This window comes from Lynx rufus, unplaced genomic scaffold, assembly GCF_022079265.1.
Source record: "Lynx rufus isolate CCGP_SWC_20201006 ecotype Redwood Valley unplaced genomic scaffold, mLynRuf1.p SCAF_2, whole genome shotgun sequence".
NCBI lineage: Eukaryota > Metazoa > Chordata > Mammalia > Carnivora > Felidae > Lynx > Lynx rufus.
The window spans coordinates 29,445,499-29,733,856 of NW_025814834.1; the positions used below are offsets into that span (position 1 = coordinate 29,445,499).

At 39.8% G+C, this 288,358-nt stretch overlaps 1 protein-coding gene and 1 non-coding gene across 2 annotated transcripts; one reads left to right on the plus strand and one right to left on the minus strand.

Annotated features, from left to right (window-relative positions):
- Positions 1-17,207: 17,207 nt before the first annotated feature.
- On the minus strand, positions 17,208-188,670 carry ADAM23 (ADAM metallopeptidase domain 23). Its single transcript, XM_047085609.1, has 26 exons — positions 188,457-188,670; positions 187,075-187,292; positions 138,773-138,849; positions 95,970-96,033; positions 86,239-86,321; positions 84,982-85,045; positions 80,025-80,097; positions 76,432-76,508; positions 74,432-74,497; positions 67,502-67,573; positions 65,231-65,394; positions 64,031-64,115; positions 62,947-63,037; positions 60,359-60,407; positions 58,046-58,145; positions 53,972-54,043; positions 53,155-53,244; positions 51,842-51,922; positions 46,285-46,335; positions 45,518-45,581; positions 43,633-43,738; positions 40,827-40,946; positions 39,409-39,577; positions 37,002-37,113; positions 24,335-24,425; positions 17,208-17,256 (listed from the first exon to the last, which is right to left on the minus strand). The coding sequence occupies exons 1-26, from the start codon at positions 188,668-188,670 to the stop codon at positions 17,208-17,210; spliced, it is 2,502 nt and encodes an 833-aa protein (XP_046941565.1).
- Positions 188,671-202,576: 13,906 nt separating this feature from the next.
- Positions 202,577-202,649, plus strand: TRNAE-CUC (transfer RNA glutamic acid (anticodon CUC)). The gene has a single exon. It is a non-coding gene; the product is annotated as a tRNA-Glu (tRNA).
- The last annotated feature ends 85,709 nt before the right edge of the window (positions 202,650-288,358 follow it).

Sequence of the window (288,358 nt, forward strand, 5' to 3'; positions counted from 1 at the left end):
TCTAGTAGGTTGCAAAGCCAAAAGGTATCCTTATGGCTTTGTCAACAGTTGAGTTTATCTCTTACAAGAATCCCAGTCATTCAAAAATGACCGTTGTAAGTCCTGTCCTTTTGGGCTACTCATTTCCAAAGGAGACTACACCACCAGTGATTTGTTTTCAATTTGGTTTGTATACCAAAGCAACTATGACAAAGGTCTGAAGTTTTAGCAAGTTTCTTTCCCTAAGGCTTTAATTATGATAGAGTAGCAGAAAAAGAACCAACATAAAACCTCTATCTCACCATGTGTGGGAGGAGTAGAGGGGTTCACAGTCAAAAAGTCAGAGGTCCAGTGACAATCATGGATTTTGGTCCAGAAGAAAACATCTGCGAAAGAACAATAAGGACACAGACCTATATGTCGAAGGCAGAAAAACATCTCACAGTATGAGCAGGGCTCCTGGGATGAGGAACTTTTCCTTGACCCATGTGCCTCTAAGGGAGTTAGCTTTTCTCTGCCCCAGATTTTGTTCATACTTTGTTCTGCCACAATTTTGTTCGTACTTTCATTATGCACTTACTGTATTCTAATTGATATACATGCTTATCTGTCTCTCTTCACCTTCCTACTCCCACCCAAACCATTCCTTCAGAATGGGGATCATGTCTGACTACTCTCTCAGCTTTAAAGCCCAATCAGTGTGGATTGAATTTATTTATGAGAATAGTCTCATTTTGAACCTGAGACTGGGGTAGTGAGTGTCATTTAACAACTCTGCATTGGTCATATTTCTTTCTTATGACTGGACAAAGAAATTAAAATGTCAGTCAGCCAATTTAGTTTTTCTTTTTAATTTTTTTGCATTTATTTATTTTTGAGAGACAGAGAGACAGAGCATAAGTGGGGGAGGGGCACAGAGAGAAGGAGACACAGAGTCGGAAGCAGGCTCCAGGCTCTGAGCTGTCGGCACAGAGCCCAACGCGGGGCTCGAACCCACAAACCGTGAGATCATGACCTGAGCCGAAGCCGGACACTTAACCGACTGAGCCACCAGGCGCCCCCAGTTTTTATTCTTTATCCAGTGCCCAAACTTTTTATCATACTTTTGCTGGATGGAGATATTACTTTGATTTAATTATAAATACATCCTCTGAAATGCAATTTTTTTTATTGAAAGACTATAATCTAAAAGTAGATGCTAAGTATGAAAGTATCAAATCATTTTCCTTGAGAAAAGACATCTCCCATTCAATGACAAGAGTTTAACTTTCAGTCACTGGAAAATGCGAAACATGCTAAATCTAGTTTGAGATCATTTTGGTGACATGTTGTATTAGCTAGAAACACAGTAAGCTACAATAACAAAAAACCTGATTACGGTAGCTTAAATAAAAAGGGATTTCTTTTTCTTACCTAAGAAGAGGTCTGGAGAAGTGTGGGTGCTAATATTACTTCAGTGACCAAAAATATCAGGCCCTACATTTCTGATTCCCTTATCCTTGCCTTGGACCCTGAGGTTAGCTGTCACAGCTCCAGACGTCACATCTACATTCAAGGCAGGAAATACGTAGAAGGATTGTTCCGGCCCAGCTACCTCTGTTACTTTTTAATCAAGAAAATGAAAACATTCCTAAAACCATGGACTTAGCATTAAATTCATAGGCTACACCTAGGCCACATGGTCATTTATAGATGCAGGTAAGTCTGGGGAAAAAAAGCTCCAGTGGAAGGGGGTAAAGTACTTTGTGCAGGGAGTTGGGAATGGCTTTGGGAGAAGCAAACAGCAAAGTCAGCCCCACAAGGCAATGTGAACTGATGGAAAATGAGGCAACTTTAACCCTAAATTGGGATAACTCTTTTGCTGCTTATCTTTTCTTTTCCTAGGTCTTAACTTCTTTATCTTAAAACTGGAAGTTTCACTATTATTCACTAATAATATTCACTTCTCTTTGAGAAATAGAAGATGCTAGTAAAAATACAATGATGGCTGCATAAGCTACTTGGGGATACAACTGAAAGCTCCTTGTTTCTAGGACTTTGAGCAAGGCATTTCAGCTCTCCTATGCATCAATGTTCGCTGCAAATGATATGGGTCCAATTATATAATTCCAAAAGTCTTTTCTGCTTTCTCAATTTGTTATCTATGATTTATGGGAATAATCCATTGATGAAATAAATGTCTAGAAACGTTGGATTTAGAAAATCATTGAAATTAAGAATTAGAGCTGGTATAATCATTATAGAGAGGAGTTAAACATTGCTATACCCTGTGAGTAAGTATACACTTCTCAGTGTAAACACCAGAGTAATGCTTGCATTTGTACATCGATAAATATGCACAAGAATGTTCGCAGAGATACCATTCATACAGCAAGAAACCAGAAATGACACAAAATCCCAAAAAGTGGGGAATAAATAAATACATTGTAGTATAGTCACACAACAGACTATTTCACAGTAGTTAAAACGAAAGAAGTACAGCTAGTTGGAACACCGTGGATGGCTTTAAAAATATATTGAAAAGGAAAACATAACTCCCAAAAGATTATATACAAATGCAGATACCCTTTTCATAAAGTGAAGACAACTAAAACCAAGCAACACATTTATTAGGAATATTTAAAAGAATATAACTGTGTGTTTCAAATGGCAATAAAATTATTATAGGAATCAAGGTAGTAACTACATTAGGAGGGAAGAGTTCGTTGGACAAGACAGTTTCACACAGAGTTTCACAGCAATGTTAGTTACTGTGAATGTTCTGACCATCACAGTGAATAGTAGATTCATTCTTTATATATATTATAGACTTTAAAAATTTTTTTTTCAACGTTTATTTATTTTTGGGACAGAGAGAGACAGAGCATGAACGGGGGAGGGGCAGAGAGAGAGGGAGACACAGAATCGGAAACAGGCTCCAGGCTCTGAGCCATCAGCCCAGAGCCTGACGCGGGGCTCGAACTCACGGACCGCGAGATCGTGACCTGGCTGAAGTCGGACGTTTAACCGACTGCGCCACCCAGGCGCCCCATATATATTATAGACTTTTAAATAAATAAGTAGGCAAGTAAATAAATACCTGCATACAAAAGTTCAATGGATTAATGAAAGAGTATATCAAGGACGAAGAATCATGACTAATCCCATTCTGTTTATTTATATTTCAAGCAAAAAAAATTTTTTTTAAGTCCATATCACCTATGGAAGGTCTTTAAGAAAACGACCTTATTGAGCTAATGTTCTTCTTTCCTCAGATAAAACAAATGATGCAAAACTTCATTCACCAAAAAAAGAATTTCTTGGCTATTTAGGATGTCTTCTATTAGAGCACCTAGTCATTTAACTAGTGCTAATAAAACAAGGAGGGAAACTGGAAATATATAACACCCTGTCCTGAACTCCAGTCCCTCTTGGGATAACCACACTCTATTCCCTTTGACTGATGGGGACTGATGAGTCCCCATCCCTGTGCTCCTTCTCTGGGGTAAGGTCAGGACAATAAAATGTGAGGGTCCATCCACAGCATCTTCCTGAGAAGAAAGGAGATTGTTGAGATGACTGGATATTTACTATTTGAAAGCATGTCCTCTACTAAGTGCAAATGAGAGACCATCAAGATATGTTTTAAACCACTCATAAATCCAGAACCTAGTGGGGAACATAGTAGATGAAGACAGGCAAAGAATAAGGTATTGAAATATACTGATGCATATGCCCAAACCAAAGCAATTCATTTGTTCAATATTACACACACGCGCGTGCACACACACACACACACACACACACACATAATGCCACTTGCTGTTATGGGCATGGGGTACATATATCAATAAACAAGGTAAGCAAAATCCTTGCTTTTATGGAACTTACATTCTACTAGAGAAGACCAAAAATATTTAAGTAAACAAATATATAATCCAGATCATTTAAGAGCAAGAGTGAAATATAGGGAATAAAATCATGTATTACAATAGAGATTGAGAAGAAAAACATGGCTTTATTGCACAAGTGACTTCAGTCCTCTAACTTTTTTAGGCCTTCAATCCATGGAAGCTTTGAGATTGCATTAGTACTCATTAGAACATAATCAGCCCCTTATGCTTATAAATTTGACTTGTATCAACCAAATTCAAGTGTCATTAGGCATACACATGCGAAACTACTGAAACCTACCAAGATATGTGGAAAGCATATGCATCTTCACCAGTCAACCACTCTGCAATCAGGCTTCTTTTTAACCCTTCCCCAACCTCTTCCTTGAAAACCTTCCAAATAATAGGAGATCCACCCCTTCCCTAATGGCCAGCAGGTCCTGAAGAAGAGTAAATTTCTTTTAGCAGGCTCCATGCTTCTGACATATCTGAGGGTTATATTCTAAGGGAATTTAATTATACCTAATTTACATAGGCACAGATATGGAAAAGCAGGTTATATATTCAAATATATATGTATATATAGATGTTTGTATGTATGTATGTATATGTACCTCCATCCCATCTTGGGATCCCATATTCAGATGAAGTTTCATACCTAACTAACATCTTGGGACACCCATTCATAGTTGACTTTGAACTAATGACCATGCAGAAAACTTCTAGACTCTAACAAAGATGTGACATCAGCCAAGGCATCGATTACGTCTTAGTGAGAAGTTTATCACTTCCTGTGTATACATTTGTGATTGTTTTCAACTTGTAAACCTGATCCAGAGTTGCTATCAGAAAATTGACCACTTCTGTACTCAAACATGACATCTACCTTGGACGTCCAACATAACTTGCCATCCCCAGCAGAAAACATTGACTTTGGAACAAATTTCTTGAGCTTTCAGTTCAACACCACTGGCTTACTAGGTAACAGGAGCAAGAGAATTTTCGAGGAAATCTATGATATGACTATATGACCATTGCATTAATCCATTTCAAGACCAGAAAGATGTCAGGCAATGACCCACATAACAGAAGCACGTGTATTATTTTAACATTTCATCAAATGCCTGGCCATTTTGGCAACACTGGTGAGCTGCTGCTTGTAAAGACTATTGAACCTCTTGTTTATCTGCCTTGGTTGTAAATGTTTAAGCCATATAAAAAACAGTAAAATTAAGGAGAAAATCAAAACAAACAAAGTTAAAGCCATGCTCGTATGCTAATAGACTCATGACCTGTCTGACCATTTTTGAGAAAAGTCATATTCACAAACATGACCCACCTCATTTCTAAATCACTATAGTTCAACCACACTCTGTCCAGAACCATGATCCCACATTTATCCCTTTTTCTAAAATGGTTCCCAGAACAAGCATTAGCCCCATGATACATCCTATAGAACAGACTCTCTCATACTGAATAGGGAATTGAAGGCATTCTTAGGCTCTCGTAAAATCTAGACGGGGAGAAGAGTATTACGAAGGGCTGGGATTATTCGGTTAGGGGTGCTTCCAGGTTTTAAATCTTTTGTGGTGGGGAAAAAATTCTCTTATTTCAAAAGCAAGATGTCAACATTATTTTTAGCTGTCAATCACATTTTATGCAAGGAACTCAGTTTTAGATATCGATCACTTTTTGTACAAGGAATTCAAAATTCATCTTTCTCTTTCACTATAATAAAAGTAAATATACACAAAGTGTTCCAACCAAACTAATTCCAGAGCTATTTAACTAACCTTCAAAATAAGGTTTTGCCAAACAAAGAGATGATCCATGTTATAGCCAAACAAAGGGAAAGTCAGACAAACAAAGAGATGATCTATGTTATAAAATATTTGTAATAGTCCACTAATATAAGTGATATGTGAAATGTGGATATATGAATTGTTTGCCTTTCCGGGTAACTCACTGGAAATGGTACAAACTTTGATAGTCAAAGGACTTCTTCCAGGGACATTCATCTGTAATTCATTCATCTCTAAAAAGCAAAAGGCTTTTTATTTTATATGGACAACTACCTACTCGGTATATATATCCTGAGAACAAAGCCAAAATGGACTGAATTGACTACATTTTCCTCCTTTCATCTGAGCGTTTGGTCTCATATAAATATTTGAGTACAAGGTCTTCTCAGAGTTTTTTTTTTTAACTTTAATAAAGAAGAATTTATTTCTTCATTTCTAACCATAGCTAATGAAATGCGGCTCTGGGCAATACATCACCAGGAAGGAAGAGGTTATACAACTTTCTGAGAATTCACTGAACTACAGAGTCATTTTGATTACCTATAACCATGACTTTCTACTTGGATTGGCTTCTTTTATTTCCTTTGTTCAACTCACATTTCTCGAAATGCCCAACAAAATGTCTTCAGCACCTCCCCACTTCTTTGTGTAGTATTGAGAATGTAATTTTGAGACTGAAGAACAATTGACGGCTTAATTGTGTTCCACCTTATGCCATGCATCTGCGTTTACATCATTGTGGCCCAGGGGCAGTATTTTTCTGTGGAGAGCCACCGTGGTGTTGATAAGAAACAACCACTCTGCTGATAAATCAATATCTGGCTTCTAATAAGTATGGGAGTGTCATTCTCATCTCTCGTTCCTGGAATGCCAAATGCTCATAATTTCAGCTTTGGACTAAAGAAAGTGTAATTATGGTTACAGTAATGGAAGCAAAAGGATCTTTTTTAATCCATTCTCTTGCTATATGGAGATCCTGTCAAAAGTTTTTTCAAGGTTGGATATCCCAGTTTTCCTCAAAAAAATTAAATATATCCTAGTGAAGCTCCCAAGACTTGGGGGAGTTGAATACTCCCTTAATGGAAAGTCATTATTGATTTCAAGTTGGTTGGAATCATGGCTACCGCAGGAAGATTGGATTCACCCTTTCTTGCTACATTCTGTCCTTGGAACCAACGGAATTCAGTTCCACTGCCGGTAGTATCTTTTAGCACATAGCGCTGATCTCATGGAAGTCATCATCTTCCTCTGCTCCATTTATTCCATATTTTCGCCCAATCTCATCAGTTCTCTGTCTCCCTCACTCTCTTCCTTTCCCTTTCTGTAATATGTCTTCAAGAATTTGCCTCTAGTTTTATGGCTCAAATTATTACATCTATAGATGGTACTCGAGTTAAATATTTCCATCCTGACCCCTCCAAGATATTCTATATCTTCATTTCACTAACCTGCTGGACAACTTCACCTGATTTTCATCAAGCCCCTCGATGCCAACAGATCCAAAATGGAATACATCTTTGCCCCCTAATTCAGGATCTCCTCCAGGCTGCCCCCTTCATCCCAACTACCTGGCCTTCATCTTTTACCCTTCCCTCTCTCTTCCTTCCCACAACCAGCTGCCAGCTTCTGTTGATCCTACCTGTGTGATCTGCCTCTTTCACTCTTTTTTTTTTTTTTTTTGCCTTTCCAGAGCCCGATGTCAATTCCTCATTACCTGGATCTGCGGTATGGGACTGGCATCCTAACCTGTCTGGATGGCACCTCCCAGCTCTCTGACCCACAATCCATCTTATATACTACTGCCAGACCGCTTCCCTTACCCTGATGGTCATAAACCTGCTTCCAACTGCTAGAGAATTAAGTCCACACACGACAGTTCAGAATCTACAACTTTATCCAGGGCTACAGGTCAATCCTCACTTCCTTCCTTTCTTCCTTATACTCTACGCTCTGATAAAACCCATAGCTGCTTGGCGACTGTCCCAGATGGGATTCCCTGGGAAGCAGACTCTGGGGCAGAGTAGGGACAAGCTGTCCACCAGGGAGGGAAGGGAATAGGACTGGGCAGAGGGAGATGAACTTCCTCGCGGGCCCCAAAGAGGAGGAGCTCTTGGAGCTGGCCTGGCCCTGAGAGTTGTCCTGAATCAAGGTGGAGCCTTGATAACCCCACATTGGGGCCTTGATAACCCCACATTGATCCACCACTGGATGTGGGCCGCTTCAACAAGGGCAGTTTTCTTCAGTAGAGGCAAACCTCAAAAGGATGCACAGCTGATGCCCACCTTCTGGCACTACTCTCAGCAGATAGAGGAATAAATCCTTTATGCTCCCTTTATTCCTCACGTGGATCTCCTTCCTTCACTTCTGTAGCATTTTCCTCTTCTGATCCTCCATAGTTTAGCTGCATTTCCTTTACCTAGTGTGACACTTTCATCGTAAATGGTCATTCTTCCCCTATTTCTCAGCTCCTTTATTAAACCATAATATCCTACAGGGAAACATCTGGGCATCATATTTCCTGACCCACCGTAACTAGCCAAAGTGCCTTTATTAGAATATTTTCATATTACTCATTGACTCAATGAAGTTCTTCTACATACAGGATGGCACATAGCATTTCTGTAACCTTTCAGTCATCAGTTTTATAATGGAAAACTGCTTCACTCATCAGAGGTAACAGAAAAATCCTATCTCTTCTCTCACGTAACGTCCTGAAGATACTTCGCGCTGGTTTACGTATTCCCTCCCTCTTAGGTGAAATGCCATAAGACTGATTTTCAGGCTTTTCCTTCAGTCCTACTAGCCTTCTCTCTCTCTCTCTCTAGTTGTACAAAAGGTTAACATTTACATTTAGAAATGGAAGATTCTACCATACAGATTCTCTGAACTTGGACACTCCCTGTCTCCCAGCGATGGCAGCGAGTAGTGGTTCCAACAGTACTCCTTGTTGAACCAGCCCCCAAGGGTAGGCAGCAAGTGATTCTCTCCAAGGATCTACCACTAACATCCACCTTCTCATTTTCCTGTGTTATATGTGATATATTCCATGTTCTCCTGGGTTCCGAAAAAGACCCAGAATTCGATTGCCCGTGTCCTGAGTCTGCCTTGTCACTTATAGAACCCTCTTCGACATTGAGGTTTTTTGTGTTTTTTTTTTTTAACTGTAAAATGGGGATAAAGAGGGACAATAAAGCAATGTGGTTAGACCATGGACTCTGGAGCTTATAATACCTGTGGTTTCATTCCAGTTCCACCACTACCTGGAGCCGCCATCTTTGTGCATCCCCAGAAAGCAGTGGAAGGACCACGAAAGACTTCATGGAGAAGGCAACATTTGAAGTGACACTTGGGGAGGCACTGAAATTTGACCGGGGCTGTAAGAGAAGCCTTCCCAGCAGAAGAAACAGGCTGAGCTAAGGCCAAGAGATTAGAAAGTACTTCCTTGCCCTAATGATCTGATAGTCTCATGGTTTTTCGGAGCCAGTAGAACACAGAACATAGTACACAGGACACACACGTCTGAGCACACACACGTACACGAGAGGGGGACTGAAACACATCCTCAGAGAGACCCACTTGCTGCCTACTTTTGTGGGCTGCTTCCGTAGTGGTGAGAGAAAACAAATGAAAGATTCAAGAAAGTAACAAAATAGTGATGGGAGGGGGGTTACATCTTGCTGACTAGATTACAGTTGTTTTGATTTTCTTTGAATTTTGTTTGTTTTCCAATTTTTCTGCAATAGACATGTAGCTTTTCGTAATTAATCAGAAGCAACTCAAGTTGTTCCTTCCTGCTGAATGTTTCAGCATCTCTTTGCTCAAAAATCTTTTCCCTATTTCCCTGGATCCAGAAAATTACACAGGACCTCTGGATTAGCTGATTCACGCCTACATCCAATTGATTTTGAGAGTCAAAGACAGAAAGAAAGGCTGTCTTAAGAATCCAGTCAAGTACTTAAGCTTGCCAGGTCACAGGCACTCATAATCAACCCCAGACCCTCTCTAACAGGTGGCAGACATGGCTTAGGATCCAGGAGTCACTAAGCGCCTTATTGAGCATTGAGACAAGGTCTCATTGAGCACCGAGGAATGAGCCCTGAGAAAAAGCCCATTTGAAAATGCAGGATTGGTTCATTGCTTACAAATGAACACATCTGAATAAGCTTGGCACACAAACCACCACCAAAAGGATGTACCTTCGGGCGGCCTGCTTTCAATGGCTGTGCCGCCATCCACACAAAACAACGGTAAGTCAGCATTGTAAGTGGGAACTCATGTGAACACCTGCATGACCCTTCAGTCGGAAACCTACAACCCTGCCTGGGAGCAAGGCCATGTCTGTGTACTCACTGGGGCTGTCCGAAGATTTCAGGGGGCCATGTGCGAAAATGTCTCACTGATGTACGTTGAAGTTACATACTAGGGGCCAACAGGCTCAATCCTACACAAAGACAGGTTCTGGCTACATCACCTTGACCCACACAGTGCTTTTAAAATATGAATTGGCTGCACCATTTAAAAAATAGAAACAAGCCTGGATTTCTGGCTCCTGTGAAAAAAATAAACGGAAGGGTCAAGGAAAGAATCAATTTTCCATGTGGTGACGATTGACTGGAGCTGAGTAAAGACAGGGTAAGTGCTCTCTAGCCCAGCTCAGTTTCCCCAGCCCTCTGGTCTCCTATACTGCACTGTTCTGCTCATTGTGATAATTTGCCACCCTTGCTTGGTAGCCATTTCACCTACATAGGAAAAGCTACTGCCTAGAGTCCATTCGCCATCTCTGTGGGAGTTACAATCACCCCATAATGCTATGTCTGTTGCTGCAGACCAGAGGCATCTCTGATGTCATTTACAATCCAAGTTACCTTTTTTGTGTCTTCACCACGAGACCTGTGCCTGAAGAAGCAAGGAGCTCTCCTGCAAGCTCATTTACCCCCTGAAGACTGGAAGCTATTTAAAGCTCCAAAGAGAGCTGAAGAACGCTTGATATACTCCTGATCATTCAGGACAAAGATTTTTGTTTCATTTTGTTTTATTTTGCTTTGCTTTGTTTTGCCTTGTTTTTGTAGGACCAATAGATTTACTCAGCTAATTTGGCTTTCAATGATCATCACAGTCGGATAAATGTTCTCATAAGGGCAGACTCTGTGGGGTCACAAGTGCAGTCTTTGCAGCCACACCAAGGCAAGTGTGTGCGGACGCAATCAGCTGGCAGAGGAGCATCGGCAGATCCCAGCAGGACAACTATTTTCAGGTAATGAGGGATCATGGCATTTGCTTTCTCTCCAGAAGTCACGTACGTGGCCAAGAACTTGTTTCAGTCAAGGAGCCAGACCTGCTGACAGGTTTCAGAAAAGCTCAAGGAATGGTGACCTTCTCCCCAAGGCATAACAGAGAGATAAACACCAACGTTAGTGGACTGGGAGTGCAATTGCACTTGGAAAATAATTCTGACCCTTCATTAATTGAAGGACTTCCTAATGATGCTTTAAAAGCATTTGTGGTTTTTATTCACCCCCTCACTCCTGACTGAAATTAGTCAGGGATCTTTATGTGAAGAAAATATAGAAAGTCGACAACAATATATCGTCGACGTTAGTAACTGATGGCCCCAATTAAGACTGAGCCATGATGAGCACATCAGTGGGAAAATAGTTTAAAACTACAAGGTTCTGGGGCGCCTGGGTGGCTCAGTTGGTTGAGCATTTGACTTTGGCTCAGGTCATGATCTCACGGTTCGTGAGTTCGAGCTCCATATCAGGCTCACTTCTGTCAGCGTGGAGCCCACTTTGGATCCTCTCTCCCTCTCTTCTCTGCCCCTACCTCGCTCATGCTTTCTCTCTCAAAAATGAGTAAAACATTTTTTTAAAAATACAAGGTTCTGATGGAGAATCTTATAACAATCATCTTGCTGTAAGCCAAAAGAATTCAGATATCTGAAAGCTAGACTCAACATAACAGGTTGTTCTTCTTCAAGATATTGATGAGTGAACTTGCATCAAACCAAATGAGCCCTGGTTAACATAACGATAAGTGATCATGGTACTAGGTCCAATGACACAGCTTTTTTTTCTCAAATGCCACCTCCTCTGTTAAGCCATTTTTGATCTCAAGGGCAGAGATAGAGTCTCTCTCCTCTCTTCTGAAGTGCCTAAGTAACTTATGTCTGCTAGGGCACTTATCACCTTGTTTTTACATGTGGCATCTGAGAGTGAGAGCTCATCACTGTGACCTTGAGACCTGGCACAATACTGTAGGATCTTTACAGATCAAGTGTTTGTGAAAGGTAGGAAGAAAAGAAAGAAGGAGGGAGGGAGGGGAGAAGACTGGAAGGAAATACAGACGCTTAGCGTTTCTTTAACCAAAGGTCTGAGCAGCTCTTCCTCTTGGTCTCGGCACGTCGCTTCCCATATCTTGAGTGTGTTTCCCACTTAATTAGACTAGTGATCTCTCGTCATCCCTCAAGACAGTTCAAAACTCACTTCTTTCGGGAAGCCTTCCTGCATCCCTCTCCCGCCTGCCCCTCATCAGTTCTCCCTTCTCCCGTTCCTGAGTTTGTCACATTTATCATGTCTCTCTCTGCTGAACTGTGAGCAAGCTTAGACCAAGAATTTCCTTTTGTTCCTTCAATTTCTACAAGGAGTTCTGGGCCTAGAGGCTTAGTAAATACTTGTTGAATGAATGAATGAATGAATGAATGAATAGAAGGCCCTAACTCTTGCACATTAACCTAAAAGGTGCCCACTTTAAATTTCAAAAGCTATTTAAGAATTCCATTGTGAGCATATGGATTATCTACTTAATTATTCACATCAAAATTTTAACTCTAGGGCTGCTGTTCTGCGTCTAGGGAGTTTCTGGTTTCAGGCCACCTTTCTTAGTCAGTTACCAAGGGAGCATGGGGTAGAACTCATTTCAATGTCAACTTCAAAAACAGAATGACTAAAAGGAAAACGTATAAAAAAAATCAGATAATTCTTTTAAGTTTATTTACTTATTTAGAGAGAGAGAGAGAGAGAGAGAAACATGATCAGGGGAAGGGCAGAGAGAGAGACTCCCAAGCAGGCTCCACACTGTCAGTGCAGAGCCCGATGTGGGGCTCAAAATCACGAACTGTGAGATCATGACCTGAGCCAAGATCAAGTGTCAGACACTTAACCAACTGAGCCACGCTGGTGCCCCTATTCATGTTATTTTAAAGGGCTCCTATTTTATTACATAAAATGACATAGAAAGCAACGAATTATGGTGAATGGATATAAAATTTCCATGAGATTATTTAGCTTAGGTAGAAGAGGCTCTTTGAAGGGGATCCTAAGTAAGATGGCTGTGAGGATAAGCCAATTATAGCTAGAAAAATAAACCAGGTTGAGGTTATGCAAGGGAGGCAGAAGTTTAAGTCATATTATTAAGCTTGAATTTTATCTGATAGGAGATGAAGAGACCATACAAACTTTCATCAGAGGAACGATGTGTTCAGATCAGCTTCTTTCCATGTCAAGGTGACAGATGTAAGTAACATACCTGTGGCTGCTGAGGCCAACCCAAGGGATGGCAGTGAGGCTGGATGGAGGAGATACACTGAAAGATATTTATAAAGAAGGAATTGGTCATCAATTCCATGTGACGTGTGAGGAAATACTTTCTTTGAATGTTTTTTATAAAACGATTTATATAATCAAATACTTCTATTTTCTTTATAGCTTGACTGTAAATTTGGGATCATGCCAAAAGTATTACTAGCCATCTCCTTTTAGACTCAGAAGAGAGACACTAAAGAAAACTAAATGATAATGTAATCCTAAGGTGGGTTTTTTTTTTTTTTGCCCCTGATTTGTAAGAGGCAGAGCATTTCCAATAAAACCAATGAAACTGAATTCTAATTAGGGATGTATTAATCATTAATCAGAGATTTTATTTTGTTCCATTGACTGCTTAAATTTTCAGTGAGCCTTTGACTGAGAAACCCGTGCTAAAACTCTTGATATCAGGCACACGGCCATTTAATCAACAATACAAGATAACACAAAAGGGTTTAAGAAAAATAATGACAGTATAAAGCTACAACATTCTATGTTAACAAAAATTTTAATACACACTTATCTAAAAGATGCATACAGTGACTACTGAATCTCCATTCATAGGCAGCCAACAAGATTATGAATGAATTTATTAACTTCCAACAAAACTTCAGGTTGTACACTTAAAAAATTACAAACCATTTAAAAATGAAAATTAACAACGGAAGCAACAATGACTCTAAAATCTGATGGGATGACTTTAAAGAAAGGTTCAAGTATTGTTTGTAAAGTTCTTCAGACACTATAGTCTTTGAAAAGTTTGTGCATTTCCCATCTTTGCATAGTGAAAACAAAAACGGAAACAAAAAAACACGCATACCACTTGGTAAAACTCCACAGCTCCACGTGATTCGTGTTTCATAACATGCACCTATGGGTACTGCTCATTTATCTAATAGGAGTAGCACTAATTCAGTGGGCTCATGCAGTATCCCAGTGAGCAATGAAGTTAGCGCACACCTCCTCATCCAGGTGTCGTTGATTAATGCAGCAAAGAATAGCAGGTGGAATGGGAACTTGCCATCACTTAACACTAACTCTTGTTGGGTAACATTACGACGGTGATAACGCTTGTGCTTTGAGCTCAAATTAACAAGAAAGGACTATTCTCACCACAAAAAAAAAAAAAAATCAGCAAACGAATGGCATGTGCAAGAGAAAAGACAACAAAGAGTCTGAAACGACATAACCGAATGCCACCAAAAACGATTATCATCCATTGTTTACGATTGGGATGGTTGCATTCTCTTTCATATTCATACACACATGGCTTAAAGCTTGTGTATTTTACATATACACACAGATAATTTAACATTGGAACATAGGTTTGGTTACCTATGAAACTGCCAGTGTGACAAAAAGTTACACTGACATTTGCCATTATGTACATAATATTTGGGGACCACTGTGGTCTGATTTAAAACATAACATCGCACACTTACAATGTTGTTTGTGAAATGCTCAAAAGTTAATAGTAGAGATTCAACCTGTTTTGTAACCACCATGGTTTTGTTTCCGTTAAGTCACCATGGCGCCTCTGGAAGAGCAGTGAAATGTGCATGGTGTGCTTGGTAGCAGCTTGGAATCCACTAGTGGGTGGGATCCAGCGACAGACAGACAGAAACAATGCAGCGACAGGAAGAGATGCCAAGTAATCTGAGTTTCCTCTGGGCTGAAAGAGCCATCGCCACTAGGTGGAGGGATACAGCCTGTGTCTTACGAAGCCGAGATAAGGCTGATAAATCTTGTAGATAGCCCTGTTATTACAATATAAACAGATAGCTAGTTCTAGAGAAAGACCGCAGGCCCGGGTAGCACCTAGTACTCAGAAAGCAGTAACAGGATTAAGATGTTAGGCTGTGATCTACTGTAGCATACAGAAATTAAGGTTTCTGCTCTATGATTGTGAGACTTCCACAATTAAATGTATCTGGAAAAAAAAAAAAACAAAAAACCACTGTTTCAAGCAGTAGATTTTTAGGACAAGAGTCCTAAAGCCTCTCCAAAGTCAAAGCAAAAGTTGTGAGACTGGTGTCATGAATCTTGCTGAAAAGGGACTTAAAGCTAAATCTAGCAACTCACTGGGTTGTCATGAAGCAAACAGTACAACTGCGTGTCCTGTTCCTGAAAAGGGGACGTTAGGGAAGAGCGGGCTCTTTGGGGGCCGTCAGGAAAGCTCGTCTCTAGATGGATGCTGACTGAAGGAATCACGTACAAGTTTTTATATTCAAAACAAAGTCAGGACCAAATTTCTTTATTGATGTATATACTTAACACTTGAACGGAAGCTGTCTCGATCATAAATGGAAGAAGAAGTCAGTGCAAATGAAGGAAACTCGAAGGGACTTGGGAACCCAGATTACATCCGCACATCTGCCTGGAGGCAAAAGAACACCATGAGCTTGTGAATAGTAGAATCCCATCATAATCCAGAACATTCCACAGACCAGGAACACACCATGGGCCCAACAAGATTTGCTGAAAACACAACACACAGACTTAAAGCCTATGATAGCAGTGCTCCCAAGAAGGTAATTGCTGCTTCTGTGTCCGTTCCCAGTTTCACAGTGGGGTTCTACCATATATATTTCGAAGCAGGAAAATGAAGCATGAATGAGATACTGACAGTAATAGATACGAATAAAATGGAAAGCTTAATTTTTCCCCCAAGTTTTTAACGCTTAAAAATTGTTATTTAATTTAAGGCTTTAAGTTTATCCTTCTTTCACATTAAAGACAGGGAAAGAAAATTGTCAAAACAAAAAACAAAAACCACGAGCTTGGCACTTCTGTGATTAATTTGAGAGGGCGTCTACTTTCTTACATTATGTACATACGTTTATAACGACATCAAAAAGTTTTAGACTTGTCAGTACATATATTTGCATTTACATAATTTGTGTATTTTTAATAAGGGTTATTTAGTTGTTTGTGTCCCCCCACCCTTTTGCTTATGTTTAATTTCAAGCATTTCATTTCACTCAAAGCATTTCATTTGTAAATTGTACCTGTCTTGTGCCCAAACTCCCTTCGTCTGTGGCTATGTCTGTCTTTGTTAAACAAGCCCCCAAATCACTGAACAACGTGTTGGTCTTGTGACGAGAGAAGAGAGAGAGAAAACAGAGAAAAGAACCCAAAAGATGGGGAGCAAACAATAAACTCAAATCTACAGAGAACCTTTATGAGAAAAATATTTCAGTACAGACAAGTGAAAATGATGTGTCAAAATCTCTTATTTCCATATTTACACTTATAAAAGGACTATACAGTAGCATCATTGTTCAAGTCCCAGCTCCCATTGGCAAAGGATGCTCGGTCCAGGAGAACAGACAACGGGGAAGTAAATCAACAAGAGCAGGGGTCCGGAGTCCTTCGCGGCCTGGTCTAGGCTAGGGATGGAGGGCCAGGCAGCCTCCACGTGTTTGCCTTTCATCTTCACCTTAGGAATTCAGTTGCAGGTTTGGCTGTGGGTTGGCTTGCTAGCTGCTTGTTGTATATATGCCATGCAGATTTGACCCTTTCGGAAATGAGATCTTTATGCCACCGGAGTGTGTCATCGGTAGGAAAGGGAAAAAAAATCATGCCAACTCATTTAGAAGATATTAAGTGCCGGCAGGCTGAGGAAAGAAAAAATCATTTGCTATTTCTTTAACGGTTCTTTTATTGCACTTCATTTTTTTGTTATTGTTCCTTCTTCCTTTAGTTAGAAAAAAAAAAGATTCTGTGAAATAGTTCTTTTTTATAACATTGTCTTTTATCCCCTTTTATTGACCGGCGGTGAGAGGGGTTCTTTGAAATTATTTCCCAAAAGGACAGTTTCTTTTTACCCCCGTCCCTGTCCCCCAGCTTCGGTTCTGTGGTCATTACCACCCAGCGTTCTTGTTTACAGACTTAACAGTTCCGGAAAGGGTGCTGTGAGTTTGTCACGCCCAGAACCCAACAGTGCGAGGCACCGCTCACCCGGTGCTGCAGAGTCAGATGGGGCCTTGCTGAGTGGGATCGAACCTCCTCTTCTTGACATTTCTTCCAGAGACGCAGGCGGAGAGAGAAAAATCCACAATATTAATCAGATCGTGGCGAGAGGAGGGTGATGATAATGACAACCACGCTAGTTCCAGAGCAAAGTAATCAACTCACACGGAGGCAGATTTCCCAGAATAACTTGAAACACAGAACAGCTCACACTTTCGAATGTCTTTACATCTCCACTAGAGTATATCCATTTGTAAAGACCAAAAGCGGCTTCGAGTTGTTCATTTTAAATCACTGGAAGCCTCCGCAGCCCAATTTGTCTCTTATTTCAGAAGTAAACGATCTGACTAATTTTAACTAGATGAACATTACAGAAAGGGCTCTTCCTACATTGTAGGGAGCTCTTAGGGAACTACGCACAACTCCGAAGGGCTTCGAGCTGCTTCCTTCCAGGACTTGAGAGTTCTGTGTCAGCGAATCGGCCTTTGCCAAGACGGCAAGGAGCCTTGTTCTATCTTGCTGCCTTGGGTGTGTGAGCTCTTACCCCACCATGGAACAAGCATTTTTCATATTTACAGAGTTGAAAACCAGAGTGCACAGTAAGACGGCACACTCAAAGGAGAATGGACACGGGCTTGGGTTAGTTAAGCGAATGTAGCAGTTAAGCTCGGTGGAAATAAGCAAGTTAAAATGCCTTGCTCTCAGTGTCCAGTCTCCTAAAAAGTGGTTCCTGTTGTTTAAAAAGAGAAGAGAAAAGAACCAGCAAGACACTACAAGGCAACAACAAAAGTTGGTTGCAACCTCCCCATGGTCTGGCTTCATGTGGGGCATCAAGCAAGGGGGCTCATGCATTTAGTGTGCGCGCTGGGCAGGTGCAATGCTGTTGCCACCGCGGCGTCATGCAAAACTGGAGAGCGAGGGGTCCCCGAGCCCCCTCTCGCCCCTGCCCACTCGGGGCCGGTTGAACACCCTTCCAGCCCTCCGTGCCGAAAAATGACAGTGTGTTCCTCCTCCCCCGCACGTCATTCAAAATTAAAACAATACCAAAGCTCAAAATATGTATAAAGGCATCCTGCAAAGTGCTCATTTCTCCCAGATGGCCACTTTGACGCTTCTCTTTTGAAATAGCAAAAATAAAAAAATCTTGAAAGAAAACCTCCCTTTTCTTTTAAAAGTTTTCATTAAAATGTCTTCATTAATGGCCTAAGCCTGTGGTTTGTTGGCCTAGCAGGTAATCCATTGCTGCAAACTCTATTTGCAACAGTGCTACTTCCTTTCTTCCCTATTCCCCACCACCTCCAAGAACCTTCTCTTGTGTCAGTTTTTTCTAAAGCAGCCATTGCTGCCGCTTTGAGACCAAAAGGGACGTCCCCCTTAATGCATCTGGCACTGAGCTCGTTCGCTTCAGAGCACAGGATCTGTGCCTACTACCCACACACTCACAGCCCTTAAAGGTAGATGTGTCAAGATCAACTCTACCCATGAGTCAGGTGGGGAAAAACAAAGATTGCTTGACCTTGTCAAATGACCCTGAAGGACCAGGGGTTCCGGCCAATTTAGCTCTGTATTGCTGGAATTGAAAAGAAACGTGAAACTAACATCCCCTCAATTAAAACGAATGTAGAGGAAAGATCAAGGGAGCTAGTGCTGCGCATGCAAATGACTACATTGCTCACATCTAAATTCCCTTATTCAAATTCCGGGAATGGCAGATAAGTAGCCATGTCCAAGGTCTTAAATGCAATCCAGTTCGTTTTTAAGTGGAGATACGAAATTCCATTTCAGCCTGGCATACCGTCAACCCCCAGTGCCCAAAAGATCGTGCTCCTTTGAAGTCAGCGTTTGAAACGTAGATTATATCGTTTTAAAGAAAATATATTCTACAGGATGAATGGTTTCCCAGGTCAGACCAAGAAGCCAAATCATCCTGTAGAACCATTATTTCTATGGGAAAATGGACTCTGAATACCAACAGGGCACTATATCTCCTCCACAGATCCCCCAGCAGGAGGAAGGCAGGGCCCCGTGATGACGGCAGAGAGGGACCCTCCTGTGGCAGGCTGACCGTGAGGGCTCCTCATGTATAAATTGCAAAACTACCATGGTGAGTCGTGAAAACTCACCGTGTATTGAGAACTGCCTGTCCTGAATTTTCTATTATGAAAAAAGTCTTTTTGCTCATTTGTAATATGAGAGCACAACTATCATGGGTGGATGTTTGCTGTCTTCCTTCCACAGCTGTTTCATCTGAATTCCTTCTGCTCACTAGGACTGGAAAAGCAACGAATGTTCTCATCATAACCCGTACGGTATTTCTGGATCGTTATAAAATGTGAGCATAATCCATAAACCTTGCACCGACCCAGCTTTCACCAATCTTTCCGACATGTGAAAAGCCTACACTTTTGTCTACAATATACATTATACACATATATATTTATACAAAATTAGAACAGTGCTCTTCAGGTAACAATACCCTGAAGGTTTGTGAAGGCTTTAGTTCTTTCAGGACTATATATTTACCCACTGCTATCGCCTTCTTCTCTTTCCACAATGGGTCATCGGTCCACTCACCGAGAACCCTCCCCTCAACCCCTCCTAGGCCACCTTTGACTGAGCTCACTTCCCCAGGGGGCTGAGGCAGGAAGCTGACCTGGTTCTTCCAGGCCAGCCTGCTAGGTCTCAATGAGAAAGTGCCTAACCCAAGAGTTGCAGGAATTAAGGGAATTAGGCTCCTTATTCCCTACTGGGATATGGTAGTGGAATTCAGAGAAGCCGCAGTCTCGTTATCCTCATGGAAAGACTAGCTAAAATTGATTCCATTTCCTAATTCTATAAAAATCAAAATAAAAAGGCATTTACCCTTTTGAGAAACTATAATTGGCAACATTAAATTCCTTTCAAATTTCATCCAACTTGACATTCAAACAATTCAACTGTCCTCGTGATAAACCCAGATGTGATCCTTTACATGTCAGTTACATGATTACCTTCCTTTAACCTTTTCTTTAGTATGCCCTACGAAACGGAACACAGGCCAAGCAGAAGTGCTTAAAATCAGCCCACATCAGGCTCAGTAAGAACTTGTAACCCAAGTAACTATTCATAGAGAGGAAATCACAATTGATTGTTATGCAGACTTATTAAAGTAACACTTTTAAGGTCGAGAGCAGCTCTGCCAGGCCAGTATGACCACTACTGCCACTGAATCGTACCGAGGGAGCAAGCAGTGGGGTGGTGGGGCATGGTAACCGGGCTCTACAGTCTGAGGCATGGCAAGATGGTTGCAAGAGCTCAGGACTAATCCTCAAATCAAATCCTCAAATCATGTCACTGTTACCTTCAAGTTGTTTTCCTACTATCACCTAGAATTTCTCTTCCTGATCACCATCGCCTAAAGTGTTCACATACTTCATACACAAGGTAAACGACTATATTGCTCACATCTAAATTTCTGTATTCGAATTTAGGGGATGTCAAATAAAAAGCCACGTCCAGGGTGGTAAGAGCAATTCTGGTCATTTTTAAATGGAAACAGGAAATCCTCTTTTCATAGATTTGTTATCTTTCCTAAGATTTAGAGAAGAGGGTACTAAAATGATTCTTCATCTACTTGATTTTTCTAATGTCAAGTAAAAGCAACAGCCCTAATAATCTAATCCAGCAGCATTACTATTCAAAACTGAACAGCGGCTGTGAGTTTTCATTAGTCAACCAGGACCAAGGTTGGCAGTACTCTGCGGCACAGTCCATAGCTTTATTCTGCATGTGTAGGTGATGGAGAAGAAAAGGAACATGGGGGTGGGAGGGATGTAAATAAATGCAGATATGGGGGTAAAGTGGGACAAACTGGTGTGCCAAAAACCTATCCTCATCTTTCACAGGATTTCTTACAGACAATTTCTAACACCCCATAGACTGGGAATCCATAAACTAAGTCACCCTTAGTATCCTCATACTTCTGGAGTATGCAGATTAACTGAAGTTGCTAAGGTATACCTACCACAATACCCCATATATCAGAATACGTTAAATAAAATAACCTACCAGATAAGGCATTTTTTGTTCTTCTCAGGAGTTCTACAGCTTTGCTTATGGAAGTCTTGTTTGCATTAAGCAAAGCTTGCAGACTCTTATTATTCTGCTAAAAAGACGTCATCTAAGCTTATATTATTTTTTATCACAATTATCTTAACAAAATTTCATTATCACGTATTCACACAAAGGTGCACACATTCACACATGCATGCACACTCACATATACTCATGCTTTTTACCACCTATTTCAGAGGAAATATGGTTTAGGACAAAAGCTATAAAGAAGGGCAGAGAATGTCAGGGATCAGAGCAGAGCTATTTTCTCATTTGTATTTGAACAGGTCATGTGCGGTATGACACTTCTTCCACACTGAAATTACTCACAGTGTTATGCCTCAAGAAATGTGACTTTGGGAAAAAGCAACACTTCCCCTGAGCCATTACCATGTTTTCCTTTAATCTAAAAGTTCATGTAGCCTCAAATTCTCAGGCTACTTTGCTACTTGCTTTGCTTTTCTCTTCTAGTAAAATGCAATTCCGGAAGGATTTCCAATAAAAGTATTCAGAGCAATCTCCTTTACAAACTATTTTCAACGTCTGATTCTAAATGACCCTCTTTTGTATTTACATTGAACTCAACAAGAAGCTCAAATAACTCGGTTCATTTAGCAAATAACTTCTAGACTAATAATCTCCAAAACTGCCCAAGTGGTGGGAAAACCTAAACTGTATCATTTGGCACCCAAAGCTTTCTCTTGCAAAGTAGAAGTAGTTCTTTAATGTTTAATATAAACCACATGGCTGCTTTTAAAATCTAAAGCAAATTCAGATCCTCATATAGTGGCCAACAATCATCATGAAGAACAGTGGTGTCTCCAGGTTTAAACTACTACCATTCAAGAATTCTTCTGTCTTCAGTTTTTCCTGTGTTTTAGGGCATAAAGATACTTCATATGATTGTGTGTGTGCCTTCCTACAATGCTTTCCTTTAAAGTAATTCTTGGGCTCAAAGGGCACGGTAAGGGGCGCTGGCTTAGCGCATCAGTGCGCATGTCTGCACAGCGGTCCCCTCTCGGCCCTTGGGAGAGGCTGTTTCTCACCTCACTAAGTGTCCCTCTCCCCTTCCTCTTCTCTGTTCCTCCGATGAGTAGACATCTCTCTCAGATATAAGTCATCTGTACAGGGCCTAATCCACTTATATACACAGTGATAAAGGCTTTTCCATTTTTCCCCAAAGAAACATGCAATTCAAGCTGTGCGCTAGGCCAGGCCACTGTTTTGAGGTCCTGCTACAGAATAGTGCTCTTGTCTCCAAAGGCTGAGATAGTAAATTTGGCATTGCATGTGGCTGGACGTCAGAGATGCACAGGACTATTTTCCAGTCCTTTGAAACCAAGGCTTCCTGATGCCAAAAGGCAGAAGCTTGGGCACGAGCCAAATTTATTTTTCTTAAAGCATATTTATGAAAAATTTCAAGGAAGTATTTTAAAATAATAACAGATCATGGGACTACTATCATGTACAATGACTTTTTTTACAGTAATATGGCACGAAGAAAAATTGTTGCTTGAATTAGGCCGGCCTAAACAAAACAAAACAAACATATATATATAATATATATAACATATATATATATATATGAAACATATATATAACATATATATATTATATATATATGTTTCAGGAGAGTGCCATATATTAGGGACCATGAGTGACTCATTATCTGGGCAATGTCTTGTTAATACCATGATGAGAAATTCAAATGTGAGTTGTCCATTTTGTGTGTGTTTTTGAAAACACGATGATGCCAAAACTACTATTGCATCAAACAAGTTCAAGTTTACAAATATCTCTGTAGAAACGAAGTACCATTTGATAACAACTTTCCAAGTTCAAGCTACTCAAAAACTTGTAGGCCTACTCATTAAATCTAATATGATAACAAAATTATCAGAAAATGTTGAATTTATTTAGATCATCATGTAGTTTGTTTTTCTTCCATAATCAGTTTCTAATAACATTTTACCTGGTTTCAATATTTTGAATTCAGGATTCAAAATATTAAATAGAATCAAGTTCATAATTAATGCAATTATTCAGAGAAGTCAAGTAAAAAGCTTCCTCTATTGAGTAACCAGATGGAGGCAAAGTGGGTTTTGAATTTAGGTAATGGTCTTATTTCCCACTTAAATTTGTTTCTGTAGATCTGGTTGGGACTTAATTTATCAGAGGGAATATTTGGCATAGGAAGTCTTATCTACAAAACATACTAATCAAGCCACCACAGCCCGAAGAAAAGATATACAAAGCAATTATCCAATGAACCTGAACTATGGAAACATCAAAACTTGATAAACTAGGTTTACAAATTTTGGTCATAATGAAGGTTTATTTGTGAATATCTGCCATGTCTATTTAAACAAACGTAGTTCAGTGATCAATGCACAATCCAATGACTAAATGACTAAAAGTCACTATGGAAACAGGCCAGTTAATTAGAAAATATTTAAGTATCACAGAGCCACAGATTTCAAATTCCAATGTGAAACCAATGCAGATGGTTAGGGAATTAATAATTTTTTTTAATCTGATTTTTATAAAATCACAAAGCTTTTCAAATCACAAAGCTACACATAATGTGTTACGTGTGAAAAATACTGAACAAAGAGTTACTTAGGTTGTGAAAAATTCAAAACGTCAATGGAATATAAATGAGTTTTAAACACACAAAGGATTTATATCCCCTTATTTCCAACTGCAAAGTGTCCTGATTATCGTGTATAAAAAACGTTATCTCAGAATGCTTGCTCCTAAAAGCTGGAACGGCTTCTACTGAAGAACCTCTACTTTGTTCTCCTTAAACTTGTGCATGTGAATTCCTTCTACATTTCAAGTTTTCCCACTAGCCTGAAGATGACGTTTGAGGTTTCCACGTTTCTTCTTTTCTAGCCCATTTCTGAATAAAAATATTCATTTTTAACAGTTTACTGCTAAAACTTGAAATCTTGTAGCAGGAACTCAAAACCTGGTTATGTAAGCAGAAAAGAGAAATGCCAGAGCCACCGAGGAGAAGACATGCGGCGTTGCTTACTTAAATCCCCATCCTGTGCCCCCAAGGACAATAGCTGCTACCAGGATGGCACCAGCGATGGAGCCTATTATGAGATTGGTGGCACTAGGACCTGTGACAAAGGATCATGGGAAGAAAGTCATATGAGCCATCTACCGTCGTCACCACAAGGGAAAGGCAGTTACGCGGTTTTTCGGAAGTAAATACCCTGCATAAAAAATTGCTAAATGCTTAAATCGCCTTGATTGACTTAGTGTAATCGCACTTCTGATGTGAGGGAGAGCTACTGCTTGGACGCAAATGCCTCTGAATCTAAAGCTTCTGCACCGCTGACAGTTAAGTTCAGTTCCATTCACCTTCCACAGAATTTGAAGCAAATGTGTCCCAACTGCCAGCGTCACCAGTCTTTCTTCTCCTCCTCTTTCCCAGTATCATGAATCAAGCAAGCAAAAGAGCACATAAAGAACATGGATGCATTAGAATTAGCTCAATCTTACTGGCAAATCACGGCAGGAAAAGAAGGGAAAATATTCTAATAAAGTGCTCTTTCAAGCAGCACCCAAAGTTGTCGGAATGCTACGGTTTGTTTTTTTAGCCCCCACTTGGAAACAATTAACATTTCGAAGTCAGAAGGAGGTGAGGCCTGGGTGACTTAGTTGGCCAAGTGTCTGACTTCTGCTCAGGTCCTGACCTCGCGGTTCACTACGTCGCCGTTCCTGAGTTCGAGCCCCATGTGGGGCTCTGTGCTGACAGCTCCGAGCCTGGAGCCTGCTTCAGATTCTGTCTCCCTCCCTCTCTGCCCCTCCCCCAAAGTCTCTGACTTTGTCTCTCTCTCAAAAATAAATAAACATTAAAAAAAAAAGTCAGAAGGAGGTTACTAATAAATCTGACTTGAAAGCCTTGTGCTCAGAGAGGCATTTCTTCACTGTAAGGATCCATACAGTGTTTAAACAACAACTTGCGGTTCCAAAGGCAAGATAGGGAGGAAGCGTAAAATTCATCCGGGTAATTCTGTAGAAATGGAAAAAAGATTCTGCCGGCTCAACTGAGACTATCTTTCAAGTTCCCATTTGAAATTCGAGGCCTGGAGATAGAGTTTAAAAAGGGAGTAGAAAGGACAGCAAGAAAGAAAATACAAAGTGGGGTTTCCATCGAGTAAGAAAGACTTAACGCATATGACAGCACATCCTTTCCACTCACAGGGGAAAATGCCTTAGCTCACGATTCTTAAATGTAAGCAACGTTAACTAGCACAGGAATTATTCTGCACCTCACATCCTTCCGGATGCTAACAGGTAGAGTGCCCCCAACAATAAAATACTTCCGATCGTAACTGAATATCCCGTTTCAGAAGTCATAAGGCCAATTTTGCTATTTCCCCTGAAATCCTTCACTTTGTGTATATGTTCATTTCTGCGTAAAAAAAAATTCTCTTTTCTGCTCACATCAGTGCCCTCAACTGTGCACACAAACGGATGCCACTTTTAGCAGCACTAAAATCGTGTGTGTTGTATGTTTTTACTCAGAGACCACTCAGGGTTGGTGAGGGTGAGTGGAAAGGTGGGAGACAGCTGCAGCGGGGGTCTCGGGGATGCGGTCTCTTCAGGCGCATGGGCTCGTGACTCATTCTCAGGACTAACCACAGAGGTTCTACAGAACCAAATCTCAGTGGCCTTCAGAAATGCACAAGTAAGAATAAAGAGTAATATGACAGCAATCAAAGCAGGTTAGTTACTCTACACTGAGCACTTACTCTGTACCAGGTGAGGGTCTAACCATGTGACAAAACATCTCACTGGATCCTCACAAAAACCATACGGGGTAAGAATTATGACTATCCCTGTTTATTAGATGAAGAAACAGTGGCTTCTAGAATGTAGTGACAGAGGCAAGATTTGAACACAGATGTGTCTGACTCGAAAGCTTATGCTATAAATCAAGGGTCAGCAAACTATATAACCCACTGGCCAAATCTGGCTCCACTTACTGGTTTGCAAAGAAATTTTGTTGGAATACAGCCACGCTAATTCATTTTCATGTGGTTTACAGTTTCTTTCGTGCTAAGACAGCAGAGTCACAAGGCTGTGACAAACATCCTGTGGCCTGCAAAGTCAAAACTATTTGCCTTCTGGCCCTTTACAGAAAGTTTGCTAACCCCTGCTCTAATGAAACAGTCCACTTATATGTATTTCCTCCCCACATTTTAACAAGGAAACATATTTTGAAATAAACATTTAGAAAATATTTATATTTCCATGTACCTTAGGCTTTAGACATGATTTGTACTTTACTAGCTCAGAAGACAGGTTGGGATTAGAATCAATAGATAATTCATGACAAATGAGTCCCGATTTACAATTATAAACTAAGGTGTAGAAATAACCCCCTGCCCCCTGCTCCCAAAAACCCAAACAAACAAAAAACTTCCAAACCTTCTATTCACGGAATCCTTAGTGACTAAATGAACATTACACTATTAGCTAAGCCAGGAGGTGTTAAAACAATGTATACTGTACTATCATGGATTTTTTTTTAAAAACTGTATGATTTAGCAATTATGACAAAATTTAGAATTTGGAGGAAAACAATCAGTAAACTAATAAACAAAAAATAGTGCATAAGCCAAGAATGATAAATAACAAATCTATTTTTAGAAAAAATAATACACTTATACAGACTTACCTGTCACAACCAGAAATAGCCACAAACCAACAAGACTGGAAGGGATGATGAAAACAGACACTGGTCACAAGGACTATACTTTACAACAAATGCCTTGGGGGTTGCCTAGCTCTAAGACTCAAAGGGAAAGTTATTAAAATTCATCCCTTAGTTGGTACTTTGCAGCACATCACAATTATGGTCAATAAATAATCGAAAACCACACTTGGGATGATTTTTTCAAAAACTACCTTTCTTCAAGGAGGAATTTCACATAAATGTATGTATAGAATTTCCCCTGGAAAGGGATGTTACTTCTACAGGTAATCCAGTCAGCAGATCTAAGGTGAAATTTTACAAGGCAAAGTTTTTGTTTTCTCTAAATGTTACCTCTGCTCTAAAACTTTATATTCTAATAGGTAAAGAGAAACAAAATATCTTTTCCAGTCTTTCTAGCTGCTCTGGGTTAACTAGTTCACAGTCTGTGCCCATGGGAGGTGAGTTGGCAGGTGTAAATCTAGTCAAAGTCCTTCAAACCAGGGGAGAGAAGGTTCGGGTAATCTTCCACACAGAGTGGGAACTACAGGCCTGCTTTCCTTGTACTATTTCGGTGTCTGGGTCTCCCAATACTGGTATGGAAGGGCATCTGTGGGCCACAATCACTGGGACTAAGGAGGAACGCATGTTACACGATCAACGTGCCCATGGTTTGGACAGGTTGAGTAGAGGCTATCTGGTGGTTCCTTAAGATACCAGTAATTCATCCGGGGCCACTGTGAAGTGTCACCCATCCCCGTGAACACAAAGACAGCATGGGAAAGGGTATTTCTGTCATTTGTAAATGTTCTTCCTGTAATTAGAGAGAGGGGGGAATCACGAAAACCTTTTAGTCTACAGATCAGCAACTTCATGAAAATAATATCCCATGGAGAACTGACAGCTATTCTGAGGCTTGGATCAAGTACACAGCAACCTTAAAAGAGGTACCAGAAGACCTGTATTTCTGTGAAAGATCAACACGGGCCAGGGACACACAATTTATTTGTGCACTGGCTATTTTTAAGACAAAGCCACCAGATAATCTGCAACTACTCCCCTTAAGGTTTTGCCGGCTTGGATAAATATCTTTTTCTTCTTCACACTCTTTGGTCCCACGCAGTTATGGAAGCATCTAATTTGAATTATCAATCTATTTTATATTTTAAAAATGAAGGCAATATACTAAGTATCTTCTTTAAAAAGTTAAGCCAAAGCTTCCCATATCACTTTAAATACATGGAGGGAATATGAGTGACTATCACTCAAATTATCTTCAAAAGAAGCTACAACTATTAATAATTCCCAGCTGTAAACGTGGATTTATTCGGTGAAGATTGCATTCATTTCAAGAATACTAATAAAACACTCACATAAAAGCATTTTTTGTCTATAAAAAATAATGACAATAAAAGGTCTGTATCTTAAAATTACTTTTATAAATAGAAGAACAATGGAAGCTTTTGGACCATCGTCTCAATTGTGAAGACATCATAAGCACCCCAATATTATTTTATGCCCCACATTGTTCCAGACAGGAGAAGGTTCTTCACTGCACAAGGAAACCACACGACACAGACACATCCAAATAACACCACAAGGTGCACTTGCAAGGGGAACACGTCAACGAGACAACACGCGGTGGGGATTAGGTACCAGCAGTCAGTTCACACACCGGGAACCAAACAGAAACACTCCGAGACTCACAAAGATGCTTACTCTATTCCCCACCCTGTGCCTCCAAAAATCACCCCCAGGGCCAGAATGGTGCCTGCCACAGCACCTATTAGCCTGCTTGTGGTCATGTGCACTGTGTGGAGGGAAAACGGAGATGGTTTTAACAAAGGAAACGAATCACACACTGATTGCGCTAACACACAACATAATCTATTCAGGAAATTCTTTGAAAGTCAGTTAAATACTGACATCTCTGCTTTAAAATTTAAAATGAAGGTCTACATACACATTGAAAACACTGGAGAATAATGTTGAGGCTAATTTAACTTCAAACTCTACAAACCCTACTTAAAAAATCCTCTCTTATAAATACTGTTAAACATATAAATAATCTAATTTGAGTTACAGTTCCTACAAGGAATGAGTTGGAATGAAAATGTCATTTAAACAGCATAACAGCAAGTCTGGATTTTAATTCCAAAGTAACAGACCGTTAGCATACTTCACAAACTTCTCAAACCGTAAAATACACCTAAGAAGCTGCATCTTTTCAAACTTTAGAACTTACGTTCAATTTTATGAAAATCCTACAAATTTAAAAGACTATCTTTAAAATTAAGTACATTTTCAACCTGGAAAAGTGTATTGCACATAACTCTGCAATGTTCGGGTTTCTGGCACAGTCTTTGGGTGTTTAGTTGTTGTTGTTGTTGTTGTTGTTTACAGTTCGCAGGGCATAAACTATGCACTCAGAGAAAGTCAGGGTCGCTGGGAAGCACTGATTGCTTCAGATCACCCAATGGTAGATTACTGACTGGAGACACTCCACCCCTGCACATCACCACTTCCGTGCTGAGCTCTGAGCTTTCAGATGTTGCAAAAAGGGTCTGCACTGCCCAGAGGTGCCCAGGCTGCTCTCCACACAGGCAAGAAGTTTAGTGCTGGGGCAGGAAGGCAGATTATTTAAGATTGACTGTGTCTGTGTGTGTGCGCGCGTGCAAGCGTGTGGACATATACACACTTTATCTCCTATCTTCATGCGATCAAAAGCGCTGGCTTCAAATCACTTTACTAATGAAAACAGAGATTAACTTTGACAGGGCTGCATGGCACAGATTGTGTGCTACGAGACGGTGAAGGAAAACAAAGAGCCATGATTTGAACTCACAGTTTTTTAAGGCTTAGTATTGTGTTCATTGACCTTTTGGGTCCAACTACTCTCCCAAAGAAGAGAGAGAACCTTGATCGCCAACACTGGTGAGTAGGGGTACATCCACTTAATCGCAGGGCAAACAATAAGAGTGAGAGATTCTAGTTTTTATCCTTAGCTAGGCACGACCTGAGTTGTTAATAAAAAGCAAAACAAAAAACAAAAAACAAAAATGGAAACACAACAGAAAACAGAAAGTCTACTGAGGGCATTGAGGGGAATGGAAAAAAGACCAACATACAAGGTGGTGGTGATGTTTTCCAGATATGACAGTACATTAGAATTCAAAATAACCAAACCATATCTCAGATTTCTAAACTGTGGAGGCAAATACTGGAATGAAAGGTACTATAAATATAAATACTCATTTTTTAAGATCTTAGAAAATAATTGCCTTCAGAATACTAAATTAACAAGGACATATTATATTACAATTTGGGTTTTTTTTGGGGGGGGTTTGGGTTTGTTTTTTTTTTTTGCTTAAGATTTAGGCATTGGCCCTCAGAGCCAAAATACCTGAAACTCCTATTAACTCTTCAATGTTTATATAAGCTACATATGCTAAATTGTAGGAAACACATACACACACACACCTGTAAAATGTGATAGTAAATGAATGTGTGTTAATTTTTAAAAATTGTAACTGCATGAATGATGAATAACAATTTAAAAAGGCCTTTTTATTTGCTACAGATATAATTCCTCTCTGTAGCATAAAGAGAATTAGGCAATCCATCATGTGGGTGTTAGAAACCAACCAGAGGAACAAAGCATCCCTACAGACACTTCAAATATGCATTCCAGAGAAACAGATACAGTCTATAATCTCTGCTGAGCAAGAATAATTATCTCCCAATTCTTAACTGATAACCACTGCTAGCACCAAAACAAGACAAAATAAGTGGGGAAAAAAGCTTTTTCAAAAGTCTTCCCCCTCCTCCTTGTTTGCCTGCTACCTTTAATTCTGGTGTACTGCAAAGGTATGTAAAATACACTTGACTCTTTATCGCGATACTTAACAGGGTTATTTCTTCCAGCGCGCAGTGACTCAACCTGCTTTTAAATTGACATGAATGAATTGCTTGGCTCACAAGTGGGTAGATTTTTATAGGAGACAAATTTGAAAACAAGTTTCAGCTGCTCCCCAGAGCTACAAAGGATTTACCTTCTTATTGAAAAAAAAAACCTCCCTTGGACTTTTGGGGGTCTATGCTCTCCTTTTGACCTCTATACTAACTTATTTATGATGTAACTGTAATTGTTCATTCATTCACGCATTTATTTATTCATTCATTATCTACTAGATGTGTTTTTTGTCCCAGGAACTATGCTGGGTACATGATGATATACCTCACTTTCTTTGCATTACACCAAACCTGGAGATGAAACTTGTAAAGACTCATAACTAATAACGCAATCCCCCTATTAGGGATGCGACTTTGTTTCCTGATTCTTTAACGTACTTACCTTTGTATTATAACTTGTTTGTGGAAATTATTTTCTAGCAATATGTCCTCATTTTTGTTTTATTAAATTCTGATGTTTGTTGGTTTATTATTATCATTGTTTTTAGTGTTGCTTCCCTGCTACCTAGGCTCACATGTGCTAACAGGCAGAATTTTTGATAAGTATGTAATATTAAGATACAAACTGTAAATTTTCTCCTTTTCTTAAGACATTCTTACTTTATATGTAGAATTCTTCCACAGACAAGTCATGCTTCAGATAGCGTGAAATTGCGCTTTTGAAACTGAGTAGTTGGGGTTTTTTTCTTACTTTTAGAGAGTTTCTGAAACAAAAAGGTGCATTATTTCATCCATGTGATTCTAATGAGCAAAAGGCGCTATAATCCTGCATCCTGAATACTTCAAAGGCAGGAGGCATCAAAGCCATCATTTGTGCTCTATAAATCAAAGTTCTTTCTGCAGGAATTTATGATTTTGCTAACATTTAGGATTAGAAATAAATACTAAATATATTCTTTATATGTTAGAATACAATATTGGCATGACAAACATATATTTTCTAGCTCCGTATTTCATTGTCAGACACACAATCAGATCTCCTTACTCTTTCCCATGAAATTTTTAAAAAGTTAAGTTCATTTTCAGATACACTGGGACAAATGTCTAAAAAGATGAAAAACAAATTAACTTCATATAAGAATATTATTTCAGACACTGTCAATGGAAATATCATGGAGTTTTTCTGAACCCAAACAAAATAAACTCAGTTACTGAAAACTTTTAAAACCTGGTAAACCCTTCAAAGTTATTGATGAGGCCATTATTGATGAGAAAAATACATAGGTGATACATAATTCTGCAAGAGTGTAATCACATACTACCATAATACCTCATATCTACTCATCTGAACTACAAAATCAAAGATGTGTGCATTCACAAAGGAAGCAACAGATATACACAAAAGGTAAATGTAAACATTAATAATGCTCTTTAAGGTATTAAGACTTAGAAATTATTGCTTTCAAGATACGAAATGCTAATAATATAATACTCCCTTGAGAAGCAATGGATGAGCTAATATGCTTAATCATTACCTGCTTATTGCCTCACCCTTTCTACTTATTACTATGCTGTGAGAACCCGCAGAGTAACTTAATACTCAGCTTTCAGTGAGGCAGTCAGTGTGCAATAACAGAAAAAGTATTAGGCTCAAGACCAGGTGATCTATGTTTTACTCTTGGCTCTGTTACCCTTGGGAATTAAGTTAGACCCATTTGTAAAACAATGGGTCTGGACTGAATGGCCACTAAGGCCCTTCTGTCTCTGATGTGATGACTGTGGACATAATGAAAGGGTCTAACCAAAGCTTCTTAGCAGCGTCTCTGCCCTTCCTTATCGATGAAAATGTGGTATGTATCAGTTTCTTCTCTTTCCTCCTGTAATGCTACTGCAAACCATCCAGTGAGAAAAGTTCCATTGCGATGCATAATAAGCACCATGAAAAAATGCCCACAAATTGACAAAAATTATCAGTACTTCTACTGACTCTCCTATAGCCTGTGGGAGTTCCAGGCCTTTTAAAAGGTGCAAACTTATTCTACCCCATTAGGGTAAAGTAAAATAACTTCTTTCAGCGAATTCGGTGGACACATGTTGGGAGATGAGGGACCAGAAGAATCTTCATATGTAAAAATATGGGAAATAAATGACAGTGTAGAAAACATGAGTGAAGTATTATGCAATGGAAAATCTTTTTAAAAAAATCTTTGCTCACATGGTTTCTGCTTTGAAATGCTATTTCCTGTCTTTTAATAATTTTGGTTTGAGACATTGGAGCAAATAAACTGTGGGTCAACAAGTGCAGAGCCAACTTCAATGGCAATGTTTCTTTTTAGCTTTTTAATTAATTAATTAAATTTAATTTACATTCAAGTTACTTAGCATATAGTGCTATAATGATTTCAGGAGTAGATTCCAGTGATTCATCCCTTACGTATAACACCCAGTGCTCATCCTAACAAGTGTTCTCCCTAATGCACCTTCCCATTTAGCCCTTCCCCCCTCCCACAACCCCTCCGGCAACCCTGTTTGTTCTCTATATTTAAGAGTCTCTTATGTTTTGTCCCCCTCCTTGTTTTTATATTATTTTTGCTTCCCTTCCCTTATGTTCATCTCTTTTGTATCTTAAATTCCACATATGAATGAAGTCATATGATATTTGTCTTGCTCTGACTGGCTAATTTTGTTCAGCGTTAATACCCTCTAGTTCCATCCACGTAGTTGTAAATGGCAAGATTTCATTCTTTTTGATTGAATGGCAATATTTTTATGTGTGTGTGTGGGGGGGGGTTGCCCCTACCCAGATGGAGAGGTTGAGTTTTTATTCTTCCAGAAACTTTGTTAAAATAAGAGAAATACCCAAAACACATTGGCTCACTTCTGACACCCTCATCAGCTGAAACAAAGTCACAGAGTTCTCCTTTTTTTTTTTTTTTACTAATTATGTTTTGATTCAGAGGCCTGCAGTTGTATACAATTTATCTTTTATGCCCATGTTAATAATACAAGAGGCAATATTCTCAGCTTTGTTTTTGAATTTTTTCCTCCATAACAAGAAAACACACTAAAATTAAATAAAACTAAGTATGTTTTAATACCCTGTCACTGTGTCTATACAGAAAAGCCTCCATCCGTGGATATGACAGGTCAGATCACTTGGGTCTTGCCCGCTGTATATGGCAAGCAGCTGAGAAGCACCCAAACACTGTGATCCATAAGGCCAGTGCCAACCAAACTACTTCGATCATGAAAAAGAATATATGGCAATCAGTTACAGAAAAACCTTGGCACCTCACAAGCAACCTTGGCACCCACAGTCAAGAAAGTACAGATTGTTTCAGTGTCCTGAGTTCATGACCTGCTACTCTTCAACAACGCAATACAAATGGTTACTGGCAAACTGAAAATCAGCACTAGCATGCACCATTTTGTTTCCTTCACATGATCCCAAAGGGAAAGGATGTAATATTTATTGAGTGCCTACAATATGCCAAGGATGTGCTGCCTTTTAAATAGTAGATGGCCAATAAATATTTGCTATCTGGATACAATTGGAAGTACCTAGTTTCTCTCTTATCATTTTCTTTTAACCAGAATATCAAAAACAAAATCATAAAACCGATAACAAGGTGTTAAAATTGTGATTTTGTTTCTTTCTCATTTTACTAATGTATTAATGGATTGTTTATAGAGGCTGAAAAGATATTAATAACCATCATAGATAAAGCTATTATTTAGTCATGCTAAAACTGCTTGACTTTTCTAGAAATCTAATAATTTACAATAATAACTGCTCTTCATAGATAGTAATTAATGCCTTTTTTCTATTTAATAAAGATTACCAGAGTCACGAGGATTTTAGCAATTTTAGAACGAGGGGTGCCTTTACTTTCGTGACTCCATTGTCTTCACTAATAATGAAAAAAGAAAACATGCAACAGAAAAGAAATACACCAGAATGTGTATACTGATTACCTCTGAGTTGTGGCATTAAGGGTGATCTTTATTTTCTTTTTAATCTTTTCCTTATTTCCAAAATTCTCTACCATAAACAAGTATTACTTGAATGGTCATAAAAGTTATTTTTAAAAGATAATATAGAAGAGCACCATGGGGAAAAGGAAAACAAAACAGAAGGCGGCTGTGAATCTCCTCTTTTCCAGAATGCAGCTGTTTGCTTCACACCCTCCCAACTAAGCTTTCTAGGCATAGGTGGGTGAAGGAATGGGAAATAGAATCGGACAACTGCTAACCCTCTACCCCCACGTACTGAAAAAGGACAGAGGCTAAGCCAATTTAGCTCTGTTCATCTCTTCTTTATATATCACTTGAAGAAACAGCATCTAGATCTTTAAGAGAATCACAGACGTGCCATGGAGAGAAAATTTGGAAAGAATGAACGTCTGCTTCTCTTGTCAGAGTTTGAAATCTGCTCTAAATCTAACTTCTGAAGGTGGATCCAAGAATTTTTTGTTCCAGTTTTAAGACTAAATGTAAAAGTGGAACTGGTTCCTTTTTACAAATAGAAGTAGGAGAACAGAAATAGACTGTGAGGGTGTGACTATGGTTCTTCTTACAGAATTTCAATATCATAGGCATATTAAGTAAATGCATGGAGACTTTTTAACACACCCACTATTACTGAACATTACACATGCACCCAGATGAGCTAAATCTCTTCAGGAACTGAGGAGCATGGCGCTTCATATACTTTTCAAAGTCATATTTTCCCAATATTTTCCCGATGCTGAAGTTCAGAGAGTTTAAATGAGCTCCCATGCAAAACTAAGCAAATCAAAATGACACTATTTCTATAGGTACTTTTTCTACCTGCAGGAAAAAATCATGATAGTTATTTATAAAATATCATTAGTGGCACCATGAAAAAGAACGTGATGTACGATGTCACTGGGACACATCCTCTGCTCTAGAAACTCTGGTTTCTCAAGTACAATGCTATAGATGCTGTAATAAGCCTACTGCAATTGATGACTTATTTTAGATCTTTGAAATCATATGAGGGCTTGGGAATAATGAAATCATATGAGGGCTTGGGGAGGAATAATGAGAAAGTGATTATCAAGTTTATGATGATAAAGAGCATGTTATAACACAACGTAACAGAAAAGACTGGGCCTGAGATCGGGCACTTGGGTCTTGGTCCCAGCTCTGTCTCTGGCTACCTGGATAACTATAAAATGTCACCTGTCTTCAAGGCCTGGGTGTTCTCATCTGCAAGATGAGGGTGGTTCTAGATGGCCATTGAGACTCCTTCTAATTTTAAAATTCTAATTTCTCTCTTTCTGATAACTGACTAAAACAAAGTCCAGATCTTTCATATTCTCTTTGAAGAATTAAAGTTCGGTGAGGATTTGGGGGGAACCTGGGTGGCTCAGTTGGTTAAGTGTCTGACTTTTGATTTTGGCTCAGGTCATGATCTCACAGTTTGTGAGATCGAGCCCTGCATCAGGCTCTGTGCTGATAGCACAGAGCCTGCTTGGGATTCTCTCTCTCTTTCTTTCTCTCTCTCTCTCTGCCCCTGCCCAACTCACACATGCTCTTTCTCTCTCCCTCAAAATAAATACATAAACTTAAAAAATATATATAGTTCTGTAAAGATTTTCCACTTCTTCCCAATCAAAAATGTGTTTAAGCAGAGCATAGAAGACAGCAATTTCCCTCTGGAGGATTCTAATTCTGAGGAATGACTAGAGTCTCATGTTAGCCAAAAAGATTTTACCTATTAGAAAACTGGCAGAGTGGAGACAAACTGTATAATGATTAACATATGTGCTTATGGAAAAGGAAGGAGGTTTATAGGAAAGAAAGGAAACTGCAAGGAAGGAAATTGGTATATTTACTTCTTTCTAATCTCAGTTCTAAACTAGGGGAAATTCAAACGCTTCACTACGTCACTCTAGAATCCTTAATGCTTCAGTAACATGAGTTATATGTTTGAATGGCAAAAGAGATACTCTGGAGTGTCTCCTTTCAAGTCGTTTCACTTGTTATATTGGCACCACCGGAAGAGTGCCAACAAATTCAGCATGTAATGAATTGAAACTGAAATCGCACAAACCCTTGGGTCCTTCATCCTTGGGGGGGTGAAGGTTCCTAACTGGATCCCGGATACTGCAGTCTGTCCCTGCCCAGGTGAAATCGCAGATGCAGGTGGCTTCATTACTACACACCTGTGAGGAACAAAAAACAGAAATGGGACATTTTCATGGTGCTTTCTTAAACATCTTTTTTTAATGTTTATTTATTTCTGAGAGGGAGAGACAGACCGTGAGCAGAGGAGGGGCAGAGAGAGAGGGAGACACAGAATCGGAAGTGGGCTCCAGGCTCTGAGCTGTCAGCCTAGAGCCCGACGCGGGGCTCGAACTCACGGACCGCGAGATCGTGACCTGAGCTGAAGTCGGACGCTTAACCGACTGAGCCACCCAAGTGCCCCTCATTCTGCTTTTTTGACTAATGGTGATGAATGTAAAAGAGACGTGGGGCAGGGCGGAAGCCTTTAAAAACCACTTTGAATTTTTTAAGTCTCCCATGGTTGAAAAGGGGAGACAACATATACATAAAATTGTTGAGTGGTGTTTTCTTGTTAATTATAGAGAAATACCCATTAAAAGAAGAAAAAAAAATGTTTTTTAAGATTTTACTTTTAAGTAATCTCTACACCCAACGTGGGGCTCAAACTCACAACCCTGAGATCAAGAGTCACATATTCTACCAATTGAACCAGCCAGGTGCCTCAAAATGGAAGAAAATTTTAAATTAAATGTTAATTGTTTATGCTGATATTATTTACACAAATGTCTGACAATGTCGTTTTTTCAGAAGTAGTTGTTTCTAGGAACATACTTCAGAAACATATGCTTAATTCAAGAAATTAACAGATACAGGGTTCCAGTGGAAGGGCCAGAGATTAAACACCAGATGAAATAAATCACCAATGAATTGTTTTACCTCACCATGTCCAAATGAGCACAACACCCACCTCCCCTGCCTGCCCTCGGTATCACCCTTCTCTCAGTCAGCCAGGCTGAAGACCCTCCTAGAATGATTGTTGTCTCCTTTTGCTTGTCCTGGGGACCAAGCAGCATGCTGGAATGGACTTGTAATTTAGATGAAATAAACAACCATGCAAACTAGAGATAGAGGTGTTTAAATTCTTATCTGCCTGTGAAATACATTCAGAGACAGATCATTAGAGATGATAAACTGAATATCAGCCTATTGGTATAAGAAACTTTTTAATCTGAAGTGTTATAATAGCATGATTGCGATTAACAAGGTTGAATTTGACCTTTTATTTAACAGGATGAAAAAGAGGAAAAGTACAGAATTAAGAAGGGCCTTTCTAGACATTAAGTTTTATGATGTTTTCAGAGAGGTAACTGAAATAACTGAAATGTCTGTCCAGTGCTTTTATTTTAACAGTGATTACTGAACATTCACTATGTGCTAGGTACCTATGCCGAGTGCTTTATGTATAGCATCTAATTTAATCCTCATACTACCCATCACCCTGGTGGCTAAGAGAAGGTAAGTGCCTTACCCAAAGTCACCAGGAGACCAAGGGGCACAGTCAGGACTCAAACCCATGGTTCTTTCTAGCCTCCAAAACCATGCTCTAAATCACTAAACTATACTGGTGAGCCTAGGATTCAACCAAACCCAAAACCCTGAATAGTCATTAGGCATTTCCTTCTAAGGCCTCTCTACCTTGTTGTATTCCACGTCCTCTGCTAGCTAGCTATATTTTGATTATTTTTGCCTTCCTTCCAGCATTTTCCTTTTATGTTATCACTCTCAATTTCCTCATGTCTATTTTTTTCCCATTTCTAAAGTCTGTATAAATTTTGAAACGTCTTGCTTTTACTAAGCTAATTTAAATAATTATTAAAATCTGTGTCGAGATATTAAGTCTCAGTTTGCCAGGCAGTGTCTGCCCACCTTCTTCACAGAATTACAAACACATACAGGTGTGAGTGGAGAAAGCATTTTCTCTTCAGCTGGCAATGGGCGGAGCAGAACTATACAATTTTAAACATGTGAATTATATCAGTGATTCAACATCTAGTCTATGTGATCTTGTACACACAGATACTCAGTACACATGCTGAGTAGCCGAGAGGGAATACTGAGAGGACTAAAGTTATCTTGAATGGCACAAAGTAGTTCACGTGGGGTCTACAGTTCTTTTAGGAACCCTACCAATTTCTTCCACCTCTTTAGCTGGCAAGGTATAGACAATGTGGGAAATACAAATAGCCAGTGATAAAAAAAACAACACAAATAAAACCATCTCGGTACCTATGGGTATTATCCTTAGCAGGTGAGGATAGCCTGGAAATTATCATAGTGCGTAGACACTGGCAGCAGACGCAAAAGGAGAACAGCTGAAATGCAAGTCTGACGACTGTGAACTTTGAGGATGCCAGAGGATAAAGGTTTGAACTGGAACACGGATGCCTACTTACCCCATGGCCTGAACAGACTTTACCCTTGGAATCAAGTGGGCAGCTACTCATATTTAGGGCCTGAATCAGTAGGCACTTCCGATCTAAACACATCATGGATGGACCACATGGCGTTCCATCTTCTACATAGCCCACATCTGTATCATCATCTAAAATCACATGAGCACCACTAAAAAGGAGAAAGATATTCATGCAACCATTAGCACCATAGTTAGAAACAGAAAGCCAGCATGAAAGAGGCTTGCTCTTCATGAAATTAAACAGGCTGTCAGTGGACATAGATGGCTCCTAGCATTTCTCCACCTCTCCCTGCCTTTCCCCCTTTCCCACCTCCCTTCAATAAAAGAACATGAGGACAGGAAATACATTTCATTGCCATTATTGCACTGCATGTCATTGGGGAAAAAATGTCATCGGCACAAAGTATATACTAAATCTTCACTTGCTGTCAAGACCAGCATGAAGACTAAGGGTGAGTTGCCTAAGAACAAAAGAAGCCAGCTTTTACATAATATACTAGTTTAGAATATATAATTTAATTAGGCTGTCGTATCTAAAGATGTGTGAAAACTTACACCTTCAAAGAATGTGCGTCTAAGTAATTAGATTACAAATTTATTCCAGGAAGGATCTTATTGTCTAGGACCTGGTTAGAATTGTTTTCAGAGCAGTTCAAAGGAAACAAAAACCGGCAATCATTCGAGCAAGAGAACAGTTTTCAATTTGCTCACCCAACCACTTTACTAAATCTTCTTCAAAAGTTGTTTTTTTTTTTTTGGATGTTTCCAAATCTTACATTCACTCACGGAAGATGAAGGTTAGCTACTCTAAGGACACTACGGATAAAAGTCTGCAGACACTAAAAGCGGTTCTGTAGGGGAATCCCAGACGTGTTTGGGGCCACAACAGTACCATGTGCACGTGATTTAAAAAATAAGCCTCATACTTCCTGTGCCCTGTACTCACAGATAATTGGATATCAAATGTATGCCTACAACTATAAATAACATCTTAATAAATATGCTCTATATGTTGAGTATTAAACCATCTTCTAAAGCAGAAATATGCTGCGTGAAGTATAAAGTCTATTTTTTATGATAAAAAATAAAACACACATAGTGTTCAAATACTGAGCTATTACAATGCTCAAAGCTTTAACCATAGGTCAAAATGGACACTGTAAGTCTACTCAACAGTTATAATTACAAAGAAGACCCTACTACTAATAAGTGGTCCCATTTTTGAGCAAATGTAATTTGCAAATCAATATACAACCTTGTTTTTTAACTCTAAACATGAAAGGTGATCATAAAATTAAAGTCAACAGTCCTCTTGTGAGAAACAGAAAAAATTCATTTGATTTTTCTGAATTTGTAATTCTCGTGATTCATTAGATTTTCAAACATTTAATATATTACCTGCAGTCAATCACTCGGCCTTGATGGTAGAAGGAAGTTGGGATGATCTCACCCTGAAGTTGACCAATGCGTGGAGCTCGAGTAAGATTGGTACAGAGTAAAAATCCACAGAACACATCACTGAGCATGTCAAATAAAAACAAAAACAGAACAGGATAGGATGAATCAAGCTCAAAATAATCAAAACTACTCAGTCCACATCTATTCAAAAATTGAAAATATTTTCTTTCCTTCTAAATAAAGACGTGTTCAAATACTGCTGGTTGGCTACGACCCACGCCTTCCTTGCTCACAGGAAGTTTTGTTTGGGTAGCGACATGCCCAACCTCAAGAGATGGATCATGACCGGTGTCTGAGCTAGTCTGGCACCCCCATCCCCTACGGCCACTTTCCCTCTGTCCTGCCCTAATAGGGCTAAAAGTGGCCCCTGGGTGTGGTGACTGGAGGAAGTTGCTGGGGAGAATGTTGCTTTCTGGATAAGAGGTCAGAGCCCAACAGGGAGAAGACCTTTTGTTCCTACTCTCACACTGCCTGTCTTTGAATGTGCAGCCTTTGTATCCAACCTTGCCATCGTGAGTTCACAAGCAGAAGGACAGACACTCCAACATGCTACGGGGTCAAAATCATCTGGGTCCTTAGAGACACTGTTAAATGACACACACACACCCCCCGCCCCCGCCCCTGCCCCCGCCCCCATGAGAGCAGCTACCTCCAGCTTATTTGTTAAGTAAACAATGAACTCTCCCCTAAAAAAGGGCGGGGAATTGAAATGACACATCAAAGGAAATCCATGTCCAATAAATGTACTACAAATGTACTACAAAAATGTACTAAATCCCATCTGCAATCAGGGAAATGCAAATTCAAACCAAAATAACATGGCAGTTTATGCCACCGGAAAGGATAAAAGTAAAACGTCTTTTAATACCAAGTGTTGGTCAGTATGTGATTCCACAAAAGTCTCATGTGCGTACTACTGACGGTTGGGTTTACTAGTACAGCCATTTTAGAAAGCTGTGACATCATCTGGGTGGCACTGAAAAGACACATACCCTCCAACCTAGCCATTTTTCTTTTGGGTATCGGCCTTAGAAAAACATGTACAAGTGTGCGCTAAGTTACACGTATAAGAATACCCACAGCAGTATGGTTCCTAACAGCCAAAACATGGAAACTACCTAAATTAACACAGAGCGGAGAAATACATCATGGGATGGGAATATGAATATGAATGAAAATAAAACAAATGAACAATACGTATGAACAACAACACACACCACGGAAGATGCTTAAAATGCTGACCTTAAGAGGCAAAATAGAAAATAATGCATGAAGTATGATTCCTTTTATACCAAAACCTTAGGCAAAATATATTGTTTAGGGATGAAAACTTAGGCAGCCAAACTGTAAAAGCCAAGAAAGTAATTGCCATAAAAGGATGGCAGTACCTGCAGGAGAGAGACAAGGGCACCTTGCAGGGAAGGATACGTTTTCTGCAAGGCTGCAAGTACTATTCCTTGATCCAGGTAGGAATGACATGGAGATTCATGTAATAATCATTTGGCAAACTAAATATTTGTGCGTTATTCACTTTTCTGCTTACATGCTATATATCCCGATTTTTAAACATTTCAGAAAACAGGCATTAATTTTCTTTACCCCCTTGGGGGTTGGATGTTCTATTACTAGATATTCAAAAGCTATCTTTTACAATGATCCAATCCAATGCCTCCCAAACTTTTTGAAGTGACACGGACACAGAGAAATGATAGGTTTGTCCAGGACATTAAGCTAATGAAATCCAGGTGTCCAACCACATACACTTTTACTACTTTAGGCCCCCCTCCCTCCTACTGTCTGTCACCTTCGAAAGAGAAGCAATATTTTGGAATGTCTGTGCCTCACCTGTGAGACATTAGTTGAGAAGTTACGTTCTATTATTTTGGTTTAATTTTAAAGAAATTTTGGTCAAAGATCTGTTGTCTCCTAAGGCCTCATCCACCATCAAAGACTACATGGAATAGCAAAGTTTCATAAAGTACAACAGAGAGATCATTAACTAGAAAAATAAAACTCCTTGCTTTGCTTCAGAACTGGGAGTATCCTTATGGATACGGAAGAATAATGAAGGAAATTTGGCCCATAACTTAATGGTCCCATAGATCATGTCACTGAGTTAACTTTAATAAACTATACGATCACAATTTTCACTTTCCGAAACTAATCCAGGGAAAACTATTACCAGTGTCCTCTAAACATATGTCATTTCCTGAGTAAAGATGCCTCCAATATGCACTAACTAGAGGCTTTTTAGAAGTGGGGGGGGGGAATCTGATATAGACGTTAGATGCTTAATTAAATCAAATGGTATTGCACTCATGGAATGATCCAAAATATGTACCACTTCACTTCGAGTTGTCCCCGAAATATAGACAATCCACATATTGTGCTTGTAGAACTTTGTGTATACTAGTACATTCATAGGCCATACCTTCCAGCAAAAGTAGCAAATTAAGACCCAATATTATGTCTTAACACTTGGCAAAGTGTCTTTTCAGACAAGCATCAGGTAAAAGACAACATGGGAGAAATGTTTTACAGAAATGTTGTGAGTCTGTGCCACGGCAACTGCTTAGTCCATAGCCATTTGCTTCTAGATAGACTAATGTGTTCTTAAAGTACATACTCTTAACATTTTCAATCGTTGCCTGTTTATTAAAAATCAGTAACACTTATTTTGTGCCCACGTCACATTTGAGCCAGGCCTTCCAAGTCACTCATTGTGCCCCTGAAGCTGACCACTCACTGTTTGCTGCACTGGATCCATCGGTCTCCATCCTTCCCACAGTTTCCCTTCTCTGTGCCTTCTGTGTTCAGCTTTTCGTAACAGAACTTGTCAGACCCTGAAGCCTCTTTTGGAGATGAGCAAGAGAAGAGAATTTGTGTTAGTCATCTTTGTTATTCACAACCAGCAGTGTGCAGGTAAATGCTTCACAACTGGTTGTCCACAAAAAGAAAAAAAAAAATCCTGACTCATAGCATTTGCCAATTTCCATGCCAATTTCCATGGTGTAAATACCACTGTGCAAATTTCCACGGTCTAATTAACACATGGCTAATTTTCAACCGTCAATGTGATGGCAACAGGCTTCTGAAATTCCTGAAAATTTAACACTTGGCTCTTGCAAGCTACTACAAGACAGTGCTAACACATCCCTGTTTTTAACTTGAAAAACAAACTGATTCCCAAATTCTTGTTTGGTGGGTTTCAGGGAGGGAGGTAGAAATGGCCATCAGCAGGCATTAGGGAAAGTGGCATACAGAAAACTAATAAAGAATCTTAGGCCTGGGGTGCCTGGGTGGCTCAGCTGGTTAAGCATCTGACTTTGGCTCAGGTCATGATCTCACGTGTTGTGGGTTTGAACCCTGCATTGGGCTCCGTGCTGACAGCTCAGAGCCTGGAGCCTGCTTCGGATCCTGTGTCTCCATTGCTCTCTGCCCCTCCCCCACTCAAACTATGTCTCTCTCTTTCTCAAAAATAAATAAACATTAAAAAAATTTTAAAAAAAAGAACCTTAGGTCTGTTTTATATTAATATTAAAATATATTATAAAGTCTTAGGCAGTTAAGATTTTGTATCGACACTTGGGTTTTGATGTATAAACCTTTTAAAAGACAAATATGCCTCTATCATCTTTCCTCTGTCAAAACTGAAGCACTGAAAGTAAACCTTTCAGTTAAATGATATTTGCCAAACACTGAAATCACTCCTGCAGGGGCTCTATTGTCCCTTCATGTGCTTTCTTTCCTTTGGGGGTGACCCAGCCTCCACCACAAGACAGACCCTTTTCTCTCTGTTGTGGTCTGGCCCCCAAAGGCTGAAGTTGAAGTTCGCTGGAAAGGCACTGTAAATGTCAGGAAGAGAAGGGGTGCATTAACACTTAGGGAATGTACTGAGAGTCACGACTATGTTCCCAATTTCTATGTGTCTGCCCCTCAGGAAGGACCTGCACTTCTTCCCTTCCAAGTGAGATAACAGAATTACAGAATTTTAAAAAGTCTGGTACTTTTCTGGGGTAAAAGAACAGAAGGCTAACTTGAGGGGTAAAAGTTAAACCCAAGGTACACAGTGAATCACGCAAGTGTCTCGACAATGAATGTGACCATCCCACCGAACCCAATCTTTGCAAGTGGATGTGACATCCCTTCTCTGACAGCCAGATCACTGAGTGACACGACTTGGTTCTGATAACAAGTCCTCAGCTTGAACAGTTGTTTTCTGTGGTTTTGTGATCACACTCACAGTCCTCTTTACTCTCATCCTTTCCTAGAGTATTTTTGAAAACGTCACTCCGGAAGCATCTAAGAGGCTCAGTTGGTTAAACGTCCTACTCTTTATTTTGGCTCAGGTCATAATCTCATGGTTTCTGAGATCAAGTCCTGCATCTAGCTCTGCAGGGATAGCATGGAATCTGCTTGGAATTGTCTCTCTATCTCTCTCTCTCTGTCCCTCATCTGCTCATGCTCTCTCTCTCTCAATAAATAAATAATCATTTAAAAATAAAATAAAATAAAACAAAACAAAACAAAAGAAAACACCAAGCTGTACATGTCTTTCAGCAAGACTGGCAGTGCAGGATAGTATGTAGAGAAACCTGTGTGCAGCCACCAAGCAGGAAAACATGACTTACTCGTCCCCCAGATGTGCTGACACTGGTTGTCTCGGGTCTTGCACTCCCCGTTGTAGCAGCGGCCCTGAGGATAGCGACACACATTAGCAGGCCCACACAGTCGGTTCCGTTTCCCCCAGACTTGTACTGCAAGATCTCCTTTTGTTGTTTTAGATAAGTTGATTTTTTTTTCACTCGATACCCCAATATTTTCAGTGAAAATAAAAATCACAAACATCTTAAGGGAAGTACAACAGACAGTTAAATTCTAAAACCCAGAACAGACCTCAGGGTACAGCTCTTGAAGTCAAAACTTAATCATCTACAATTTTACATTTTATGGAAAACAAAAGTTGGTACGCTTCTTGGGTGATTCCATAATGACCTTTAGCTTCTTTTGGGTGTGAATGTTACATTACAACATGGCTTTCAGGAAAGAAAAAAATCCTAATTATAACAGATTACAGCACATTGTAACAGTCAGACTTTCCCATAATAAGCTAGCATTATTGAAAGAGGGTCACAACTCAATAAATTAAATTCGTAATTCCTTAGTCGTTACATTTTTTCCCTTGCCCTCAATCAGACAATTTGTCACCAGGGTTAAATATAATACTATATTTAGTATTTGATATGCTATGAAGCAATGCTGAATTAGAAGACCATTGTAATAATTTATTGTTCTTTGAATTGCAATTTCCCTTCAAAGTTACATTTACCAAAAAGAAAAAAAGAACTCACAAACTAATCCTTTTAAAATTACATTTAAAGTTTATCGCCCAGCATACCTGATTCTGATTGCATGCATATCCGTCTTGCTTATGAAGATTTGGTGGGCACTGAAAAATATAATGTGTTTAGTTAATGTTCAACATAAATACCTTCAGATTCTGTGTACAATATACAAAAATGCAAAACAAAAACCAACCATGGTGAATATATAATCGGGAATGTTTAGAAAAACATGAGTAATCGTAAGTAGGTTATCCAAACTAATTCTTGGTAAAATTATTCTTGGTAATTATTCTCGGTAAAATTCTTCGTATTACTGGTAAAAATAACAATTAAATTAATCCAGGCAATGGGTATTTTATACCATTACATTCACTTGCCTACAGTTAAAAGTAGAAGGAATTGAAGCAGACAACCAAGGGAATGAATCACCTTGATATGTAGGAGTGGACACATTGGGGAACTAATTCACAAGACCTTTCTCAGCCCTGTGAAATGTCAGATCTGCATTCGACACCCCTGATGCTCACCCATAGGCCACATCACTGAGAAAGAAGAAATACTCTTTCAACTCAAAGTCAGTGTTGCATCCCCGAACATCTCCAACCTCTCAAACTACAGGCCTGTCACTAGAACAATCGTGGCGGGATGGTTCTTTCTTTCCCTGGGTCTATTTATCAAACCATTGTTTAAAAAGTACACTTCGGGGCGCCTGGGTGGCGCAGTCGGTTAAGCGTCCGACTTCAGCCAGGTCACGATCTCGCGGTCTGTGAGTTCGAGCCCCGCGTCAGGTTCTGGGCTGATGGCTCAGAGCCTGGAGCCTGTTTCTGATTCTGTGTCTCCTTCTCTCTCTGCCCCTCCCCCGTTCATGCTCTGTCTCTCTCTGTCCCAAAAATAAATAAACGTTGAAAAAAAAAAATTTTAAAAAGTACACTTCACTTTCCTAAAAAGTTACCCTGAATAATTTAAAAATTTTACTATCTATGCATTTTATTTGCCACATTTGAGAGACCTGAAGACAGTTCAAGCCAAAGGCTCTGGTACCGTGTTCGAAGCAAATGTGAAAAGAAAAAAAGCAATATGCATACAGGTAAAACAAGGGAATAAGAAACACAACAACAGGCACTGGGTCCTCCCCCAGTCTTCACCTTGTCAGTAAATGTCAGTTCCACTCTTCCAACGGGTCAGGCTCCAAACCTTGAAGTCGTCTTCTGTTTCTCTCTTTCTCTCACACCCTCCCTCCAGTCTGTCAACAAATCTCCCTACCTCTACCTTCAAACTATAATCACGATCTGACCACTTCTCTCCACCTCCACTGCTAACACTCGGCCCAATCTGCCATCATCCCTCACCTGAAGTGCGACACAGCCTCCGACTGGCTGCCCTGTTCCCACCCTACTCTGCCGTGACTGATGTGACTGCAAATCTGCCAGGCACGCATCCCCCCCATGGCCTCCGCCCTGCTCTTCCTTCACACTTCCCCCCAGACTTCTGCGTGGTTTGCTCTCAAAAACTATGACCCCTCCCATGTTGGCATTCTCCGCTCCCCATTTCCTGGTTTTTCCTTCTCCTTAGGATTTATCACCTTATGCTCATATATGTTACTTGTTTGTCTGTTGTCCCCCTCCCAGTGTGAGCTCCAGGCAGGCGGGGATTTTATGTTTGGTTCCCTGCTGCCTCCCAAGCACCTAGAACGAAGCCAGGCTCGATTATTATTGAGTAGGTGCTCAATTAGTATTGGCTAATGGAATAAATAAATGAATGACTTACGCAGATACAATTAAGTTACTCTGTTCTCCACATATCAAGCTGTTTATCAAGTTCAGTACAGAAAGGCAATAGAACCAATTTAGAATTTACAATTGCCAAGAAGCACTAGCTTACTGAGGAACACTGTTAGATAAAATGCTTTGGTTTTTCCCCTTTCTAAAGAAAAACTGGCTTTCATATAAGCTTTCATTCACCACAGCTTTATGATCAATCTGATGGTGACTATTCAAAGGACATAATTATCAGCACTAAAACCTAGCATACTGGGCCCGTGGCACAAAAACAGAGATCTGGCCACAAAAAGTGGCCTCTTTCATCCATCCAAATCCACTCAAAACACAATCATTATCTTATTAATCAACTAACATTAATTATTCACTTGCTCTGAGCCAAATACAATCACACTGAACAAAAATGCAAAAGAAACGTGGCTACTCAAATAGGTATACCAGGGTCTAAAATTACTTTATCACATTTGACTTTTGTGAGGTCGCAATTAAAAAGAAATGTGTAGAATTCTTACCAATTAAAAGAAAAAAAGCCCTTATTATAAACTGTCACAGCTACATACAAGATTTCTAGTCAATTTATTTTCAGTTTAGGCTAATAAAAGTGAGTTGCTTATTACTGAAATGTTTAACGTGGGAAATTACAGAATGTCTTACTTCTCTGGAGACACTTAAAACAAAAGAACCATTCATCTGTATACTTTGTTCTGCTGTGAGCAGAGCTCTGGATTCCATCTCTAAATGACATTCTAGCCCCCAGTTTCATGCTGTGCAGGAAGGTTCACACGAGGCAGGCTTCAGCAGTGCAATAGCATTTAAATGTGCTTATTTTAAATCGTGTTATGCCACCCATTTAGATGCCATGTTTCATAGTGCTAACAAGAAACATTTCCCACATCTTTCAAAAATACCTTTATTATATCATCCGGTATTGTTTGCCAAGGATTTCTCTCAGTTGCACAAGTATTGTTTATTCTGTGATAAACCGTGAATTTAAAAACCAGCCCAAACGGATAAGCAAATGCTAACATCAAAAGTAAGCAAAATTTGAGATACAAGACAAAGTCATGATGTTGCCAATGACATTGATTCTCCGAGATGCAGAGATGCTCAGAGATCCCATTTTCCTAATCATAATTAGTACCAATTAAATTCAAAGTTCACTCCCTGTTAGAAAGCAGAGTTCTGACGGATCTTAGCTTCCTCTATCCCAATTATCTATTTCAGGCACATTCTGGTCATATAAGGAAATGATTGCTAAAAGAACATGCTATTCCAATATGCCACTGAGATATTAATTGAATAGTATAGTATAATAGTATAATTTTCACCTTATATACATGAGGCAAAAAGAATATTTTAAAAATTTAGGCTACAGAATATTAAGTAGAACATAGAGCCCTCATTAAAAAAGCCTTACTTCCAGTAAATTCTATGGCAATTCAGGAATTAAAGCCTGAAATGAAAAAAGCTGTACTTTGAAAAGAGCTGAACACACAGAACCAAAACCATATATGATGGGTATAAAAATAGTAGTATTCTACAAAACTAAAAATACAACCCAGTGAAACAGTGTATCGGGATTGTCACCAAACATAAAACTTGGCACGAAACACAGAACCCACAGTTCTTACGCTCTTTCACTATATCATAGGAAAATTGCAAGGAAACCTATTTACATATCTAAAGAGAAGAAACAGAGAAGCACAAAGTCAATACAAAATAGCTTGAAGATATTTCACTGTATCACATCCTTAAAAGGGTCCCTCTGAATGGACTCTCAGATAATATACATTGAGAATCTTCAAAAAGGCTAGTTAAAAACCTTTGCCTCCTCCTCCTCTTTATCCCTCTCCCCCCCCACCAAGGGAACTCAGTGTAATTCTAGCTACTCTGTTCCAATACTTGCTTCCCTCCCCCCACTCCCCCACCTGCTCCAGGCAAGTAGACTGCCTGACTGATTGACAAAGCGAGGAAGAACTACCGGGCAGTTTGGCTCAGTTCTGCCTTCTTCTTTTGCCTCCTCACACAAAGTATACTCTCCCCACTGTTCCACTGAGACATACAAGGCAAGGACCCACCTTTGCAGGGAGAAGTCGCTCCAGACCCACCTCTGTCAACAACCTGTTGCTACAGCCTGAATATGGGATCTAGAAAGAGGCTCATTGAGCTCTCAATGCAATAGAAAAAAGGGTATTTTGACCTCCAACTGTACTCTACTTATTGGGAGCCTCTTGGAAACCACAGTACCTGGCAATAGATAACTCTACGCCTGGGCAATTTATCCTACGGAGCAAACCCTTAGGAACAAGAAACACTCTTAAAGATGCACAAAGATGTTCACCGTCATATTAATTATAATAATGAAAAACTGCCAACAGCCCAAATATCCACCACTGGATAACAAGTCACAAGTCAAATGATAAATCCACATGACAGACTCTCATGTAATGGTAAAAAGGACATTTATAAAAACTGTGTAATAGCACAGGAAAATGTTTTTGAAGTCATGTCAGAGCAAAGATAAATGTAGAATGAAACCCAAAATTCTTATTACTCCCTTACTGCCCTGATTGCTGACGTCCTCTCGATTTTTTCCCACTACTCTCCAGTAATCCCTGCCTTCATTCCATTTCTTGAGGAAGATAAGCTTCCTTACTCGCTGTTTTCTGACTAGATCCATCTTATTTGTGTTTCTACTTAAATGCCAACTCCTCCAGGAAGATGCACCTGACCACCCCACCTAACGCTACCCACCCCACATCTCATATCATCTTATTTTACACTGAGCACTTCCCACCATAGATGTTTCTGTTCACTTATCTCTCCACCCAGCAAAACGTAAGTCCCGTGAGGACAAGGACTTGTCTGTCTGGTTCCCTACCGCATCCCAACGTTTACAGAAGTGCTTGACATACACAGCAGGTGCTCGACAAATGTTCGTTGGAATGAAAAATAATGCCTTAAAGTAACATAATATAAACTTTTAAAACATAAAAATTGTATACAGAAGGAATGCTGGTAGGCAACGTCAATTATAATGGTATAATAATTTTTAACGTGAAGAAGTCCACACGAAAGCATATGGGCCATGGTGCCAGACAATGTAAGTGGGAGAGAGACAGAACTGAGAGAGGGGGACCCCTGCTTGTGATCCCCCTCCAATCAGAGCAGTGCTACTCGTTCTCTGCCTTCTACAGTGGGCATTCCACCCATTTTTTTCTTTTCTTTTTTTTTTAATTTTTTTTCAACGTTTATTTATTATTGAGAGACAGAGACAGAGCATGAGCATGGGAGGGGCAGAGAGAGGAGGAGACACAGAATCTGAAGCGGGCTCCAGGCTCTGAGCTGTCAGCACAGAGCCTGACGTGGGGCTCGAACTCACGGACCGCGAGATCATAACCTGAGCCGAAGTCGGACGCTTAACCGACTGAGCCACCCAGGCGCCCCCCAACCCATTTTTTTCTTACAAGAAAGGGCTTTGTGGTTTAAAGATGTCTGGAAACAGTACATTAATTCTTCATGAATGTGAACATACTATTTTAGATGTTGGGACAGAAAGAAAGATTAATTCATTGGATAGAAACCACATAAAGGGAACTAATCATGAAGGGGAAATTTGGAAGAAAAAAGAGATTTAGGCCCAAGAAACACAACATATGTTCCTAAAATCAAGGCATGGTGGAGATCTAGTCATTACTAGAAAACAAAGTAAAACAAAACAAAAAACAAAGAAACTAAATCATATTCACACACGTAGTCCAAACTGAAAGCTTTCCAATGTGTAAGATACCTGCAAGTAAAATGTATTGTTCAAAAACTCAGCTTGTCATACCTGGCCGGAGTCTCCAGTACAATATTCAGTAATATCACACCCATTCACAGCATCCCGACATTCATACCCTCGTGGCTGAAACTGCAAATAAAAATTCAGTATTAGGAGCTAGTGTTAAATTACTATTTCAAATAGTATTGTTTTATTCACCAACGATCATAACCATCACCAAACTCGTTTTATGAAATAGCAAGGCAGTTGCAGAATAGAGACAAGGTCCAGGTACCACTCTCTGTAGTAAATATGAATTATTAACCCAAGGCATTCAATTTTAGATTTCAAAACCCACAGTCTCAAGAGTATTACTTTTGGAAAACAAAGTGACGGCAATTATGTGAAGAAGATACAGTTGTGTGGTTGAGGACAAAAGAGCAAATCACTAAAATACAAACATTTAAGATCTCTGTGAATATTGATATCCACACTCAGTCTACACTGATTATACCTATGAGCTTGGATGTTAATCTTGCTGTAGCTAAATGTACACAATCAAATTTCAGTGAATTCCTATGAACTCCTTTCAGTGACACCAATCACATTGAGGGGGTGGGTAAAAGATGAAGGGAAGAGACCACCAATGTCAAGCAATTTGTAATCTGGTGGGGAACATAAGACAATCAAGCTAGAATGTCCTAAAATGCCATCATACATTGGTAGTGAATAAAATTATAAAATCATGTAACTTTATGGTTCTAAGTAATATTAGAGGTTTGGTAAATGAGAAAAAGGAATGTTTAAAAAGTGACTTTTCAAAAGCTCACTGGAGGTCCTAAGATGGAAGTTAACTGTGTCCACATACACATAAGCTGCATATATACACATATGAACATTCCTTATCTAGCTTTCTTGACTTTATAAGGGATTTCAAAAACCAAACATAAAAATGTAAGCACTAGGTTTTATGTTCATTGTCCAAAATAAATTAGGGTAAGTTTTAAAGAAAAAGGTTAAGTCCTATTATTATTATTATTATAGGAACTATTATTAAAAAGGCCACAGGAATTGTCCCTTTTCTATTCAACCATTTAATGTGGCTTTCATCCGCATTCAGGGCAACTCTCAATGTTTATTTGGAAGGAGTATATGTATATTTTCTTAAGGAGGTATTGAAGGGTAGGATAGTTGACAGTGAATCATAGTAAAGGTAGATGTTTTGACCCCCAGGTTTTAGGTAGATTTATTGACTGTACAAAACTGTGAGGCACATATCAATCAACAGATTTGTAGCAAGTTCTAAAAATAATGTATGTACACACTGAGATATTTAGCTAATATGTCCATGAAAAGGAAGACAAAATTGTCAGGTAACTCACAAGACATGAGGTATTGTTACAGCAGGGCCCGTCGCTGCAGTGAGCCCCATTGGAGAGAGAGCATTTCTTACAGCAAAATCCATAGCATTCCTAGAGGAAACACTACACGTGAGTAAGCGAGGAAGCTTACGGGCTGGTCATTCAACCCTGTCTCCACCTGTGTACTCCACGTGGGGAGACTTATACAACAGCAAGCAAATACTTTAGGAAGTAATCACTTTAAACAATGATAAGAGTCCTTCCTGCCTTATTTTTCATCAAAGGGTGATCTTCCGTGAAAAGGCTTGTCTACCAACAAGTAAGCTCATCTCTTAGCAGGCACCTCACCGTTGGTTAGCTCTAATACATTCTTAAGACTCTATCTAGTTATTTTTTTAAGATTTTTTTTTTAAGTAATCTCTACACCGAACATGGGGCTAACGTTCACTACCCTGAGATCAAGGGTCGCCTGCCCCACCGACTGAGGCAGCCAGGTGCCCCCAGACTCTATCTAGTTTTATAAAGACAAAAATAACACACACCATGCTTCATGATTTGGTAAAATTTGAGTGGGATGAATATGAGCTATGGATTTTTAAGAGGAAGGAGATTTGATTAGAAGAACCCATTTGGGTTTTTTTGTTTTGTTTTTCTTTTTGTTTTTGTTTTCAAACGGGGCCATAAGGACATGATTAATTCTAACCTGTCTGAGCTGGGATTAAGCATTAATAGATGAGAAAGACCACTGAGAAGGCCAGTATAGGCTTCTCACTAATGCTATTCTTGTTTGCTCTGGGTAAGAACTGTGCTGAAGACAGAAAAGATCTCTTATACCTACCACATGTAAACCACAGTCACATTCTTCTCCAGCCTCCACATATCCATTTCCACATTCTGTGGGCTCAAATAGCTGAAAGAGATTAGGAAGAGAAAGGAAACACGTTTTAATTTATCACAGAAAGTCAACACACCAATTGGGCCGTATAATCAGCTATCATGTGATATTCTTCTGTGATTTGTTGTGATGGCACCTATAAATGATGTCTGTGTGGGAAACACTGTTCACTTATTAACAACACTTCTAAAAAACATATTCCAAATGGAGTAATATTTCTTGGAGGATTCTCTGGAGATGGGCCCCAGAGATGATCTCTACCATGAGAATTACTTGTTAATGGAAATAAGCTGTCAAAAAGAATAGATCACTTATCATATTTGCTAATGGAGCTAAAATGCATTGCTAAGGCTCACAGATATCTAATTTCGTGACTTATCTCAAGTCGGCTGAGAAAACATAAAATTGTCAAAAAGATAAAAATGTTTCAGCCACAGCCAAATGTGATATACACAATCAAGGAAATTCAAATAAGCTTAGAAAAAGTGCTGCCCATAATTCTCATTGAAAAGAAATCTGTACTGTCCAAAGCATATTACATAAATGTGCAGACATATGCATGGCTCTATAGAAATTCCTCAATCATTTCTGGAGCTACGGAAGAGTCAAATTTCTAGAATGACTCACACTGCTAGTGCTATGAACTTGCTTGCCAGATAAACTGTATTGCAACCAATGATAGAGGCAGTTGATTATTTACAAGAAACATTTCTATTTTCCTTCAGCTGGGGCCAGATCTCCCTGGGCACGTCCATCACACTTGGATGGAGACTGGAACAGCACATCCCAATCCAAATGCTCAAAGCCATGAGCATGAGAGGGCAAAAGAGACTCCTTCGCCAGTAGCAGTACCCGCCCCCAAAGAAGGGCTGCCTTCCACTGAGTCCACCTGACAAAGACCCAATTCTCCTTCCACTTGCAGGAAGGGAAAACTCTTATCAGAAACAAGAAAGGTTTCCAGGGTACTTGGGTGGAGTCAGACTCCCCTATGGGAAAGTCCACTGAGTGAAATCAGGAGTCCTAATCTCCATGGGATTTTATCAGGAGGCAGGAGAAAATGGAAATGGAAAGCTCAGATTGGAACATGGCTAGCACTTTCTATCAGGCCCCGCATGGAATCAACTACTAGACTTCATTCTTGGACCCTGCTTCCATCCTGTGACAGGCCACTATCACAAACTGAGTGGAAAACATGGCCAGTGGGAAGAGTCCCATAGCACAGAAAACAGACACACAGATAATGCGAAAATAACATGGAAACCACGCATGCATACATGCACTCATTAAAAGCACTTAGAAAAAAAGAGTCAGTTCCTTCATACATACATATAAATAGTTCTACTGGAATCCATGGGGGCTTGAAAAAAAAATCCTTCTAGGGCACCTAAGTGCCCTAGAAAAACTGACTCAGAAAAAAAGAGTCAGTTCCTTCATGCATACATATAAACAGTTCTACTGGAATCCATGGGGGCTTAAAAAAAATCCTTCTAGGACACCTGAGTGGCTCAGTTGGTTAAGCATTTATTCTTGGCTTTGGCTCAGGTCATGATCTCACAGTTCATGAGATGGAGCCGCACACGTAGAGTTCCACGCTGATGGCACAGTGCCTGCTTGGCATTCTCTCATGAGTGCGCCCCCTCTCTCAAAATATAAATAAATAAGTAACTCATAAATAAATAAATGAATGAATAAATAAATAATTCCGCCATGTAGCTTAAAAAAATTAATCTGTATTTACTAATTTTTAATTTTTTTATGTTTACTTTTGAGAGATGAGAGAGAGACAGAGACAGAGCATGAGCAGGGGAGGGGCAGAGAGACAGGGAGACACAGAATCTGAAGCAGGCTCCAGGCTCTGAGCTGTCGGCACAGAGCCCGACGCAGGGTTCAAACTAATGAACCGTGAGATCACGACCTGAGCCAAAGTCAGATGCTCAACCGACTGAGCCACCCAGGTGCCCCTGTATTTACTAATTTTTAAAATTGAAGATGTATAGTTATTTTTATTTAGTTTCCAAGTTATTGGAATAATTTTCTTCCTACTCACAGGCAATTTCAGAAACCTAGTGGTGGATCCTTTAACACACTCTAGAAACTTTAGAACTCAGTGTTGTTCCCTCAAGCATGCTACTTATAATTAGCTGGCGAGACACAAGGCAGGTAAAATTAGTCACATACATTGCAATTCATAAAGCCAGCAGCTCACATTAATTCATTAATACTCATTTCCCCCATTTTAAACACTTTGAAATTTTCAGATTTCCTGTACTGAGATCAATGCCATGAAAGGCAGGCAGCCGAATTTCATGATGCAAGGTCACTTTAAAATTCCTGTTTCTTTTTTTGCAGCCTTACTGAGACTTCATATAGGTGTCAGACATCAAACTACTATCCTCTGACTACAGGAGTATCACTTACTTATGAGGATAGTAGTAAATTAGTCTGTCAGCTATCCACATGAGCCACTGATTTTTATTTTTTTAAGGCTAACATGATTTCACTGCTCTCTCAATTCATAGAGCATTAAATCTTTTTGTATAGCAAATGGGTTATATTTGGCTTATGAAGTAGTATTGTCAAAAGCAATATGAAATGTGCAATGTTAGAATTTCTATACCATCTGCGAATTAGCAGCAATCCTATCTCTTTGCTTGTTGAAAAATTCATTTCCAAAAATGCTACTATAGGTCCATAATCTCTTATCCAAAAGCTTTGTAGCCAGTGAGTTTGAAAGTCTGGCTTTGCTAGATTTTAGAAAAGTATGATGCAATTACCATGTTCTATACAAAAGCCCTGAGGGGCCTCATGCATACCCTAAAATCAAAAACATTTCTATTTCTGCAGTAAGACTTATGGATATTTACACTATGGGAGATAATAAAGGTTTTCAGTCCACGACAAGTTTTACTGCCTTGACACGTTCTATGAAAACTCATAAAAAACACTTCCAATTTTCTGAGCTTTTTGAATTAAGGAATTATGGATAAGGATTGTGACACTATGTATATGAATTTGATGAAGTGCCATTTGACAACATGGACCTTCCCACACAGAGGGACTACATAATAAATACTAAATACACATATGTATTTATGAGATCCATAAATACCTCGAGCCATTTTTTGGCTGGCTCATATTAGTAATGCTTCCTGTCTAGGAGAATAGACCACTCAAAAAAAAAAAAAAGCCCTAGAGAGAATGCCAAAGGAAAATAGAATTTTTGTCAGAGAAACCGGGTTAAAGCAATATATCTTTCTTTGTTGGTTTTTTTTTGTTTTTATTTTTTTAACGCTTATTTATTTTTGAGAGAGAGACAGAGAGTGAGCAGGGGAGGGGCAGAGAGAGAGGGAGCCACAGAATCCGAAGTAGGCTCCAGGCTCAGAGCTGTCAGCACAGAACCCGATGCGGGGCTCGAACCCACGAACCGTGACATCATGACGTGAGCCTCAATCGGACGCTTAACCGACTGAGCCAGTCAGGCATCCCTAAAGCAATATGTCTTAATCTAATCCACAATCTCTTAGCAGCAGGATGAAAAACCCTAATATGAAAATTTCGAAAATATTTTAATTGAAGGATGTTTGTTTGGAGGGGAGGGTGGGAGGGGTATAGCCAGCATTGAAAAATCAGAGATTCAGAGCAGGGAAACTATGGTTTTATCATTCATTTAAACAGGACTAGTTCTTCAAGATGATAATGGCTTCTATAAATATTAATCTGATTGACAGAAAGAAAACCTGTTTTCCAAGACAAGTATCTGATGTTTGGCAGTATTCCACTGTAAAAAGATAAGTCTTTCTGCATCTAGTTTTATTAAGCTACTCTTCAACATTTCACAAGCAGTAAAACGCAAGAATGGCTTTTAAGTCTTTTCCCACAAATAAGAGATTTGCGAGTAGATCTGAGGTATATATGATTTCAAAGGCTGTTGCTTTCCTAAGTGTTATGCACATTAAATGAACTTCTTAGAAGCAAAAACAAAATTGGACAAATGATTACACTTTCTGAGTTACTAACCTTTGTCGGCCTGTTGAAAAGACAGGCTCCTCCCCCTCTCTGTAAAAAGTCTCTATATTCCAAAATGCTGCACTTTGAGAACTTCCGGGAGTGGGACACCCTGAGAAAATAAAGAATCAATTATGTAAATAATTTACCAAAAGCAGTCATCAAAGAAGAAAATTAAAACCCTTGAACTAGAACAAAATGTTCACTCTGGATCTAGATGCTTCCACACAAATGTTGACAAGGCATTTATGTTCCAATTGCCAAATAAGTATGTGTGGTAGAGTTTACAAAAATAGAAATTCAAAGAAAACCACAGATTGGGAGGCAGGTTACAACCTCCTCAGCAGCCAAGCTCTTCTGTGCCTTGGCTTAGAAGAGGTTTAGAAAGCTCATCACAAAACTTCTCCACCTAGGCTGTATTTTTAAATGTGGTCGTTTTTATTTGCTCTATCTCAGTAAAGGCAAGCACTTTTTTGCCTCTGTCCCAAATAAAAGACACAAGGGAACCTGCCAGATTCTACCTTGGAGGAAGGAATTGTGACAGTTAATTTATTAAAGATTATATAATGCAGGCTTCAGGAACACAATTGAGGCAAACAAGGAAACCCTAAAGAGAAGTATTATACTATACACACACACACACACACACACACACACACACACACACACATGGATATCTGTATATATGTTTTTGGCACATAGGGTAAGCTCCTTCTGAATTAGAATTAGGTAATAAATAACTCCTTATGCTCAACTTCAAAAACTATTTGGTGATATTAATGACTCAGCAGGAATATAAGCCTGTGTGATGAAATTAATCAAATTACTCTCTCTAGGTCAGTGCATAGGGAAATATTATACATATGGTCATGGTTAAATGGAATCATACACGCTGATTCCTCGGGCATATTTGTCACAGTACTTGATTTGAGAGTGACAGGCCGCTTATTCCGAGATGTAATCCAATAGTTTTTTTGTAACCTGGTGCATGAGGGTAGTATATGGAAGTAGGAAAAACCTACCATTGTTGACAGGGGTCTCTTAAAGAGGCTTGGCATTTCCTCTAAAAGTCTGATAAGACTGCATTTTCAAATCAGGAAACAAATTGGCATACATACACATATTTAAATACACACACACACACACACACACACACACACAAAGTAGTTTTTTTATATTCTAAGGGTGGTCAGTCCAAAAATTCATTTAGAAATTGGGAGTTCAGAAGGCAGAAGGCAGCTCCCTTTAGAAGCAATATTATCAATAGTGTTACCTTCCTAGAGTAGTCCTTGAAAATGCTGTTTAACCCATAATGTTACTAAATTGTGGTGCAACAGTAAGGGGAGCATGAAGGCTAACGGTTTCACGTTTAAACTACATTTCTAGAAACCTATGTCCTAAAGCAGCAGGCGGAATGTTGATTCTCTCTGCAAACCCTCACACTCACACTCGTCTTTTCCCCATGAGCAGGACTCCCGGGGAAGAGTAAGGAAGGGACTCTGCATGAGTAGGTCAGGGCCTCTGGCCACTGGGGCTCCTCGGGATGGGGGTAGGACCAGAAATGGGTGATGTGTTGAGCAGATATCTGGCATGGGCAGAAGGAACAAGAGAGACAAAACGGGTGAGAAAACCTCTTCCAGCTAGAAGGGGTGGGCTCTAGCTTAGATGGCCATGGGCCAGTGGCTCCCGTGGGTGCAGGGGCTGGGGCAATGTTTCCAGGCTTTGGTTCACAGCTGCAACGCAGCAGTTCACAGCTGCAATGGCAACTAGAAAGGGGTGCTAGTTCCCAAAGTGTCCTCACAAGAAGAGATAGGTGAGAAAATGTTCAAATTTCTATCAATAGGAGATACCTAATTTAGACACAATAAAGCTACCTTAAGAACCAAAAAAGCTTTACTGATTATATAAGCAATATAGTGTAATTTTTACTATGGCAAACATGTCTATTGGAGAGTTCCATAAAATATAAATTGATAAATAAATTGATTTTCATTGACTGCTTCAGGCAGACAACCAGCTTTTATTCTAAGTGCACTAAAAAATTAATGCCTCTGCTAAACTTAGAAGCATTTAATAATGTGCTTCCTTTAAAGGTCAATAAAGAAATAGCAGTTATTACTATATTTTATTATCAACAAATTTAAGCAAAAAATTAAAATATAAGGCAAATTAATCCTTCCATTTTTAAAATATAAGATAATTAATTATTGAATTTATACTGAGTATTGAACCTAAGAGACCAGTACTTGGGAGACTGTGTATCTAATCATAAACAGCAATTTCAGTGAAAGGCATATTTCAAATGCATATATAATGAAATTTTACCCTGTTTCTTCCATGATGCAGCCACCCCAAGACTCTGTGCAGTCACATTCTAGTCCGATGAAATAATAAGCAAGAAAAAAAAAAGGGAGAAACAACAAAAGTCACATCTTTACTTTGCACTGCAGCTCTTGAGATAATTCTCATCACCAATTTCATGTCCTAAAGATACAGAACGTGAGGTCTCTCCAAACAAAACCTATTTCTTTTAAAACAATACTTCTTTATCCTTTCCAGAAGTATAGGTTGCTCCCTAAGACAACAGCTGCTAAGGAATAAAACTATGCCTTTCTTTGTGTTTGTAACTCAGAGAACTCAATGTTTAGGGAAAAGTAGCCTGGTCTGGAAATGAAAAGCCTGAGTTCTGGTCCAAACTCCACCTGATGAGGAAAACGGGGAATAACCTCTCTGCCTATCTCCCAGAGTGGATCGCGGGCTCATGCAAGATGAGCGCCTGTATGTGCTCTGTGAGCTGGAAGGCTCGCTTGCACAGATACAACGAGTCATCACTGAAGCTCCGCCAACAGAGAACACGGAGGTTCCAGGAGAGAATTCCATTTGCTTGAGTCAAGGTGAGGTTGGGCCGGAACTTGAAGAACACTATGCTAAAAGGTTTAGGAAAAGAGAGCATTCTAAAATAAAAGTGTAAATAGTCATTTAAATTAAACATTAGTCATAAACTCAACATGGATGTCAGACACTGCCATACTGATACAGTAATGGGCTGTTCTTTTATTTTTCCTATTCTTTTTTCTATCATAAACACAGATGTTTTTACAGAAAGACTCCAGATGGGATTTTTTCAAAAATCGAAGTTCAGAACTAATGAACTATCTACCTAAACAAATAATTCATAAAGGAATAAAACATGTTAGGAAGGAACTACTCCAGGCATCAGTAATGAACCCCTACTTCTCACCGCAGAGCCTCACCCAACTCTGTAACAGGTCTCTGCTGACCCCAGCGCTGGCCTCTTCACAGCCCCAGCCTTCTCAAACAAGGCCATATACCTGGCCCTACTCTTTCAGATTTTAAAGCCATCTATCCCGCTAATGGAACCCCAAATACCTCCTTTGATGTGTACTGTGTGTTTCCTTGGGAAAGCAAATACTCTGAGCAAGATATTAATAAATGAAAGTTTACGGATATTTGCGAAGTGCCACCAGACTTAATACACCCACAAAGTGATGACTTAATACGTCCAAAAAGGAAATTGAGAAGCCCGTGGATATGTATTTTGTTTCAAGTTCCCATAGCATGTGCATTAATGACAATTATTTGAGAGTCGTCAGAAAAGTATAAAATTGGGGCGCCTGGGTGGCTTAGTTGGTTAAGCATCTGACTTCAGCTCAGGTCATGATCTCACGGCCCATGGGTTGGAGCCCTGAATCGGGCTCTGTGCTGACAGCTCAGAGCCTGGACCCTGCTTCGGATTCTGTGTCTCCCTCTCTCTCTGCCCCTGCTTGTGCTCTAGCTCTCTCTCTCTCTCTCTCAGAAGTAAACAAACATTAAAAAATAATTTTTTTTTAAAGTATAAAATGTAGAATAATGTGAACGTAGATTGTTGTCCTTTTCTTCTTTGGGGAAGTGAGGTGGGCAAGGAGACCTTTACTTTAAGCGTCTGATAGTTTCACAGAGGGGAGCAGACTTCCACTTAAGAGAATAATTTGAGTGAATACCTCGGTCCTTTTATCCACAAGGTTGCATTATTATTTTTGTGAGCCTTAGGCACTTTGGCCTCGTGCCACCAAAGTGTATTAGAAATTGTATTTTGCTACTTTGTTGGTTTAAAGACTAATATAATCCAGGTTGGATTTCATTCTGATTTTTAAAGAAATTCAAATTTTTCATGGACTCCTAAAACCATTGTGGGCCTTGGATATTTGGCTATCAGAAGCTCAGTCCGGTCTTTCCATCTTCCTCTCTTCTGATTAGTGAGAAGAGTGACACCAGCCATCACTGGCTGCACTTTCCCACTGGATGGGATCTGGGGCCCTGTGTGGACTCCCTCCTGGCACTGCCTACCCACTAGAGTGTTAACATCTACCACCCATTCCCAGGCTTAAAGGGCCCTAGGGCAGAGCTGCCTGGAGGGGAGGCTTCTTCTTGAACTCTTCTGATGGGACCATGTGAGTGAGTTCAGTTGGAGGTAGGTAGGTGGGGAATTCTAATTAGAGTTGGCGCTGCTTTCTTATAGTAGATCTAAGCTATTCCTTGATCCAAATGTACTATTATTAACTCCCTGATGGAGTCTCACTGGCATCCAGTTTCTTTCTATACTCCGCTGCTTAGAACCCAGAGAGTGAGTACTCATCGACCTCACCCCCAACATTCTGCAGTGTGAGAAAGACCTGATCCCACTCTGAGAAAGTGAGTATGATTTTATGAATTTTAAAGGAGAGATATCTACAACCCAAACGGATTAAAAATTACCTTAAGTCACTCATTTGATCATCTTTTTTAAGAGGAAGGAAGTAGACTACAATTAAACTATAATGACTTAGGAATGAACAATATTTATTTATTGACCGGACATGCATTATATAGACAGAATGGCACATGAAAGTGAGTAAGAAGGTCAATGTACATACTTGGCTTTCTGCTAGAAGGTTCCCATTGGATTCCAAGGTTTTGAGCCAGGCTCTGCGATAATACTTGTGCCACTGCCATTGGAAGACCATACTGTTTTTCAGAGTTGAAAGTGTGTGGGAAACATTTGAGAGAGTGCACAAAGCTAGTTATTATTTCTTAATCATCACCACATATCATCTCAGTTCCCTAAGCAGAGCCTCACAGCATCGAAAGACGGCATACGTTCCTCAGCACCTCTTCCTTGCAACTGGGCCCAAGAAGCAGAACGCCTCTCTTCCTATGTGGCATCTCTCAGAACTTGATGCTCTCACATGGAAACATAAGATACAACTCGTAAAAGGCTGTGCCCCAATCCAACTCATTCCAAACCAAGAATAAATTCAACTTACTAGAAATATGTCGAGAGAGAGGCCTTGACAGAATGATGGCTCAGAGAGGCCTCAGAGAGGCCTCTACTGAATGATGGCTACTGGCTACAACTTGTTATAATATATCCTGGCATTTATCAGGGTTTAGCTATAGTTGGTTCAGCCTTTTTGAGTGCTGTCGCCAACTGTTGTAAGAATTTCCTTTATATAAATGAAGGTACCGGAATCCAAACAATGAGATGAAGGAAACATTTGTTTCAATGAATTCTATAGATAGACAGGTAGAAGGCATAAAAATGAAAATTTTACATAGGGAGAAACCAAAGATACTGATTAAATATAATCACACATTCTTTGATTTAAATGAATTAAAACCTAACATCCACAGGAGAGCATTATAGCTTAAAGTTATCAGGAAAGGAGTAATAAGTTTATAAAAACTTATCCATAGAGTTGAAAAAAATATCTGGATCAATCTTTGGCATGCGTTTGCCTGATAAATATGAAATACTATCATTATGAAATGAAGCAATACCTCTTTTTTAACACCAAAGACCACTTTGGGTTCTATTTACTAATATAAATCACTTATACCTTATTCCCGGTGTCACTGTCATTTTAAACAAGCCCAAGAGGGATGTAAACTAGGCCACAGGGAAGAAAGAGATCAGATGCAAAGATAAAGCTCTACTTTAAGAATATTGATCAAATTTACCTCATTCACGCCAACGCCCCTTGTGCGAGAACAGACACCTCCAAAGTAACTCAGACTGCTTCTCTTATAGTGGAATGTCACACGCCTACAGAAAAAGAAAGGACAATCAGGAAGCCAATGTGGTGGCCACCATACATGGGACCATCATGTCCCAAAACATGTCTACTCACTCTACACTGAATACCCCAAATTCAACTTCCCTCAGGAAATCAAAAACTACATTCTAAATACCTTTAGATTTATGTTATGTTAAGCAATCTCCGTAGAACAAACATTAACTGAGCACCTACGAAGCACTGGCTGATTATTATAAATTTATAAATTATTAGAAGTTGCTGGGGGCGCCTGGGTGGCTCAGTCGGTTGAGCCTCCGACTTCGGCTCAGGTCATGATCTCACGGTTCGTGAGTTCTGGCCCCACGTCGGGCTATGTGCTGACAGCTCAGAGCCTGGAGCCTGCTTCAGATTCTGTGTCTCCCTCTCTCTCTGACCCTCCCCCGTTCATGCTCAATCTGTCTCTGTCTCAAAAATAAACAAACATTAAAAAAATATATAAAAAAAAAGAAGTTGCTGATTATGGACTGAGAGAAACAAGTAAAGAGCTAAGGTGAGAGGCAAGGAAGGAGGAATTTGGTTGGTCTTAGAGGATGGTCTGAAAACAGCTTTGTAATGAATGAACAAGGAAACCACTTATTATATTAAAAGAAAGTATGGCAATCCTTTTCCTTAAGGATAAAATCTCAATTTTATTCAATGGTTCACCTCGAAAGACTATATTTCCTAGTCTCTCTTGCAGCTAGGTGTGGCTATGACAAAGGGCTAGCAAATGATTTACTGGTAAAAATTGATATGTGCAAGCTTTCAGGAAATCCACTTTAATGGAGCTAACTCAGCTGGAAGGAGTGCTCTCTTGCACTCTTCCCTCCCTGTACTCCTGGTGCCCGTAATAAAGGCTGGTGCACCAGCAGCCACCTTGAATCATGAGTTCACCTGCAAGATGTAAAGTGTGAAAGTAAGATCATGCTCTGAAGGTAAATCTTATGACCATGGAACCACCTTCCCAGCACCAGAAGGCTTACCTCCCTGCTACGTATAGAACCAGAGAAAGAAATCAATTCAGGATCCATACACTTATGTATAACTTAGATGGTCCAATAAAGGGATCAAGATAAATGCCAACCCGAAGACCACAGGTACATACGAGATAAGGTGCACAGCATCAGCATGCTGTTTAATGCGCTGCCGGTATTTGGAGAACTCATGGAGCATCTGCACAGGGTTGGTGGTGATCTCAATATGATCCTTCTCAGTCCAGGTCTCTACAGCCACCAGGACAACCCTGGTGTTAAGCTGCTCCTTGTAAATCTGAGGGTATACAACAGGACAGGTGCAGGAGGAAAACACTGGGTCAAACATGCACAATCAGTGATTCAGAGTCAGTGGAAGGACAGGAGGGGAGGTGAGAGGAGAACATGAGGTCACAATTAGCTCATCATAAAGAATCTTCTTTCCTTTCTCATTTCCAAGAGCAAAAATTAAAAAAAGAAATCACAATCACACAAGTCAGCCTCTCTCCTACTAGACTATTTCAATCCCAAATGAGCACATTTAGTGGCCAGGCATCTTAGTAGGGGATGGACAGTAGGGATGTCAAGATTCGAAAGTCTGGACGTAAATTCTAAACAGGGTGGAGTAAAATCACCCTTCCAAACCTCACAGGAGGTGACACGTAGGAGCCTGACATACTGGCTCCGGGTAAGCGCAGTGTGACCAGCGAGTCCTGCAGGATTGGAATAGTCTGGTAAATCCTTGGACAAGCACCAGCAACATGGCTGGCTTGCCCTTGGAGGCCTTGTGACATGACACCTAGAATAACAGCCAGCGGGAGTCGTGGATCTGGGCCACAACAGGGAAAAGCAGATGCGTATCACCCACCTCACCCTCGCCACGGGGTGGCATCATTCACAACATTTAAATTGTATCTTTCGGCTCTCTTTCTCCAGTTCTGGCCCAGTAGCTAAACAATTCACACAATTAAGCGACTTCAAAGACTGCTGTCACTTTGTCCTATTTTCAAGCTAATTAAGAAAATAATGGATGTCTTTGAACCCACCGAAGAAAGAAAATACCATCGTGCCTGACTCAACCTGAAGATAAAATGATTTTACGACAAGCAAGTTAGAGCTGGTCAGCTTATAGGAGAGCCCAAAACAAAAACTGCACTTTGCAAGATGTGATTCCATTCAATCATGGTAGAATGACCAACACAAAGATGCTACCAAGTCAACAACTTTGGCAGCGAAAAAGGTGTGCCCGATACTCTCTTTTCCATATTAACTTAGAGTTTTTGTCTGAGAAGGCGGCTGACAAGAGCTGAAATTACAGAAAATTAATAACCCACGTGTAAACTGGCTTTCAGAATTTCAGTCCTAACTCTGTATGACCCACTATGCTCATCCACCCGTATTATGCCTTTACCTAGCTGTCCCTGTAGGTGTCATATGTTATGAGTATTTACAACATTGAAGGTTCGGGGACTGTTTCAAAGGCAGAAAAGGAGGCAGTTCTTTGGAGAAAACAAGTATCATTTAGATAGTTGGCAACTCATAAAAAGTCTTCTTTTCCCAGGTAAGAGGGGACATATAATAAATATCAGATAAAAATATATTTAACTGAACAAAAGAGCACTTTACATTAGAACACAAGGCAGTATGCTATATTTAGCCTATGACTATGGCAAATAGAACTAGTTATTGGAACACAGCAAATAATATTCACATCTATGGAATTCTAGCTAAAGCAGGAACAAGGAAGAAAACCTTAACCATTATTCTCTGTAACTTACAAAATGAGAGGGAAAAAATATTGATATGAACGATTTTATAGAGTTAGAAGTCTTTGTAAGAAGATACAGATTTTACTGTTTCAAATTAGTTTCATTTGGGGACTGCACTTAACGCTGTCATCTAGAAATAAAATCTGAAGCATTCACTACTAAGAAAGTAAATGTTAGTTAAAAACAAAACAAAACAAAACAAAATAAAACTGTATTTCCTATATTCTCCAAACATACTCCACCTCAATCTACTAGCTCTCTTGCCATATATTTAAGACAATAAGCTCAACTGGTTATTATCATCAAAGTCTCATTTGTCAAGTGTAATTTATACTCTTTTGGTAGTTTATTTTCTCTTGTGTTTTTGTCCTTCATAGGCTTGGTGACAAACAGGTCTGGACATCACTTATAAGCAGCACTAATGCATCTCTGGGATACTGAGAATGACTCAGCAGCCCTCCTAGCTCTGAGGACACTACTCTTTTGAAGTTTCCACCCTATAACTTCTTAGCCAGATGAGCTTAAGGATGGCATTTTTACTTTTGCCCAAGAAAGAATTCAAATAACTAGTAAACAGGTAGAAATATAAACCATTCCATCTTGGAAAAATAGGTTCAAGAAAATCAGGATACTTACAGAATCCACAAGGTTGACCACAGACTTTGCAAAGTTATTGGTGTGTGCGTGAGAAGAGCGATACTTCTTATACTGGGGGGGGAAAGGATAAACCAGTCACTGCTAAATCATAATTTCATGATAAATTTCAAAATACAGTAAAAGCAGAAATCTCACAGCAATAGTACAAATGGGGATCAAAAATACACAGTTCAGCTTGTGCCATGTTGGATATGGTGGTGTTCTATTTTATTTCTCTGTTAAGCAGCAACACTCTATCTAATACACCTTACCAGTTCCAGGTAAGGAGAGCGCCTGTAGAAATCTGTGCAAACAGAAAACAAACTGAGGGTGGATGGGGGAGGGGTTGGGGTGGGTAGGAGGAGGGGAGAGGGAAAATGGATGATGGGCACCGAGGAGGGCACTTGTTGGGATGAGCACTGGGTGTTGTATGTAAGCCAATTTGACAGTAAATTATATTACAAATAGTAATAATAAAAAAATACTTTAATTAAAAAAAAAAAGAAGCCTGTGTGAGAAGCTTTACACCTGAGAAGTAAGTTGCTAATTCAGTCTTAATGTCTACAAATGCAACCTTTTTTTGTTTTCACTAAAAGCACCTTTACCAGTTTACAAAGAGCTTAGCCAAGAAATTTAGGCCCAATACAACACCCTTCTCACTTTAAACTCCAGACCATACACACACCAAGAAAATTTCCTCGGCAGCATTTTAGATACTGCCCATGATACGGAATGCATTCTTTCATACATTTCAATATATTCTTTCAGAAGAATGCCTCCTCCACAGGAAGCTTTCAAGAATGTTTATGGTTATTTATGATTATTTGAGAAAATAAACAAAAGTCAATTAACAATAATTCCACAACAACATCTGGAGGGCTACAGTTTTAGCAAATACTGCGCAGCAGGTCTTTGAGAGGGCATTGGAAAACTGACATCTACGCAGGGGGATCACGCCCTCTACCGAGGAGAAAGGAAAACAGACTCAAAACTACTGAATCAGATTTGCACCATAAATCTTAAAATCTGTCTTTAACCACAATTACTATAATAACATGTCTTTCACAACTATTAAAAATGTTTCTATGTTGGAAACCCATGATATTCCTTTTTTCTTCTCCTTTGCCCACTTTTCACACTATAAATTTGTCAGGCTCCCTTCATTTCATTCTCTCTACCCGTAGTACTATGTTTTTTTTTTAAACAAAGAATCTAGGTCTTCATGCTTAGATACCTGATATTTATTTTTTATCATATTTTATACGTGACAACCCATGAAAAATGTGCCATAAATTAGTACCGTCCTATTGGTTTGGTAGCATTCGTTAATTTATAACCATTTACATTTATAACACTTGCCATAGTGTGAATGTTTGTATTCCCCTGAATTCATATGTTGAAATCCTAACTCCCAAAATGATGGTCTGAGGAGGCGGGGCTTGGGGGAGATGCTTTGGTCATGAGGTGGAATCCTAATAAGTGGGAGTAGTGCCTCATAAAGGAAGCTCCAGAGAGTTCCCTTGCCCCTTCTATTAGAAGAAATGGGGACAGAGTAAGGTGCTGGCTATGAAGCGGGAAGCAGGCCCTCACCAGAACACAACCATGCTGGCACCACAGTCTTGGGCTCCTTGGCCCCTGGAACAGTGAGAAATTAATTTCTGTTATTCATAAGCCACCCAGGCTGTGGTATTTTGTTACGCCAACCTGAATGGACTTGGACTCAGAACAGACTCAGTACTGCTGCCACTGTGCATTCCAATCTGACCTGAACTATCTTTATGTGTTCTTTACTGGTAGTGAACATCAATCTGTGCATATAACTGGGCCATAAAACATCGTATTGATTGAAAAAATTTAAGGTACTTTAACAGGGTTTTCAAACCTAGCATAAAGAAGCTGCTGTAAATAGCTAAGGATTTTAAGTTGTCCAGCAAATTCTACAGACTAAAAAATGTCAAAGACATTTTTTAAGCTAAAAGCAAAAGTCTCAACACTAAGTCCCTTTGGGGTGATGAAAATGTTAAAAAGTCTCAATGTGAAGAAGCACACATCACAAAAAAGAAAGGAAAGATATTAGCTGACACCTATTCTAAGGCACCTATTACAATTCACTTTATTTTCTTCTGAACATTAATTTGTCCATTTTGTAGACTTCTTTTTATAATATAATTATCTGGAAAAATATGACATGCAAGTTAAAAAATTTAACAAAATGAGGTCTTTTTTGGAAGTCTATCAAAATGTGATGTTTTTCACTTATTTCATGTTTGTAATTTCCACGTCTCTATTTTCCTTTTTAGAAAGCCCACTCTGCCCACTGTGGGGTAAATGAATTAGAGAGGGTCCAGCATGCAAGGAGAGGGACCTGCCGGGAAACTACTGCAATGGTCCAGGTAAGAGGTAAGGAAGGCTGGGTATCTGGACAGAGAAGTAAGTGGACACACTCTGAAGGCAGGGGTCCCACGAGTTGCTGATGTATACGATGTGGGAGGTGAGGAAAGAAGAAAATAAAAGATGACTCCTACGTTTTGAACTTGGATAGCTGGGGGAATAGTGGTGCCATTTAAAATAATGAGAAAGACTAGGAGAAGAAAAGATTAGGACCAAGGAATCAAGAGTTGTGATTCAGAAATGTTGGAGATGAGCCTATTCAGTACGGAAGTAGGCATGCAAGTAGACAGTGGATACATAAGGATGGATCCAGGAGGCTGGAGGCATAAAGTAGAGAGGGTCAAGTTTAAAGTCATGATACTAGTTAAAGGTTGAGACTGGAAGTGGGCACTCTGGGGGAGTTCTAGAAAGAAAAGAAAGCCCAAAACCAAGTTAGGGGTATTCGCAAAATGCTAGAGGCCAGGTACACAAGACTAAGAAGAAATAACTAGGGAGGTGGGGGGGACTGTTGTGTCACAGAAGCTGAGAGATGAAGAAAATGTTTCAAATAGGAGAGCGTGCTGAGCCGCGTCCAAGGCTGCTGAGAGAGCACGAATGATGACAGCTAGCAGCACTCATTGGATTTGTTCACCTGAAGTGCCATTTACCCGAGCAGCTAGGATTTACCAGGACCAGTAAGTGTTTCTGCTACAACAAATATATGCGCCTCACAATTCTATGAGGTGGCGTTTATTAGCCCCATTTTAGAAATATGAGGTTCAGAGAGGACAAAGAACTTATCCCAGGTCACACAGATGGAATTCAATGCCTACTCTGGGTTCAGACAGGAGCTAAAACTTTTCCGTTAACAATTCTTATAAAATAGTTTATGTATATTCCCAATAAATCATGATTATTGATGAGAACTCATAATTGGTTAGGTGCCCATAAATACGGTGGTTTTTAAATAGGGTTTAAACTGAAGTTTAAATTGAAAAAAATGTCTGAGTTACAACACACCTGCACTCTTTGACTTATACATAAGGACATGGCAAAAATGTAAGCAAGACATTTCCTTGTGCACTTTAAAATATTTCAACCAACTGTCTATTAGAGTAAGGTTTTTCATATTTATATTTAGCCCAAGTGGCTCAAAGAAACGTTTGCAGACCCTTATCAAGGCTATAATTGGCTCACAAATTAGGTTCCACCAGACAGCTACTAAGATGCTTTCTACAAAATTGAGGGATTTTTCTTTTCTAATTGAAAGCCACTGAAAACATGATGCTTGTTCAAAGTAAGGTGTGTGCATTTTTTCAGGAAGCCAATATTAGGTTACTCTGAATTAAAGAGGTGAGCTTGAATGTGAATGTAGGCAAAATGTTTCTAGTCCCTGAATGAATGAGAACTAATTTTGCATACAAAGAAACTGTGCAATCTCCATTTATGATAAAACTTACTTTCACATTTTGTGATCACTGAAAATAATTTACATTTAAAGTGCCAAATTTACTTTCCTTCCTGAACAATTACAACATTTAAGAAATTTGCTTTTTGAAAAAATTAAAATTAAAGCTTGATTTTCAACCCAAGGATGACGGTTATCAAAACAACTGTGCTGCTTCATCTAGCACAGATTGTATGATGAGTAATTCCAGGGATGATCATTCTAAAACCCAAGAGCAAATATTCAGATATTAAAAAAATAGATGGTAATTATTCTACTTCAGTTTTACTTTCAAAACATGAATTTCAGTACTCTGATCCATGTTCTGAATTACTACTTCTTTGTGTCAATCAAATTCAACAACTACTTAAAAACTTTTTTTTTTCATTTCTTACTGTGCATTGCCTCCAAATTTATCACTGCAAATTACGGTTCTTTTCTTCTAGTTTCAAAGATAAATGAACATATCATGCCTAGTTCTCACTCAATTTTAATTATAATAAAATAATTACCAAGGTTTACCATTAACAAATTTGGTAGCGGAAACAAGTTAACTTTATCACAGAATATATGGTATAATGTGCAGAAAATCTCTATGAAAATGGTATTTTAATAGGAGGGTGCTACTGTATCACTCATAAGATAAAGACAAGATTATTCACATGCTTCCATTTAAAAGGATTAAAAAATAAATTCAAAGCATATAAATTTAAAATGTTTTTCTTTTTCTATTTATACAGTTACTGCTATCTACTCTTTGATTTATAGCTTTCTGTACCTTCCCAATAAAGTATGGTGGACCAGGAAATGTGGAATTACAAGTAATTGGTTGGAGAACTGTTCTATTAATTCCCAGCTATATGCGAATGTACTTTGTGAATTTAAAGGCATTGCATGTAGCTTAATTATTGCTTCCACTACTTTAAAAGTATTTATATAATGGGTATTAGAAAAAGCTTAAGTGTCTAAAGCCCTAATTTCACAACATACCACAGTGCTAAGGACTGAGAAGTAGCTAGATAAAAACTCATTGGGCCAATCAACAAAAATAGTTCAAATGAAAAATTATCTTGGGGTTTCAAGAAAATTAATGTCCTTCTGAAACTCCTTTTTTAGCGTTCATTAGCTAAAATTCATTTGGTTTTCCTTCCCACCAGAAAAGACCTCTCCTAAATTGTATGTAATTCTGATAAATTCTGCTGCTTCTAACATATAGCAAGCAATATATAAAAAAGCTACTGGTAAATAAAATAAATCTGCATATAAAATGAAGAGGTATTCCACTGAATAATATTTAACATAACTGAACTAGTACTTGGCAACTTAATGGAAAATGTCTGTTAAAGTAGAGATTCAAATAAAAGTTTAAAAATAAATTAAGTCACCACATTTTTAAATACACGGTTTCAAGGCCTTTTTTGAGTAGCCTCTACTAATTAGAATTTCATGTTGTCACTTTACCCTGTAGTCTGCTAATCTAATTTGGTCTCCTCAAAATAAAACAAGGACTTGGGGTGCCTAGGTGGCTCAGTCAGTTAAGCATCCGACTTCAGCTCAGGTCATGATCTCACAGTTCATGCGTTTGAGCCCCACATCAGGCTCTGTGCTGACAACAGAGCCTGGAGCCTGCTTAGGATTCTGTCTCCTCCCTCTATCTCTCTGTCCTTCCCCCACTAGTACCCTGTCTCTCTCTGTCTTTCAAAAATAAATAAATGTTAAAAAAACTTTTTTTAAAAAAAGGACTTAATGATATATGCGAGGCAATCTGAATTTTTGCTGCAATCCTTTACAGGTTTTTCACCCATACCTGACTTTCAGGTATTTCTTAAAGATTCTCATCTTTCCAGAATGTAACTGAGTTTTAATAAAAGCAAGTACTCTTTGTTTTAGTTTATATAATTTTTTAACTAAGTTATGTAATTACAACAAAAATTACGACTGGCCTACCCAGTCTGGGAAGTGTGGCCATGGGGTTCTGGAGCCCCCTCCCAACAGTTCACGAGAGCCAACTGGATGCAACTTTTTCCAGCTCCTCATTTAGTGACCTCACTTGGGTAGCTTGAAATCAGCTACGATGGGAGTATTTACAGCACCGATATCAGCAAACATTATAAATCAAGGTATTTTTTTTTTCCAGAGAGTTGGGTGTTAAACACTTATCAGCATACCCCAAGTGTTGGTTAGACTCTTTAGAAAGCTGTAGGCTTCAGCCAACCCATTTTATAAGGGACATGATTAAGCAAAATAAGGTTAAGAAAGTTTCTACTCTATTTTCAAGAAGGGCTAAAGGAGGCAATAATCATTTTTCATTTCTCTTAAGTGTTACTGAGGTGACACACTAACTTACATTTTACTTTGACATAAGTAACACAATATTATTCATCTTTCTAAAATTTAAAGAAGATAAATCATCAAAGATAGTCTCTTTGGATATGCCTTTATTATACATGTTTATCTCCTATAACTATTTTTGTCACAGGCCATAATAATTACTAAGAAAAAAATGTTAGCAGAACAAAGACACGTGATAAAATTAAAAACGTAGTGGCCAGGGGCGCCTGGGTGGCTCAGTCGGTTGGGCGACCGACTTCGGCTCAGGTCATAATCTCACAGTCCATGAGTTCCAGCCCCGCATCGGGCTCTGTGCTGACAGCTCAGAGCCTGGAGCCTGTTTCAGATTCTGTGTCTCCCTCTCTCTCTCACCCTCCCCCGTTCATGCTCTCTCTCTGTCTCAAAAATAAATAAATGTAAAAAAAAAAAATTAAAAAAACAAAAACAAAAAACAAAAAAAAAAACGTAGTGGCCAAATAGATGATGAAAAGTAGAGGATAAAAATTTTAAATGAAGATGTGTAAAAGACATCAAACAGATAGTTAAACTCATTAATTATAATCACTAAATAAAAGGAAAGTTTAGAGTTGTGAAAATTCTATAAAACCCACTGTTTCCAAACACCATGAAATAAATCAAGCCATTCAATAGTTCCAAAGAAATAAAACATCTAAATATATTGGCCTTAGTAAGTAACAAATAATTTTTAAATATAAAGTGAAATGTATTCTTTCTTAAGCAAGCTACCAGGTTTAAAACTCACTAATTCCTTATATTCTTACCGTTTTGTGATCATTAACAATCATAAGTTCCAAATATTTCATTTCTTCAAACACACCACGAGATGGCTGTGGAAAATAAATATATATGGTCAGAGTGGTCAGCTATATCTCTGATGCTAACTCTGAACTTGGAGATTGACTGAATTTCCAAAGAACCCCTTCCTGCTAACTTTATAAACACCCTGGAGGAAACTCGGTGAGGAGATCAAAGAAAGTGACTGTAAAGTGTGGGCAAACATTCAAGTATTCAGAGAAGAATTGTATTTAATTATCATTAAGATACTCATCAAAGAACAGCCCATGTTATTTTTATATGATTTTCATATGTAAAAATATTCTAGAGAAAAATGCACAGTATAATTCTGCTAAAATAAGTAATCTCAATTTTTTTGGCATTAAACTGTGACCAAAAAAAGATTCATATCTACTTCAAACTTCAAAGAAAATCTACTTAAAATTCATTTAATAAGAATAGCACAGCACACGTGGAACAGCTATCAATATAGTTAAGAGAAGGGCAGCCTGGCTGGCTCAGTCAGCTAAGCGTCTGACTCGGTTTAGGCTCAGGTCATGATCCATTGGTTTGTGGGTTCAGGCCCCGTGTCGGGCTCCGTGCTGATGGCGTGGGGCCTGCTTGGGATTCTCTCTCTCCCTTTTCCTCTGCCCCTCCCTCACTTGCATGTATGTGCTCTCTCAAAATAAGTAAATAAACAAAAAAAATTAAAATATATACATATAGTCAAAAGACGCATTAAGTCAATGGAGTGAAATTATAATAATAACGTATTACATTTTAACCACACAACTTCCTAAAGGAACAAACATTGACAATTATTATTTTCCAAGTTCTTCTAAATTTTGATTATTACTAGATAATTTTAAAAGCAAGTGCTAAGTATTTTAGCCATCATTTGGACTTTCTTTTTTCATAACTGGGAAATAAATAATGAGGACTCTTTTTTCTTTATGTACAAGGTCATTCATCAGTTTACATTTGATAAGGGTGGACTATCATGAAATATCAGTAGCCTATATAAAACTTATTATTACCAACCACATCTTCAAGAGTAAGGAAAACAACAAGAAAAAAGTCTCTAAGTAAAAAAACAAAAATTGTACCCACAATCACCATAATATGAAGAAAGGCTCATAAAAGAGAGGACGAGTTAACCTGTAACTAAGTTTCTGATGGCTGGTGGTCTAATTTTTTCACAAAAAAATACATTCAGCAAAACATTATCTAAAATGTGCAATTTTCAGTATAATTACTCATTAAGTTATCTCGTAAATTACCATGTAATCTATATGCTGTGGAATTAATTCTCGGTTACATAGCATTCACCATGTAATTACGAAACAGTCCCCATCATTACAGCTTTCTAATCTATTATGAAAAAGACTAGGAACATAATTTCAATGACAAAGCTCCTATACATTTATCAATACATGGGAGCTATATGATTGTTGTTGATTATAATTACATGATTCTTATTTAGTAACTGTCATGATACTAATGATCAAATAGATCCTTAGAAAAACACATCCAGCTTCAAATTTTGGTGTAGCAGAACTTTTAATTTGAAAGAAATACAAATAAGCATAATTAGCCAACATTTCAAAATCTAATGCTTCCCCTTACACTTTTTGTTTATCAAAATGTTTCAAATTTGTTATATAAGCCATATGAGAAAAAGTCTGCTGTACTTTTAATAGAAAAAAACACACTGTAATTTTTGTAAGAACATGCTTTGAAAAGGAAGCTAATACAATACACTCCATCAGTGTTCATAGGACACTGGAATCCGTTTATATCACTAATGGAAAAGGCTGATATGCCCATAAGACTCAAATCACAGGAGGAGTTTGGTTGGTTGTTTTTGTTTGTAAGAGGAAGTTGCCCAAATTTAAACTGCTTTAGATACACTGAGATACTATATGATTTTGGGCACACAATTTAACTGAGTGAAGCGGCCCTGACCGTGATTCAATGCCACACTCACATTCACTGCTCTCTTTCTTCTCCTTTTCAACCACTGCAATTCAGATAAAAAGGGCCACTGGTCACTGCTTTCCATACCTGTGTAAAAGAAAAAAGAATACCAAAATTTATACTTGACTACAGTTCAATGGGAGTATCTTTTTAAAATATTATGTAAAGCTACCAAAACTAAAGCAGGAAGAAATAAAAACTTTGAACACACCCACTACCAGCAATGAAATTGAATCAGAAATCAAAAAATTCCTCAAAAATAAAAGTCCAGGAGCAGGAGGCTTCACAGATAAATTCTACCATTTAAAGAAGAGTTAATACCTACTCTTCTTAAACTATTTCAAGAAATAGAAAAGGACGGTAAACTTCCAAATTCATTCTATGAGGCCAGTATCACCCTGATACCAAAACTAGATAAAGACACCGCAAAAAAAGAGAACTACAGGCCAATATCCCTGATGAACTGAAATATTAGCAGACTGAATCTGACAACAGATTTTAAAAAATCATACACCACATTCAAGTGAGATTTCTTTCTGGGATGCCAGTGCTGTTCAATATTCACAAAACAATCAACATGATACATTACATCAATAAGAGAAAGAGTAAAAACCATATGATCATTTCAACAGGTGCAGAAAAAGCATTTGACAAACTACAACATCTATTCATGATAAAAATCCTTTGCAAAGTAGGTCTAGAAGGAACATACCTCAACATAATAAAGGCCATAAATGAAAAACCCACAGCCAACATCATAATCAATGATGGAAAACAGAGCTTTTCCCCTAAGGTCAGGAACAAGACAAGGACCTCCACTTTCACCACTTTCATTTAACATAGTACTGGAAGTCCTAGCCACAGCAAGTAGACAACATAAAGAAATAAAAGGCATCCATATTGGTAAGGAAGTAGTAAAACTGTCACTATTTGCAGATGAAATGATACTATATACAGAAAACCCTAACAGCTCCACCAAAAACCTGATAAATGAATTCAGCAAAGTTGTAGGATATGCAATCCATGTACAGGAATCTGTTGCATTTCTACACACTAATAATGAAGTAGAAGAAAGTGAAATTAAGAAAACAATACTTTTTACAATTGCCTCAAAAACAATAAAACATCTAGGAATAAACTTAACCAAAGTGGTGAAAGACCTGTACTCTGAAAACTATAAAACACTGATGAAAGAAATTCAAGATGATGCAAAGACATTCCATGCTCATGGGTTGGAAGAACAAACATTGTTAAAATGTCTACACTACCCAAAGTAATCTACAGATTTAATGCAATTCCTATCAAAATACCAGAGGATTTTTCACAGCACTAGAAACAACCAATCTAAAATTTATATGGAATCACAAAAGACACCAAATAGCCAAAGCAATACTGAAAAACAAAACTCAAGGTACCACAATTCTAAACTTCAAGTTATATTACAAAGTGGTAGTAATTAAAACAGTATGGTACCGGCACAAAAACAGACACATAGATCAATGGAATAGAACCGAACACCCAGAAATAAACCCACAATTATATGGTAAATTGGTCTTCAACAAAGGAGGAATGAATATACAATGGAAAAAAGACAGTCTCTTCAACAATAGCTACATGTTGGAAGAATGAAATTGGACCATTTTCTTTTGCCACATAAAAAATAAATTCAAATGGATCAGAAACCTAAATGTGAAGCCTGAAACAATAAAAATCCTTGAAGAGAGCACAGACAGTAATGTCTCTGACATCAGCCATAGCAACATTTTACTAGCTATGTCTCCTGAGACATGGGAAACAAAAGCAAAAATAAACTATTGGGATTACATCAAAATTAAATGTTTCTGCACAGCAAAAGAAAAAATCAACAAAACTAAAAGGCAACTTACTGAATGGGAAAAGATATTTTCAAATAACATCCAATAAAGGGTCAGTATCCAAAATATATAAAGAACTGATACAACACCCAAAAAACAATAATCCAATTAAAAATGGGCAGAAGATATGAACAGACATTTCTCCAAAGAAGACATACAGATGGCCAACAGACACATGAAAATATGCTCAATATCACTCATCATCAGGGAAATACAAACCAAAACTACAATGAGATACCACCTTACACTTGTCAGAATGGCTAAAAATCAACAACACAAGAAACAAGTGTTGACGAGCATATGGAGAAAAAGGAACCCTCCTGCACTACTGGTGGGAATGCAAACTGGTGCAGTAATTGTGGAAAACAATATGAAGTTTCCTCAAAAAGTTAAAAACAGAACTACCCTACAATCCAGCAATAGCACTATGGATATTTATCCCAAAACTACAAAACCATTAATACAAAAGGATACATGCACTCCTATATTTACTGCGACATTATTTACAATAGCCAAACTATGAAAACTGCCCAAGTGTCCATCAATAGACGAATGGATGAAGAAGACGTGGTATATATATATATATATATATATATATATATATATATACACAATAGAATATTCCTCAGCCACAAAAAAAAAAGAATGAAATCTTGCCATTTGCAACAACATGGATGGAGCTAGAAAGTATAATGCTAAGCAAAATAAGTCAGTCAAAGACAATTACCATATGATTTCATGCATAAGTGGAATTTAATAAACAAATAAGCAAAGGAAAAAAAAGAGAGAAAGAGACAAACCAAGAAACTCTTAACTACAGAGAACAAACTGATGGTTACCAGAAGGGAGGTGGCTGGGGGGAAATGGGTGAAATAGGTTATGGAGATTAAACAGCACACTTATCATGATAAAAAAATAAAATAAAATAAAATAAAATAAAATAAAATAAAATAAAATAAAATAACTACGTGAAGGAACAGCAACATTGATAACACACATCATCTCAAAATCAAAATAAACTAAGGTGAAAAAAGTATGCCAATCATTAAACATTTCACATCCTCATGGTCACAAATCTAATTCCATTTATAATTCACAAATTAATTAATTTATAATGCAAATATCAATTTCTTCCAAACATCACCCAAAATGTAATGAGCTGTTCAAGACTCATTAGAATATGCATATTTGACCTACAACCACCTGACCCTCAATATCTGAAAATTTGGGAGAATTTCACTGTGCTTAATTCATTTTAGAATTAAAAATAATGTATGGCATAAGATTTTGCATAAACTATCAAAGACTTTTGGCATTAATATACAGAAATAATATCAAATACCCCAATAATCCAAAAGAAGCTTTTGTCAACATCAGCGTGCTTAAGATGCCTCAGGACCAGAGCATAAGAGAGAGATAATACAAATTGGCTAAACAGCAGTAAACTGCCAAGGAAATTTAAGGATGCACCTGATTGCAGATCACCATTAAATTTAGCCACACTCTCTGGTTCCTAACAGAGCTTTACTCCCAGGCTTCGTATTTCGGTATTTCCATCAGCAATGACTCTCCAAGCCTCAGTACACGCCAGCCACAGGCAATGCCACTGCCCACCCACATTGCTCGCCACTGACCAATTCCACCTCCCACTAAGCCTGCGTGTACTGAGCTCCACCAAGTCACGGCTCTTATTACACAATATAAAATGGCTATCTTAATTAGAACTTACTGAGATTCTTCATTTGCTTAGAATATTGTCCTGCCAAGGTTTTCTGGATTATATGTGGTCGACCTGTGCTTTTCTGAAACAAAAACAATGGCAGACAATTAAAAAGCAAGATGTGATCAAGCTTCTTTGGAACAGTGTTAGAACTTTCTACCATATCTTTCTGAAAATGGGAACATTTGTATGCTAATATTTTAGCTGTCAACAATGAAAAGTATGTCTTATTGAAACTTTAATTTTAAATAAAATAGAGCACCATCCAATTGCTCCAGTGTAGATAAAAGCATAGTTTTATTAGCTACTTTTCAACTTCAGCTTTCTTCAAAGCAATGAATAGGAAACTCACAAAAAAAGAAACACAAATGCTCAACGAACATATACATACATATATATATAATGATATATATAATGAATGCTTTAATACTCCTTCAAAATGCAAATTTAAAAAAAGACATACCAATTTTTGCCGTCAAGTTGGCAAAGGTTTTTAAATTATGATAACCATAGTTAATTATGGTGGCAAGTTAAAAAGCACTCTCATACTCTGCTGATAGGAGTAAATTGGGAGCACAGTTCAAAGAGAAATTTAGCAATGTCTATCAACGACCTTGAAAATATTCATATCCTTTGCCCTAGTAACTATGCTTTTAGAAGCATCTTATTTCCATTACTATTATTACTATTAGCTTCCATTACTGAGTGCCTGGTATGTGCCAGATACTGTTAGGGTACACAGTACCTGATTTAATCCTCACAAGAGATCTATATAACGCATATTTTACCTTTGTTTTACAAATAAAAATATTGCAGCCCAGAGAGATACATCATTCAGCTAAAATAATATTACAGAATAGTGATCCCATTTACTTTAAACATATATGAGAACATATCATTGAAAAACTGGAAGAATGTATACTGAAAGGTGAAGAGAAATTCTCTCTTGGGGATGGGATAATGGATAATTACCGTGTAGTTAAGTATTGGCTTCTCTTGCTTTCCAGATTTCCTACAATGTACTAGTTTTAATCAGGAAGTTATAAAAAGAGCGTTCTTAATAGATTACATAAAAGACTCACAATAATTAAGAGTTTTGCTACTCATTACTTGAGAGATAATATGAATTGTCATTAGAAATATCCCATCCATATTACTTGATTTATTGTAAAGCATACTAAAACCAATGATAATAAACTACACATCAAAAAATCTAAATTCCAGTTTGGTAAATTCTTAATTCTGGTAACAAGTGAAGTGATATCTAGAGCAATGAAACTCACAATTGGATGAGCAGCGCAATTTTAAAAACTGACTGATTTAAAAGTTTCAAGCACTGTTCTTTTCCCTCTCCCCATGTGAAGACGAGGGCAGATTGTTAATTGAACAGAAGGTAGGCAGTAAGGAGGAAGGCAAAAGAGAAAAGGCATTAAGCATGTAACAATCAGCCCCTGAAGAATATGATTATGGGTATAACAACATAAAACCAATACTTGAAATACTATGACAATAACAATTTGTTTATAAACCTTTTCAACAGTTTATTAAACATAGTCACGTACATTTATGAATTCATCAAACCTGAAAAATTGACCTATTAGGGATGCACAGAAAAATTATCTTATTTTATATTTTTAAAAACTCTGAGGCTTAGGGAGTTGTTATTTTGGGTTTTTTGTTTTGTTCTTTGGGGGTCTGTTTAGGGTAACAGGACCATTCATCAATGCAAGAAATCAAAGCCAATTTTTGGCTGACCGAGTCAAATAATCTTGCCATATACAAGTTATTTCCCTACCACTACAGTAGGGGAAAAACATTTACTTAGTCAAAATGTCTTTATCGGGGGGTGGGGGGGGTGGAGAGTATCTTTGTTATCCAGTAGTTTTTAAATTTACCAGTTGAAAAACGATAAGGTTTAAGAAAACAGGTTTAAACATTTAAAATTTAATGGCATTTCTGTCTCAAATGTGAAATTTACAAGGTATTTATATATACATCGCCACGACAAAGAAAATACGTGTTTGTTCAATTGTGATTATCAACAGTCTAAATGACCAGTATCTGTCTCAAAACTTATTTTATCTACATGTGAAATCTCTAAAGAGAAAAAAAAACTGTTTTCTCCTCCCCATCAAATGATTGCAATATTCTGACTCAATTACTCTCAGAATATTATCTTCCCATTAGCAGCTCTCTTCACTGCTATGACTCCCCTTATTGCCGCCTGTCAGCGTCTTCATCTCCTACCATTCTCCCCTTTGTCCACCCCTCTCCAACCAGCGGGGTTCCTCAAAGTTTCTACAACACGCTAGAAACAATCCTGCCTCGGGGCCTGGGCATTTGCTGTTCTCCTGGAATGTTCTTCCAGCTCCCTAATTTTTTGGAAGTCCTCCTTCAAAACTACCATCTCATTCCGCTCTTCTCTGGATGGTTAATATGAAGGTTTACTTCTACCTTCATATTTTGGCTTCATTTTTTTTTCTCCTTAGCACGTACCACTGTCCAACATACAATATGTAATTACTTACTCATCCTGTTTATCGCTGTCTGCCCCCTGTACCTCTATGAGCCTCAGGCTCTATGTCTGTCTTGTTCACCACTTTATCCCCAGCACCTAAAATAGTGCCCAGCCTGTAGTTGGCTTTCACTACAATACCTAACAAATATAGACCAAATTTCAGATCTATTTACATTCTATTAGTGAGCAACACTCTTAAGAGTATATGATTTCTTGTTTTCCTAATTTTATTAAGATAAAATTGACATATAATGTTGTATACGTTTAAGGTGTACAATGTAATGATCTGCTATATGTATATATTGCAAAATAATCTTCACAAAGAGTGTGGTTAACATCTGTCATGTCACAACTACAATTTTTTTCCTTGTAATGAGGACTTTTAATACCTAATGTCTTAGCAGCTTTCAAATATACAAATGTACTCTGGTCACCAAGTTGTACGTTATCTCTCAGAATTCATTTATCTTCTAACTGGAAGTTTGTACCTTTTGACCACTTCCACCTATTTCCCCCACTGGCTTCTGGTAACCACTAACCTGTTCTCTATTTCTGAGTTCAGTATTTTTAGATTCCATATATAAGCAAGATCTGTCTTTCTCTGTCTGACTTATTTCACTTAGCATAATGCCCTCATGGTTTCCTATCTAGGTTGCTGGCCTGTGCATAACTGTAGGCATCATTTTTTTTCCCTACCTCTAAAGAAAACTAAATACTATCTAATATAATCATAGTTCAACTACACATTTCCCCACTGAAGATTCTTAGGCTCATAAAAGTTAGGTATATGGGTATACAATTATCTAAAGAAGTGGTGGTAATAAAAGCTAGTTTAAAGGAAAAGAAGATGGTCACTACAAAACAAAATGTCCTCTCTGCTCTATAGACTGGAAAGAACTGCCTTCACTTCCAAAAGCCTAGATCTGTCACCTCTTATCATCCCTTACTGGTGTGTGACCTGTTTGATGAGAAAAACAACTTTTGTGTTTCTGAGCTGCTGCCTAAGCATTTTACAGCCTGATAACCCTGCTCACACCCAGAGTCTGGACATTTAGATAAGAACTTGAGTTCAGGATTCCCACTCTCAGTTCCTGCTTTGGTTTTCCCAGGGCACCTTTTAAAATAACCACTTGGATACAGGAGTGCTGATGCATAGGGGCACTTGTACCCCAATGCTTATAGCAGCACTCCCAACAATAGCCAAATGATGGAAAGAGCCTAAATGTCCATCAACTGATGAATGGATAAAGAAATTGTGGTTTATATACACAATGGAGTACTATGTGGCAATGAGAAAGAATGAAATCTGGCCTTTTGTAGCAACGTGGATGGAACTGGAGGGTGTGATGCTAAGTGAAATAAGCCATACAGAGAAAGACAGATACCATATGGTTTCACTCTTATGTGGATCCTGAGAAACTTAACAGAAACCCATGGGGGAGGGGAAGGGAAAAAAAAGAAAAAAAAAGAGGTTAGAGTGGGAGAGAGAGCCAAAGCATAAGAGACTCTTAAAAACTGAGAACAAACTGAGGGTTGATGGGGGGTGGGAGGGAGGGGAGGGTGGGTGATGGGTATTGAGGAGGGCACCTTTTGGGATGAGCACTGGGTGTTGTATGGAACCAATTTGACAATAAATTTCAAAAAAAATAAAAAATAAAAAAATAAAATAACCACTTGGAATTAATCCTGCTAAAAGTTAGGGACCTCTACTCCAACCACCTCGTAAGTAATAGGCGCTTGCTATCCTGCTCTCTATCCCTGGCCCACTCGTGGCCTGGGATGGAAGACTGCCCTGCCTCTGGCTTACTGCCCCACCACCCCAGATTCCAGGATCTGTATGTAATAAATCCCATGACTGTACTTCCCCTGTGTGAGTGTACTGGAACAGCATCGTCAATCCAAACAACCATGGATTTCACTTTCCTGAAGGGGGAGCTAATGCTAAGGGAGCCACCTGCTGAGCCTAAGAAGGTGGCTTGTGTTCCCCCTTTCAGCAGGTCATAATCTGCATATTCTAAATTCAACACACCAGCACCAGCTTCTCAAAAGACCTGGGATGTGCAATTTAAACTTCAAAACTCACAGTGTCATTCTACGTTTGAAAAAATGTGTTGCATATAAATGCACACTGACATCTGCTTAATATTCTTTATGGCTCAAAGGCAAAGATGATAAAAGAATAAAACACCATGGGGCGCCTGGGTGGCTCAGTCAGTTAAGTGTCCGACTTCGGCTCAGGTCAAGATCTCGCAGTCCGTGAGTTCGAGCCCCACGTCGGGCTCTGTGCTGACAGCTCAGAGCCTGGAGCCTGTTTCAGATTCCGTGTCTCCCTCTTTCTCTCTCCTCCCCCGCTCATGCTCTGTCTCTCTCTTCTCAAAAATAAATAAATGTTAAAAAAATTTAAAAAAAGAATAAAACACCATAAGGAAACTAAGGTCACAGACTTACTTCATCATGAATCAGCTCCAGGGGTTCTATCATATATACAAAGGTATTATCTTCAAACATACCACTACAAGACAAGAAACCACACAAGGAGAAAATTAACAAATATAGCAAACAGCAAGAAACAGCAAATGAGCTTCATACTGCATCTTTACAAATGAAGAGTATATCTGGACAAATGTCTTTATACTGCCCCAAATCTAATTCATGTATCTGTATGGAATCCCACTGTGGTCTCAGCACTATACTAGACAGCAGATAGGCTACAGGAAGTATTAAAGTGTATCCCACAAGCATACATATTATAAATGTTATAATTGATTTTTGAAACAAAATGGACAGATCAGATGATTAATCTGGAACAAGACTATTCATACAGTTCCAGTATGTCAAGTTATATAATTCCAGACAATGTACAACTAGTACAAATTTGTTACACAAATCCAACATCATCTATAAGAAAATAGGTAATTTGTGCATTAGAATAATCTAAAACCATCTGATCCTGGGGTGCCTGGGTGGCTAGATCAGTTGAGCCTCCAACTCTTGATTTCAGCTCAGGTCATGATCTCACAGTTCATGGGATCGGGCCCCGCGTGGGGCTCCGTGCTGACAGCGTGGAGCCTGCTTGGAAACCTCTCTCTCCCTCTCTCTTTGCCTCTCTCCCTCTCATTTTAACAAACTTTAAAAAAATAAAACCATCTGATTCTGAAGACGAAAACAGAAGTATACTTATGGCTGCAAATCATGAATTTCCATTAAGCAGTATGACTCTGTTGCATTTAATTTTGAGAGGTATAGCAAGATAAGATTTTCAAGATCCTTTTCCACCCCATGGCCACAACTAGATCCTTACATCAAGTGTTACTATTTGCATGCAAAAGGTGTTTAAAGAGGTTTTTCTAGAGACTGCCTTGAAGTCGATGTACGAACTTCTCTCTTTGGCCCCCCATCCTCACCTGACCAATACCACCTGACTGCTTGTCCTCTGTCACACACTTCTGGGAAACCTTCCTGGACCTTCCTGGTCACCCCGTAAGTCCCTGATGCTCCCCTTCACAGTTCCAATTACCAGAATGGCAATTAAATATTAATCTGTGTAATCACTTGTTTAATCTCTGAATCTCCTGCAAACTTTAAATGTTAACAGAACATGGGACCAGCCCAGAAGATTGCCTACAACAAACATCTGTGAAAGAAAAGATGGAAACGGTGAATGGATGAAAGCAAATTCACTCTCCCATTGAGAATCCCACATACTGAAGTCCGTTGCAGGTTGAGAGAGCTGCTCTGGAGTCCTTGACACCTCGGATGCTTCCGTGATAGTAACAGTGCTCCCCACCCTACAAAGCAGAAGGGTTAATTGATTAACAAAGCTTTCTTTGTCATCATTCACTCTTATAGAAGCTTCTGTGAACCAAAAGAATGGCAAAGATGGTCCTAGAAACTGCTCTTGGTTGATATGAAATCTGAAAAGGCACTAAGCAATTTTTCAGCTTTTCTATAATGATGTTGTGTTATTAAATTTAATGAAGGAGAAAAAAAACCATAACAGGAATAAAAAAACCAAAGCAACTGGTACAACTTATGCACTTTTTGTAAACATGTAAGGGAGTAGATACGTACCTGATGTTGTTATGGAATAAGGTCTTCTACCTACCTGAGGAGAGACCCCAAAGGTGTTGCTAATAATTGTGTTTGATGGAAAGCTACGTAAAACCTTATTATTTGCCTTCCTACCTTTTAAATTAGTTTAAAATTTTTTCGGAAGTATTATATGAACTTAACTTTCAAATTCAAGTAGTAACTACAAGGCCTATTTAAAAAAATAGAGCAGTTACTTTCTCCCTCTCTCCCCACCTCCATGGCAACCATCTTTAACTCTTTTATCGATTTCTCCTACTGTTTACCTATGTATTTCTCAATGGAATATTTATACTGCTACATCCTGGTTTATTTCACTTTAGAAATTATCTTCCTAATGTAGAATCTCGGAAACCTCTCTTGCTCCCAATACATGCCAATCCACATCACCAGTTTTTGGTTAAATTGGTATTTAGTGTTTTCATTATGACTCTGCAAATACTGTTCACAGCTGTGTCACTATGATTACATTTTCGTTCTTGCTCCACTTTTAATTTTTTGAGATGTTTTGATTCGTTTATTTGCTGGCTTATTTTCCCATGTATTGAGCACTTACATCTTTCTCATTGTCTGAAATATTATCTACAACTCCTCTCCTATGGTCAGACATATCGGGTAATTTATCACATGCATTTTACTCCTACAGACAGCCCTCTTGTCTCCCCTCAACCTCCAGCCAGGCCTGATGCAGAGCTACCAACCAGGAGTTCTGTGTAGGGTCATCCTGGGAAGTCTTCTGCCTCCCTTCTATATAGAATCCTAGACCCCATGTCTTCTCCATCCATGGTTTCACCTTCCCTTTTTTTGAAGGTACACATCTTCTGGTACTTTCTTGAAAAAGTGATCATGGAAGATAGATTTGGTGAGAACTTGCACATATAAAATTTTCTTTTTCTATCTTCACCCTAGATCAATCATTTGGATGGGTAGAGAATCCTAGATTGGAAATTACTTTCTCTTGGCATTTCAACAGCATTGTGCACAACTTCTAATGTTGCTGCTGAGAAATGGATGTTATTCTCATGTTAGATATTTTTTTATAAAATAGAACTTTCAAGAGAAATTGAGGGAATTGTACTTATCCCCATTTTTATGAAATCTCATGACATGCTTTGGAGCAGGTCTTTGCTTTTTCACTATGCTGAGCACTCTGTCAAACCTTTTAATCAAGAAAATGCAGAGGCGCCTGAGTGGGCTCAGTCAGTTAAGCATCTGACTCTTCGTTTCTGCTCAGGTAATGATCTCGAGCCCCATGTCAGGCTCTGTACTAGCAGTGGGAACCGTGGTTGGGGTATTCTCTCTCTCTCTCTCTCTCTCTCTCTCTCCACCCCCCCTCAAAATAAATAATGAACATTTAAAATTGTTTTAAAAAAGAAAATGCATGAACTTCAGTTCTAGGAAACCTTTATTATTTCTCTGATAATTCCCTCCTTTCCATTTTCCTCTATAAATGGAGCTCTTCTATTAGAGTAAAGAAGTGATGTCTACCTGGCTATATGGCTGTAAGTGCCCTCCACACACACTTTCAATCAACCCTTCTGTTTATGTGTCTTCAATTCCTGGCTCTTCAATTGGCTTGCTTCTTCTTGGTTTTCCCCTAATGGAAATTAGCAGAACAGACGAAGCGCAAACCCCACAGTTACCCCTCATCCACCTGCTTTCTATCTCCCAAAATTTTATGGATACTTCTTGTCTGCAGTATTTTCTTCTCCTGTCTTTGTCCTTGTGGGTTTATATCCTTTTTTATTCTTTAACTATTATTTGAGTAGGTTAATGGGATGGAATAGAGATAAATATAAGCATTGAATCCACTGTTTAACCAGAAGCTTCTTATTGGTTTTCTTAAATAGAATGTACTGGACACACTTTGACTTTTCTCGATGATTTACAGTTATTTTGATCACTGCTCATTATACTGTACTACCATAGTCTCAGAGGCTCGTCGGTGACTAAGGGTGTCTACCCATACATCAAATGACCACTCCCCAACCAACTCAGTTTCTTTCCTCCTCGAGACTGTAATACACATTTCCAATGCTGGTTGTCTAAATTTTGTATTACAACCTTGTTAATATCTTGTAAAAGGTTGCATTTGTATAGGGTTTGGTTCTCAAAAAACAACCTTTTATATAAATATTGACGTGTATGTAATATGACAAGTTTTATTTGCATAGTCAACACTGGGACTTATAAGGACAAATGGTATCACACATCTCAGCAATTTGGGAATCCGGGTCAATATTCTGCAATTAAATTCCAAAGTCTTCACATGATTCTAAAAACAACCACAGGGACCTGTAAATTCCATCAAACTGGTTATTTAGCACTTTGTATCACACCAAAAGGCTATCTTAAGTCAGGTGATTATTAGAAAAGCATAGCAAACCCTGTCATAGTTACCTGACCTTTCTAAGAAAAGCTATATTTCCCAGATTTTCCTAAAAATAATCTTTTTTCTCCCAGAAAATATTTCCAAGTCTTTTCTTAGACTTAAGCTTCATTCACATTGGAAACTGAAGGTTGATGCTCTCTCAGTACAAAGGTCATTGCTAGTTGTTTTAATTAAGATAGGATATTATCTGAAGGAATTGTTTTGGTTCTCCATGTATATGAAGGTGAATCACCATATTTTCTGAACCTTAAATAAGACTTGAGGTAACATGAAATCCCTGATGGTTGTTATCATTAGAAAGCTTGAACATCTAAATTCTATAGTTATATTAAGCACTGTGAGCAATTTGGCAGACTCTAAGTTAGTATTAGTATTTGGTAGTATTCGAGGACTTTCTGAGTTTCTTATTACTAAATTTATAAGTTTTTAAGAAGGCATTACCATACAAATACTATTTGGCAACTCTCCAGATATATGTAGCCTTTTATAAATACCAGTGCAAAGGAACCTATTGAAGTATTTCATATGCAGTAAATCCTAACCGGGAAGAGGCATTTCCTCTTTGGTAACAGGGATAATAGTGCAGAGAGGCCACTCCCAGAGGCTTTGTGAGCAGTGACATTGGATAGTCAGCTCTGGGGGTGCCTTCCACCCAAGGATCGAACCATCTTGAACACTCATTGTCTCACAGTAACTACTATCTCCATGTACAGATAGGGAGACAGAGACAAAGTGCTAAAAGACTGGTAAAGACAGCAAGAAACCAAACTGAATGCCACGTTTTCAGGCTCTCGAGTTAGTGTTTCTTTCCCCAGTTGGGAAGTACTCAGACAGTTCTATAGCACTGCCCAGCCACTTCCAGATCAGCACTTGTGAGCGCATCACAGATCTGTGACTAGGCCAACAGCAGGCAGGACAACCCAAATGGGCTCATTCAGCACATGACATAAGTCTATATGAGTCCCCACAGGCATCAGCATATTCGAATTCAAAACTGTCCGTCAGTTATTTAAATTCAACAAATACAGAGCATCTGATACATGGAAATTATTGGCCACTCGAAGGAATTTAAAAATCCTAGTACATATGCTCCCCAACCTACCACTGCCACACAGGTGAACACTCTGCAAGTCAGATAACACTTAAATAATAGCAACTTTGCTCCAGGAGGTTTCCAAGCTCAGAACCGCATTGGAAACCACCAGGCCATTCCTGCAAGTAATGGAACACTGAGTGTGTATCCTTTAAAACACTTCCTAATCAGAGGTGGCTTGGGATAACAGCTCTGTGAGTCCAATGCTAACAACATGTAGGGGGACACAAAGATTTGGTTCCCTGGTATTATCAATCAAATGACAGAAACAGTTTGATTCTACTCACTTTAAATACAACCTATTGGAAAATAGAACCTATTGTTTCAATTTGATTTATTCTAAAATTGCTCTACCTTTGTGTCTGTTTAACTAGCTCACCTGCACATCAGTAAAGGTCTGCCAACCGGTTATTATTATCTTCATTACTTAAAAAGCTCAAATAAACTTCTGCCCTTCCGGGTAAACATTTGAGAAAAAACTACACGGGTCTTAACTCACGAATGTGTATATTTTGATATTCCAGGTGCTGAATATAATAATGAAATATGACACTCTGTTCAAATGATTATTCTACATGCATATCTTTACATTCAAACTTATCAATCATCAGGGTCTATCAATCTATTTAACTCGTCAGATGGCTGATAGCAAAAGAAAAAAAGATATCTTTCCCTGGACACATATACCTGAATTTGAATACCGCAGCATAAGGAAACGAAAACATTTTTTCAGAAAATCAGGGAACTTGCGACCCCAATACCAATTTAGTTTACCTTCATTAAACTCAATAGGAGAAAAATATTCAAGTATTAAAACAGTTTAGCTGTACCAACGCTATGTAAATTTTTAACAGTTCATACAAAATTATCCTATTCAAACTTAAAATAGCTTTGTGAGGACCCACTGTTTTCTGCTCTCTTGAATTTTTTAAATTTCCCGGCCAGGAGCCATGCCCACAGAGGCTCATTTTCCCCCAATAGGAATCCCTGCCAAGAACGCTTCATGAAGAAGTGAGCTTGAACTGAGCCGTGGTGATGATTTGATTTTTAAAAAAGCACAAAAACTTCAAGGAGGGTGATGTGATTATAGTGATAAAGAAAAGAACAAAGAGGGATTTTTATCTGCGTGGTTCACTGATGTACATCCAGTACCTAGAACAGGGACTAGATCACAGTAAGCTAAATCGGTGTGTGTTTAATGAATACGGATGACCTATTTATGAGCCTGAATGACAAGACCAATCTTAAAGGAGCAAAGGATTCATGTTTGTTGAGAAGGTGGGTACGTAAGTCCCCATTCCCCACCCGAGGGGTTATGTTTTCTTTAAGATATAACTGACAAGCCAGAAAATTCACCCTTTTGAAGAGTATAATTCAGTGGCCTTTAGTACACTCACAGAGTTATGCTACCATCACCCCTAATTCCAGGATATTTTCAGCACCTCAAAAGGAAATCTCATACCCATTAGCGGTCACTTCCCATCCCTCCTTATCCCAGCCCTCGCAGCCATATCCTACCTTTGGTCTTCATGGATTTGCCTATTCTACACATTTTAAATAAATGGAATCATATAGCATATGGTCCTTCATGGCTGGCTTCTCTGACTTAGCATAATGTTTACAAGATTCATCCGTGCCGTACCTTGTATTCGTACTTCATCACTTGTGGCTGAATAGTATTCCCTTGTGTGGCTATATCACATCTTATTTATTCATCAGTTGATGGCCATTTGGGTTGTTTCCACTTTTTTGAATAATTACGAATAAGGCTGCTGTTAACATCCACATCCAAGTTTTTGCTTAACCCTATGTTTTCGGTTCACTTGGATATCTACTCGGGAGTTGAACAGCTGGGTCATAGGTAATTCTCTGCTTCACTTTTTGAGGAACTGTCAGGATGTTTTCCAAAGCAGCTCCAACATTGTACATTCCTACCAGAAGTAGATGAGGGTCCTAGCTCTTCATGTCCTCACCAACACTTAACTGTTGCCAGCACCTTGGTTACAGGTATCCTAGAGTGTGTGAAGCAGTACCCACACAAGTTTAAAAATCAAATGAGAGAGTGACCCAGGGCTGAAACAGGACTGAAACAGATCAAAGTGCCACCTTAATTTTTGATATACCAGAGGAGAGGATTAGCTGAGAATCCAGTAGGTCTGCTAATGCTTCACCCTTGAGGTGGCTACACTTACCAACCCAGGGGTAGACAACATGGAACAACAAACCCCCACCACCAACACACACACACACACACACACACACACACACACACACCCTGGGCTGCCACTGTGCAACTTAAGAGTGTGGAAAAGTACAGAAATTGTGCTCTTACTATAAGGAAATGGACACCATGAAAGACAGGAATAAGAACTACACAGACATACCCAACTCCTTCCCATCAGTTGAACTGCTCCTCCTTCTAGGGTGGGAGTGAGCAAGGGGACAGGAAGAAGCCAGAGTGAGTAAACAGAGCCAGGAAAGGGCCTTTTCCCCACCCAGTAATGATAAAGAGTAATAACATAGAGGGAAGCGGGGATAGGAGTCCAGCATCAATCTGTTGAGGCTCACATTGCTGGCCAGCTGATAGTTCTTTTCATCAGCAGAATTGAAACCAAAGTATTAGTAAGTGCTCAAAGTTATTGGTTCACGTAACAGGGACTTAATAGAAATACGTTAAAGTTGAAAAGTACTTTTACACTCTCATACTGATACCTAATTCTTTTACAAGAACTAAAATGGTAAAAATTAACTCGTTTCTAGTAGGTTCATCAACAAAGTTGATCAACAAATCAACGAAGTTATTTTGCCATATAGTGTGTGTAAAGCACCGTGTAGGAACTCTAACAAAAGCTCTTGCTCTGTGGAAGGCAGAACCAAAGTTCTTCCATATTCATACTGATGCCTGGCATCTATTCTATCCTGACTACTTAATTTGTTTACCTCTCCAGTTCCTATCTTTGCTTCACAAGGAAAGAAGTCCTTATACCCCACTTTTGTCCAATAAAAATAAAAGCCTAAGACATTGGTCTTTCTTAGCAAAAAGTGGGAACTAGGTAGAGGCTTGGTAGTGGTGAAGCAGGAACTAGACAAGCTTCTCCAAGGGGGGATTCATCATTCTATCTGAAACTAATTTCCAGAATATTTTAAATGTCCACATTTATATTGAAGGTCAAGGCCAAATAAGCTTTGTATTCTTTCCATTTCTTTCCAAGTAATTCTTTCCAATGTGTGTGTGTGTGTGTGTGTGTGTGTGTGTGTGTATACATATACTTTTGTCTAAATAGTTTGAAGCCTTTGGAAGAAAAGTTGCACACTGGGTTGAAACAGGTTTAATGAACCTAATCATCTTTACATGTTAATTTCCTTCACTGGTACTCTGTGAAACAAAGAAAACAAAGATTTTCTTAACATGTAAGGCAATGTGAAGTTTAAAAAGAAAGTTTTAAAAACCATGTGTAATTGTAGTGGGAGTGTGGTGGATCTAAATAAACTTTCAAAAAGAAAAACTATCAGTATGTACCAAAAGCCTTTAAAGAAAAGTACCAATTCTTTGACACAGAAAATCCCATTCTCAGAATTAATTCTTAAGCAATTATTAAAGACGTGCTCAACATGTATCAGGAGGGCCTTTCCTTATAATTATTTGTATAGTGAAAGTTTGGGAACAATCTAAATGTCTATTACTATGGGATTTCAAAATAAATTATGGCAAATTAATAGGAAAGAATATGACGTATTTTTAGAAATAAAAGTCTAGAGGATTATTTAATATGCTGAAATGTTTATAATGTTACTAGCTTTCTTAAAAATTCTGCTTCAAGGGGGCACCTGGGTGGCTCAGTTGGCTAAGCGTCGGACTTTAGTTCAGGTCATGATCTCACAGTTCGCAAGTTTGAGCCCTGCATTGGGCTCTGTGCTGACAGCTTAAAGCCTGGAGCCTGCAGATTCTGTGTGTGTGTGTGTGTGTGTGTGTGTGTGTGTGTGTGTGTGTGTCTGCCCTTTCCCTGTTTGTGCTCCCTCTCTCTCTCTCTCTCTCTCTTGCTCTCTCTCTCCCAAAAAGAAATAAAAACTTAAAAAATTTTTTTATTTAATTCTGCTTCAAGATAGTGCACCATGTCAACTCAGTTTCTGGGGTATATATGTAAATATAGACACATAAAAAACAGACTGTTATGCTTAATTCATTATATCGGGAGAAAATAAGTTTGGAAATGTGATCTGTTTGGAGAAAATGAGGCATAAATAAGAGAAAAGCAATGAAAACGAAAACAAACTGCAGTAAACACTTCCTTTGCCAGAGTTTAAATGCCCTTTCTTTTAAATTCTAGTTATAACTGATATGAGATTCGATGTGTCTTGTTGATGACAAGGCTTCCTTTTGGGACCTCTAATAACCTCTGGAGGCCAATTAGCTACTCCGATTCTAAAAAAAAAAACTGACTGAACTTGTTAGTGAGAAGTTTGACTCAGGTTACTGTGGCCTGGAAAGGTGGCTCCTTTGCTGAGTTCATAAAGTTCTCATGCAATCTTCTCTACTCCAGACTCATGATTCAGCATCTGCAGTGCTCGGGGCCCTGGCACAGCTGACGGAAGCTTCGGTTTGTACAAATGCCAGAAAGCACCGTTCCCGTGCTTGATTTAGCATTTCTGCTTGCTTTCCACAGCATTAACTTTTAGGGAGATTCAACAACCCCCAAGATGAAGCCTCAGGCAAGAACTGACAGAATAGTAAGAATAATAACTGAAGTCCTTAATCTGCGACATAAAATTCAGAGGTTTAAAACACACATCAAATTACAAATGTGCCCACTTAATCGCACAGTTGTAAATCTTGAGAAATTCCATAACCCCCTGGGCAGTGTTTACAATTAAGGTCACCCACAAATATTTGCTGAGAGGCTGTCACACTGGAAAAACCCAGTTCTTGCTGTACAACCCAGCAAGCCCACACATAAAAGGCCCACTTCTGCGCCAATACTCATTAGCAATATGGCGGGGGGGGGGGAAGGAATCCAGTGTTTCCCACTATATTTTCTTTCCCTATTTCCTCTCCTGTACCTGTGGTATCCACCCTGCAGACACTGCTTAGGCTCAGTGGCACTCCGTAGACTTCCTACAAATCAGAGTCTCTGAATGTAGCCATTCCAGGGATATTCATCCTGACTGGTGGAGATGACTGTCTTCCTTACATACAAATAACCTCATTTTAATCTAAACCTGCTTGCTCCTTATTGACATTCTGTTAAGAGAACGGTTAAACTCCAACTAAGGAAATCAAGTACCCAATTACCTTTGTATTACAATGCATGGGGGCCTTGAGTAGGTTGATTTGTCTTCTTTCGGCCTCAATTTCTTGCTTTGCACAACAGAAACAATAATATCCATCTCCCAAAACTGTTGTGAAGGTTAAGAGGGAGAGTGTTCCCTGAATCTCCCTTCCCCAACCTGACCTCTAACCTTCTTGGGCACCAAAGTCACTTGGACTGAAGAGCCATTCTAGTAGTCCATCCAGTCTTATGATTCAGATTCTGTGACCATGAGTTGGTTGTCTACTCCTTGAAGGTATTGATATGGAACTGTATAGCTCTCCATACCATCCACTGACAGAAGTTAACAGTATGTATAACCAAAACAATAATTATATCTTTATGGGCCTGAATCCACAGAATCTCCAATGTTATCTCAAACATTTGTAAGTCTTAACAAATTTATCCTAAACTTATTTGAAATTTAAAAATAGTACCCTTGTACAAGAGAACAGATAATTTTATTGAGATAGACATCAAAACGATGCAGTGTGCAATGAACAATCCTATGATTGAGTATATTTATGTTACAGGATTCCCATGTTATTAACCATACCTTAGAGTACTGTGGTTTCCCATTTTCATAGTGGATCTCCACATAATCAGAAGACAGCAAACCACTACAAAGGAAAGAAAATAGAGTGATTTCTGCATCTAAGACACTTGGAGGTTTAAAAATAATCAGCTCAATAGACGTCTGCAAGTAGCCTATAAACCACAAAGAGCTGCAGTCCACAATAAGAACAGGTTCTCATCAAAAGCCTCGATTGTTATCCAGGAACAAATCATTCCTCAATCTGTTTACAAAGACAAAATATAGATAACATAAGAATGAATTCTTTTTATTCACATGATGCATCATTTGACTGATAGGTTCATTGATATGGAACAAACAGAAAAAGCCAGTAACAGGAGGAGACAGACCCTATAAAAATCCCACAATTATGCTCTAAATAACTGGAATCTCAAAACATAATCACTGAGGAAAAGTATAGAGTAAAAATATTTTAGGCTTTTCAGGCCACATAGTCTCCGTCACAACTACTCAACTCCTCTGAGTTAGCACAAAACCAGACACAGGCAATGTAAACAAATGAGCATAGCTGTATTCCAACAAGACTCCATTTATGCACACTGAAATATGAATTTCACACAATTTTCATGTGTCATGAAATTGTTTCTTCTTTAACTTTTTTTAACCATTTAAAAATGCAAAAAAAAAAAAAACATTCTTAGCTTGAGGACTGTACAAAAACAGGTATGCTAGATGTGGCCTACGGGCCATAGTTTGCCAACCCCTAGAATAAAATGACAGTTAACAACATAGACTTTGAATCGGGCAAAGCAGGATTTAAAGCCTAGCTCGGCCCCATATTGGTGGTGTGACCACGGGCAAGTTACCCACCTCAGCCTTTCCATGAGTCAAATGGAGGCGACAGAGAGTACGAACCTCATGGGATGTTGGAGAGTTAATGAAAGCACATGCATGGCTTAGCCCAGAGCTCAGCACCAAGTACGTGCCCAGCGATGAGCTCTGAGGCCATCACTGCTTTTATTTCAATTCAGCTTCTTCAAACACATTTCTCCCTACACATGTGGGGAATGCAAAATACGAGCCTCGCAAAGAGCACGGCACCATTAGGGCATCCGGGTTCCTCTCTGGGCTCTGCGACTACAAATGCTGATGACAAATGATGACTCACATGTGCTGACCACTCACTATGTTCGGGCACTGCACAAGGGCTATAAAGAGTCCAATTCATTTCATCCGAATGGTAAGTGGAGGACAAAAGTAGGCTCTACCATGTATGAGCCAGATGTGTGCCCTAATTTGAGGCCTCCACTTGCTTTTCTGCAAAAGGATGGGCTGGAGTAGATGATTCCTCAGGTCCCTTCCTATGCTGACATTCTATTTTCTATGATTCTGCCTACGTGTAGGTTTTCTTGGTAGGAAGTCTTGACACTACCTCTTTAACAGAAGTATGGAAGAACTCAGTAGTTTTGCATCATTTTGAGAACTGTGCCTGATGCAGTTCTAACATGCCCCAGTGAGGAAGGCTGGAGGCAGCCTGGAGCCAGTCAACAGAGGGGGAGGCCCACATGCGCATCCAGGATAGTCCCCACGTAAGCCGAAGGCCAACCTTTACAACACAGAAATAAGGCAGATGCTGGTACGCTTTTCTACTGAAATTACTAATCAAATGTATATCTACTGATGTTTCTACATTTGAACTAAATTATGGGTACATCTACTCATTCCCTTTTAAAAATCTTGGGGCACCTGGGTGATTCAGTTGGTTGAGCATCTGACTTTGGCTCAGGTCACGATCTCACAGTTCGTGAGTTCAAGCCCCACGTCGGGCTCTCTGCTGTCAGTGCAGAGCTGTCTTTGGAGCCTCTGCCTCCCTCTCTCTCCCCCTCTCCCACTCGAGCTCATTCTCTCTCTCAAAAATAAACTTTTTTTTTATTAAATCTAAGTAGGAGTCAATGTAAGGACATCTTAACTCTATGTACTTAAAAATACCTGGCAGGGTGTAGAAACTTCTTTCATATCTAGTTAATTAAGTCAGCTACCGGCACTGTGAATATACATAAACAAGGCTATTGATGGTAACATTTCTCTGAGGAGGCAGAGGGGCTTCACTAACTACCCTCTAATTATCTCTCTCTATAGGTAATGCATTATTTTCAAGATTCTCAACCACACAATCACTGAAGCATGTCTAAGAGTTGAAAACAAAGTTATTTGCTTGTGATGACAAAGGTATGCTAACCATTGATTGCCAAATCTGATAAAGGTCACTTTTTTTTTTAATCCTTACTTTTGAAAGAGACAGAGAGACAAAGCATGAGCAGGGGAGGGGTAGAGAGAGAGGAAGACACAGAATCTGAAGCAGGTTCCAGGCTCTGAGCTGTCAGCACAGAGCCCGACATGGGGTTCGAACTCACGAACCATGAGATCATGACCTGAGCCGAAGTCGGTTGCTTAACCGACTTAGCCTCTCAGGTGCCCCTGATAAAGATCACTTTAATTATCCTATTTACCCCTTTTGAAGGGCTTTTCCCTCACTGTGGACATCTAACATCTCCTGCCTTTGAGAGTCTCAAAAAAGAAAAAAAGAGACTTCTAGAGGGGCCTGTGACAGACACTGAGCTGAGCGTAACACCATACGCTCCTGTCACCGCACCATTTTACTCTCCACCTCCTATAAAAAGCACCACCTTCCCATCTGCTCCATCCTTTCTTCCTGTCTGATCACGGCACTCTCCCTTAACACTGTTTCTGTCACTCAACGAGTCATCTCTAGCACGTGGCATAATCCCTAGCACATGGTAGGCCCTTAACCGACACCTGCTGAGTAATCAAACATCTGCCAACGTCTACTATGTGCCAGGCCCACACTACGGGCTGGGAGGCTGAGATGAAGAACGCAACTCTCTGAAATTGCCACTAAACAAAATCAGCACAAATGTATGAGATTAGTCGTCTCACCCTAAATATTATCTGTAATCTCCCTAAAAGTGAATTAACAACCAAATGTAATCTGATCATAAGCCTTTTTTAAAATTATTATTTTTTTTTTCAACGTGTATTTATTTTTGGGACAGAGAGAGACAGAGCATGAACGGGGGAGGGGCAGAGAGAGAGGGAGACACAGAATCGGAAACAGCCTCCAGGCTCTGAGCCATCAGCCCAGAGCCTGACACGGGGCTCGAACTCACGGACCGCGAGATCGTGACCTGGCTGAAGTCGGACGCTTAACCGACTGCGCCACCCAGGCACCCCTCAAAATTATTTTTAATGTTTATTTATTTATTTGAGAGAGAGAGAGACAGAGAGCACGAGCAAGCAGGGGAGGGGTAGAGAGAGAGGGAGACAGAATCCCAAGCAGGGTCCATGCTATCAGCACAGAGCCTGATGTGGGGCTCAAACCTACGAATCACAAGATCATGAGCTGAGCCGACACCAAGAGCCGGACGCTTAACCAAATGAGCCACCCAGACGTCCCTGATTGTAACAGTTTTAAAGTAATTTTGAAGTAAGATCTTTCAGCTGGACAAGTAACACTGGAAAGAAGAAATGAATAATTAAGCATGCAGCAGTGTGTCCCCAGCCCCACCCAGCAGAGAAAGAGCAGGTAATCTCAAGCTCTGGACGCCTAAGGATGAGTTGTCCTGCAGTCCCTGCTTGCAGATGCCCTTCAAGGCATTTCCCCCACCTCTGCTTCTCCTGGTTGCCCCAGTAGAATGTCCTGTGGAATCAGAATGTTCTCACCTGCCAATGCTAATCTACATGGCAATTGTGGTCCCAAGCATAAATGGTCATTTTGCTTTGTCAGTCAGCCAGTGGGGTGCTTAATTACTCGCAGAAACCGATAAAAGGGAGTTTTGGAACACCCTAAATTCTGAAATAAACATCCTTTTCTAATCATTTAAGTTACAGAAAAACTATATACGATGGCTACTACAATGCTTTTCATGACAGTTATCTGGTGAAAGACGGATGATCCTTGGAAGTAAAGGGATAAATGCAGGACGAAGTTCAAAGCAAGGTGGAAAAGAGCAGAACTGGAATACGGAAATTCTCTTTAACCCCCTCACTCTGCACCTTTGTGGTCAATCTGTATGACAGAGGTAGCAAAAACAACATGAACTCTAGAGACAGACAGAATGTGATTTTACTCAAATACGAAGGACAAGGGTGAGCACCTTGAAGATCCTGAACTCTAAGAGCAGGAGAATGGTAAGACTATTAAAACAGGGCACGCGAGCTAAGAATCAGACTAGTGAAGGGAGCTGTGGTAGAAATAATGCCATGTAGCCACCATATCCCATTTCATTTTCCCCTTCCTGGCACAGTAAGACTATATTTCAAAGTTTCTCCAGCAGTGAGGCTGAGGCCAAGAGACTGAATTATGGCTCATAAGAGAGAACAGGAAGTGAGGTCTACGCCTCTGGTGTGGCCATTACATTCCATGCAGGATTATCCAAAATCTCTCTTCCATGGCAGCTCTGGAAGCCACATGCCCCAGATGGCCTAGCTGTGAGATGGGTGCAGCCTAGGTTCCTACATCCTGACCTGGAGAAACGCTTCCTAGGAAAGCCACTCAACTTGTATTAGACCATAACGTGTGGGTAAGAGACAACATTTTACAGTGTTAAATCCCAGATTTCATCTTTATTACAGAAACATGGCCTCAACTATCCTAATTCCAAAATTTGTCACAAAGAAATATTTAGAAATTTAACGTGTAAAGAATTTCAGAATCATCAGCAAATCGACAAAGAAGGCTTCTGTAAGATCTAAGCATTGGAAATTCAAACCAAGAGAGAACTATGCCTTGGGGAGAGTCCTCAGGTTTGAGATTTACATGTCTAATGAAAGTAGGCACACGAATAATCAAGTGATCAAAACTCCCAAAGGTTTATATCTTCCAGTACAGGGAGGCTCATTATGGAGAAGCCAAGGATCCAGTAACTGGAAAAGTTAGCTACCAGGCATCCCTAGAGCCTAAAAATCTTACTAACCAAGACTGGTAGATAACTCCTAGGTTGTTTTTGGAAAATAACTTGAATCCCTTACTTTAAAGAAAGAATCCTATGCTTTCTTTTGGGTGACTCTGTCAGGAAAGGCTAAGTAGGCTAATCAAGCAAATTGCATTGTTCAGAGTGAGACAATGTAAAGGTCAGTGCCTTGGGCTATAAGGAAAAATGCCAGGAAAGACAAACACTGGACCACAAGGAAACCATCTGGTCAACATGAATAAGAATAATTTACTTCCTTATTAAAAAAAAAAAAAAGTCAAGCTATCAGTCTCTAGAAGCCCAGTTCTGAAGTCTACATTCACTGAAATTACTGTGTTGAGCCCTCAGAGTGTATACCTCTGATTAAAATATTGTGTGGGTTGCTAGGAGCAGAATACATTCTTCTGAAGGGACCTAGAGGCCAATAGGGCATTCCTTCACCATCAGAGCTAGGGAAAAGTCAGGAAGAAAAGAGCAAGCACCAAAGCTTAACAACTGGATGGTCATATAATTTATCATCCAAAACAGGCCATCTTGGAAGGTCAGGCTAGTCTAGGAAATGAAAAATACCTTAAAGCTGAGATGCTATTTAAGCAAGAAGTCTGTGAGTATGTCTCTTTCCCAGTTGCTTTTGACCTCTGTGACTATGTTTCATATGGCCACTGTTTGAGGACAACCTTGGGCAGTCCCCTTAGACTCTCTCTCTGAGTGTATAACATTAGGAGGTAGGTACTTGGAGAGGAGTCAGCAGTCCAAGATGCAGAAGCCAGAGAACTATGAATCCAGATTCACTGCAGTAGCAGACACGTCAGGCCTTGACTAGCCACGCTCCTTGTCACACGATGTCTTTGTTCTTAAGTGAACGGTAGCATAAATATTTTAATTTAGTTCTTAGTGGTGAAACTCATAAGTTACTTGCATAGGGATTCAAAGCTGGGACTGGAACAGAAGTCAACGTTTATGTGAGCAAAAGAATAAAAAATTAAATTGTGTCTAGGAAAAAAGACTGCCACTAATGTCCACTCTCATAATGTGGACATAATTCACTCGCCTGATGACCTTCTGTTTGACAGTGCTTAGCTTCTCAATACTGGAAGCCCTGATCATCTCAAATGGCCCTTGACAGAGTCACTGGCAAAGTCTCCTGCCACCCTCTCCACCAGGCCCCACATTCATTCATTCAATAACAAACGCTGGTCACTATGGAGATTCGCAACCTCATGGGGCTTCAAGCATATAACAGCAATGTACAATCAAGCACCATGCCTGTCCCCTGTTTACACTAGAAGCTTCTCTTTTTTCCTTTTATACACGTACATATTTTTAATTCGTCAAATAATTACTATTTGTATAGTAATTTGTACCTTGTATAAGGTACTATAACTTGTGATGAAGAGAGACATAGAATTTAACCTCAGTACATTCATACAGGCATAAGCCTATGACCTTAGAATTATCTTTCTGTCCTTCTATCACTTTCCTTTTTTGAAAATAATAGGCTTAAAAGTCAAATGATCTTTCAGTCACCACTTTTCTCAGGTTTTAGGAAAAAGTTACTCATCCCACCTACAATAATTTTTATACCAAAAGTGTTTCAGCTAGAAAATATATAATCCCTTGAGTGTAAACAATACAATAAGACTTTGAAGCTGTGCTGAAGGATTGTAGGCATGAAGAGGTTGGAATTTAAGAGTGTAGAAATGCTATGTTAAGTGGGGAAAAGTAATTACAGATTGAATAGAAGCTTTGTGTTAAGTCAAACAAAGACGGCCTGCCAGGCGAGGGCTGGGAATGTGGGCATATTTCATAGGAACAGAGCTGCAGGTGGAGAAAACTCAGCATAAGCAGGATGGAGGGAGTGTAAACCTCTTTGAGGGTCACAACAGGAATTTAATGAGTTATTAAGTAGCATGAGAGGTTGCAGCTGAAATTTCAATGTGGAGGCACTCTTGCAACTCATAGGTGATGGCCCCATGCACCATAATACAGATAAGAACACCCTAGTCTAATATAACAGGAGACACAAGCAGCGCTGCAAGTTAATAGATAGGGAAGTAGACAAAGGAGGAGCTAGGGGAAAAAGGAGGAAGGAACTCGAGGGGATGTGAAAGCTGGTGACCACCACCCAAGCTGGCTTGATCAGCCAAGGAGAGTAGCCAATTAAGAGTTCCCTTCTGAAAAGGTGGCATCAACAGACATCTTTAATTAAGTAAAAATGAAAGATGTTTAATTTTTCTTCCTCGGCTTTGAAGTCAGACCATATGAAGTGGCTAACATTCCTAGCTGTGGCTGCCAATACCTCTGCAAGTGCACACCAGTAATTCTGAGATTCCTCTGTAGCAGAACTCTGGGTATTCTCATCTATGTGATTTGACCCCCACATATCATGAAACAAAAAAGATTTTTAAACACAGGGAAAACTGAATCCAAATAAAAATGCCATACCTTTTGAACACAATTACACATAACTGAAATGCTTTGATGCACAAATTTAAAGCTAACAGTGAATATTGTCGTGTGTTGAATATTGCTAACGTGGGTGCTCTTCTGATATGCCCAACATTTCTTTTTACAACCATTAAATTTGGCACAACACACATCATAGAGAATGGATATCGACCTGTCACCCACCCCTTGACCTCCCATAACCTTGTCCAGGACAGACAGCTCTCCGCCAAGTCTAATTCTTGCCACGCCCTAAGACAAGAATTCCCTACTTCTATTTTTCATTTTATCAGGAAAACTGCACATTTGTGTACATAGTGTTCCATTCTTTCCAAGTATACATGAAATGGTAAAAAGAATAAAAAAAGAAACCAATGGAAAATCTATCAGAAATAGTAAGAGTTAAACAAGGTAGGTGCTTACAAGATAAATATGCAAAAATAAAGTACAGTTTTTATGTGCACCAGCAAAAACCACCTAGAAGTAGTCTAGGGAGAAAGTTTCTACCAACAATGACAAAAACAGAAACAAATCTCATAGATGTGTTATATATGTAGATACATAAACATAAATGTACACATGTATAGACGTACATATACCTTATAACTTTAATGTTAATTCTAAACAAAATTTGATAAGTTTTTATAACTTGACAAAATTATTCCCAAGTTCATCTCAAAACACAAATGTTTATGACCACCCAATCATTTTCCTTAAAAGCAGAGTTACAATAGGATATTACTATTATATTACGTACATTAATATTGTAATAAGCAACATACAGAGCACTTACCTGGTAAGACAGATGGCCCAAAGGGCGGGAAAGAAAGTTCAGAAAGAAATTCAAGTTCATACCAAAAACCTTATGTATTAAAATAATGGCATTTTAAATTGGTAAAAGAGAGAATAAAGAATAAATATATATGAGACAAGTGATTTAACACTTTGGGAAAAGTCAGATCCCTAATCATATCTTACACCAAACTAAAAATATATGCATTAAAGATATATATGTTTTAAAATAAAGCCATAAATTTGATATAAAAATACAGCTGAATGTTAGGAAGAGAGACCTTTTGAAGCATTATATTAAACACAGAATTATAAAGAACAATAGATATGACTACAAAAAACTTTTTAACTTACAGGAGTTAAAAAAAATCCATGAACAAAATTTCAAGGAAAACTAAGAAAAAACATTCCCAAAATACATGAAAAACAAAGGATTGCCATAATTAACACAAGAAGCCAAAATGAAAACCAATAAAAACAGAAAAACAATTCAATAGAAAATGGGCAAAGGATGTGGGCAGGAGATTCACAAAATAAAATGTGCAAAATGCAATTCACGAGAAAAAGAAAATGAGAAATACTAATGACCCTCAATTACACACAAATGCACAACTGCACTAGTAATAAAAGACCTGTAAATTAAAATAACCGTAAGAGACCAATTTTTCCCTTCGGTTTACAAAGTAGAAATGAATAGTAGCAGCCAGAGCTGGCAAGAGTGTAGAGGAGCCCTCCACGCATTACTGTTGGGAACCTGGATTAGTATGCCTTGCTGGGACAATTTGGCAACAGTTATCAAAGTCCAAAAAACATATTCTTTTAAATCCATAACTTTTTATAATCTCATAAGTGCTACTTATAAAGGTTTCCTGAGGAGGGGAGCCTGGGTGGCTCAGTCGGTTGGGCATCTGACTTCAGCTCAGGTCATGATCTCACAGTTCCTGGGTTCGAGCTGCGCGTCCAGCCAGCTCTGTGCTGACAGCTCGGAGCCTGGAGCCTGCTTTGGATTCTGTCTCCCTCTCTCTGTGCTTCCCCCGCTCATACTCTGTCTCTGTCTCTTTCTCTTTCTCAAAAGTAATAAAATAAACATTAAAAAAAATTTTAATATGAAATTTATTGTCAAGTTAGTTTCCATACAACACCCAGTGCTCATCCCAACAGGTGCCCTCCTCAACGCCCACCACCCACCCTCCCTTCCCTCCCACCCCCCATCAACCCTCAGTTTATTCTCAGTTTTTAAGAGTCTCTTATGGTTTGGCTCCCTCCCTCTCTAACTTTTTTTTTTTCCTTCCCCTCCCCCATGGTCTTCTGTCAAGTTTCTCAGGATCCACATAGGAGTGAAGACATATGGAATCTGTCCTTCTCTGTATGACTTATTTCACTTAGCATAACACTCTCCACTTCCACCCACGTTGCTACAAAAGGCCATATTTCATTCTTTCTCACTGCCACATAGTACTCCATTGTGTATATAAACCACAATTTCTTTATCCATTCATCAGTTGATGGACATTTAGGCTCTGTCCGCAATTTGGCTATTGTTGAGAGTGCTGCTATAAACATTGGGGTACAAATGCCCCTATGCATCAGTACTCCTGTATCCCTTGGGTCAATTCCTAGCAGTGCTATTGCTGGGTCATAGGGTAGATCTATTTTTAATTTTTCCAGGAACCTCCACACTGTTTTCCAGAGCGGCTGCACCAGTTTGCATTCCCACCAACAGTGCAAGAGGGTTCCCGTTTCTCCACATCCTCGCCAGCATCTATAGTCTCCTGATTTGTTCATTTTAGCCACTCTGACCCGCATGAGGTGGTATCTCAGTGTGGTTTTGATTTGTATTTTCTGGACACTGAATTTTGAATTTCATATTCTTTTCCTTTTTTTTAATTTTTTTTTAACATTTATTTGTTATTGAAAGAGAGAGACAGAACGTGAGCAGGGGAGGGGCAGAGAGAGAGGGAGACGCAGAATCCAAAGCAGGCTCCAGGCTCTGAGCTGTCAGCCCAGAGCCCAACACGGGGCTCAAACTCACAACCCGCGAGATCATGACCTGAGCCGAAGTCAGTCACCTAACCGACTGAGCCACTCAGGCGCCCCAATTTCATATTCTTTTCACATGTCATGAAATATTCTTCTTTAGATTTTTTCAACTATTTAAAAATGTAAAAACTCAGGAGCACCTGGGTGGCTCAGTCAGTTGAGCATCGCACTTTGGCTCAGGTCAAATTTTTTAAAGGTTTCCTGAAGAAATAACTGATAAGAGCAAACACACATACACATACACACACACAGACAAAAAAAAAAAAAAACACTAACACACATATGATGATTCTCTGATGATGCTGTACCTATGAGTCGGTTTACATGTGCTTTTACAGACAATTGGAAAGATGTTTACAACATTGTTCAGTGAAAAAAGCAAATGAAAGAATATTACATTTGGTAACTTTTTAAAAGTTATGTTTACATAAAGAAAAAAAATCTGCAACATATACACAGCCAAATGTAACAGTGAGCTATTGTTTTCTGTAGAACTTTGAATAGTTTTTATTTTCTTTTGCTTACCCGTTAATTCCTAAAGCTTTTACAATGAATATATTTCACCTTTTAAAATAAGAAACCACAATACAAGCTATATTTTTTAAAAGAAGAGAAACATGGGGCACCTGGTGGCTCAGTCAGTTAAGCATCCAACTTGGGTTCAGGTCATGATCTCATGGATCATGAGTTTGAGCCCTACATCGGGCTCTGTGCTGACAGCTCAGAGCCTGGAGCCTGCTTCGGATTCTATGTTTCCTTCTCTCTCTGCCCCTCCCCTGCTTGTGCTATCTCTGTCTCTCAAAAATAAATAGACATTTTTAAAAAATTAAAAGAAGAAAAACATAGCTCCTTTAGGAAGAAATTAATTAATGGCTAATTTTAGGCCCAGGAAAGGAAAAGAATCACAGACACAGGCAATGCGACCAACAGCCTGTTCTATCACTCAGAGGGCAGGGGCCATGTTGTCTGCCTCTGTCCCCCTCAACTCAATGTTCCTGACATTCCCTTAACACCTGGAGGTTGTCCATGCTACAGGGAGTGGGTGAGGACAGAAAGAGAAACCAACACAGTCCATTTCCTCGAGGTGTTTATAATCTCCTACCAAAATAAGACAAGGTCGCAGGTACCCCAGTATTAATAACAAAGCATCAAGCTGCCCTCAGAGAGGAAATGCATTTCAACTAAGATGATCGGGAACTTTTCTGTAAGAAAGAAAGGCCAGGGCAGGTTCGTGACAAAATACGCTCTGGGAAATATAGGCAGGAAAGAGCAGGTCAGATAGACAAAGGGACCAGGGTGTGCAGACAGGGAGGCATATTCAGGAAGCAGCTAAAAGCCCAGTTGGGCCAGGGCATCAGTCATAGTGGCAGTGATGTTAAAAAGACAGATTTGGGCTCAGGCAATACACCGGTTTAAGCAAGGAGCTGTAACCTGGAAAAAGAAAGGCACTTTAGCATCAGGAACTCGGAACTTGGACGACCACGCTCTGCTTTCTGTCAGACCTGAAAACGTGCAGTATGCTCTGTGTCCTCAGAAGCTGTAAAGACTTTCGGGCCTGAGAAGGGCTGAACACCGATAAGTTTCTTTTACTGGGTCAATTAGAGCCATCTGCAAAGTAATTAATGTTAGCAGCAGGAGAGAACAGCAAGAGACCGGCAGAAACACTAAGAAAAGGCCTTCCACATATGAAAACCTGTAGCTTTAACTTTCCTTCACTCATTCAATTAATGGCTCAAGACCCAGTGAGAAACAAAACAGAGAAGGGTCAAACAAAAGATCAACAAAGGCTATTTAATATTTACTTAAATGTTTCCATTTCTTTAAACATTTTTACCGTAAATTATAGATTTTTGTCCTCAAATCTACTATGCAAATGCTAGTGTGAACTCTGCAATTTTATGTTCTTTTTATTTATTTATTTTTATTGTTTTTATTTACTTTTGAGAGAGAGAAATACAGAGTGCAAGCAGGGGACTGGCAGAGAGAGAAGGAGACACGGAATCCCAAGCAAGCTCCAGGCTCTGAGCCGTCAGCACAGAGCGTGATGCAGGGCTTGAACTCCCGAACCGTGAGATTATGACCCGAGCCGAAGTTGGACGCTTAACCAACTGAGCCACCCAGGTGCCCCTATTCTTTTAATAGTTAAAGAAGAGTAAGATTTTTGTAGAATAGCCAGAAGGATCTTTTGTATGCTTTCCTCTTCTCTTCTTCCCCTATGTGGGAGAAGTCTAATCCTTTCTCTCACCGGTACTGCCCCAACCAGAGCCTGGAGAGCGTCTGCTGGCTAAACCGAGACCTAAGGCCCCAGACTGACAGACGACAAGGCTGCACAACCCAGTAAAGGAAATGGCATTCAAAATGGTCATCCCTGATTTCTCTGTCCTAAGCAGAAAACAGGATTCTATGAAATTATGGGATACTTCATACATACAACACAGGGATGTTTAGAAATGGCAACCACTGTCCTTTCTAAATATTATATATGTTTAAGAAACTATCACAATGTAGCAATGAGAAACATACTTCTGCAGGAATATCAAACCAATAGGCGAGATAGGAATACAAAATAGCGAAAAGAAGAGAAAGAGGGAAGAAGAGGAGAACTTTGAGGAGAACTTTTTAAGGGTTTCTTCAAGTACAAAATTACTATTATACAAAATAGCACCCATTTTTTAAATTACCACTTATAAAAATGACCTTCAAATTCATTCCACATTTCATGGCATCAAAAAATGATCCACTGGGCCTTTGATTACTAAAAAAAAAATCATGAGTTTCTGAAGCCCAGCTAATTTCTTTAGCCAGAGAATTTTTCATACTTCCAAATTATGTACTATTTCAACATAATTGCAAAATACAGACCTCTGAAAAGTACAGAATTTATCAGGAAAACTATTCGTGTTGTAGCTTCTTTGGAAAGGGATTGCTTTAAAATGGTGTGAACTTTCAGATTCAGTGTAGGTCATTACAGAGCTAACTTGGTCTTGTTTACTTTGCTTACCGTTGTATCCTCAGTTATGAAAGAATGCCTGAACTAAACGAGCACCCAGATGTATTTGTTGGTTGAATGAATTAATGTCAATTAAAGAAGGAATAGGTAAACAGAAATCAAGAGGTCCGGTTCCTGGCCTGGATATGACACTGATTGTCTCTGAGACCTTGGAGAAGTCCCTAATATTGTGCAACAATAATATTGAGGACCTATACTGTATAAGTTTTCTTACAAATAACAAGAACACTGGGTTATAGGATCTCTAAGGACACTTCGGTGGCTAAGTTGAGCATCCAACTCTTGATTTCGGCTCAGGTGGTAATCCCAGGGTTGTGGGATCAAGCCCTGTATCTGGCTCCGTGCTGAGTGTGGAGCCTGCTTGGGATTCTTTCTCTCTCTCTCTCAATCTCTCTCTCTCTCTCTCTCTCTCTCTCCCTCCCTCTGCCCCTCTCCCCTGCTTGCATATGCTCTCTAAATAAATAAATCAATAAATAAGTAATAAAATAGTGAATGACTACTATTATCTCCTACCCTAAAAATATACCTGTGCTAAGCTGGAAGTTAGGGGCTGGTAACGCACATAGCTTGTCTATTCAGTACACGCTTTGTGAAATAATCAACTGTCAATATACTGGAATGACTTCGGCCAACATTTTGGAGAATGGTGCTAAAAGAAAAGCTCCATCCATGTTCCATATGTACTGCAAAAAGCCACTTTATAGTTTTTTTCTTATTCTACATATTTCCATGTACCTCAACCAAAAAAGAACAAACACCTCCCTTTCCAAGATGTAAAGTGATAAACTCCCTCTACAGATTGAATTAATAATGAACGAAAAACTTATACATAAAAACTAATCTAAGAGCTAATATTTAAGAACTGCTGAAGCTATATCTATATTAATACTAACCTATTTAAGCAGTGTGTTAAAAAATCAGATAAGAATTATAAAACCATTACTTGATTGTAACTAAAAATATCTCAAAGACTTAAAGTCGTACTAACATGCGTTATCATAAAGATACTGAAGATCAAAGATAACAGGGAAAAATAAGTATTTATCCTGCTTGGGAGCTAATGATAAGCAAATCTGATGGCATTTCACGTCACTTTAAAAGACACATATAAAATCATGACTACAGGTGAATCCTTTAATCTATACCAGTCTAATTATACAGTCTGGACATTTTGCATAATGCTAAAACTGAATTTTTATCTTTTAAAAGTACTCAAATCATTAACTATTGGCACTTGATTCTCTAAATATATGTCTTAAGTCATTTAAAATAATTTGTAGGCAGACACATTCTTTCTATTTTAATGTATATAGTGTGCTGGTGCTAAAATCAAATCAGTGGTGGTAAAAAAAAAAAAAAAGCAGAACAACAGATATCTAAAACAGCAGAGTTTCAAGCCAATTTCTATAAATGGGCTTTTCCTCTAGCCAGAAAACTTTCATTAAATCCAATCTTAAAATTTTAAGTCCATGTAGACAATCTTACCCACATTCACAATTAAAGTGCCTCTCAATGTTTGGATCAAAAGCAAAACCTTCATAAGATTCTAGAAGCAGCCAAATCCCAGAGAGACTGACACAGAAAAAAGGAGAAACTATTCTATTTAGGTCCTTTCAGAGATGCTATTTTTAGTTTAATCTTAAAACCAGACATTTTTAGAACCCTGGTGAAAATTCTAACAATTAACTATGCGATCCATAGTGGTAAATTCACTAAGTATCAACAGTAAGTTCCAGAATCATGAGTTGGAGATGATAGTAAAAAGAAAGATCCTAAGTAAACTGATTCACATCCCAGTTTGGTAACTCACAATGAGAGTAGAAAATGGAGTGGACTATATTCCGAGAAATATCCAGAAGCTAGTAGTCTGGTAGAATCAAAACTCTGGGCCAAGAGAACATTCAGGAGTTGAAACACACAGAGTCTAGAGATCACCAGCATGTGAACACCAGATAGGCAAAGGAGACTCTCCAAACTACCACCCCATAGAAATGACAGGTACCATGTTGTATCCACAGTTCTTGTTATTGTCGCCTACACAGAGGAGGTATCCTAATAAAGTTCTGCTGCTAATGAGTCCACAAGCCAGGAAGCTCAAGAAACAAAAGACAAGATGGCACACCACACTCCAGTCTGAAGAATCCACAGGAACCTGAAGGTCCTACAACCAGAGCTCAGCCCCAAGTAAGGAAGGTGAGGCCTGAGATAACACATGGCAGCAAGAACACTGAGACTTGGGTTACTTTCTGTCTCTATCTTTAGGTAAGTATCCACAAAGTCAAAAACCAGTCCCAAGCAGTAAGTGCATGAAGAGTGGGAATGTATGGTGGAAAGAAGAAAGGATGAGAGCAGGTCTCTTACTATTTCAACCTCTGCCTGGAGCTTTATGAAAGGAGTGTCAGTGTGTGTGTGTGTGTGTGTGTGTGTGTGTGTGTGTGTGTTTGCATCTGTGTGTGTGTATGCACACATAATTTAATGGGCTATCTATAACAAACAAACTGTAAGACATGGAAATGGAGCTAATATGTATCCCCAAAGACCAGGAGTCAATGAGGTAAAAAGAAGTTGTATGCTCTCAAACTGGTAGACCAATACAGGAAATTTCTAACTGCTTCTTATAACATTTGACAAAGGTATGCTGGGTGTCAGTCCACTAAATATTTCATTGCACGTGTTTGACCTCTTCATTTTACTCTAATTCTAATTTCAGTAAGTCAGCATGAATTACTGGACCCTTCCAATATTAATAATCCTTCTTACAATCCCACACAACTTTTTTTATGGAATGCAAGAAATAAACAAGCATCCACATTTTCTTTATTTCTTTATTTTCTTCTGAAAGTTCTATTGTTATTACTTATTATTTACTATTTTGCTGGGTTTGGTTTGGGTTTTGGTTTTTCATAAAAAAAAAAAAAGCACAAAAACAAAAAACAAAAAACCACTCCCAAATCTCTTACACAAGCTTTAGGATGAGAGGTTGCCTGGGTGGAGGGTGGGGATGGAAGAAATGTGTCTGTGAAGAAGCACACAAGGGGCCCCTAAGACATTGGTAATGTCCTGTTTCTCAACCTGCATGGTGAGTATATATGGTTGTCCATTTAACTCTTCCTTAGACTGCAAAAATGTTTCTACTCTTTTACATACAATATTTCATAATTTTAATAAATTAGAGGAAAGTGATCCAAAATATCTACAAGTAATAAAAACAGAAGAGCCCAGTCCAATTCTGACATTAAAAATGTTGAGTATGAGACAAATCAAGCCAGAAATTGACCAAGGAAAAGGCATCTGGAATTAAAAAGCTATCACTACCAAGACCAGAGGGGAAAAGTGTCTAAAGAACATGTGGGAAGTGAAAAGCACAGAGAGAACAAAAGGCAACTTTCTCCTTCCCTAAAATAGCAGGCTTATTAGGCCATTTTTAGACTCCAGTGTTCATGTAGGAGTCCATTTCTATTAAAAGAGTAGAACTTAGAAAGGGAAAAGAAGTTCTTGGAGAATACCAAAGTACAGAAAAGAAAAGTTCCAGAAATACAACCAATGGTAATAGACCAGACAGGATTTGAACTATGACTTTATTACCAAAATATTTAACTCTTGGACTAGACAGCTAATGATGAAAGGCGTGAGACACACAAAATCTTCCTGTGCACTGATTTTCTGTGGAGCTACAGAAGGACAGTGAAGGATGTGCATGGGCGAGGTTAAGGGCAGACCCCACAGAGAGCTGCCATGGCTGATAACTGGTTTCAGAAGAACGTGGTAAGTGATACCATCCCATACCCTTCACTGGAATAATCTACAAATTTAAATTTGATTTTTAAAAAACAAATACTGGTTTTCAATCACCAAAACTACCAGGGCTGGACAAAAAAATCAGTCTTGGTTGGTTTGATAATTATCTTAAAACATATTTGTGAATTCATAATGCCAACAAATGTCTCCTCTTTCTCACTCCCACCTTCTCCTATTATTTAAGAGACTTATTTGCACACAGGAAGGTGGAATTCGTGAGTGATAACACCAGCAGTGGATCTGAGGAAAAGCAAGACCAGTGTTGCAACTATAGCAAGGTACACTCATACAGCACAAGTCACTTCCAGACCTTTTTTTGCTCAACAAGATAAAATCTTTTTCAGAGTTCCTATTTTTTCATCAAGGAAAATATATTACAGTGCTAGAATATTTAGCACATCCAATAATTCTGAAATAGGTTATTCTAGGGTGTTTTCACATGTATGCTCAGAGGGTCAGATCAGTATTATAAATGGCTCTATTTTTATGCACAATTTTAAAAATCCTCAGGCCATCTAATGGCACTTAGCCTTTTTGGATGACTAATAATATCTAAAACGAGAGGATAGTTTTGAGATGACTAATAATTTGAATACGCACACTAAAGTACAATCTAAAATCCGAAAGGATGAGTAAAGTAATAACATAATGAGGATTTTTCCTTTTTTCTGTGCCTTATGCCTGATCATCCTATAACTCTTAACTAAAAAACAATTTTTTTAGTTTGCTTTTAAAAGAATATTAAACAGCTTGTTTTAACAATGAAAGACAATTAGGGGCACCTGAGTGGCTCAATTGGTTAAGTGTCCAACTTCGACTCAGGTCACGATCTTGTGGTTCATGGGTTCAAGCCCCACATCTCAGACGTCTCAGAGCCTGGAGCTTGCTTCAGATTCTGTGTCTCCCTCTTTCTCTCTGCCCCTCCCCTGTCCATGGCCTGTCTCTGTCTCTCTCTCTCTTCTTCTCTCTCTCAAGAATAAACATTAAAATAACAATAAATAAAAATGAAAGGTAATTCTAATTTTTTTATCCCATAACCTCAGATAACAAGCACATGGATATCAGTTCTCTTTAGCTCTTTTATCTGGATTATATCACCCAATTTCACCACAGGTGTCACTGAAGCAATGATCTAAACAGCTCAAACCCCAGTCATCTTCAACTAGCACAGGACAACTCAGTGAAGGTCAACTCAGTGAAGGTTCCTAGTTAATAGATCCTCATTGTTACCAACTCATCCATTCTACAAATCCAAGGGTACTGCCACTATAACAATATCTAAGAGAAATGCGTAATGATCATACTTCCAAGAACTGAAAATGTTTTCTTCCCTCTCATTTTCTGTCTTAAGCCTATCATTGTTTTTCTTTCCCATATCCTATTCCTTACACAGATCATAAACTCCTCATAAATAACAAAAGAAGAATAAAAATTAGAGAAGCAAAAGAAGACTCCACGTTCCCTACAAAGAGAAATGGTCTTAATTTCAAGCTACTAAAAACTATAAAGCTAAATACTGAAAACTCTGAGCCAACGTGTATCCCCCCAGAATCTGAATGGGTCAAAGGACTTTTCAGAGGTGAAGGAAGGCAGAAGAGCAAACTTCTGTTTAGCACACAGAGCTCCCAGGAGCTCTGCAATGAGCTCCACTGACCCCCTCACACCCCCAGTCAGATGGCCTCTCCCAAGGAGAGGCATGGACTGTGAAGAGTGAACAGGAAACATACCCAAAGGAGCTGTGGGGCCCTGGCTCACCATCCCCCTCCTTGTTGCCACTCCCTCTTCTCCCATACAATGCTTCAGCAAACAGCTGATCCCAGCCATGGCGTCATCATAATCAAAAAGAAAAGAACAGGGGACTTGAGCATTGATATAAGGAAGAAAAGAAAAAAAAAGCCAGGGGAGATGAAGGATATACATCACAAGGAAACAGAGGAAATGCTCAGATAAATATTTCCCTCTGACCTCAAAGAAATTATAGACATGACCTCTTTTTTGAAAGGAGCTCAAAAGAACATCATAAAAGATTAGAATAAGATAAAAAGGAAGTTGGCAAAGCTCAGGAGGAAAAAAATGAAAAAAATAAATGTTATAAAGATGCAGATCAAGCTGAAAACAGAGAAAGAAAAAACATAGTCAGGAATCAATAATAAAATAATATAGAGATGAGGTATACAGAAGATCACATATACACATTGTTATTATTCCTGAAGAGAATAAAACACATGGAAGAGATAAAATAGACAAAAATAGAACATAAATTCCCTAAAATCAAAAAAAAGCTTTGAATATGCAGCTCAAACAAACAAACCATGTTCCTGGAAAAGCTTATAAAGCACCATTAATACTGGATAGTGTTATTAATCTTGGGGAAGCTACTGATATGGAAAAGTCATATAATCATGTTAAGCCAGAAGAAGCAATCTCTCTAAAGAGAGAAAACTAGGTTGCCTCTGACTCGTCCACAGCATTCTCAATGCCCAAAGACAGTGGGGCCATCCCCTTAAGTCCTGGGGGAAGTATGATTCAAAATTTTTATATCTAGTCAAGTTATTCTTCAAGTATAATGGCAATAAACAAACATGTTTACGTTCATGAACTACATGAACTATAACACCCAAAAATCTATCTTGAACAACAAACTTTTCAGTTAATTCCAGTCAAACAAAATACAAACAACTCAGGAAAAATAGTTCTAGAAGCCATGGTAAAAGGATTCAAGTTGGGCACTGAACCCCTTAAGTTATGGGAACTGTAATTATTGAACAAAATATAAATGTTATAAACCTGGACAATGTAAAAAGAATATTATAACTAACAGGTAAGAAGGAAAGTGGAAGAAGTATAAGTATGTAAATTTGTTCTTCATTCAAATATACAATCTAGCTGAAACACATCCTTTTCTTTAATGACTCCAAACAATGTTCGTTGTCTAGCAAGTAACATCTCATCATGAAGAAATATTCATCTGCCTTCATCAATTTCTTTAATTTCACTTCTTTTTCTTCTGTTAAATTTAATATTTATTAAATCCAAGTTTCTTAAATGTAGTCATTTGTTTAAAATATCATTATAGAATAATCTCTTTTTGGTTTTGTTGTCGTCGTTGTTTTTAAAGTTTATTTATTTTACAGACAGAGAGACAGAGAGAGAGTGCACACAAGAGCAGGGGAGGGGCAAAGAGAGAGGGAGAGAGAATCCCAAGTGGGCTCTATTGATAGCATAGCTTGATCTCACAAACCTCACAAACCGTGAGATCACAACTTGAGCCTAAATCAATAGACGCTTAACTGACTGAGCCACCCAGGCGCCCTGAATAATCTCTTTCTTGTAAACTCTCTACCAAACCTTCCATCTGTATGTATAGAAAGGTCTCTGAATTAAACTGACAAATATTAACAATGGCTACTTCTGAATGGTAATTTTTAACTTTTTCCTTTGTACTTTCAGGTACTGACTTTAAATTTTATAATAAGCAATATCATCTTTACAAAAAAACAATAAAATATTTTTCAGAAAACTGCTTTTGATTTAACAGCTACTCTTCTAGGCCTCAAAAGTATAGACTTCTGACAATTAAAAGGAAACTAACCATCCTCCATTAGCTGCTTTTTATATGACGGTTCAGTAACAATCGGTCTGTAACTTCCATATTGAAGATGGAGGAGTAACTTGGGATATCCATTACTTAGCCATGGCAAGCTGCCACTCTAATGAACTTCTGCTTTTGGATGGAAATCAATACAACTGAACTTTGCCAATGGTCTCAGAGAGGAAAGTTGAGAGAATGATCCATCGAACTATTAAGGGGTGCTTTGTTACAGTGTTTTGTTGGTGCTGACTTCTCAGAAATAAGAAAAGATCTTTACTACTCAAATACAAAAGGCCTGGTTCAGAACATGAGGCTTGCTAGGTGCTCAATGCATGCTCACATCTACTTGAATAAGTGATACCTGAAAAGCAGCAGGCTTTACTAAGCCCTTTACTTTTTTAAATACTATTGGAAAAGGAATTTAAAATGAAGTGGGCAATGAGAAAAAAAAAAAAAGAAGAAAGCTATCTTTTTATTTTTTCTTCCCCATTCCCTTTATACCCTTATCTCCATTGGAAAACAGACCTGGACGTGAAGAAGTCCCAGCAGGCTGCACAGTGATGACTGCCCTATAGATCTGTGCTCTATAATCACCATCTATTCCCAGCCTATAGATTTAAGGGCTTGAATAAAGTCTACCATGAAAAAAGAACACTCCTGCAAAGCTTATAGCCACCTACAAACTAAAAAGCATGTTTGCATTTTTCTATCGGTGAGACCAAACAGAAGCATAAAATTATGACTCGAAAATACGCAACAGTAGACATTTAGACAAAATCTCACTAAGAAAGTACATTTCAAATGAAGCCCCTGGTAAAACTCCATATAGTAAATCCTGTAGGGCAAGGATCTGACTGCAATTTGTCACCTAGAATGTCATGACTTTATCCACTGTCAGAACTTTAAATACACTTTCTTCTTGTTAAAAAAAAAAAAAAATAGCCCTGCATTTATTTCTAACTATGTCAATGTTGAAAAGCAAAAGTCCTTAAATAGATGTGAATCTTCTTTTATTGCAAGATAATGTACAATCCCACAATGTTTTTCAGATCTTCTGAACACTTTCTGACATTTTTAAAAATTATTTCGGGCATCTCACCCGCTTTCATTTACCTTTCTAGGTTTAGCCAATCATTAATTTAGGCAAACGGTTACTGCTCAGTGTGAAACTACAAGTATGGCTAACTGGAAAACAAGGTTTTTGTCATTCCACTTGGACAAAGCTGAGTCATAACTACACATCTGTTAAGAAATTAACTGTTTGGTCAGCAACAGAGAAATTAAAATTTTTCCCAACTGATTAGAAAGCACAGAAGGCCTTAGCCATCCAACAGCAAACATCCATAAAAATAAAAAGACTAAATCTGCAATACTAGAAGGTAAAATTCAAGTGAAAGTAGCCTGCTTCCCTGGACATGTAAACATGGGTTCCAGACTGTAACTGACAGAGTGAAGGCCAGAGAGTGGGGACATGGGAATATTGAGGAGCATGACAGCTTATATTGTGAGCAGGTGGAGGAGTCCTGGAGAAAGACTCCTACACTTAGGTTCTCCTCCACCCGGGAAAAACACCAACCACTTGCTGAACCTCGGGAACAGAGGCTTAAGACCACCACATTTTCTTTTTCAGTCGAAGTCACTGTTTGAGTCTCCACCCCATTCCCTCTTTACCCCCCACGCCCCCACCATCAGCCTGCCTTTTCCAGAGTCAGCACGTGGTAACTAATTCCTTCCCATAAGCGCTTTCCTCTGCAAAACTTGCTCAAATATGACGAAGGATAACGATGAACATAAAGATGGCCGTTTGTCTGTAGAGACTGCAGTGTTAAGAAATAATGTGTGGCTTATCTAGAGTCTTGATAAGGCATTCCAAGGGGTCTGGTGGCCTCTGAGCGGCATGTGTTAATGCGGGGGGAAAGAAATGATGCAGTCTTGTGAGAGAACTTTAAACTTTGAAGTCTATCCCTTCTTAATGTAATGGTCCACTGAATGTCAACACAGAACTGAACTGAGGCTAGACCTTCCTAGGAATCAATGTGAATCTGAGTTACCCCAGAGACACCAAACTTTCTCTCACGGAGAGGAAAAACTGGATGGAAACCTGGATTTCCTTACACCTAGATGGAGCTGCCTCTTCAGAGAAGCCATGCAGCTCTAGAGTTAATATGTTGATTAAATCCCAGGCTACCACTAACTAGACACGTGATCTCAACATGCAAGGTCTAATAATCTGTGCCTTGGTTTTATCATCTTGGTTCATCATCTCTTGGGTTGTTGTGAAGAGTAAATGAGTCCATTCACATAAGGTTTTCTGAAACGTGGCCCACACTAGAAGTTCTCAATATGTCCATTATTATTGTCATTTTGCTTGAACCCCAAGTTTTGCTAACCTTGTCTGTCTGAGTTAAAATTGTTATCCTTCTGCTGATAGTTTTGGAGGTGAAAACCAGATCTAAACCACTGTTATTAGAAGCCTTAGGTTCCAAATGTGTTCCCACCTGCAAACTTAATAGCTGGTAGGTTTGACAGCCCTTTTTGCTCTGCAAGCCTGTCTACCAGTTCAGGAGAGGAAACCTCATGGGAATCAAGTCCGGTATTTCATACCTCGAAATCTAGACTCTCAGTCCCAGAATCCTCATCCAGTTTCTGATACACTCACTCTTCCTTCTACTTAATCTTTACTATTTAAATAACTTAAAAGATTTATTACAGAGTATACAGTTTAACAATGCCAAGCACATAATCTATTGTTGCATACGTGAGAGCCCTCCAGGCAACACATTCCTTACTGGGAAAGGAAAATGTTCAGAGCTATGAGCTGAAAATCCTGGGTTCTAGGACTCCACACGTACCAGGGTCACCTTGGGCAAAAGAGACTATTACTAAATTTCAGGGTCTTCATCTGTAAATGGTAAAATTTGGTGCAAACTTTATGACTCCATAAATTACAGAGTACGTGCCAAGCTGATAGCTATGCTTCTAAAGATATTCTGTTATAAAGTAAAATAATACCCCTTATTCTCCAGACCTCAGATTGCTGATCCTCTTAGCCACCTGGAAATTAGCCAGCATCCAGGACACAAGGGAAAGGGCTCACTGAGTCTTTGAAATCATTATTTTAAAGGCAGAGCAACTCTTACGCTTGGCTAGAGACTTTATTCAAGGTTATTAACTCCTGATTTACCTAAAATGCTAATAATTTCTGTTATTCCTTATTCTAGCTATAACATATTAAAAACTAAAAGAGCTGGAATGACGCAGCAGGTTCAATAGGAGCCAAAATTACAGCCCACAGCACGAAAACAGCCGCAATGCCTATTACACTGCAGGTCAAGCAAGCAAACAGCAACCGGGCATATTAAAACAAAAAGTGAAATTACACCGAATACATAGTCTACCAAAGAAACAGAAAAATATCTAACCCACTTTGGAAGGATTCTTTCAAAAACAACTCATTTTTTTTTTTAAGTTTAGCATATCTTCAAACCCCGCTTAATGTGGAACACTCCATGCCTCAGCAACCTTGTATCTTCGATGTTTCATAATATCAGACCTTTAAAACTAGTCTTTTGTAGGTTTTAGGTGATGGGAAAAGATAGGTCAAAATTTACATAGTGTCGGGATCCACAATTGTGTAGGGAAGCCATGATCATTTTGAGTTGTTTTTAAATAGAACCTTACTACAGTTTTCAATTAAGTGCTTCCGTGAATAGAAAAACAGAAAACAAGAGACTGTTTAGAAATCCTTATACCAGCCAAGACCAGGATCGCTTTATGACAGAACACTGGCAAGAGATCGTGAAGAGTCAGGAGGTAGGAAGTGCACTTTGTGGAAGGAACCAAACACCTCGTAAGGGTCTGTTCTACATTCCAGTTTTTCCCACTCTGCACCTCGCCTAGTTCTCCCGTCAATCTCAGTTTTTGGCTTAATAAACTGAGGCTCAGAGTGGTGCCATTATTCCCCAAGTGGGAATCAGAATGCAAATCAAAACATTTAGCTGTAACCTAATGCACACTCTCCGCCACGCCACACTACTTACTCTCTCATCACCCAAATACTGACTGCACCTCTGCCTTGTGTCCAGCAACGTGCTAGGTGCTGATGAATCACGTATTCCTTTGTCCCTCTTAGTATTCTCACCTCTCACCCTACAAACTTTTCTTATTCCACAGTTACCAAGGGCTCTCTTGGCATACGGTATAATCCTTGGCTTTCAATAAATATGAATCCAATTCTTTAAAGTGAATATGCTTCTCCCTTGTAATCATGCAAACTTTACAAGTTCACACCACGACAACATCGGACAATACAGTGCACTAGAAGGGTAAAATTCCATTACCTCAGGCTCATGGTGGCCTCGCCAAATTAACGCAATCCCAAGAGAACCAATTTCTACTGAAGGAGATGATACTTCATCTTATAAGGTTTAATATTATATTTCTGAAATCACTAACCAATAAAAATAAGCAATAGCTTCCCAACATACAAAAAATAACTATGCCTAGAGGGAAAAAAAAAAATCACTCGGCCCAGCCTACAAATGAATGGGATTTAAACACTCTACTGAGCACCAAGAGTAGACTATCACAGACTTTCTGTAGGGCAATCCGGCTATACTACATTAAATTATGTATACACCAGCAGTCCTGCTCCTGGGTATATGCCCCTGAGAAATTCTTACACAGGCAATGCATCCACAGGTCCATTACCATATGGCTTACGGTTGTAGAGAGCCAAAGGGAAATCTAGATTTCGTGCCCTGGGGAAATGGAAGAGAATCAGACACTCTCCATGGATACTCTCCAACAGTTACATACAAGCATAGATTTTTTAAACATGATGTTGAGTAGAGATTTGTAGTATAACACTATTTATAAAATAAAATTAAATGCCCACAAAACTATAATATCTATGTTTATAAGAACACATACAAATAAAAGACCATGTAAAACATTTTAGGATGGGGTGGGGAGTATAAGAAGGGGCCTGGAGATAGACAAGATTGAAAACTTTCAACAATATTGGGCCATATCCAGGCCAACGATGTAATGTGCCATGAATGAGAAAGATGATTAGTGGTCTGAATGTTTGTGCACAGCAGCCCTTAGCACCTGAAGTTTATGTGCAAATCAAAATCATATCAGTCATAATCACCAAAACATGCTGTTTCTGAGCACTTGACTTCTTTTCTACTATTCTTCAAAGTCAATGGAAAATACGGATTTTTACCACTAGTATTTGATGTTCATAGTAAAGATTCAATAAACAGCACGTTATTGAAAAAAAACACATACATTCAAAAAATAGTTAATTCATAAACACAGAAGAAATGCTTTTGCTGGCTCACAGATAACACAGGAGAAAATAACTATTTATGAAACATTTTTATATAAATTCATCAGAAGGTGGCCTATTTTTGAGTGAAGACAATGGCCAAAAACTTAGCCAATTTAAAGTGTACACACTTGAACTCAAAGTGTCTGCTGTGTGCCTATATAAAGAATATTCTAGGGGCGCCTGGGTGGCTCAGTCGGTTAAGCGTCTGACTTCAGCTCAGGTCACGATCTCGCGGTCTGCAAGTTCGAGCCCCGCGTCAGGCTCTGGGCTGATGGCTCAGAGCCTGGAGCCTGCTTCTGATTCTGTGTCTCCCCCTCTCTCTGCCCCTCCCCCGTTCATGCTGTGTCTCTGTCTGTCTCAAAAATAAATAAATGTTAAAAAAAAATTTAAAAAAAAAGAATATTCTATCAGATTTGGGTGGTAGATGTGTTAAGAATAATAAACATAATAAATATATTTTATATTTTGGATAGTAACCCCTTCTAGGATATATTATATACAAATAAGTTCTCCCATTCAGTGGACTTTTTATTTTGTTGATGGTTTCCTTCACTGTGCAAAAGCTTTTTATTTTCATGTAGTCCCCAATAGTTTAATTTTGCCTTTGTTAAGAGTACACTTATCATGATGAGCACTGAGTAATGTATAGAATTGATGAATTACTATATTTAACACCTGAAACTAACATAATACCATATGTTAATTACACTGAAATTTAAAAATGTACATTTAAAAAATGACAATAAAAGAATACACAAAAGTATGGTATTTCATACCAATGGTAAAAGATGATTTTTCTATATACCACCATCACTCTCCAAAATAAGGCAAAGGAAGTCAGTGTGTTTTGATATTATTCTTCCCAATATGATCAAATAAGATGGAGATTAATTTGGACATCCAATTTGATTTCTGAAATAGCCTAACATTATCTCCAAAGAAAACACTAAAAACATTTTTAAATTACTACATTTTAATTTTACCCAGAATACTAAAATATATTATCATATTTCAATGCGATTTTAGGGGAAAAAAACGAAATTATACCTAATACATTGGGTTTTATATCTACTAATGGGTAGTTAGTTATTAAATGTTCTCTTAATAGACTGCATTACATTCAGTTCATCTGTAAAACACATAGAGGCAGAAAAATCTGGCAGTTCAACCTGAGATTGCTTTCACCTTGTAGAAAGTTCTTCCAGATTTGAAAATACCATTTTTTAGGCTGCAAAAGCCTCCTGCTGTTTAATAGTACTGAGCACTGGCAGGGAGAAACTATAAATAACTTCTTACATGCTTAAAAAATAATACTTCTCAAGTATTAGAAAAATTCTTTTTATAACTTTCCAATCTTTTCTTCTTGGAAGATGATCTGTATTCTTATTTCATATTCTAGGGGAACACCTACGAACATAATCTTAGCTATTTTGAAGGGACAAGAGCAATCTCACAAACCAATTTCTAGAAAACTGCTGATAATTGAATGAAGTAGACTAATATTCGGTCTTTATGATTGAGAGGCTTTTAAGTACAAAATCTGAAACTGGGAGGTAAAAAATTACAGAAAGATAGAAAAAAAGGGCTTCATAAGGCAGCCACAGACTAAGAATCAGCCACCTCAGGCCCGGAGGTGTTCTGGAACACACTAGACGACCACTCAGTAGGGTAAGAAGAGACGTGAATATCAGCTAGGGGGTTACACTGAATGAGTCTTAATGCATCTAAGCCTGCTCTATCATGATTCAAAGGGAATTCAAAAAGAAGCTGTAAGCTGTTCTTGGAAACAGGAACCAAATACACAAATATACCTGTAATCATTTTCATTCAGAAGTCACAAGTAGAGCCTTTGTAAATCCTTCCGATTTCAAAGTGGAGATTGAAAAGTAGCACACTTCAGCCAAGTCAACAGAGGCAGGAAGCCCACCCAACTCTACTTTAATACAAGAAACAAGACCTTTCAAAGGACATTATGTTATTTATTTTTTTGTTTCAAGTTTTTATTTAAATTGTAGTTGGTTAACATATAGTGTAATATCAGTTTCAGGAGTAGAATTTAGTGATTCATCACTTACATATAACACCCAGTGCTCATCACAACACGTATCCTCCTTAATACCCGCCACCCATCTAGCCCATCCCCCACCCACCTCCCTCCATCAACCCTCAGTTTGTTCTCTATAGTTAAGAGTCTGTTTTATGGTTTGCCTCTCTCTCTCTCCTTTTCCCCCTATGTCCATCAACTGATGAATAGATAAAGAAGTTGTGATTGGAATATTACTCAGCCTAAAAAAGAACGCAATCTTGCCATTTGCAACAACGTGAATAGGTACAGTGTGTATCATGCTAAGCGACATAAGTCAGTGAGAAGAAGACAAATACCGTATGATTTCACTCTTGCGTGGAATTTAAGAATCAAAAGGACATTTACATCTGAAGAAACTGAATTATATTTGAAGACCCTGAAGAACACCAGAATAGAAAATATTCTGTAATTCAATCCAACTCTCAAAACACAATTTGGACCATGCTTTCTTCAAATATTAAGAAAACATCCTTATTTAAAAAATAAATAAATAAAAGCATGAGGCTGCGACATTCAAAGTGAGACATTCAAACTGAGAAGTGGAAGATGACCGAGTCAATGGATGGAAACGCAAGGCTCCCCTCCCAGGTGGAGGTGGATGACAGCAGATTCAGCTCAAAGACACACACACTTATGTTCTTGGACTTCTCTCATGCCAAGGACAAAGCAAAGACAAGGCTGACCCTCTGGATCAGGAAGGAAAAGAGAAGGGCTTCAATGCTACTCTAGAAAAAGCATTGCTACAGTGCTGTTAGTTCAATTATACTGAGAAAAACATTTTGATTCCAGGGCCTGTATCATCCACCGCTGTGGCAGAGCTAAGTCTTCATAACATAAAAGGTCTTGTTTCCTTACGAAAGGCCAGTTTTCATGAATGTGCTACTATCGTCCATCATCATGTCTAATCACCCACATACCTGTGCTGAACACTTGCTAGGTAACACCTAAGGATTAGTGGGGTTTTGTACTTTGAGAGCCGTGTCATTTAATTATTACTTACCAGGAAGTGGACCTCAAAGACGAGCCAAAAAATACTGGTTCTCTTTTGGCTTTCTATACAGCTTTGCTCTAGGACAATGGGTACAACATTATGAGCTGCTCTGCACTGACATTAGTATCTCCCAGTCGATATAACCAGGTATTAAGGAAACCTTCCTCACTGGGACTTACAGGAAGAAAATAGAATTTCCTGCATAGAAAACACACACACAATTTTTTTTTAAAACAAGTTATGCAGTTTTTAATCATAAAGAGCACTTCCGAACAGCATATCTTGAGGAGAGCTATCAAGTCAGAACAAGGGAAATGCAGTATGGGCATTTTGGTGATGATGCCGAGTGCAGGAACGTTTGCCTCCCTTAATCCACAGACCTGAAAACCCTGCCTCAAACTGCTTTCATAAAAAAGAATATCTGATAATGTCGCGAAGTTGGTTCATTTTTTTTACAGTTCTCCAAGTCGAAAGGACACAAAGTTGGATGAAAAGACAGATATATTATTTACTTCTCAAAGCACTGCTGTCACTAAATGTTTACATTCAGTCATGAGCACATTAACGATCGCATAGGAACAGAGTTAACTAAACTTCCCAAAGAGAAAAGGGCACATATGTATTTTTAACCTCGGTAAAATATCAGTACTTCATTTTTACACCTCAGAAAACTACCGCTGGCTACAACGCTGTATCAGATACAGACACTAGCAAGGAAAAGATTCAAAATAACTACCCTGTATTAACAGCCCATCACTCATATGTATCCAGTGAAGAACATTCTCTATCAAAAACATTGACTCCCAGTAAGAATGAGTGCTCAAAAGAGTTCCTGCCCCACCCGCCCCCATCCAAAAGTATTATCTACTGATCCCTGAATTATTCCTTCCTCAAAATTCAGCTTAAGCACCTCTTCCTCTGTGCAGCTTTCCCTAATCTCACCTAAATGATGAGCTCCTTAAAGAAGCTGCATCTTATTCTGCTTTGTTTCCCCCTAAACTAGCGTCGTACAGAGAGACAGAGCGAGGACGGCCAAGCGCTAGAAGTCACATAAAGAAACCCTTTACCATCATCTGAATAGCTTTAAAGAGCAAAGCATCTCCTTAGGGTCAAGTACCAGGTCAGGCTGTGCTTAATGCATAAATACTAACAGTAATGAGGAAGAGGCTCAGGCACAATTAAGTCTCTAAGAAATTCTAGGGATTTATAAGAGACATAGTCTTGTCCTTATGCTGTGAAATGTTTCTTGTCACATAGTTTAGTCTGATTTATTGCATGTGTGAAGTCATTTGGGCAAAAAATAAAGGAAGAAGAAATGGCATGTGCACTCTACAATGTGTTAGAGATTTTCTGCCTCTTATTTGAAAAATATTCCTACAAGAAAGATAAATATAGTTTTCATTTTAAAATTATCTTAATTGAAATAAGGACTTGAAACTTTTTGCAGAAATGGTCTTATGGAAAAGCCTATATAGACTGGTTTGTTTTTACACATAACCAAATGATAAAGCACGTGTATATCATCATGGAAGATGAATTAGAACGGATTGTTTAAAGAGATCACTTTTATAAACAAATCATAATAAATTATAGGATTCTAATATTGGGGATTCTAATATTACAATTAATTTTAAAAGATTAGGGAAAACGACTGTAAATGATGATGCCAGTCTACGAATCATCAAAAACAATGGTTGTAGAAATAACACAATTCTTACTGGCGGCAGATGATAGCCAAGAATCTTAATGAGCCCTTTTATCTGATGTCAAGCGGTTACTTTATATAAATCTCTACAATAGTAAGAGAAAATTTTAATAGAATTATTGCTTAGCATTAGATTTATACAAGACAGAGTAGTATTGGAAGCAAAGCAAGACGTAAAAGACAAGTGATGCAAAATTTATTCATCCTCCGTTCATCTTTATAGAACTTTTCACACATAACTTCAGTGGGATTCCTTCATCACTGAAAAGTGTCTCAGCTCTCAAAGGCTGTGACAGTGGGCAATCCTGAGTTCTGATCCTGGCTCTGTCGCTTAGTGGCTGTGTGATTTTGTTAATTTCTCCAAGCCTGCCTTTTCTTTCACTCCATACTTCACCTCTCTTACTTACCTTCTTCAGGCTCTCACGCTCTAACCCTCAAACCTTTGTCTGGCCAACTCTGAAGTTTTACATCTGAGCTTAGACATTTAGTTCCCTATCTCCTCCCACCCCTCCTATGTGTGATAAAAGCATCCTTTATTTCTCCCACCATGGTACATCCCAGACTGTCATTTAAATGGCTGTAGATTTCTTTCTCCTCCACTGTTCCATTGGCTTCATGAGGGAAGGATTTCTCTCTGGTGGCTTTAACAGTGTCTGGCACTTAACAAGTACTAAATAAACACTTCTGAAATAAGAAGTGCTTGGAATGGTTCAGAAAAGGTTTCAATCCATGGAAATCTACTGATCAATCCACTGGGGCTGGAAAGAACTTCATGCACTTGGCTGACAGAGAGTGTCAAAACAAAATATCCATGTAAGTGTAACGTTTCTGATCATTCACAAAACCATAGTTGCAGACTTTAACCATTATGCTACCTAATGTCCTGCCAGTATCAGAGCCAAAGGGATAAATTCCTCTTTGACAGGAAAATGTTTATATCTCCAGACAGACAAACTTCTTTTATCAGATAATGGTAATTACATATGCCAGTATGTGGCTTTTCTCACCTGTCAGAAAAGTAAGATCTAAATTCAATAACTACCATAATTAACTCATCACAGATGCTTGGTACCATCTAATCCTCAATGCTTTCCAATTTTTTGTCAAGATTAACTTCTGCTGCAATTTTTATAAATTTATCTGTCTTCAAAAGACCAAGAAATGGGGGTGCCTGTCTTGCTCTTGGTGGTGGAACGTGCAACTCCTGATCTCAGGGTGCTGAGTTCAAGCCCTACATTAGGTATAGAGCCTACTTTAAAAAATTAAAAAAATAAAAAAGACAAAGAAGTGGTCTGAAGAATGAATCAAGTTCAAGTTTTATTTCCCCACATTGCATTAGGGTGGATACCTGCAAAGGGTCTTTTTTAATCCATTAGTTAAGACATGGTCTCTTAATTCACTAGATATCTTCTATTTCCTAGATTAAATAAGCAGTGCATTGTGATTCCATGGACAATTAGAGCCCTTTGATTTTGCTAGAAATTCTTAGATGACTTTTTTTTTCTCTGTGGTTCTAGAGACTATAGCCACAGATTTCTCCTTTCTGGACAATCTTGGAACTTAGAGCCTAAACCTAGCTTCTAAGGCCCTTCTGATTTTCTCAGTCTGGTGTTTAACTTCCCTGGGTCCCATCACCCATAACAATTACTGTCGACAGGCAAGAGGGCATGGGGTAAGGAAGTCTCATAATTACTACAGTTAGAGGGCAAACATCCATTGTCCTTCACTACCCAAGAGTTATACTAAATCATGTCTGCCTATGGAAATAAAGAATCAGTACATAAATGCCAGTGGTTTCATTGGGATTTTATTTTTAATGTTTCTGCTATTATTATGTTTGACTGTGGAAGTCACTGTCAAACCATTTTGAAAGTAGGTCAGATACACACCCTAAAAAAGAGAACTAGAACCTATCAATATGTAGGCAATACTTATAATATTATACATTTTTCAAGAGTTTCTGGACCTGATCTACCAGCATAAAGATGGGTCGTCAAAAGCAAATGATAGTTATAAGATCCAAAGCATCCAATATAGGGTTGACTCTCCAACGAGAAATGCCTAAGGGAGATTTGATAGGTCCTCACCTAATCAGAGAAAATACAGCAAAAAGAGGAGCCACCCAGCACTATAGAATCAAAATGTTTAGAGCCAGACAGGAAAGGATGCCTTAAAGGCAGGATGCACCTGGGTGGCTCAGTCAGGTAAGCATCTGACTCTTGATTTCAACTAGGGTCATGATCTCACAGTTCATGAGTTCGAGGCCCGCACTGGGCTCCTCACTGACAGTGCTGAGCATGCTTGGGATTCTCTCTCACACTTTCTCATTCTCTCTCAAAATAAATAAATAAGACTTATTTTTAAAAAAGGGGAGATGGGGGGCAGAATACCCCACAGCACCTCATTCCCCACAGCACTGGAAACTTTAGTATACTCTAGGGCCTCTAGGACATATGAAAATCAATATTCACCTACATCATATTGCACATGACATAGTGGCAATCGATACTTATGACAACTTTGGGGAATCTCTGCCTCTCAAGCTTCCTTACCATCACAGAAACTCTTTCAAAGCTACCAAAATAATTTAACCTTTCCTTTTCCATAAATGCAAAAGAAACCATAATCTCTCAAAACAGCACTTGGAAATTATAGGATTATTAGCTATGAGAGATTTCCTGGTCAACAAACAGCAACATTTAATGCTGAATGTCTCACTACAATAAGTAAGCAATAAATGCATTAGGATATATATTAATTTGCTAAGGCTACCATAACAAAGTACCACACCTGGTGGCTTAAACAACAGGAACTTATTTCCTCCTGGTCCTGAAGGTTAGAAGCCCAAGATCAAGGTGTGGGCAGAACTGGCTTCTTCTGAGGTCTCTCTGCTTGGCTTGCAGGCGGCCACCTTCTCACTGTCGTCACATGGCATTTCCTCTGTGCACACATAGGTCTGTGTCCAAATTTCTTCTTCTTATAAGGACATTGGTCATATTGCGTTAGGGCCTACCTTAAAGACTTCATTTCAACTTAATTACTTCTTTAAAGTCCTTTTCTCCAAATCTGGTCACATTCTGAGGCACTGGGGGTTAGGACTTCAACACAGGAATTTTGGAGGAAGACAGTTCAGCCCACAACAGATGGCCTGCTCAACAAACAGGATTATTTTAAATCCTATTGGAGAATTGTGTGTTTTCTTTATATTGTTAAAAACTGACTAAAATAGTTCAATTCTTTTTTCCCCACTTTATGTGAACAGATGAGCAATCGTTAGAATTATGCCCAGCTTGCTTGTAATTTGATAGTCCAGTGTTGTGATCAAAGCAGACACAGAAGAAGACTCAAGACTAAGGGCCCAAGCTTAGTCCCAGCATGTGATTGAATCTTACCAGGCCTCAAGTTGCTCAGCTGGAAAATGGGAATAATCACATCTTCCTCACAGGGTTCTAAAGGAATTTGAATAGGAGAAAATGGGTAAAGGGCTTAGCATTCGGTCTGTCACCATCATGGCTACTGTAGTAGAAAGGCTTCCTTCTGCAGACCTCGAAAATTAGGAAATAGAGCATTTAGCCTATGAGTTAGCAGACTGATGAGCAGAAAGTAGGACAGGAGTGGGGGGCCAGCACTGGCACACTTGGCCCAGCCGATCTCGGTTCGGAAGTCCTGCAAATTTACAAGCCAAGATGGAAGACCGCAACAGCTCGGTCTTGGGCTAGAGTACAGGCCGTCTGCTGCACCCTCTTCTCCAGCCACAGCTCCTAACTCCTGGTCCTACTCACTTGCAAAAGGCAAATGGCACAGGAGGAGGCCTGTCTCTGCTCCCCACGTTCCTTGTTACAAACCAAATTGAAGTTCGTATCTCCAAATCTGCAGAGCCGAAAGAGACTAAATTTCCCACTTAGAATCCAATGAGTCCAAACAAGGAGATTGCCTTCCATCTGCTCCTTGACACTTCCAGCTTCATTGAGTGATGGGTTCACCAGTCCTCACTCCCTCCCAACAGGAATCTGGTGCTTTCCTACTCCCACACCTTTACTCCGCCACCTTCCTGCATGCAATGAGATTTTCTCCCTCCCACATCTTCCCAAGTGAAAAGCGTGTGTCGCAGACTCTGCCCTGTCCCACCGGTGGGCTCTTAGCAGCCACGTCAACACACGGCAGGAAGCTGATTGGGAAGACCTAGGTTCCTGGCCTCAGGACATTTTTCTGTCTCCAAGAGGAGGCAGCGGAAGTACTCACGAGTTATTGCCCCCAGAACCAGCCCTCGACCAACAACAGACTGGCGGTTGGTGGACAAAACCCCAGCTTCCTCATCACTCAGTTGGATGACATTCTGAAGAAGAATCCACCCAACGCCCAAGGTTCCTCAGCAGGAATGAGCCGCAGTGGGAAATCGCATTTTTTTCAGCTTCCTTTCTCTTCCACGTCTCACTTCCTTACACCCTGAAGGTATTTCCTGGAATTCTTACCTCAGGGTCTGCCACCAAAGCCAAGATAGCATCCTTTAAGATGAACACCAAATCCCACCTTCCACATAAAACCTTCCCTCAGCATCTAGCCCTCACAAATCACTTCCTATGATATTTTAAGACTATTTGTATATGTTTTCATCTCATTTTTTTTTTACTGTGGGTTCCTGTGAAGGAGAATTCTTTTGCAGACCTCTGAATTCCATGGGTCCCTCAGCACAGTACCTTATGCAAAAAAGATACTCGATAAATGTTTGTTGACTAAATGAAGAGTAAATTGGTCGTCATAATTAGCACAAAAGTCAGGCTCTTGATTTAACCTAACCGAAACTACATCAGTGTGGCTGTTTTCTTCCTTCAAAAGCATTGCATGAACTACTTTTCATGAGCAAATTACTGTGCATATATTTCTTTAAATCAGCATTTTCTAGATATTCATCTTAAATCAAACACCCCTGATTCAAAAACAAAACAAAACAAAAACAACAACAAGGAAACAAAGACCTTTTCCTAAATGCAGTACCTTACTGAACACATTACTTTCACCCTTTCATCGTGCCTCTACTTGCCACTTCTTGGAGTAGATCCCTTCCCACGTGGTGACACTAAGACTGCTTCAATCATCTGTGCCCTGGCACTACCCCCACCATCCTGCATGCACTCATCAGTAAGCACCTCAAATCCCATCCCTGGGTGAAGAGAAACATCACTGTGACTCAATGCAATGACCTCCGTGTAGAAGGTCTGTGTACCTCTCTCAACTAAGCATGCTACATTGATTTTCCTTTTCTGAGATTCCTGGTGGCCCAATGTCAAATGTCACCACTATGTACATATGTATCCCAAGGCCCAATCTTGCTATGATCCAGGTCAAGCAGTGTCTTCTCCAGTGTTTGTTGGAGGTTACAGAGGCCTAACATTTGTTGGGGGGCCAATCACCATTCCATGTCCCAGCCAACACAATATGTACACAAAAGGATAGGGCCATATACAGGACAAAGGTTAGCCCCCACATACAATTTTCCTAATAGGTGCCATTGAAGAATGTGGCTGGAACCTTAGACAAAGCGGCTTTCCAGGGAGCCCGCAGAGGTAAACTGATTCAGCCCAGCTACCCAGTTTCACACAGAAGAGCTACAATAATAAGTATCTGAATATGTGCTCTGACTGCTGAGTAGAATATAGAAGAACCAAGGGATTGCCCACCTCACCCAGGAACAGATGTTAGTGTGAGAAGCCCTCAAAGCCCAGTTCCATTATTTTAGATAAAGCAACCCTACCTATTAGTACCTAGATTATGGCCCAATGGATGTCAGGTTCTGACCAACCATACTCATCACTTTGAGTGCATATCAACCACAGGCCAGCCATCTCTAATTTCTTCTTCAGTCCCCTTTCAGCAGGAAGAAGATCATACAGTACACTACCCTCTTTTCATTTACAAAATCAAAAAAAAATACTGACTGACATTGAAGTGGACCTGTCCTGTTCTCATTAGATCAGAAGCTTAATGAGATCAATGAATCTTTTCTTCACTGCTGAATCCCCCAACACAAAGAGAGATAGGGGGCTCTCTGGTGTCTCTTCTTATAAGAACACCAATCCTATCAGATCAAGGATCCACCCTACAACCTCATTTAACATTACCTCCTTAGAAGCTCTATTTCCAAATACAGTCATATTGGGGGTTAAGATTTCAACATAGGAATTTTAGAGAGACAAATTTCAGTCCACAGCATTAACACACCCTTCCAATTAGCAGACATGTATAAATACCACACATTATTATCTCATTTAATCCTTATAACAGCCTACAGCTTAAGAAGGAAACTAAAGCTTAAAAAGTTAAGAATATATCCACATGATGGCATATTATTTAATACAACATAGAGGAACCTTAAAAACATTATGCTAAGCAAAAGAGGCCAATCGCAAAAAGCTACAAGTTGCATAAGTCCATTTATATGAAATGTCCAGAATAGGCAAATCCAGAGACAAAAAGTAGATGAGTGGTTGCCAAGGGCTTGGGGAAGAGGGGAATGGGAAACGTGCAGGGTCTTTGCAGAACAACAAAAATGTTCTTCAGTTAGATGGTGATGTAATTGCGTACGTCTGCGAATATAACAAAAACCACTGAATGGTACGCTTTAAAGAAGTAAATTTTATGGCATGTGAGTTATATCTCAAACTGTTATTAAAACAAAGAAACTTGGGGTACCAGGTGGCTCATTCATTAAGCATCTGACTTCAGCTCAGGTCACGATCTCGTGGTTCATGAGTCTGAGCTCCACGTCAGGCTCTGCACTGACAGTGCAGAGTCTAGCTGGGATTCCCTCTCCCTCTCTCTTTGCCCCTCCCCCACTTGCATGTGCTCTCTCTTTCTCTCTCTCTCTCTCTCTCTCTCAAAATAAATAAACCTTAAAAAAAACTGCTGTGAAAAAAAAGTGGAGCCCCTGGGTGGCTCAGTTGGTTAAGCATCTGACTCCTGATTTCTGCTCAAATTATGATCTCATGGTTTGTGAGTTCGAACCCTGCATCAGGCTCTATGCTGACAATGTGAAGCCTGCTTGGGATTTTCTGTTTCCCTCTCTCTCTCTGCCCTTCCCCTGTTCTCTCTCTCTTTCTGTCTCTCAAAAAAAATAAATAAACATTAAAAAAACAAAAACAAAACAAAAAACAAAGAAAATTGCCCAAGGTCACATGGCTAGTAAATGATAGTCCCCAGATTCAAACCCGTGTCTATATGATTCCAGAACTGTGATCTCAACCATTATGCAGCTCTGGTCACTCTTACTCCCTATAAACAATTATTGAACATACCAGCAAATCTAATTGATAGGTAATATGGACTTTGGCATGATTCCAATCACACGTATGGAGGAGACAATCACTGGACTCCAGGACTTCCAAGGATCAATACACGTTAAGCATTCAATCTGGTAAACCTTTTTAAACATTCTGAACGTAGAAAAAGTTATTCTAGAAGAAAAACAAAACAAAATTGAAAAAGGAAGTATCCTAAAAGGAAAATGACCAAAAGTCCTCTGAGGCCACAACTAGGATTCTTGGCTAAATGAAATGTAACTCCAGTAGTGTGACATCCATGCTTGCTGCCCTCCGACAGCTTCCCATCAAACACATCTCCACAGATGACGGCCCTTCACGATTTGGCTTCATGGCTTCCTCTCTGACCTCATCTCCTCAGTCTACCCCCACTGCACTTACTGCCCCCACTGTCCTCAGCCTTCCAGCTTCGGTGGTGGCTCATCTTTGACGATCAGGTTTCAGCTCACTGTTCCTCCTCTGACAGACCTTCTGGCTTCTGTGACATCCAAATCATGTTGGCCACCCCTACCTGCAGTCCCCGTGATCACATGTGATCTAGCTTTATTTAGCGAACAAAGCTCCATGGCCGGAAGCAGGGACCCCGCCCCATCCTATTCTCAGCAGCTTCAGCACCCACAGGAGTCCCAGGCAGACAACAGATGCTTGCTCGACACTTGCTGAACAAACCAATAAAACACACGTCTCTGCCACGAGATGCCTCAGTAAGCCAAGGCCTCGCTTTTTCAATCTATAAAAGCACAGACTCAAAAACACTCTCCTCTCAGGAACCCACATTGGGGTAGTCTTCACAAGCTGGCAGTCCAGGCCCGATGAGCTCATTCACCACTTAGATTCTGCGGCCACCACTTTGATTAGTTTATGTTGATATCTTTATGCTTTTATTCCTTCACCGAGCCCATGAACTTGCCACGTACCTTTTCCCTTTTCCATTCTCCGACAACTTAAATTGTTGTAAGTAGTGTGGTGATGACCACTCCGTGGTGGAAATGGAGATCCCTCTTTCCTCAAAAGTTCTTCTGATTCCTCCATGACTGATCAAAAAATTCTCTTTAATTTATTCTAACATGAATCAGACTTTTTAGTTAATCCCAGCCATTGAAAGTCATTTAAATTAGCGACCCACCTTGGCCTGCACACGTCATACCCTGACACAATTCCCTCGCGTCTCTACGTCATACCCGTAGCGCATACTCAAAGCTGCATCAGAAGGCTCGAGACTCTGCACGGGGGAGATACTGCACGAGTACAGCTCTCATGGCCTCCCTCCCACTGATTTACTTTTCCCTGTATAAAGAGACCTCCAGTTATTCCCAGTCCAGTCCCGAAGCCTCCTCCTGACATCATTTCCCTCCTTGGCCAGGCTGGATCCTGGTACTTAACTACCCAAGTTATTGACCAGCATTCAAAGAGCTGTGCTTCCACTCTTCCTCACCTGTGCTACCACCAGAAAATCTGAACCCTGATCCATGCTACAATCTGCCTCCCCTCCTACCCTCACAAGCTGCAATGATGCAGCACCCCAGGTTAAGAAAAACAAAATAGAACACCATCGGGAAGACGACTCAAAGATTGACACGTAACACATGATTGATATCTAATGACAGTCGCTCACACATTCTTTAACATGACCTTGGTAAACTTCCTCACCCATTCCTCCCAGCGATGAGCCTAAATTTTTGTCATTTTCCTCAAGCCCAACCCACCCCTCCTCTCTATCCCAATTCCTACGGCAGATAATGCTGTCCCCAAGAAGGAACTCTCCAGAGAGGCATTTTCTGAATGTCACCCCTTCACCTGCAAACCAATCTCTACCTGCACACACCCATAAGTCGGGAATGAACTGTCCCTCCTGGTTCACGCTGCCCTTGTGCTACTGGTCTCACTCCCTTTTGTCCTCACTCAGATCTGGCTCCATAAATTATCTCCTGTCTCTTCTGTATCTTTACCTCTCCCTCTTTCCAGCTCTATTGCTCGCCTATCAACTTGCTGTGTTACCCCTACCAGCCCGTCCCCTGATCCCAGTGTCTTCGTCTAGCCACTGCTCTCGTTCTCTTTTCCTCTCACCCAGACCTCCTCGGTGGGCCCTTGCTGTCCCCACATCACCTCCTCTCAGTCCTTTCCAGCCAGTCGTAACCTAGCTTCTGCCCCCAAAGCTTCACTGAAACTACTGTCTTCAGACCAGTGAATACTTAATGGATAAATACAGAGGGTAATCTTGGCTCCTTATCTCATTAGATCCTTTTCATGTAAGGCTATAAATCACATCTTCCTGTTCTGAAACTCTCAATTTAATCATTGCCCCGATTCTCCCCCCATTTCTCTGAACACTCACTCTCTGTCCCTTCGTGGATTCCTCTTCCTCTCCTCAACTCTTAACTGTCTTTCCAGCTTATGTTCTCATTCTACCTACCTTCCCTGGGCAATCTCATTCACAACCATGCTTGTCATTAACATTATATGGAAATAACTCTCTACTATCTCCAGCCCCCATCTCTTCCCTGAGCTTCAGATTGTGATTTCCACCTACCTCCTAGGCATGGCCCCATGTATGTCCAAAACCTTTCCGATCAATTATGTCTATTCTGATTTCATATCTTTTTCACCATTTAAAGAGTTGTTCCCTGTGCTGCCCATTTCAGCTGGATACCTTCCACCTAGCTATATGATCAAGGCACCTATTAACTTTAACTCTTCTTTCTGCCTTGTCATCCATATCAAAGCAATCCTGATGATTTTTATCAACTGAAGATTTCTTGAGAGCATTCTCTCTCCATGCCTCTGGGCACTTCTTAAGAACAACTTCAGTTTATTCCCTTACTTTATTTTTCAGACTCTAGAGGATAACAGCCAAGCTCTGAAGCATGGCAGACGAGATCTTGCATGAGTTGAGCTGTCCCTGGGCCTACCTATTCTGACTCATCTCCCTCTGCCTCAACCTTGTAATTTGCCATGAAGTTCAATAAAAGTCTCATGCTTCCTTAACATGCCCCACAGCTGCATGTGCCTGGCTCCTTAGCACACGCTAAGAATTGTCTAGACACAATTCTCCATTTCCTCTTCCTCTCCTATCTTTCTCCCCAACAACTCTCCTCCTCACTAGCACCTGTCTTAGAAGATTCAGCTCAACTGTCACCATTTCCAGGATGCCTTTCCACACTGTTCCCACCTGAAGAGCTGCCTTTTTGTTGCTACCACAGAACTCCACATTTATCTCTAGCACAGCAAATTTCACACTCTTCTAAAATTGTATATTTACCTATCAACATTTCTGGACTAAACAAGAAGCTCCTCAAGGCAAGGGCCACTCACAGTAGGTGCTCAACTTGGTTACTGTGCATGTTAAATATTACTGGTAAATGATTTTCTCGTGTGTTTTCAGATCTCTAAGTCCACTGGAGACTTCTTCAGTCATTCGATTGGGAGGCTCAGTCGTGGCCGTGACGTTTTAATGTTCAAAATACATGGCAATGTCAGCTGCTATGACCACCCTTCAGTTTGGAATGACAGTCTCCATTGCAGTAAGAGTTAAAGGAACAGAGGACCTTAAACAAACTAAAATTAGCCATGCTTCGCGACTCAACACAGTCTAAGATTTGGCAAGACAAATCTCCTAGGCAGGTACAGTGCTGACACAGCGGGGTGAAAAGGCACTCAACCAATGCTCAGCAGACTCAAAGAAGAAAACCCGCAACAGCTTTACCACCGGAAACTGAGTTCTGCTGATTCATTCTGACTTAAAGCTGCAACAAAACTTGAGTAAGGAGCACCCAAGCTGACTCTGCGTTTTGTTTTTTTGTTTTTTTTTTCTGCCGAGCTCACAGAATTTGGCATATAAGAAATTTAATAGTTGTTCTATATATTCCTTTGCAATTTCTCAGATATTGACTGCGGCTGCCTACATTGTAGTGTCTGATGGCCTTATGTGGTATCTTTCTGGCAAAGATTCAGTTCTGGTCAAAATACTGAGGAGAATTTAAAATACTCACTGGAGCTCCTGGCTCCCTCAGCTGAAGAGAACCATACAGGAAATCTCCTTCACCCAAGAAAGGCTCACTGCGAGCTCAATTAGAGGCTGAAGAGGCCTGCTTCAGTAAATAGCGCTTGCTCATGCTTTGTACAAAGATATCTGTACAATTGGTTCCAACTTGGGAAACGGCATTTAAATATCAACATAAACACATGCTCAGAGAAAAACTGGGTGGATTTTCATCAGGACCAATCTCTAAAAACCTGTATTAGAGAAAATTACAAAGGAAGACCCTTCTCAAAATAGGTATCGCAAGTCATGATTTTCTTTGTTCTTCATACAGAAGTCATGTGAATTGCATAATGAAAAGTAAAATGGAAGAAATTTCTAGACGGAAGTCTAATTATACTTGAGTCAGTAATTCATCATGTTTCCTATATATAGTAATGACCATAGTTAACACTGATTAACTAGCATTACTTCAAAGACTTATTCCATTTAAAATCATAATATGTAAGTACTCTACTGGAGATATTTAACAAGTTAAATGTTAAATGCCTTCTCTTTCAGGAAAAGAAAAAAAGACAGACTTCGCTTCAGACTTTTATATTTTTCTTTAAGTGCAACATGACATAGTCAGCTAAAAAATATCAATTGCTTCAACAACAGACACTATTTTGACTAAACCATTATCATGAAGTAAAGTTTTATTGCACTTGCTTCTTAACAGGATTATAACTAAACACTTACTTGTTCAGTGTGAGGTCAAGAATGAATTTGGAGCCAAAGGCTTCAATCTGGAAGCTTGCCTGGGCCAGATGGACAGCCTATGGATTCAAAGAGACAGAAACAAACTTAGCTTACCTTCCTGTCTTTAAAGCTGATTAGATTGGTAGCAATGATATTAAATAAGAAAAACATTTTTATGGATTGATGCACTTCTTTATGGATCCCTGTGTAACAATCCATTTCTTTAAAAGGATACTAGGTGCATTGTCATGGCTTTACTTGGAAGACATAAATACCTGTGTAGCACGGAACTAATAAAAGACAATCGGTCCTTTAAAATGAACCCATTGTGATCAAAATCAAGAGCATATTCAGCTGGACTTTCAAAGTGACTGCGATGAATTATGCAAAAGTCTGACTAATTAAGGCTGGATTTCAGCCTATTTTGCGCACAAAGCTAACCAATTCTTTCTGCACACCTAAGTGAAAACTCATGTCAGCACTCTGTTCTTCATCAGAAACTGGAACTTTCTATAAATGATCTATCAGCAGAATGTGGCAGTAAAATGCGAATCCACAACCTTTTAACTTCAGAAAGCACTTAGACCCATGCCCCTCATGAACCCTCAGAGTGTATGTCCCCCTGAAAAAGTCACACATTTACAAATACTGTCATTACTAGAGCACCTGGATGGCTCAGTGGGCTGAGCGTCCAACTCTTGGTTTCGGCTCAGGTCACGATCTCACAGTTCATGAGATTGAGCCCGAAGTCAGGCTCTGTGCTGACAGTGAGAAGCCTGCTTGGGATTCTCTCTCTCCCTCTCTCTCTGCCCCTCCCCTGCTGGTATGCATGTTCTCTCTCAAAAAAAAAAAAAAAAAATACACCTAAAGAAAAAAGAACAAATACTGTCGTTACTGTGCCTTAACTCAAAACACGATAATCCATCTAAACAGGAGTCATATGTACTAGGTGTTAAAGATTAGTTTAGCTCACAGAATTATCTCGAAAAATGTAAGTTAACAAATCAATGGAGTTTTGTTAAAGTCTTACCCAAGATAAAATTCCCCTCTATCCTTCCATCAAGAAAAAAAATTTTTTTAAAGACAAGAATAAATGCAACATCTATACTCCCTTCCCTTCCCTTCCCTGCTCAAAAACATCCTTCCTGCAAACTCCATTCTTCAGGCATGGTGGTGTCACAAACCATCTGTGAAGTGCTACCTGCATGGCAACCAGACACTGCATCCTCCTGCTCTGGTACTTTCCCCTCCTCCCCTCCCCGACCCGTCCCGGCAATACCACCCATGCTCCTCTCTGTCTTCATCCTACCCTACTCATCCTTCAAGGGCAGCCCAACTGCATTACTTTCCACGAAGCCCTCCTTCACACGCAGGTTGGAAGTGAACCCTTCATCCTCAGGGCTCCAGGAACACTTCATCTGCTTCTACTCTGCACCATGATGTGGGCTCACTTTCCATCCCAGCCTGGACAACTTGTATCACAAGGGTATTGCAAACAGTTGGAGATTAATGGCCCTTCCTCAAAATATATGAACTTCTAAGCCAAATATTTATTGTCAGGACTATTTTGCCACGCCAAACCCATAAAATACTATAAACCATAACTTCTACTTCCAGTCAAGCACAACTGCTAACCGCATAATCACTACAATAATCAAAACATAGGGTGCCTAAGTGGCTCAATTGGTTAAGCATCCGTCCAACTTCAGCTCAGGTCATGATCTCACAGTTCGTGAGTTCGAGCCCTGCATCGGGCTCTGTGCTGACAGCTCAGAGCCTGGAGCCTGCTTTGGATTCTGTGTTTTCCTCTCTCTCTGCCCCTCCCCAACTCATGCTTGCACTCTCTCTCTCTCTCAAAAATAAATAAATATTTAAAAAATTAAAAATAATAATCAAAACATGAAATAAAAATGAAATTAATAAGTATTAAAATTTAAATACAAAGCAATGAGAAAGAAGGAGCCCAAATACCTAACACCTTGGCACAACTCGCCAAACCCCAAACAACCATGCAGAATACGGTCATCATATCTGATTCGGGCTCTTCCTGCATCCAGATGACTACATGACAGAGAAAGAAATTCCTGTCTTGTTAACTGAGGTCTCGGTCATCTACATCAGAACCTTTATCTCCTGACATAAATACCATATTCTTCTTATTCTAAATTCATTCTGTGTCTTGAAGCATTAATTTTTGCATGAAGATTTTGATGAATAATGCATACAAGGGAAATTTTTTCATTTCTGGGTCCCAAAAGTTTAAAGGAAAAAAACAACTTTCTTCTTGAGAATAAGATAGGCTCTTAATACATGCACCCCAATGTTTATAGCAGCGTTATCAACAATAGCCAAAGTATGGAAAGAGCCCAAATGTCCATCAACTAATGAACGGATAAAAAAGATGTGGTTTATATATACAATGGAATAGTACTTGGCAAACAAAAAGAATGAAATCTTGCCATTTGCAACAGCATGGATGCAACTAGAGTGTATTATGCTAAGTGAAATAAGTCAGAGAAAGACAAATATCATGTGATTTCACTCATATGTGGAATTTAAGATACAAAACATATGAACATAAGGGAAGGGAAGCAAAAATAATGTAAAGACAGAGAGGGAGGGGCGTCCGTGTCGCTCAGTCGGTTAAGCCTCCGACTTCAACTCAGGTCATGATTTCGTGGCTCCTGAGTTCGAGCCCAGCGTCGGGCTCTATGCTGACAGCTCAGAGCCTGGGGCCTGCTTTGGATTCGGTGTCTCCCTCTTTCTCTGCCCTTCTCCCACTAATGCTCTGACCGTCTCTCTCAAAAATAAATAAACATTAAAAAAATTTTTTCTTTTAAAAAAACAGAGAGGGAGGCAAACCATAAGAGACTTTTAAATACAAAGAACAAACTGAGTGTTGCTCCAGGGGAGGTGATTGGGGGATGGGCTAAATGGGCAAGGGGAATTAAGGAGGAGCCTTTTTGGGATGAGCACTGGGTGTGATAAGTAAGTGATGAATCATTAAATTCTATTCCTGAAATCACTATTACACTATATGTTAACTAAGTTGGATTTAAATTTAAAAAAAGATAGGCCCTTAAGCATATTTTCTGTTAAGAATATTAAATAGAGAGAAGAGTTCATTAATGCCACCCTGGCCTAAAAAGGGTGATAAATTACTGCCTTAAGCAACTTAAAAGAACCTGACATTAACCACTGAAAGGCTCATCTTACAGCAAATAAGCAACGAGACAAGTACAAACCCCAACAGAAGCCTGTTGTACGATAAGGTAGCTGGTAATAACTGCTTACCCCATTTTATAGCCTTGTTGGGAGTTCTAGGATTAAATAAACTTATACTGAGCCAATGTGATAAGATTCAGTTTAACAGAATTTAATGAAAGAGCGGGCAAATAACATTACTATTGGGATTTTCCCTTTTTTTTTTTTTTTTTTTATTCATTCACTCTCCACACAGGTGTTAAGTCTCACTGTGTGCATAAGGATGACTGGAACACAGCCCCTCCCCTCCAGGGAGACCTGCCAGCCTCGGTGGGTCTAAGGTGCCACAGGGACCAAGACTTCACTGACCAGGTGCAGTGTGAACAAAAGTCCAGAAGATGGAAAAGAATCCACCTGCCAGACGAAGAGAAGACATTCAGGGCATGGGGGGAAACATTTACAACAATAGAGTAAAAAATGAATATGGAAAAAAAGGCTTTTTTACTTTTTTAAAAATTAATATGGCCTATAAAGAAAACAGTTTTGGGGGGGGGGCATCTGGGTGGCTCAGCTGGTTAAGCGTCCAACTCTTGATCTCAGCTCACGTCATGATCTGATGGTTGGTGAGTTCAAGCCCTGTGTCGGGCTCTGCGATGACAGTGCAGAGCGTGCTTGGGATTCTGCCTCTCCCTCTCTCTGCCCCTCCCCTGCTCACTCTCTCTCTCTGTCTCTCTCTCAAAATAAATAAGTAAACTTAAAAAACAAACAAACAGCTTTTGAAGGAAATGTCAAACAATGAATCTGAAAAGGTGCTCCAGAGACTGTGGGGCTTTGCGCGATATGCTCAATGACACGTCTGGTCACACAGACATACCTGTGGCCAAGACAGCAAGCATTCCTCCAAATGTGCCCCCACTTACTCAGCACAGTGCCTGGCACATGCCCAGTCACCACCACCACCATCATCAACGAAGATATTAGAACTAAATCATATTGACAGATTACCGTCCACAACAACTGAAACACTTACAGTGCCATCAACAACATCCTTGTTTCTCCATGGGGAAAGAAAATATCTGATCGTATTACCTTTATCAGTAAGAATGTTTTAACATTTTAACTTATTTTAATGCAAAGAGGCAGCACATTTTCCTATAAATGATTTAAGATTTCCCCAAGCATTCATTTTCCTTGTACATATATCAAATAGAATTGGTATATTCATCTAATACATTTGTATCCATCTTAAGGAATTTCAATACAATGGTATACATTATTTTTCTTATGTTCCATTTCTCTTTCCATTGTTATACATTCAGCATTTGTACAGAGTACAGATTCTTCTCTATATCGAAATAAGTACCTGACAAATGCTACTTCTCCCCTATCATTCTGTAATTTCTGCTCTGTCTGAAACGTGATTAAAATAGTTTTTAACTACTGGAATCTCTGCTACTCCATATCAACTAACTGATCATTTTTTATGTTACAAAATACTATACAGTTTTGAAAATTGTCCAATTAAAATATGTTTTCAAATCAGGTAAAACAAGTCCTCATCATTATTGTTCTACAAATTACATTTTTGGATATTGTTTTTACTTCATAGTAACCCCCTTCTTTCAAATGACAGAAACATCAGAAGAATGGCCAAGATGAGTAGAAGGTTTTATAACACATGCCTTTTTTTACAAAGAAGGAACCATACAGTGAGGTTTAGAAATGTGTTCAGTAATACAAAATTGGATCACAGATATACTTTAGAGAAAAGTTCATGAACCACACATAAGGTCGTAATGGATTATTTCTCCTTTGGGATATTTGTTAAACAGACTTGATGATTAACACTTGTTTTTACAAGGACAGTCACTATAAAAGCAGTGTGAAAGAATGCAGGGTTTTACAGTCAAAGAGCATCATTTCACGACAAGAATAAGCATAGCCCTGGGCTCAGAATTACACCCTGAAGGACTGAAAACAGCTGTTGCCTAAGCACTTCGATATTTTTCTTTTGACTCAGAATCTGGAACAGTGAAATTACAGGAACTCTATAAACAAAAAACAACTAAACTCAATTATATACACAAACCTCCTTTACTGAAGAACAATTTACACATTTAACAATGTGCTTTTGTATTTCTAGGGTTTTTTTTTTCTTTTTAGTAGATGGCACCTAATGGTATCGTATTAAATAACTTTGGAAGACTGTCAGGTTCCTCAGTGAAGACTGGTTTTGCGTCTTAAGACTGGTTTTGCGTCTTAAGACTGGTCTTGCGTCTTAGCGAGCTATGTTATGATATTGAGCAATCATGTACATTACATAAACTGAAGATACATAGTTATGTTTTCTTGGGACTTATATTCTAGAACAGTTAACATTAATATGGACATGAAGACAAGAGAAAAAGATGACTCTCTCGACTTCTAGTAATAGAAATCAGACATTTCCAGAGTACGTATGTTTTCATGCAAAAATGCCTCACACATAATGAGTATTCAATCAATATTCTTCACTACTTGGCAAGGACTCATACACATAACTGAAACTAAATATAGGAAGTGGAAAGTTTAAACTTTCCCTGAATTCAGAAAATATTTTGAGACTGAATGTCATAATTCAGTAGAAAGGGAGCTACTTGAATTGAGGTCTCTACACTGTCCATCACAGCATCCTCTGAGCGGGTAATGTACTTTAATATGCTCTGTAATGTATATGGTTTGGGAAACAGAAGAAAGTTTGGAAGAAGTTTCCCTGCTCTTAAGATATATTCAGTTTATTTAGGGAAACACTCACTGAAGTAATGAAGAAAACCTGTCTGGAGCGGCATATCAGTAAGACAAACAAATGCTTTCCAAATGGCCTGCAGAAGCCCTGGAAAGTATGAAGCAGTCCTGAGCAGACAGCTGTGGGATGATTCCAGCTCTGTTTCCTAAAGAAGAGAGCTGTGGGCTTCTAGGAAAGAAGGTGCTAGAGAAATCAAAATGTTGTAATTAGAGTTAGAACCCAGGAACCCAGGATCAATAAACTGTCTTTTCTACTGCAAAGAATCACGGAAAAAGTAAAACAGCTAAATAGCTGATTACTAGTGAGACTGGAGGTAATTTCTTTCTTATTTTTATGTCCCTCATTGCCATAATATTGCTCATCCTATGTTCACTAAAATATTATATTCATAGCGAGTGTGGGTCTGCATCTGCGTGTATAAACTATAAGCTTTTCAGGGCACTTGAAAAGCTTTCTTTTAAGATTCGGGACATTTTATGGTTTCAGAGTAGATGGATTTGGAAATTCACCAACTAGGAAGGAAGAAAGAGAACAGCTAATCATATCCTACAAGGAGCCTGCTTCGTTGTAACGGGTTGAGTGGTTGAAGGAAGAAGCTTTGCTATGCAGCCTTGCATCACTGGGTTACACAGAGTGGTTTTCTCTTCCGTGTCACAGGAGGCCCAGAATCCAGCAACCCGAATAATTAAATTCCAATAAGAAATAAACTACCTAGTTTAAATTGGAATACATTTGAGGAAAATACTTCACCTTCTTTAGATCACACAGGCTTTTCTGTAAATAACGCATCTGGGTCTATCCCACACACAGCTAAAGAAACACAGAAATGTAGCTTGTGGATCTTTTTCCTGTACAGTGTAAAAATTCAAATATGTAAATATATCTTAGGAGTTTGAATGTTCAAAAGGAAACACTAATAGATCATTTTAACTACAACCTGGTTCCAACCCCTGATCCTAAGTGTGCACACTGGTGATCACCAATGTGATCAAGACTTTTATATAATAAAAATAACAACGCCCTATATTCCTTGTGTTTTAATTATCTCGACCGATCAGAATAATATGGTACCCTGTGCAGTTGACTTAGTAGGCAGATGTTGTGATTGCCCTTTTGTAGAAGAAAAACATTTTTAGAAGGCACACAGAAGTTAAATGATTTTTTTGTTCAAGGTCACACATCAAAGGAAGAAAGATGAAGTGTTGGCTTCAGTTCAGTGAGGAAAAAGTGCCAAGTTATGCCAAAAGTCCTTATCCCTCCAACCTCAATGTTTTCTGGTCATTAAAATATAAATAATAATAGCTTACCAACAGGATGAGTATGAGGGAAGTTCCTAGAAAAGTTTGGCCACATAGAAAGAGGTCAATAATTTAGGAAGAAGGGGGCAAAGTTGAAGGACAAAGGGGGGCGGGGAGAAGAAAACTACATTAATGTTTTGGAAAGGTTATCAGTCAGCTCCACCTTAAAAGTTCCTTCCCAATATAGCTGGCCACCTTCTAGAAAATCCAATGTGCATTTATCCTCTGCAAAATTCACAAATTTAATATTTTTTATTGCTAATTACCATTAGGCATTATGCTTTGACTGTTCAAGTTGTCGTGTCATTATGCTTTGACTTTGTTCAAGTTGCCGTGTCTTTAAAATAATATGAATCATTTTCCTGAGACGTGGAACAGCTGCAAATGTTACATGAAGGCAATTTTGCAAATTAAGGTAATTTGCTGAAAATTCTTCCCAAGATGCATTTAAATAGGTAGCTTGTGGGAGAGAACATTATCATGTTTACTTCTAGCATGTTCCAATTCACAGGATTACTGGTTAACCCATTAGCAAATTTGCATTGAATCCCAACCTTGTGGGAGATACCGTGACAGATGCAAAGATATAGAAGAATTAGTATTTATATGAAAGTTTACAACGCAGTAAGGGGAATGAGATGAGAAACCACAAAGAATAAGACACTTGAGTTAAATACTTCGGTTAAATAATAATAATGATGAATAGTATCCATAAAGATGCCACAGACAACTTAAGCACAATTAATTCCCCAATCTAATGTTAACAATCGTATGGTATGGGTAACAAGCACATTTAAATATAAGGAGCCAGAATGCTGAGGACTGGAGAGGGCTGAGAAAAGCTTACTGGAGAAGTCTTTCCCGGCATTTAAACATAGCTAGAATTCAGGTAGCCCTAAAATTGATTTAACAGGATGAAATTTCAAGGTGTTTCTAAGTGTTTGCTAACAAACAGAGACCTAAGAAACATGCTTTTAAAGTAAAACACAGGATGTCTTCCATTCTGGAACATGAAACTACAGTTTGAATTGTGGTCGGAACCAAAACATGGCAGTTTAATATAAAATAAAGCATTTCACGAGATCACACAATATTTTGTGTGTGAACACACACAAGTCTAAAATATACCAATGTATTTTGTAATCAATCTATCTTTTAGCCTTAAACTAGAAAGCTGGAATCCCAACCTTGATGGATATTACAGAAACAACACCACAACAACAGCAAAGCACACTGTTCTCACAGGCCACAGACTGATCAGCCTCTCCCGGTGACGGAGGCAAGTCATTGCTTGACCTTGTTCCCTTAGCCAACCTAGCCAAGAAAGGTAGAACTTCTATTCTGAAAGAAATCTAGCCAACATTCAACTATCCAGTCTGATGATTCAGAAAAAAAGGATGCCATGTTGAGTTTTAACATCTGACCAAATCTTTTCCAAGAGTGTTTTGCTAAATAAACCAGTTTTAAAGAGAATCCACTTTTCATCTTCTTCCTTCTTCTCACCTACTGTCACTCAGTTTGAAGTGCTCTCTAAATCTTATACAGACAAAAGATAGATCCTGAAGAGAAAGAGGAAAAACAGGTATTGATAATCCAAACAGATATTCCAGTTTATAAATTGTGAGGTAGTTGCAGTAAAAATGTATTTAAAAAAAATTTTTAATGTTTATTTTTAATTTTGAGACCATGCAAGAGACAGAGTGCAAGCAGCAGAGGGGCAGACAGAGGGAGACACGGAATCTGAAGCAGGCTCCAGGCTTGGGGCTGACAGCTCAACGCGGGGCTCGAACTCACAAACCACGAGATCATGACCTGAGCCGAAGTCGACGCTTAACCGACTGAGCCACTCAGGCGCTCCACTAAAAATGTAGTTTTAATATTCCCCATGGCCAGCCAAAGAAGAGAAGCTAGAAATACCTGGGAGGGGTCTCTTTTTAGCCCTATAGAACCACACTAAGATCTTCCTGGGTGATCATTTAGTAACCCAGGAGAACTCTGGAAAAAATACACCTTCAGTGACAAAGCATCTTTGGACATTTCTATGGATTGCCTTCCATACGTTTACCCCTAGTGATTGATGTTTGCTGGATATTAAGCTGACAATACCAACTCAAGAGAGAGATGAAATCATAAGCCTCCAGAGCTCTTGCTATTTGAAAATGGGCAAATCATTAAAAGCATCACTACAGCTGTATTATTTAGCTTTCATACATTTTCTGAAAGACGAGTAAAAATACAACTATGACAACAGTTACCATGGAAGCAGTTTCTTTCTGCTGCCTTCCTGAATAGTAACATTTAATTTGATGCATTAATCTAGTAGCTGAGGTGTGATTCACCTTTTTTTCCTCATCAATTTCTACATGACCAAACTGTGCAACCCCAAGGAGTGATTCTCTCTCTGCTAACACTCTTTGTCATAAAAGAGAACATATTTTGTCCTTCTAGCCAGAATTATTGAATACCCACTTAATAATTTAAATAAAAGAATAGAAATAGGGCATACGTTTTGAAAACAAACACCACCAAGCTCCATGCTGAATATCTGTGACTCATTACATGACAGATTTGTTAATTTGCTTATATAATGTTAATACTATCCCCAAAGAAAAAAAACTTCTGTAAAATAGCACCCCATGAGAAGCCCTATCTTCTTTGTCTTCCTACTCTTGTCCTTGAAATGCTGGCTACAAGACCCCAGAGGGCTCAAATATCTAGCCAGAGCAAAGAAAGTTCTTTAACTTGGATCTTTATGATGACCACATAGGATTAGTTAATAATAAATAAGTCTGAAATACAAAATGAAAATTACGATACACAGTTCACTTGAAAACCGTTATATCCAGCAAATCACAAATGATATAAACTGAAATATTAATTTCCAGTTTCCAAGGAAGGCAAACAGACCTGTCCAGCCAGATCTCTCATCTCTTGAGGCATCTTGATTCATTCTACTGATCTTCACTGGTGGGTCTCACACTGTTCTTGCCCAAAGCTGATTTGTGTTGGGATCTCTATACTTCTATTTGAAGAAATTTCTCAGGCTACACATATGACTTCATCAGAAATACACAGCTGTGTGATGACGGAATTCCCAAGATGTCTTTGCTTTCCTTAACTACTCTCTGGGAGATATGTGGCACAATATTTTGTGTTACGGGGTGGACCTTCCTTTTGTCTACAGGAATCCACCTCCATCCACATTTTTGATGTAAAGAGAGTTCTATGTTTGCTGGTTCTCAGTTGTGTCTGGTTCTGTCCTTTGCTCTAAATTCTGACCTCAGTTATGGCCATGGATGTGTTGTGTCCTGCCCTTTTAGATAGTAAGAGTAACTTCCAAATTAGGGGCCAACCCAAAAATGGATTTTCCCATTTTACAAGCATGCATGTGCCATTAGACTTCCTCAGTAACACTACTAAGATCTATTTCTGGACATAGAGACTCAACAATTGTCATGTATCACAATTTTACTCAAAACAGGTACCATGTGTGCTACATACACATGCTTTACTCAAAGCTAGATATGGAAAAATTAATATTGATGTGACCTAATTTTCTCTAACACTCATCTTTCACAGAATTCTGCAAAATGCCAACCATTCAGCATGTAGTCACGTAATTTTTGAAACTAACATTTAGAATGTTGACTATTACACAGAATATTGTGCCTACTTTGGTAAGCAAATAATAATCTCACTATGTCTACAGAATGTTTTAGATTCGTTAAAACTCCATTTTAATCTCCAGACAAGAACCCAGAATTACACAGAATCTTAAAAACATATAAAACAGTACTTTGAAATATCTCCATTTTCTCAGCTTACATCCTACCTCATTGGCATCTACATCATATATGAAATAATTTACTGATTCAAGAGATAATTATTGTATCTACCGTGTTTCAGCAGAAGCTCTGGTTTTTCAGAGTTTGTATTTTAGTGTGTGTTGGAGGGCAAGGGGAGTAACACAATCAACAAATAAATTAAAAGCAAGTTAGGAGCACTTGGGTGGCTCAGTCAGTCAAGCGTCCAACTCTTGATTTCAGCTCAGGTCATGATCTCACAGTTCGTAGGATTGGGCCCCACACGGGGCTTTGCACTGACAGCATGAAGCCTACTTGGGGTTCTCTCTCTCCATCTCTCTCTGTCCCTTCCCCACTCATGTGCACATGTGCTCTCTCTCTCTCTCTCTCAAAATTAAATAAATATTTTTAAAAAGAATAATAAAACAATTCAGATGATGATAAATTCACCAGGTAAAGAAGGAGGAATTGACAGTAATACAATAATAGTAAGGGACTTTAGGGGCGCCTGGGTGGCTCAGTCAGTAAGCGTCGACTTCGGCTCAGGTCATGATCTCATGGTTCGTGAGTTCGAGCCCTGCATCGGGCTCTGTGCTGACAGCTCAGAGCCTGGAGCCTGCTTTGGATTCTGTGTCTCCCTCTCTCTCTGCCCCTTCCCTGCTCACACTCTGTCTCTCTCTCAGAAATAAATAAATATTAAAAAAAAAATAGTAAGGGACTTTTATACCTCACTTCCATCAATAGATAGATCATCCATACAGAAGACCAACAAGGAAACAATGGCTTTGAATATCACATTAGACCAGATGAACTTAACACCTGGTTAACATCTGGATACATATGCAGGGGTGTCTGGGTGGCTCAGTCGGTTGAGCGTCCGACTTCGGCTCAGGTCAGGATCTCGCAATTTGTGAGTTCAAGCCCCATATCGGGCTCTGTGCTGACAGCTCAGAGCCTGGAGCCTGTTTCAGATTCTGTGTCTCCCTCTCTCTGCCCCTTCCCCGCTCATGCTTTGTCTCTGTCTCTCAAAAATGAATAAACGTTAAAAAAAAAAACTTTTTTAAACATCTTGATATATGCAGAACATTCCATCCAAGAACATCAGAATACACATTCTTTTTGAGTGTGCATGAACATTCTGTAGGACAGATCACATGTTAGGCCACAAAACAAATCTTAATAAATTTAAGAACTGAAATCATATCGAGCATCTCTTCCAACCACAGCGGTCTAAAACTCAAAATCAATTACAAGAAAAAAAACTGGAAAAAACACAAGCATATGGAAACTAAACAACATGCTACTAAATAACCAATGGGTCAATGAAGAAATCAAAGGAAATAATCAAAAAATACATGGAGACAAATGAAAATGAAAACACAACAGTCCAATCTCTGGGAAACAGCAGAAGCAGTTCTAAGAGACAAATTTATAGTGATTCAGGTCTGTCTCAAGAAACAAGAAAATCTCAAACAAACAATCAAACCTTACACCTAAAGGAATGAGAAAAATTAGAATAAAGTAAAGTTAGTAGAAGAGAGGAAATAATAAAGATTAGAGCAGAAATAAATGAAACAGAGACTAAAAAAATAATGGAAAAGATAAAATTGGCCAACTGTTAGACTCATCAAGGAAAAAAGAGATACCTCAAATAAAAATCAAAAATTAAGGAAGAAAAATAACTACTGATATCACAGAAATACAAAGAACTATAAGAGAATACTACAAAAAATTATATGCCAACAAATCGGACAACCTAGAAGAAATAAGTAAATTCCTAGAAATATACAATCTTCCAAAACTGAAAGAGGAAGAAATAGAAAACTTGAACAGGGTGATTACTAGTAATGAAATTGAATTAGTAATCAAAAAACTCTCAAGAAACAAGGACCAGATGGATTCATATGTGAATTTTACCAAACATTGAAATAAGACTTAATGCCTTTTCTTCTCAAATTATTCCAAAAAAAATTGAAGAGGAGGGAAAGCTTCCAAATTCATTCTATAAAACCAGCATTACCCTGAGGCCAAAACCAGACAAAAACACTACAAAAAAAGAAAACAACAGGGGCATCTGGGTGGCTCAGCTGATTAAGTGTCTGACTCTTAGTTTTGGCTCAGGTCATGATCTCATAGTTCAGAGTTTCAGCCCATGTCAGGCTCAACTGCATTACTGCACTGCTGATGCAGAGCCTGCTTGGGATTCCTTCTACCTCCCTCTCTCTCTGCCCCTCCCCTGCTCTCTCTCTCTCTCTCTCTCTCCCTCTCTCTCTCTTTCCCTCTCTCTCAAAATAAATAGGTAAACTTTAAAAAAAAAAAAGAAAGAAAGAAGAAAACTACAGGCCAATATCCCTGCTGAAGACAGATGCAAAAACCCTCAATAAAATATTAATAAACCAAATTCAACTATACATTAAAAGATCATTCACCACAGTCAATGGGGATTTGTTCCAGAGATGCAAGGACAGTTCAATATTCACGAATCAATCATTGTGACACATCACATTAACCAAAAGAAAGATAAAATCTATATGATCATCTCAACAGATGCAGGAAAAGCATTTGACAAGATTCCACATCCATTCATGATAAAAACTCTCAACAAAGTAGGGTTAGAGGGAACATACTTCAATAGAATAAAGGCTATATATTTAAAACCCACAGCTAACATCGTACTCAATGGTGAAACACTGAAATCTTTTCCTCTAAAATCAGGAAAAAGACAAAGATGTCTACATAACCACTTTTATTCAACATAATACTAGAAGTCCTAGCCACAGCAATCAAACAAGAAAAAGAAATAAAAGGCATCCAAATTGGTAAGGAGAAGTAAAACTATCACTATTTGCAGATGACATGATACTTACTTATAGGAAACTCTAAAAACTCTGTTAAAACAAAACTATTAGAAGTAATGAATGGGGACACCTGCATGGCTCAGTCAGTTAAGTGTCCAACTTCGGCTCAGATCTGATCTCACCATTTGTGAGTTCAAGCCCCACATCAGGCTCTGTGCTGACAGCTCAGAGCTTGGAGCCCATTTCAGATTCTGTCCCCCCTCTCTCTGATCCTCCCCCACTTGCACTCTGTGTGTGTCTCTCTCAAAAATAAATAAATATTAATTTTTTTAAAAAAGTAATAAATGAATTCAATCAAGTCTCAGGATACAAAATTAATATACAGAAATCTGTTGCATTTCTACAGACTAAGAAAAAAGTAGCAGAAAAAGAAAATAAGAAAACAATCCCATTTACAATTGCACCAAAAAGAATAAAATACCTGGGAATAAATTTAGCCAAGTAGGCAAAAAAGAATAAAATAGGAAAGAGGCACAGAAATTTAGGAGTTGCAGAGTATGGAGAGGTGACAGTATTAAATGGGGGGGGGGAGGGAGACAGAGGAGGACTCTCGATTTGAGCAAAGTTTGGGAGATGAAGGAACAAGTCACCTGGATATCTGGGAAAAGAGAATTTCAGGCAGAGAGAACAGCAAGTTGCAAAAGCCCTGAGGCAGGGGTATATTTGGTATGTTAAAGAATAAGCCAATTTTGAGTCAAGTGGAATAGGTCAAGGAGAGTGTCACAGGCAATGAATTAGAGAAGCAATGAGGTGTCAATTACACAGGGCTTTGTAGGCCACTGTTAAGAACTTTGCCTTTTACTCTTAATGAAATAGGAAGTCACTGAATATTTTAAGCTAAGGAGTGACATGATCTCCTTTCCATTTTTTTTTTTTTTTTTTTTTTTGGAAAGACAGAGGGTGAGTGGGGGAGGGCCAGAGGGAGAGAGAGAATCTTAAGCAGGCCCCATGCCCAGCATGGGGCCCGACACAGGGCTCAATCTCACAAACACGAGATCATAACCTGAACCAAAATCAAGAGTCAGATGCTCAACCAACTGAGCCATCCAGATGCCCCTCCTTTCCATTTTTCAAAGTTCACTCAGGCTACTGTGTTGACAACAGCCGAAAGGTCAAGGGTTGCAGGGGCCAGGGAAAAAGCAGAGGGTCTAGTTACGAGACTGTTGCAATAATCCAGGTAAAAGCTGATGGTAAATTGGATTTAGGGGTAACAGTGGAATTGACAAGAAGTGGTCAGATTCTGGATGCATGATGAAAGCAAAGTCAACAGGAGTTGCTTACAGATTAGATACAGGTTATGAATGAACTAGAGGAGACAAGGAAGAGTCCAGAATTTTTGGCCTGAATAACCAGAAGAAGTAAGCAATGTAGTGGCATGAGCAACACCACAGAAAGAGCAAGTGATAGAGAGACTTCTGTTTGGGACCATTATGTTTGATATGCACCTTATATATCCAACTGGAGATGTAGAATAGGCAGTTAGATATAAGGCACGAAGATATATCTTTTCATTAATGTTTACTGAGTGATTACGTACTTTAAGAAGCAATAAGTGAGTAAATGAAGGATTAAGCCTCGAATTAATGAGTGAATAAATGAATTAATACTGGGAATACAAAAATATTCCAGTAAAAGAACTAGTGAGGAGTGTATACTTCAACAGATAACCTAGTTTCTGAAATAGCGAGGGTGTAAAGGAGAAAAAAAGATAACTTGGGGGAAAACTAAAGAAGTCAGTACAAAGCAACCCACTCCACTGGGCTTTAAAATAACATTTTCAATTAAAACAGTGTCACTTTGGAACCCAAGAGGTATATTATGCACCACAAACCCCCTCAAAAGAACTGAAGTCCAAGAGCATCATTTTCATGTCTTGTATGTATGTGCTAAAATTACAAAAGAATGATCAGCAAATGAGGAGATTAGTTCCCTAACAAAGTACATGGATTATATGCATGGATGTGTATGTATGTATATATACGTGTATATATGCATATGTATGTATGTATATATATATATATACATACACGTGTATATACATACATACATATGCATATATATAGTATTCTTATAAAACAACACAGTTCTGACCTTTGATTTCCCACATTGATTTCCATATTCTGGAAGTCACGCTATCTTAACAGCTTTTAGTATTTCAAATATATCACTGCTTTTAGGTATACATTGTTATCACACCACTTTTTGGAAACTTTTAAACGTATGCACTTACTGATTTTAATTGACTAACTGTATCTATCATCTTAGGAGCCTGATCTTAAGTCACAGAGATCAAGGTATGCTCCACACCACCCTACTGAAGAATGTACATTTCTAAAAGTCTCTAACCAACCTGGTAATTAAAGTTTATATTGCAAAATTTAGAAATGAGAAGACTCGAGAGCACTGTATAAACCTCTTCATTCTTAAATCTGTTCCTTGAACTGCTACTTAAGTTACCAAATGGCAGTAAGGAAATTTTTCTTAGATTATTTTTTTTAAATCACAATGTTTTTGTTTCAACAGTTCCAAAGAGCAAGAAAGAGATAAAGCAATAATTGAAATTTCACTTTACTTCAATTATAGTTATTTTAGGTGATTTTTTCCCTAAAATAAGCAAATAACTATGTCAGGGCGATATCTAATTAGTCATGACTAGAGAGGGCATGATATTAGGAATACTTGATAAATAGTCCAAAATAAAAACTTCTTGGGGCACCTAGGTGGCTCAGTTGGTTTAACTGTCCAGCTTGACTCAGGTCACCATCTCACAGTTTGTGAATTCTAGCCCTACGTTGGGCTCTGTGCTGACAGCTCAGAGCCTGGAGCCCACTTCAAGTTCTATGTTTCTCCTCTCTCTCTCTCTCTGCCTCTCCCCAGGTCCTGCTCACACTCTGTCTCTCTCTCTGTCTCTCTGTCTTTCTCTCTCTCTCTCTCTCTCTCTCTCTCAAAAATAAATATTTTTTTAAAACTTTATAAATAAAAACTTTTTATATGGGGCGACTGGGTGGCTCAGTTGGTTAAGCATCCAACTTCAGCTCAGGTCATGATCTTGTGGTTCACGGGTTCAAGCCCCCGTCGGGCTCTGCACTAACAGCTCAGAGCCTGGAGCCTGCTTCAGATCCTGGGTCTCACTCCCTCTCTGCCCCTACCCTGCTCACGCTCTGTCCCTGTCTCTCTCTGTCTCTCTCAAAACTAAATAAACATTAAAAAAAAAAAAAAAAAACTTCTTATGGACTATGAAAATCCTTCCGTAAATATAAGACTATAAAAAATTTAACAGTTTTATCTTAGCCAAGAAAGCAAAAAGCCATTTCAATTAAGACTTCAAGCAAATTCTTTTCTTTCTGCCTTCCATTCCAGTTAACACTAAATTAGTTAGTTTCTCACAAAATAGAAACTATAGAGTCTGCAAGATTGTTGTAGCAGTCATGTCAGAGCAGTAAAAGATAAAAAGTCTCAGTGCACAACTAGATTCATGTAGGAAACAGTGTATACGTTAAAGGACGGAAAGAAAAGCGTTGCCATTTCCCTATCCCGTACGTAGGTTTGCGAAAGTTCTATATAACATGGTTTCTCAACCTCAGCACTGCTGACAGTTTAGGCTGCATGCATCTGTGCACTGCCAGACGTTTGTTTGACAGTATCCCTGGCTTCTACCCACTAGATGCCAGTAGCATCCCGTCCGCAGTATGACAACCAAAACTATCTCCCGACATCGCCAAATGTCTCCCGGGGAGAGCAGATCTTCCCTGGTTGAGAACCCTCATTCTACATGGTCAGGAAATCTATGAATTTATGTAGATTCCTCTAGATGTGTTGCCTTTACACAAAATTTAACCTTGGTTTCCAAGTTCATTTTCAGCTGTTACCAAAGCCCTTGAAACAAAACAGCAGGAAGCAACTGATACCAACAGAAAATGAGAGTTTGGTTCTTTCAAAAGTTAAATGTTGTCTAACCAATAAGAAGCAAATTCTGAACATTTATACCATAGACAGCCCCCTAAATAAAGCTATAGGTTTAAATCTGTTAAATGAGCTCATATGCATTCTTCCAAAAACAATGAAGAAATACTGCAGCTACGCAGTCCTGAAACTTGATCTTTTACAAGGATGCTTAATGTTGTTTTTTTTTCTTCCCAAAGTGGCAGCTTCTTATTATCTTTTGAAATGTCATTTGGTGACTCAAAAGAAAACAGCTGTAATTTAAACAGCATGAAATGAGGGGGAATAAGTCAGTATGTGGCTTCTGTTTAGAAGTTACTGAGCTGTCTTGCCATGATTAATGTAATATGCTTCCTCCGTGGGTATATAACCCCAGGTCTCCAAATACCATTTATATACTGGTGGCTCCCATAGTTATCTCATCCCGACCCGTCCTTGAGACCATGGCCAATTTACTCATCAACATACCCACACAGATGACCAACAGTCCACCTGAAGGGCACACAGTCAGTTTCTTCGTAGCCTTCTTTTCAACTCTCCTCCCCAGCCCTTTCCATGTTGGGGAATAGTAACACTTCTGTAAGCCTTATAATCGTTCTTGATTTCTGTATTAATTTCCTTTTACTGCAATAACAAATTCCATAATTTTGTGACTTGAAACAACACAAATTATTATCTTAAACTTCTGGAGGTCAAAAGTCCCAAATCGAAGTCTAGAGTCTTTCTGGAGGCTCAAGGGGAGAATCAGTTTCCTTACCTTGTCCAGCTTCTAGAGGCTGCCTATTTGCCTTGGCTTCTAGGTTTTTCTTCATGTGGCCCCAACCTCTGTTTCCATCATAATATCTCTTTCTTTGACTCTGATTCTTACAAGGACCCTTGGGATGACACTGGGCCCACCCAGATATTCCAGGATGACCTTCCAATTTCACGATCCTTAACTGAATCACATCTACAAAATCCCTTTTGCCACATGCAATATTGTGATTTATAAGAAATATAAATATTTAGTCATCCAGATGACCAAAAGGTATTTTTCATATATATTTGGTCTTCGTCCACAGTTCCTGGCTCACAGTTCCAAAAACACTTGGAATTTCCTGAGATAAGAGCAATGGGAGTGCCATTTGTTGTAATATTTGGTTTTCTGTCCCCAGTCCCTGAAATCACTTCAGATCCATAATGGTGCAATGTCATCTTGTTACTCATGACAGGCTCCTTCCTACCACAACTGGGTTTATGTTAATGAGATGATTTTTGGAAGGCACCTAAGGATGGGGGCTGGTTGCCAGGGGAACCAACCATGAATAGAGGTTTGGAAGTTTCAGTCCCAACCCTTAACCCCTGGAGAGGACACAGAGGCTGGGGGTTCAATCAGTCACCGATAGCTAATGATTTCATCAATCATACCTATGTAATAAAGCCTCAATAAAAACCTAAAAGGAGAGAGAGGGTTCAGAGAGCTTCCAGATTGGTGAACACGTGAAGATTTAGGGAGAGTAGCACATTCCAAGAGGGCAGGAAACTCCGCACCCTTTACCTCCACCTTGCCTAGACATCTCTTTCATCTGGCTGTTCCTGAGTTACATCCTTTTATAATAAACCCGTAATCTAGCAAGTAAAGTGTTTCTATGAGTTCTGCGAGCCACTCTAGCAAATTAATCAACCCCAAAGAGGGGGCTGTAGAAACATCTTACTTATAGCCAAAAGCACAGGTGGTAGGTAACCTGGGGTTGCAACTGGTATCTGAAGTGGGGTTTGAGGAGCAGTCTCATAGGTCTGACGCCTTAACCTGTGGGATCTGATGTTATCCCCCCCCGGTAAACAGTGTCAGAATTGCTGGTGTCCTGAGAATCGCTTGCTGGTGTGGAGAATCCCTCCACACATTGGAATTTGGTGATCAGAGCCACCTTTTACCATGGGAGGTAACATACTCACAGGTTCCGGGGATTAGGATGTGGACATCTTGGGGTGGGGAAGGCATTATTCTGTCTACCACAGCTCCTCTCTTTTACTAGCCCACTCACCCTCAAATCACCAATCACCTGGAAACTTGACTTCTAATACTCATCCCAAATCCCACTTCCCTGTAATTCCTCTGTTACCACCCTAGTGATGGCCACACAGACTCTACCTTGGACAACTGCAAGCATCTCATAACTTGTCTCCTTGCTGTCACTCTTGCCCCTCTACAGCCCATCATCTGTGACACAGCCAGAATAATTTTTTTAATACAAATCAGATGATGTGATTTCCGTGTTTAAAACTCACCAGTGGCTTCCCATTATAACTAGAACAAAATCCTGACAGGCCCTTCAGCCTCTGGTCCTTTCTTCCTTTTAAAAAATAATGGAGGAAGGAAATACGCAATGTTTTCCTCCACAGAATTTTTCTCCCTCCCTTCCCATCACCCTGCCAAGGCTGAGGAAGAGCTCCTGGTAACTCATCGAAGGAAGGCACTTTGCTTTCACTGTCCTCCCCAGCTCTCTCCAGAGGCCGAAGACAGCAACTTGCCACTAATTCTAACACTATGCCCTCCCTCTCCAAGTCCATTTTGAGGATAAAAATCATTCTAAAACTACCAGAAAATTAAAAATATGTGAGAAGGAAACATCAAGAGGTAAGGGAAAGAAAGGAAGGAGCATAACATAGTGTGATATATTCTTCACATTTCATAGCAAGCAGACAAAAGATAATATCTTAGGTTGATGGATCTAAAAATAGGGCAGAGATAAATTATTCAATGTTAAAAGAACTAAAAATAAAAATTTAGCAGCCTTTGGGGAGTGTCGGGAGAGAGACTTTCACTCTTCATTTTATTCTGTTATGAACTCTGAATTCTTAAACCATGTACACAAAGTAGAGTAACTACTAATTTTTCACAGCTATTTGCACTAATTTTACAGGTGAGGCTGTGCATGTTTATATATGAAAATCTGTCATCAGTTTTTCACCTACCGTGATATTCCTTCCCTCTGATTCTCAAGACTGCTCTCTGGAATTTCCCCACCAGAAGCTCCCACCAAGGACTTCTTGGTGGTAAATCAGAGGGCACTATGATCCCACCGGCAGCATCTCTGGAAAATTATTCTTTACGCTTCCTCTGACTCTACTTTTCAAAAACTCTTTTCTCCTGGCATCACCTCACACCAACTATTGCTGGAGCTATTTGTCTCACTTTCAAATAATAAGAGTCCACACGAGATAATTCCTACTCACCTTCCAACATGCAAGAATCTCAGAATTATGAGAAACCGTAAGGATGTCTCCCTCTTTCTCTTTCTCTCTCTCTCTCTCTCTCTCTCACACACACACACACACGCACAACTATAAAAACTAATAAATTAATTCATCAAAGTTGCAGGATACAAAATCAACATACAAATATTAGCTTCAGTTTTATACATGAACAAGGTGAAAAACCTGGACAGTGAAAACTACAAATCACTGATGAAAGAAATAAAATAAAACACAAACAAATGGAAAAACATCCTGTGTTCATGGATTGGGAGACTCGATGCTATTAAAATGTCAATATGACCTAAAGCAATCTACAGATTCAGCTCAATCCCTATTAAAAAAGAAAAAAATCCCAATTACATTTTTTGTAGAAATTGAAAAATTCATCCTAAAATCCATATGGAATTTCAAGGGACTCTAAATAGCCAAAACAACTTTGAAAAAGAAAAAAGAGGTCTCACACTTCCTGATTTCCAAACCTACCATCAAGCTACAGTAATCAAAATAGTGCGGTACTGGCATAAAGATGAACATACAGACCAATGCACTGAGGGGCCCAGAAATAAATCCTCGCACATACGATCAAATGGTTTCGGACAAGGGTGCCAAGACCAGTCAACGGAGAAAGGACAGTCTTTCCAACAAATGGTGATGGGAAAACTAGATATCCACATGCAAAAAATGAAGTTAGACCCTTAACTTACTCCATATGCAAAAACAAACTAAAAATGAATCTAAAGGCCTAAATGTACAAGCTAAAATTATAAAACTCTTAGAAGAAAATACAGGGGGAAAAACTTAATGACATTGGATCTTGCAACGATTTCTTGGATATAACGCCAAAAGCACAGGCAACAGCAACAAAAAATAAATTGAACTTCATCAAAATTAAAAACTTTGTGCATTCAAGTATACTATCAAAAGAAAACTCAACTCATGGAATAAGAGAAAATATACCTGATAAGAAATTGATACCCAGAATATATAAAGAACTCCTGCAACTCAACAACAACAAACCCAATTAAAAAATGGGCAAAGGATTGAACACACATTTTTCCAAAGAAGATATACAAATAGCCAATAAGGAAATGAAAAAGTGTGCAACATCATTAATCATCAGAAAGTGCAAATAAAAACCACACGGGGATACTCCTTTACAGCCATTAGGATTAAGATTACTGAACAAACAAACAGAAAACAAGTGTTGACACAGATGTGAAAAATATTAGAATTTTGTGCATTGCTGGTGGGATTGTAAAACAATGCAGCTGCTGTGGAAAATATTATGGTTAGTCCTCAAAAAAATTAAAAATAGAATTACCATATGCTCCAGCAATTCGACTTCTGGGTATGAACCCAAAAGAGCTGGAAGCAGGGTCTCAAACAGGTATTTATACACCCATGTTCGCAGCAGCATTACTCACAACAGCCAAAAGGTGGAACATTTCAAGTATCCATCAACAGATGAAGGGATAAACAAAGTGTGGCGTATACATGCCAAGGAATATCATTCAGCTTTAAAAAGAAAAGAAATTTTGATATAGGGTACAACATGGATGAACCTTGAAGACATTATGCTAAGTGAAATAAGCCAGTCACAAAAGGAAAAATACTGTATGATTTTACTTATCCGAGGTACCCGGGATAGTCAAATTCACAGAGAGGAAAAGAGGAATGGTGGTTGTTGGGGACTAGGGAAAGGAGGGAGGGGAGAGTTAATATTTACTGGAGACAGAGTTTCTGTGAGAACGTCCACCGAATGAATGATGAAAACATTCTGGAGATGGATGGTGGCGTTGGTGCACAATAATGTGAATTTACTTAATGCCACAGAAATATACACTTAAAACGGTTAAAATAATTCACTGTTTTTAGCTGTGATTTATAAGAGAATCAGTATATGAACTCTTCTTGGTTAACAGCAGTTAAGATGCAAAGCTCAAAATTTTGCCTCCTGGTCATGGCATGTTTAGTAATATCCCAGCATCTAAATTAATTAATTAATTAATTAATCAATTAATTAAAAGAGTGGGGTGGAGGGGACACACCTGAGTGGCTCAGCCAATTAAGCACCTGACTATTGATTTTGACTCAGGTCACGATCTCGAGGTTCATGAGATCAAACACCAATGCCAGGCTCTGCGCTGACAGCATAGAGCCTGCTTGGGATTCTCTCTCTCTCACCCTCTCTCCCTGCCCCTCCCCCACTCGGGGGCACAAGTGTGCATGTGCGTGCACGTGCGCACGCTCTCTCTCTCTCTCTCTCTCTCTCTCTCTCAAAATAAATAAATAAACATTTTTGAAAACCCAGAATTCTATTTCTGGTATCTTCACCTTCTTAAATGCTTCCGGTTAGGGGGTCTATCGATTATTCCATTTATTATAGTTTTATCATTGTTACATTTCATTCCAAGCCAGAAAACCATGCACTGCAGATGAAAGTATTTCTTGGGTTTCGTTTGGTTTTGCCTGGGGACTTGGGGAGCGGGAAGAAGGAGGAGAAGTATGTGGATGTTTATCTAATTGGGCCATTTTTTAGGGAAAATATGCAGATACATGCTATTTATAGTATCTGGTGCCACACCGTACCCAGCTTTGTAATTAGCTCCGCAAAGAAAACAGTTCACCTTACAACAAAATGCCTGATTCTGAGCCTGCCCCAGAGAGTCCTGATCGTTGCCGAGGGTTTAGGAAGACTCCTCTATGCTCCAGAGTACAAACACCACGCTGACATACTCCTGCCTCAACCTGGCTCACAGGATTGCGGCCCTAAGACACCACCCCACATCTCCGAGTATTTACTCCTGTGTAAGTAGGCCGCTTCCCTCTGAGGTGACTCAGTCAAGCTCACCTGCAGCCATAAAACCAGGGAGACCCTGAGCGTCACCCCTCCCCACAAATGTCCTCACAATTACTTTCAAGCCCACTTTCTTTTTGAGCAAAACAATCCTTTATTCACAAAAGGACAGTTCACAGCTTGGATTCCCTAGGCCTATACCTAGCAATTAATGGGTGACATTTACTGAGTACTTCCTATACGCCAGGCATTGTGCAAACCACTTTACACGGGCAATCCCATTTCAGCCAGGCATAGCCTCTGGGGTGGGGGCTATCATTATGTCCATGTTATTGAGAAGAAAACTGGAGCTTTAGCATAGCTGGTATTAACAGATATGACCCTTGCGTCCCCAACCATCCTTCCCCCACACCGTGTTGCAAACGAGTTAGTAAAGGAAGTCAAAGAATATCTGATATTCTAAACAACCTAGCGCAAGCCATATTTTCCCTACAAATAAATGCCTATACTGTATCATTAAGGTGTCAATTTCCCTGTTTTGCACTGAAATAACATCATGTCTGTGTAGGAGCACTGGTTATCACATGCTGACAAAAAGTTTAAATCGGGTGTTAGTAAAAAATAGAGGGTAAGTGAACCAGTTCATAGTAAATTCAGCCTGTTTCAAAGACCTATTTCTTCAGGCTACAGCCTCCTGTGTTAGAGAATATTTTTCCAAAAGAGAAAAGCTTTTCTAGAGTGGTCAAATGTCTAACTTACAATTTGGGAACTCCAAATACGAACACCCTTGGTTCAGTTAACAAGGAAGGAAATCCGGTAGAGAAAAAAAAAAGAAAGTTAAGGAAGAGTAACAAGAAATGGTAGGCAGATAAGCAAAACACTGCAAACATGTCAGGAGTTTAAGCAAAATTATTTATCTGGAGTTCTCATGTGGGGCGGGGGCAAGGGCAAAAACACCAACTGGGTACAGAAGGCCAAAGTATACGCAGCTGTGTTTTCTGGTGTCATTAGTTCATAGACCCTCTTCATAGCGAGGAAAGTTGTCTAAACGGGACGGAAACGTCCCCTGTCCAACCCACAGATGTGTGCGATGAAGGACTAAGGGACTGGAAGTTCAGGTCATTCTTGTCATGCCAACGATTCTTCAAGACTGGGGCAACTGACCTGACGTCCCTGGACTTGGGTTTCTCTTCTAGAACACAGAAATACGCATCACTAGTAACAAAACCTGTTTTGTTGGCTTCGAGGACCATGCGGGGTTTTGGATGTGAAGACGCCTCGGTAAAACTGTTTAGGTCACTACAAAGGCAACATACTATCTTTGCTGTTGTCAGTGTATGGTAGAGTGAACTGCAAGCTGATTGAATGCATTCAACTTAGCTGAAACAGTAAAAAGGAAGAAGACACATGGAAGATGAGGGACTCCCCTAAGTGTTGATTGATTTATATTATTAATGGAACCCATCGGCAATACTCAAAAATCAATTTATTTGTGGCCCTGGAATATTTTTATGATATGCCTCCAGGTGTGCTTAGATTTGACTTCTAAAATTGATCGTTACCCCACTGAAGGCAGAAGGAAGTGGTCCAGGAGCATGTGATTATCCTGTTCCCACTAGCCACCTAGGGTTAAAAATGAGCCAGCATGACTCCCTCAAGTGGGCACGCCATGCAGATAAGAAGAAGGTGAATGTCCTCGACTATATAATAATAGATCAAAATTAAACAGCAATACAGTTATTAGTTATCGGGTCCTATTTATACTTCTGTTCTTTGGTTTCCTTGAACTTAACTCTCTCCAATTAGTGTCTATCAGTAGAGGAGACTTACTTGAATTTCCATCCTTTTTATTTCTAAATAGAGAACACTTAGTTAACAAATAAATATCTTTCACAACAGAAATGAAAGTAGACCTTGAACTCATTACTTTGAAATCCTTCAGATGAGGAAAGTAGCCTCTGTCTACTCTTTAGCCATGGGAGGAGCCTATATAATGAATGAATGAATGAATGAGTAAATAAATAAATAAATAAATAAATAAATACCTATTTGGAGCATCGAGCCAATTCACAGATTTGGCTCTGTCCCAGGATGGGTACCCCATGATGAAGAATGCACTTTTCATGTTACTCTATAAAAAGCAAAAACTTTAGCCTAATTTGCTATGAATGAACATGATTGTTTTCAACTTCTCATTACTCTGAGTAAAATACGGTAACTGGACCTACCCTTTTTATAATAAGATCCCTAGCATTGGCTTTGATTAAAATTGTACTGAATTTATATAAATTCTAAACACAAAAGACTCCTTTGTAAAACTACCAAACTCAGATGCTGAGCAGATTATGAATGAATGAATTATGTGAATGAATGAGTCTTTCATAAGGTTAAAGGGTACCCACGTCATTTGTGAATCAAACACTTTGTGTGAATAAAGCCTTGTGAGTACGTACATTTTGGACAGGCATAAAATATTCTTATTCATAAAGACTTATACTGTAGAAATAATTAATTACTCAGATCTTAAAGATGGAGAAGACAGGATCTTCTGAAGCAGGAATTAAAGAGTATTTGACTCTAAAACAAAGGCCTGAGAACTCATTACTGACAGATTAGGTTGTTACCACTGATCACAAGGATTTTTGCTAACTATCCCCAGAGTTTGGACGGATATAAGTGGAATCATCCAGACAAAATGACTTCCTGTGATGAGCTGACCTTTGGGTAAACAGGCCTGGAAACATGCCGAAGGGACTGCAGAACAGCAAACACATATACAGTGTGTGGAAGGGGAGCGCCAGCTCTTCTCCAGAATGCCTCACATTGTTTCCTTTGCTCCACAAGTAAAATCCACCTAGCTGAAATCATGCTTGTTGCATGTGAATAAAGGGAGTCATGGGATAAAGTAGGTGTTCCGAGATTAATCTGTCAGCAGTGGGACTGATGGGCTGACAGAGAGAGACAAGAGGTAATGACAAGAACACAATACAGAGAGAGGAGGAGGAATGCATTCAAGGGAGAAACGTCAAGACTTAATAAGTGACTATTTATAGAGAGAAGATGAAGGAGAGAAAAGAGTCAAAGATGACTCCCCAGGTTCACTGTCAGACGGCTTGAAAAACAGCAGTGCCACTGGGGAAAAGGAGGAAGGCAGACGGACAGCTCTCTTCCCAACTGACCTGACTCTCAGATTGGGTGATGACACCAAGCCCAGGCAATTGCATCAAGCAATTAAATGGTCCTGGTTTACTGCCTGACTCCAGAGAGAAGGACAGTGGCCTAATCTGTTAACAAAGCCTGAGAATAAGTGAGACAGACTGACATTACTACAATAAAACTTTGGATTGTGGGTAACTTGTTCTGCTAGTGTTCAGCAAGACGAGCAAACATTTCTAATAAATTTTAACTTGATAAACAAGAGATGTCTCGCAATGCGAGTAGTATGTGACGCCGAATGTCACATGACCCCAACTGAGCCAACGGTTCCTCTTTGCCTTCCTCTCTCGCTACGGGATTGTGGATGATCATCAATGCAATGTCACATTTCCTTGAAATCCTCAAAAGGAGGCAAAAGCAAGTGTCATTGGATAGGTTCCTTGTTAAAGTTGCACGAAAAGAAACAGATTCCAATGAGCCAATAGATAGCAGTGATTCCATTATGATAGTGAAAGTCGTCCTACACAACAACCCTCCTTTCTCGTCTCCCTCACACCAGTCATGAAGATTTTCAAAGATAAGTGCAGGTTAATTTTTTTATGTATTTTGTGTTTCCTTTATCATTGTGTATTATATTACAGTATTGTAATCATTTTTATATGACTATTTTTGGGTTGTGGAATGAATCATCTGAGTTTCTGTTATTTCTCATGGGGAAATTCCCTTTGATATACAAGTGCTTTGGATTACAAGCATGTTTCTGGAACGAATTATGCTCACAAACCAATGTTTTACTATAGTTACATAGTTAGCAGGAATAAGTCAACCCCTATGCAGAAAGAGTAGGAAACATTACCTAGAAACACATACTGAAGCAAGACTTTGAACGGCACAGCTCAGCACAGACCGCTGAAAGGCACAGTGGCCATCAAATCAATCCAGGGTGAAGTGATCAAGTCCAGACTACATGGGACCAAAGGATCAAAGAAACATCTCTAGGGCCCAAGCAAGAATCAGAAACGAGGAAGGCTGGGTGTTCAGCAGCAAGAGTGGGGAGACTGAAGTCAACAGCGGGTGCTAACCCCATGTAAAGAGGACTGACTCCCACCCAAGACAATTGTCCCAATCTTCTGATTCTTCAAGAGAATCACCCCACCCCATCTTCTACCATATACACTATTTCTTCCTCAAGCATTTGTCAATCCCTGACATCTTTGTGTCACTGTTGCTGGTGCTGCCCTTGCTATGTTTATGGTCTATCTTCTGCCACCAGAAGGTGAATTCCCTGAGGAGCCACAGAACTGACATTCAATCAACATTCCACCAATAATGTGCTCACCTCCTGACTTCGCAGGGCTTCACCATCTGAGTTGGAATATCCAAACCCCTTGACTTTCACACTCACCACTGACCGCTCCCATGGACCCTAGTCTCTCTCCTGCGTGCGCTTTGTGAAGGATAAGACATGGGTTCAAATCCTGGCTCTGTCTGCTACTGACTAGCTGTTTGTTCTTTACAAAGACACTAACTATAGATCTCAACTGCAAAAAAAAAAAAAAAAGAAAAAGAAAAAAAACAGTTGAAAACAACTGGAAGAAACACACACACACACACAAAATTGTTAACTTGTGATTTGTCTTCTCATAAGTAAATACATTTGCACCTGATTTTTAATAAATAAATAAGTTTATTTATTTCACTGTGAAGGAAATAAATACTGCCACATCTATAAGCATGTACATTACTGGGTTTTTAGAGGAATTAGTGAGTTTCTTTTTAATTGACTACAAACATAACACTAATGCCTAATGATTTTGAATTTCCCACACTTGGGTTTCCCCTTCTTCTTTTTTTATTTAAATGTTTTTATTTATTTTTGAGACAAAGAGAGACAGAGCATGAACAGGGGAGGGTCAGAGAGAGAGGGAGACACAGAATCCTAAGCAGGCTCCAGGCTCTGAGCCATCAGCACAGAGCCTGACACGGGGCTCGAATTCACAGACCGCGAGATCATGACCTGAGCCGAAGTCCAATGCTTAACCAACTGAGCCACCCAGGCGCCCCGGTTTCCCCTTCTTACACCCACCGCACCAAACTCCCCACTGCCTCCAAACAGGCCAGAGCCTTTGCCTGCTGACTCTGTAGGTGTCCTTCACCCTCCACCCTCCACCCCCTCTCCACCTCCTGAAAACTTACCTCCTAACTGCTCCTTAGGGCCAGCTCAATTGTTTCTTCCTCCATGAGGTTTTCTTGGACTTTCCTGGGTGCCCACAGATTTTTGTTCTTACAACTGGCAACTGCACTGACACGAACCACTCACCACCAACTGCCTTGTTTCTGATGCCCATTCAATTATGAGCAATGGTAGGGACTGGGCGTTACTCTTTGCCACTTGTCTCAGAGTCTAGCACGGTGCCTGATCCCTAACAGGTACTCAAGGGGCACTTTGGTGTCTCAGTCAATTAAACATCCGACTCTTGGTTTTGGCTCAGGTTATCATCTCCTGATTCATGGGTACGAGCCCTGCGTCAGGTTCTGCGCTAACGGTGCAGAGCCTGCTTAAGATTTTCTCCCTCTCTCTCTGCCCCTCCCCTGCTTGTGCTTGCTTGCTCGCTCTCTCTTTCTCTCTCTCAAAAATAAATAAACATTAAAAAAAAAGAGTTACTCAATAAATGTTTGCCGAACCAAGCAGAACTGAATGTGTAACAGATGTAAATCTGATTTATTGGAAACCATGAGTGGATACACCTCTTGTTCCACCATTGAGAACTAACCCACAGCAATAACAAAAACTACCACGTGGTCAGCTCTTGATTATCCACATTAATGGTTAATAATGGGTGACAGTGATAGGGATGATCTAAGAACTGTTGATATAGATAATTTCACTCTTTTAGGTAATGTAAATATATAGCAAGTGTGATTTATCCAGCACTAAAAACTCAAGATCAAAATTATCTCTCCTACTGATATGTCACTATGCCAAAAATTCTCAACAGTAACATGAGGATCTTTTGAATGCCAATTCGATTATAACATGAAATTTCACAGAAAGCACTGTACTCTATCATATGAGTGTCCAATCCTCAATTCATTCAACAGCTATTTAGTGACAGCCTACAACATGCCAGGAATTACATACAAAACCATTACAAGCCTGAATTTTATATACTACGATTTTGTAATAACTGCTTAGGAACACCTGGAAAACCGGGACAGAACGGTGAGGCCAGCACAAAAGTTTGTAACATCACATAACCTAACGGTCACCGCTGTACCAATTCTGCGAAAGGACCCTGTAACTCATTCTGCTGTCCCACACCAAGCACAAGGGAGCAGCTGGCTTCTGGATGGTGAGGAAATGTGGAACCAGCCTTGTTCTGCATTAGAGTGGGATGTAATAACGATCATCATGATCTAAACTCATTTAAACATCTCTCTTCTCTCTCTTCAATCTGGGGTGGTGGAGAGTAGATCTGATAAGGAGAACAACTTTTGTTTCTCTGAACTGCTGCTAGACTTTTTACAGCGTAAGAGCCCTGCTCCCACCCAGAGTCCAGACATTTAGATAAGGACTCGCGTGTAGGATTCCCAACTGGCAATGAGGACGGAATATGGGCAGAGTTTGTATCCCATACGATTACTCTGAGCCGCAAATGGCTTATGAACTTCCTCTCCCAGACTGCTCAGTCTCCCTAGGAAGGAACCACTACTCGCTAGTGGTCTGTGGAGTTGCTTTGTGCAGCTATGTATTGCTCCTGCCAGGTACTGTCTCGAGTCCCCACCCTAAATTGAGAGTGCTGTGCAAGGTCAGACTCTGCCGCAGAGAACAACCAGCAGAACTCAGTCTGAGGTGGATGGGTTTCCCATTAGTCTCTAAACGAGACCCCGCTGTGTGTTGGGTCTGGAGATGATGGGCTATGATTATATGCAAAAGTTCAGCGTTGAACCAAGGTGAGATAACTAAGGATGATCCTTCAGGCAGGGACCAGGGGCTCCAGCTATCAGGTCCTAGGAACTAAGGAGAGTTTCCCTAGGTCAGTGCCAAAAGGGGAGGCAGGCTGCTGGGCCCAGTGCATCAGTAATCAGGACCACGTGCCGAGCTTGGGAAACCAGCCCTATCCCGTGACATCTCTACCAGGAGCATCATGGCACCCGGGTGAGCCAACACTGCCAAGGCAAGCTTCTTCTACATTGCTGCATTCCTGGCTGCTGTCACAGATTGTCCCCAACTCCCTGGGATACCAGAAGTCCCACCCCTGCCATGGTGCAGCAAAACAAATTCTCAATTAAGTAGGGCTCCCAAGCATCTGGTACCAGCCCCTCCCAAGTTCCCAGAAGAGGTCAGATTCTTGTAAGACCCCTGCTCAAATGGCTTAGGTTTTACTTAGCACAGTGGCATACATATATGCCTAATCACTAATGCTACGTTCTTGGGGCTTGGGGGCTTTCCCCAGTACACTGGCTAACATTTCACTAGTGGAGGTGGACCCCAACTCCTTGGAAGTTGACTGGGATACCCTAGCAAAGGAGGCAGCAGCCTATGAGCCAGGGGAAAAAATAACCTCTGTCCCAGGTGTCCCCTGTTATTACCCATCATGCCAAAACATTGAATGACAATCAGCATGAATGAAAAACAGAGACACCTAACTATACCATGATACAAATGAAACATTTTCTAGAAAAATTTGCCCAAAGGAAGGAGAAGAAGGGCACTGATTGGCTCTTATGAGTCTTTGGAACTGGCCTCAAGCTTTTGCCTACAGCAGCTGAGATGCACCAGCTGGCTAGACTGGTCAAAGACCCTCAAATTCATAATTTGTTTAAAAATCCCAAAGTAGTGAGGGCCCTTAGAGACACCTTAAAGGAGCCTCCAGATTTTTCACCACAGCAAGGGCACTCCCAAATGCATTAAGCCACCAGGAGAGGAGACACAAATGAAACAAAAAAAAAAGGGGGGGGGGAATGGGTTCTGAGGAAGAGACCACCCCACACCTCCAGAGTCCACAGGAATAAGGAGGAAGACACTGCCTCTCCTGACTTGGATTTTTATAGCTTGGCATGGGGCCCATCTGCCTGTTGTGTTATCACCAAGTTTAGGGTCACTACAAGTAGGCAACTCTAGAGGAAGCGCACCTCCTCTTATGTCAAATTGGGATAGGTTGATGGGTATATCATTTTGCTGAGTATCATGGTCTCACGGGCTCCCTGACCATTTCCAACCCAGAGGAGATGCCCTTAGGGCCATAATCTAAGTTCTTCTTAAACGGCAACCCCCCCCCACCAGGCATAAGAACATGCTATTACAACTCACAGAAATGTCAGACACAATACAACAGGCTTTAGACTGCTTCAGTGCTGTAGCAAGACATGAAAAAGAATTTTCCTGAAGCCCAAAACTTGTTTGCTAGTAAAGGTGAACAGAACCCACTGCTCCCTCAGCCAGGAAGCCAATGGAGGAGCTCTAGGGGATTTGGGGGTTCCTGGGACTCTTTTCAGTCCTCACCGACAGGTAGTGCCTTGACCCATCCCCCTCCCTCTTGAGATGACCATCAGGCCTCGCTGTATTGGCCACTCTACTCCAGAGATCACCAATCACAGTCCCTGATGACTTAATCTCTGCACGGCCCAAAAATAAATTAGAAGCCTTTGCTTGGGCACTGAGGGCACTTCAAGGGATTGTCGGCCGTCCCCTACAAACCCCAATGAGGGCAGATGCCATTGCCCCTCAGAACGCTCCAGGCCCAGCGGCAGGATCCAGGGTCCCATACCCTCATCTCTGAGAGGGGCTGCCAATGCCCTAGGCACCCTGAACTTGTCCCTCCTCTGGGGACTTCCCTAATTATCTATTATGACACACATACCAGATATTTTACCACTTTCATTGACATTGGAGCCCAAATTATAGTGCTGCTCAGGAATCCCTCCAAACATAAGCCAGGGACAAGGAGTAACAGGATAGTACAAGGTATTCATTTTCTATTGGATGTCACTACTGGAACAATATTTATGAAAAATCTTTTAGTGGTGATGGCCCCTTTGGCCCTACCCTTTCCTGTTACAGGTGTGGTTGCCTTGACATGCCATTGTGCCATCTGGAACAAACCCAAATTCTTGATCTTTCTAGTGGGAGCTGTATACCGGAGTCCATATGACTGCTAGCTCCCAATTAAGATGTTAAATGCCCCCCAAATATCTCTTGTGACAGGGGACAGAGGGACAGCAGTCTATAATTCAAGATTTATTAAAGGAGGAAGTCATTAAACACACCATTTCTCCTTTCAATTCTCCCATCTGGCTGATATTAAAGCCCACTACTAATGAGTGGTATCTTACAGCCAACTACTGAAATTTAAATGCTCAGGCGCCCCCTGTTATGAGAGCTCAGGCTCCCATTCTCAACATTTTCCGGTTAACTGAGGACATCCAGAGGGCTCCAGGGCACTACTTTGCCATGATGGATCTAGCTAATACGTTGTGTTCATTATCAGTCACTGAGGAGTCCCAATGGCATTTCACCTTCACGTTTGAAGGCACCCAAAATACCTTCACCTGGCTGCCTATGGGCTATCTTAACAGCTGGCTATTGCCCACAGTCTTGGCCAGCAAGACCTGAATACCCTCACAGTGTCACTTGTACCACCTGGTGTTGTAATGATGAATTACATGTAATGATGAATTAAAATGCAGGGCCCATCGGAGGATGGGGTGGGAGAGGCCCCAACACAGCTGGTGACCCACCCACACCATAGAGGGTAGGCTACTGCCCCACATAAAATTCAAGGACAAGCCACAACTGTTTAATTTTTGAGTATTAACTGGTCCTCTAAATGCCGAGAAATTTCCTTTGTGGTTAAATGTGAGTTAGTAACTCCTCAGCTCTCCATCATACTATGGCAAGTCCAACGTGTCTTATCATATTTTGGAGACAACACATCATTCTTAAACCCATTTATGCAGTTACATGCAAATCCCCCACATTTACTGGGGAGAGACTCAACAACAGCCTTACCGCTGGCACAAAGATCAATTCATCAGTTGACCCCCAGATCCCCACAGCTCCTCCTTCTGGGTTGAGGCACTGGCCACCATGGACTATGCACCTTGGAGTCTATCTATGAACCAAATACAGCTCCTCCTGGCTGCCTTACGGGCTTCTGCACCTTATGGCTGCCTTCCACAGCCACCCACTACACCCCCTTAGAACATCAAATTCTGGCCGCTTGTTGGGCTTTGATAGAAACAGAGGCCTTCCAAGGAGAGAATCATGAAAGCAGCAAGGGAAAAAAAGTCCTTAACCTACAAGGGAAGACAGATCAGGTTTGCAGCAGACCGATCCACAGAAACTTGGCAGGCCAGAAAGGAGTGGCAGGATATATTCAATGTGCTGAATCAGAAAAATATGCAGCCAAGAACTCTTTATCCAGCAAGGCTGTCATTCAAAATAGAAGGAGAGATAAAAAGTTTTCCAGACAAATAAAAATTAAAGGAGTTTGTGACCACTAAACTAGCCCTGCAAGAAATTTTAAGGTGGACTCTCTGGGGGGAGAAAAGATGAATAAATAAATAAATAAACAAATAAACAAATAAATACCAAAAGCAACAAAGATTAGGAAGGACCCCAGAACACCACCAGAAACTCCAACTCTACAAGCAACAGAATGGCAATAAATTGATATCTTTCAGTACTCACTCTAAGTGTCAATGGACTAAATGCTCCAATCAAAAGACATAGGGTAACAGAATGAATAAGAAAACAAGATCCATCTATATGCTGTTTACAAGAGACCCACTTTAGACCTAAAGACACCTTCAGATTGTCAGTAAGGGCATGGGGAACCATCTATCATGCTAATGGTCGCCAAAAGAAAGCCAGAGTAGCCACACTTATATCAGGCAATCTAGATTTTAAAATAAATACTGTATCAAGAGATGAAGAAGGGCATTATAGCATAATTAAGTGGTCTATCCACCAAGAAGACCTAACAATTGTAAACATTTATGCGCCAAATGTGGCAGCACCCAAATATATAAATCAATTAATGACAAACATAAAGAAACTCATTGATAGTAATACCATAATAGTAGGAGACTTCAACACCCCACTCACAGCAATGGACAGATCATCTAATCAAAAAAAATCAACAAGGAAACAATGGCTTTGAATGACACACTGGACCAGATGGACTTAACAGATATATTCAGAATGTTTCATCCTAAAGCAGCAGAATATACATTCTTCTCCAGTGCACATGGAATGTTCTCCAGAATAGACCACATACTGGGACACAAATCAGCCCTCAGCAAGTACAAAAAGATTGAGATCATACCATGCATACTTTCAGACCACAACACTATGAAACTCGAAATCAACCACAAGAAAAAATTTCGAAAGGTAACAAATACTTGGAGACTAAAGAACATCCTACTAAGGAATGAATGGGCCAACCAAGAAGTTAAAGAGGAAATTAAAAAGTATACGGAAGCCAATGAAAATGGTAACACCACAACCCAAAACCTCTGGGATGCAGCAAAGGCGGTCATAAGAGGAAAGTATATAGCAATCCAGGCCTTCCTAAAGAAGGAAGAAAGATCTCAAATACACAACCTAACCTTACACCTTAAAGAGCTGGAAAAAGAACAGCAAATAAAACAAAACCAGCAGAAGACAGGAAATAATAAAGATTAGAGCAGAAATTAATGCTATCGAAACCAAAAAAACAGTAGAACAGATCAATGAAACCAGAATCTGGTTCTTTGAAAGAATTAACAAAATTGATAAACCACTAGGCACTTTGATCAAAAAGAAAAAGGAAAGGACCCAAATAAGTAAAATCAAGAATGAAAGAGGAGAGATCACAACCAACACAGCAGAAATAAAAACAATAATGAGAGAATATTATGAGCAATTATATGCCAATAAAATGGGCAATCTGGAAGAAATGGACAAATTCCTAGAAACATATACACTACCAAAACTGAAACAGGAAGAAATAGAAAATTTGAACAGACCCATAGCTAGTAAAGAAATCAAATTAGTAATCAAAAATCTCCCAAAAAACAACAGTCCAGGGCCAGATGGCTTTCCATGGGAATTGTACCAAACATTAAAGGAAGAGTTAACACCTATTCTCTTGAGCTGTTCCAAAAAATAGAAATGGAAGGAAAACTTTCAAACTCTTTCCATGAGGCCAGCATTACCTTGATTTCAAACCAGACAGAGACCCCACTAAAAAGAACTATAGACCAATTTCCCTGATGAACATGGATGTGAATATCCTCAACAAGATATTAGCCAACCAGATCCAACAATACACTAAAAAAATTATTCACCACGACCAAGTGGGATTTTATACCTGGGATGCAGAACTAGTTCAATATCCACAAAACAATTAACGTGATTCATCACATCAATAAAAGAAAGGACAAGAACCATATGATCCTCTCAATAGATGCAGAGAAAGCATTTGACAAAATACAGCATCCTTTCTTGATAAAAACCCTCAAGAAAGTAGGGATAGAGGGATCATACCTCGAGATCATAAAAGCCATATATGAACAACCCAACACTAATATCACCTTCAATGGGAAAAACTGTGAGCTTTCCCCCTAAGATCAGGAACAAGACAGGGATGTCCAATCTCACCACTGTTATTCAACATAGTATTGGAATCTTAGCCTCAGCAATCAGACAACACAAAGAAATAAAAGGCATCCAAATCAGCCAGGAGGAGGTCAAACTTTCACTCTTCACAGATGACATGATACTCTATATGGAAAACCCAAAATATTCCACCAAAAAACTGCTAGAACAGATTCATGAATTCAGCATAGTTGCAGGTTATAAAATTAATGCACAGAAATCGGTTGCATTCCTATTCACCAACAATGAAGCAACAGAAAGAGAAATCAAGGAATCAATCCCATTTACAATTGTACCAAAAACCATAAAATACCTAGGAATAAATCTAACCAAAGAGGTGAAAAATCTATACACTGAAAACTATAGAAAGCTTATGAAATAAATCGAAGAAGACACACACAAAAAATGGAAAAAGATTCCATGCTCCTAGATAGGAAGAACAAATATTGTTAAAATGTCAATACTACCCAAAGCAATCTATATATTCAATGCAATTCCTATCAAGATAACATGAGTATTCTTCATAGAGCTAGAACAAATAATCCTAAAATTTGTATGGAACCAGAAAAGACCCCGAATAACCAAAGAAATCTTGAAAAAGAAAAACAAAGCAGGAGGCATCACAATCCCGGATGTCAAGCTATACTACAAAGCTGTAATCATCAAGACAGTATGGCACTGGCACAAGAACAGACGCTCAGATCAATGGAACAGAATAGAGAACCCAGAAATGGACACACAAACGTAGGGCCAACTAATCTTTGACAAAGCAGGAAAGAATATCCAATGGAATAAAGACAGTCTCTTCAGCAAGTGGTGCTGGGAAAACTGGACAGCAACATGCAGAAGAATGAACCTGGACTACTTTCTTACACCATACACAAAAATAAACTCAAAATGGATGAAAGACCTAAATGTAAGACAAGAAGCCATCAAAATCCTCGAGGAGAAAGCAGGCAAAAACCTCTTTGATCTTGGCTGAGCAACTTCTTATTCAACACGTCTCTGGAGGTAAGGGAAACAAAAGCAAAAATGAACTGTTGGGACCCCATCAAAATAAAAAGCTTCTGCACAGCAAAGGAAACAATCAGCAAAACTAAAAGGCAACCGACAGAATGGGAGAAGATATTTGCAAATGACATATCAGATAAAGGGTTAGTACCCAAAATCTGGAAAGAACTTATCAAACTCAACACCCAAAAAAAAAAAAAAAAAAATACAGTGAAGAAATGGGCAAAAGACATGAATAGACACTTCCCAAAGAAGACATCCAGATGGCCAACCAACACATGAAAAAATGCTCAACCTCACTCACCATCAGGGAAATACAAATCAAACCATAATGAGATACCACCTAACACCTGTCAGAATGGCTAACATTAACAACTCAGGCAACAACAGATGTTGATGAGGATGAGGAAAAAAAGGCTCTCTTTTGCATTGTTGGTGGGAATGCAAGCTGGTGCAGCCACTCTGGAAAACAGTATGGAGGTTCCTCAAAAAACTAAAAATAGAACTACCCTATGACCCAGAAATTGCACTACTAGGTATTTATCCAAGGGATATAGGTGTGTTGTTTCAAAGGGACACATGCACCCCAATGTTTACAGCAGCACTATCAACAATAGCCAAAGTATGGAAAGAGCCCAAATGTCCATTGATGGATGAATGGATAAAGAAGATGTGGTATGTATATACACAATGGAGTATTACTCGGCAATCAAAAAGAATACAATCTTGCCATTTGCAACTACATGGATGGAACTGGAGGGTGTTATGCTAAGTGAAATTAGTCAGAGAAAGACAAAAATCATATGACTTCACTCATATGAGGACTTTAAGAGACAAAACAGATGAACATAAGGGAAGGGAGGAAAAATAATATAAAAACAGGGAAGGGGACAAAACATTAAGAGACTTTTAAATATGGGGAAGAAACAGAGGGTTATGGGAGGGGTTGTGGGAAGGGGGATGGGCTAAATGGGTAAGGGGCAGTAAGGAATCTATTCCTGAAATCATTGTTGCACTATATGCTAACTAATTTGGATGTAAATTTTAAAAAATTAAATTAAAAAACAAAGGAAAGAAACAGAGGCTTTTGTGGGAATGGAGCCTATTGTCCTTTATACCCACATTACCATTATGACATGGACAAGGGATGCCTCCCAATGGAGGCTCACACAGCTATAAACACCTCTCTGCTAAAACGGGAATGGTTCCTTCATAAAAAGATTAAACCTGATGTGACAGGTCTTTCCAAATTACAGGAGGATGTGACTTCCCCATTCCTCAGTCCTCTCGGTCCCCTTGAAGAACTGATGGACAGTGTGTTCATTGCCTTAGTTCCTGGTGACCTGGGATAACCCCAGGGAAGAGCTGATGGAATGAGAAGGGGAGTCTGTGTATTTCCCCAATGGCAGCACCACCACTGTAAACAGTGGGGCTTTCTGGAGAACGACAACATACTATCCTGCCAGCAGCACCACACTTACCAAAGATGGCCAGTCGGGTCAACTCAGCTCGCTGAGCTTATAGCAGTACAAATGGCTGTGCAGAGCGCCATTGCCCATGACAAGCCTCTTGTCCATATTTTTACTGACTCACGGGAGGTTGCTAATGGACTAGAGTTTTGATCAGGCCAATGGCAGCAGGACAATTTTCCCATTCAAGGCCATCCCATTGGGGGTGCCCCAATTTGAAGGGACATTGGCCAGGCACTAGTCATAATTAAGGTTACCCACGTTTCAGCACATTCAAAGGCTATCACTCCAGGGGTTGTCTTTAACTGAAAGGTGGATGCCCTGGCTAGGTCACTACCAGTTGGAGCTCAGCCACCAACTCTTTACCAGTGAGTCCACCGGCTCCACCTGCTCCACCCACCATCACCAAACTACAGCCCCTCTCCCCGCCCACCCCCCCCCACACACACACACATGCATCAATCGTTGGCTCCACCATTCTGACCTTTCTTAGTCACCACTTCCATGCTCCTTATTCCCTGGCCAAAGGGTCCCTTATCTCTTCAGGTCATGGGGGAGCTGCTGCCACAATGACCTGGGCCCACCAGAGGGCATTCTGATTGTTCTGAATTGCAAATTATGCTCCTAAACCAAAGACTGCACACTGCCCTGTCATGCTGCAGTTCTGGAAGGGGACCACTCTCTTCGCCTCTGGGGGTTAATTTCATAGGGCCATTCCCTCTGTCAGCAGACACTATCCACTTGACAATTAACATATGGAGAGTTCTACTGGCCTACTGCTTGCTACACCTCCCTGTAGAGGTGGCAGGTAATCTCTTTCTTTTCTAAGTACATCTTGTCCCCATTTGGCCCTCCAGACATCACTGACACAGATCAAGGATCTCATTTTATTGCCCATATAACACCGCACTGGGCTCTCCTACAGGGTATCCAGTGGTACTTTCATCTCCCAAGTTGCCCCTTAAGTTACAGGGTAGTAATTGGACTCCTAAATGGACTTTCTGGCTGCCAGGGCACTTACCACTTTAAACTCTAGGCCATACGGCCAGCATGATCATCATACCAACTGGGCTCACCAGGCCATGCTGCCTATGACTGTGATCGTGGGGGAATTTGATGCCTTCGTCTTACAGGACAGTATCACCTACATTTTTCCCAACAGTTCTGAGTCCCGTCACAGACTTAAAATGTTGATCATCTCACCTTCCAAAATTCCTTGGCAACCCAATCAGGGTCAAGGGGGCTATGACCCCCTGGTCGTAGTTAGTCCTGGCCCATAAGAACATCGACCCACTGTGCTGCTGTTGGAGCACACTTACCTGCTTGACATGCAAATTCCGCCTGAAATTCCAAGGTATGGTGGCTTTAGTGGAGGGCTGCTTTCTCCTAACCATACCTCCCCAAAGGAGGTGGAAATAATTGCACCAAGACCCACTAAAGGGATGGCGTGGAACTCTAAAAAGGGGAGGGGGCGGGAGAGGCACTCAGGCTGGTTGACACCAGCATGAGGAGATGACAGCATGGCGATACGATTACACCACTTGGCCCTACCCCGCTTTGGAGGAGGCTACCAATGAACTGTTGACCCACAACAACCCCTTAATAAATCTTCACATGGGGCAGTCAGTGGGGAGGTGCAAAACTATAAAATACAGACGCTCACTGCTGCTGGCCTTACTCTGGGCCTTGAGTGCCCTCCAGGTCATAGGGCTTCTCCTCAGCCCGGAGAAGCAACACTACAAAGTCGCCGGACCATAAAGCACTCACTCACAATTGCATCCCAGCATGGAAGGACAGCACGTGTTGGAAGTCAGCCCTTAGAGGTGTGGCACCCAAAAGCCACCAGGTATGGATGTTAGCTTAAAGGCCACCAGCCCTGCTTACATGTTCACAGATATCCTGACCTCTGGGTACTGGCCATTACATTGCCCTAATTTCAACCCTAATTGGCTGATAGGCTTATGTAGTTCAGACTCATCTCTGGTAATAGAGAGCCAAACATTAAATTGTTGGGACCATATAACTAAGTTTTCTTTAAACCAAGCTACACATGTGCCTCCAACCCTTACTACTTATGGATGGAGACCTCCTTGGAGAAGGGTACTGCCTAATTATTTACAAGGTGCATCCAACGACCCCTCAGATTTACTGAGAATTTGTGATACTAGTAAATGCTCCTGATGGTTCAAGCAAACCTTAATCTGGGCACCCCAAGATTATTAGACCTTGATTAGACCCCTTATTAGACCGCTTGATCCCTCAGTTCCCCTCCTGGGTAACTACCTGAGAGAGCCACCCCTCTCTCTGGGATGGTTCCCTCCACCGGTGGCAACGCTGGAGATGACAACACCCAAGCCCACAACATCATGGGACACAACCTCATCCCAAACACCGCCTCTGCAACCTTCCACTATGGCAGAGATGACACCCAGAAAAGACACAGCAGACTTGGGGTTGAGGAACTGAACACCTGTTTATCTAAACTCCCTAGTGATGACCCCCTTGGGGGGTATTTTGCAGTTAACAACGTGTTTACCCCAGAACCTCTTGCTTACCACAATGCTGGCTGCTCAGGTGTGGGGTGGGACTCTGGCTGCCGAGCTGCTCTCTGCTGTGCCTATGAGTTTGGGAAGGCCAAGGTATGCGTCCATCTCACAACCTTATGGGAGCCCTTTTAAACACTTCACTCGGTTGCCTGCCTTCCCCACACCCATTATATTGGCCCACATTATGCATCCTCCTGGGGCTCAGCGAATTTAACTTCCATCGAGAGGACCCCTTCCTGACTGCAGATCCTGCCACCACCGCAGCATCCCCTTCTACACCCGCTGGAAGGACCACAGTTACAGGGTCACCTCTCCACACCCCCCTGGGGGGACCCTCCCACACAGCCACTACTCAGAGCTCCTGTTCAAGCCCTCCAATATAGTCTTAATATATTTACATAATGGACAGAAATCAAGCTCATTGGGGGGGGGGGGGGGGCTGCTGTAACTGCTGGGCATGTTACCGAGCTCAGCAAAGGCTATTTCCCAAGTTTCTACTCAGCTGATTTATTGACTCGGCCCCCATTTGCCCAACAGAAGCACTCAACCGGTCCCTGCAGCTTGCCCGCAGCTCTCCGTGGTGCTCAACTGCTCCCATGCAGGACACTTTGCGAGACAGCATGTGGCACCTGCAGGAGTCTGTCCGCATGTGCCCTTTACAATCCTCCATATCTGCCCCAGGCACCGACACCACACGGATGAATGCGACCTGCACTTTGTCCCAAGGAGCACAGTCCCCATGGTCTTGGTTCTTCCCTCAACCTCCAATACATCTGCATCCCTGCTGGCCCCTGGGAAATCCTGTCTGTCTATATACGTGTACTATGGTCTCCCCAGGACTACCCTCACAAACCACTAAGCAGAACCCTCAGTCTGTCTTCCTGCCTCCCTCACATCAACAGTGTGCAGGGTTCATCCCCATTACGTCAGGTGCAGGCCTGCTACTATCTCTCATAGGGACTGGACAAGGCACTGCTGTATCAGGCACCCAAAAGCAAATTATTAAGGCACACACCCACCGGCCAGCAACTCCGGCTGAATACATTGGGCTGTTACACCAAACCCGAGTCTTTTTAAAGAAGTTTTTTTTTTAACGTTTATTTATTTATCTTTGAGAGAGACAGAGACAGAGTGAGGGCAGGGGAGGGGCCAGAGGGAGAGAGGGAGACACAGAATCCAAAGCAGGTTCCAGGCTCTGAGCTGTCAGCACAGAGCCCGATGCGGGGCTCGAACCCATGCACCGTGAGACCGTGACCTAAGCCAAAGTCGGATGCTTAAGCGACTGAGCCACCCAGGCGCCCCACCAAAACTTCGTTGTTAACGCAACAACAACATGATTCTTTAGCAGAGGTGGTTTTGTATAACCGTTTAGCTTCAGATTACTTATTGGCCGAGGAAGGAGGTATACGCGCTGTAAACAGAATCACCTGCTGCATGTGTATTAGTAATTCTGGACAAATTCTGGGAAACTTACAAAAGATGGCCCAACAGGTACAAGTATTTCATAACCTCACCCAAGCGTTTTACCAAACAAATACCTTAACCTTATTCAAGGGCTTTATTTTCTTGGCTGGATCTCAACAAGAGAAGGGAATAGTTATGGACAGGATTTCAAACTGTCACGTGTCTACTGACATTTTGCTTTGTTCAAATGTTCATGGGTTACGTGACCAAAACTCTGCCCGTGCCTTTTAATATCTCCACCATCCTGGCAGTGCCTAAAATTTTTCCTAAAGATTAATTCCTAAGCAGCACAGGGTCAATTGTGATGAGAAAAACAACTTTTTTGTTGTTGTTTCTGAGCTGCTGCCTAAGCATTTTATAGCCTGATATAACCCTGCTCACACCCAGAGTCTGGACATTTAGATAAGAACTTGAGTTCAGGATTCCCACTCTCAGTTCCCACTTTGGTTTTCCCAGAGCACCTTTTAAAATAACCACTTAGGGGGCACCTGGGTGTCTCAGTAGGTTAAATGTCCAACTGCGGACTTCGGCCCAGATCATGATCTCACGGTTCATGGGATTGAGCCCTGCATCAGGCTCTGTGCTATCAGCACAGAGCCTGCTTGGGATGGTGTCTCCCCCTCTCTGCCCCTCCCCTGCTCATGTTCTTTCTCTCAAAATAAATAAATAAACATTTTTAAAAATAAAAAATAAAATAGAATTAGCATTTAGAAGTTAAGCCCTTGAAAACTTAGTGACCTCAGCCCCAAATGCCTCATAAGTAACAGGTGCTTGCTGCTCTGCTGTCTATGTCCTGCTCATCGTGACTTGGGACGGAGGACTGCTCAGGTGCTTGGAGACCTACCTGTCAACCCCTGTGTGGGTGGCTTGTGCCCCCTCATTCTGCATATTCTTAATTCCACACACCAGCTCTGGCTCCCCACAATAGGGAAGGTAACAAAAGATTGAGCTGTGTGCAGGCCAACTAAAGTCAAAGGAGGTGACATTTCTTTTCCCTAGACTCTGTGCTATGCATAGTGTACCTCTTCCATCCCTTCCCAACAGGAAGAGAAAAGAATCCCAAGGGAGCAGGATACAGGGTAAGTAATTTGTGACTAAAGGAAAGTTCCGTGAAAAGGTCTAAAAGGGAAAGAATACACCATCCTAAATATACTTCTTTGACATAAGAACTATTTTAGTCTGATTATTTCTAAGAAACAGCAGACACAGGAGAAGTTCTGAAAACCAGAGCACAAGTTACCCTTCTGTAAGAGTGGTTTCCATTTTATAAGAACTCTCCATTTGTAAGGGTCTCTCTCTCTCTCTCTCTCTCTCTCTCTCTCTCTCTCTCAGGAAGACAATGATTCTAAGCATCTAGAAACTCTCATCAATGGAGAAAGCAGAGTCTTCTCTCACCACTTACTGTGTTTTTCCTGATAGCTTCCCACAACTGGATCCCCACCCACCCACCCCCAACATCTTCTTTTGTCTTTAGCTGAAGATATTATCTAAGGTAGTGACTTGGGCAATTCTGAAGAGTTACTCAGTTTTCCTGGGTCTCCCCCATGCATACAGGAGGTACACATGTTATAAAACTTCTGTTTGTTTTCCTCCTGTTAAGCTGTCTTTTATTGCAAGGTGTGGCTCAGCCCAGAACTTAGAAGGGTAGAGGGAAATTTATTTTTCCTCTTCTACAGGCTCATTAACTTTCTTAGGAACCGATCTCATAGGATTATCTCAGAATGAATGAATGAATGAATGAGTGAATGAATGAATCCAAATTGTTTCTCCCTCTTTTTAAATGTATGTCCATTTAATTAATATATTGCATTAGTGGTTCATAAAATGCTTGCGTTTAGTAATCATCCATTTTTGCTTGTAAATGTCTTGGGGCACCTGGGTGGCTCAGTCAGTTAAGTGACCAACTGTGGCTCCGGTCATGATCTTGCAGTTTGCGAGTTCAAGCCCCACATCAGGCTCTCTGCTATCAGCACAGAGCCAGCTTCAGATCTTCTGCACCCCCACTCTCTCTGCCCCTCCCCGACTTGCGCACGCTAGCTCTCTCTCTCTCTCTCTCTCTCTCTCAAAAATAAACATTAAAAAATAAAAAAAGGTAAGTCTTGGTAACAAAGTAAAACTAAATTTTTTCCATTTCAGACCCTGAAACTTCTACAAAGTGGTAAACTGACTTCCTAGTAAGGAAAAATTTACACTAATTCATCAGAAAATAAAACTGTCTATAAAGAAACTTGAATTGGGGTAAGCACCAAAACTCAAGGAATATAACCATTTCAATCCAAGGTGACCACATTCCCCATCTGCTCTTGACCATCTCGGTTTATGTCTATTATCCTAGCCTGATGATTAAGCGTGCCCACTGTCACTCTCAAAAATGGCACAGTTTGGACAATAAGTTATTCATCACCTTATCTGGAGACAAAAAGATTCCTAAACAATCTCTGACAAAGAGAACTTTAAGGTTTTCAGAAACACTACTATTACAGAGGTGCTTTGCATCATCTGTTTTTAAACTCGTGAATTGTGAAAGAGTTAGTAACATTTTCACTTTCACAGTTGTAAAGTAATAAGGACTGATCAGCACTCCATGTTTGTGAAATAAATGTAAAACTCTGCCTTGCCACCCCTCTCTGGGAACTTCCCTATCCACCTGTACCCCCGGTCTGAGGATCCACGAGAATGGCACAGTGATTCAGCATTTCTAAGGCATTCATTAAAATGTGCTTGAGTGCAATGAAATCAGGAAAGGAAAAAAAGATACATAATACACATACTAAAATCAAAACTTCTTGTATAAAAGCAAGGATGATGAAACTCTATCGAATCTCTCTTTGCTGAAACGTTTGTAAAGCAGCTGAACTGACAAGTGTCTCCCATGACTACTACTGGCAAGTCAGTTATCTTAAGACACAGCAGGAAACATATGGGACACTTTTTGTCACCTCGTTCCAGAAATGCTTAAAAACAGAAATAAAAGGGAAATCACAGACCACAAAGGGAAATTTCATGACACAAGACGCTGTTTATACCTGTGGCGGCGGGGGGCACTTTTTAGAATCTTGCTTATCTCATGTTAGTGTCTCCTGGGGGTCAGACGGTGCCTTGTCCATCTGTGCACCCTTATCTCTTATCTCTGAATCTTTAGCATACTCCTTTGCACGGGAAAAATGTGCAACCAGTGTGTGTTGAATTGAACTAATAAGAAAAGGAGAAAAATGCTTCCAAATATAATTTCTGTGTAAGCATTTTTTTCTAAGATAAAAAGAACCCCTACCACCTCGCCCCAACAGCAAGTATGTGTTCCGTGGTGAGAAATCTACGTGAGTGGCAGGACAAGGTTTAACAAACCATATTATCATAAAAATTAAGATACAGAGGAGTCAAACCATGGCCTACCCAAAAAGCAACCACATAACATTAGACCAGAAGATAGGCGTCAGTCATAGCCTTTAAAACTTGAGTTATAAAAATATTCCTCTGAAATATTTTTAAGTCTCAGCTCAGGAGGAATTGAGCATTCTTTGAAATACACTTTAAGGCAACTTGTGTGTGTGTGTGTGTGTGTGTGTGTGTGTGTGTGTGTGTGTGTGTTATTCCTCCAACACCCTAGGCAAAGGCACCGGAGTTCGAGAGCCTACCACCCAACCACAGAAGGTTTCATTAATTAGGACAGCCAGAAAATGGGTCTCAATGCACTTCTCAAAAGGGCCTTGGATTCGCCTTCCTTAAAGTCACCATCCACTCATCCCATCAAGAAGACAAATGGGCAGACAGGATCCAGGAGTCAACCCATTAAGTTACATAGGAGCAGATGTCATAGGGCTGTGAGAACAGAGTCCGGGAGTTCATCTCAGCCAAGGTGGGTAACAGCCCCATCACAATACTGTGAAACAAAATTAGCTGCTCCAATAATATTCTGTATTGGATAGGAAGCATTTTCTCAGAAACCTGACTTGTAAAAAATAATAAAAATGAAATGTTCAGGCCTCTTGAAGTTTATATTAGCCATTTTACAATCTTTGGAAAATCACCCAAAAGCCTTAAATTTCTAACTCCTCGTTTGTAAAATGGGAATAAATACCATTACCACTTACCTATGTTTTAGAAAACAAATCAAAACAATGATATGAACCACAGATACTTTTCTTAAACACTAGATGTTAGACAGTTACTGCTTTTCTCAATTGAACAGGTATAGTCCAAAGTAAAATATCTGACATACAAACTCTATTCTCTGCTCCTGATAAAGAACACAGGCACTGATGACCAACCCGTTGTATAAATCTGCTTGGCACCCAAAATATTACTAACTCAAATAAAGAGCAGTAAGCAAGGAAAAAAGATCCTTCAAACTCTTTGGACATTAAGCCCCTCATGTTCCGTTGAGTGCCTTTTTAAAAATCAGTGTCACTTTCTGAACCAACTGGAAAGTAAAGCAACGACTCACAACGAATGCAGATGAAGTCTTGAAGGACTATGATGGCCCAAACTGGTCTCTATATTACATAAACAGTTTGTATATATTCGCTATAATCTTTTTAAATGCCAAATTGTTTACCTGCTGAAAATATGTCAGAAAAAAAGTATTTTTTACTATGATCAATTAAAGAAATTTAAAATCAAAGTTAAACACTCAGTTTCTACGTGAAAGTGATAGCGACTCTGCAGACAAATAGCCTCGTAGAGCAATCTTCTGTGTGCAGACTGAAAGCAGTTTTCATCATGGGGTGTAGAACACTGCACCCTTATAAAAAGCCTCACAGAAATAAGTCAGGACCATAAACATACTCACTTAACTACCCTTCAGTGTCCAATGCAACTTAAAGACACATGGACCCCATTTCAGCTATTGGATCTAAAAAGCCATAAGAAATTCAAATTCCACATTAGTGTCAGAGAGAAAAAAACAAACGGCAATCCTATCCCAGTAGATCCCAGGTTTACTTCCTCCAGTCTCTCCTCTATCGTAATATTGATTGATTTCCTAATAAAATGTTGCAGCAAAATTTGTGAAATCGGATTCTGGCAGCAAATCAAATCAAAAGACAACTCTCCGTGGCAGCTACTTTTACATACCCAGACCCATGCCTACCTTGTTATGTTTTTGCTGGTGTCTCGTCTTTGTGTCAAGAACATGATAAGGGCTTTCCGAGTCTTGGTTGATGTAATATATGAGTCTTGAAGGCAGTGTGATTTCTTTCTGCATTGCATTCCTGTAACTGGTATCATTGCTGCTATTCTGTTGCGATGTGTTGTCTTCATCTGCCAGGACTTCCAAATTTTTTTCTGCAGTTTCATTCCAATGCGGAGCTGGGGTGGGGGGGGGTGCACAAAGATACACAAATACACACATATGCCCAATAAATACATACGTACTACAATGTTTTTCCATCAATTGCAAAAACAAAGTTTTCTATTTATAAGCAGGTAAGAAGTAGAGACACAGCAAAGCAAGTTATCCCAACAATGAAATGGCCTGGATAGGTTAACGGCCAGTGAGGCATATACAACGATGTACTATTTATTGTCTTAGTGTTTTTTATGTGTATTTCTAACCAGTCTCAAATCTACACTTCTAAGTATGGGGAGTCGGGGTGTGGGGGGTGGAATGGACTTGAAGGAAGACGTTAAATGAACATGCTCAGAGGTTTTGACCCTCTCCTCCATCCCTTGAGTCTACAGAAAGCTCAATGGGACTCTGACTAGGAGTATCCCATCGGAGAGCTAAGAATGCTCCTAAGATAACTGGAGTGCTGAATTCATGGGCACGGGTTGTTAATTGATTCATTAAACAAAACAGACAATTCCTTTTTCTTTAAACTTTGAGACGAGCAAAAATTCTCTGCCATAGAGGGAAGCAGATGCTGGCAGCGTTCCAATTCCTTTTATTTTCCTGCCAAGGCCAGCTTTCTGCTTCCACTGATTTCCAATCATCGACGTATTGAATATCATATTATGTTAATTGTTCCTTATAATGACAAGCATTTTGAGAATTACAAACTAAAGGTCTCTCTCTCCGAAGTTTCCCTCCCCCATCTTAAGTCCAACAGCAGTGAATAAACCCAGCAGGCGATGTGAGGAAACAACACATTACCACTATTATTATTACAGCCTCCCGCATTCACATTCAGGCTCTCCACCCAAGAAGCAACTTGCTCCCTCACTGCATTTACCGTCCACCGGTTTCCCCTCCGCCAAGTTACACAGATCGCTGAGGCACCCCGCATCCACTAAATACCTTCCAGTGGAACCGACAGTAATTGGAATGGGTTTTTAGTGAATGCAACAGAAACGGACTTCAAAAAGTGAATTGGAATGAACAGGGGTTTGGGAAAGAGGTGGAGAGGCAGGCAGGGTGGCTGGGAAAGGCCGGGCCCGGGACGTGTCCGGAGCGCACGGACCCGCGTGCCCTTCGCTTTCCTCTGCAGGGCCCCGCAGGCAAGGCAATGCAAAGGGCACCGGGGCCATACCCACCGCTGGGTGCAGCAGCCCCCCAGGCACGGGGCCGGGACGAGGTGGCGAGTGGAGGCAGCAGGAGAAGGACGAGGAGCAGGCGGCAGGGCGGCGCGCGGGCCAGGGCGCGGGCAGGCGCCGGGCCGGCGGGGCCGCCGCGGGGGCCGCCGGAGGCTCGGGGAAGGCTGTAGCCCGCCAGGGGCGGCCGCCGGGAGCTGCTGCCGGGCGGCTTCATGGCTCATAGCTCCCGGGCGCCGCTCGGTGTGGCCAGCGAGAGCGCCGGGCTGGGCTGCGGGGAGGCTGCGGGCGGAGCCGGTCACGCCGGCTCAGCGCGCATGGTGCCGCCGCGGGCAGGGGGCCGGGGCTCGGGGCTCGGGACTAGGGGCTGGGCGGCGCCCCCTCCCCTGCTCGCCTCTCAGCCCCTCCCGGGCGGCCGCTGAAGAGTCCGGGGGTCCTAGTCGCTCCGCCAACTTGGAGCCTCCCCAGATGCTCCTCCCTCCCTGCGGCGGGCGCGGCCGCTCCAGCAACTGCGGGGGCTGCTGCTGGGGCTGAGGATGCTGAGACGGCGCGTGAGAGCGAGCGGCGCGGGGGCGCGCGGCGCGGGCGTGCGCCCCGCCCTCGAGAGCGCGCCCGAGCGCGCCTTCGGGTCCTGATGCTGATGCTGATGCCGATACGGATGCCGTTGCTATTGCCTGGCACAGGACGCACTGCGCATGCTTTATCGTGGAGGAAAAGGGAGAGGGGAAAAAAAGCAGCAGAGTGATGCAGCATCCCAGGCAGCATCAGAGGTGACGGTGGCATCTTCAGAGGTGGGGGCGGGAGAGGGGGGTGGCTGGCAATAAGAGATTAGCCAGAGGGGAAGAAAGAAGCGTACCGCGGTTTCCAGGCCAGAGACAAAGATGATTTGGGAGAAACAACCAGAGAAATCTACCTGCCTCTCCCACCACCCCAGATCTTAAATACTCCCCCCTCCTATTCCAACCCCCTTCTCCGGGAGACCCTAAGGCCAAGCATTTCCTTCCTAATCCTTTATTTATTTCCTTCCTGCAAATTAATATAAAGGATTGCGGCCGGAGAGGTAAAAATAGCGCTGCTCCTCATTCAGCTGGCTCTTAGCCGGTGAAAAGAGGACTGCGAAGCACGTTTGCTCGTTGCAGGCTGGTGAGGGCTGGTGGGCGCGCTGAGCAAGGAGGCCTCGCAGCGAGCCAGACTCCCCAGGAGGAATCCCCAGAGCTGGGGCGCTCCCCCTCCGCCCCACCCCCACTCCCGGGCCTCTGTCCCCTGTGCCTATGCGTAGGGGCTTTTCCGAAAGCTGAAGAACCCAGAAGGGTGTTTGCTCAAAAGTTCAGAAAGCGTGACTGGGTGTATCTGGGAAGACTTAGAAACCAAGTGTGGCAGCTATTTTGGGAAATCCATCGCTTGTCAGCCATATGGGTGGACTTGCACTGGGGAGGACACAGCACAGATTTTGAGATCCAGCCCTGACTTCTTCAGAGTAAGGGGGCGATTTTTCTCTTGCTGCTGTAAAAAAATGTAAATCCAGAGTCCCTGAGTTAGGTAGGTTAGCAGCCACTAAATCCTATGGTTTGTTTCCATTTAGGGCCTGTGACATATTTCTGCCCCCAAAGCCCCACAATGCAAGCTTTCCTTTATTCATCCATCCAATGGCAGTGAGTGATAACAATGTTGTCTTACTCCATTATTAGTATTTAAAATGGAGATTATAACATCCACTGCGGGGGGATCCAGAGTTCCAAAACTAAAAGAAAAAAATACGAGTATAAAGCACCATAGTGATGACAGGGTTTAGTGTTGTTGGCCATATTCTCCACCCTAAAGAGGTTCAGAAAAAGGCTTCCCCAAATGTGCCACTTTGGCATGTGGATTATTTAGAGCTGAAGGCAATGGAAACCCCGTGGGCTCAAGAGAAAATTCTGCCCCTCCCTTAACTGCCTAAAAGAATTTAAATTGGGGATCTTTCTCAGAATAAGAGTTACTACCAAGGATAACATTTATCTGAGTGACCCCCATACAGCAATGCAAACATCTAATTACCAAACGTGCTTATTCTTATTGCCAGGTGCACTGACCTTCTCTCCTTTGGAACCCCCAGCGCCTATCCCATTCCTCAGCCGAGGATAGTGTATATATCTCAGTTCACCCTTCTGTTTTGAGAACTCTCATGTATGTAGAGTTCTCATATGTATGAAATTAAATTTTATTTTTCTCCTTTAATCTGTCTTGTGTCAGTTTAACTCTTAGACCGGCCAGAAGAACCTTTGAAATATAGAGGAAAATTTTTCCACCCCAACAACCCCCATTTAACAAAGAAGGAAGAGGTAGGGAGTGGGGAAAGAGATGGAAGGAGGGAGGAAGGCAGACAGATAATACAGAGACCAGAGATCACAGAGCTGTTATGGGGTTAAACACTAATATTAGCTCATCCTCTCTATATCATAACTAAGATATTAACTTATTATCACACATGTATTAATGTAAACTTGTAACTGATGCTGGTTTCCCCCAAATGAGGGCAGCAGTAATGCTCCCTTTGGCTCAGTATTGTCCCTAGAACCTAGTATGGTGTTTGTGGCACCAAGAAGGCACTCAGAAAATGTCATCAATGAATAAACAAAAATGTGTGGTGCACTATAGCAGGAGTCACACTGGAGCAAGCTGATGAACACTTCTTCCTCCCTGTAGTTCCTACCTGTAGGTCAGTGTTCTTGAGGGTGTCTCAAGACAAGCATGTCCTGGCTAAGTTTTCCCAACTTATATTTGATATAATGCTATTATCTTGAAAAAGGGCTTGGGAGGAAGGAGGTGTACAAGGAATGAGAAAAAAGAAGGAAATGAAAGAGGCAAAGATGCAGTTCTTTGAAAGGACTCTCCTGCAATTAGTGACAATGTCTCAAAGCCTGTTGCACCCTCTTGCACTGCTGGTGGGAATGCAAACCGGTACAGCCACTCTGGAAAACAGTGTGGAGTTTCCTCAAAAAATTAAAAATAGATCTACCCTATGACCCAGCAATGGCACTGCTAGGAATTGACCCAAGGGATACAGGAGTGCTGATGCATAGGGGCACTTGTACCCCAATGTTTATAGCAGCACTCTCAACAATAGCCAAATGATGGAAAGAGCCTAAATGTTCATCAACTGATGAATGGACAAAGAAATTATGGTTTATATACACAATGGAATACTATGTGGCAATGAGAAAGAATGAAATACGGCCTTTTGTAGCGACGTGGATGGAACTGGAGAGTGTTATGCTAAGTGAAATAAGTCATACAGAGAAAGACAGATACCATATGTTTTCCCTCCTATGTGGATCCTGAGAAACTTGACAGAAGACCATGGGGGAGGGGAAGGAAAAAAAAAAGTTAGAGAGGGAGGGAGCCCAACCATAAGAGACTCTTAAAAACTGAGAATAAACTGAGGGTCGATGGAGGGTGGGAGGGTGGGGAGGGTGGGTGATGGGAATTGAGGAGGGCACCTGTTGGTGTGAGCACTGGGTGTTGTATGGAAACCAATTTGACATTAAATTTCATATTAAAAAATAATAATAAAGTGCAAAAAAAAAAGTCTATTCCAGTAAATAAAGCTATCTGTCAACCTGGACCAAGTGAACATCCACCAGTTTAAGCCACCATTCCATGCACTCAAGGAACAGAATGAGGACTCATTTCAGTTTCTAATAAGGAGCAGGAGTGTTTACAGGAAGTTGTCTTTTACACTATAATCAAAAGACTGCATTTATTTGCAGAACTTTAATGTTTACAGGCATGGCTGGAGGCAAATGAGATAGTTACAGAAGGAGTAAATCACTCAGAAAAACTTACCAGAAGTTTGTTCCTTAAACCATATACTTTAGTGAAGGTTAAAAACTGAATCAAAAAAAAATTTTTTTGAGGGGAGGGGGGAGAGAGAGCCCGTGTGCGCCCACATGCATATGAGTTGGGGGAGGGGCAAAGGGAGAGGTAGAAAGAATCTTAAGCAGACTCTGTACCCAGCACAGAGCCCAATGCAGGGCTGGATCTCACAACTGTGAGATCATGACCTGAGCTGAAATCAAGAGTTGGACGCCTAAGCAACTGAGCCACCCAGGTACCCTCCCCACCCAGAATTAAATATTCTCTAAGTGGATAATTTGTTAGTTTGGAAATATTCTTATCAGATAGTTTAGAATATTTATGGTTATGCAGTTTAGTTCCAAATATTATCTGTGCTCTCGTGATATTGAATACTTCGTTAATCACCACCTGGTGCTTTGCTCTATATTCATGTTTGTGCTGTCACCTTTCCCCTCTCAAAAAAATACTGAACTAGGCTGCATCCTGGTCATCTCTGATGCCCAGAGCCTACAACAGTACCTGGAATGGAGTCAGCACTCAATAAATGTGTGCTGAGTAGACAGCCAATCACAGGCAGAAGAGGGAAGCATTCAGCAAGCTGGATTAGAATGTAGAAAGGGATGTATGAGAAGTCTGAGTGCTGTGATAGCTCTGGTTAGATATGTGTGCTGCATTCCAAGGACATCAGGGACCATTGGAGTGGCCTGGTCAAAGTGACAGGCATGGAAATCTGCTGCAGTCGTAGGTGAAGGCAGGAAACCAGAAGATCCTTGGGAAGGAAATTAACCGAGTGATATGGACACCAAGTGAACGCAAATAAGGGGATGTGCGACCCGTGTCCAGAAAGAGTAGCCATACTGCTCACGTAAGTGGTTCATTTGGTCTGGTTCTGGAAGACACCAGAAGTCCTCTCTTTACAGGGGGCAGAACTGGACCCACTTTATAACCAGCGAGAAAACTGGGCCTGGACAAGACCACGTAAAAGTAAGGGTAGAAATATTAGATTTGGAAGGCCTCTGCCTGTAGCGCACTGAGACTCTGGGGGAGAAGGGAGATAAAGGCATCACAGAAAAGGGGCCTTGGTGGGTGAAAGCTGGCAAAAAAGGAGGGTGATGTAACAGAGCAGATGCGCAAGTATAATTAGAATGGAAGAACGATTTGGCCAAAGAGCCAAGGTCAAAGAAGGCATGCAGCAAACTAGTGGATGGCAATGATGTCGGCGAGCGGTCTGCAGAGTGACAGCAACAGCACAAACAAGGGCCAAGGGTGGCTGGGCTCAGTGTCAAGAGAGCTGGCTGGGGGCAGATCCGGTACAGATTCCGCTCAGGGAGGTTTCTCCCTCTCTTTTTAGAATGGCTGTGAAGACTGAGTTTGCGAGTGGCAATTAATATCACCAAAGAAAGAAGACAGTGTGCTTCTTGGCGAAAGTGAAAAAAAAAAAGGAGTGAGATCTATTATTGGTGCTTTGCACGTGGTTCAAGGGTCAGCAAACAGTTTCTATAAAGGGCCAGATAGTAAATAGTTTAGGCCTTGTGTGCCATATGGTCTCTGACGCATATTCTTTTTTTTTTTTTACAACCCTTTTAAAAATGTAAAAAGCATGCAGCCTACAGGCCTAGTTTGTCAACTTACCATTTTTAACTATATGTGTGTATATATATATGTATCTTAAGGTTAACATTTTTCATCAACTGCACTATCTCCTATGCTTGTGAGCAGAAAAGCATATGCAATGCTCTACATGACTCTAACTCCAAACAAAGCCACTTCTCACTGAAATTTAACTATCCATTTAATTAACAATATAGTTGCTTAATTCTTTTTTTCAACTTTTTTTTTAATGTTTATTTATTTCAGAGAGAGAGAGACAGACAGAACGTGAGCAGGGAGGGGGCAGAGAGAGAAAGAGGAAGGCACAGAATCTGAAGTGGGCTCCAGGCTCTGAGCTGTCAGCACAGCCCCGACGCGGGGCTAAAACCCATGAACCGTGAGCTCATGACCTGAGCCGAAGTCGGACGCTTAACTGACTGAGCCACCCAAGCGCCCCGTGTAGTTGCTTCATTCTTAATTCACATGCATCACTTGAAGGGATTCTTAAGGAAAGCAGCATTGCTCTGTTTTAGAGATAATTCCCAAACTTAGACAATGGAGGGGAATGGCAGAAACCATTTCCCAAAAAAGCACAGATACTGAAAGATCCCAGACTTTTGTTTTGTTTTGCCAAGGTGTTTTTTCTGCTGAGCAGACAGATGCTGAATAAATGCTACAGCCACGACAGCTGAGGGGATGGAGTAACGCTCAGTGGCAGCCCCTTCCTGGAGCCTGTTGCCATCAGTGATCTGCCTGCATTCCCCAAAACTCAGTCCTAAGAGGCTGTGAGGCAACAAGTATGTTCTCCTGACACAGGGCCACACCCAACATCTCAGGCAACCTTCAAGTTCATGAAAAATCAGTCTACAAGTCTATGTTAAATATACCTGTGCTCGTTCTGAAGAATAGATCACAGTGGAACAATTCCAGAAGTCAAGATGTGACTTATTCCAACAGTGTTCCAACAGTATTATTTTTCTGGGAAAAGAAAAGATATTTACTATCAAAACTGTAATGGCCACAGACATTTCTAGGGGAATAGTTGAACACACAAAAATGTATCAAACTGCCAAAGTGTGAAAATATCTAAAGAAAGGTGACCCCTCTTAAAACCTAAAACTAAGGGGGTGCCTGGGTGGCTCAGTCGACTGAGCATCCAACTCTTGATTTCGGCTCAGGTCATGATCCCAGGATCGTAAGATCAGACCCCCAAATTGGGCTCTGTGCTGAGCGGGGGGCCTGCTTAAGATTCTTTCTCTCCCTCTGCCCCTCCCTTGCTGGTGCATGCTCTCTCACTCTCTCTTCCTCTCTCCAATAAAATTTTTAAAATAAAAAAAAACTATAAGTTTATAACAATATAACAATTGTTATATTAACAATATTATGTTATAGGAAGGATAATTAAGACTTCCTGACAGAATAAGATACATTTGAAACACAGTTTAATTTTTTTCCCCATGTCACACACATTAGGCTAGTTTACCCACAGTTTAGAGCATTTACAAGCTGTAGCGCAAAGGGATAAAGCAGCATGTCGTAGTGATTGGTGGTGATGATATATGCTATGCAAAGCTTGAGGAATTGTGGTTAATAAGAATAATCTTAGTCAACACATAATCATTAAGCCTTCACCAGGTCCCAGAGCAACACTAGGAATTTCTGCAGAAGGAAATTGTCACATAGGATTGGGTGGGAGGTGGGGGGACCTCAACTACTTTTAGAGACAGCAATTGAATTTTATCGGAAAAGATTAGAACTCCAGCAACAGAATTAATATACCTATGATAATCCCTAACATTTGCATAACAATAGCTAAGCCCTTTAATAACGTCTGCTTTAATAATTACTGTGCATTTACACATCACTAAGTAGTTTTATCTGTTTTATTTTATTTGATCCTCAATTCTGTGACATGGAGAGAGCAAATACTACCATGTTTTAGAAGCTCTATCTTAAGATGTGAGGACACTAAGGCTCACTGATTTTGCAATGATTCTCTACCCTGGCTGCACATCCAATTACCTAGAGAGCTTTAACAACTTATCAATGCCTGACAATTTAGAATCTTCAAGAGTGGGATCCAACATCAGTGTTTTTAATATCCTCCCAGATTAACTGAATGTGCAGCTAGGGTTAAATGCAATGGGCCAATGGATTTCCCAAGATCATACAGCTGCTTGATATCATAACTGGAATTAGAACCCTGAATTCAAGTCCTGTTCTGTTCCTGAGGTCTTTTTCCCCATGTCTGCTCTTTTCACAAGTTAACCTTGAACCAGGAATGATACAAAAAAAAAACAAAAACAAAAACACAGTTTAGTATAATTGCCACAGGACTTAAGAAAATATAGAATTAGAAAACATTTGAGTCAGAAATTACCTTTGAGATCATCTAGGAATTCAAAGTCATTACTGTACAATCGTGGAAGCAAAGGAGCAGAGTTTAAGCTTGTTGCTCAAGGTCACATCAATCTGTGGCAGAGCTGGGACTGGATTCAGGTTTTCTTTTTCCAGGCTTTCCAGTACTTCCTATCATGCTTTGTACATGGTTTGTTTAAAAAAAAATTGACTTGCAAAAGTCCTGGTCAGTCTACAGTGTAATCCATTTCTGATCTCCCATATGGCATTGCTTTGTAAACACAAAGAAAGTTGTAGCTCTGAAGTCTCGGTCCCAATAGGACCAGTCCCTCTACACCCAGTCCCATAGTCTGGCTGCATAAAGGAGCCGCGCATTGCAGCACTGGAAGTTGTCCAACATGAACGAAAAGTACTGTGGGGGAGGCCCCATACAACCTCGGAGGGAATCCGTCCAAATACAATAGCTATTGTTCTCCTACCTCTCTAGTCTTTTGTGTCTCAGATATTTCCAAGGGATAATTTTCTCATCTAGTGAATTTTCTTGTACTACCTTCAGTATATCTTCAGAATTCGACAACTGTAGCTTCTTAAATCCTGTTTTAGATAGTCCCAAATTCGGTGAGAAACAGAAAAGAACACAAGAAATAATAAAAACAAAACAATAACAAGGAGAAGGAGGAGAGAGAAGAGGAATTGTTTATACGGCACCTACTGTGTGCCAGATACTGAGTTAAGCCCTTTATCTAGACACCTCATTTAATTTCAGGCAATTCTAAGAAGGAACTACTTTTTTTTAACATTTTTTAAAGTTTATTTATTTGAGAGAAACAGGGGTGGGACATAGAGCGAGAGGCAGAGAGAGAGAGAATCCCAAATGGGTTCCACGACGTTGGTGCAGAGCCCGATGAGGGCTCAAACCATGAGACCGTGACTCCAGCCGAAATCAAGAGTCAGTCACTTGACTGACTGACCCACCCAGGTGCCCAAGGAGCTACTATTATTGCCCCCAGTTTGACTGAGGAGGGAACTGCGACTTCGGGAAGTGAAGACATGTCCACGGTCATGTGACCACTAAGAAGCAGAGTTGGGTCAGGAGCCATGTTTGCCTGACTCTAAAGAAGCAAAATCTACTTGACCACCGCCCCAAAACAAAATACCTGAAACTGTCTCTTGAAAGGATCTATAATATTTTTAAATCATGGCACTTGGCTATAAATACAATTTAAAATTGTATTTTGTCTGTTTAAAACCACCGACATATTGATCCAGACACAGAACTGTTCAGAATTATGTTCCTAACTCCTTACTAGAGAATTCTGAATGCAGCCATTCTATACAATTATTTGTATAATTCCAAAACAAAACCAATTATGGTGCAGATATTTGTTTCTTACATTGAAGTACCACTCCATAAGAGAGGGCCAAGAACCTCACTTACTAGAGAATTTAATTTTTTCTATATTTTAAATTAACCACGTCATCACCCATTAGATTTAGTTTCATCTGATCAACACTATAATTAGCAACATTTATTAATCTACCCTATTAAGTATTAATATTATATTTTGCCAACATATTAACGTGTTGAGATTTCTAAATTTTTTTTTTCAACGTTTATTTATTTTTGGGACAGAGAGAGACAGAGCATGAACGGGGGAGGGGCAGAGAGAGAGGGAGACACAGAACTGGAAACAGGCTCCAGGCTCTGAGCCATCAGCCCAGAGCCCGACGCGGGGCTCGAACTCACGGACTGCGAGATCGTGACCTGGCTGAAGTCGGACGCTTAACCGACTGCGCCACCCAGGCGCCCCGAACGTGTTGAGATTTCTAAAGACATAACTATGAAAGCTTAAACCTTGATCAGTAGTCATTATATATTTTTATTCCGTTCTTCTAAGGCAAAAAGAACAGCTAACATTTATAGAGCTCCTTAGATCGTATAATATGCTTTTGCTCACCTTTTGTCATTTCCTATACTGCAGCACATAAATTAAAGCTGAGCCAGCTAGATTATCTCTGTTAGCTTGTCATGGGATTAGACTATTCATATCGTGGATACAGACGTGGCTGAGGGACAGAGAACAAATGATCGACACAGAAAGTCACTTCTCCAGAAGGAAAAGAGAAACTTGAGGATTCTCCAGAGACAAGTTTTAAGACTTTTTACTTGCTATTCTGATAAATTATCTGAGGGGTATATTGCATGCTAAAATGCCCTATCCTGCAGAACACAGTAAGTTTTTCCATGTAATAAAATGTTTGGGTGAACTGAGATAAACTATAAACAAATTTTCTGAGGCTGTGTGACATGGCCAAAAAACTAATAAAAGAATTTTATTATCAACAAGTAAGTTTTGAAATGAGCAACCTAAACTATTTATATATCTAAATAGCTATACATCCCACCTTCAAACATCACTGCACCCATGGTTTATTATCCAAATTGCAGCTGGCAATAACACACACACATGCGCACACACACACACACCCTTTCAACTCCAATGTGGGAAACAGACTGTGGAATTGACTGCCTCCTGAATAAAACAACTTTATCTAAAAATGACAGCAAAACAATACTGATAATCAAATAGAAAATATGACACACCAAACTATGACATACAAGTCCTATAAAGAAATTAAACATGATCCAGGAAAAGGCATTTTAAATGACCAAGCTGCTGCCAGATGAAAACACCTAAAAAGATAAGAACCATACCATCTGGCAAGATAAATAATGAGAGAGGATATTTTCAAAGACTTTAACATCATGAACAGTATACAGGGCGCCTGGGCGGCTCAGTCTCTTAAGCGACCAACTTTGGCTCAGGTCATGATCTCACCATTTGTGAGTCAAGCCTTGCGTAGGGCTCTGTGCTGAGAGCCGGAGCCTGGAACCTGGAGCCTGCTTCAAGATTCTGTGTCTCCCTCTTTCTCTGCCTCTCTCCAGCTCATGCCCTGTTTCTCTCTCAGAAATAAACTTTAAAAAATAATAATTTAAAATCATGACCAGGGTAGATAAGGTGAGCATAACCATCCAAATCCTAAAATATGTTCATGAAGGGGTAGCATCTGAAATTTGAGTGACAGATTTTGTGCAAATAACAAGTAGCACCACACATTGTGTTAAATTAATTTGTAGTGGACCCTTCTTGGGGAACCTCCCCTACTCAGGTATCTCCCCACTTCTGAAAATGTTCTAAGAAATAGGTCCCCATGATTAGGTCTATAATCCATGGTCTTGCTCCCCGAGTTCCTCTCCAAATCCAGCCATAGTTTGTTCATTTAGAATCAGGTACCTGACCTAAGATGGACCACTCACACTGTTTGATCTTCCAGGCACATTTGACTGACTCACTATGGCCAATCAAGTCCTTACTTGAAACTTTCTTAAGACTTTTTTAGAGCAGTTTAAGGTTTGCAGCAAAGTTGAAGGCAAGGTACAGCAATTTCCCGTATACTCCCTGCCTCCTCCGTTATCACATCCCCTACCAGCGGTACATTCATTACAACTGATGAACCTGTACTGACACATTATCACCAAAAGCCCATAGTTTACATAACTATCACTCTTGGTTGTTGTACATTCTATGGATACGGACAAATGCATGACATACATCCGTCATTTTGGTATCATACAGATACCAAATATCCTCTATGCTTTGCGTATTTACCCTTCTTCCCCCAGCTCTGGACAACTACTAAACTTTTTACGTCTCCATATTTTTGCCTTTTCCAGAATGACATATATTTGGAATTATGTAGCCTTTTCAGACTGGCTTCTTTCACTTAGTAGTAATTTTACAGTTCCTTCACATTTTTTCATAGTTTGATAGCTCATGTATTTTTAGTGTTGTATAATATTCCATTGTCTGGAAGCACCACTGTGATTTAGTCATTTTCCTATTGAAGTACATCATGGTTGCTTTGAAGTTCTGGCAATTATGAATAAAGCTGTGTGCTTTATTTATTTATTTATTTATCAATTTATTTATTATTTATTTATTTATCATTTATTCATCAATTATGAATAAACATCTGTGTGCAGGCTTTTGTGTGAACAGAAGTTTTCAATTCCTTTGAGTAAATACCAAGAAGAACGCTTGCTAATCATATGGTAAGAATATGATTAGTTTTATATGAAACCACTAAACTGTCTTCCAAAGTGAATGTTCCATTTTGCATTCCCATCTCAATATATAAGAATTTCTGTTGTCCCACATCCTTGCCAGCATTTGGTGCTATCAGTGTTGTAGATTTTTGGCCATTCTAATAGATATATAATGGTATCATTGTTGTTTTAATTTGCATTTCCCTGATGACATATGGCATGGAGCATCTTTTCATACACTTATTTCTATCTGTGTATGTTCTTTGGCAAGATATTTGTTCATGTCATTGGCCCATTTTTAAATGCAGTTGTTTTTTCTATTGTTGAGCTTTTTTTAATGTTTATTTATTTATTTTTGAGAGAGAGAGAGAGAGAGAGAGAGAGAGAGAGAGGAGGGGTAGAAAGAGAGTGAGACAAAGAATCCCAAGCAAGCTCCATGCCATCAGTGCAGAGCCCAAAGCAGGGCTTACACTCATGAACCATGAGATCATGATATGAGCCAAAACCAAGAGTTGGACACTTAGCCAACCGAACCACCAAGGTACCCCTTTTATTGTTGAGCTTTAAGAGTTCTTTGTATATTTGGTATAACAGTCCTTTCTCAAATGTGTCTTTTGCAAATATTTTCTCCCATCTATGGCTTGTCTTTTTATTCTCTTGACATTGTTTTTTGCAGAGCATAAATTTTTAATTTTAATAAAGTCCAGCTTATCAATTATTTCTTTCATGGATTGTACCTTTGTCAATATCCACAAAATAACCTGCTGAGGTTTTGATTGGGATTGCATTAAATCTATAGATCAAGTTGGAAAGAACTGACATCTTGACAATATTAAATCTTCTTATCCATAAACATGAAATATCTTTTATTTTGTTCATCAGAGTCTTGTAGTTTTCTTCATATAGATCTTGCATATTTTGCTAGATTTATACCTAAGTATTTTACTTTTGGGAGTTCTAATATAAATGGTATTGTGTTTTTAATTTCAAATTCCACTTGTTCATTGCTGGTATATAAGAAAGCAGTTAACTTTTGTATATTAACCTTGTGTCCTGCAACTTTGCTATAATTGCTAGTCAGTTCCAGGACTTTTGTTGTTGTTGATGCCTTTGTATTTTCTACACGGATGATATCACCTGTGAAGAAACACGATTTTACTTCTTCCTTTCCTATCTGTATACCTTTTATTTCCTTTTCTTGTGTTATTGCATTAGCTAGAATCCAGTATGATGTTGAAAAGGAGTGGGGAGGGGTGCCTGGGTGGCTCAGTCGGTTAAGCGTCTGACTTTGGCTCAGGTCATGATCTCGTGGTTTGTGAGTTTGAGCCCCACGTCCGGCTCTGTGCTGACAGCTCAGAGCCTGGAGCCTGCTTCGGATTCTGTGTCTCCCCTTCTCTCTGCCCCTCCCCTGCTTGTGCTCTGTCTCTGTTTCTCAATAATAAATAAACATTAAAAAAAATTAAAAAGAAAAGAAAAGGAGAGGGGAGATCCTTGCCTTATAAGAACTTTTCTTAAACTGAAACTAGAAAAAGAGAGTGGATCCCTCTATGGGGTTATAAAGCTCAACAGTATCGTTTCTCATTGTACAGAAGTTGAAATTAATGCCCATTGGCCATGAGAAGCACTAAGAGGATCCTAATAAGGAGACCAAAAGAATTTTTTTTCCAAACCGAGGAACTTTTGAGAGTGAAACGGGTGTTAATATTTAAGCCAAAAGAGGACATGTAAGCCAAAAATGTCTTAGAAAAACTCATATGTATGGCCCCCCTAGTCCTTATTAATAAATAGACAATAATGAAAGAAAAGAACAATGACCATTCTTACACATTTACTTTTGTATGCAGTATTTGAATATTGCAGAGACTGGTTTTGAAAAAAATAATCTTCACTTTAATTGTTGTACTAAAGTTAATTAAATGATTTTTTATTTTTTCTGGTTACTGTAGGGAAACATTAAAAACAACATGGGGCGCCTGGGTGGCGCAGTCGGTTAAGCGTCCAACTTCAGCCAGGTCACGATCTCGCGGTCCGTGAGTTCAAGCCCCGCGTCAGGCTCTGGGCTGATGGCTCAGAGCCTGGAGCCTGTTTCCGATTCTGTGTCTCCCTCTCTCTCTGCCCCTCCCCCCTTTCATGCTCTGTCTCTCTCTGTCCCAAAAATAAATAAACGTTGAAAAAAAAAATTTTTTTTTAAATAAATAAATAAATAAATAAAAACAACAAAAATAGGGACACCTGAGTGGCTCAGTTGGTAGAGCATGTGACTCTCGATCTCGGGGTCATGAGTTCAAGCCTCATGTTGAGCACAGAGCTTACCTTAAAAAAAAATAGCAAAAAGATAGTATAATTAACATGGAGCTGTGATGCCCAGAATGTCCCTCAAAAAAGGTCTGTTGCCCTAGCTGATGGGACTTGTATCAGCAGACACTCTCAGATGTCAGCCCCTTTAGGGATTGCTTCAATGTCAAGAGAGTAATACCACTCCCAGGCATGCCTAAGATCACACCATTCCATGGGTGATCCACATTGAACTGGTTTAGGGAGAGATATAAAGGCCTGACCACTTCAAAAAAAAAAAAGAGGAAAGACTCAAATAAACAAAATCACTAATGAAAGAGGAGGAATAACAACCAACATCACAGAAATACAAGCAATTGTAAGAGAATATTATGAAAAATTATATGCCAACAAATTGGACAACCTAGAAGAAATGGATAAATTCCTAGATACATATAACTTACCCAAACTGAAGCAGGAAGAAATAGAGAATTTGAACAGATCAATTACCAGCAATGAAATTAAATTAGTAATCAAAGAACGCCCAACAAACAAAGTCCAAGACCACACAGCTTTTCAGGAAAATTCTACCAAACATTTAAAGAAGCGTTAATACTTATTTTTCTCAAACTATTCCAAAACACAGAAGAGGAAGGAAAACTTCCTCTATGAAGACCAACATTACCCTGATAGCAAAACCAGATAAAGGCACCACAAAAAAGAGAGAGAGAGAGAGAGAGAGAGAGAACTACAGGCCAGTATCACTGATGAACAGAGATGCAAAAGTTTTCAACAAAATACTAGCAAACCAAATCCAACAATACTTTGAAAAACCATTCACCACAATTAAGTGAGATTTATTGCTGGGATGCAAGGGTGGTTCAGTATTCACAAATCAATAAATGTGATACATCACATCAATAAGAGAAAGGATAAAAACCATATAATCATTTCAATAGGTGCAGAAAAAGCACTTGACAAAGTACAACATCCACTCATGATAAAAAACCCTTAACAAAATAGAGTTAGAGGGAATGTACCTCAACATAATAAAAGCCTTATATGAAAAGCCCACAGCCAACATCATACTCAATGGGGAACCACTGAGAGCCTTTCCCCTAAGGTCAGAAACAAGACCAAGATGTCCACTCTCACCACTCTTATTCAGTATAGGTCTGTAAGTGCTGGCCACAGTAACCAGACAAGAAAAAGAAATAAAAGACATCCAAATTGGTAAGGAGGGAGTAAAACTTTCACTGTTTGCAGATAACATGATACTGTATGAGGAAAACCCTAAAGACTCCACCAAAAAATAGAACTGACATACAAATTCGATAAAGTCATAGGATACAAAATCAATGTGCAGAAATATGTTGCATCTCTAAACACTAATAATGAAGCAGCAGAAAGAGAAATTAAGAAAACAATCCCAGCTATAGTTGCACCAAAAATATTAAAATTGTCAAGAGAGTAATACTTCACTTTAGGAATAATCTTAACCTAGGATTTAGGAATAAGCTTAACCAAAGAGGTAAACAACCTGTGCTCTGAAAACTAGAAAACATTGATAAAAGTAATTGAAGATGACACAAAGAAATGCAAAGACGTTCCATGTCATGGGTTGGAAGAATAAATATTGTTAAATGTCTACACTACCCAGAGCAATCTACAGATTTAATGCACTCCCTATTAAAATACCAAAACCATTTTTCACAGAACTAGGACAAACTAACCTAAAATTTGTATGAAACCACAAAGGACCCCAAATAGCCAAAGCAATGCTGAAAGAGAAAAATAAAACTCAAGGTATCACAATTCCAGACTTCAGGTTATATAACAAAGCTGTTGTAATCAAAACAGTATATGGCACAAAAATAGACATATAGATCAATAGAGCAGAACAGAAGACCCAGGAACAAACTTGCAATTATATGGTCAATTAGTCTTTGACAAAGGCAAGACTATGCAATGGGAAAAAGTCTCTTCAACAAATGGTGTTGGGAAAACTGGATAGCTAAATGCAAAAGAATAAAACTGGACCACTTTCTTTCACCATACACAAAAATAAACTCAGAATATATTAAATGTGAGACCTGAAACAATAAACATCTTAGAAGAGAGCACAGGCAGAAAATTCTCTAACATTGGCCATAAAAACTTCTTTCTACATATGTCTCCTGAGGCAAGGGAAATAATAGCAAAAATAAACCGCTTGGACTACCTCGAAATAAAAAGCTTCTGTACAGCAAAAAAAAAAATAATCAACCAACCTAAACAGCACCCTACCGAATAGGAGAAGATATTTGCAAATTACATATCCGATAAAGGGTTAGTATTCAAAATACACAAAGAACTGACCCAACTCAACACTCAACAAATAATCCAATAAAAAATGGGTAGAAGACATGAACAGACATACCTTCAAAGAAGACATACACATGGCTGAAAGACCCATGAAAAGATGCTCAGCATCACTCATCATCAGGGAAATTCAAATCAAAACCATAGTGAGATATCACCTCACACTTGTCAGAATGGCTAAAATGAAAAATACAAGAAACAATAAGTGTTCATGAGGATGCGGAGGAAAAGGAAACCTCGTGCACTATTGGTGGGAATGTACACTGGTGCAGCCACTGTGGAAGACAGCATGGAGTTTCCTCAAAAAGTTAAAAACAGAACTTCTCTACAATTCAGCAATCACACTACTAGGTATTTACCCCCAAAATACAAAAACACTAATTCAAACAGATATATGCATCTGTATATTTATTGCAGCATTATTTACAATAGCCAAACTATGGAAGCAGCCCAAGGGTCCGTCAATAGATAAATGAATAAAGAAGATGTGGTGGGGGCGCCTGGGAGGCTCAGTCAGTTGGGCGTCCGACTTCGGCTCAGGTCATGATCTTGCGGTCCGTGAGTTCGAGCCCCGCGTCGGGCTCTGTGCTGACAGCTCAGAGCCTGGAGCCTGCTTCGGTTTCTGTGTCTCCCTCTCTCTCTGCCCCTCCTCCATTCACGCTCTGTCTCTCTGCCTTTCAAAAATGAATAAATGTTAAAAAAAAATTTTTTTAAAAGATGTGGTGTGTGTACATACAATGGAATACTAATCAGCCATAAAAAAAGAATGAAACCTTGCCAGTTGCAACAACATGGACAGAGCTAGAGGGTATAATGTTAAGCAAAATAAATCAGTCAGAGAAAGACAAATACCATATGATTGCAATTATATGTGGCATTTAAGAAGAAAAACAAATGAGCAAGGTAAGAAAAGAGATACAAACCAAGAAACAGACTCTTAACTATAGAGAACAAACTGGTGGTTACCAGAGGGGAGTTCGGTGGGAGCATGGGTGAAATAGAGTGAAGAGAATTAAAGAGTACACTTATCGGGGCACCCGGGTGGCTCAGGTGGCTAAGGGTCCAACTTCGACTCATGTCATGATCTCACGGTTCGTGAGTTCAAGCCTCGTGTGGGGCTCTGTGCTGACAGCTCGGAGCCTGGAGTCTGTTTCAGATGCTGTGTCTCTCTGTCTCTCTGCCCCTCCCCCACTCATGTTCTGCCTCAAAAAAGTAAATAAATAAACATTAAAGACTACACTTCTTATGATAAGCGCTGAGTAATGTGTAGAATTGTTGAATGACTAGATTGTACTCCTGAAACTAGTATAACACTGTATGTTGACTATACTGGAATTAAAATGAAAAACTTACTGGGGCGCCTGGGTAGCTCAGTCAGTTAAGCTTCCAACTCTTGGTTTCGGCTCAGGTCATGATCTCATTGTTCATGAGTCTGAGCCCTGCTCAACTGGGGGATTCTCTCTCTCCCTCTCTCTACCCCTCCCCTGCTCACGCATACACATGTATGCACTTTCTCTCTCTCTGTCTCTCTCTGTCTCTCTCTCTCTCTCTCCCCCTCTCTCAAAATAAATAAATAAACTTTTAAAAAACTTGTAAACAGGGACACCCGGGTGGCTCAGTTGGTTAAGCGTCCGGCTTCGGCTCAGGTCATGATCTCACGGTTCGTGAGTTCGAGTCCCACGTGGGGCTCTGTGCTGACAGCTCAGAGCCTGTAGCCTTCTTTGGATTCTGTGTCTCCCTCTCTCTCTTCCCCCTCCCCCACTTGTGCACCCCCCTCTCAAAAATAAACATTTTAAGAAAATAAATAAAAAACTTATAAACAAATAAATGCCTGACCTTTCTGGCTTACATTGCCAGATGTAGCAAATGAAAATACAAGACATTCAGTTAAATTTGAATGTCAGATAAATAATGAATAATTTTTAGTGTAAGTATGCCTCATTCATCTTTGTTACTAAACTAAGACTACACAAGTGGTAGTTTCTTAAAGGATGGTTGCATGTAGAACTTAAGACAGTATCATTGAATATTTTATACTGTTAACGTTAAATACATAGGGCTTCTTGCACATGTAATTGATGGCTATTTTACCCAATGTATTTGTTTAGATGGGGCATATTTATAATATAGTAGAGCTAGGATTGCTATGGTCTTCTTTTTTTCAAGTTTATTTATTTCTTTTGAGAGAGAGAGAGCACAAATGGGGGAGAGAGAGAGAGAATCCCAAGCAAGCTCTGTGCTGCAAGCATGGAGCCCAACACGGGACACAAACCCATGAACAGTGAGATCATGACCTGAGCCGAAATCAATAATCAGATGCTCAGCCAACTGGGCCACCCAGGCGCCCCCGTTCTGGTCTTTGTATCAACTTTATGATATATCTGAGCCCTGTACAATCAAAATGTATACACATTCATTTCCATTTTATTGTCTTTTAAAGAGAAATACTGGTAGTTAATCTTTGATTTACTGACCCTGGTATTTCACGTTCTAAGTCATGTAGGCAATCCTCAATTACAACATTATTCTTTTGGGGATACACAACACATTTGGTGTTGATCTGCCTTACTGAACAGCGTATGGGAAACGTACTTTCGCAAAACTCAGGAACTGCTGGGAACAGCAGAAGGCACAACTGTGCAGTGGGAGGAACATGCAACTCAAGGCTGAAGAATCAAAGGTCATGTTTCAGCCTTATGAGGAATTTAAAAAGTGGTATCTATGAAAGTGTTTGATAAATTCTAACATACTGCAAACTTGCCAATGATCATATTTTGGAACTTACAGTTAGTTAAATGTTTGCTGGTTAATATAAATTATCATAAGGAAGTAACAGGTTTGGTTTATGCCTCTGATATTTAATATTTATCTCATGGAAGACAACGATGCTTTACTATAGCATGAGCCTTGGGACAAATCATCAGCTGTAGTTTGGTGGTACCCAAGGACGCATGTTTCATTTCATTTTCTGGGACTCTTTTTAGAAATGGGGCAATGTTTGTGAGTGAAAAGCCACCGTATGGGGTAGAGCACTGCATATACATATTATATTGTAGGGGTTTTGTTATTATTAATATATATATTCCTTAGTACCTAGGGTTTCTTTTCCTTTTATCATACCAAGTGTTCATCTATTTTATTGGCTCTCTGTCAATCACTATGAAGAAATGAGATGCAAGCCATGCTCAGTCAACCAGGTGAGGGAAACACAAAAGGAACCACCTCCAGTCCAGTACCAGGATACATAAAGGTAACAACAGTAGTTATGATCTCTACTTGAAGAAGTTCAACCTATACCCACTCTGCTATGCACCCACACTTTGCTCTATCCCTCCACTGCCAGTCCCTCCCCTGCCCTACCACTGCTCCCTCGGCCATCTAGCTTCCCGCTGCTTCTGTCCCCTCACTGTCCTTGCAGCTCTCCCTAGCTTTTCTAGAATCATTTTCTCACTTATCTTATCCCTTGTGATCAGTATTCCTTAGGGTGACTATGGAGTATATAGCTTTTCTGTCATGGCTTTGGAATGATTTCTCAGAAATTAAGATATGCTAAACAGTCCAATAGGCCAACCAGGAACCATGCAGAGTGCTGTGGGGCTTTGTTAAGCAACGATTAGGGAGGGTAAGCTGAAAGAATGTGCCTATAACAAGGGAGCCTCCATTTTCAATGAGGGAGTACTGGGATGGGAGAGGGAGAAGCAATGCCTCTAACACATTTGGCCACATACTCATTTTGCCTGGGATCAAGCCTATCTGCAGATTCTGCTGGCCATTTTTGTTTATTGCAGATGGAAAGTTCACATGGTTGTTCCAAAGCAAAAGGAAATATTACCGGAATATTGAAAATTTGGATAATGAAAATAGCACAACAGAAGGAAGCTGGTCACATTTAAAATAAAATAAAGTTAGAGAAAAACAGAAGAAATCATGGTATCAAAGAAGTTCTGGGTCAAAAGTCATTAAATTCATCCTCCCTCTCAGAACAGAGATTCCATCTATAACAGGAATAGAAAAGTCAAATGCCTAGAAGGACCAGACAGGTAATGAAAAAAGTGAAGGTATCATGCAATTAGGAGTGGTGGGGGGGGGCACCTGGGTGGCTCAGTTGGTTAAGTGTCGGACTCTTGGATCGGCTCAGGTCATGATCTCACGGCTCGCGAGTTTGAGCCCCGCATAGGGCTCTGCGCTGACAGTGCAGAGCCTGCTTGGAATTCATTCTCTCTCCCTCTCTCTGCCCCTCCCCTGTATGCATGAGCTCTGTCTTTCCCTCCCTCTCTCTCCCCCCCCAAAATAAATTAAAAACAAGAAAAGGAAAAAAAAAGAAGAAGAAGAAGTTGTTGGGACTGTGGCCAAAAGGGAACACGCGCCTTGTCTACATGGGGCGGCCCCTACCAGCTCTATCCAGTTGTGATCTTCAGTTAAATGGGCCCGTTGCTGCTAGTTCTTCCAATTTTTCAAGAGGAATTGGAAATCCAGATTTTTGGTGACTTTTAAAAGAGATTAAATATTAACTACTTATTCAAATGTTTTAAAATGGTGGGAGATGGGCTAGGTTGGTGAGGGTATTAAGGAGGGTACTTGTGATGAGCCCTGCATGTTGTATGTAAGTGACGAATCACTGAATGCTACTTCTGAAACCAATATTGCACTGTATATTAACTAACTAAAATACAAGTAATACAAAAAAACTTTTAAAAATTTTTAAAAGAAAAATTAAATAATTAAATTAAATTAATTAAATTAATAAAATAAAAATACCTCCTGAACTCAAAGACAACGTGAAAGTGAGCCACACCTGGCTCACAACCATTCCTCCTGCTCTGCAAAAAAAACCTGACTGTAGCCCAACACACATTTCAATAGTTCTAATCCTGAACTCTTTCTTACACTGAACCAAAGACCATAGTGGCATAACTTCCACTCTAAATCATATGAACTCTGTCCTTCAGATCAAGACAGAATAACCCTGTTTCATGTATCTCCCTTCTGTTCTTGAAATATGTCCTTCAAAAACAAAATGCCTAAGCCTTTATCACCTCTTTCCTTTCTAATCCATCCAATCCCTCTTTGCTCTCCAAATTTTTTTTTCTTAATTTATCACTGGGTTATGCTTTTCTTTAAATTTTGTTTAGTTTTCACCTTGCTCCTTCTCAGGTACCTACAGAGACTCTCTATTGTCTTTGGTTTCAAGTGCCTCTGTAATCTAACACATGGTTACCTATTTGAATCTCCCAGTTTATACCTTCTGCTCTGACATATTGTTAGTGAGAAATTATTCTTCCATTCTCTATGCTTCTTTCCAAAGCATATTGGAAGTCTATTACATCCTACTCCTAGCTTCTCTCTGTCCCTTTACTGTCTCCACCCCTGGGGTACAGATGAGATTTATCTGATGAGTATGAGTAAAATTGAAAAGAATAATCTGAGCTGGGCATACTCAGACCAACTTCCCTTTCTCTTCTACTGGGATTGAGCTGCCCACAGAGAGTAGAAGTCCTCCAACAGTAACAGAGTGATGTTTCAGCCTCCAACCCTCCTTTAAATTGTACAGAATCTGTTGAGACAACTAGGCAGCTATTTATTGGGCCCTCTGAAAAATACAGTCCACCATGTTCTTTCTCACCTCAGAAGATTCTGAAATGCCACAGATCACTCACTGTAATGGAAAGGAACCTTGGAGAATATTTAGTTCAGTATCATTATATATTAGAGATAGGAAAAGTGAGTCCCAAAAAATTTAAGTAACTTGCCCCAAACTAGTTAGTTAGTAGTAGACACTAAACAAGATTTTTAAAACAGGATTTAGAAGTTTGAAAAAAATTGGATTAACCATTAAAAAAATGTCTATTGGTATATAGCAAAATTCAAAATTATCATCTTAGATTAATAATTATAAATTCTGATCAAATAGTTTTACTGTAATATTTATATACTGTATTAGTTATGAGTACATTAAAAATCTAAACTCTAGTTTATTTTATTAAAGGTAGTCTCATGGCTTGGAACTCTGGTAATTCATATTACTCAAAAAAGCACTGTATTAGAGAAAAATATATCCAATATGATATTTACACAGACAGACAAACACACACACACACACACACACATACACGTAAAGAAATTTATTATAAGGAATTGGCTCACCCAATCACGGAGGCTGAGAAGTCTCAGGATCTTAGTCAGCAGGTGGAAAACCATGAAAGTCAATATATAGTTCTAGCCTGACTTTGAAGGCCTGAGAACCAGGAGAGCCAATGGTGTAAGTTCCAATTTGAAAACCAGTAGGCTCAGGACGAAAGATGAGCCAGTGTTTCAGTCTGAGTCGAAGGGCCAGAAAAAAATCAATGTCTCAGCTCAAATAGGCAGGAGGAGTTCCCACTTATTCACAAGAGAGTCAGTCTTTTTGTCTTATTCAGGCCTTCAGCTGATTGGATGTGGCCCACTCACATTAGGGAGGCAATCTGCTTTACTCAGTCTACCAATTCAAATGTTTATCTCATGCAAAAACTCTCATAGACACATCCAGCAGAATGTTTGACCAAATATCTGGGCCATGTGGCCCAGTCAAGTTGACACGTAAAATTAACCATTCACAAAGTCCACCCCTTGTCAGCTTGGCACCCATATAAATCTCCTTAAACCATACTTAATCTCAGAATAAAGACAATAACAAGGTCATAATTCTGCCAAACATGATATAACTATCATGCATACAAACAAAAATGGACTAGCTCTTTCCACAGAAGAGGGCATAAAGTCCTTGAGTGACTTTTATTCTTCTCCTTGATATCCATAACTCAAATTGGTAACTTAAATACTATGATGTAAATTTAACAATAAATACTATGACATAAATTCCATACATCTATGTTACATAATAAAGGAATAAGAGAGGGAAGAAAACAAAAACATTTGCGATGTATGTCATATATATGTATAATATATATGATAGATATATATATGATGGATATCTATAAATATAAACATGTATATATGTAAATATACACATTTGTTATCAAAAAAATTTATAAGGAGGAAATATTCATGGCAGTTACAGTAACTGGTCATGTGGTTATAACTGGTATTTATTTATTTATTTATTTATTTATTTATTTATTGAGAGAGTGCACATTTATTGAGTGTGTGTGCACACACGCATGCAGGCTCCATACTCAGCACATAGCCTGATGCGGGGCTCAATCCCACAACTGTGACATCATGACCTGAGCCAAAATCGAGAGTTGGATGCGCAACCAACGGAGTCACCCAGGTGCCCCTGTAACGGGTATTTATGACTACCTTCTTCCAAAACCCATTCTGTATTTCCTTTGCCTTCAGACAGCACTTCGTCTGATTGTAATTCTTTACTTAGTGGGATGGCCCAAACCTTCATTCCTGAAGGGTCTGAGTCATTAGTTTTCCTGTTTAGATTGGTTGTTGTAGTTTTCTATTGACCTTTACCATGGGGCATGGTGATACTCAGAGATGCCCAAGCAGGATGGCAGTATAAGAACTTCTAGTACTTGTCTCCTACCAGCAACACCAATTGGAATAACTATCCATGCACGAAAATAGATTCCAGGTGAGGCATTACAGCACCTGGGTGGAGCCCAAAAATAAGGAAAAATTGACTGAAGCCAGTAGGAAAGAGTTTCTCATTACCCCTGTCATGACTTTCTCAAGCCTGGCCAGCCCAGCATGGAAAGAAACACCTCCTTGTAGGGGAGACAGAGTGCAGTTAGCACCCAACTTCACAACAGAGGCAGAAAAAGCATTTGACAAAATTTAACATCCATTCATCATAGAAATATCTTTTTTTGATTAAAAAAAACTCTCAACGAAGTCGCTTTAGAACTAATGTACCTCAATGTAATAAAGTCCACATATGACAAGCCCACAGGTAACATTACATTCAATGGTGAGAGACATACAAATGGCCAACAAGTACATAAAAAGATGTTCAACATCACTAATGCCCACCATCAGGAAGATGCAAATCAATACAATAAGATATTGCTTCACAACTGTTAGAAAAGCTATTATCAAAAAAAAAAAAGAGAGATAACAAGTGTTGGTGAAGATGTGGAGAAATCGGAACCCTTGTACACTTGTTGGAGGGATACAGACAAAATGGAAAATAGTATGTAGTTTCCTAAAAAATTAAAATCGGATTTACCAGGTAATCCAGCAACTCAGCTTCTAGGTATATATCTGAAGGAAGTGAAATCACAATCTTGAAGAGATACCTACACCCCCATATTCATCGTAACATTATTCACAATAGCCAAGACATAGATTCAATTTAAGTATCCATAGACCTGTAAATGGATGAAGAAAATGTGGTATATATACATATAGAATATTCTTCAACCATAACAAAGAAGGAAACCCTGCCATTCACATCAACATTGATGGACATTGAGGACGTTACACTAAGTGAAATAAGTCAGGCAGAGAAAGACAAATATTGTATAATCTCATTCATGTGGAATCTAAAAAAGCTGAACTCATAGAAACAGAGAGTAGAATGGTGGTTGCCAAAGGCTAGGGATTGGGGAAAATGAAAAGATGTTGGTCAAAGGGTACAAAGTTCCAATTTTAAGATGAATACGTTTTGGGGATCTAATGTACAGCATGATGACTATAGTTTAACAATGCTGTATTATATACTTGAAAGTTGCTAAGAGAGTAAATCATAAAAAGTAACTATGTGAGGGGCACCTGGGTGGCTCGGTCGGTTGAGTGTCCGACTTCGGCTCAGCTCATGATCTCACGGCTAGTGAGTTCGAGCCCCGCATCGGTCTCTGTGCTGACAGCTCAGAGCCTGGAGCCTGCTTCGGATTCTGTGTCTCCCTCTCTCTCTGCCCCTAACCCACTCGCATTCTGTCTCTGTCTCTCTCAGAAATAAATAAACGTTAAAAAAAATTTTTTGGAAGTAACTGTGTGAGGTGATGGAGGTGTTAACCTTACCGTGTTAGGGGTGCCTGGGTGGCTCAGTCGGTTAAGCATCCGACTTCGGCTCAGGTCATGATCTCGCGGTCCGTGAGTTCAAGCCCCGCATCAGGCTCTGTGCTGACAGCTCAGAGCCTGGAGCCTGTTTCAGTGTCTGTGTCTCCCTCTCTCTCTGACCCTCCCCCATTCATGCTGTCTCTCCCTGTCTCAAAAATAAATAAACGTTAAAAAAAATTAAAAAAAAATCTTACCGTGTTAATCAATGCACAATATATACGTGTATCAAATCATCACACTATACACCTTAAACTTACACTATGTTATATGTCAATTATCTTAATTAATCTGGAGAGAAAAAGAGAGAGAGAGAGACCCTAAGGGATCTCTTGCATTCCAGATACACTCCTTACTTTCATTGTGGAGTAGTAGTCCAATTTTCCTTTGGTCGGCAGGATCACTTTTTCCAGCCAGCACATTAACTCCCTTCTTTGCTTATTGATTCAGAGGCATGAGTAGTTTCTTTTTTTTTTTTTTTCAACGTTTTTTTATTTTTGGGACAGAGAGAGACAGAGCATGAACGGGGGAGGGGCAGAGAGAGAGGGAGACACAGAATCGGAAACAGGCTCCAGTCTCTGAGCCATCAGCCCAGAGCCTGACGCGGGGCTCGAACTCACGGACCGCGAGATCGTGACCTGGCTGAAGTCGGACGCTTAACCGACTGCGCCACCCAGGCGCCCCAGAGGCATGAGTAGTTTCAAGTGGCTGGACAGCAGTCTTAACTTCTTCTTCAATGGAATCACCAGTATGTCTCCTGAAGGAAGCATTCCTGTCTTTGGAACTAAGACCTCTGGCAAGAAGACAATAAGGTCATGGGAGCAGGAAGCAAAATTTTGCCAGTGGGTTACTATGGGTAACAGTGACTTGTGTCACTCCTATTTCCACCCCTTGTTCCCTGGACCCATGATTTCCAGCTTTGGGAGAAATAGCACCATATATTAGATGCTGATTCTGAGCAAATACAGCCTTCCACAGAACCTTGCCCCAGGTTGCAAGATATTGTGACCTAGTTGGCACTGTAACAAAGTCGTCATAAGGCCATTCTACCATTCTTTAAAACCAATTGCTTCAGGATGGTGGGGGACACTGTAAGACCAAAGAAGCCCAAAAGCATGAGCCCGTTGCCACACTTCTTCTGCTTGAACTGAGTTTCTAAATCCAAAGCAATGGCGTGCAGCATACCATGCCAGCGGGTAGGCATTCTGTAAGTCCACAGATGGTAGTTTTGGCAAAAAACATTGCATGCTGGAAGGCAAATCCATATCCAGAGTAAGTGTCTATTCCAGAAAGATCATGAGCTTTGGGGCCACTTTTTTCACGTAACTTACTTGTGCCTTTGGAGCCTGCTCCGGCTCAATCACAAACATACCACTTCCCTCTGGTATTGCTGTGCACATCCAAATTTATGACTTGGTGGGAGATAACACCCAGTTAATGATGGGCAGCTCAGTGTGCACGTTAACTTAGTTTCCAATAGTTAAGTTTTCAGTCTCCACTAAGGCTCAATAGCAGGTCAAGAGTTGTCTCAAAAAGGGAGTAGTTATCTGCAGAGGATGACAGGACTTAGCTCCAAAATCCTCAGGGCCTAGGTGGCAATTCGTCTATAGGAGCACGACAAAAACTCCAAACAGCATCCTTATCTGCCTGTGACATATTTAGTACAACTGGATATATAGGCTCATATGGCCCAAGCGGCAGAACAGCTTGCACAGCAACCTGGAGCTATTGCAGAGGCTTCTCTTGCTCTGGGTCCCACTCAAAACTAGCAGCTTTTTGAGCTACTCAGGAAATGGACCAGAGTAGCATCGCAAATGAGGAATATGCTGCCTCCAAAATCCAAAAAGGTCAACTGGGTGTTGTGCCTCTTTTTTTGATTAAGGAAGAAGCCAACAACATATCCTTTACCTTAAAGGAATAAAAAATACACGCCCCATACCACTGGAACCCTAGAAATGCCACTGAGGTAGAAGAACCCTGAATTTTAGCTGGATTTATTTCCCAACCTCTGACATACACATGTCCTAACACTAAGTCTAAAGCCGTTGCTACTTCCTGCTCACTAGGTGCAACTAGCATAATGTCACCAATATAACGAACCAATGTGACATTCTGTGGAAGGGAAAGGTGATCCAGATCCCTACAAACTAAATTATGGCACAGGGCTGGAGGGTTGATATACCCTTGAGGTAAGACAGTGAATGTATATTGCTGGGTCTTGCCAGCTAAAAGCAAACTGCTCCTAGTGGACCTTACAGGTAGGGGTGGAGAAAAGGCATTTGCCAGATCAATAGCTACGTGCCAGCTATCAGCGGATGTGTTAATTTGCTCAAGCAACGAAACCACAGACAGTACAGCAGTTGCAGCTGGAAACACCACTCGGTTAAGCTTATGATAATCCACTGTTATTCTCCAGGATCCATCTGTCCTCTGCACAGGCCAAATAGGAAAGTTGAACGGGCATTTGGTGGGAATCACCGCTCCTACATCTTTCAAGTTCTTGATGATAACACTAATCTCCACACTCCCTTCAGGAATGTAATATTGGTTTGGGTTTACCAACTTCCTAAATAGAGTCAGTTCTAGTGCCTTCCACTTGGCCTTTCCTACTATAACAGGCAACAGTTGGATATATGAAAATGGAGTTCATAGGGAAAAGATACAACTGGGAGTCATAATGTAGGTGGTATTTAAAGCCATGAGATCACCTCACTGCACGTGATCACCAAGGAAATGAGTGGAGATAGAAAAACTGAGAACTGACCTTGGAAGCACTCCAACTGTAAGAGGAGGGAGAGATGGGCAAGAAGACTGGAAAGGATCAGCTTGTGAGATACAAGAAAAACCAGAGGAGTGTGGTGCCTGGAAGCCAGGTAAAAGTCAGGTCTCAAGAAAGAGGGGGTGATCAATTGTGCCAGTGCTTGATAGAAAAAGGAAGATTGGGACTGAGAATTTCCCACTGAATTTAACCAAAACTAAACTGAACATATCTTGACAGTCTGCTGTCAAGTTGGGTGACTGTTAAATCCGGGAGCACCTGGGGACTGTGAAGCTGCTTCTACCCAGATGCTTTGCCTGCAAGTTGCAGTGATTTATTGGAAAATATTTACTGCTACTACACTGTCATATCAGAAGCGCATGATTAAAGGAAAGTTCTTTTTTTTAAAGAATTTTTTAATGTTTCTTTATTTATTTTGAAAGAGAGAGAAAAAGAATGGGGGACAGGGGGAGCAGAAAGAGGGGGGAGAGAGAATCCCAAGCTACCAGTGCAAAGCCTGATGTGGGGCTCAATCGCATGGACTGTGAGATCATGACCTGAGTCAAAACCAAAACGAAGACACGTAACCTGAACCACCCAGGTGCCCCTGATTAAAGGAAAGTTCTTAAAGATCTCTGAAAGTGTGATCTTTTCCGCCGTAATGCAGAGCCTTGCCTAAATGCTGTCTAAACTTTCAAGAAATAGAGATTTTCTTTGTCCCAGGTAGTCTTGCAACCTTACAGAGAGCTTGTTTCAGCCTACAATAAGAAATGTTGCGCTTTACCAAGTTATATTGTAGGTTGCAGATACTGTGAGCATGCCCCACCACCGTGAACGTCATAGCATGTATGTATGTATGATGGGGGGCAATGAAGAAAGACTGGTTGGCTCACAAAGTATTTGTTCTTGACCATGACTCTGTAGTTCTGAGGAAGACAAAAACGTAGAAAGATCAAGATAACTGGGAAGCGGTGTTCGCCAATATTAGTCACATTCAGGCGTGCATTAAAAATAATACTTAATAATATTTGTATGGCACACTGAGGTAAACAGAAAAATCTGATGTCTGCCAGAGGTGACTATCCCAAGGGTTCCGGTCACCTCAGATCCCACCTAGGTACTCCAAAGGCCAAGAGGCTTGATATCTTTGCACTATATACAGTACTTAAAAATATCAGTTGGGAAACCTCCCTTACGTTCAGAACGGAGGGTATAAGATTCAAATGGCTGAAGTCCCCAGGATACTGAACTGACATTCAGAATCAGCTTGATCAGAGGGACCTGATGTTGGTCCTCATCTATCATCTACACATTTTTTTTATAATATTAAAATGTAGTGTGAGACAAGTACACATTCATTGCTGGTAGAAATGCAAACAGGTACACCATTCTGGAAATGTGAACTATATGCCTTAATATTTTCAAATTCTGGGCTTTTAGAAATCTCTCCTGAGGAAAATTTCAAAAATACAAACAAAATTTTATATACAAAGATACTCAACCTAACATTTTTTTGCACACAAGGTACTGATAAAATAAATTATTGTATATTCAAATTTTATAAAACTTTTAAAACTTAATGTACAAAGAGTTTTGATAACATAGGAAAATGTTTATACTGCACTATTAAGTGACAGAAACAGAATACAAAATTGAATATGACTTACAATTTCAATCATTTAAAATATATGTACAATATTAATATCCAAAAAAATGGCCAAAGAGCTACTGGCTGATGGGATTAGGGGAAATTTTTGTTTTCCTCTCTTTACCTTTATGTATTTTCTAAATTTTTTACAATAATACTGAGACATTTTTATAATTGTAAAGTATCTCGGCAAAATCAAGTTTTCAGAATCTGTAATGAGATGAAAAATGCTTATGATACGCAGTAAAAAATCAAGATGAAGAGTATGACTACAACCATTTAACTTTTGTAAAAAGTATCCATATTTGGAAAAGAAAACTCCAAGATGATAAATGTAGATGTCTCTGAGTAATAAGATTGGGGCAATTATCATTCTCTTTTCTATTTTCTGCATTTTTCAATTTAGCACAATGGAAATATATTAACTTTATGTTGATAGCAGCAATATAATTCCTTAATTTCTATTCTAAATTTAACCATTAGGTGGTACTTAGTAGAATTTTCAAAGTGGAAGATTAAGTATAACTAAGGAGGAGGATCTAATTAGCATTCAAGGAAAAAATTTTTTGGCCAAAACATCAGTGAGACTAAAACAGACTCATTGTAAGCTTGAAAAAGACCCTATTCAACTCCATTTTCATAATCTAGTCTGCAGTCATTGTTAGACTTGAGAACAGCGGTTAAACTTTGACATTTTCTGTACTTTAAAGATAGTGACTTCTCTCTCCATCCCAAACAACTCCAGCTAAGTCAATTTTTAAATTTAAACCATTTCTGGAAACAAGATACTGTATAACAGACATAAAGACAATTAAAATACAATATCTTTTTATTGCCTTTTTCACCTTCAACATGTTATTACTGAGATGCACTTATCCCAGTGACAGATGTGGAGAGTTAACCAAAAAAGGGTACAGCCTTAGCATATGGTCAGGGAGTCTATCTTTCCACTGATCTGTGTTTGACATGAACTGGCAATATGGCTGAGATATCCTCCTTGGAAGTGAATTTTGCCCCATTACTAAAATATCTTTCTTCCACTTCATAAATCTGACAGTGTGAGCATTGATAAGCCCATTATCAAAGTACTAGCCAGCGCTATCTCTAGTGGGCTAGAGAGTGAGCAATTCCATGCTTCTAACGACTGGCTATTTGGAGGTGAAAATGGTAAAGAGCTGAGGGAGCTACCAAGATGCAAAATTATTGAAATGATGAAATGTATTTCTTCTCATTCTTCAGACTACAACCTGCCAATCACTTTGGATTTTAATGTGCTGGAAATCAAAGGAATTACTATAAAGCAAGACTTGAGCTGATAATGAATTACCAGTTTTAAACCAAGACTTTTTTTCTAATGGAGCATTTGGTACATCAGAGAAATATTGACCAAAACCCATGTTGAACACCAGCGAAAACTGAATTTTTATTATGCAAAGCCAAAAAAAATGCTGGGGTTATTTGTTTAGCAGCTAGTCTATCCCAACTAAAACAGACATGGTTATATATATTTACACAATTATTCCAATTTTTTTTTAGTATATGTGCTGCCAAAGTGAGCGCTATTAACACAATTATTAAAACAGGCATCTACATAGAAACATACCCCTATGTTTTATATCCAGAAACTAAAAAAATGACAAACTTGATGTTTCAGCCCATTGCTAAATAATTTGAATTATGGTCTGATTTAGCAATTCAATTGTTGTATAAGTGTGGTTAAACATTTAAACATTTTTGCATACTCTGCCTGCTGTAAATCTGAGAAATTTATATCACTCTACAGAGGTCATGATTTAGATGTTGAAAGGGCATGACAAAGGAGGTAATATTTTAGCTCAGTCTTGAGAGTAGTATTGGACTGATGAAGTGATTGCAGTCCTAATATCAGGTGATTAGAGTCCTAGAATTTCAAACACAGAAGGATTCTTACAGATGAGGAAAGAGTGAGCTAGGGAAGTTTAGACTTGTTCAAAGTCACACTACTGTATTGCAGCAATTTCTGGTTCAGATGAGGAATTCCCTGGCTTCTAGCCTCAAGTTCATTGTATGTGACGTTAACCCCCATATCACTTCACTTAGCAAGGTATAAATGTTCTCTGAATAATCTGTCATTAGGCAATAAGTGTGGGCACTGTCAAATATTCAATTGTCTACATACACATACACGTAGGGAGCTTTCTACCTGAACTGGAGCAAAACCTCTAAGGCAATCATGTCCATCATTAAGGAATTATTACCTCATTTTTGCTGTCTTCCAATGGCAAACATCTAGCCACAAACACTGCGGGGAGCTAATTTTCAAAGATGGCTCTCAAAGTGCGTGCCTCATGGAATCCATACCCTTGTGTAGTCTCCTATTACACGGATTCCAGACTCCCAACAAAATGTGCCAGAAGTAATACAGTGCCACTTCAAGCCTTTAGGAAGATAAGTTGCTTCTGCTTTCTCCTTCTTGGAATTTAGTTTGGGGAGTCCAGAGCCACAATATAAGAAGTCTAGCCACCCTACTAAAAACAAAGACTATATGGAGAGGTCATGTGGAGAGAATTCTGAGCCTACATGACAGGGAGAGAGGCCCAGCTGTCCAAGGACCCCAGTAAGCATCTAACTGCAGCCACAAAAAAGACCACAAACACCACCAAATGTTCTCAATCAACACACAGAGCAATTAGAGGTAATAAAACAGTTGCTATTTTAAGCTACTAAGTTTTTGGTTTTGTTTTCCTTTCTGATTTATTTCTCTTATTTAATTGCATTAGCCAGAATCTTCAGAACAATGTGAAATAAAAATTTATCCATTTATATAATTAAATAATCTATATAACGTGTCATTTGGTTGTATTTTACAATTTAGTTTATAATTGTACAATTACTATCAAGTTCTTCTTCCCAGCCCACTGGCCCTGTGCAAACACGTTTTCCATTTCTGTTGCAAATTTAACTCAGTTTTGTTTATGTGTGTACATATACACATAGTGTTATATATTAGTTTCAGCTGTACAATATAGTGATTCAACAATTCTACACATTACTCAGTGCTCATCATAAGTGTACTCTTAATCTCCTTCATCTATTTCGTCCATCCTCCCACTCCCTCCTCTCTGGTAACTACCAGTTTGTTCTCTATATTTAAGAGTCTGGGTGGGGGAGTTGTTTGTCTCTTTTTTGTTTGACTTGTTTCTTAAATTACACATTTGAGTAAAATCATACAGTATTTGTCTCTCTCCGACTGACTTACTTCACTTAGCATTATGCCCTCTAAGTCTATCCATGTCATTGTAAATGGGGAGCTTTCATTCTTTTTCTACAGCCATGTAATATTCCATCTTCTTTGTTATCCATTCCCACATGTTTTGTTTTTTTTTTTAATTTACATCCAAGTTAGTTAGCATATAGTGCAATGATGATTTCAGGAGTAGATTTCAGTGATCCATCCCCTATGTATAACACCCAGTGCTCATCCCAACAAGTGCCTTCCTTAATGCCCCTTACCTATTTGGCCCATCTCCCTTCCCACAATCCTTCAGCGACCATCAGTTTGTTCTCTGTATTAAAGAGTCTCTTATGTTTTGTCCCCCTCCTCGTCTTTATATTATTTTTGCTTCCCTTCTCTTAAGTTCATGTGTTTTGCATCTTAAATTTCACATGAGTGAAATCATATGACATTTGTCTTTCTCTGACAAATTTAACTTAGCATAATACCCTCTAGTTCCATCCACGTAGTTTCAAATGGCAAGACTTCATTCTCTTTGATTGCCGAATAATACTCCATTGTATATATACCACATCTTCTTAGCCATTCATCTGTAGATGGACATTGGGCTCTTTCCATGGCTATTGTCAATAGCACTGCTATAAACATTGGGGTGCATGTGCCCCTTCGAAACTGCACACCTGTACCCCTTGGATAAATACCTACTAGGGCAATTGCTAAATCATAGGATAGTTCTATTTTTAGTTTTTTGAGGAAACTCCAACTGTTTTCGAGAGTGGCTGCACCAGTTTGCATTCCCACCAGCAGTGCAAAAGGGTTCCTCTTTCTCTGCATCCTCACCAACATCTGTCATTTCCTGAATTGTTAATTTTAGCCATTCTGATTGGTGTGAGGTGGTATCTCATTGTGGTTTTGATTTGTATTTCCTGATGAGTAATGTTGGGCATCTTTTCATGTGTCTGTTAGCCATCTAGATGTCTTCTTTGGACAGTTGTCTGTTCATATCTTTTGCCCATTTCTTCACTGGATTATTTGTTCTGGGTGTTGAGTCTGATAAATTCTTTCTAGATTTTGGATACTAACCCTTTATCTGATATGTCATTTGCAAATATCTTCTCCCATTCTGTCGGTTGTCTTTTAGTTTTGCTGATTGTTTCCTTCGCTGTGCAGAAGCTTTTTATTTTGATGAGGTCCCAATAGTTCATTTTTGCCTTTGTTTCCATTGCCTCCAGAGACGTGTTGAGTAAGAAGTTGCTGCGGCCAATGTCAAAGAGGTTTTTGCCTGCTTTCTTCTCGAGGAATTTGATGGCTTCCTGTCTTGCATTTAGGTCTTTTATCCATTTTGAGTTTATTTTTGTGTATGGTGTAAGAAAGTGGTCCAGTTTCATTCTTCTGCATGTTGCTGTCCAGTTTTCCCAGCACCATTTGCTGAAGAGACTGTCTTTATTCCATTGGCTATTCTTTCCTTCTTCATCAAAGATTAGTTGGCCACACACGTCCTCTATTCTGTTCCATTGATCTAAGGGTCTGTTTTTGTGCCAGTACCATACTGTCTTGATGATACAGCTTTGTAATACAGCTTGAAGTCCAGGATTGTGATGCCTCCTGCTTTCGTTTTCTTTTTCAGGATGGATTGTTTTGGCTATGCAGGGTCTTTTCTGGTTCCATTTCCAAATTTTAGAGTTGCTTGTTCTAGCTGAGTGAAAAACATTATTTTCATAGGTATTGCATTGAATACGTAGGTTGCTTTGGGTAGTATTGACATTTTGACAATATTCGTTCTTGCAATCCATGAGTGTGGAATCTTTTTTCCATTTTTTTTGTGTGTGTGTATCTTCTTCAATTTCTTTCATAAGCTTTCTATAGTTTTCAGTGTATGGATTTTTCACTTCTTTGGTTAGGTTTATTCCTAGGTATTTTATGGGTTTTGGTGCAATCATAAATGGGATCAATTCTTTGATTTCTCTTTCTGTTGCCTCATCATTTTGTATACAAATGCAACTGATTTCTGTGCATTGATTTTATATCCTGTAACTTTGCTGAATTCATGGATCAGTTCTAGAAGTTTTCTGGTAGAATCTTTTGGGTTTTCCATATAGAGTATCATGTCATCTGCAAAGAGTGAAGGTTTCACTTCCTCATTGCTGATTTGGATGCTTTTAATTCCTTTGTGTTATCTGACTGCTGAGGCTAGGACTTCCAATACTATGTTGAATAACAGTGGCAAGAGTGGACATCTCTGTCACGTTCCTGACTTTAGGGAGAAAGCTCTCAGTTTTTCCCCATTGGGGATGATATTAGCAGTGGGTCTTTAATATATGGCTTTTACGATCTTGAGGTATGATCCTTCTATCCCTACTTTCTTGAGGGTTTTTATCAAGAAAGGATACTGTATTTTGTCAAATGCTTTCTCTGCATCTATTGAGAGGATCATGTGGTTCTTGTCCTTTCTTTTATTGATTTGATGTATCACATTGATTGTTTTGTGGATATTGAACTAGTCCTACATCCCAGGTATAAATTCCACTTTGTCATGCTGAATAATTCTTTTAATGTATTATTGGATCCAGTTCGCTAGTATGTTGTTGAGGATTTTTGCACCCATGTTCATCATGGAAATTGGTCTGTAGTTCTCTTTTTTGGTGGGGTCTTTGTCTGCTTTTGGAACCAAGGTAATACTGGCTCCATAGAATGAGTTTTAAGTTTTCCTTCCATTTCTATTTTTTGGAACAGCTGCAAAAGAATAGGTGTTAACTCTTCCTTAAATGTTTGGTAGAATCCCCCTGGAAAACCATCCAGCCCTGGACTCTTGCTTTTTGGGAGATTTTTGATTACTAATTTGATTTCTTTACTGGTTATGGGTCTGTTCAAATTTTCTATTTCTTCCTGTTTCAGTTTTGATAGTTTATATGTTTCTAAGAATTTTCCCATTTCTTCCAGATTGCTCAATTTATTGGCATATCATTGCTCATAATATTCTCTTACTATTGTTTGTATTTCTGCAGTGTTGGTTGTGATCGTTCCTCTTTCATTCTTGACTTTATTTATTTGGGTCCTTTCCTTTTTCTTTTTGATAAAACTGGCTAGGGGCGTATCAATTTTGGTAATTCTTTCAAAGAACCAGCTCCTGGTTTCATGGGTCTGTTCTACTGTTTTTTTGGTTTTGATAGCATTGATTTCTGCTCTAATCTTCATTATTTCCCATCTTCTGCTGGTTTTGGATTTTATTTGTTGTTTTTTTCCAGCTCTTTAAGGTATATGGTTAGGTTGTGTATCTGAGACCTTTCTTCCTTCTTTAGGAAGGCCTGGATTGCTATATACTTCCCTCTTATGACCACCTTTGCTGCATCCTAGAGGTTTGGGGCTGTGGTGCTATCATTTTCATTGGCTTCCATGTACCTTTTAATTTCCTCTTTAACTTCTTAGTTAGCCCATTCATTCTTTAGTAGGATGTTCTTTAGTCTCCAAGTATTTGTTGTCTTCCCAAATTTTTTCTAGTGGTTGATTTAGAGTTTCATAGCGTTGTCTGAAAATATACACGGTATGATTTCAGTCTTTCTGTACTTGCTGAGGGCTGATTTGTGTCCCAGTATATGATCTATTCTGGAGAACATTCCATGTGCACTTGAGAAGAATGGGTATTCTGCTACTTTAGAATGAAATGTTCTGAACATATCTGTTAAGTCCATCTGGTCCAGTGTGTCATTCAAAGCCATTGCTTCCTTGTTGATTTTCTATTTAGATGAGCTCTTCATTGATGTGTGTGGGGTGCTGAAGTCCCCTACTATTATAGTATTATTATCAATGAGTTTCTGTATGCTTGTGATTAATTGATTTATATTTTTGGGTGTTCCAAGTTTGAAGCATAAATGTTTACAATTTTTAGGTCTTCTTGGTGGATAGACCCCTTAATTATGACATAATGCCCTTCTTCATCTCTTGTTACAGTCTTTATTTTAAAATCTGGATTGTCTGATATAAATATGGCTATTCTGGCTTTCTTTTGGTGACCATTAGCATGATAGATGGTTCTCCATCTCCTTACTTCCGATCTGAAGGTATCTTTAGGTCTAAAGTGGGTCTCTCGTAAACAGCATATAGATGGATCTTGTTTTCTTATCCATTCTGTTGCCCTATGTCTTTGATTGGAACATTTAGTCCATTGACATTTACAGTGAGTGCTGAAAGATATGAATTTATTGCCATTGTGTTGCCTGTAGAGTTCATGTTCTGGTGGTGTTCTTTGGTCCTTCTAGTCTTTGTTGCTTTTGGTCTTTTTTTGTTTTGTTTCATCTTTTCTCCCCTCAGAGACTCCCCCTTAAAGTTTCTTGCAGGGCTGGTTTAGTGGTCATTAACTCAAGTTTTTGTTTGTCTGGAAAACTTTTTACCTCTCTTTCTATTTTGAATGACAGCCTTGCTGGATAAAGAATTCTTAGCTGCACATTTTTCCGAATCAGCACATTGAATATATCCTGCCACTCCTTTCTGGCCAGCCAAGTTTCTGTGGATAGGTCTGCTGCAAACCTGATCTGTCTTCCCTTGTAGGTTAAGGACTTTTTTCCCTTGCTGCTTTCATGATTCGTTCCTTGTCTGTGTAGTTTGTGAATTTGACAATGATTTGCCTCGTTGATGGTCGGTTTTTGTTGAATCTAATGGGAGTTCTCTGTGCTTCCTGGATTTTGATGTCTGTGTCTTTCCCCAGGTTAGGAAAGTTTTCTACTATTACTTGTTCATATAAACCTTCTATTACTTTTTCTCTCTCTTCACCTCTGGCACCCCTATGATTTGGATGTTACTCCTTTTTAATGAGTCACTGATTTCTCTAATTCTTATATTATGCTCTTTTGCCTTACTTTCCCCCTTTTTTTTCCTGCTTCATTATTCTCCATAAGTTTGTCCTCTATATCACTGATTCGCTGCTCTGCTTCATCCATCCTTGCCTCCATGGCACCCATTCAAGATTTCATCTCAGTTATAGCATTTTAAATTTCATCCTAACTAGATTTTACTTCTTTTATCTCCACAGAAAGGGATTCTATGGTTTTTTCAACCCCAGTATTTTTCTTATTATTTTTTCAACCCCTAATATTCTTATTATTGTGATTCTAAGTTCTGGTTCAGACATCTTTCTTGTATCTGAATTGATTAAGTCCCTGGCTGTCATTTTTTCCTGTTCTTTCTTTGGGGATGAATTCCTTCATTTCATCATTTTAGAGGAAGAAAAAGAATTAAATAAATAAATATTTAAAAATTAAAAACAACACAAAAAAATCAAATAAAGGATATCAGCTCCTAGGTGTGTTTTGGTCTGGTTGTTGAAAGAAGATTGATAGAATAGAGAAAAAAAGGGAAAGAAAAGAAAAGGGGGAAAAAAAAGAAATACGTTTGAAAAATTTGTAAATGAATACAATAAAATAGAATAAAATGAAATGATGAAAGTAAAATAGAATTTTTAAAAAATTACAAAGGGGGTGCCAAGATGCCTCAGTTGGTTAAGCGTCTGACTTCAGCTCAGGTCATGATCTCTCTGGTCAGAGTTCAAGCCCCGCATCAGGCTCTGTGCTAACACCTCAGAGCCTGGAGCCTATTTCAGATTCTGTGTCTCCCTTTCTCTCTCTGCCTCTCCCCTCGCTCTCTCTTTCTCTCTCAAAAAAAATAAATAAACATTAAAAAAAATTAAATAAAAAGTTACAAAGAAGTAAAAAAAAAAAGTAGAAAAAAAATTAAAGAAGAATCTTTTTTATAAAAACGGAAAATAAAAATAAATTTTTTCTCTTTCTGTGTTCAAGAAAAGAAAAAAAATTGAAAAAAAGTTTCCCCTAGAAGCCAAACTATGAAGCACTTTATAGTCTGTAAACTAAGCAGATAGAGACTTGTGGTGTTCCTCTAGAGTGTGGTTGGTGCAATTGAACAGGGTTTGGTGTAACGGCTTCATTCCTCACCAGATGGCACTATTCAGTTTATTGGGGTGGATCCTTGTAGTGCAGGAGTGAAAATGGTGTCACCCAGCTACCCAGTCTCTAGTATCAGAACTCTGTACTCTCGGGGCACCTGGGTGGCTCAGTCAGTTGAGCGACCAACTTCGGCTCTGGTCATGATCTCACGGTTTGTGAGTTTGAGCCTGACGTCAGGTTCTGTGCTCACAGTTCAGAGCCTGGAGCCTGCTTCTGATTCTGTGTCTCCCTCTCTCTCTGCCCTCCCCCACTCATGCTCTGTCTCTCTCAGTCTCAGAAATAAATAAACATAAAAAAAAATTAAAAAAAAAAAGAGAGAACTCTGTGCTCTTGCCAACTGGCAATCAAGGACCTCTCCTTTGTTTCCAGCTTCTATCCACTCCCTGCTTCTGCACTGTCCACAACCAAGCCATCAGCCTGCCAAGCAGCACTTTCCTCCAGAGTTTTATCTCAGATGGGACTGTGTTTCCAAACCCCTCACTTATGAGGACCCTGCAGCTTTGACCCACTCCAACCCTCTGGGGGAGGGTCTCACCAAGCAATGGCTGGGTGCCAGCTTACCCCCAGGAATGTTTGCATGACCACGCTGCCCAGAGACTGTGGCTGGGTGCCAGCCTGCCCCAGAAAAAGTTCACGTGATTGTGTAGCAGCAGTGTTTCCGGTATTATGGTAAATCACAACACACATCCGGCACCAGGCTTCACCCTAATGTCCTTGTTCCAACACCAGCAAACGTCGTTGTTCCCCAGGGTCCACTGGGACCTTTGCCTGTGGGAAGACTGCACAGCCTTTACCAAATATTCTTCCAGCAGGGGAACTGCCTCTCCCTGTATGGCCTGAGGACCCCTTGGACCTTGCTGTCTGTTCCTGGAGATTTGCCCTTCCCACCAGAGCTCTGCCAGTATCGAGCTGCAGAATTTCAGACTCTGTGCTCCCCTTTTTATAGAGACTTAATGGTTTTTAAATCCTGTCCTTTCTCCTTTCTCCCTCTCTCTCTGCCCCTCCCCTGCTCAAGCTCTGTCTCTCTCTGTCTCTCAAAAATAAATACATGTAAAACAAAAAAAATTTTTTTTAAAAACTCTACCCACTAACCAAATTCCTTTTTCAGAACTCCAAGCATATATGTGATCCCATAAATAGCTAAGACCGGTCCTACTGGCACTTGAAGTTGATTTCTGGATTGCTCAGCAAATTTAACCCTTTTAAGTTGGGTCTACCTCCTTAAGTGAATTCTGAAAATGAAGTGCCTTCAAAGTAGGTATATGTAAAGACCTTCCTGTCAGTTAAGACCAAAGTCTTATAGGCAATTTTCAAAATTCAAAATCAATTTTATGAAGAGAACACACTGGTAAAGAGAAGATAAGCTTGTCAGAATAATTCTATAAGCATAACTTGTATGTCATATGACTACATGGAACCTCTGCAATTTATTCATCATAATGCCTATTGTAGAAAAGCGGGGGAGACTTTAGAAGCCAATTTGTGGCAAGTATAACATTTATATTGGCTAAATAACAGCTTTACTATTCTAGTAGACGATTCAATAATAAAAGCTATCATGGTCCATGTATCATCTGCTGTGTTTGCAGTTACAGATAATTGTACAATTATTCTTGTGACTAATATTTTCATGTCTTTGGGGTATAGCAGGAAATTTAATCCATAGGAGAAAACAAGTTATGTAGAAAAACACCTAGAGTGAAGAAGCTTAGAAAGAAGGATCCATCTAACAAGCACCTTCATGGACAAGACTGTCAGAGGAAGAGGGAAAATGTGATATTACTTAGAATTTTATTTAGTTCCAGCTCACTAACGTGCTCTTTTACTGTGTCCAATATAGTGTTTACTCTATTAAGTTTTTTACTTCGTTAGTTTATTTTCACTCTCACATTTTTTTCAAGTAAGCGCTACACCCAAGCTCTATGTGAGGCTTAAACTCATGACCCCAAGATCCAGAACTGCATGCCCCACCAACTGGCCCAGCCAGATGCCCTCACTCTCACAATTTTTAACTTCTTTTTGTTTGTAGTCCATCCGTTCTTTTCTTAGATCTGCCCACTTCTATTTTGTCACTTCTTCTTATTTATCTCTTTGAAGATATGGAACATAATTTTTTAAATCACTTGATATGCTCCTATTATTTTGCACTTCATTAGGAGTGAATCCTTCTGATTATTTTGTTGACTATCTTTTTTAGCAGTAGTTTTTCTAAAAGTGAATTTCTATGTGGATGGGCTAATCTTAGGTGGAGTTGGTCTTCATTGTTGTTGTTGTTTTCTTGCTGTTGTTTTGTCTTGTTTTTTTCTTTCTGTGATCACTCCTTTCTGTAAGTTTTGCAGTTGCCTTCACTCAGTCCCCAGGGAGACCTACCACCCAAGTCCAGAACCAGGTCTTACGCTAGAGGAACAATACCAACCATAGCATGATGGGGCTATTTTAGATCTACTTACTAAGCCCAACAAGTCCTGCTGCCAGCCTTGCTCTACTTCCTCCTGTCCCCTGCAGGGATTCAGCTTTATGAAAGCAAGCTGAAAGCAGTGATCAGAGGTATTTCAACCGCCTTTCATTTCCAGGGAAGGCCCACCTAGCCTTTGCTTTTACACAGTGATGCTTGCCCTGGTGCCTCACCACATGTGGGTCACTTTGGTTTTCATTCTCCTGCAGGAGTGACACTCCTAACTCTGCCTATTTCTAGACCTATAGCCCAGGAGGCCAACGCTGCAATCCTGGCTTACTGTTGAGTTTTTCCATTTCTGGCCCATGACAATATTAATTGTTGTTTATTTTGGTTTTTCCCCATAGCTGTGTCTTTTAAGTTTGGAGCAGAGGTGGAAATTTGTAAGGATACACTCAGAGCACCATTTGATGGGGAAGTTTGGAAAGAAAATAAAGACCCATGTAGCCATAGATAAATCTGCACATCAGGAGTCAGAAGTTAAAAAATATCATAGTTTTGCTTAAGAATGGCCCTCCTTCCAAACACGCAGAAGTAATCTAACCAAAGGCAACAGGTGTGTCATCTGAGGAGTGGATAATGCTCAAATGCATATTTACTGTAAGACTAGTACAGACACGTTCTAAAGAGAAAGAGGTAAAAGAGAAAGAAACATTGCCAGGATAATCCATGCAGTTTTTCAGATTCCACCCCATCGACCCCCATGACCTTAAACGCAGAAGAAATGCAATCAAGAGATTAATAGGAATACAAAATTCCAAAATTTTTTGAAATATCCACCAGTCCTTTAGACTATCCCTCTTCCTGCATGATTCAGAAATTCAGACTGAGAGTCTCCCCAATTCCCAGAGCTTTCTAAGTTCCTTTTCTTATTATTGGTGTTCATTCTGCATATTAGAAATTTCTTAATTTGTTTTCACATCTGTTCCCATATTCCTGTGTCCAAATGCTGAGCTGAGTCTAAACCCCATCTAAGAGTGAAGTATCTGCTCCCTTATAACAGTGCTGCCCATTTACAAGAGACATCTCCAAGCACCTACTGTTCACGGTCTTTAGTCCCCATAGTCTCAATTCTTGCTCATCTCTATTTTTTCCCCCACCAGATGTCATATGTTTGTTTGCTTGGTTGGGTGGTTGAAGCTGTGGTGTCATCTATGTTGAAGATGTGACTGGTTTAAACTTTGGAGTTTTTCAGTCTTTTTTTTTTTAACATTTACTTGTTTTTGAGAGACAGAGAGAGACATAGCAGGAGCGGGGCAGGGGCAGAGAGAGGACACACAGACTCTGAAGCAGGCTCTGGGCTCTGAGCCCTCGGCACAGAGTTCAACATGGGCTCAAACCCACAAACCATGAGATCATGACCTGATCCGAAGTTCGACGCTTAACCGACTGAGCCACCCAGGCACCCCTGGAGTTTTTCAGTCTTAACAACCCTTCATCTGGGGTTCGAGTTCCCTTCTGCTTCCACATTTGTACCACCTGGAGAATCTTCCATCAGTGAATTCCTGAGCTGGAGTCACCATGGGTGACGTTTCTCAATCTTTTGGTGGTGCAGAAAACAGCACTGTGTCATCTCCTGTGTATTTTCCAACTTTCTTTCAGGCCAACAGCAATACTGCTTTCTCTACCTCATATGCTGAGGTGGTGCAACCTAATTCCTTACTCTTGTGTTCCATTTCCATTTCCCTCAAGGAATTCATATTTCTTCAGGTAGAGTCAGATGTTTCTTTCCAAACTTGCACTGTTCCTAGGTTGGCCCCACTCCTCCTCTACAACACGTGGGCTCACACTCGTCCCCCCAGTGGCATCCTTCCTGCTGTTCTCTTTCCACTTGCTCTCAAGACAAAAATGTATTTTTAAAGCTAGTGCTGTTCCTTTCCACATTCCAGATTTGCTGCGCTTCCAAAGCCCAAGCAATCCTTTACTGATCCCAAATTGGATTTTGAGTCCTTCTCCCTTTGGTCTGCAGTGTTTCCTGTGTCTCTGAGCAAACATGTTACATAGAATCAAAGTGTTCTGGCACCATAGGCCAAGAAGATGACACAGCCCTGTAGAGAAAGGGTCCACTGCAGGGGGTGGGGAGGAGAGAAATACACACACACACACACACACACACACACATATACACATATATATACATATATATACAGATATATGGATATGGTTTTATAGATAGATATAGATACAGATATAAATATAGATATAGATATAGATATAGATATAGATAGATATCCTTATAAACTTGTGGCACGTTTAAAGCCACAAGGGTGTCTTAAATAAGATGCTAAAAGTAAAATGATAAACAAACACATGAAAAAAGACTGATCAACCCGGTTACATCCAAATTTAGGTGTGAATGATCTAAGACTCCATGAACAAAGCTAAAAAATAAGCAAAACTGATTAAGAGAAAGTATTTGCCTCATACTTAACAAAAGATTATTTTACAGAGTAATAAGAAGAAGACTAACAGATGATAAAAATCCAAATAAAGGTTATGAACAGAAGATTTACAGAAGGGAAAATAGAAATAACCAGAACACACATGAAAACAGGTTCAGTCTCACTAGAAACCATGGAAATACAAGTTAAAATACTACTATGTCATTAATAAAATTAAACATTTAAATAAATATTATTTCTCTCCATTAGATTGGCAGAAATGTTTCATTTTATTAATGAGCTTTTGCTAGGTTTTAAGGAAGGGAGTACTATCAGATACTGCTGGAGAGAGTATAAATTAATTCCACCCTACACCCTAGCAGTTCCACATATAGATTTCTAGCTGCAAGGAACTAACACATATGCACAATATGGCACAGACACTTATGTGAAGGTTCTGTGCAGCACTATTTGCCATAGATAAAAATAAGTAACATTTTAACCATCCACCAATAAGAAAATAGCTAAAGAGGGGGCACCTGGGTGGCTCAGTTGGTTAAGCAACCTACTTCAGTCAGGTCATGCATGATCTCGCAGTTTGTGGGTTTGAGCCCCGTGTGGGGTTCTGTGCCGACGGTTCAGAGCCTGGAGCCTGCTTCGGATTCTGTGTCTCCCTCTCTCTCTGCCCTACCCCTGCTCATGCTCTGTCTCTGTCTGTCTGTCTCTCTCTCTCTCTTAAGGATAAATAAACATTAAAAATTTTAAAAAAAGAAAATAGCTAAAGAAATTATAGATACACAATAGTACATTGTATAGCAGTTAAAAGGAATATACTAGATCTAATATATCACTGTATGTTAACTAATTAAAATTAAAATAAAAACTTAAAATGAAAATACAGTTTAAAAGGGAGGGGGGGTTGCTGGGTGGTTCAGTCAGTTAAGCATCTGCCTTCAGCTCAGGTCATGATCTTGTAGTTTGTGAGTTCAAGCCCCGCATCAGGTTCTGTGCTGACAGCTCAGAACATGCAGCCTGCTTCAGATTCTGTGTCTCCCTCTCTCGTGAAAAGCACGTGAAAAGATGCTCAACGTCAGTCCTCATCAGAGAAATACAAATTAAAACCACACTGAGATACCACCTCATGCGGGTCAGAATGGCTAAAATGAACAAATCAGGAGATTACAGATGCTGGCAAGGATGTGGAGAAACAGGAACCCTCTTGCACTGTTGGTGGGAATACAGACTGGTGCAGCTGCTCTGGAAAACAGTGTGGAGGTTCCTCAAAATATTAAAAATAGATCTACCCTATGACCCAGCAATAGCACTGTTAGGAATTGATCCAAGGGATACAAGAGTGCTGATGCATAGGGGCACTTGTACCCCAATGTTTATAGCAGCACTTTCAACAATAGCCAAATTGTGGACAGAGCCTAAATGTCCATCAACTGACAAATGGATGAAGAAGATGTGGATGAAGAAGATGAGGAAGATTCCATATACAATGGAATACTACTTGGCAATGAGAAAGAATGAAATCTGGCCATTTGTAGCAACATGGATGGAACTGGAGAGTGTTATGCTAAGTGAAATAAGTCAAGCAGAGAAAGACAGATACCATATGTTTTCACTCATATGTGGATCCTGAGAAACGTAACAGAAGACCAGAGAGGAGATGAAGGGGGAAATAAAAAGTTACAGAGAGGGAAGGAGGCAAACCATAAGAGACTCTTAAATACTGAGAACAAACTGAGGGTTGATGGGGGGTTGGGGAGCAGGGAAAGTGGGTGATGGGCACTGAGGAGGGCACCTGTTGGGATGAGTACTGGGCATTGTATGGAAACCAATTTGACAATAATTATATATTTAAACCAAGAGTAAAAAGTTAATAAATAAATTTTTAAAAGGAATACACTAGATCTATTTGTGTCAACATGAATAAATCACAAAACATCACTGCTAATTGAAAAAGGCAAGCTGCAAAATATATATATAATATGATATCATTTTGTCACACAAACACACACAAAGAATACTAAAATGATATTCTGAAAGCTCGCAATAGTGGTTACCACTGGAAATTGAGAAGTATATACATCTCAAGTTGGAAATGGCATAATAGCAGCTAACATTTATTATGTGTTTATTAAGTTGATATGATATTTAAGTTTTTTACATATATTACAACATTTATCCTTAAAACTACCCAGTGGAGTAGGTATTAATAACATTGTCATGGGGCGCCTGGGTGGCGCAGTCGGTTAAGCGTCCGACTTCAGCCAGGTCACGATCTCGCGGTCCGTGAGTTCGAGCCCCGCGTCAGGCTCTGGGCTGATGGCTCAGAGCCTGGAGCCTGTTTCAGATTCTGTGTCTCCCTCTCTCTCTGCCCCTCCCCCGTTCATGCTCTGTCTCTCTCTGTCCCAAAAATAAATAAACGTTGAAAAAAAAAATTAAAAAAAAAAAAAAAATAACATTGTCATTTTCCACATAGGGAAACTTAGACACAGACAGGTTAAGTAACTTCCCTACAGTTGCACAGTCAGCCAATTGGTAGAGTTAAATTTGAACCTAGGCAATCTGGTGCCAGCCCTCCTTCAGTTACTCTGTAACCATGCCTGGGATACAGCACTGGGGTACTGGGATAGTGTTGCAATAGGCCTCCTCAGTAGCATTAGCTGTAGGTTTCTGGTTTTTTGGAAGGAGAATATAGCATTCAGGAATCACTTATATAGTTAAAAGTTTAATTTTAAACAGGAAAAGCAATTATTGATATATCTTAGATGGAACCACCTCCAAAAGAAAAAGGATGAATGGACAAGAGGAAGGAAGGAGGGAAGTGTAGGAGGAAGGGAGATGGGAAGGATGGGAAGGGAAGAAGGAAGGGAAAGAGGGAAGAAGGGAAGGAGGAATGTAGGGAAGGAAGGAAGGATAGGAAGGAGGAAGAGAAGGAAGGGAGGAAGGAAAGAAGGAAGGAAGGAAGGAAGGAAGGAAGGAAAAGGGAGGGAGGGAGGGAGGGAAGGAAGGAAGGGGGAGGAAGGAGAGGAAGGGAGATGGGAAGGATGGGAAGGGAAGAAGGAAGGGAGGGAAGGAAGGAAGGTTAGGAAGAAAGGCTGGGAAAGAGGGAAGGAAGGATAGGGAGGGAAAGAAGTTTAGAAGGAAGGTGGGAGGGAGGAAATAACAGAGAGAGAAGGACTTCCATCGCTCTTCATCTGTTTAGTGATTAATTTCATAGCTCTGGTTTATCAGACATTCCTAGTGCTCCAAGCTCCTGCCCTTATCAAGATTTATCTCAGACCAACTTAAGAATAAGAAGATAAGAAGGAAAACAAAACATTTGAATGTGAATATACTGTCCACAATTGCTGACACCATCAGTCCAAGATTTTCTACAGAGAAGCTCTGTTGTGAGAAGAGCCCTTCTTTGCCCTTGAAATGAATTCCTAACCTACTGCAATCAGTTCTCTCTCATTACCCAGAGGGTGTTGCTTGACCTGCAGTCATTCTCATTGTTTGGCTCTGATGGGGAGAGAAAGACAATTCCAGTCAAACCACAATTAAAACAAGGAAGGAAAGAAAAGTTTTTCCTAGTTTCTAGAAACCATCCATTTCTCCCAAGACCTTACAGGGGCAGCAGGTATCTCCACCTAAGCAAGGCCCTCTTTGTCACCGCAGCTGTAAGGGGAAACTGGTCTTCCCAAAAAGCCAATCAAAGAGAGAAAACCTGACAAAATGAGGAGCCGAAAAGAAATTCTGCCACCAGGAACTGCATGTAACTTTTCCTTCAGCACAGAAAAACTTCTAGGCCTTAGCACAGTGTCCTAAACGGTGTTCTTGGACTTGGCCAATGCAATGTCTGCTGTCACCTTCTTGGGGGGGGGGGGGGGTGAGTAACGGCTGAGGGAAGTGAGCTGTGAGCTCCCCCACGTGGCTGAAGCAATCCACTAACCTGGGGGGGGGGGGTGAATAGGTTTCTGCAGACTCTCCCAGATTTCTCATCTCTATGTGCAATCCATTTCTCTTCTTTTGATGTGTTTTTATAGCATTTTCAGAAATAACATCATTTTGTGATGAGTTCTTGTCCTAAAACACTGAATACTGCAGTGATTATGGCTGGGGTTAGCCCAGAATATTTTTCTCAATAATAAATAGTACAATATACTTATTCCTATCTGTTTTTGCCAACCCACATGGCACTTCTTACGTGAACTCCTTTTTTGAACAAGTTGTTATTTTCAAGGCTGTGCTACAATTAATTTAGTTATCCAACTTACCAAGAACCCTATGGCCAAGGAGAAAAACAGTCATTTAGTGTGTGTCATTTACTCTAATGTAGTCCTCAAAATAGGGCAGCTATGATTAAAATCAAAATATACTGTACGGGGCTTAATACATGTTCCTTATCCCAAAATACCTCAAAAACACAAAACACAGAGCCCCTTAGCCAAAGCTTGCAGTATTTCCTTCCTCCTCTGTCTTAGGAACTCCTTCCAGATATAGAACAAGCCTTGAATTTGGCAATTCTTCTTGCTGCTGCAGCATATTTTCTCACTCCCAAGAAAATGTTCTTTCTCAAAAAGCAAAATGCCCAAAATTAAAAGGCAAGCTGGCAAACTGGGGAAATACTGCAATGACTATGATAAAGCACTTACATAAACCTATCAGAGAAAGTCTATTGCCCCAGTACATAAAAAGCTCTGAAGATTATTTCCAAAAGAGGAAACACTAGGGGCAAGAACAACTGTAAACACTTCAGCCTCTAAAGAAACCAAATAAATAAAAATTAAATCAAGATGACATTTTTCTCTATCATATTAACAAAAATGTTTAAAATGCTGCATGTACATGTGGTAAAATAGACGCTGGGATACTTATTTTTCGAAAACAATCTAGATGCATAGGGGCACTTGTACCCCAATGTTTATAGCAGCACTCTCAACAATAGCTAAATTATGTAAAGAGCCTAAATGTCCATCAACTGACGAATGGATAAAGAAATTGTGGTTTATATACACAATGGAATACTACGTGGCAATGAGAAAGAATGAAATAGGGCCTTTTGTAGCAACATGGATGGAACTGGAGAGTGTTATGCTAAGTGAAATAAGTCATACAGAGAAGGAAAGATTCCATATGTCTTCACTCCTATGTGGATCCTGAGAAACTTAACAGAAGACCATGGGGGAGGGGAAGAAAAAAAAATGGTTAGAGAGGGAGGGAGCCAAAACATAAGAGACTCCTAAAAACTGAGAACAAACTGAGGGTTTATGGGGGGTGGGAGGGAGGGGTGGTTGGGTGATGGGTATTAAGGAGGGCACCTGTTGGGATGAACACTGGGTGTTGTATGGAAACCAATTTGACAATAAATTTCATAATAAAAAATAATAATAATAAAAAATAAATTAAAAAAAAAGAAAACAATCTGGAAATATAGCAAAAGGAGCCTTAAAAATATTCATACTCTTTGACTTCTGGGATTGATGTGTGTCACGACCGGTGCAACAAACACCGAGATCAGGGTCCTGAGGGTAGGGAGATGTAAGAAAAAAAGAGAGAAGAGAAGACAGTTTGGGAACAGGAGGGTCCCCTGGGCTGATGGCCCAAGTGACGGCTTTATTGTTGCTGTACACAATCTTTTATAATATAAGACTCTTATGGATCAGGTCATTCTAAGAATAATCAGGTTTCACATAATCGCTGCCAACCAAAACATTTAGTTCTGCATTTTCTAGACGGGTCACAAGACCTTGTTGATAAGATTGCTAGCAAAACACAATTCCCATGTTTGTTTCTATCTGACTCGGGGTAGAAAAAGGGAGGTAGCATTACTGCCAACACCTGCAGACCACAGGCTTCAGGAATTAACTTTCTCAGCCTTGACAAGGCTTTCGTATGCCCTTGAAAGTGGGGGAATAGGAGGGGGAACCACCGGGTTGGCTGAGTCAACAGGGAGCCGTTGCTCGACCCGGTCTCAGCCTGGCACTGGGGCCCAGCCTCCCACAGATGTGAAGTCAAGGGAAAGCTTTATGTACAAAGATTCTTACTGAAATATTATGGATAGAAACCACCTAAGTAGTCAATTATTACGTGACTGGTTGCTACCATAGTTTTTTAAGCCTAGTGATTGTCAACTGTGGTACATGGGAATCCCTTAAAGAACTCTATTTTTTACAATAATGATGCTTAGGCTGTGTATCAGAACAACTGATTCAAAATATCTGGGGGTAGGAGTTGGGTATGCATATTTTTTGAAATTCTGCAAGTGAGTCTCACATGCATCCAGGGTTGAGAACCATTAGGTTAAGGAAACTATGGTAGCATCATTAAGTAGAATATTATGCAGCCAGTAAAAATATGCTTTCAGAATTTTGAAAAATATTGTATTTCAAAACAGTTCTAAACTTAGCAAAAAAAAGTTGTAAAGTTGGCACAAGAAACTCCTATATATGCATCACCCACAGACCCATTTCAAGTTTGGCCAGTTATCCCAGAAGTAGCCCGTTTTATTGAAGCATCCAGTCCAGGATCTCCTATTGTTCCCAACTGGTATGCCTTTCTTGACTCTATCACTCTGGCATTCCTTTAGATTATAGGACAATCAAAAAAAAAATATTATAGGACAGTCATTTTACAGAATGTCTTTCAATGTCAGGATCGCTCAAGATCACCCCTGTTTTAATGATTTGCTAGGAGAAATGACAGAGCTCAGCGTATCGTCTTACTTACAGCTATGATTTATTACAGCTGAAGGATACAAAGCAAAACCAGTGAAGGAAAAATGCACAATAGGCAAGGTCCAGAGAAAACTGTGGGCAAGTTTCCAAGAATCCTCTCCCAGTGGAGGTACACAGGACACACTTAACTTCCCCAGCAGTGACTAGAGATTAACTAGAGTGTGACTCTAGAATGTGACTAGAGTTCACACATGTGAACTTTGTCTACCAGGGTAGCTTATCAGGGACTCAAGTGCCCAACATTTTTACTGGGGGCCGGTCACATTAGGCACCTCTGCCTAGCAAATTTCCAGGCTCCCAGAAGGAAACAGGCATTAGCATAAACCACATTGTTCGTACAGATTAGGCACAGTGAGCTAGCTACTCTTGTCGGTTAGTGTGGTGGGAACACTTCCGAAATCCAAGTTCCCAGAGGCCAACAAGGGCCAATCTCACAAGGAGGGCTTTCTAAGAAAACGCCTTTTCTGAAGTCTCCTGTGTGAACTCTTTTCTACACAGATTTGTCTGATGTTTCTTAGGATTAGACCCAGGTAATATATTTTTGCTAGACTGTCACAGATGGTGTATTCTTCTCATTGTATCTACTGGGTGGAGCATGGCATTAACTGGCCCCTATAATAAAGAATGTGATTTCATTTCAGATGTTTGACAGCTGATGGCTTTCAAGTTCTATCCCTCTCCTTCTGCCCGCGGCTGGGCATGCTGATAAGAAAGCTCAGATGCTCCCTCTTTTGGTGTAGGTGAGAAATTCAAACCACGCAATCCCTGGTCCGTGCCTAAAAACTCCATCCCTTAAACAAAATAAAAGCCAAAAACAGTCACCCTCCTTGCCCTCCCAAGCCATTTTTAGATCTGCATGGGGTCCTGCCCTATTCTCCGTCCTGGGGTATGAGTGTGTGAGTGTGGTGTGCGTGTGTCTGTCTCTGTATCTGTTTGTGTTCAGCAGTCTCAAAATCTGAACCAACTTTGGGTAGGTGTGTGTGCATGTGTGTGTGCGTGTATCTGTGTGTCTGGGTGTGTTCATCAGTCGCGAAATCTGAACCAACTTTGGGTGTGTGCGTGTCTGTGTGTGTCTGTGTCTGTGTGTGTCTGTGTTTGTGTGTGTTCATCAGTCTCGAAATCTGAACCAACTTTGGGTGGGTGTGTGTGCGTGGGTGTGTGCATGTGTCAATGTGTGTGTGTGTCTGTGTGTCTGTGTCTGGGTGTGTTCATCAGTCGCAAAATCTGAACCAGCTTTGGGTAGGTGTGCGTGTGTGTGTGTGACTGTGTGTGTCTGTGTGTGTTCATCAGTCTCAACATCTGAACCAACTTTGGGTAGGTGTGCGTGTGTGTGTGCGTGACTGTGTGTGTCAGTGTGTGTTCATCGGTCTCGAAATCTGAACCAACTTTGGGTAGGTGGTCCATCCCATCTCTACAAAAGTCCTGTTGCTAGTGGTGTTAACTTTCCATGGTTAAGACTGTATTTGTCAGGTCCCTAAAACTGTAATGCTATATCTTTCCCCTTTTTGTAATCAATAATATTTTGAGGAAAGATAATTTCACTATATAAAATCTCAGTCTTCACCTCACTTTCACTCACTAGCTTTGATGACCATTATTGTTAATTATTACTCTGATTTTTGCCAAATGAAGATTTTCTGATACCATGTATTCTTCTACGTTTAGTAATTGGTTTTCTGCTCTAAGGAAGACTAAAGAAGTCTTCCCATTTACTTATTTATCAGTCTTATTAAGATATAATTGACATATAATACTTTAAAAAGTCTACGGTGTACAAAGTGATAGTTTGGTACATATATGTATATTGCAAAATGGTTGCCACAATAAGGTTAGTTAATACTTCCATTGCTTCACGTAATTACAATTTTGTGTGTGTGGTGAGAATATTTAAGTATACAGTCTTAGCAAGTTTCAAGTATGTAATACAGTATTGTTAACTATAGTCACCAGGCTAAATATTGGATCCCCAGGACTTACTCATCTTATAACCAGAAGTTTGTGCACCTTGACCAACATCTCCCCATTTCTCTCAACCCCACCGTCTTACTCTGTTTTTATGAATTCGGTGTTTTTAGATTCCACATGTAAGCGAAATCACACAGTATTTGTAGTTCTATGACTTATTTCACTTAGCATAATGTCCTCAAGGTGCATCCATGTTGTTGTAAATGGCAGGATCTCCTTCCTTGTTATGGTTGAATAATATTCTATGTATATATGTACCACATTTTCTTTCTCCATTTATATGTCAGTGTATACTAAGGTTGATTCTATGTCTTAGCTATTGCAAATAATGCAAACATGGGGATGAAGATATCTCTTCAAGGTAATGATTTCTATTTCCTTCAGATAGATAGGTAGAAGTGGGATTACTGAATCATGTGGTAAATCCAATTTTATTTTTTTAGGAAACTCCATACTGTTTCCCATTGCAGCTGTATCAATTTACATTTCCACCACAAGATACAAGTTTTCCAATTTCTCCACATCCTCATCAACACTTGTTATCTCTTAGGTTTTTTGGTTTGGGGTTTTGGAGGTTTTTGAGAATAGCCATTCTAATAGGTGTGAGGTGATATCTCATTACAGCATTGATCTGCATTTCCCTGATGATCCTGTTGGCTTTTTGTTTTGGAATAATGTCTATTCAGTTCCTGTACTCATTTTTTATTGAATTACTTGTTTTTTGCTCTTGATTTGTATGAGTCTCTTATATACTTTTGATATTAACATCTTATCAGATAGATGGTATGCAAATATTTTCTCCCATCTATAGGCAACCTTTTCATTTCATTCACTGTTTCTTTTGCTGTACCAAAGAGTTTTAGTTTGATAGACTCCCACTTGTTTATTTTTGTTTTTGTTGCTTGAACTTTCAGTGTTAATTCCAAAAACTAGTTGCCAAGACCAATGTCAAGGAGTTTTTCGAGGAGTTTTATGGTTTCAGATCTTGCTTAAGTCTTTAATCCATTTCAAGTTAGTTTTTGAGAGTAGTATAAGATGGGAGTCAAATTCATTCATTTGCATGTGAATATCTAGTTTTTCTAACACTACTTGAAGAGACTGTCCTTCCCCCATTGAGTTTTCCCGGCTCCATCATAAAATATTAGTTGACTGTAGGTGAGTGGGTTTATTTCTGGGCTCTGTATTCTGTTCCACTGTTCCATATTCTATTTTTATGCCAGTATCATACTGTTTTATTTTTTTTATTTTTTTAATGTTTATTTATTTTTGAGACAGAGACAGAGCATGAATGGGGGAGGGTCAGAGAGAGAGAGGGAGACACAGAATCTGAAACAGGCTCCAGGCTCTGAGGTGTCAGCACAGAGCCCAACGCGGGGCTTGAACTCACGAACTGTGAGATCATGACCTGAGCCGAAGTCAGACGCTTAACCAACTGAGCCACCCAGGCGCCCCTAGTACCATACTGTTTTAAGTAATACAGTTTTTATTTCTGTAGCTGGGACCACAGTGAGTCAGCCACTTTGTTGTAAGCATGTCTTCTCAAAACAACTCTCCTGGGTCTTGGACTGCACTAGGGTTTCACCATCTCCTACCTAGTACTCAAAGTTCCCATGAAGTCACTTTTACCCACTGATTTTTACTATTTTTCCAAGGTTATGTTGATACCATACTGCCTTGATTACAGTATCTTTATAATAAGTCTTAAAATCAAGTATTAGAAGCCCCAAACTTTATTCTTTTTCAAAGTTGTTTAGTTATTCCAGGCTTCTTTATATTTCCATGTGAATTTGAAAATCAGATTGTTGAAAAAGTTTCTTTACCAGATGGATTTAAAATGTGAGGAGGGTTTTCCAAAAAGATACCACCAAAAAACTGCTAGAGCTGATTTATGAATTCAGCAAAGTTACAGGATATAAAATCATTGCACAGAAATTGGTTGCATTCCTATACACCAATAGTGAAGCAACAGAAAGAGAAATCAAAGAATCGATCCCATTTACAATTGTACCAAAAACCGTAAAATACCTAGGAATAAATCTAACCAAAGAGGTGAAAAATCTATACACTGAAAACTATAGAAAGCTTATGAAAGAAATTGAAGAAGACACAAAAAAATGGAAAAAAGATTCCATGCTCCTAGATAGGAAGAACAAATATTGTTAAAATGTCAATACTACCCAAAGCAATCTACATATTCAATGCAATCCTTATCAAAATAACATGAGCATTCTTCACAGAGCTAGAACAAATAATCCTAAAATTTGTATGGAACCAGAAAAGACCCTGAATAACTGAAGAAATCTTGAAAAAGAAAACCAAAGCAGGAGGCATCACAATCCCGGATGTCAAGCTATACTACAAAGCTGTAATCATCAAGACAGTATGGCACTGGCACAAGAACAGACACTCAGATCAATGGAACAGAATAGAGAACCCAGAAATGGACACACAAAAGTAGGGCCAAGTAATCTTTGACAAAGCAGGAAAGAATATCCAATGGAATAAAGATAGTCTCTTCAGCAAATGGTACTGGGAAAACTGGACAGCAACATGCAGAAAAATGAACCTGGACCACTTTCTTACACCATACACAAAAATAAACTCAAAATGGATGAAAGACCTAAATGTAAGACAAGAAGGCATCAAAATCCTTGAGGAGAAAGCAGGCAAAAACCTCTTTGATCTTGGCCGAGCAACTTCTTACTCAACACATCTCTGGAGGCAAGGGAAACAAAAGCAAAAATGAACTGTTGGGACCTCATCAAAATAAAAAGCTTCTGCACAGCGAAGGAAACAATCAGCAAAACTAAAAGGCAACCAACAGAATGGGAGAAGATATTTGCAAATGACCTGTCAGATATACAGGTGTAATATATACACACACACACAATGGACTGTTACTCGGCAATCAAAAACAATGAAATCTTGCCATTTGCAACTACGTGGATGGAACTGGAGGGTATTATGCTAAGTGAAATTAGTCAGAGAAAGACAAAAATCATATGACTTCACTCATATGAGGACTTAAGAGACAAAACAGATGAACATAAGGGAAGGGAAGCAAAAATAATATAACAACAAGGAGAGGGGCAAAACATAAGAGACTCTTAAATGTGGAGAACAGAGGGTTACTGGAGGTGTTGTGGGAGGGGGGGATGAACTAAATGGGTAAGGGGCATTAAGGAATATACTCCTGAAATCATTGTTGCACTACATGCTAACTAACGTGGATGTAAATTAAAAAAGAAATTAAAAAAAAAATCTAAAAAAAAAAGTGAGGAGGGTTTTGAGCAAGGAGTGGGATTGCATATCACCGGGCTTGTGTGCACAAACTCTGGGGCAACTCTGCCCAGCTCGCAACCCCTTCCCAACCTTCCTTGGGCAGCTGTCGACCTCTGTGTGCATCAGTCTCTGGTCTATAAAATAAGAAGAGCCTCTGTGTTTATGTGACAGGATCTGTTGAAGCTGGGATGGAACAGAGAGGTGGGACCAACATGGCAGAGAGGCAGAGGGATCTGAAGTTCCCTCATCTCTCAAACAAAGCAGTATTGAAGTCAAAGAACTTTGAACCCCAAGAGTGTGAGAGGAAAAGAGACAGAGTCGCTTCCAGGGACCCACCGGGACAACCTGTTAGGCCATAGGGCTACTTAAAGGAACAAATCAAAGCACACCTGGTGAAGGGTCCAAAACAACACTATGAGTAGGGAGATAAAGTAACACAACGACAGAGAGCAAGTAACACTCTCCAAAAAACACCTCCTGAAGGGCCAGGCCCTGACAGTGTATGACCCCTCTTTAATATAGTAGTGCTCACAAGTGCAGGGCACATAACAAGCTTTTTAAAACACATAAGGGACAGAAAACTAGCCAAAATGATGACACGGAAGAATTGTCCTCAAAAGAAATTCCAGGAAGAAATAACAGCTAAAGAATTGCTCAAAACAGATACAAACAATATAACTGATCAAGAATTTAGAATAATAGTAATAAGATTAATCACTGGGCTTGAAAAAAGCATAGAAGACAGCAGAGAATCTATTGCTACAGAGATCAAGGGACTAAACAATAGTCATGATGAATTAAAAATGCTAAAAATGAGGTGAAAAAAAATAGAGGTGGTCACAATGAGGATAGAAAAGGCAGAGGGGAGAATAGGTTAAATAGAAGATAAAATTATGGAAAAAGAGGAAGCTGAGAAAAAGAGAGATAAAAAACCCAGGAGTACGAGGGGAGAATTAGACAACTAAGTGATTTAGTCAAATGGAACAATATCCGTATCATAGGAACTCCAGAAGAAGAGAGAGAGAAAGGGGCTGAAAGTGTACTTGAATAAATCATAGCTGAGAAATTCCCTGCTGTGGGGAAGGAAACAGGCATTGAAATCCAAGAGACACAGAGAACTCCCTTCAGACTTAACTTGAATCGATCTTCTGCATGACATATCATAGTGAAACTGGCAAAATACAGGAATAAAGACAGAATTCTGAAAGCAGCTAGGGATAAATGGGCCTTAACATACAACGTAGCAGATCTATCTACTAAAACTTGGCAGGCCAGAAAAGAGTGGCAGGAAATCTTCAATGAGATGAACAGAAAAAATATGCAGCCGAGAATCCTTTATCCAGCAAGTCTGTCATTCAGAATAGAAAGAGAGATAAAGGTTTTCCCAAACAAACAAAAACTGAAGGAATTCATCACCACTAAGCCAGCCCTACAAGAGATCCTAAGGGGGACTCTGTGAGTGAAATGTTGCAAGGATCACAAAGGACCAGAGACATCACTACAAACATGAAACCTACAGATAACACACTGACTCTAATTCCATATCTTTCAATAATAACACTGAATGTAAATGGACTAAATGCTCCAATCAAAAGACATGGGATATCAGGATGCATAAAAAAACAAGACCCATCTATTTTCTGTCTACAAGAGACCCATTTTAGACCCGAGGACACCTCCAGATTGAAAGTGAGGGGATGGAGAACCATCTATCATGCTACTGGAAGTCAAAAGAAAGCTGGAGTAGCCATAGTTATATAAGACAAACTACATTTTAAACTAAAGACTATAACAAGAGATGAAGAAGGGCATTATATAATAATTATGCAGTCTATCCACCAAGAAGAGCTAACAATTATAAATGTCTATGCACTGAATTCCAAAGCACCCAAATATATAAAACAGTAAATCACAAAAATAAGTAATCTTATTGGTAAGAATGTGGTAATTGCAAGGGACTTTAATACTCCACTTACAACAATGGATAGATCATCTAGACAGAAAATCAATAAAGAAACAATGGCCCTGAATGATACACTGGACCAAATGGACTTGACAGATATATTTAGAACTTTTTCATCCTCAAGCAACAGAATATACATTCTTCTTGAGTGCACATGAAACATTCTCCAAGTTAGATCACATACTGGGTCACAAAACAGCCCTCAATAAATATACAAGAATTGAGATCATACCATGCCCACTTTCAGATCACAATGCTATGAAATTTGAAATCAACCACAGGAAAAAGTTTGGAAAACATCCAAGTTCATGGAGATTAAAGAACATCCTACTAAAGAATGAATGGGTCAACCAGGCAATTAAAAAAATATGTGGAAACAAATGAAAATGAAAACTCAACAATCCAAACGCTTTGGGATGCAGCAAAGGCAGTCCTAGAAGGAAAATACATTGCAACTTAGGTCTATCTCAAGAAGCAAGCAAAATCCCAAATACAAAATCTAACAGCATACCCAAAGGAACCAGAAGCAGAACAACAAAGAAAACCCAAACCCAGCAGAAGAGAAATAATAAAGATCAAAGCAAAAATAAACAATTAGAATCCAAAAAACAGAACAGATCAATGAAACTAAGAGTTGGGTTTTTAGCAGATTTTGGTGGAGCATATTGGGTTTTCCAGGTATATCATCTCATCTGCAAAAATTCAGCAAAGTCTCAGGTAACAAAATTAATGTACAGAAATCAGTTGCATTTTTATACACTAATAATGAAGCAACTGAAAGAGAAATAAAGAAACTGATCCCATTTACAATTGCACCAAGAACCATAAAATACCTAGGAATAAACCTAACCAAAGATGTAAAAGATCTGTATGCTGAAAACCAGAGAAAGCTTATGAAGGAAATTGAAGAAGATACAAAGAAATGGAAAAACATTCCATGCTCATGAATTGGAAGAATAAATATTGTCAAAATCTCAATACTACCCAAAGCAATCCACACATTCAATGCAATCCCAATCAAAATTGCACCAGCATTCTTCTCAAAGCTAAAACAAGCAATCCTAAAATTTGTATGGAACCACAAAAGTCCCTGAATAGCCAAAGTAATATTGAAGAACAAAACCAAAGCGGGAGGCATCACACTTCCAGACCTTAGCCTCTACTACAAAGCTGTAATCATCAAGACAGCATGGTATTGGCACAAAAACAGACACATAGACCAATGGAATAGAATAAAGACTCGAGAATTGGACCCACAAAAGTATGGCCAACTAATCTTTGACAAAGCATGAAAGAATATCCAATGGAAAAAAGACAGTCTCTTTAACAAATGGTGCTGGGAGAACTGGACAGCAACATACAGAAGAATGAAACTAGACCACTTTCTTACACCACTCACAAAAATAAAGTCAAAATGGATGAAGGGCCTGAATGTGAGACAGGAAACCATCAAAACCCTAGAGGAGAAAGCAGGAAAAGACCTCTCTGACCTCAGCCGCAGCAATTTCTTACTTGACACATCTCCAACGGCAAGGGAATTAAAAGCAGAAATGAATTATTGGGACCTCATCAAGATAAAAAGCTTCTGCACTGCAAAGGAAACAATCAACAAAACTAAAAGGCAACTGACAGAATGGGAAAAGATATTTGCAAATGACATATCGGATAAAGGGCTAGTATCCAAAGTCTATAAAGAACTCACCAAACTCCACACCCAAAACACAAATAATCCAGTGAGGAAATGGGCAGAAGACATGAATAGACACTTTTCCAAAGAAGACATCCAGATGGCCAACAGGCACATGAAAAGATGCTCAACATCACTAACCATCAGGGAGATACAAATCAAAGCCACACTGAGATACCACCTCACTCCCATCAGAGTGGCTAAAGTGAATGAATCAGGAAACTATAGATGCTGGTAAGGATGTGGAGAAACGGAACCCTCTTGCACTGTTGGTGGGAATGCAAACTGGTGCAGCTGCTCTGGAAAACAGTGTGGAGGTTCCTCAAAAAATTAGAAATAGAACTACCTTATGACCCAGCAATAAGGCTACTAGGATTTTACCCAAGGGAGACAGGAGTGCTGACACATAGGGGCACATGCACCCCAATGTTTATAGCAGTGCTTTCAACAATAGCTAAATTATGGAAAGAGCCTAAAAGTCCATCAACTGACGAATGGATAAAGAAGATGTGGTTTATATATATAATGGAATACTACTTGGCAATGAGAAAGAAATCTGACCATTTGTAGCAACGTGGATGAAACTGGAGAGTATTATGCTAAGTGAAATATGTCAGGCAGAGAAAGACAGATACCATATGTTTTCACTCATATTTGGATCTTAAGAAACTTAACAGAAGACCATGGGGGAAGGCAAGGGGAAAAAAAGTTACAAACAGAGAGGGAGGGAGGCAAACCAGAAAAGACTCTTAAATACTGAGGACAAACTGAGGGTGGATGGGGACAGAGGAAAATGGGTGATGGTCATTGAGGAGGGCACTTGTTGGGATGAGTACTGGGTGTTGTATGTAAGCCAATTTGACAATAAATTATATTAAAATAAAATTTGAAATTAAAAAATCAGATTGTCAATTGCTAAAAAACAAAAAACATACTGGACTGTAATTTGGGGAGAATTTCCATCTTAACACCTAATTTTTTAATTCATGAACACAGTTAAATCTCCATTAGTTAAGTTTTCTTTAATTGTATTGTTTCCCATGTATAAGTTTATATTTATTCTTATCTTTGTTTTTTTCACATCTTCATTTTATGATTTTTCTCTTTATCACTGGTTTTAACAAATTTGATTATGATGTAACGTGGTATGGTTTTTTGCATGTTTCTTATGCCTGGAGTTCCTGGAGATTCTTGGATCTGTGGATTTAGAGTTTTCACCAAATCTGGAAATTTTTTAGTTGTTATTTCTTTGAATATTTTTTTTCTGTCTCTACTTACCTACTTTGGGATCTTCCATTATATATGTATTAGGCTGACCTTGTCGTAAGTTCACTGAAGTTGTGTTCAGTTTTCTTCTTTTTTTTTATCCTGTATTTCATTTTTAAGTAGTTTTTATTGCCATGTCTTTGAGTTCTCTAATCTTTCCTTCTGAGGTGATTCATCTGCTGTTAATTCAATCTAGTATACTTTTTTATTTCAGACATTGTATTCTCAATTTTTAAAGTTTGCTCTGAGTTTTTGAAAATACCTCTCAAGTCTCTCCTTAATGTATTCATATTTTAATCTAACTTTTTGAACATATGAAATATTTACAATATGTTTTAATGTTCTTATCTACTAATTCTATTAGATAGATATCTAGAAATATCTATTTCTATTGACTGGTTTTTTCCCATGATAGTCCATATATTCATACTTCTTCAAATACCTAGTAACTTGTTATTGGACCTCACATTGTTAATATTACTCTGGTGGGTGCTAGATTTTTCCCTCATATTTCTACAAATACTCTTGAGCTTTCTTCTTGGAATAAAGTTACTTGGAAACAGTTTAATCCTGTTGAGGCTTGCTTTTATGCTTTTTAATGTAAGACCAGAACATCTTTTAATCTGGAGCAAATTTTGTCCCACCGCTAAACAGCGTTATCCTCCTGAGTGCACTGACTTCCATAAGCTGGGAAGTCTATCCACTCTGGCTGATGGGGAATACAAACTCTTCCAAGCCCTACATGAACCCCAATTACTTTTCTTTCTAGTCCTTCTAGGTAGTTCTTTCCCTAAATTTGAGCCATTTCCTCACGGACATATGTTAAGTCCTCAGATGAAACTCAGAGGGGATGCTCTTCAGATGTTCAGAGCTTTACTTCTATAAGGCTCACTCTTCTTTGGTATTGTGCCCACAAAAGCTAGCTGCTGCCTCCTTGGACTGACACAGCCATCTCCTCATAGACCTTAGAGAAAAGTCAGTCCCTAGTATGCTGTCTTGTCCAGAAGCAAACATTTCATTAATGGCATTTTGACAAAAAAATAAATAAATAAATAAATAAATAAATAAATAAATAAATAAAAGAATAAAGAAAAAAGTGAGACAAGAAATACTTTATTTGTTTATAAATTCTTTTCTTTTTTATATTTATTTTGAAAGAGTGAGAGCAAGTGAGCACAAAAAGGGGAGGGGTAGGGGGAGAGAGAGAGACTCTTAAGCAGGTTCAACGTTCAGCATGGAGCCTGCTGTGGGGCACCATCTCACAACATTGAGATCATGACCTGCGCTGAAATCAAGAGTCAGACACTTAGCCAAGTAAGCCACCCAGGTGCCCCCAACAATACCTTTGAAGGAAGAGAATGGGAAGGCAATAGAGAAAGTGGTAGAATTTTTTATGGAATTTTTAATGACACTGGAGAAAGCTTATGAGAGTGTTAATTTTTTTAAGAATAGAGAATTGTACATATAATATGGTTTTGATCATGAAAACACACACACACACACACACACACACAGAACAAAAATAAGCGAGATACTAACAACACTTGCCCTTTAGAATAGGATTTTTCTTATTCTTAGTTTTTCTGTGTTTTCGAAAGCTTTAAAAATAAGAATTAAGTTGCATTTTCATAATAAAGAAGAAAAATATAACAAACTGGGACGAGAAACTGGGTTCGCCTTAAAATAAGAAGGAAAAGAAAGAGCAAAATGCCCCAAATTTTGGGACAATTTTGTTGGCTAGAAGGAATCTATGAGTCTTCATATTAAGATTAGAAATTCTATTTATTTAACTTCCCAAAATGTCACCACTCACCACCACCACCACCACCACCAAAAATGTAGTAGTAGATCCAAGGATGCAAGATGCTTTTAATTCCAAGTAAGATGCTACACAATACTAAATAAAACTGCCTTCTCACTTACACTGACCTGGAGACTGATGACAGCCAGTGGCCACAGGCCCTCTGGCATTTGACACGAATGCCAGAAGTTTGGCTCCAGCTATCTAAATTCTTGACTTAATGCTATGATGCCACAAGTAAGTTTTCAGAGTGAATGTTGAACTTTACAGTAACATTTAAACTCCGTAGGCTTCAAAGAAAAAAGGGAACGTTATTTTAAACAGCCCAAAGAACAAACCAATCTGTAGGGGTTACTGCTCATAAAGACCTAACTCTCTTTGCTAGACTTATATGTAGCATGTCCTCCACCACGCTTCGTCTGCCATCTTGCATTGATAAAGTCAGTGTTTGTAGGATTTAAAGAAACTTTGTGTAAAGATAGTTTATCTAAAATGAATGTAAAGAAAATGAAAACAGTCTTTCCCCTCAAAAAGCAAATATTTGGCCTCTTTGTTCACTGATTCCCCACCAAATTTCAGTGTTTCTTCTTCCATATAAACCTTATATTTGCCATGGTTGACTCAGTTTTCTGCTATCCTGTTCATACATATTAAAGGACTCAATGGCATAATCGGCTTTGCTTTTCACTCAGTTGCTTAGGGCTTATAAAAATAAAACACAAATACCCACAGCTGTTCTAGGCAATCACTCAGCTCTTTGAGAAAAAAATACAGATATAGGGACAGGTGGCCTCACTCTCAGCACAATGTTCAGAATCAAGGGTACAGGGACTGCAACTGTGTTTCCAGGAGAACACTAACAAACTCCCAGGCTTTCTAGGCTAACTATAGTTACAAATGTACATCCAGGATGAAGACAGTGGTCTTTCTTGAGCCTTCTTTCTTCTGGAAGTTGGCCAACTGATATCCAAGGTCTTCCTCTGTAGGTATACCTTAGGATTTCTGATTACCCAGTGCAAGTAGTTCAGCAGTCCAGAAAAATAGAAAATCAGCAACAAACCAACTGTCGGGTGGTAAGGTTGATAAAGAATACAATGAGAGGTCTACCTGCCTTTTCTAACCTGATTGCAATCTAAGTACAATTGAACAAAGGCATAGAGACATAGCAAGAGAAGGTCACAGCTCAGATAGTTTTGAAGGAGATTAACTAAGTGGGTGATACTGTCTGATTCTACCCTTAATATACTCATAGCACCCCCCCCCCAATCAATGCTTCTGACTGCTACACAGAGGATGGGAAACCACGGAAGTCATGATTCTTGTTTTAAACACTGGCTGTCCTAGCAGCCTCCAGCTCTTTTCAGCTGTGGCTGTCCCCAGAACTTGCCTAATGGCCCCCTGAATCTCAGAACTGCTACACAACTGTTTTCAGCTTTATTTACATCTCTGATTTCAGATTCACCACAGAATTGCATTGGGAGTTTCCACCCCATCTCTCAGCCCTATTGGCCACAGCCCTGGCCCATCACCTCCTCTCAGGTGGTGAGTGAGTCAAATAGCAGCTTAAATCTCTAAACCATATTTCTACCCTAAACCACCATAAAGCCTGTTCAAACCAATTTACCTATTGATTTATGAGATATATTGACACTTCTCAATCATTTTCTATGGTTTACTCTGTCCATTCCCAATTCCCAGTGGAAGAAGAATTTGAGAATAATCAAGATGATGATACAAGAAAAAAAAATCTAACAAAGGAAAAATATTATGGTATTTATATTATCCATACATGTTGATAAATATATCAAAAATTACCAAAATATATCAAGAGTATATCAAAATATCTCACAAAATATATTTTTCCATATATGTTGATAAATATTTATTAAATGAATATAAGTAAAACACCAGAAAGCCATTACCAACTCAAATCAACACATATGATGTACTCGTAAAGATCAGTCCTCTCAAACTTTACAGACATTCCAAACATCTTTTGTGAATTATAAATTTTAGTAATCCTTAGGAGGATAGAGGATTCTGGAAAGATCGCAGAGTAGGAAGCACCAGGAATCAGTCACCTTACCTAGACAACTGCATTGACAGAATCTGTCTGATGTAACATTTTTGGAACTCTGTAGCCTACTGAAGGTTTGCAACTTTCAGGGTAAGCCTTGGGTGGTAAATTGTGGTTAATTTCAGTGAATTTTATCTCTTGGCACAGCAGCTACTCATCCCACACCCTACGGCCTCATAGCAGGTTCTAGGAGCATGCAAGCAGTGGGAACCAGGATGGGTAAAAAGGACCCTGTACACCAAACATTGGGAATCTGTTCTCTGATAACTGACTGTTGCTTCTGATCACAGAAGTGTAGACAAAAAGGTAGCAGCATAGCTGTTGTACCTCCCTCAATTGTTACAAGCCTTCTCCCTTGGGCTGAAATGATCCCTATGGCATTTAAAAGGCCAGCACCTTTCCACCCTCCCTTTTTTCTTTTGTTCTCCTTTTGGGAGCAAGACGTTGAGGACTAGGACATTAAAAAGCAACCACATATGCAGGTAGAAGTAAAAAGTCTCCACGCATGCCAGGGAAATGTACTGGTTCTGAAAAGAACCGAGAAGACTAAGTTTACATCTTAGGCCGATACTTGGTACAAAGACAGCCCGCAACAGCCAAAAGCAAAAATAGGAAAATAAAACAAAACTAGCAAACCCTGAGGAAGGAGAAGAATCCAATTTTCAGAGTTGTCATACAATTACATTCAAATGTCCAGCTTTTAACCAAAAATATCACAAGACATACAAAGAAACAGGAAAGTATGACCCATTCAAAGGGCAAAAGTAAAGTAAGAGAAACTCTCCCTAAAAGAGACCTAATGGCAGATATATTAAACAAACACTTTAAAACAACTATCTAAAACATGTTCAAAGAACTTAACGGAAGACGTAAAGAAAGTCAAGAAAATAATGTGTACGCAAAATGGAACTATCAATAAAGAGAAACTTTTTTAATTTTTTTTAATGTTTATTATTTGAGAGAGAGACAGAAACAGAGAGACAGAGAGCAAGCAGGGGAGGGGCAGAGAGAGGGGGAGACACAGAATCGGAAGCAGGATCCAGGCTCTGAACTGCCAGCAAAGAGCCTGATGTGGGGCTCGAACCCACAGACTACAAGACCATCACCTGAGCTGAAGTCGGCCACTTAACCAACTGAGCCACCCAGGCGCCCCCCACTTTTTTTTAAAATTTTTTAAATGTTTATTATTTGAGAGAGAAAGAGGAAAAAAAATAAAGAGAAAATTTTTTAAAAAGTAAAATAAAAACTCCTACAGAATGGGAGGAAGTTTCTCAAAAAGTTAAACATAGAACTACCCCAAGATCCAGAAATCACACTCCTGGGTATTTACCCCCAAAACTACAAAAACACTAATTCAAAGAGATATATGCACTCCTCTGCTTATCGCAGCATTATTTGCAATAGCCAAATTATGAAAACAGCCTAAGTGTCCATTGACAGATGAATGGATAAAGATGTAGCATACATACAATAGAATATTATTAAGCCATAAAAGAGAATGAAATCTTGCCTCTTGCAACAACATGGATGGAGCTAGAGAGTATAATACTAAGTGAAATAAATCAGTCAGAGAAAAACAAATACCATATGATTTCACTCATATGTGGAATTTCGGAAACAAATGAGCAAAGTAAAAAGAGAGAGAGAGAGACAGACCAAGAAACAGACTCTTAACTTTAGAGAACTGATGGTTACCAGAGGGGAGGTTGGTGGGGGAGATGTGTGAAATAGGTGATGGGGATTAAAGAATACACTTAACCATGATGAGCAATGGGTAATGTATAGGATGGCTGAATCCCTATAGTATATCCCTGAAACTAACATAACACTGTCTATTGACTACAGTGGGCAAGTGCGGCTCCCGCGCTTGCTGAAGCCGCTGCGTTGTGTTTCACTGAGCTGGAGCCGCCGCTGCTGTGGAGGCTCCGTGTGCAGTTGAAGTCTCTGCGCGCTCGATGCTCCAAGTGGATGCTCTGAGAACAGGACCCAGAAAGTCCTCTAGCCCACTAGCACCTTCCCGGCCAGGATTTATCTCTGCCACACTTTGAAGAATCACACCGTGCATGTGGTACAGTGAACTCAAAAGTCTGGCTAACGAAGAGAATGTCTACATGTTCCTTGTAACATGGAACAAACTGATATGGCAGGCTATCAAGTGTAGGAGGAAATCAAGTCTTTAGCAGCCTGTTGTCATTTTAGACAACGACTCAAGAATCTGTCAGAGACAATAGGGAAGGGGCGCCTGGGTGGCTCGGTGGGTTGAGCGTCCCACTTTGGCTCAGATCGTGATACCGCAGTTTCTGAGTTCGAGCCCGGCGTGGGGCTCTGTGCTGATAGCTCAGAGCCTGGAGCCTGCTTTAGATTCTGTGTCTCCCTCTCTCTACCCCTCCTCCGCTTGTGCTCTGTCTCTCTCTGTCTCCCAAAGATTAATGAATATAAAAAAAAAATTTTTTAAAGACAATAGGGAAGCAATAAGCAAGCGTAGGCTCAAATTCTCCCAGAATATGTTTTTAACTTTAAAATGTAAAAGGAGGTGAGGGGTCGCCTGGGTGGCTCAATCGGATGAATATCGAACTTTGGCCCAGGTCATGATTTCACAGTTCCTGGGTTCGAGCCCCGCATCAGTCTCTGTGCTGACAGCTCAGAGCATGGAGCCTGCTTTGGATTCTGTGTCTCCCTGTCTCTCTGCCCCTCCCCCACTTGTGCTCTGTCTCTCTCTGCCTCTCAAAAATAAAGAAACGTAATAAAAAAAAATTGGGGAGCACCTGGGTGGCTCAGTTGGTTAAACGTCTGACTTTTTGCCTCAGGTCATGACCTCACAGCTTGTGAGTTCAAGCCCCGCATCGGGCTCTGTACTGACAGCTCAGAGCCTGGAGTCTGCTTTGGATTCTGTGTCTCCCTCTCTCTCTGTCCCTTCCCTGCTCACACTCCATCTCCCTCTCTCTCAAAAATAAATAAACATTAAAAAAAATTTTTTTAATGTAAAAGGAGGTGAAATTGAAAAATAATTAGGAATCACGTGGAGAAAAAAGACCACCAAAATAATTATATATTCTTTTAAAAATATAAATAAATATTGTTTTGGCTCCTGCTCTGCTCGGAGAGGGAAACAGTCTGCCTCCTCGGGATCCTGCCCATCCCCTAGGAAGGACCCGACAGGAAGGAAAGAGAAGGCAATGGCTGCTGGGCCTCTGCCATTGCGAACTCAGGGTTACTCCAAGGAACAAATCAAAGCACACCTGGTGGAAGGTCAAAAATATCGCTATGAGTGGGGTAATAAGATAACCAAAGTCACAACAACAGAGAGCAAGTAACACTCTCCAAAGAACAGCTTCTGAAGGGCCAGGCCCTGGACAGTGTATGACCCGCCTTTAATATAGCAGTGCTCGCAGGTGCAGAGCACATAATAAGCTTTTAAAATGCATAAGGGATGGAAAACTATACAAAATGATGAAATGGAAGAATTCCCTCAAAAGAAATTCCAGGAGGTAGTGACAGCTAACAAATTGATCAAAACTCAGTTAAGCAATATAACAGAACAAGAATTTAGAATAATAGTCATAAAATTAATCGCTGGGCTTGAAAAAAGCATAGAGGACAGCAGAGAATCTATTGTTACCGAGATCAAGGGACTAAACAATAGTCATGATAAATTAAAATATGCTATAAATGAGGTGCAAAATAAAATGGACGTGGCCACAGCGCGGACTGAAGATGCAGAGGGGAGAATAGGTGAATTAGAAGATAAAATTATGGAAAAAGAGGAAGCTGAGAAAAAGAGAGATAAAAAAAATCCAGGAGTACGAGGGGAGAATTAGAGAACTAAGTGATTCAGTCAAACAGAACAATATCCGTATCATAGGAATTCCAGAAGAAGAGAGAGAGAAAGGAGCTGAAGGTATACTTCAACAAATCATAGCTGAGAACTTCCCTGATCTGGGGAAGGAAACAGGCATTGAAATCCAAGAGGCACAGAGAACTCCCTTCAGACTTAACTTGAATCGATCTTCTGCACGACATATCATAGTGAAACTGGCAAAATACAAGGATAAAGAGAGAATTCTGAAAGCAGCTAGGGATAAATGGGCCTTAACATACAAAGTAGCAGATCTATCTACTAAAACTTGGCAGGCCAGAAAAGAGTGGCAGGAAATCTTCAATGAGATGAACAGAAAAAATATGCAGCCGAGAATCCTTTATCCAGCAAGTCTGTCATTCAGAATAGAAAGAGAGATAAAGGTTTTCCCAAACAAACAAAAACTGAAGGAATTCATCACCACTAAACCAGCCCTACAAGAGATCCTAAGGGGGACTCTGTGAGTGAAATGTTGCAAGGATCACAAAGGACCAGAGACATCACTACAAACATGAAACCTACAGATAACACAGTGACTCTAAATCCATATCTTTCAATAATAACACTGAATGTAAATGGACTAAATGCTCCAATCAAAAGACATGGGATATCAGGATGCATAAAAAAACAAGACCCATCTATTTTCTGTCTACAAGAGACCCATTTTAGACCTGAGGACACCTCCAGATTGAAAGTGAGGGGATGGAGAACCATCTATCATGCTACTGGAAGTCAAAAGAAAGCTGGAGTAGCCATAGTTATATAAGACAAACTACATTTTAAACTAAAGACTGTAACGAGATGAAGAAGGGCATTATATAATAACTATGGGGTCTATCCACCAAGAAGAGCTAACAATTATAAATGTCTATGCACCAAATTCCAAAGCACCCAAATATATAAAACAATTAATCACAAACACAATCAACCTTATTGATTAGAGTGTGGTAATTGCAGGGGACTTTAATACTCCACTTACAACAATGGATAGATCATCTAGACAGAGGATCAATAAAGAAATGAGGGCCCTGAATGACACATTGGATCAGATGGACTTGACAGATATATTTAGAACTCTACATCCCAAAGCAATGGAATATGCTTTCTTCTCGAGTACACATGGAACATTCTCCAAGCGAGATAACATACTGGGTCACAAAACATCCCTCAATAAATATAAAAGAATTGAGATCATACCATGCACACTTTCAGACCACAATGCTATGAAACTTGAAATCAACCACAGGAAAAAGTCTGGAAAACCTCCAAAAGCATGGAGGTTAAAGAACATCCTACTAAAGAATGAATGGGTCAACCAGGCAATTAGAGAAGATTTAAAAATATGTGGAAACAAATGAAAATGAAAATCCAAGAATCCAAATGCTTTGGAATGCAGTGAAGGCAGTCCTGAGAGGAAAATACATTGCAATCCAGGCCTATCTCAAGAAACAAGAAAAATCCCAAATGCAAAATCTGACAACACACCTAAAGGAGCTAGAAGCAGAACAGCAAAGACACCCCAAAACCAGCAGAAAAGAAATAATAAACATCAGAGCAGAAATAAACAATACAGAATCTAAAAAAACAGTAGAGCAAATCAATGAAAACAAGAGTTGGTATTTGAAAAAATAAACAAAATTGATAAACCTCTAGCCAAGCTTCTCAAAAAAAAAAAAAAGAGAGAGAGAGAGAGGGGGGACCCACATAGATAAAATCAAGAATGAAAATGGAATTATTACAACCAATGCCTCAGAAATACAAGCAATTATCAGGGAATACTATGAAAAACTATATGCCAACAAACTGGACAACCTGGAAGAAATGGACAAATTCCTAAACACCCACACACTTCTAAAACTCAAATGGGAAGAAATAGAAAATTTTAACAGACCCATAACCAGCAAAGAATTTGAATCAGTTATCAAAAATCTCCCCAACAAATAAGAGTCCAGGACCAGATGGCTTCCCAGGGGAACTCTACCAGACATTCAAAGCAGAGATAATACCTATCCTTCTCAAGCTCTTCCAAAAAAATAGAAAGGGAAGGAAAACTTCCAGACTCATTCTATGAAGCCAGCATTACTTTGATTCCCAAACCAGACAGAGACCCAGAAAAAAAAGAGAACTACAGGCCAATATCCCTGATGAATATGGATGCAAAAATTCTCAACAAGATACTAGCAAATCGAATTCAACAGCATATAAAAAGAATTATTCACCATGATCAAATGGTATTCATTCCTGGGCTGCAGGGCTAGTTCAATATTCGCAAATCAATCAATGTGATACATCACATTAATAAAAGAAAAGATAAAAACTGTATGATCCTGTCAATCGATGCAGAAAAAGCAATTGACAAAATACAACATCCTTTCTTAATAAAAACCCACGAGAAAGTCAGGATAGAAGGAACATACCTAAACATCATAAAAGCCGTTTATGAAAATCCCACAGCTAACATCATCCTCAATGGGGAAAAACTGAGAGCTTTCCCCTTGAGATGAGGAACATGACAGGGATGTCCACTCTCACCTTTGTTGTTTGTTCCAACATAGTGTTGGAAGTTCTAGCATCAGCAATCGGACAACAAAATGAAATCAAAGGCATAAAATTGGCAAAGATGAAGTCAAGCTTTCACTTTTTGCAGATGACATGATACTCTACATAGAAAACCCGACAGACTCCACCAAAAGTCTCCTAGAACTGATACGTGAATTCAGCAAAGTTGCAGGAAACAAAATTAATGTACAGAAATCAGTTGCATTTTTACACCAATAATGAAGCAACAGAAAGACAAATAAAGAAACCGATCCCATTCACAACTGCACCAAAAATCATAAAATACCTAGGAATAAACCAACCAATGATGTAAAAGATCTGTATGCTGAAAACTATAGAAAGTTTATGAAGGAAATTGAAGAAGATACAAAGAAATGGAAAAACATTCCATGCTCATGGATTGGAAGAATAAATATTGTTAAAATGTCAATACTACCCAAAGCAATCTACACATTCAATGCAATCCCAATCAAAATTGCACCAGCATTCTTCTCAAAGCTAGAACAAGCAATCCTAAAATTTGTATGGAGCCACAAAAGACCCCGAATAGCCAAAGTAATATTGAAGCAGAAGACCAAAGCGGGAGGCATCACAATCCCAGACTTTAGTCTCTACTACAAAGCTGTAATCATCAATACAGCATGGTATTGGCACAAATACAGACACATAGACCAATGGAATGGAATAGAGACTCCAGAATTGGACCCACAAAAGTATAGCCAACTAATCTTTGACAAAGCACGAAAAAATATCCAATGGAAAAAAGACAGTCTCTTTAACAAATGGTGCTGAGAGAACTGGACAGCAACATGCAGAAGAATGAAACTAGACCACTTTCTTACACCATTCACAAAAATAAACTCAAAATGGATGAAGGGCCTGAATGTGAGACAGGAAACCATCAAAACCCTAGAGGAGAAAGCAGGAAAAAACCTCTCTGACCTCAACCACAGCAATTTCTTACTTGACACATCTCCAAAGGCAAGGGAATTAAAAGCAAAAATGAACTATTGGGACCTCAAGATAAAAAGCTTCTGGGGGCGCCTGGGTGGCGCAGTCGGTTAAGCGTCCGACTTCAGCCAGGTCATGATCTCGCGGTCCGTGAGTTCGAGCCCCGCGTCGGGCTCTGGGCTGATGGCTCAGAGCCTGGAGCCTGTTTCCGATTCTGTGTCTCCCTCTCTCTCTGACCCTCCCCCGTTCATGCTCTGTCTCTCTCTGTCCCAAAAATAAATAAACGTTGAAAAAAAATTAAAAAAAAAAAAAGCTTCTGCACTGCAAAGGAAACAATCAACAAAACTAAAAGGCAACCGACGGAATGAGAAAAGATATTTGCAAATGACATATCAGATAAAGGGCTAGTATCCAAAGTCTATAAAGAACTCACCAAACTCCACACCCAAAACACAAATAATCCAGTGAGGAAATGGGCAGAAGACATGAATAGACACTTTTCCAAAGAAGACATCCAAATGGCCAACAGGCATGTGAAAAGATGCTCAATGTCACTCCTCATCAGGGAAATACAAATCAAAACCACACTGAGATACCACCTCACGCAGGTCAGAGTGGCTAAAATGAACAAATCAGGAAACTATAGATGCTGGAGAGGATGTGGAGAAACAGGAACCCTCTTGGATTGTTGGTGGAATGCAACAGTGTGGAGGTTCCTCAAAAAATTAAAAATAGATCTACCCTATGACCCAGCAATAGCACTGCTAGGAATTTGACCAAGGGATACAGAAGTGCTGATGTATAGGGGCACTTGTACCCCCAGTGTTTATAGCAGCACTTTGAACAACAGCCAAATTATGGAAAGAGCCTAAATGTCCAACAACTGACAAACGGATAAAGAAGATGTGGTTTATATACACAATGGAATACTATTTGGCAATGAGAAAGAATGAAACCTGGCCATTTGTAGCAACATGGATGGAACTGGAGAGTATTATGCCACGTGAAATAAGTCAGGCGGAGAAAGACAGATACCATAGGTTTTCACTCATATGTGGATCCTGAGAAACTTAACAGAAGACCAGGGAGGAGGGAAAGGGGTGAGGGGAAAGTTACAGAGAGGGAAGGAAGCAAACCATAAGAGACTCTTAAATACTGAGAACAAACTGAGGGTTGATGGGGGGGTGGGGAAGAGGGGAAAGTGGGTGATGGGCATTGAGGAGGGCACCTGTTGGGATGAGCACTGGGTGTTGTATGGAAACCAATTTGACAATAAATTATATATACACATATACATATATATATGTGTGTGTGTGTGTATATATATACATACATGTATGTGTGTGTGTGTATATATATATACATACATGTATGTATATATATACACACACACACACATATATATGTATATACACATATATATGTATATACACATATATATAGCTTTTTTTATTTATTTATTTATAGTTTTATTCAAGGGGAAAAAACAACTATAGTGGAATTATTTTTTTAATATTTAGAGATAAACAAAAATGAAAATACAACATACCAAAACATATAGGACTCAGTGAAAGCCGTACTAAGAGGAAAATGTATAACTATAATACTCACATTAACCAAGATCTCAAGTCAACAACCTACCTTTACACCTCATGGAACTAGAAAATGAAAAGCAAACTAATCCCAAAGCTAGAATAAGGAAGAAAATAATAAAGATTAAATAAAACATAAATAAATGAAATACAGAATAGAAACATAACAGTGCAAATCAGTCAAATCAATGATGGTTCTTCAAAAAGATGGACATAATTGACAAAATTTCAGTTAGAGTAAGAGAGAAAAAAAGACCCAAATCACTGAAGTCACAAATGAAAATGAAGACAATACTACCAATTCTACAGAAATAAATAGGATTTTAAGAGACTATTCTGAACAATAGCAAGCCAACAAATTGGATAACTTAAATGAAATGGACAAATCCTTAGAAACACAAAACCTACCAAGACTAAATCATGAAGAAATAGAAAATCTGGATAGACCTATATCTAGTAAAGAGATTGAATCAGTAATTTGTTCTGACAAAGAAAAGCCCTGGACCTGAAAAGTCCAAGACTAGATTTCACTGACAAATTCTACCAAACATTTAAAGAACTAATACCAATTCTTCTCAAACTGTTACAAAAAAACCTGAAGATGGAAAGCACTTTCTAATTCATTCTAAGAAGCCACCATTACCCTGGTATCAAAAGCCAGACAAAGACACTATAAGAAAAGAAAACTACAAATAAATATCCCTTATGAACACTGATGCAAAAAATCTTCAACAAAATACTAGCAAACTGAATTCAGCCATATATTAAAAGGATTATGCACCATGGCCAAGTGAAATTTATTCTTTCAATGCAAGGATGGTTCAATATATAAAACTTGACCAATGTAACACATCATACGAACAGAATGAAAGATAAAAACCACATGATCATCTCAAATAATGCAGAAAAAGCATTTGACAATATACAACACACTTTCGTGATAAAATCTAAACAAATAGTAACAGATGACAACTACCTCAATATAATGAAAGTCATATAAAAAACCCACAGCAAACATCATAGTCAGTAGTGAAATACCAAAAGCTTTTGCTTTAAGATCAGAAACAAGGCAAGGATGCCTACTTTCAGAACTTCTATTCAACCACTTCTATAGTATTGAAAACTCTGGCCAGGGCAATTAGGCAAGAAAAAGAAAAGGCATCCAAATACAAAAGGAAGAAGTAAAATTATCTCTGTTCACAGATGACAGCAATCTTTTTTTTTAATCTTTTATTTTATTTTTGAGAGAGACAGAGCACGAGCAGGGGAGGGGCAGAGAGAGAGACACACACACAGAATGTGAAGAGGCTCCAGGCTCCAAGCTGTCAGCACAGAGTGCAAGTGGGGCTTGAACCCACAAACCATGAGAACATAACCCGAGCTGAAGTTGGACGCTTAACCGACTGAGCCACCCAGGCACCCTGACAACGATCCTTAATACCAGTGCCATCCAAGCCATATTGGAGCCTATGGCAAAAGGAAAACTCAGTAATACTGATTCTCTTTTTCTTTAAAATTTTGATATTTTGTCCATCCTTCATTTTTTTTTCAACGTTTATTTATTTTTTTGGGACAGAGAGAGACAGAGCATGAACGGGGGAGGGGCAGAGAGAGAGGGAGACACAGAATCGGAAACAGGCTCCAGGCTCTGAGCCATCAGCCCAGAGCCTGACGCAGGGCTCGAACTCACGGACCGCGAGATCGTGACCTGGCTGAGGTCGGACGCTTAACCGACTGCGCCACCCAGGCGCCCCATCCATCCTTCATTTTTTACACTGATTTTGATTTCATATGTGTGACTAGTGAGTTTTTTGCTCATCCCTTAAATTATGTACCTGAAGTGAGTGCCTCACTTATTTCACCCTAGTCTGGGCCTTGGTTAATACTCAGCAAGTTCTAATAAGTAATCTTAATGCCTGAAAATTATGTCACTTGCCTATAAGAATAGAAGGAAAATCTTACATCTGTGAGTCATTTTCCAACCCATCTTGAGGCTCTTCAACGTGGAGGGCCTTTGCACTTGCTGTTCTTTATGCCTTGATTTACTGTATCCATCTTCACATGGTTGGCTACCTCTCACCTTTCTCAGGTGAAGTGCCTTATCAGAGAAACCTTCACCAAACCACTCCTGATACAATAGGTATTCAAATAAGTCTCTATTATTTTGGACCACAAAATCCTTTTCGTTTCTTTCATAACACTTAAAAGGTCACAGTTATTTACTTGTTTGGTGAGTTCTTCACTGTGCGTAACCCCCATCGCTATAAGCTCCATGAGAACAGGGACCCTACTCTTCACCATTGCTCACCATTACATTACCAGCACCTAGCTAGCCTAAAACATAATAGGTACTCAGTATATAATGACTGAATGGGTTAAAAGGCTAAGGAGGACTTAGAAACACTCAGATAAGTTGGAGAACTTCATGGGCAAAAAACTTTTGTTCTGCTTCATGTTGAACACCTGGAACACAATCACCTTATCTATCAACGACACAAATTCCTCAAAGCGAATCAAATGGTGAGCGTGGTTTGGGAGAAGTGGCGTAACGGGATTCAATTACAGTTGGAAGCCTGGTGAGGGGGTTTCAAGAAAAAGAGTTAGGCAGAAGATGAATGTACCGTGTACAGAGTTACTGGGCCAGAATGTATATACGTACAGAATGTACGGTGTACAGAGTTATTGAGCCAGATCCAAATGGGAGTCATAACCAGGCCTCAGGGGCTTCCCAGAGCATGTGCTAGGGCTGGGGCACAACCCATGCGGCCAGAGAAACCAGTGGGCCCTGACCAAACTGGGAAGGCCAGAACACAAATTAAACTAGGAAACGGTTTCAGCCTTGAATGCTTTCAGGACTGGCTGTAACCAGGTAGAAGATTATCATCACTGAGGAAGCAGAGACACAGCTGTGTGAACACAAGGACTACCTCCACTCAATACCATGGGATTATATAAGCAAATACATCAGGACACCACCTTGGAGTAAGGCAAGCAGGGAGAGGAAGGCTAAAAACTAAAAGACGAAAGATTAAGAAGACTATTTCAATCATTGACTTGGGCTAAATTTGTTTGTCCTTCCCTCTCCTAACTTTGCAGGAATTTGTAAAGGAGAGAGATCATTTCGGTTTTGGAGAGGTATGGAATCTACACTTTCTTACCACATCCAAGTGATAGGGTAAGAACCTAGAAAGACTTCCCAGCAAATGAACAAAAGAACTATGATGGGTTATGGTTTGCAAACCGGGGTCTATGTGGCTCATGTGAATATTACTTATGACTGCCTTTTGTCTGGTCCTAGAATCATTTACTTACCAGAGCTGGGAAATACTTCAGTGCTCATGTGTTTCGACCTTCCTCATTTTACGAGTAAGGAAGCAGATGTTATTTGCTCATCTCAGTTTGGTCTCCTTCAGAACCATCCCCACCTCAGTAAGTCATGCCAGAATACACGTGAATACATGTGAATACATGCCAGAATGCTAGGTTCCATGGGTCTCCCACGTCCTTGGCCCAGGCTCTCAGTCTTTCTTAATGCTTCACCCAGATGCTCCATCTGATGCAAAACTTAGCACAGTATCTCCCCCTTCAGTGCTTCTGGCCACAGAGCCAGCTCCATTTCTAAGCACTTGTTCTTGCCTTGGCTCTGTGGTAAAACGATCTTATGAGCAGCTTTTTAGATAATCTCCTTCCTGGTTTGACCTAGCCCTGAAAACCTCACACTGGTATACTGACCATTAGGCAACAGTCTCACATCTGTTATGACCTTGGCAATGAGAATAACTACCTTTTTCATTTTTCTACATCTTGATCTCTTCAGTGAGGTTGTAAGTTCCTTGAAACAAGGATTATTCATCTTTACGTTCTTCCCCACATTACCTAATACAGTTCCTGGCAAAAATACTGGCTAATTGATTTAAAACCATTCTTCAATCACCAATACAACCCCCACACCATATTCTGAGTGAGCAGAGTAGGCAGCTGTTGGCTTGATATAAATTTAGAGTTTAGGAAAGCTCGCCCAGCCCAAGGACCGTTTCTCTCTGCCAGGATACCTAAAATAACCACATTACTCACTCCTTTGAGTCAAGGCCTTGAAAATTCTTGTTAAAATGCAAATGTCATCTGAGAGGGATAACATGAAGTTATCAATGCCTATTAATAACACAGAATGCTATTAGCTTAGCATGGAATAAGATAGATCCAGAATATGGAAAGGCAGACTTAAGTCAGCCCCAATGAGTTAGGACCTGGTGAAATCGGGAACATCTTAACAATTGGTGCGTGCATATTGAAAGGAACAAGGATCTCAGAAAACTCAAATGAGATGGTACCTGACATAATGCAAAAAAAAAATTAATAATAATAATAATAATAATAATGGCTAATATTTTTAAGTACACACTCTGTGCCAAATAGTATTCTAGGTGCTTTACATATATTAGCTCACTTTTCATTTCTTCATCTATAAGAGAGATGTAATCATTATTCCAAACTGTTAGTGATTTATTCAACGGTACAAAGCTAGTGAGGGGTAGAGTTGGAATTTGGAACAAGTTATGTGGCTCTCGGGTCTCTGTTGAACCTTCCTGCCACAGCATCACTGTGTTCCCTTGTTGTTTTCACTAATATGGTCATGATTTTAACCAGAGAAAGGGGGTGATGCATTCTTCTTGATCCTCCTCACCTACATTCTACAAATCTTTCGATATGTCTATTCATTCCTATTTCTCCTACAACCCAGCCCAAGTTCTCTTTATTTCTTCTCCATAAAGTACTCTGTCTGCCAGGCACTGGCACAGGGTCTCATCTCATGTAAACCTCAGATAAAATACTAACAATTTCTCCATGAAGAAACAAAGGCACAGGAAGTGTCATTACCTGCCCTCCCACCCCTGGCCAAAGTCATTCTATAAATATTAGTCTTGGGATTGAACTCACAAAGGCTGGCTCCAGAGCCCTCACTCATATTTCCCATGTGATCTCGCTATCCTAAGAATTTCTTAATCTGCCCCCATTTTGCTGATCTTTCCCAAACCACAGCCCCCACACCACAAACCCTAAGTCTCATCTTCCCACCCTAGCTCTGAACCTGGCATTCAAGAAGGTGGATGCTGAGGTTACCACCTTCTTCGTGCTGCTCCAGGCATAAGTCTCTACAGAAACACTACTGATTTGACTAAATTAAAAAAAAAGAAGAAGAAGTTAAGGGGCACCTGGGTGACTCAGCCAGACAGCATCAGATTCTTGATTTCGACTCAGGTCATGATCTTGTGGTTCAGGAGTTGGAGCCCTGCATCAGGCTCCACGCTGACAGTGCAGAGCCTGCTTGGGATTCTCTCTCTTCTCTCTCTCTCTGCCCTCCCCCACTCACACACACACACACACACTCTCTCTCTCTCTCTCTCTCTTTCTCTCTCTCTCAAAAGAAATAAATAAATGTAAAAAAATAATAAACATTTCTGCATGGTCACAAACAATTCAACAAACAAAAGGCAACCTGGGAAAATATTCACAGCATATGTGATGAAGGGCTAATTTCCTTCATTTACCCAGAGCTTTAAGAGATACATACCCAAAAGGGAGGAAAAAATGACATAGGGTATAAACACACAATTCAGTGGCTTAATTTCAATTTCAAATGTTTGAACTTGAATTTAATTATTTTTTTAAATGGTATTTTTATATACCATATTATTTCTCACCTATTTTATTGGACAAAATTGTAAAGATTGATACCAAGTTTTATAGAAAGTGGGAAGGAGGACCTTTACAGACTATCATTTGGAATGTGAATTAGTGTAGCTTTTTCATAGGGCAATTTGAGAACATCTACCAAAATGTAAAATGCATATGGCATTTGATTCGACATTACTACTATAAAAAAATTCACTTTACAGACATCGTCAATTAACAAGTATTTCTGTCCAAGAATGTTCATTGCAGCATTTTTTGATTAAAAAAAAAAAGCCCAATTGCTGGTAAGTAGATCATAGAAAATAAATTATGATATCACGGATACATTTCTAAAGATAACTATCCTAAGATGCAATGGTCTCCAAACTGAGTGATATGTACTAAGGTACATAAAACAATCTAGTGCAAGATGGAAGAAAATATTAGAACTTGAATAGTGAATATATTCAGTGTTGAATATATATATCTATGCATTTTATCTTTCTTCAATCTATTTTCATGTATATTTTTAAATGTACATAATTCATGAATGTAGTGGTTGAAGGGGTTCAGAGTATACCCCCCCCAAAATATGCCACTCTGGCACGAGGATTATTACGAGCTGAAAGCAACTGAGAGGAAACAGGCACAAAGAAAATTCTCTGGGGCACCTCACTGGCTCAGTAGAAGGAGCATGTGACTCTTGATCTTAGGGTTGTAAGTTCAAGCCCCACACTGGGTATGGAGAGTACTTAAAAAAAATTTTTTTTAATGTTAAAAAAAAACTTCTCTGTCCTCCCCCTGTCTCCATTCTTAATCATTGGAGACCACTCTATACTCTTCCCTCAGAGATGGTAATACCTGCATACCTTGCTGAAACCTTAGTGAAAGAACCCTTATCTTCTATTAGTTTTCTCCATATATCTGCCTTCCCACAATTTGCCACTCTCTAGAAGCTTTCAAAGTACTTTTTTTTTTGACACTTTTCCACAAATTTATGTTCTTTATATATTTTTTTAATGTTTTTAATTTATTTTTGAAGGAGAGAAAGAGACAGAGCATGAGCAGGGGAGGAGCAGAGAGAGAGGGAGACACAGAATTTGGAGCAGGCTCCAGGTTCTAAGCAGAGCCCGATGAGGGGCTCGAACTCACAAACTGTGAGATCATGACCTGAGCCGAAGTTGGACACTTAACCAACTGAGCCACCCAGGCGCCTCTATGTTCTTTATATTAAGATGTTACATAAGTCCTGCTAGGGCCTTGATCCTGGACTTCCCAGCCTGCAGAACTCTGAGAGGTAAATGTTGCTGTTTCAGCCACCTAGTCGTGGGGAATTTTGTTATAGCAGCCATGCAAAGGCCCTTAACAGTGGGACTTTTTATTACATTACTTCTCCGCACTCCTTCCCCACTCCTTTCCCTCCTCTCCAACCCAATGCACCTTACAGTCCAGCCAACCGATTTACTCTCAGATTCTCACTTACATGTGTTGAGAGCTACTCCTCCATGGGTCTCTGGTGCTCCTAAATATCTTGCTGGATGTACCAAACAGGCAAGGCCCTAAGTGATCTTTACCAGGACCATTTCTGAGTTGTGTCTGCAGCAAGCAAGCTTTGGAGATGAGGCAATGTCTCCCTCTTGGACAAAGAGCAAGCTTGCTTACCACTTGCTACAAAAGAACAGGTTCCCCAGCTCAGGTTCATGTCCTACTGCGTGTAAACACCTATGTGGGCCCTCTGTGTCATTGTCACAGGGCCTCGGAAACAAGCGAACTGACACAAACATGCTGTTTTGTGCTTATGATGCTTATGCTCCTTGCCAGGCTGTGAGTAATAAAGTCTTTTGTATCTTATCCAAGAATCTTGTGTCTTCTGCCAACACCCATGAATCCATAATAGACTGAGTTATTAGCATGTAAATAGAATAAAATCAAATTTCAGATCTGACAATAGAGTGTCTTCACTTCTATTACATTGCCCACACATTCTCTTTGTTTGAAACATTCTCTCCTCCTGTCTTTGCTTTTTTGTTGTTGTTGTTGTTTTCCTTTCTCTTATAGTTATCACAGTTTTTTATTTTTTTTTCCTGCAGACTTCAAAATTATACTTTATAGTTTTATTATCTTGTTGTTTACCTTTAGGTCATTCTTCTGTGCCTCCAACAAAAATTTAACCAGCATCTCCTTTCTTCTCTCCAACTCCACAAAGATTTCAGAATGGTTTAACACCTTTTTTTTCCCCCATTTTATGGTAGTCTCTTATTTTAATTTAATTTTCCTTCATTTTAACCACCCCCTTTTTATTTTGTTTTGTTTGCTATAGGCAATTATTCGGATTTACCATATGCTTGCCAACTGTTTTGCTCACCATTGCTTCTTACACCCCAATCCTTTCTCCTAGGTTAAATTCCTGTCTTACAGTAAAGTATAGCCGTCAGTAGTTCTTCGAGAGTGGCTTTTGAGTGGTGAATTCTTTCAGCCACTTTAGCTGAAATATGCTTACTTCACCCTCACTCTTTGGAGACTGCAAGAGCAAATATCTTTTACCACTGGCATATGTAAGAGTAACGTGGAGGACATTGACAACTGCAGCTTCTTGGGTTCCTTAGAGATTCTATTTTAGTAGTTTTGAAAGGGGCGGGACAGAAATATACCTTTTCAATTAGCACTTAAAAGCAATTCTGATGTAAATATGTCAAAGCCAGACTTTAGAAGAAATAGGGCTATAAACAGATGGATGCCATGGAAAAGAGTTTTAGTCTAGAGTAAACTATAAACTAAACTAAATTAAAATCTTTCTTATAAAAGTAAAATAAACTAAATTACTTACTTATAAAAGTACACATGAAAGGAATTTTAGAAAAATGGAGAAATGAGGAGGCAAAGGTCACTTCTATCTAAATACCATTACTGTCAATATTATTAAATATAGTTGATCTTCATCATTGGCAGACACCATGTTTGCATATTCACCTGCTCGCTGAAATTTATTTGTAACTCCAAAATCAATACTTGTGGAAATGCACCCAGCAATGGAAAATCTGAGTGGCCACGGGACCTGCACTTGTTTCCAACTGAGGTGGAACAAAGCCACGCTCTGCTGGTTTGAGCTCTCACGCAGAGATGACCAGAGGACGGAGTCGGTAGGGGGCAGTATGGTGTAGTGCAAGAAGCTTCAGCTCTGTGGTCAGTTGGACCAGGTTTGAACCTCATCTCTGGCACCTGTTACTGGAATGGTCTCAGGCAAGTCACAACACCTCTGAACTCTGTTTTTTCTCCTCTGCAGAATAAAATAGAATCTACCAGGATCACTTGTTTTTAGGATTTAAGATGATAATCGATGTGAGGTATGTATCTCTACGTACAGGAGCAACAACAAATCACTATTTTCTAATTTGGTGTTCCCAGACCTATTGGACATAATTACCATTGTGACCGTTGATTGCATTTCTTTGCACACTTCTAAAAACTTTTCTGAAGTTTTTTGCAGGGTTACTCTGAGATTTATATGCTGTATTTATTACAAGGTCTGTCTCTCCCGTTCCGGATCCCTTTCTCTAAGGTAGTGGTTTCAACCTGGCTGCACATCAGAATCACCTAGAGAGTTTTACAAAATTCTGATGCCCAGACCCCATCCCCAGAGATTCAGATTCAATTATTATGAAGTGGGACCCAGGAAGCAGTAACTTTGAAAAGCTTCCAGGTGGTTCTAGTGGACAGAGGTGGAACCTCTGTCTACATATTTGGAGAAGTAGCCAAAGGTCTCAGTGCACTTTGGAGGCACCGATTCGATAGCGCCCCCTCCCTGTGGAGTGCTGCTTCGCCATTCTCAGCTCTGCTCTGGCTATGGCCCATTCCTCTGCCTGCCAGTGCCTGGAACTCACACCTAGTGTCTTTCCCACAACAGTGATGCTATTTGAGCCACTGACCTCCTTAGAAGGATGAGATAGAAAGGGTCCCAGAGCGTCTTTACTGACCTGCCCCTTAATCACCCCTCAACAGTACCACAGAGGGTCGGAAGAGAACACCAGGCTTTCAGGAAGACTAGAGGCAATGGAAGGGAACTGCAGAGCAGAAGAAAAAAATGCAAACCCAGTGCCAGATATGACGGCTCCAATAGTCCAAGGACAGAGAGCCATCACCACCAAATGAATCTGTGTGCAGACCCAAAACCCTGCCTTCCACCTCCTTCCTGACGTAGGCAGTCCCAGAAGGCACACCCCTCAGGGGAACACTTCCCAAAGCCTGAGTTTCTCAGGCTAGAATAATATTCTATAAAAGATAGAAAGGATTCCTTCCACCATTGTGAGATCAAGATATGTCTTCTTCCTGCCTGATAGGTTCAGCAGGTAACCGATATGTTAAGTGCAAACACACGGAGACACACGCAGACACAAAGAAAAATTCTCAGATAGAGTATAGCCTCAGTTCACGCCAAGGATTTAGAGAAACGTTTTCCTAGGTGTGTGTTAACATGGTTTCCATCTATACTGAAGATGATATTTTACCTTATTATGCAAAACAGTATCAACCTTCTCACCCCAATTTCTTATATTCCTGCTTACAATCCCTTCCCAGAGGACTGCTGGTGCTTAACTGGAATGTTTCTGCATATTTTTCAAACATCACAGCCACTTGCCTCTGATGGCCACATTCTGGCTCCACAAAGACAGAGCAAAGCACTGAAATTGCTTCTTTCTTTTCTAGTATATCAAATCATTTTCTGAGGGCATTTCCAAGACTAGCTTTTGTCAGTGGTCAAAGGCAACATGAGATTTATTATCTTCCCAGGGAGATGACTTCCTAACCTCAGCTCAGGGTGGGATAGTGGAGATGAGAAGAGGAAAGGAGAGGTTTCAACATTTTTTCTGCATTTGACGTTTCTGGATTTTAATATGTTTACAAAACATTATTCCGTGCACTATAAAATAGTGCAATTAAGTGTTTTTAGTTGCTAAAAAATATTTCATTGACTGGGTAGCCCATGGGCTATTTAACTCCTTCCCTATGTGTACATACATTAAGTTTGTTTCCAATTTTTTACTACCTTAAATAATGCTGCATTAAACACCTCTGCTTATAAAGCATCTTGCTTGGGACTACTCGCTGAGGAGAGATGCTAAGAAATAGAACCGTTGAGTCAAAAGACAGATGTAGTTTTAAAATTCTTAATATTGGTAAACACTGTTCCCAAGGGCATGTACCAATCTACACCTTTGCCAGGAATGTATGAGACTGGATGTGGATGTTTTTTCAACGAGGAAACGACACGGTCAGATCTCCATTTTATAAAGGTAAGTCTGGCTCATGTCTAGGCCTAGTTAGGTGGGCTTATAGCAACCCAGCTTTAAATGATTAGAGCCTGGTAAAAACCAGAGGGAAGGCTTCATTAAGGAGACTCAGCCACGAGACAACCAGGAAAGAAACAAAGCCCCTCTTGGCCTTAAAAACACTGGGAGTAAATCAAAGTTGAAGGGAACTTAGAGGGGTGTCTCCCTCTATACCACAATCGAGGCATTGGTTGGAAATAACTGCAGCATCTGAGGCCCCCTGAGGATATTTTCTGTCCACGTAAAGTTACATTAGGCAGAAATGTCATGTACCTGGATATCAGAGTAGCCAGAAGCATACAAACAAGTATTTTTCAGAGTCAAGTCTTTTTCTTTTAAAAAACAAAACACTCTCCTTGTTTTGCTTCTGACTGCAAAAATAAGGCAGGCTCACTCTCTTACTTCTAATTGTCGTGTTAATTCGCCCAGGCTGGAGAACTTTAACGTCTTTCTGATAGTCCATCCATATAGCCTTAGAATAAATTCCCCTAGAGACCATGTTAGAACCTAAAAATAGAAGCTATAGCACTAGAATTCCCTTTCACTTGATAAGAAATATAATTTTTATAAATCTATTTGAATTGTTACTTACAAATAACCAGAACTTAAATCTCTGTTTCAAAGCCACTAAAAACTTGCCTTTTAAATTCAAATACGCAAAGTATACTGATCTAAACCTTGAGTCTTGGATGTGTTAATTCTTTTTTTTTAATTTTTTTTAACGTTTTATTTATTTTTGAGACAGAGAGAGACAGAGCATGAATAGGGGAGGGTCAGAGAGAGGGAGACACAGAATCTGAAACAGGCTCCAGGCTCTGAGCTGTCAGCACAGAGCTCAACGCGGGGCTCAAACTCACAGACCACGAGATCATGACCTGAGTCAAAGTCGGACGCTTAACAGACCGAGCCACCCAGGCGCCCCTCGGATGTGTTAATTCTAACTATTCACTACAGCAACAATGTCCAACAAAAAGGATAATCATCATCATCAAAAAAAATCATCAACACAAGAGTGATCATCAAAAAAAGAACGCTTATTTCACGCGGCTTTACCTAATTTGGCTTAGCTTTCACGTCTATAGAAATTTGCCTAAAGATTTAAAAAAATCAGAGCTGTCTGTAGGGAAAACATGAAACATTTCCTCAGGAAAAATCTTAGATATTGCTCTATCCATCTCCTATGTATCTGTCTACATTGGTTCTAGCGTATGTGATGCTTTTCATAAAAATTGGAAATTATTATTTTTGCAGCTAACTACCTTGTTCTTGCTCTGCCCCCACTGTTCCAGAATCTCCTCTACATGCTTAAAATTTTCAGTCTCGGAAAAAAAAAAAATTTCAGTCTCGGTTAAGGATACATCAGAGCTATGGAGTGTCAGCACCCTCAAGAAAACAATCAGTTTTTTCAGTTAATTTTCCACAGACTATACTTGGCTTTCCTCTAATACCAAATCGAATTTTTATTACACTGCTGAATAAGGTTTTTTTGACCATTATTTTGACTGTCAAATAGCAGGGAGGCAACGACCTATTCTGAAATACAAAAGTCACTTTTCTTGCCAAAGTATATTAAGGGTCACACTTAACCAGATAGCAATGGATAATTGCCCAGTAACCTGTGGGGAAACCTTCACTTAAAAGGGCCGGGGGCGGGGGGGGGGCAGTTCTAAGAGAGGAATAAAAGCAGAAATGGTCAGCTTCTATTGAAAACTCTACCTATAGTCCTAGAAGCACAATTTGTCTGCTTCCTTTTATGGACTTCATCTAACTCTGTTGCTCTTCTGGAAAACTACCAATGCATAAATCATGTGTCACGCAAGCCGTAACTGCCCAGCACCACTCTGTTATCCTACTTGCTCCCCACTGGGACCTAGAAATGCCATTCCCAAGTGAAAATTACTTTCAAATTTAGGATAGGGGGAGAAGAATTGAACAAAATAGGGTTTTTTTAAGCAATTTTCAAAATTTAGGAGGAAGTATGGATTCAAAGGAAGAAAGATATAACCCACAGGTTTGCTCTCCATGATGGGTCTCCTCTCCCCACACAATCCTCAGTGCCCCCTGTGGGTCTTGAGAGACTGGCAATAGTAATCAGGTGCTTTTGGGGGTCAGAAGGAAAAGGGAAGTAGTGGTAGGGATGAGTTAATATGTCTGTGAAGCCCTTAGCACACTGCCTGGCACCCAGTAAGCACAGTGTGTTAGCTACTCTCATCATCAGGGTCATTATTGTTGGTCTTGTTATTATTAGGAAATGGTGGAAAGATCTTATTTCTTCTCAGTACTCTGGAAATTCTGGGCCAACAGAGGAGACCCCAGAGTGTCTCGTGTCAAATAGATGTACAGGGTCCTAATGTGTCCCTCATCTTCCCCGTTGGCAAGATGGAATCCGGTAGTTTGCGTTCTCTCACGGGAGGCTGTGACAGCATTCTTGCTTCTGTAGCACCAGCACGAGCAGCTCTCTTCTCTAGTCATTACTTAGCAGGCCGGCTTCTATAACTGCTGCCACTCTCATCCATTGCTACTGATATTGCCTTTGCCATTCCTATCGAGATGGCTAAGGGTAATCGCATCAGTGGGATTATGGCCCTTCTCTATGACTCACTCAAGTGTTGTCTGACTCTTTGTTTATAGGTTATTTTCTCAAAGAAATCAAGACATATGTCCTTAACTTTGGATCAGAAGACATTTTTTGTTCAATTTTTTTTATTTTTATTTTTTATTTTTAACGTTTATTTATTTTTGAGAGAGAGAGAGTGACAGAATGCAGGCAGGGGGAGGGGCAGAGAGAGAGGGAGACACAGAATCCGAAGCAAGCTCCAGGCTCTGGGCTGTCAGCACAGAGCCCGACATGGGGCTCGAACTCATGAACCGCAAGATCATGACCTGAGCTGAAGTCGGACACTTAACTGACTGAGCCACCCAGGTGTCCCTGGATCAGAAGACTTTTATATGGTATCTGTGGTGCCTCCTTCCCCACCAACCCCCAGCCTTAAAAATTAATCCCGAGACCCCTAATGAATCTTTATGAGAATAGAAGTGCTGGTGGCTTCTAATAAAATGATAACATTTCCTCCATCATCATGCAAATTAGATTTCTCCCTTATTCTCAGAAATATCTTCACTGCATTCCCAACCTGTTTATAATCAAAGTGCCAAAGATATCTGAGAAGAAAAGCTCAATGGTTGTCTTCAATCACGAGCAGGGAAAAAATGATACAGTGTGACAACTGAAAGCATACTTCTGAGATAGGCAGCTGAGGTCCGTGTTGGCACTTTTAAGGATAACAGATTTGTGGAGATAAATGTAAAAGAGATGTAAAACAAAGAGAAATGAGACATAATTTTTAAGAATCCAGAAACATTCTGAGAAGGCAATACTAGATAAAAATTCTTGGGAAAGAGCAGTACTTTTTTTTTTATAATTATAATCCAACCTCTTTGATTATCACTCTCTACTGGGCAATTTCCCATTGAAACATTTTGAACTTTCTGTGAGCATTCTGTGATGGGCAAGTGAGACTCTGACTAATTTTTTTTTTCAAACAATGGCACTTGGAGAGCATTCAGAAACATGATACAGGCAACTTTGATGTGGACGTGAGGAGGGAATAGAACAATATTTTCATTTAAACTTTTCATGTAAACTTTAAGATATAGTTCTACATCTCAAAGCTCATTTAAATAATCCCATGAAAATCATACTCTGACAATATTGGTATTTTATGAGCAAGGATAGAATTTTTACTTCTCTGATCAGACATCAGAAGCCAGTGGGAGGATTCTTCTCAAAGCCTGTGAATCTCCCTTTTAAAATGCTGAAAGCACAGTTGAAAATTAGTTACATACATATATATATATGTATATATATATATATATAATTAGTTACATATATATGTATATTCATATATATACATATATATGTATATATATGTGCATATATATGTACATATATATACATATATATGAAATATATGAAAATTAGTTACATATATATATATATAAAAAATACTACTGTAAGTAAAATTATAGTTTCCATTTCTTACCATCCTGAACAGAGTTCACTTAGGTTTTTAACAGTTCTAATGACAAGCAAGTTTCCACATGAACTTTTTCAGCTGTTTGGGAATGTCAACAGGACCATCATGCACTGCAGCAAAAATGTTTCTCTGCTCTCTACTCTGCGTGCACTTATCAGTCATATTCACTTTTTTCCATTTGTTAAGGTAAGAGATATTTATATATTACCAACTACCTTCCCAATACTGCCTTAGATACTGAGCAGAATCTAAATGAATGAATGAGTAAATGAACAACACAGTTCCTACTCTCCAAATTCTTACAATATAGTTGGAGAACTAACTTATGTTCATGAAAACAATACAAAAAATATTAGAAAACAATACAAGATGGTACACAGGGGTGCTTCGGTGGCTCAGTCACTTGAGCGTCCAACTCTTGATTTCATCTCAGGTCATGATCCCGGGATCATGGGATAGAGCCCCGCATGAGGCCTCCAAGAAGAGTATGGAGCCCTTGCTTGGGATTCTCCACCCCTCTCTCCCACTCATGCTCTGTCTCTCTCTAAAATAAAAATAATAACTTTTTTAAAAAGTAACTATGGGGAATATAAGACATAGAGAGCTCTGGACAAGCCAACAGTAGAAGAACAAAGCATGTCTCTGAAGAGCAAGAAGCTGAGTGTAAGGATAAGAAAAAGGGAGAGACGAAGCATCAGGGGCATTTGGGGTGATCACAGGCAAGAAGGAACAGGACAGGAAAACTCCCCATGAAGGAGGGCGAGCATATTAAAAAGGCTGGGACTTCAGGGAGCCTGGGGGACTCAGGTGGTTGAGCATCCAACTCTTGATCTTGGCTCAGGTCATGAGTTCGAGCCTCACATCAGGCTCTGTGCTGACATTGCGGAGCCTGCTTGGGATTCTGTCTCTGAGCCCCTTTCACTTGTGCACACAGGCTCTTTCTCTCTCCAAGTAAATGGATAAACCTTAAAAAATAAAAATTAAAAAAAAAATAAAAGACTGGGACTTCAATTGGTTTTCGGTTTCCATGCGGCATCTGAAGACTTATGTGTATTATATGGTTTTCTGCTCATCAAGCTATCCCAAGCACTATGTTTCCCAAATAGGTCATGTGAGAAGGAATACCAAAAAGACAGTACAGAGGGACAGGGCAGGGACAGCTAGCAGCATTCTAAACAGCTATTCTTAGCTTCTTCTTTGGCAGAGACTCCAATCTTCAACTAAGCACATAGTTGCCTGAAATAAAGACCACGTTTCCAGCCTCCCGTGCAGATAGGATGGCCATATAACCAAGTTCTAATCAATAAGATACAAGCAGAAGCATCAAGTGGGTCCATTAGAAAAACACCTCAAAAGAAGCCGAATCTTAGAAGGCTCCTTAAAATAAGCCCCTGATTTACTTTTTCATCTTGCCTCCTTCTTTGGCTTTGCAACTAAAATAGGATGACTGGAGCTCTGACAGCCACCTTGTCCATGAGGTGAGCTCAAAGATTGAAGCCATGCACCAGGATGATGAAGTAGAAAGGTGGAAGCAGCCGAGGACTCTGAAGTCTGAGACTTCCCCATACTAGCCCTAGCATGCCTACTTCAGTCTTCTTTCACCAACAGAGGAGGAAAATTCTACACATTTTTAAGCCACTGATATTCAGAGCTTATCAGTTATATGCAGCTGAACACAATCCTAACTGATCCAGGGCATCTGTAGCTGACTGCAGTCCACAAATAGTTGCACAATGTGCAAGACAAGATATAAGATTCTGATGACTAAAACTCTTTAAAAAAAAAGCATGCTTTCTTCTCACAGTCTTGAGCAGTGGGGAAGAAGAAACACATAACCAACAATAATTCATTATAAAAAGGGCTCTAACATATTACAAATGCCACAGGGAAATAACTTATTCATCATCATGCCCTGACTTGGAAGGAGGGTACAGTTGGGTAACGAAGAGTCTGTTGATTAATTGAGCAAAGAATGTAAGAATGTTTCTGAAAGTTTTAGAGCAGCAGAGACAACTATTTTGCTCTCTATTCTAGGAGAAAACGAAGACCTTGAGAGTAGAGAGGAGATCCATAGGGGACTAGAATTGGGAGAAGGGGTTAAAAGGAAGAGGAAGAGATAAGAGAGCAGGGAGGACAGGAGAGAAAAGAAAGAACCAACACAAAGACAGTAGGACACATTAGGTAGAGCCAAGAAGTGAGCCTTGTAAAGAGATGCCTGGTGGACAATTAAATGTGAAATACAATTAAAATATATAAATCTGTTTTTCGGTCTACCCCCCATGAAATCCCGAGTAAGATTCCTTATCTGTATGGAACAGATACTCTTTGGGGAAATGTGAAGAATAACTAAATCCTACTTCAAGGTTGGTGGGGTCCATACCAGAGACAGTGACAACCATCCGGTTAAACAGACGACGTTCCATGGAGGTTCTGAGGAAGGAGATATAGAAGTTTTGAGTGGGGAAAGTGAGAGTAGCATCGAGAATAGTGAGCAATGGGCACCTGGGTGGCTCAGTCGAGTAAGCGACTGGCTCTTGATTTCCACTCAGGTCATGATCTCTTGGTTTGTGAGTGCAAGCCCCGTGTCAGGCTCTGCACTGACAATGTGGAGCCTGCTTAGGATTCTCTGTCCCTCTTTCTCTCTGCTCCTCCCCTGTTCACACAGGTGCTCTCGCTCTCTCTCTCTCTCTCTCTCTCTCTCTCAAAAGTAAACAATAAAAAAAATAATAAAATAAAGTCATTGTGTTCAAAACAGAACTGATTTTAAAAAAAGTGAGCAATTTTACCAGGGAGATAAAGGGCGTAGGTTCCTAAGCAGAAGCATGTTCCCAGAGACCTTTGAGAGGATGGTTAACACTGTGAAAACTTCAGGTACCATGCCAAACTGGAATGGCAAAAATTTGAGGACAAATAGACCTTTCAATGTCTCTTAAATCACACATCTATGCAGGTAACTGATAAATGAAAGGGGATAGATAAGGGAAACTCCTTTAGATCAGCCATATATTTAGCAAATACTAACATACAAGGAATTCAAAGATGAATAAACATAGGTCCCACTTTCAAAAATCTCATATTATATATCCAACATACTTTCATTGTGTTTTATTCCCATAGAAGAGTATAGCTGCTAAATAGCTACTAAAAAAGTTCTCCAATGTGATCATATTACTGTGCTCTAAGACAGGTTGGTCTCTTAACTAACTTATAACCGACCTCCTTTGAGCTCCAAAGACCCGTGACCTTACCATGATCGGAAAAGTTTATATGCCCAAAAGATCATTATGAGAACTGTGTTTCCTGTAAAATAGATACATTCTGCAAAAACTCTGTTATTTAATTCTGCATCATTTTCCAGCCACTTTACATCTCTTCCAAAATAGAAGAAATAACAGTCCAACTCTAAATAGCTCAGCAATAAAGATACTGAATTAAACCAGCATAGTGAACAAGACAGAAAAGACAATTTCAGGGACCTCTCACTTAATATGGAAATGAGATGTAAAGCTGAGGACAAGGGGAGGAAAATTAGTTCAAAAGACAACATAGGAGTTATGATAGTGCTAATGTGATACCATAATGACAGACTTCTAACCCATGATTAATTTAACCAGTCACATGAGTCAACCTGCCAGTTATGTCAAAAGAGGTTGGCCTGTACAATGAATTCTGAAAATAGTTCTAGCAGATGTGGGAGAAGGAGGAGAGAGAAAATGGAAGAGAGGAGAGATCAGTTCAGAGAAAGGTGGGCTCTGGATGTGAAGCAGAATTTTATTCACATGCCAGTTCACTGGCTTTGCTTTGGGACAATAAACTCTTCAATATGAGCTCAATTCAATGTACCTCATAAGAAGCATTTGCTCAGGAAGACATTGCTTGTTCAGATTTGGAACCAATTGTTCCATAAATTCAAAACTAACAGTCATCTACCTATATGGTGGGTGTGATTTAAGAGATACTGAAAGGTCCATCTGCCTCCAAACTTCCACACTTTCAGCTTGACCTGATCTCATCAGTATTACAACTCTTGCATTAAATTATAAAATACTCTGGAAGGTCTCTGGGAAAAAGCAAATGCTAGTACTTATATCTGGTACAGCCAAGACCATCTTGTCACTTTCCTACCTAGATAGCTTTCCTTTTAGTATGGTTGAGGCTGCCTAGATATGAGTCTCAGCCACCTAGATAATTCTGTAAATGTGTAAGGTCTACAGATTTTAGTTGATCCACAAATTAAGAAGCCTAGAGAGTATGCATATTCTTAAACACGTGGCTTTTTAAGAGGCATAAGTAAAATAAATTCCCGGTCCCTTTCAAAGTTAGAGGTAAAACTGCTTGTGAATAATCAAGTCTTATAGCAATGAAAATGAAGGAACTACAACTACATGCAAAAACATGGATAACTCCCACAAACAAATATTGAGCAAAAATAGTCAGACATAAAGAGGACATATTGTACAATTCCATTAATACAAAGTTCATAGCAGGTAAAACTAGACTGTACCATTAGAAGGCAAGAAGATAGTCATTACCTTTGGAGGAGAGAAGAAATGGCAGTTGGGAGGGGACAAAGAGAAGGCTTCCAGTGTGCTGGCAATGTGCTATTTCTTGAACCAAGTGGTTGTTACTTGGGTATTTACTTTGTGATAATTTCTTGATAATTCATTTGTGTTTCATGTATTTTTGTACATATTATACTTCAGTTTTAAATTTTTTAATTTATTTATTATTTGAGAGAGAGAGAGAGAGAGAGAGTATGTGTGTGTGTGTGTGTGTATGTGCATGTGGGAGGGGCAGAGAGAGAGGAAGAAAGAGAGAGAATCCCAAACAAGCCCAGTGTTGTGAGCTTGTAGCCCAATGTGGGGCTCGATCTCATGACTGTGAGATCATGACCTGAGCCAAAACCAAGAGTTGGATGCTTAACCAACTGAGCCACCCAGGTGCCCCTATACTTGAATTTTTTTTAAGTTTATATATTTATTTTGAGAGAGAGAGAGAAAGAATGCATGCATACCCACTAGAGTAGGAGAAGGGCAGAGAGAGAGAGAGAGAGGAGAGAGAGAGAATCCTGAGCAGGCTCCAAACTGTCAGCTCAGGGCCCAATGCAGGGCTCAAACCCACAAATCATGAGATCATAGCCTGAACCAAAACTAAGAGTTGGACATTTAACCCACTCAGCCACCCAGGCACACCTCTATACTTCAATTTTAAATTATTTTTACTTTATTTTTTTAAGTAAGCTCCAAGCCCAACATGGTGCTCAAACTCATGACCCTGAGATCAAGAGTCATATTTTCTACCTACTGAGCTAGCCAGGTGCCCCCAATTTTAAATAATTTTTAAAAGGAAAAATTTTAAAGTCAACTACATATGTGGAATTTCAAAGGACCCCAAACAGCAAAAACACTCTTGAAAAGAAAACAAAGTTTGGAAGTCTTAAACTTCCTGATTTCAAAACTTACTACAAAACTACTATAATCAGGTGTGTCTGGGTGGCTCAGTCAGTTAAGCATCCAACTTCAGCTCTGGTCATGACCTCATGGTTTGTGAGTTGGAGCCCTGCATCAGGCTTTGCACTGACAGCACAGAGCCTGCTTAGGATTCTCTCTCTCTCTCTCTCTCTCTCTCTCTCTCTCTCTCCCTGTCTGCCCCTCCCCCTACCTCTTTCTCTTTCTCTTTAAACTTTAAAAAATAATAATGAAATAAAAAATAAAACTACCATAATCAAAACAGCATGGTACTGGCATTAAAACAGACATATAGACCAATAGAATAAAATAGAGAACCCAGACATAAACCTTCACATATCTGATCAGAGGATTTTCAACAAAGATGCTAAGACCATTCAATAAAATGGTGCTGGGAGAACTGGATACCTACATAGAAAGAAATGAAGTTGGAGTGTCTTACCTTAGACTAACTCAAAATGAATTAACTCAAAATGAATTATAGACCTAACTAAGCATAAATGCTTAAACTATACACTCTTAGAAGAAAACATAGAAGAAACGCTTCATAACGTTGGTCTGGAAATGATTTCTTGAATATGACACCAAAAGTATAGGCAATAACAGAAAAACACAGACAAACTTCACCTATAAAGTTCTATGCATCAGGGGCACCTGAGTGGCTCAATCCATTAAGCGTCCAACTTGGCTCAGGTCATGATCTCATGGTTCATGGGTTCGAGCCCCACGTCAGGCTCTGCACTGACAGCTCAAAGCCTGGAGCCTGCCTTGGATTCCGGGTATCCCTCTCTCTCTGCCCCTCCCCAGCTTGTGCTCACTCTCTCTCTCTCTCTCTCTCTCTCTCTCTCTCTCGCTCTCCTCAAAAATAAATAAACATTTAAAAAAAATTTTTTTAAGTTCTGTATATCAAAAGACATAATCAAAAAAGTGAAAAAGCAACTCATAGAATGAAAGGGCAAAAAGTCTGATAATAGATACATTAAAGAGGGTAAGAAAAATAGTTTCATTTAACCCATGTCACCTCTCCCCCAAGGAAGTGCAGCTCAGTGTCAAGAGAGACCCCCTCAGTCTGCAATTTCTCCCCCAAAAGGAAAGTGACAGCACAGTGAGAGCACCAGCTTCCCCAGCCATGCAGCACACTGCCCAAAAGGCCCACTTCTTTGTTGCTCCACCCAGAGTAGTGAGGTGATCAGCATAACTGAAAGGTTGGAAGAAGCTGACTGCATAGCATTCAGGAACCAGAATTCATCAAAGGGACGTGGCTTGTACAAACCGTTTTATAGATTCCATCAAGAAGTCTGCCTACAAACCACATGAGATGCTTTCTCTCAACTGGCCCATGGAGACTCTAAATGCTCCAAGTACCTCACCCACACCCCCTGCCATGGTCAGCTCCCAATGTGCACCCCAAGGCACAGCAAGAATGGGCTTTTAGAGATGGCATGTGATCACATGCAGAAAACCAGCTGAAACCTGCAGGACTCAGAGAAGGCATAGAAACTTCAGCAATAAAGGGCACTGCTCTGGGAAAAACAAATGAGCTCTTTGCACCCAGACTGATCTGTGGGACTGAGAGAAGGTTTACAATCTTAGGAATTCTCCCCAAAGAGGGAACAAGAAGTATGCAGTGGACATATCCACAGTAAAGGTCTGAGCAAGCCTCAGATTCTCTAGCCAAGCTGACCAGTGAAGGCATTTGTATTTCCCAAAGCCAGTCAGTAATACTAGAGCAGGTGACACCTTCTTCAAATATGAAGACAACAACACAAGATTTCAAGGAACATAAAATATCAAGGACAGAAGACACCACAAAGAAATACAATAATTTTCCAGTCACTGACTCCAAAAAAAATGGAAATCTACAAATCACCTGTCAAATATTTGAAAATAATTGTTTTTAAGGAAGCTCAGTGAACTACAAGACAACACAGATAAAAATCTCAATAAAATCAGGAAAACAATACATAAACAAAATGATAAGTTCAACAGAGACAGAAATCATGAAAAAGTACCCAACAGAAATTTGGGGGCTAAAGAATGCTATGAATTAAATGAAAAATGGAGTCATCGAGATGGTGACATAGGTCCTGACTTCAGTCCCCTAACAAGAAGACAAGCTAGCAACTATCCATTGACAAGATACCATTGTGAAAATCCCAGAAATGGGGGCTGAGGTGAAAGCACCCTTGAGCTCAGAAACCATGAAGAACTGCATCATAAGTGTTGGAAAAGTGGCTACATACTGACCACACCGCCCCTCTCCCAAGCTGGCACAGCACCACACCAAGAGGGCCCTCTGGGCCTACAGTTTCCCCAATAAGAAAAAGAGAGCCCAAGGTAAATATCCCGCTCTCCAGCATTGTGAGTTTCTTCCCAGGGGGGCCCACTTGAGTCTTGCCTCCCATGGATCTTTTCAGGGGGAAATCTGTGGGGCTTGACTACTGGAGATCAGATTGTGATGGAGGAGGACAGGGCTTACAACAACCAGCTCTCAGATCTTAGTAGACTGAGTTCCTACTCATGGTGGTGCCCAAGTGGAAATCCCAACCAGCGGCATTGCCCATCTACAAAGGAAAGACAGTGGCCCCACCTGGCCAGGGTACTCAGTGTGTAGTTGCGCCTGATTTGATCCCCCCAAACAACCCACCCTTGCTGGTCTTACAACCTGTTCCGCTGCCTGCCCAGGCAAAGAAGCTGATTCATTGCCCTTCCTACTGTTGATGGTACCTGACCTCCTAGCCACACCCAGTCAGGAAGCCCGACCAAAGCACTTGGGAAGCTGCGTAGCCCAGCAGCACTTCAGCTGAGAGCCCAGCCAACAGGTTTGCCCTTCTGCAGAGCCAGGCTGGTAGTCTTACCTAGCCAGGGGGCTTGGTGCATAGTGCAGTCCTCATTTGGTCTCAAACACTGAGTTTTCCCACCCTTGGGGCCTATTCTGTGGCCCCGCCCAGTCAAGGACACTAGCTCATAGCCCTGCCTGCTACTGAATACACCCTCGGCCCCACTTGACCAGGAAAGCTAACCAGAGCCCAGGGGAAGCTGTGTAGCCCATCCTGCAGCTCCACTTCGGGTGGTACATGAGCAGAGAGCCCAGCAAGTAGCTCTGACTCTCTGCAGAGCAAAGCAAGCGGCCCTATCTGGCCAGGGCACTCAGTGCACAGTTTTGCCTGTGCCCGCGTTGGGGCCCATTCTGCTGCCCTACCCAGGCAGCGGAGCTAATTCATAGTCCCACCTACACATAGTACCCAGTCCCTCCCAACCAAGCCTGATCAGAGAATCCGGGAAGCTGCACAGCCCATCCTACAGCTGCACTTGGGCAGGGGACCAAGCCAGCAGTCCCGTCCAGCTATTCCCAGCCAGCAGCGTACCCTCCACCTCAGAGCTCGGGCAGCGGCCTCACCCAAAAATAGACCCCACCTGCCCAAGGACGCTCTCAGCTGACCTGTCCAAAACCACAAGCTAAGCAGAGTGGTGAAGGACTATCTCTGCCAAAGCTAACCTGTGAGGTCTGGGAAAGGGGGACTGCTCACTCACATGCACAGATACCAAAGTAAGGAGTCTAGGATCGTGAAAAATCAGGTGAACATAACACCACCGAAGGAATTAATAAAGCTCCAGTAAATGACCACAAAGAAATGGAGGTCTATGAACTGACAAAGAATTCAGAATAATCTTAGAAATGTTTAGTGAACTTGGTGTGCAAGAACAGACAAGTAACGAAAATAATAAAACAACGCATGAACAAACAAGAGGTTCGACAAAGAAACAGAACCATCAAAAAAAAGTTTTAGAACTGAAGGATACAGTGACTGAAATGAAGGACTCGTTAGTGTTCAAAAGCAGACTCGACCAAGCAAAAGAAAGAAACCTGCCATTTGCTACAACATGGATGAACCCGGAGGGCATTATGCTAAGTAAAATAAGCCAGACACAGAAAGACAAATACTGCATGATCTCACTTACATGTGGAATCCCCAAAAGTCAAACCCAGACTAATGAGAATGGAATGGTGGTTGCCAGGGACTGAGAGATGGGCATAGTAAGAAGACGTTGGTCAAAGGGTACAGAGTTTCAATTATAAGAGGAATATGTTCTGGGAATCTAATGTATACCATGAGGACTATAGTTAATAATGTAGTATATACCTGCAATTTGCTTTGAGAGTAGTTCTCAAGTGCTCTCACCACAAAAAGAAAAAAGTGTCAACTAGATGAAATGATGTGTGAACTAGCATGATTGTGGTGATCATTTCACATTGTATATATGTATTTCAAAACATCAAGCATCATGTTGCACATCTTAAATATATACTCTTTTCATATGTCAGTCATACCCCAATAAAGCTGGGAAAAAAATGGGGAAAGGACTGGAATGGAAATTTCTCCAAAGACACACAAATGTCTAATAAGCACACAAAAAGACACTCTACCTCACAAATCATTAGGAAAAGGTAAATCAAAACCACAATGAGATGTGACTGCACACCATCAGGATGGCTATTATCAATAACAACAACAGAGAATAATAACCGTTGGTGAGAATGTGCAAAATTAGAATACTTGCCCATTGCTTGCGTGAATGTAAAATGCTGCAGCTGCTGTAGAAAATGTTATGGTGGTCCCTCAAAAAATTAAAAATAGAATTACCATCCATATGCTCCAGCAATTCCACCTCTGGGTAAACACCCAAAAGAACTGAAAGCAGGGACTCAAACAGATATTTGTACATCCATTTTCAAGAGGCATGATTCCAATAGCCAAAAAGTGGAAGCAACCCAAGTGTCCACCTAAAAATGTAGTATAGGTGCGTCTGGGTGGTTCAGTGGGTTGGGCATCTGACTTGGGCTCAGGTCAGGATCTTGTAGTTTGTGGGTTCGAGCCCCGCGTCGGGCTGTGTGCTGACCGCTCAGAGCCTGGAGCCTGCTTCCGATTCTGTGTCTCCCTCTCTCTCTGCTCCTCCCCTGTTCGTCCTCTGTCTCTCTCTCTCTCTAAAATAAATAAATGTTAAAAAAAAATGACAACAATAATAAATAAATTAAAATGTGATAGATACATACAATGGAATATTATTTAGGCTTGGGGAGGAAGGAGACTCTGACACAGGCTACAACATGGATGAACCCTGAAGGCATTATGCTGTGTGAAATAAGCCAGTCACAAAAGGATAGATATGATATGCTTCCAGTTACATGAGGTACCTAGAACTGTTAAGTTCACAGAGACAGAAAATAGAATTATGGTTGCCAGGGGTTAGGGGTAAGAGAGAACGGGGAGTTATTATTTAAGGGGTGCAAAGTTTCAGTCGGGAAAGATGAAAAAGTTCTAGAGATGGATGATGATGTCTACATAACATGAATGTATTTAATGCTCCTGAACTATATACTTAAAATTGGTTCAAAATGGCAAGTTTTATGTTCTGGACATTTTACCACAATAAAAAAAAAAAGTTTGGGGGCACCGGGGTGGTTCAGTCTGTTAAGCATCTGACTTCAGCTCATGATCTCACAGTTCATGAGTTGCAACCCCACATCAGGCTCTCTGCTCTCAGTGTGGGGCCTGCTTTGGATCCTCTATCTCCCTCTCTCTGCCCCTCCTGTGCTCACTCTCTCTCTCTCAAAAATAAATAAACATTAAAAAAAAAAAAAACAGTTTTGCGTTACCAACAAAACCTGGCCTACAGCTGAAGCTGTATTCTGCACTAGCACTTTCCAAAAGGAAAATCAGACCACG

Coding starts and splice junctions, on each gene's coding strand:
- ADAM23 (XM_047085609.1), bottom strand. CDS start 188,670: ATGAAGCCGCCCGGCAGCAGCTCCCGGCGGCCGCCCCTGGCGGGCTAC. Junction 80,098..84,981: donor TGGAGCTGATTCATGATGAA/GTAAGTCTGTGA, acceptor TTTTTGTTTCAG/AAAAGCACAGGTCGACCACA. Junction 54,044..58,045: donor TTTTCAACAGGCCGACAAAG/GTTAGTAACTCA, acceptor AATCTCTTTCAG/CTATTTGAGCCCACAGAATG.